Source organism: Carassius gibelio, chromosome B14 (genome assembly GCF_023724105.1).
Source record: "Carassius gibelio isolate Cgi1373 ecotype wild population from Czech Republic chromosome B14, carGib1.2-hapl.c, whole genome shotgun sequence".
In the NCBI taxonomy this organism is placed as follows: domain Eukaryota; kingdom Metazoa; phylum Chordata; class Actinopteri; order Cypriniformes; family Cyprinidae; genus Carassius; species Carassius gibelio.
In genome coordinates, this window is record NC_068409.1 from 13129919 (window position 1) to 13418276 (window position 288358).

The 288358-nt window shown below is 36.8% G+C and overlaps 17 protein-coding genes and 1 long non-coding RNA gene across 25 annotated transcripts; 9 read left to right on the forward strand and 9 right to left on the reverse strand.

The window, feature by feature from the left end:
* Positions 1-36356: 36356 nt before the first annotated feature.
* LOC127971139 (polycomb group RING finger protein 3) lies at positions 36357-70084 on the reverse strand. Its single transcript, XM_052573953.1, has 10 exons — positions 69930-70084; positions 62217-62320; positions 57015-57132; positions 55817-55913; positions 52298-52353; positions 52007-52117; positions 48706-48794; positions 44439-44576; positions 42230-42310; positions 36357-41843 (listed from the first exon to the last, which is right to left on the reverse strand). The coding sequence occupies exons 2-10, from the start codon at positions 62229-62231 to the stop codon at positions 41796-41798; spliced, it is 753 nt and encodes a 250-aa protein (XP_052429913.1). The 5' UTR covers positions 62232-62320; positions 69930-70084; the 3' UTR covers positions 36357-41795.
* An 881-nt stretch (positions 70085-70965) lies between these two features.
* Positions 70966-78776, forward strand: slc49a3 (solute carrier family 49 member 3). Its single transcript, XM_052573949.1, has 10 exons — positions 70966-71401; positions 73559-73717; positions 75155-75371; positions 75467-75543; positions 75623-75760; positions 75913-76029; positions 76338-76490; positions 76561-76718; positions 77653-77765; positions 78146-78776. Exons 1-10 carry the CDS (start codon positions 71240-71242, stop codon positions 78310-78312), a joined length of 1461 nt encoding a protein of 486 aa, XP_052429909.1. The 5' UTR covers positions 70966-71239; the 3' UTR covers positions 78313-78776.
* Positions 78777-79271: 495 nt separating this feature from the next.
* On the reverse strand, positions 79272-93233 carry LOC127971136 (nuclear cap-binding protein subunit 1-like). The gene is made up of 23 exons (XM_052573948.1): positions 93006-93233; positions 92347-92438; positions 92169-92269; positions 91907-92063; positions 91711-91818; positions 91516-91637; positions 90364-90433; positions 89700-89915; positions 89174-89271; positions 88979-89042; positions 86689-86799; positions 86480-86544; positions 85895-85957; positions 85723-85797; positions 85506-85609; positions 85179-85301; positions 82866-82968; positions 82612-82705; positions 82422-82525; positions 82224-82341; positions 80541-80684; positions 80140-80253; positions 79272-80040 (listed from the first exon to the last, which is right to left on the reverse strand). Exons 1-23 carry the CDS (start codon positions 93037-93039, stop codon positions 79927-79929), a joined length of 2394 nt encoding a protein of 797 aa, XP_052429908.1. The 5' UTR covers positions 93040-93233; the 3' UTR covers positions 79272-79926.
* LOC127971138 (thiosulfate sulfurtransferase/rhodanese-like domain-containing protein 2) lies at positions 92340-96966 on the forward strand. Of its 2 annotated transcripts, none has more exons than XM_052573952.1 (10): positions 92340-92486; positions 93907-94035; positions 94126-94406; positions 94476-94584; positions 94660-94782; positions 95099-95204; positions 95705-95820; positions 95892-96050; positions 96123-96261; positions 96340-96966. In XM_052573952.1, exons 2-10 carry the CDS (start codon positions 93922-93924, stop codon positions 96570-96572), a joined length of 1380 nt encoding a protein of 459 aa, XP_052429912.1. In that variant the 5' UTR covers positions 92340-92486; positions 93907-93921; the 3' UTR covers positions 96573-96966. The 2 variants fall into 2 exon arrangements, with proteins under 2 accessions (XP_052429912.1, XP_052429911.1); XM_052573951.1 differs by having other exon boundaries at positions 92343-92458.
* Positions 96763-98685, reverse strand: LOC127971140 (V-type proton ATPase subunit e 1). Its single transcript, XM_052573954.1, has 4 exons — positions 98442-98685; positions 97945-97992; positions 97380-97499; positions 96763-97061 (listed from the first exon to the last, which is right to left on the reverse strand). The coding sequence occupies exons 1-3, from the start codon at positions 98543-98545 to the stop codon at positions 97406-97408; spliced, it is 246 nt and encodes an 81-aa protein (XP_052429914.1). The 5' UTR covers positions 98546-98685; the 3' UTR covers positions 96763-97061; positions 97380-97405.
* A 1115-nt stretch (positions 98686-99800) lies between these two features.
* On the reverse strand, positions 99801-102290 carry rpl26 (ribosomal protein L26). Its single transcript, XM_052575248.1, has 4 exons — positions 102161-102290; positions 101284-101456; positions 101023-101163; positions 99801-99970 (listed from the first exon to the last, which is right to left on the reverse strand). The coding sequence occupies exons 2-4, from the start codon at positions 101449-101451 to the stop codon at positions 99842-99844; spliced, it is 438 nt and encodes a 145-aa protein (XP_052431208.1). The 5' UTR covers positions 101452-101456; positions 102161-102290; the 3' UTR covers positions 99801-99841.
* Positions 102291-105074: 2784 nt separating this feature from the next.
* On the forward strand, positions 105075-107162 carry LOC127971936 (interleukin-17B-like). The gene is made up of 2 exons (XM_052575273.1): positions 105075-105575; positions 106176-107162. Exons 1-2 carry the CDS (start codon positions 105289-105291, stop codon positions 106426-106428), a joined length of 540 nt encoding a protein of 179 aa, XP_052431233.1. The 5' UTR covers positions 105075-105288; the 3' UTR covers positions 106429-107162.
* A 3457-nt stretch (positions 107163-110619) lies between these two features.
* Positions 110620-161389, forward strand: LOC127971797 (serine/threonine-protein phosphatase 2A 55 kDa regulatory subunit B beta isoform). Of its 2 annotated transcripts, none has more exons than XM_052575023.1 (9): positions 110620-110935; positions 150764-150861; positions 152165-152330; positions 152776-152888; positions 156250-156427; positions 156570-156734; positions 158881-159050; positions 159480-159571; positions 159724-161389. In XM_052575023.1, the coding sequence occupies exons 1-9, from the start codon at positions 110857-110859 to the stop codon at positions 160001-160003; spliced, it is 1341 nt and encodes a 446-aa protein (XP_052430983.1). In that variant the 5' UTR covers positions 110620-110856; the 3' UTR covers positions 160004-161389. The 2 variants fall into 2 exon arrangements, with proteins under 2 accessions (XP_052430983.1, XP_052430984.1); XM_052575024.1 differs by lacking the exon at positions 110620-110935 and adding an exon at positions 130214-130695.
* Positions 161390-162753: 1364 nt separating this feature from the next.
* On the forward strand, positions 162754-164683 carry LOC127971677 (G-protein coupled receptor 151-like). The gene has a single exon (XM_052574870.1). It carries the CDS (start codon positions 162882-162884, stop codon positions 164163-164165), a length of 1284 nt encoding a protein of 427 aa, XP_052430830.1. The 5' UTR covers positions 162754-162881; the 3' UTR covers positions 164166-164683.
* Positions 164684-164807: 124 nt separating this feature from the next.
* Positions 164808-177966, reverse strand: LOC127971676 (transcription elongation regulator 1). Of its 4 annotated transcripts, none has more exons than XM_052574866.1 (21): positions 177886-177966; positions 177257-177458; positions 176990-177142; positions 175368-175644; positions 174450-174686; positions 173834-173896; positions 173086-173283; positions 172685-172794; positions 172521-172609; positions 172209-172369; positions 171806-171884; positions 171285-171420; positions 169996-170085; positions 169749-169867; positions 168725-168875; positions 167055-167219; positions 166682-166864; positions 166383-166562; positions 166201-166284; positions 165981-166081; positions 164808-165828 (listed from the first exon to the last, which is right to left on the reverse strand). In XM_052574866.1, the coding sequence occupies exons 1-21, from the start codon at positions 177930-177932 to the stop codon at positions 165627-165629; spliced, it is 3027 nt and encodes a 1008-aa protein (XP_052430826.1). In that variant the 5' UTR covers positions 177933-177966; the 3' UTR covers positions 164808-165626. The 4 variants fall into 4 exon arrangements, with proteins under 4 accessions (XP_052430826.1, XP_052430827.1, XP_052430828.1 ...); XM_052574867.1 differs by lacking the exon at positions 177886-177966 and adding an exon at positions 177715-177878; XM_052574868.1 differs by lacking the exon at positions 173834-173896.
* A 516-nt stretch (positions 177967-178482) lies between these two features.
* Positions 178483-180590, forward strand: exosc3 (exosome component 3). The gene is made up of 4 exons (XM_052573630.1): positions 178483-178755; positions 179067-179216; positions 179326-179477; positions 180097-180590. The coding sequence occupies exons 1-4, from the start codon at positions 178528-178530 to the stop codon at positions 180302-180304; spliced, it is 738 nt and encodes a 245-aa protein (XP_052429590.1). The 5' UTR covers positions 178483-178527; the 3' UTR covers positions 180305-180590.
* A 5753-nt stretch (positions 180591-186343) lies between these two features.
* b4galt1l (DP-Gal:betaGlcNAc beta 1,4- galactosyltransferase, polypeptide 1, like) lies at positions 186344-205742 on the reverse strand. Of its 2 annotated transcripts, XM_052574470.1 has the most exons (7): positions 204702-204850; positions 203789-203853; positions 203159-203394; positions 196828-197015; positions 192679-192801; positions 188458-188562; positions 186344-188196 (listed from the first exon to the last, which is right to left on the reverse strand). In XM_052574470.1, exons 2-7 carry the CDS (start codon positions 203808-203810, stop codon positions 188067-188069), a joined length of 804 nt encoding a protein of 267 aa, XP_052430430.1. In that variant the 5' UTR covers positions 203811-203853; positions 204702-204850; the 3' UTR covers positions 186344-188066. The 2 variants fall into 2 exon arrangements, with proteins under 2 accessions (XP_052430430.1, XP_052430429.1); XM_052574469.1 differs by lacking the exon at positions 203789-203853 and having other exon boundaries at positions 204702-205742.
* Positions 205743-207940: 2198 nt separating this feature from the next.
* LOC127971983 (RE1-silencing transcription factor-like) lies at positions 207941-215636 on the forward strand. Its single transcript, XM_052575347.1, has 4 exons — positions 207941-208121; positions 209999-210921; positions 211044-211127; positions 212058-215636. Exons 2-4 carry the CDS (start codon positions 210009-210011, stop codon positions 213950-213952), a joined length of 2892 nt encoding a protein of 963 aa, XP_052431307.1. The 5' UTR covers positions 207941-208121; positions 209999-210008; the 3' UTR covers positions 213953-215636.
* noa1 (nitric oxide associated 1) lies at positions 215629-220330 on the reverse strand. Its single transcript, XM_052575348.1, has 7 exons — positions 218961-220330; positions 217609-217773; positions 216905-217116; positions 216666-216797; positions 216471-216587; positions 216214-216331; positions 215629-216037 (listed from the first exon to the last, which is right to left on the reverse strand). The coding sequence occupies exons 1-7, from the start codon at positions 220198-220200 to the stop codon at positions 215805-215807; spliced, it is 2217 nt and encodes a 738-aa protein (XP_052431308.1). The 5' UTR covers positions 220201-220330; the 3' UTR covers positions 215629-215804.
* Positions 220331-220462: 132 nt separating this feature from the next.
* LOC127971982 (DNA-directed RNA polymerase II subunit RPB2) lies at positions 220463-230489 on the forward strand. Its single transcript, XM_052575345.1, has 25 exons — positions 220463-220602; positions 220877-220949; positions 221182-221332; positions 221443-221555; positions 222374-222593; positions 222740-222898; positions 223013-223177; positions 223303-223499; positions 223665-223784; positions 223891-224077; positions 224204-224347; positions 224440-224579; positions 224755-224866; positions 224954-225108; positions 225180-225378; positions 225546-225714; positions 226019-226115; positions 226212-226306; positions 226707-226957; positions 227038-227127; positions 227816-227923; positions 228329-228442; positions 229449-229609; positions 229726-229921; positions 230165-230489. The coding sequence occupies exons 1-25, from the start codon at positions 220584-220586 to the stop codon at positions 230252-230254; spliced, it is 3525 nt and encodes a 1174-aa protein (XP_052431305.1). The 5' UTR covers positions 220463-220583; the 3' UTR covers positions 230255-230489.
* A 41-nt stretch (positions 230490-230530) lies between these two features.
* On the reverse strand, positions 230531-238031 carry LOC127971985 (insulin-like growth factor-binding protein 7). 2 transcript variants are annotated; one of them, XM_052575349.1, is made up of 5 exons: positions 237553-238031; positions 235118-235227; positions 233297-233404; positions 232921-233047; positions 230531-231531 (listed from the first exon to the last, which is right to left on the reverse strand). In XM_052575349.1, exons 1-5 carry the CDS (start codon positions 237965-237967, stop codon positions 231512-231514), a joined length of 780 nt encoding a protein of 259 aa, XP_052431309.1. In that variant the 5' UTR covers positions 237968-238031; the 3' UTR covers positions 230531-231511. The 2 variants fall into 2 exon arrangements, with proteins under 2 accessions (XP_052431309.1, XP_052431310.1); XM_052575350.1 differs by having other exon boundaries at positions 230531-231588; positions 237553-238027.
* Positions 238032-243846: 5815 nt separating this feature from the next.
* Positions 243847-256240, reverse strand: LOC127970884 (probable carboxypeptidase X1). The gene is made up of 13 exons (XM_052573583.1): positions 255601-256240; positions 253514-253623; positions 252889-253028; positions 252712-252796; positions 251586-251736; positions 251327-251415; positions 250349-250472; positions 247520-247716; positions 246591-246770; positions 246187-246481; positions 245211-245350; positions 245013-245115; positions 243847-244916 (listed from the first exon to the last, which is right to left on the reverse strand). The coding sequence occupies exons 1-13, from the start codon at positions 256175-256177 to the stop codon at positions 244606-244608; spliced, it is 2502 nt and encodes an 833-aa protein (XP_052429543.1). The 5' UTR covers positions 256178-256240; the 3' UTR covers positions 243847-244605.
* On the forward strand, positions 243945-260152 carry LOC127970885 (uncharacterized). The gene is made up of 3 exons (XR_008156686.1): positions 243945-244079; positions 259520-259647; positions 260016-260152. It is a non-coding gene; the product is annotated as an uncharacterized LOC127970885 (long non-coding RNA).
* The last annotated feature ends 28206 nt before the right edge of the window (positions 260153-288358 follow it).

Genomic DNA, 288358 nt, shown 5'->3' on the forward strand with positions numbered 1-288358 from the left:
AGTTATTACTCCTTTTATCAATGCTGAAAAAGTTGTGCTGCCTAATATATTTGTGGAAACTATGCTACATATAGTTGCACTCAATTTGGCATCACTATGCCATAATTTGTTTATGATTCACCTGGTACTGACATGTTTGCAACTGATCCAAAATGCTGGGAAGAGATGTAAACAGAGTAGAACTTCACAAAGAATGTCTTCCTTTCTGAATAAGGATTAGCCCTGTGCTTAACACCAGACTAAACATTCTGCTCTCTTTTGAGGGAAGGGATCAACACAGCTTCAGGTCACCATCTGGTCCACTGGACACAGTTTGCACCCTTGTTAAATAAAGTCTCATGACAGCAGCGACTGAATCATAAAGTAAACTCCAGTTTCACAAGTCGCCTGCAACTTGGAAAGAGAAACAGAAGAGGCTGTTTGGATGTATGTCAGTCTAATTTAGCCTGTATTTTTAGCATTTTATCAGTTTCCTGAACCCAATGTTCAGCAGTAGCATGGCAACAAACAGCTAATTTTTGAACTAGAAGCAAGTTGGTTGCGATGTTATTTATTATATCTTGTCACTTTTCAGTAACAGGTTGGCTTTGACACATGAGGGCGAGGCAATGTAACATTTTCCCTGACAATATTTCAGAAATTGAACCTCGTTTTCATCCAAAAACAGAACTAGCTCTGTCTGATTCAAGAATGAATCATCTTTTGAGTCAGTGTTATTTTAGTATCATTGAGATACTATTATATTTTATATAAAAACTTTTAATGTTTTAAAAAAAAAAAAAATAATGTTTTTAAAGTTTGCATTCATTTGCTATTTTTATTAGTTTATGTTTTGTTTAAATATGTGTGTAAACATTTTATTAATTTTAATTTCGGCTTGAGTTTTAGTTATTTTAATACAAGTTAAAATAAATGAAAGTGAGAAATATTGCCCAAAATAAAATCCGTTTTTTTTTATTACTTTATTTTATTTATTTATTTATTTATTCCCTGTTTTGAGTTTGTTTAAATTAATTCATCAAAAGTGTCAGAAAAAAAGCTTTTAATTCTTATTCAAAGAGTATCCTCATGATTTAGAATACCAAGAGCAGTAATATATAAAAAAGATCATATGCAGACTCAGAATTTTAATACCAGGTACCACTGTTTTTTAACAGTCTCCTAACACTATTTTAAACTAGTTTTATTGATAAAGTGAACAGATTTTACTAACAGGCCTACCAATATCTGTGTAAAAATAACATTATGATGCTTCAATCTTTCTGAAGCCATTTTTACCCCCTTGTACAGTAATTTGGTGAAAATTGCCATTGTTACCTTTCCTACACAAAATAGTGGATTACTCAGGAAAAAACTTTTTTTTTTAATTGCAAAATCAAAAATTTGAGCCGGGGACCTCCGGTTGAGTTGACACGGAATGACCCAGCTATATTTTTGAATAGTTTTTCCAACATAGACTGACCAGTCCTGACGTTCTGATGAAACCTGTTTTTTTTTTCAACTCAGAGCATGTAACCCACACACTGACATTCCATGATGAGAATGACGGTTAATTAATGTAAACTTCATGCAAAATAATGAGCATATGCATTAATCATCCCTTCTGTATTTAATAGGCTTTCTTTGCTTTCTTGAATTCCCTTTGCAGAGCACAGACAAATGATACTCTGCAACTAACCTTAAGAGGTAGTAAACACATGGGAGATTGAATATATTACCATTGTTCCCTTTTAATGGCAAATGAGTCACTTCAGAAACATTTGCACTCACACTTAAGAGAGAGTGAAGATGTGGGTCTCCCCATGTGGGACGTCAGGCCAAATTTAGAGTAAAATGGCACCTCTCTTGTTAAGTTGCACCTGAGGTCTGTCCCCTGTCATGATAGTCACTGGAAGGAAAGACAATGCAGATGGAGGACACATTGAGTCACTAATAAAGAGGCCCTAAAATGTATTTGGACATTATTTCATAATTTTTCATCATAACCAACAAAACAAAAATGTTGAACTAATAAAACTAATATTTAGTCAGAATGTGTTTTATTGCTTTAAAATGAACACCACATTCACATTTTATTTTAAGGTTCAATTCTCGCTGTTAACTATGGCTTTTGTCTCAATAAACTCCTAAATTGCTGCTAATTAATAGTTAGTAAGGTGGTTGTTAAGTTTAGGTATTGGATAGGAGGGATGTATAATATGGTAATGCAGAATATGTGCCTTGTAAGTACTATTAAAGGGATAATTCACCCAAAAAATGAAAATTCTGTCCTCATTTACTCACCCTCATGTCGATCCAAACCTGTATGAGAAGATATCTTGAAGATTGCCTGTATTTTTTCCTACTATGGAAGTCAATGGCAACAACCAACTGTTTGATTACCAGCAATCTTCAAAATGTCTTCTTTTACGTTCAACATAAGAAAGAAACTCATACAGGTTTGGAGCGACATGAAGGTGAGTAAATGATGACAGAATTTTCATTTTTGGGTGAACTATCCCTTTAAACAACATGTTAATATTAGGCATGATAATAAGCAACTACTTAATAGTGAGAATTGCTAAACTAAAGCGTTAGCACTTTTCATATCTGACTTGTTGAAACTTGTAACTTGTCGTGAAAGTTGTAAATTTGTAAATTTACATGCATGTGTTTGCATTTGCAAATTTGTAGTTTCTACAGTATTTTTAAGGAATTAATCACAAAATCTTAATTATTCCAATTATTCGTTTGGCCAGCAATGTATAATGCAAAGTAAATTATACATTTTTTAAGTGTGGCCTAAGTGCATCCAGGCACTTTTTGTGACTACATCTTTTCAGTGCAATCTTCCATGGCTTCACTGCATCCATGCCAATGCTTACGATCCAGTACTGAGAGCTGGCCATCTGGGTGGGATGTGCATCAGTAATTCAGATGGTGGGAGTGAGAATTAACATCAAATATCACAGATGCAATACAGTGAGCTGTGATAGTCTTGCACAATCGTGTTTAGAATATGAGATGCTGCTTCATGCAGAAACAAACCTGCTGGATTCATCACAGCTTCATATGGAACATCTACAGGTCTGAAGCCTGATGCACCACTGACCTCACATCATCTTTCCGCACTGAATTCCTGTCAGGTACGGGTTCTTTCGTCCATTCGCAATGCTAACATCTCATTAGGCTCATCAGAGCACAGTGAACACATCTAACAGAACACTGACAGGGTTATTTTAAAAGTGTTATAGATATAATTACCTATATACCACGCACAGCTCTAGTGCATATGGCATGTGCTAATGACCACTCAAGGAGGAACATCCAGGTGTATAACTGTAATTATTGTCTCTAATAATAAAACAAAAAACATGCACCACAATTATCATGGAACACTGCGTGTCACAACAGAAGCTTATTTGCTAGATGTGTTTGCTGCAAAAGGACGCCTGCTCATAGAAATGACTCATTCTGAAAGTTTGCAGCTAAAACTTTACTTGTAAATCGTGATGCAGGTACTGTACTGACACATTTTAAATTGCAAGTAGACTTAAAGGGGGGTCTAAAGCTACTTCATTCATTCTGAGTAATTTAAACTGGTAAAGAGTTGGATTGTCATGCTAAAAATGGCCAAAGTTTCAAAAAAGTTATTTGGACGTGAGTATTTCTGTGCCAAATACAATCCTTCCGGGTTCGTATAGGTTTCTGAAAAATTATTTCAAGCACAGCACTCCCTGATGTAATTTTGGTGATGAATGTTTTATAAACAATTCCTAGATTTCGATGCTGGATTTGCACATTGTTTGATACTGAAAGATGGAGCAGTCCTAGCGATAGAAATTTCCCGGTCATGATTCAGAAGCGCATGAGGTAAAGGTAAAGCTGCATCAAATTTCTGTTTAGTTGGCAACTGATGCATGCCCACAGGAGCTTGGCTGTTTTCAGAGAAAATCTTAAAGCTGTATACTTCTTTTATAAATATGATAAAGACTCTTTAGATATATAAAGCATACAATATAGGTACTCAAGATTAACATGAGATTGAGTGAAGCTGTGTGTGTTATGTCCTCTCCATGGTCACACTGCATTTTCGTTAAATTGACTTTTTATTTATATGCATGCAAATGCGTCTGACTGGAAAAGCAAGCCTGTGCGAAAAGTTTAACATTTCTTTGCATGCCAAAGTTCAAGCTTGGTGAACTCTGACCTGCAAAATGGCATCATGTGAAACAATGTGACCAACAGCAGATCCATACGTACAGTACCAGCATAACCTCATAGCTAAATTAAAAGAAGGATTAGACTTTATATTTTTTTATTTTACATGTAGTATTATTTGAATTAAAGTTTTTAAAAAGATACTGCAGAGTGTGACGTCATATCAGGACCGCAGGCAGACTTTAGCTGGCATGGTAACTGAAAAAGAAAATGTACTGAAAATTCTAAATTACTTTAGAAATGAAGGTCTGGCTAAATTGAGGTTCATCCCTGATCATTAATCTTCTTATTTAATGGACTGTGTCTACCAAGTAGTTGTAATTCATTATACCCTGATGTTCAAATGGAAATTGTTACTGAGGCATGCATGAAATAATTTCTCATCTGACATACAATAAAGCAGCAGCAGCAAAAAAAAAAAAAAAAAAAAAAAAAAAAAAAGAAAAAGAAAAGAAGCCTTAGCAACTGTATAACAATGCCCTAGCAACTATAAAGGTTCCAGATGCATAATCATTTAGGAATACCGTATGTTATCTCATAAGCAGACAAAGAATCAAGTGATATCATATGGAGATAAGAAACAAAACAAAAAGAAAACACTATACATGATTTAAATATTTAGCTTTGTAGCTGCACTGTGGTTCCCAAGAGTTTGTTTGAGCCTTAAGAGAAGTTTATAAAAAACTATTTTTGGTTTGTTTGTTTGTCTGTACTACCCAGTGGCCTTTCTGAACAAAAAGCTATTTTTTGTGTGTGTTGGATGTTCTCTTGAGAGCTGCCCTTTAACACTTCCTGAACCTGGGTTGATATCAGTATTCAAGCTGCGTACAGAACAGACTAACAACGACTAGATTTTGCCAGTTTGGAGGTGTTGATGTGTGGCCTCCAAACAAAGCAGCAAGTGTGGTTTACTTAGAGAGGATAAGCAGTAGTTATTCTTCTTCTTCAAAAAAAAAAAAAAAAAAAAAAAAACACGGCATGTAAGCCCAACACAAAGACTCTAAATTAGGAGCAAAACACCCTCGCAATCAACCCTCATTGTTTCTGCCTGGTCAACACTTGCCAAAAAACAGGATTATAATAAAAACAAATGATGCATCTTCTCAGTAGCAGGCATATTTTAGCAGGTGGGAAACATAAAAGAGAAACAGATTCTTTTCTTTTAGTAAAGCAAGAAATGTCAACTCTTTCCATGAAAAGAGGGCTAATGAGCTTAGCTACCACCACACACACAAAAAAGTATTACTGCGCATATAAATCTCTATAATCCATTGCAGGTTACTAAGACTGAGTGGATATTGCTGTCAGACTGGAGGTACAAGGTGGTATAATTGCATTTATTGTTTTTGCAAACTGACCTGTCTTCATTGCAACCTCTAAAACTGCACAAATTTTTAATAAACAATTTAATCAGAGTCTAAATATATGTGTATATATATATATATATATATATATATAGCTTGAATACTGATATCAACCCAGGTTCAGGAAGTGTTAAAGGGCAGCTCTCAAGAGAACATCCAACACACACAAAAAATAGCTTTTTGTGCAGAAAGGCCACTGGGTAGTACAGACAAACAAACAAACCAAAAATAGTTTTTTATAAACTTCTCTTAAGGCTCAAACAAACTCTTGGGAACCACAGTGCAGCTACAAAGCTAAATATTTAAATCATGTATAGTGTTTTCTTTTTGTTTTGTTTCTTACAAAGAGAGAGAGGTGTACAACTCATATTTATACCAATCTCCCACCGACACTGCACATAATTACATGTAAATTTTATTTTATTTCTTTGTGCTTTTGTTTTGGTTTGGCTTATTTGTTTATTGTCAGATTTGCTTTATATTTACAGCACATTTTCTTCTATGTTGTACTGTTTCTCTGTATGTCCTTTTTTGTACTATTCTGTTGTTCTAAAGCAAATTTAAAAAAATAATAAATAAAGGAATCTAAATTAAATTACTCAAAATCTATCTACAGAGTATTATTGTAATACATGAGCTGTGCTTTAACAGAGACATCAAACCTCAGCTGGTGGGATCTAATGAACATGGCTTGATTTGTTATTCCTACAATAATAAAATCTATACATATAACTTTAGATAAGCAGTTTAAGGACTACAGCAGATAATTCTGAATTTGTTAAATATTCTATTACAACCTAAAAAAGTACCACATGCATCTGTGATACAAACAAATAAAACACAGAGCTTAAAGAGCTGTCCATGGTGCTCATATGCTACAGCAGTCCAGTAAAATATAAGAATGCAAATTTGTTCATGCTGGAGTCACAAACATGGATCTTCAGGGATTCTCAGATTCAGCCTAATTTTGTTCTTATGCCAAAGACTCTCATTAAACAATGACATTTTTAACTGAGCAACAGCCACAGATATTTTATGTGTTGCATTTGGTTTTCTTCATATTTATTTGTTTTCCCTATGTTTTTTCTTCATTAATAAAACAACAACAGAGGCCAAAAGGGGATTCAATGCATTTGGATTCTAAGAGAACAACCCTGTTCAGCACCAATATTATTAAATATTATTACAGTATTAAACATTGTTTAATGTATTTTAAAATAAAATGTATTGCAATATGTATTAATAGACTAAGAATAAGAATAAATGTAATGCTGGTAAAAGAAAAAAAGCTGATATTCTAAAGAAAATTTTAGATTTTAAAGATTTTAAAATTTCACATGTACACGCTAAACAGAAGTGAGAGCTACAGTAAGTTTTTGTAATATTTCTTGTATAATTTAAAGTCTTAGGGACACATCCTCATTTATGTTTTCATATATCAGGCATGAATAAGGCCATACATTCTATAAGGAGATCATAAACACAAGCACTGCCACTAAATTAGTCTTGATCCTGTAGAAAAGAAATAGAAGAAAAAGCAAAGGTGGATTTGTTGAGTGGTCTCTCGCACAGGCTATATACAGACAGACAGCCGTGTGCTTCTCAGGAGGGAAGCTGGTGGCTTTTGACTTAATCATGCAGAGAGACTTCAGTATGCTTCAGGCTCAATAAAATTACTGTGAGAAATTCAGGTGACAGGTAGGGGTTTACACACACATGAATGAACTGATGAATAAAATAATCCCGCTGAACTGCTCTCCTAAATTTTGCATCTCCAAAGGCAGCCCAAATGCTAAAGGGCTTATTCTCACTTTTGTTTCAATTCACATAAACATACTTAATGCCGACATATTGATAGCCTTTTATTACATGTAATGGCTTCATGTGGAGTCTTCCCTTAAAGAATTATAAGAATAAAAGCTCTACTCAATGTAAAAGAGAAAAGTATTTGATTTTAAACAGTGCACTTGGTCAGATTCTTAGCAGATATACTGTATTAGCTGGTGAATATTCATGAAAATTCAAGTCTCTAGTTTATATTTTGAGATTGTGCCACTTGGCAAAGTCGCTTTAACATCAGATCATTAACTATGTGAAATATCTACCAAATGCTCACCGCTGAACCTTCAAGAGATTATATTTTCTCACTTCAGGCCCTACATTTCTATGGCCATAATACCATAAATATGCACTGCTCCTAATATAACTTTGTAAAACACATTTCTTTATAGCAGTGTTGCATTTATGAGTTTATAATTTCTATTTATGTGTTCCTGTAGCTCAATTATAGAGCATTGCGCTATCAAGCGCAAGGTTGGGGGTTCAATTCCCCTGGGAACACATGATAGGTAAAAATTGATAGCCTGAATGCACTGTAAGTCGCATTGGAAAATGTCTAAAAATATTTAAATAAAAAGTGGTTAATCAAATAATAAGTATATAAATAAATATACAAATAATAAATACATGAAATGCTACTGAATGGGAACATGCTAAAATTCTGCAGAAACAGATATTCAGAAAATGTCATTTAATTTATACATGTAAAAAAATAAAAATAGAATTACTTAAGTATGTGCTTAACAGAATTCTGTTTTTGATATTTCTGATACATTTTTCCCAGGACCAAACACTATTTCTCTGTTGAATTGAAGGAACAAGGTCAAAAACATGAGTACTGACAGTAAACCAATTCCGATCCAGTGGAAAACAGATAGGAGAAATTGAAAGTTTTTCAAATGTCAGTTTCAAGAGTCAAGCAGAAAGGAGAATGATCACTTTTATATAAGTTAAAATGTATTGGATACCCACACATCAACAGTAGGAGGTGTAAATATAAATGCCACTCCACTAAAATAAAAAGAAACTCCCTAATGCCAACTGTCTGGAACATAAAACTTGACAACAGACTTATACTGTGAAAAACATGCATCCCAAGTGGGAACATGACACAGAACTGACAGTGAATAATCATGACTGAAATAGTGCTGCCTGGGGTGGATTTGCCACAGGTCTTTGTATAAGAGAGGCTGTCTAATGATAGATTATGAAACGGTCCTTGCTGTTATTAACAGGGAAAACAGAGAAGTGGATTTTATCCGAAAGAATGTACAAATCCGTGACAAAATCATTGTAGTCACCCTACTGAGAGGACAAGTTCATTTTTGAGCTTTCTTACCTATTGGCCCAATTTTAACTCTAGCCTCCTAAGACCCGAACATTGGCTTGGCATGCATTTTAGATTTCTTCTAGCTATTTGGGGTTAGGAGGAACCAATAAATATAATAACAAGGAATTATCTTTGAACATGAAGCTCTTTTTGGAAAAAAATGATGTCCACATATGTGGACACTTGGTCTGTATTCACAGAAAACAATCAAGACACCATTGTGTAACAAAGTGCAAATCTCTTTTATTTAAATTCTGAGTACTATACCTGAACATTTTTTATTGTTACTGTTGCATATATAAATGTTTCAGCTTGTGAACATGGATCTGGAAAAACACCATTTATAAGAAACAAGCTGTCATATCACATAACAGCCCAAAACTTCAACTACTCCAAACTAGGAATGTCCTTTTTATCTGTGGGAACAGTTCATCACACTTAACCACTGTGAAAGACTGTAACAGTTGCATGCGGCTTGCAAGCACAAGAGTGCGCAAAATGGCAATGCTATGTTTACAATGCTATGTCTGAACGATAACCATAAGTTTCACCACAGAGACGTTTACGTCCCCGGCTGGCCTCAGTGGACTGTGGAGTGGGGTCTTCATCCCCACTACTCTCCTCCTCACTGCTGCTTGGCTCCTGTTGTGGAGGATGGTAATCAACATCCTCTACGGGGTCGTCAATGTCAGACAAGTCCTCTACCTCTGAGTTGTCCCCAGCAATTGACTCCAAAACTAATTCCAGTGCCTTTGAAAGAGGAATACGCCCTGAAAATGATATCAGGAGAAAAATAAAATAAAATTCAATGTAAAGTTATTTATCATACATGCAACGTCAATTTGTACTGTTGTAAACTATTGTAAATTGATGTTTTCTAACAAACTCTTCCCAAACTAATTTTTTTGCTAAAGTTTTTACATTTTCAGCGAATAAAAAATCAATGTAGAGTTATTTATCACACATGCAACTTCAATTTAGACTGTTGCAAACTATTGTAAATTTATATTTTCTATCAAATTCTTCCCAAACTACAATTTTGCTAACATTTTTACATTTTCAATGACTAAAAATCAATGTAAAGTTATTTCACACATGCAATGTCAATTTATACTGTTGTAAACTATTGTAAAATGATGTTTTCTAACTAATTCTTCCCAGACTATGTTTTCACAGTTAAATTTTTTGCTAACATTTTTACATTTTCAACAAAGTTAAGTCCCACTGTCCACATATGTGTACTTCAAGTTTAGCGAAATAGTAAATCTTTACTGTTACTTAAATTTGTCAAATTTTCATGCCATATTAATCATACAACACCATTATGCATAACTTAACAAGAATCAACAATTCAATTTTATTAGATTTTTTACCTTGTGGACGTTTTGGTCTTGTGTGGCTGCCTGACTTTTCAGATGTGTTCGCCGCCATCTTGGAATTTCTGTGTAAAGTGTTTTTCTCTTCTGACCCCACCAGATGGCAGTGTAAGTGTCCATGTTTGTGTACAACAGGTTCCAGTTACACAGAATTAAGTTTTATGGTGCACACAACTAAAAATGTGATGTCCACATATGTGGACGCCAGGTCGTAGGAGGCCAGAAATTGGTTGCTCAAAACATTACCTTTAAAGACCTCAAAAAACATTTAATATTTTGCACTAAAATTTGGGTCTGGACATATTGGAATCTTGTGCTTTAAAGGAATACTGTAGCTCACCCAACAATGAACATGTGCTGAAAATGTATTCACCCTCAGGCAACCTAAGATGTAGATGTTTCTTCATCAGGAAAGATTTGAATAAACATATTGCATCACATGCTCACATCTTAATAATCCACACAACTCCGGTCCATCAATTAATGTCTTAATTGAAAATCTCCGTTTGTAAGAAACAAATCCATCAAGGCATTTTAACTTTATACAGTCACTAGTCTACAAATAACACTTCCTCCTGAAAAAGTTCATCCCCTGTCGTCCTCTCACATAAAAATGCACCCACATATTCGTTTAAAAACAGTTTTTACTTGTAAACGGCGCTTGATGTATATTTCTCTCATGATATTATGGATATTATGGACGGAATCAACGGTTTGAAGTTAAAAACATCTTAATAATGGATTTTGTTCCTTACAAACATGCAGCTGTCAGTTGTCAGTTGATGGACTGGATTCATGTGGATTACTTGTGATGGTTTTACCAGCTGTTTGAACACATTCTGACAGCACCGTCATTTTAATTCTGTCATCAAAGAAGATAGTGTGAAGAATGCTGGTCCCACTGACTTTCATAGTATTTTTGTCCACAATTTGGAATTCAGTGGGACCCGAAATTGTTTGCTTACCAACATCCTTAAAAATGTTCTACAGAAGAAAGAATACGAGGATGAATAAATGATGGCAGAATTTTCATTTTCGGATCCACTATCCCTTTAATAAATTATGTAAAAATGTTGTAACTTTAATTATCTATTATAAGTTTATTTTGACACTAACACATAGTACTGTAGTAGACTTGAAAATCATAAACTCAAAACCACACATACAAAAGGTTTTACTCTTCTAGACGACACAAAACTAAACTCTGTAGTACTCTCTATATCAGAAATCATTATTATGGCGCTGGTGTGAGACGATGCCGATCTCTGGCCCTGAAAACAAGCTCCTGTGCTACATACAGATAGATACAGAAATCAATCGAATGTTTGGGGTGTGTAACCGCAGAGGTCAGTGGGTATTGCACAAGCTTCATTAGCGGAACCAATCTCAGGTAATCTAAGCTTGATGTGTACAGCCATGGAAGAAAAACAAACCATCACTTACTGTTTACTGCAGGCTCCTTAACTAGCATGCAGTCCAGCCTGTCTGGAGGTCAGGAGGTCTGGTCTTGATTTAGAACCTTTATGGCTGCAAACCTGCGCCCTCACTACCCATAAACCTCCCACCATGGGGATTAATTAGTGGTCAGCGAGGATTAGAGGAGGTTTGTGGCTTCGTCAGCTGTGGTCAGAAAGATGGGCTTGATAAGGTTATTAGCTGAAGTCACGGTTCATTATGACTTGGGATGTAACACCCACAGACGCATGAGATCACCTTAGGAATATGTGCAGAAATGTTTTTTTAACCATTTCATTTAGTGTATTCCTAAAGCCGTTCTGGGGAGATAATGAGTGAATCTGTCTGAGTAAGTGGTTCAACTCTTTCCAGAATGCTTTAATGAAGAAATGTTCATCAACTGAGTTGGGTTGATTAGCATTTCATGTCTTATTTGTGCCGTTTGACACCTGTCGATGCCGCCTAATGAAGAACTGTTTACTGACAGATTTCCTAACTCCTAGCAAGTGACACATTTGAGAAGGAAGCTACTTTTTGTGGTTAATTTGAAGCTACTATGATAATTAAGATTTATTGATTAATGAGTACATTTTCCCAGATGTGATTACAGTGCCTCAGTTTCAGAAGAAAAAAAATTAATGTGAAACACCAATGCTTGAAATTCTTCATTCCCCAGCAGTTTTTTTTTTCTTATTTATTTATTTGAGTGAGACTTGCACGTTTCATTTTGTCTACAGTGTTCTTGCTCTGATCCATACAACTGCTGAGAATGAAGCCAGCACAAACTGTTCTAAGAGAATACGCAATTACATATTTGCATATTCCTAAACATCAGTAAAAAAATGAACTCCGATGGAGGTTGTGAAAACAGATCAAATAATCGGCATGCATTTTGTATTCTGCCCGAATTTTTTTTTTTTTTTTTTTTTTTTCAGTGCAGACACGGTTTGTGTTTCCAGGTTGTTTCAAATCTCAGTGTGCTCTTGTTCACTGATATTCCTTGTGGCAGGGTGCGCTTTTCACAGGTGTGAATTCTGCATGAATATCTTTGCATATTTAAATGTGAATGCTTAAATGTGACACGTTTTTACTGATTTGAAAATTTGCAAATCCTTTATGAGGATGGTCTGGTTTACAAGACAAAGCATACCTAGGATGCCAATAATTTAAACTTCATTTATTTAAATAAATAAAATAAAAACTGTAATCAGATCATATTATATCATATTCAGCACAGAATCCCTGAAATCAGTCAAACAAACTAAAGGACTAAGCAGCTAGCATGACCTCTGACCCCATTTTCTCTTCGCCTATAATACATTCACTTCCCACTTTATGTAATTTACATATTTTCCACCCACCAACTCCTTGGATACGTTTGGAATAATATCTAACTAATATATGCTACCTTCTGCAGCATGTATTCGGTAGTTAAGTGGTGACGTAAGAAACGCTGTTTCCAGGTCCAAGCCTCAACTGAAGTCGTACTTAAAAAGCGGTTCAGATGATGCTAACCCTGAAACAACATACAGAACCAAATTTTGCTATAACTTTGATTGCATCAAATAATAACTGCTGTTAATAGTGTTCATCATCTGTTTGACTGTCTTTAATTGATTTTTCCATATCATATGCACATAAACTGACCCCTGATAAGCTACTAGTAAAGTTGCTTTGCAATGATTTCTATCGTAAAAAGTGCTTTACAAATAAACATGAATTGAATTGAAAAGCAGATAATATGTATAGTATGCAAATAGTTTGAATGCATGAAATACCCAGATGGCCTACTATTTTCTGCTAATTATGTGCAACATGCAGGTATAAAATGCACAGGATAAGATATCAAAACATTGCAATGTGTTTGATTTTACATTCCATTTCTATATGAAAACTAAACAACAATAATATAGCGGTGCAATCTTTTAAGTTGTACATAAGAAAAAAAAAAAAAAGCCAAATAACCTTTCAAGACACCATCTCTGAAATTAAGTGTAAGTAATGAGGTATGAGACAAATATACACTGAGAAAAATTAATACAAACAATTTTCACTCAGAAATTGCTAGCAAATTTCACAAACACTTACAAGGAGACAGTACGTAACACTTTGAATAAACTGTCAAATTCTGAAGTAGAAAAACTAAAATGCTATTTTCTTGTAAAGCATAATCCAATAATCCAACCCGCTCTCATGGCAATTCGTACATACATCGTACAATTTGTGGCTGATTCATACGACCTCACTCTTTTGTTTTTCTGAATTAGCAAAATTTTTGCTAAATTGTACGTATTTTACGAGTTCTGAATTGCCTTTGTACAAATGGCCTACTCCTAACCCAGCCCCTAAACACTGGGGTCTAAACAAATCGTACAAAATCATACGAGTGAGGTTGTACAAATTTGTACAAATTAGCTACCTCATAAAATACATAAAAATTGCTTGTAAGATAGCCTTGAATAATCTGTAATAATCGTAAAAAAAAAAATTATTTAAGATAAATAGAAGTATTTACTGGATACTTCACAGTATGTAGTCGGCACATATTCTACTTCGACAGTTACACAGCCTTTGAGTTATGTTGGTGCATTTAGTTTACATTAGCTTCACGCAGCAAGACTTCTTAGCACAGAAGTGCTAAATGTGCTAAATGAGGTAAAAAAATGTCATGACCAGCATGGCTGAATTAAATAACATTTGTTTATGCCACGACAGTTTGAGCTCAACTAAGCATACCAGGGGGTTGACATCAGAAACAGAGTACATGTCACCACAAATTATCTTTATTTCTGTGTCACAAACCGCTTCCCCCGTTAATTCAGTTTAATGAACTCATCTTTGGCGGTGTTCCATGACAGCTCTTTATTGTTGCTGTATCCTTATTGCTCATTGATTGCGAAGTCTAGATGTTATTAAAAAAAGGCAATTATTGGAAAGAGCAATTATTAAATAGATGATGAAACAGCGCCAATGTTTCGCACACATTCGCTCTTGCACTACAGAATCATTTTAGGGGGTTTCAGGTAATTATATGAGCTAATCTTACAAAAACTGTCTGTAACTAATTTAACTCCAAAATACCAAGACAAATATTTTAGAAAATTTTATATTTTTAACAAAGAATTATTATCAGCTTGAAATTTGTGCAAAGAAATATGCCTAATTGTCACACCACAAAAATCTTAATCATCTTAAAATAGGCTTCATTTTCTTTATGCAGCTATTATTCTATTTTCCCATTTGATTTGGGTTTTAAATAGGACCTGGATTTCATCAAGAGGTGTGATATTAACCTGAAATACTCTAGTATCTTATTATGCAGAATTTCTTTGATTCGGATCTGGGCACTGATCGTTCGGTTCTTAACCTGTCTGTGATGTAAGTCAGGGCAAAGAACTTGAGATACTCGTGATTCTTTTGAAGTCTACCTTAGCGTGTGTGTCCACCCTGCACCTTCTTATGCATGTGTTGCCTTTGATCCGCTTGACATCCACTGATGGAAATCCAAGGAGGTATTAGAGATAACACAGGAAACAGAATAGAGACAAACACATTAATATGTAATCGAGAAGAAAGCACAGATGACTGAGCCATCTGGCCTGCGAGCGTCTAAGGGACTTAAAGAGAGGGATGCTTGGGGGGGGGGGGGGTGGAGGTGTGAGCGGGTGATGGGAAAACTTCCTTCCCTATCCATGCCGTTAGCAATCCTTATGTCATGAATGTAAAACTGCTTCAAGTGACAAACATCTTGACATCTTGTTGTGTTTACCTCGGTGTTCATTTCTAATAGGTTTCATGTATTGTTTCAGGAAGCTGATTCAGTGTTCATGATAGCAATCTGACAGCACGTTTGCAAGAGATACATCTCAAATGTCATAAATAATATTAGAAGATTGATTTACAAATAAATGTGTTTACAAACATCAAAATACTTAAAGGGATAGTTCACCCAAATATCTGTTTCTCACGCTCATGTGGTTCCAAACCCGTAAGACTTTTGATCTCCTAAACCCAAATGTATTTAATGAAATCTGAAAGATTTCTGTTCCTCCATTGACAGTCTACACAATAAACACTTTCATGCTTCCAAAAATTCAGAAATAAATCATAAAACTAATCCTCATAAATCAGCAGTTTAGTCCTAATTTTTTTAAACAGATTTGGTCATGTTTAATTATGATGATAAAAGGCACAGAAATCTTTCAGATACAAAATATCTTCATTTGTGTTCTGAAAATGAAGGAAAGTCTTACAGGTTTGGAATGTCATTAGGGTGAGTAAATGACAGAATTTTCAGTTTAGGGTGGGCTATCACTTTAAAGTTTTAGTTTAAACTTACCACCTAGCTATCATACTTAACAACTGCATAGGAATATGCCATAAAAAAATAAATAAAAACAGGAGGGATGCAGCAGCAACCACATAGCAACATGCTTAAAACACCCAGAACATGTTACCACTGGTTAACTCTTTGAAAAACTATTTTCATGATATTCCAACACATTTGAGGATTGTAAAATGCACAGCTTAAACATGAATGACAATGAAACAATTTCAGCTTCAGAGCTTCAGAAATACCTGCGCTATGGTGGAAATACACCTTCAAAGCCACTCAATTTAAAAGGATCCTTTGGTTGAGGGGGAAAAAATAAAAAAATAAATAGTACTCGAAGTACACTTGGAGATTGACACCAACATAGTAACATAGTATATGGGAGACAGAAGAAAAAGCAATAAAAAATAAATCAAATAAAAAGAAAAACCTAATATTGCCTTGTACTTGCTTGGCTGACATAAATGCCCCTTATTTCCCTGTGTGAAATCAAAACATCACCTTTAAATAACATGCAATAGTGATTCAGAGTTTGCGGTAAAAAAAAAAAAAAAAAAATGTTTCAGCAGATTTACATTTTTGCCTTAAACCAAACAGTTGAACTTGCTAAGCTTTATAACAGCATTTCATAAAAAAATCATTATTTTTGTCCACATTAATTAGTTTACTTTCTCCCAATCTCTTAGGATTTTGTGCTAGCAGAACAGTGAAGATAAACAGAGGTGGGAAGGAGAGGCAGACTGAGCTAAAGGTGTGTAGGAGGTTTCTGGAGGTGGAGTAGTTCTAGACCGTGGGATCCATACATCCCACATGAAAAGAAAGTTTAATTACAAAGCAAATACCAGATCAACTGGACAGAGCTGCCAATAATTGGCTGTGTGTTTCTCTGTTCTCCGAGCTTAGATGAATGTATGTGTGCAAATGGGAATTAGGCTTCCCAAATACCAGGCTAGACACCACAGGTATTTACAGTAGCTAAAGGGATACACAATTTAAAATGTAACAACATGTCTGTAAACAAACATTTACAAATATTACTATTGTTGACAATTCAATTTTTAAAATGAAAAAAATGAACCAGGTGTTACAGTATATAAAATCAAGTCAAGTCACCTTTATTTATATACTGCTTTATACAACACTGATTGTGCCAACGTAGTTTTAAAGAGTCAAACAGTAAAATAGTTAGTCAATAATGTAAGACGATAATAACAAGTAATTTTTTCAGTTAAAGTTGGTTGATTGGTGATTCAGTGATGTCATCATCCAGTTAAGCTCTTTTCCAATAGTGTCTGTGCAAACAGTTAAGCATCCCCAAATAATCAAGCCAGAGACGACCCAAAACTCCATCAATGACAGAAATTGATTACAAAGCCTTGGGAGAAACCATGTACAGTTGGTGGGGGCTGCAATTCTCCTCTGGCCAAATGAAAGCATCATGGCATGGTTTAATTCTAGGCTGCAACACAGGTCACATTGAGCAGAGGACTTGTCTGAGTCCCATGGTCTTGTCCCGATGGCCAGCGAGGTCTTCGGAGGGGATCTATTGGCATTTTTCCACTGCGTGGTACGACTCAGCTCAGCTCATGACAGTATGGTACGCCTCGGCTTAGTTTGAATTTCGACTGCAGTTCAGTACCACTTTAGAGTGGGTGGGATTATTCACGTCATTATAGCTACACCGCCTCTACTGCTGCGACTCATAAAATAAACGTTTTCATTCCATGTCGCCCCATTAAGCTCTTGCTGGATCCGCTCCTCTGCTATCAACAAGAGGAACATCTGTACTTCCTACAACAGACAATGAAACTTTTTGGTTGTTAAAATAGTGCACTTGTTCAAAACAGTTGTGTTCAATCCTTCGCTGGCTGTACTGATTTGAATATAACATGTTCTGTTGTGTTTGTGTTGCAAATTCAGTGACGCAGGTAGTGAAGGTTCTCTTCGGTCAATCAGTGAACACATCACATTTTGATGACGGTACGGTTCACTTGGAACCTCAGCCGAGGTGCTACTAAAAAAAGTAACAGGTACCAAATTCTGTACCCAGTGGAAAACCCCCTAAAAGTGAACCGTGCCGAGCCGTACCATCCAGTGGAAAAGCGTCATGTGTCTGTACATTCTTCTGTGTCAGCCGCACCACAAGGGTGCACTGTTTTCGTTCAAATCAAAACATAAAAAAGATAGTAAATGTATCCATGTGTCACAGCTGACACAGAGTAGCGTAAGCTACAGTGACATGGAGAGACACAGAAGAGACAAATTTTTGAATAAAGTCATTATTTTTATTATTTTGAACCTTGACAGTGTATTTTACTTGGCAGTGAATGGGACAGTCACAAGCCTCCCGGTTTTCATCCAAAATATCTTAAATTGTTTAATTTAGTTTAGTTTATTTCAGACAGACAACTTAAGTTCAACACAATTGAGCTAATGTTCAACAACATATTTACAGCAGTCTGAACCTAACTTTTATGCGTTAGGAGCGATATTGGGGTACGTTTCTGACCAAGAAACTGACCAAAATTTCATTTTGGGGTGGAGTATCCCTTTAAATAGCATAAAAATAATATAAAAATATAACAGTCCTGCTTGTTGTTGATAAATACCAATGGTGACGTTTTACAAATTGATTATATATTATATATACATTAAAAAAAAATAAAAAATACAATAGTCTAGTGAAAACTAATCAACTTTGTCGAAAACCCTCTGTAGACTGCTGGACACTGACCCAGAGATGTAGCAATTTCGGTTCCAACAAAAAGCTTTTCTGAATTATATCTCCTCACATCACATAACTCACGTCCCCATGAGAGAGATTCAGGCAATATGGCCTATTGCTGCTAGTTTTAGTACCTATTTCCAGTGCCATTTATTTCCACATGGTGCCACTTCTGAATGAGAGGCTTCTCTACCAGATCTTGTCTTTGAATGGGCACACAGCCAAAGCCATCAAATGTAATACAAAAAGCTATATATAGCTTCAGCAGACACACACACACACACAGGGGCGTAGCAACCGGGTGGGACGGGGGACACACGTCCCCCGCACTTTTAGAAACAGGTGATTCTGACCCCTGCTAATTTTTTTTTTTTTTTTTTTTTTTTTTTAGATTGACTTAAATCTGCGGTAGGGAACTTTTGACGCTCTAGCGGTTAATAAACAGAACTGCTTGCGTCTTGCGGAAGAACATCATAGCCGGAACTACTTCTCTCTGTTTATGTCTATGAAGAATCACAAAGGTACTGGGTTACTCCACCGCGGTACCCCGAAGCAATCTAAAATAGTCCGAATATAAACACTTATTATAGGTGCACCCTAGTTATTCAGGACAAGCCAAAAACACGGTTTGGAAAATGGATTCATGGTGTACTCGCTTATTATATAAATTTTTCTACATTTTGAAAACACACAAAGTTACGGACCGCAGCTCTGATTGGTTGTTTTTTACCGGGAGTGATGTATTTCTGCAAATGGCAATAGGACCACTGGGAGGAGCCAGAGGAGCTTGATTTTTTCACAGATCATCTGTCTCATATTTTTCATAAAATGTATGTTTGTATAAAATTACTGTAGATGTAATCTGTATACTCATTTAACACCTCTTTTTGTCCAACTGTTAAAAAAAAGAAAGTTATTGTTCAAATGTAGTGCAACTGAAATATTGTAAATATCATAAAATATCTTTATTTCATAAAAAAAAAAAAAAAAAAATTATAGATGGTCTCCCATTGGTCTCAAAGTCCTGCAGTATTTTTACATTTTGAGTATGATTTAACAAAAATAGGTTCCTGTAAGCTATCATGTCATGTTCCCAAATTTGAAAAAGTAAAATGCCAATTGGTATTCTATTTAGAATTTATTATGAACATCAGCTTTGGGTCAAATCACCATACAGCTGTCCCCCCCCCCACTTTTAAAATGGCTGCTACGCCCCTGCACACACACATATACTGTACATATATATATATATATATATATATATATATATATATATATATATATATATATATATATATATATATATATGTTATAGAGAAAATAAATATTTAAAACAGAAATTAATTTTACACAAATTACATGCATGGCATCCATCACCAAAGAATCCTTTTAAAAATTGTATTGTGTGCTGAAACTCTCCTCTCTCTAACAGCCATGAAATCTCCAGAATATTACCCTGTACTTTCATGCCGTAAGGCTTGAGTTGTTTGTCTGGAGGTTGTAACAAAATGGGAAATGTTCTGAGCTACTGATCATGGGAATGCTGGCAGAATGCAGCATTACAAAAGCATACGCCTTTCTTTCTGGGGTCAGTCCAAGAGATCAAAGGTGTTCAGCATCAGCATGCCGCTGAAATCCCGCAGCCTGTATACATAAAGTGCAGGCACTGGGCATGACCTCAAAGAACAGGTGAACGAGTCAGTGGGAAACTGAGATGCCGAGAAAGGGGAAGTGTGACGGTAGGAGCCCTTGTAAATGGATAGAAAGAAGATTTCATAATGCACCAATTCTCTGCCCACCCATGCAGGGTGAAAGGGCACACACATTATCAGAGTCAACGGCTAAGAAAGAGTCCAGAAAAATAAACAGACCTTACATTTGAGTCATAACACAGCTTGTTATGGATCAGCCAGTGCTGTGAATGACGTAACCACACTGTTATGGCAGCCCTACACTTATTACCATTTCCCCCGACGCATGATGTAAGAAGATCCCTATATAGAAAGCCAAGTACATCCACCATCAGCAAGATCTATAGACCTGCAATCTACAGCAAATCACCTCTGACAGGACCAGGCATGCTAGTTCACTGCTTATGTTTTGGGAGACTTTTTCCATCACAGATGTTTTACAAAAGAGTGTTACTGTATTTTTCAAAAAACAAGTTGCACCGGGTCACAATTGCATTGTTGAGACAACACACACACACACACACAAACACTCTGCAATAGTGTACAAGTCACATTCCAAAAAAAAACAAGGAAAACACTGATAAATTAAACAATGTTCCAACATGCACGCACTGTTCCAACACACACTGAAAATGAATTTAATTTTGCACAGAAATTGTGTAAAAAAAATAAAAAAATAAACCTAACAAACAAACACACACACACACACACACACACACACACACACACACACACACACATATATAGGCTAATTTGCTAAATATTTAAAGCGATAGCTCACCCAATAACGAAAAGTCTGTAATCACTTGCTCACCCTCACCTGTTTGAGTGAAACCCTTCTGTGGAACACAATTTCAAAGAATTGCACTGGTTGCACTTTTCTATGCAATCACAAGTTTTCAAAATAAACAATAATAATAATAAAAAAAATATCATAAAACAAAAGCACCATAATGGTAATTATGACTCATTCTTTATGTTCCAAACCTTCTGAATTCAAAAGAACTGTTTAATAATGAATCGGGTCTCTATTCCTCTTATAAAACACATAACTGAGGGTTGGGATGAGCACAAAAAACTCTCAGAAAGCCTCTTACTCAGGAAAACAAATCATGATTTATGATACTTATAGAATACTTTTTTAATAAAAACATTTGGTGTGAACAACACTCTTAAGAGCTGATCTTTGTGTACAGGCAAAATCAGCCTTTCTATATATCATCTCAGGAACAATATAAGCAGATAGAAACGGACCATTTATAGAAAATGAATAGTGAACAGTGTTCAATATGACAAATATTGTAAAGGAAATCTCTACATTCAGCTGAAACGGCCAATTGACTTATTGACAAAGGCACTGTATGTGCATTAGCTCAACTTACCAGTAAAATGCAGTTATTTTAGCTTTATTAGAGCTTAGATAAGGAAAATCTGTAATAACTTTTTATCTATCATTTTAAAAGTGATTTGGCATTTTTGGAAATGTCGGTGATTCCACATTCAAGAAGATAGGAGCTTTAGTGGAGTAGCTGACTGGGGACGTTACCATGATGGCCGCCAAGGGAACTGACGTGCTTCATTTTGTCTGAGCTTGGAAGTAGTTCATCTTTGTGGATTAATCAAAACGTCCATGAGGTCTTTCCTAGAAAATAACCTGATGGTAAATCAAGACCCAGCTGCAACCTACCTCAATTTATTTTGCTGTAACGCCTCTGTGCCTCAGTGTATGGCTTTAATAAACATGAACTCATGAAAAAGAACTGAGCACACGGGCTCTTAATGAAATGTGTGCAAGTAACACATCAAACGGAGGAGGAAAGCCCTTCCAACTCGAGGCGGGGGAGCAAACAACTGCCGCTGTGAGTTATTTTACTATGCTTCAGTAATGTGCAGGCACAATGGAAAGCATTCAATGAAGACAAAGACATTTATCAAATTCAGACCGCTGGATGGTCAATGTGAAGTGCAGTTGATGTCTTCTCTGATGTGTTTGCAGCTTCCTTCTCTTCTATTATTGAGACACTTTGCTAAATGCTATAATTCACAGAAGTAGATTTTTAAACCACTAATCCTATAATGTTGTAAAGCACCATTGTGAAGTTCTACGAACAACCATTTTAATAAATTTTAAACCCTTTTGGTTGTAATTACTGTATTTGAGAGGACTCCTAACATTGAGCTTTAAACTTTGGCGTACATCTTGTCATGCATTGTTTGTTCTACTGAAATGAATTATAGCTGTGCTGTTCTTTTTCTAAGCAATCTGACTGACAAGTTCTGTGTGGCGGATGATTAAACAAGCCACAAAAGACTTACATTTACATTGATGGAGGGATCTCAGGAATGGAATATCAGATTTCACGTTGGACAGACTGAATGTACCACCTGTATACAGGAGTAAAGTGTACACCAATAACTGTTGTTTCTCATAAATAAACTATAATAATCTAACAGTAATTGTGATCTTGAATCATTTAATTTGCAGAAGTTATTACAGTAATGGGCAAAAGTTTTGGCAGTGACATAAATTTTGTTTTACAAAGTTTGCTGCTTAAAGCTGTTGTGGTGTTCATTCACATTGTTTTTAGGTTATTGTGTAGAGTACAGATGCATTTTAAATAATTGTTAAAAGCTTCATAGGCCCAAAAAAATAACTTTTCACAACAAAAAAAAGAAATTTCACAATTTTCTGATCCTGACACAAAATGACCAGCTAACATCAATTGACTAATCATAGCAGCAGCACACATGAAAGTATGAATGAGTTCTAGTCAGGTAAAATCACTATCATACTAATTAGAAGAGCTGACTGATAGCTATAAAAGGAGGGAAGAATCATTGTTTTCTACTTAGCAATGGTTACCTTCAAAGAAACACATGCAGCCATCATCACTTTGCATCAAAATAGCCTCACATGGAAGGAAATTGCTACAAAGAATATTTCACCTGAAAGAACCATTTACCGGATCATCAAGAAATTCAAGGAGAGAAGTTTGACTGCAGTGAAGAAGTCTTCAGGACGTCCCAGAGGACAGTCTCCTCTTGAGGAATCGTGTCACCAGCAGTGCAGGTCTTGCTCAGGAATGGCAGCAGGTTGGTGTGAGAGCATCTGAACGCACAGTGAGGCCAAGCCTTTTGGACAACGGCGTGGTGTCAAGATGAGCAGCAAAAAGGCCACTTCTTTCCAAGAAAAATGTCAAGGACAGACTAAAATTCAGCAGGAAGTACAAGGATTGGACAGAAGAAGACTTTAACCTAAAAATCATGTCATGAACTGTACATGTCCTCCTGGCTTGAAATGTTCTTTTAGAGACACAGGCTTTGAGAAATGGAGGCCAGATTCTCTCGATTCTAGAACAATTTAAACAGTTGAAATTTGGAAGATGCAAAGATAAATTTGCTCTTCTGTCAATGTAAAGAGCAATGTGTGTCCTCCATCTGTGCAGTGATGCTGCAGTCAGCATTTTATCAGACCATTCAAGTTTGGAAATAGAAATGTGTGCAGTAAACATAATGAAATGTGCATATGTCAGTAAGTTTGGATGACAGACTTCTCAAAATATGCAGTATTCAGTAATAGCTAAACAGCTGGGCTAACATTATCCATAGTGCAATCCATTTGCATGCATACTTCAGTTTCTGCATTTTAAACGTAGTGGAGATCTAGCAATTTGGTCGACTAAAGCAGGGGACAATAACCGTGACTTTGAAATTGACCAAATAGCATCATGTGTGTTTACACAATGTGTGTACTGTGTATATTAGTATTCACTATACTAATAGTTGGCCATTTAGAATGCTAATTCTGTGAGTGTTTGTCTAATAAGCTTCGTTAAGCAGAGTCAAAGTGATTTATAATCTCTTTGAAACATCTGATATCATAATTACAGTTCCATGTTCCAGCCAGTTGAGTTTGACGTGTTTAAGTTGAGAACATTACATCAGGACAAGTCTGTGATCGCTGCGGGGCCCTGGAGCAACTACACAACTGAATTATTCGAAGAAAGAGATGTTTCTGTAACTCTGAATTTCTGAAAGATCTCTCAAGATCGCCACTGCCTTCTGTGTATCAGGGGTATACAGTATCACGGAAAAAAGGATTTTCCTATCCTAAAAGATATTAATACTCTTATTCAGCAAAGATGCATTACATTGATTTAAAAAAGTATAATATTACATTATAATATAATATTATAATATTACTTTCTATTCATCACAGAATCCTGGGAAATTGTATAACAGTTTCCTCCAAAAAAAAAAAAAAAAGTTACAAGTAAAAATTAGCCGCACAACTGTCTTTCAACTATCCATTTTGATAAAAACAAAATGTTTTACTTGAGCTGCAAATCATCATATTAGAATGATTTCTAAAAGACTGTGTGACATTTAACACTGGGATGATGCTGTAAATTCAGTTTTTATAATTTTATAAAATGATCTCATTGCCACGACACAATATCACGTTCCCACGAGTTATTATCTCGTGGCCACAATAAAACTAAGGGAAGGAACCATGCCACCTTAAAGGGATAGTTCACTTTAAATTACATTTTGCTATGTTTTAGCTTACCTCAGGGGCATCCAGGATTTAAGTGTCTTTGTTTCCGCAGTAGTTTCAATTTTTATATTTTTAGGTCAAACCGTTCTTGTCTGTGACTCATATAATGGAGGTCTATGGTCACCACTTCAAAGAGCAGGCACAGAGAAGTCCAAATTAAACAATTCCCCATGGTAAGTACACATTGATGACCTAAGACAATAAAACGAGCGGTTTGTGTGAGAAAACAAACAGTATTTATATAGTTTTTACCTCTTATACACAACCACGTCCAAGTGATCTGAGGGCGCTCGTGATTTATGTTGTGTGACGTGTGCGCGCATTCTGGCTTATTCTGCTTATTCTTTTGTTTAATTTGGATTCCCTGCATTATATGAGTCAAAGACAAGAATGATTTAACCTAAAAATAACAAATTTGAAACTACTGCGGAAACAAAGACACCTACATCTTGGATGACCTTGAGGTAAGCTAAAACCAAAATTTTATTTCAAAGTGAACTATCCCTTTAAAGGCACAGTAGAATACATAGTACAAATGCACAATGTAGCCATTTTTACAAATTCACGTTTATGTAGTTTACACATAGACATAGAAACATAGATAATGTTAAACCTGTTTTCAAAAGTTTCATGCTGTCTTAATCTAAACAAGTGACCAAAATGCATAAAATGTTTTTGAAAATGGTGTTGTGTAAATGTCTCACAAACTACAATGTGCACCTGACTTTTTAAAGGGGGGGTGAAATGCTATTTCATGCATAATGAGTTTTTTACACTGTTAAAGAGTTGGATTCCCATGCTAAACATGGACAAAGTTTCAAAAATTAAGTTGTACGTTTGAAGGAGTATTTCTGTTCCAAAAATACTCCTTCCGATTTTTCACAAGTTTCGGAAAAAATTTTTCGAGTATGGCTCTGTGTGACGTTAGATGGAGCGGAATTTCCTTATATGGGTCTTAAGGGCGCGTCTCCCTGAAGAGCGCATGCTCCCGTATAGCACAGCACTGAGAGCACAACAGACATTCACTGATCAGAGCGAGAGCGTCGCGAAATGTCACAAAAGGAGTGTGTTTTTGGTTGCCAGGGCAAGACAACCCTGCACAGATTACCAAAGAAAAAACAGCATTAAGGGACCATGGATGGATGGAGTTTATTTTTACAGAGCATCAAAGGAGTTGTGCAAGTGTTTGTGTTTGTTCCCTGCATTTTGAAAATGCTTGTTTTACAAACAAGGCCCAGTTTGACGACGGATTTGCGTATCGTTTATTTCTTAAGGATGATGCAATCCCAACGGAAAAGGGTCACGATCGTGCTGCTGCTCTCGTTCAGTTTCAGCCTCGGGATCTGATTCTGGATCATAAATAAACGGCTGAATCTGACTGTTAGCCATGGTTTGTTTTGGATGATGGTTTTTTCCTCAGGGTAATGTCACAGCTTCCAAACGCTCTCAACGCAAAAGCCTACTCGTGCTCGTGATTCTTTAGCTCCGCCCACACGTCACGCCTCCAGCCGGTCGTGTTTTTCCGGGAAAAATCGGTACACACTATCTTTCTCTTATGAATATAATAAAACTAAAGACTTTTTGGAGTTATGAAGGCTGCAGTATTACTCTATATTATGTACTCAAGATTAACAGGATATTGAGTGAAAACGAGCATTTCACCCCCCCTTTAATGAAACTAGAGGTAGGGTAGAAAATAATCATACAAAATTAAAATCAAAACAAGTTTTGGAGCAAGAAACCTAGACTAACATTATAAACAGACCTCAGAGGAAACAAAAACTACAAAAGACACTGTAAGAGTTCTGCATATCCATAAGAATGTGTTCAGTAATGGCAAAACAGATAACGTGCAGACACAAAGACAAAAGCTTCTAATCATACAGGTACAACATCCTGCAATATTATTAGAGTTTCCTGTGCTCATCAAAGATAAAGGCTACCTGTCTGAAGCTCAGAAAGAGAGAGAAGATGACAGACAAGGAGAGACAGAGACAAGAGAAGGGCAACTGCAGAGTCAGCATAACACATTCATGCCTGAGCGGCTGCTTTCAACTTGTCATAATTATTCATTCTCTCCACAGGAGCGGCCTAACGTCGGTGAACTGGACGAAAGGTTGGCGTCTCTCTGACATCTCCACCATCAATCAGATGAAGGTGAACGTGCTGTAAATAGCAAGTGCTCTGCTGTTCCCTCCTGGAGAATGGAGGATGTCTGCTATAATGTTCTTTCTATTTACGCCCTGGTTTCTTAACATGATGTGAGAACCAGAGCTTTAGGCTTAGAGCAGAAATTCAAAGAGAAAATCCCAAAGGACGAACAGGTTTTAGAGGGTGTTGACGAGTATTGAAAAGGGAAAGTGTGTTAACCATCCATTGCATTGTGTTGCCTAAGAGTAAGATTTTTTTATTTTTTTTTCCCACATGATGCATATAGGATGACAACATAATGGTTTAATAATACAGATATGACTGAATAAACCATTGAAAAAGCTTTTTAACTGAGAACTGCCTTCATTCAAGAATTTTTTACTTCATTTTCATGCATAAAAAATATTATTTGTTGCCTGTAAGCATCAACAACGGAATAAATATCGATGCAGCCACTCTGCAGCAATGCCATATAGAAGAAACACATTTTAAGAGTTCTGACATGGCTCATTTTAATAAATCTTGGTAAATTTATTTCCATTGGAGCAATTTTTTTTTTTTGTTTTTTTTTTTTGTTATTGTTTTGGTATTAAAAATAAGAAATATTTATGCAATCAGTAGAGCATAGTTTCTCAACCTTGTTTTGTCTGTGACCAATTTTTAAGGATCCAAAATTCTTGCACCACCACAATACCTTAGAGGCCAAGAGAGCTCAACACGCTGCAATTGAAAAAATACATGCAAATAGAAAAACACCAGAAAACTAGGAAAAAGTTGTGTTTGACAACATATGTGCAAATACTCAAAATATGACCATATACAGAAACACCTTGCAAATACTCACAACACAACCAAGTACAGAAACATCTTACAAATACTCTCAACACAAAATCATCTGCGATTTGTTTTTGCGTAGCTTGTCAGTGAACTACAGCACTGTGTAGTAAATGCTGCTCCATCTGAAAGCACATGATGTTGATTTACTGCTGATTACCGAACCGGCTTTACTAAAAAAAAATGCATAACAATCGCATTTGATTAATCGTGCAGCTCTACTCACAACCAAATACAATAATGCACTGCAAATACTGACAATATTTGGTTGTGTTGTGATACAGAGATGTGCTGCAAATACTCACAACACAACCAAATACAGAGATGTGCTGCAAATAAACCAAACTAGAGCCTTGAATTTCGGCCTGGCCCAATGGGTACCTGACTTTTTTACGCCCCTAGGGCCGGGCTTCAGGCAAATTTTCATGTCATATTCCAGACGTGTTTTAGGCTACTTATTATTTGTGTTTTTTAGACATCCATCAATTAGTGATGAAAAAAGTTGCCGCGCTGTTGGAAACAACACAAGATCTTGCTACAGTGACTGTCAAGAGGAGCTTGACGGTGTTAAGTGTCCCGCAGCAGTAGCATGTGTGCCATCAGCACAGCTGAAGACTTCAGCATTCAAATGCACGCAATAGGCTAAGGCCCTCGCAAAGCCCCAGCAAAAGCAATGGGAATGTGTCAGGGGGAAATAGTAAGGAGATATTTGAATCATTTACTAATAAACCTGTGTTTTCTGAGTCCGTGTCGCAAGAATGAAGTTGAGGATCCTGATTTTGTCATCTCCTCATTAGATGTGCCTTTAGAAACAAGTGCATCTTTAAGGATTATAAATATGATTATAATGAAAGCGTTTTTGTTTTCGATTTGTTTTATTTCGTTAAGTAGTAATTTAAAACTTTCTACAGATATATTTGTCATGTTTGTAAGCCATGTATTGACTGTGTTTTGGTAAATTTTTGGGAAGCACTCCAGTTCAAGACCTAGACTGTGGAAAGCGCATCATGTTTGTTTTCTTTATTTTATAAAAGCACAATGTTTTTTTGATATTGTGTGAGTGCGCACAAATAAAAGTAGACCCTTCACAGTTCCAAATTATTTATTACTCTTACTTTTATGAGCAAAAATGACGTATTTTACATATAAATGAGCATATTTTAAGCTGTATCCAATGAAAAAAATTCAAGTGATCACACTGGCGACTCCACTGGCGAAATGCCGCTGTGGGTTGCCCGGGGATGAACAGTTCTGATTTATCTTTATATTTTGGTTGGCAAAATTGAGCAAAACAGAAAACATTGTGTCTAAAATAACACAATATTAACTTCTTAATGAATTGTTGTATAAGATGAGTATCACATTTGCACTCGTGTGATATTTCTTAACTACGTGATGTAAATAAGAGACAAAATTTTAAATGGGCATTTTTCCCCATATCTTCAATTTTAGGGATATTCTCTAGGCTCTATCATGCAGTAACTTGTTGTCCTGCCTCATATTAGTCATCAATCGACTGTAGGAATTGCAGATGTGTTCATAATTTTAACTGGTTATTTTTCTCTATAATAATTAAATTAAATGAACACATTAAATTACCAACCCTAAATAAAACCATGCTTCATTTTCATAAGATTGTTAGAGTCCCTATGAAACCTGTCCGTTTTGCTCTGTGTTACTTGCAGCACTTTTCTGTATTTGGTTGTGTTGTGCATATTTGCAGCATGTTTCTGGTTGTGCTGTGAGTATTTGCAGCGCATTTCTGTATTTAGCTGTGTTGTAAATATCTGCAACGTTTTTCTTTATTTTGAGTAGCTATTTGCAGCACGTGTTTTTAAACATATATTTATTATAGCTGATCTTATATATAGATATTTTCTTAATTTGCATATGTTTTCTCTCAGCCACCAAACAATACCCACCCCCCAAAATAAATAAATAAATAAAGCTACACTTTAGGACTTCATGTGAGGACAATTACATTATTAAAAATAACTATATATTTTACTATTTTTGAATGTAGTCAATTTCATTATCATGCAGTGTTTGGAAGGCAAGAGCATGTAAAGCAAAGTAAGGCCACTTACAGTTAGAAGCATGCATCTCATCTACACTGTTATTCCAAACTTGGATCATTATTTGGACTTAATATAAATTGTTATATTAAGTTCACCTTTGCACGTAGGACATATTGCAGTCAACACCTGGCAATATTTTATGAGAGGCTACATAAAATATATAGGTCTAATCTAAAAAAAAAGTATTATGCTCAAAATTATATATTAAAAAAGAGCAGTTAGATATACAAAAATCTTTCAGGTTGATGATGGCAAAAATACAAATGTAGAAAGAGAGTGAAAAAAGGTTCAGAAAAATATATAACCAATAGCATGTACATAGAATGTGGTTTATCGAGATATTTCCTACAACAAATTTGCTTACCAAATGCAGATGGCATGCAGCAAAGAAGTTGTTTTGAATGAATCCTTTTACTGTCACAGGAAAGGAATATCTAAAGGAGACATATTTCCTGTCAAGTCTTCTTTCATAGAGAGGAGAAAGCCCTTATTTTGAATCAGTACTCTACTGACTGCCATTTTAGAGGCATACAGAGGCGAAAAACAACCTGAATGATCGAATCTGTAAAGACCTGAGATTTAAAGTAAGAACTAAAAGAAATCTTACATCCAGTTGCAAATATATGAATGGACGCATGATGGATAAACACTGTCATTGCAGGATGTGTCAATTTCATCACAAAATCATAATAACAGATTATTGTGTTGCAGTAAAAATGGTATTTGTCTTTGCTGCCGGCTCTATCCCTGATTTACTAAAGAGAAAATAGGTCAGTTGCTTTCTGGAGCAATAATTTGATCAGAATCTTATAATCGCCACGGGGTTAAAAAACAAAATCCTGGATACTTTGATGCTGTGGAAAATATTGAAGGCTCAGGAAAATATCCTAAAGGAAGATCAGATGATCTGAATATAGAAACTGCTATATACTTTGCTTTTCATATCAATTGCAATGAAAAAATGCAGTGAAAAATATCTTGATTATTCATATGAATAAACACATATGATGATCTGTATAACAAATTCTTAATAAAATACATACATATACATACATACATATATATATATATATATATATATATATATATATATATATGTGTGTGTGTGTGTGTGTGTGTGTGTGTGTGTGTGTGTGTATTAATGAAATTATTTTATATTATATATTTCTTACTATTATTTACATATAATAGTATTGTTTTTTAATTTACTTTTTTTTATTAAATCTGTGAAATATGAAACAAATCTAAATTTTTACAGAAAACGATACAGAAATCATCATGTTGGTCAGTTGTTGCTAGGGTATTCTGGATGGTTGTTAACAGACTCAATTCTAAAGAGTTGTTTTTTGACTTGTTTTGCCCTCCACAAAAGTTTCTCTGGGTTCCTGACAATGATGATGAAATATGAGATATGAAATAAAGGTCCTGGTTGACAGAAAAATAGCCTGAAAACAAGTCTTCATCACCTCCGACAGAATTGAGGAAGGCGTTCTAGCAGAGGTACCGCACACGGCATACTGCTTTAAAACCAAAGGCGGGTCAACAGATGGGGTCACAAATGGAGAGATCAATAAAGAGTTGTTGAGATTTGAGAAATCAATAGCAGCAAACACAGGAACAGAGTTTTAGCGCCGTTGTCTTCTCTCATCGAGGTCCCTCTTAAAAGACCGGTCTGGAGAAGATTACAAACTTGAAAGTGAATGGATTGGTATACTTTAATATGTAACAGAAGGAGTTCTGGGTCCCAAAAGGATTGATCGCAAGAAAAAAAGATTCAAGCTACTCTGTCTGAGCTATTTGTTGATTGAGCAGTCAATGTTCAGTTGAATCAATGTTATAGCGGATGGGCCATTAAATAATGTCAATGAATAAAATAATTGGTACCTAAAGCATAATCAGAGACTTTTAAACTAAACTTCAGGCCCTTTTCCTAGGTTTTATATGGCACACATTTTCCAGAAAGTCCCCTCAAGGACAAGCGTTCCAGGATGACTAATCACAAGCGGCTCTGATGTCCGCTGAGGTGGAGATCGCATCGGAAATCCATCAGTGGTGAGGGACTGTTCAATGCTTGTCCGAGGCAGTGCTGAAAATGTTTCCCATGGGGCTTATCCGGCCCGTGGCCACATGTGCTGCCACATGAGGACTTTTATAAAGAGGAACAATGACTGTCCACTTTTTCAGCAAACTAAGAAGTATTTTTCCCTTTTATCGTCTTACACATTCGTAAAAAAAATTGCAAAAATAAATAAATAAATACATTGTGAATGATGGTGTCAAATATATATGTCTAAAAGTATAAAATAAAAAAATTAGAAGTAAATTCCACAAAAATATATATATAATTACAGTATAAATAATAAAGTACAAGCAGTTTGGGAAATTAATGTATAGAGAATAGAATAGAATAAATATGAGTACAAGTGCTTTATAAAATATATAAAAGTAAAATATGTTACAATATAAAGGGTTATGGTTAAAATAATATAATAAGATATTAATATATTTACTATATAATACAATTTGCGATCAGCAAATGTCAACACAGCATGGATAATTTACAGACAAAATAAAAAAATTAAAAAAATTACACAGGGTTACAGCAGTAGGTTTTAATGTAATTTAATGATAAAAAGGGGTTACAGTAATATGTTTTTAATTATGTTTTGTTTTTGTTTTGTTTTTTTATAATAATAACAATAATAACTTCTCTCATTCTTATTGCATGCCTATGATTGCACCTTCTTTATGCAATGGTTGCCAATCCAATCAAGAGTGCCATGGTTTATGGGACTGATGTGTGTAATGCTTCAACTGTAATATCAAACTGTAATGTAAATTTCAGCAGGATTTATAGAATTAAAAATATGTATATATGTTCTTCATAAATAAAGTTACAGAGCCCTGCACATGGCATTCAGGCAACAAATAGCAGGCTAAATCGTGTGCATGATTTACTATTTTGTTCACTTAATTTATGCATTTTGCACACTATTTATTAATCCAGAGAATGAAATAGTAATCGTGTGCACATTTTAGTACATCGAGGGAATTAATTAGTAAATCGTGCAAACAATTTATTTTTTTTTTTTTTTTAGCATATGTGCGAAGCTACATATGAAGTGAATGTTATGGAGAAAGCTATAAATTATAAAATGTTAAATTACTATTTCACTAAGATCAGCAGAACTTATGCTATGGCCACACATTTCCAACAACATTTGGCATCTGCTAAAACACATTAAGTGTTAGCTGACTAGCAAGCGTAATTTCTGACGACACAGTTGCAATCTTAATGCATACATTACTAGCAGAGAAGTGCACATCTGACTGAACAAGTTGCTCATGGCAACTAGCAGAAGCAGATGCCTAAATAAACCAGCTGAATGAAAAAAACAACAACAACAACAACAACAACAAAAAACACATACTGCGCAAGAGATGCAACAGTCCAGCATTGATTTTAATAAACATCTAATTTATGCCTAATATGGAATATACTGCACAATAACTCATGCAATCAACTGTTAAGCATCAAAGCTTAAAAGAAATCACTTTAGCATCACGGAAGGTTTTGTTTGAATTAAACAATAAGAAATGCAAGGTTATCCTATAATTACTGGCTAAAGGGCCTTGAAGGTCATTGCTACATTTACGATTTAGAAATAGCACAATCTTTAAGTGCCGTTAAGTGCCTTTTTGCTTTTATCAGGGGGTTAGTAATAAGAAATATACACATTTTCTTTAAACATTTAAAATGTGATTATGCAAATTGCATTTATTACTAAAAAGAAAATCCTGTCTCTGACAGAACATAAGCTTGTGAAATAAAATGCTGTATTGACCCATCACAATACCAATTTCTTAATGAGATTTTCATAGCTAAAATCCCTGTACTTGCAAAAGTGACCTTTCCTATCAAGGGACTCAAAACTAGTTTCTCTTAGCTAATATTTGACGATCAATCCCTGAAATAGAATTTAAACAAGACAATATTTTACCCAAGCATTTTGGTTTAATTGTATTTCTCACGGGATTGATTACCTTTCGTCTATGTCAATGTTTCTTTTTTAATGCAATCACGAGGAACAAAAATTCTCAACAAGGGGAAACCGAAATGACTCATGCAGCCTTTAGCCATTTATTGTTTCCACAGCAAAATTTCATTTATCATGGGCACAAAATTTCATGCCAGGAATTTTAGAAACTAATTGAGACTCATTCTTATCCTAATTTGTTATTGAATATATTGTGCAAGAAGTTGAATTACTTTCAATTTCTCTTAACTCCAGGAAGCCATGTACAGGCTTCGGCAGACTGAAATTTCAGGGTCTACAGTGTTATTTTCTTGACGGTCTCATCTGGCTGAGGAGAAGATATGGATTCTAGGTAAGCTCATTGTTGGAAATAATGTGAATTATAGCATTTATTAAATTTTCTTTATGCTTGCAAGGAACTATCAAGGCTTGTATCCCAGTATTTTAATGATCTCTAGAACATTTAGGTCTTCTGATCAATTGCTTTCTAATCAAAGGGTTCTTGCTGTAATTATAATCTAAAGGTTAGTTTTATACGATTGGTCCTAAATTCTGGCATAGTCTGCTGTTATATATATACTTGCAGTAGGACTTTATTGATTGATTGTTCTTGGCTTATGTTAATTGTAATGGTCACATCATGACATGCATCTTTTTTGAAACAATAAAAAAAAAAGTAAGTGTTTTATTTAGTTTGATGTAATTTAACATTTTTGATTTTCTTAATTTTACATTTGTATTACATAATTAATTACTAGCTTTTCTTTAAACCTTGATGTAATCTAATGTTTAATGCACTTCATGTTGTTAATTATAACAAACAGAATATTTCTTACTCTTTGATACACAAGTTAGGTCAAAAGTAATCAAAAAGCAGTCTGACTTAATTAGGCTGCCTAAAATATATAATGTAATGGAGGATTACTTTACTAACTATGATTTCTTTCATCCAATTTGGAATCAGTAACGGACAACAATTTGTAAGTAATCTACACAGCTCTATCAACAACAATTCTGACCATTTTCCATGGACTTCCTCCGAAGATAACTGGCTTTGTCTTTTGTCTATTCTCTTAAGCTTGCAGCCTCAAACCAAAAAGCTCAGCTCTGGCACTGTGATGACTGACTGTTTAAAGTCAACATGACAACCTTCACAACCCATTCTGCTTCTCTAACCTGACGCCATACTAAGTGGAAATAAAAGAGGTTACTGACGTCCAAAGAGGTTTATAACGCCTAGAGAAAGCTATAAACATAATGAAGTTTAAGCAATTTACGATATATACACTAAGATCTTTTTCTTTGGAAGAATGTGGACTGACTACAGTATACGACTATAGGAGCATGTCAACTAATAAATCTTACAGAGTTGTCAGTATTATGTTATATTTCAAACCACTGAAATCTAATGATCAATACAACTGACATTAAGGTTTAAGAACTAATGAACGTTCAGCAATGTTGCTGGAAAGCTCATTAGATGAAACCGTGGGTGACTTTGCTTTGCTTTAAATACAAATCAAACAGGATAAATGAACAGCACCCGCCATTCCTGATACTTCATTAGTCTGCAGTTTTTCAAACGGTCAGAAGTGAAATGAGAAGGAATGAGGATATTACAGGCTCATTACCTCCGAGTTGGAGACTCTGACCGACACCTTACCAGATCCATGGTGCTCTATTCTGTTCGTGCCGTGCATCTCGAGGCAGTGGGCTCACCTCGTCACGGTATCTTTAACATGGTATGAAGCCTCATTTCAGTGAGTGTTCACTTGGGAATTTACAAACAGAGAAAGGCAAAGCCATTATATTTGGTCACACCTCTGGGATTTCTAAACCGGCAGCTTTGTTGTTAATATCCTTTGTTGCTTTCCTTCATTCATTCAGAACAGCTTTATGGCATAAAATGGCTGAACAGTATTGAATTGGAATCTGAACTGAAATGACAGAAATAGAAATGCACTGCATTCATCTTTAGTGTTGTGCCAAAACAAATAGTTACTATACAAGTTACATAAGCTGTATAAGTGAATTACAATTTCTGAAGTTAAAAATTAATTACATATTTTTTGAAAACTTTATGTACTAAAACAGATAAAGCTAACATAAAAGTTAATAAAAACAAAGTAATTAGATTCAATATATTAATAAAAATAGTGTATATGTATCGATAATATGTGCACAACCCTGAGATTGATAAGACATTATAAGATAATTAATTCAAATAATCATTCAATATGGCAATAAGGTTTATAGATGTTTTTGGCCATTCATAGAATGAATACTTGCCTGGAAAATTTAAACTCCTTAAAAGGGACTTTATGTGATTAAATTCTAATTTAATGTACTCCAATCTTTTGTAAGCAGAATACAAAGAGACACTTATTTTAAGGCATTTATTCATGAAATACACACTTTCAAAATTTCAACAAAAGCTTCCATAAAATTGTAAGAAACTCCAGCCCAGTTTGAACAAAACTCCTTTGTGTGACTATGGAAACCATGTGCAATAAATAATCATTACGCCAGAAAAAAAAGAGACAAGGAAAAGGACACTATTAAAATGTCAATATTTTACCACTTAAAGAAACTGAATAGCTGTTGCAAAAGGAAAAAAAGAAAATGTGAGGAAAACAATGTGCTATGTTTGGAACATTAGTGTGAATTGCGCCAAGCAGGCACCCGTAGAATCAGAGGAATGAGAACTGTATGGACTCTATCTGTGACCTGAGCACCTAACGAACAGATATAAATCGAATGAAGCTTCCAGAGCTGAAACCAAGAACCATCTGAGAGACATATATTGCACTTTTTTTTCCTTGGATACATAATGATCGTTCCACACGACCCAATCTCAATGCTTTTCCCAATCCCACCAAAACCTTAAAATGAATTTTCAGCTTCTTTCATACACAAAGCGCATCCATGGATAAGACTATATACTGAATGGCAGAGAAGAAAAAGGGATATAATGCTTAAGTGACACTATTTCATCATGTTCAAATCCTGTATATGTCAATCAATCAAAGCATGTACAGATAAAGATATCAATGAGAGGCGGCAAATCTCGACAGTATATTTCAGAACACTTCAGTCTTTACAGTAAAAATAAATAACATTTAATTGGGGGAAATGTGAGAAGTCTGATAAATATCTATGGCTCATTTGAGGATGCCACCTTGAAGGTTGGTCGCTTCTAATCAACAACAATCCAAATACAATACCCAGACTGTGAATAACTGTGAAAACCAGTGGCCCAAACAAGACAGATTTTGTACAGGGATGTTTTAATGCTTTTAACCGACAGCAAACAATAGACATCGTGGCATACCTTGCAATCACTAGCCAATCAGACTCATAATCAGTGGAACCCAAAAACGGACCAGTCATAGTAGCTCAATCAACGCAAGCCTAGAAAAGTCACCCGCAGAAACCCTATTAGGACAGGATTGCGGTTTCTGTGTGTCTGATTTTACAGACTCTCAGACCTTAACGCAGAGTGCTCTTTAAACACACTGCTCTAGTGAGAATACAATCACGGCAGATGACTCAGAGGACAGACGATCCTGACTCGAGAGACTGACTGGAGAGAGATGATATACAGAAAGAGAAATAAACCCAAATGGTGCCCTTTTAGGGCTGCTGTAAGCTTTTCAAATGACAATAAATAAGAAGTGCTTTTCAGCACAGCTGAAATCTTGCACGATGGAGAAATTGGTAGTTTTTATTTTATTTAAATGTTTTCTGTTGTCACAGAGGTGAATCATGAAAACATGTCTAGGTCAAATTTCACTCCGATAAAAAAAATAAGAAATTAAATAAATATAGAACATTAACCGTATTATTAGACCATTAAAGGGATAGTTCACCTTAAAATGAAAATTATATTGTGATTTACTCATCCTCTAGTTGTTCCAAACCAGTATGGGTTTCTTTCCTATATATATTATATTATGAAGAATTTTGGTAACCAAACAGTTTCTGGTAGCCACAGAAATACACTATATGGAAAAATGAATACCAGTTAGGAAAAACATGAGGAAGAGTAGATGACAATATTTTACATGCCAGTTAAGCCAAACTTGCTCCAATCTGGCCATTCTCAGTTTTCCCCCACAAAATTCACATTGAATTACATCAGCATAAATGCCTACAAGAAATATTTCCATGTATAAATAATTAAATATAATATTTTTTACATCACATTGATGACAATTGGAGAAAACATCACATTGGTCATTATACAACAGCAAAAAAATAACTTCTTTTTTTTCTTTGGGGTGAAATATGACCCAGATACGTTACAGATTATTTCCTGAGATTCACCAAAGGATCGTCCTCTGATATCATCTCTACATCTCAAGATTCAGCTCAGTTTCAAATTTCAAAGTCAGTCACGGAGCACCATTGTCGCAGGGCCACACGCTGCCAAAAAAAAAAAAACTAGCAAACGGAGAAGATAAGACCAGCCTCCAGTCTTGGCAACTTCAGTCTGGACACAGTCCACAGCTTCTAAAGCAGTAAAGCGGGTCTCTAGTAAGCTTCTTACAGCCTGCCTGTCAAGTGAAGTAGCGCGGATGTCTCAATGCAAGCCTGATAACATGGCCCGAGTATCGATCAATCCCAATACTGCACAGGATAGTGAGTCTACCTCAGAGCGCTAACACACCTCTCATGCACAATGAGGCCCTGGGAGAGTGGAACTGTGCGGTGAGTTAAACAATACTAAAGCAAAAAACCCTGTCTTCCGACTTGCCTTCATGGCCAAAAAATGGAACAACCGCATAGAGATTTGTGATAGAGGTTTCACAATATAGAACAGTGCCAGAACAAGTTGCCATGTTCAAATCCTGGAATGATCGAGAAAAGCTATGGAAGGATACACAACAGGTCTTACTCTAAATGCTAGTGTTCTTTATGACAACGAATTTGCCATTTGAGATTTATTCAGTTTGACCTAGGACAGCAGTAAAAGAAAATTCATGAATCCATAACCAACTGTCCTCGAAGACAGGCTGTAAAAACAAGTTTTACACGACCTGAGAGCACCAAACATTTCAAAAAGCTGTACAGGTATTTTAAGACTCAGCTCTGGTCTGCACCATGTTTAGTTCGGTTTATTTGTAAAAGGTACAAAAGATTAGCACCGGTTATTGGCTCAAATGGGAGAAACGGCAGCGAACACCAGCCTTCACCATGGCAATGACCCCAAGAAATGACGAGCATCAGAAACGCATTAAATAAAACCGTGAAATTGTGCATTTGTTGCATTTTCATCACCAGGAATAAACCGGCAGTCTGTTTGGAATGCTAGCCATTTAAATGTTTGTGTGAAATGGTGGATACATACAAGAACGCAATACTTAAAACCATGACATCATCTCCTTTATGAGAGCATATTGGCAATGCAATAAAGCCAAACAATATGCAGAGAAGCTGAAAACAGAACGCAAACTGAGATAATTCACATTATAAGAAAAAAGACTCATGGGCAAGACTCCAGTATTGGATATAAAATAAAATAAAATCAGTATTGGTGGAATAACTTGATGATATCCAGAGAAATGTGGTCAAGCTGGTTTGGCATTTACCCGTGTAAAAGTTGACCCTTTGTTTAAAAGTAAAAACAGACCTTTTTAAGTAAACGTTTGGATATAAAAAATTCAATCAGCTCTTTGAGAAAGATTTCAAATACATTTACGTTAGAAATCTGATAAGAGCCCTTTAATGTTTGATCAACTAGAAGCAGTTTGTCTGCCACAATGGAAATAAAAAATAACTTTAATTCATTGAGGGCTCACAAAAAAAGATAAATAAATAATAAAACCATCGATTTCAACAACTAGCCAATTTTCACCAACCTAACTCGAAAAATCATACTCCGATCTAAATTTGCCATTTTCCTCTATATTAAATCAGTTAAGGTCAAGCGCTTTTTCGCATTCTGCCTTCCATGTAGCTTGCCATCTGGAATAGAGTGAAGTCAGGAGGGAGTATGAAGCCTTTGGCACTAAAGACAGTGATAAAACAAATAACTGTACAATACATATGGACGGTTACTTGTGGGTTACATTCATACTGTTGAGGAGCAGAGAACTGACATCACATCATTGTAAGGACTGAATGTTACATCTTCAATTAAATGGTAATGCATTGCATATATGACATTGAGGCTATGGGATTATATGACAGGGTTGGCTGTTTGTGAAAGTAAGTTAAAGATATTAACATACTAAGGATCATCCTCACACATCCTTAAAGATTCTAGAGCTGTAAATTAACATTCGGGAGGATCAAATGATTAAAAGCACCTTTCCTGTTCAAAAATCGATTTTAATCACTGATGCGTTTAATTAGACACTTAAAATTCATCCTTAATTAAAGAGAACCAAAATTGCATCAAAAAACATCTGCACCACTTAAAAGAGATGTACTGATAGAGTGAATTTCATAACTTGCTTGGGTCATATTTTACCCCAAAATCGAATGAAAAAAAGAGGAAAAAACGTTAAATAATTTATATATCTTTTGTAAAATAATTTCTAAAATGATGATAATAATTATTATAATTCATTTATTACATTTTATTTAAGAAAAAGTAGATTGTTTTTATGACCATTAAGACTTTTTTGCATCGTGGCATTATTTTCTTAATAAATAACAATCTACAAATCTGCTTTTTACTGCAATGCAAATACAAAATAAAAGATTAGAAATGTAAAGAAATGTTATTTTAAAATTTTATTTATAAATCACATATGTATACACTGTACTGACTATAAGGTGTGCTGTAAATAATGATTTTTCTTTTACTGAAATACACAGTTACCATTTACTGTAATACACGTTTTACTGTATTACAGTAATGCAAATCTGTATTGAGAAAAATGAAAATAATGGCAAAAACAAATCTTAATAGTCCCAAAACCAAGCTAAATTTCCTTTAGGCAAAATAGAATTTATTTTTTTCTTTTGATTTTGGGGTGAAAATATTTAGCTGAATATTTATGTCTTTTCCATGTAGCCACATAAACACAAGCCAAAATATAGCATTTTTGGAAAACCACTCCAATCTGTCTCTATTTTTCTAGCCGTTTAGTCTTTCACACACACTTTCATAACATCTTTCATCCCTTCTCTCCACCAACAACTTTTATATACAATATTGGTAAATAGAACATAAATACTACACATAAATTTGCCTATTCACAATTCCACTCGTAGCGACGCCGAAAAGTAAAGAAAGAAACCGCTCTGAAATAATACACTCATATAAACCGCTTTATATGAGCTTTCGAAAGGCTCTGCACTCCCGAGAAGTGTTGGGTAAGACCTGAGAGAGAGCGGTCAGTTTGAAACGCCTCTTCTCTTCTGGTTAGCAGTGTAAAAGTGGACACTTCCACGGAGGGCGGCAGACACCGAGCACCATCTTTTTGCCCATAATTGAAGTAGGAACAAAGTCCAATGGTACAAAAAAAAAAAATGTTAAACCTTTTCTCATGATCTTTTTTTTGTCTTTTTTTTTATAGTGTAAACAGCGCGATAGAGTCTTGGTTCCACTTCTCTCATCTATACAAAAGTATAAATATATGCTTTCTCTCAATTTTTCACATATATAGGACATATAGCAGACGAACAAACAGAGAAAAGCGGTTGTTCCCAAAAGTCGCCAGTGTCGCAGTGGCTGTGCTGGTTTTGTTGTTTGCTGGCTCGTATCTGTGTTGACGAGTGTTTGTTTGGTGTGGGCGTTGATGGTCTCTGCATATATAGCACGTAGCACAGTCCTCAGCCACTGGGCCAAAACAACCAAGCATTTTTGTCCAACTACAGCAGATCCATTTTAGGTCTGTAATGAAGGAGGAGGGGGGATTTCTGGAACGCACACAAAACACACAAGCATTTGTGTGACAAAGTCATAGAGTCACTAGAATGGAAACAAAGGCACAGAAAGTCAAGTGCATCTATTGTTTTTGCAATGGAATTTCAGGGAAGCAGAATTAGATATGCAGCCTTCAAAAAAAAAAAAAAAAACATCTCTGCATCAAAATGTCAATTTCTGACTTACTGTTGAATGAACATTCCTTGAAATGGAAGAGATGAATATATAATACTGGTCAAGACAACACAAAGACAATTTCATATCTTCACATGCTGTGTTTGATTATGCATGCATGCAAATTACGAGAAAGTGGCATGCACATCAGAACGGTAAACGGGAAGAATAAACCTACGACAAGCATACATATATCATAAATTACCTTAAATCTCCATCTTGTTACCACAACAAATTTCAAAGTATGGTCCTTGCCCAAGATTTCTTCATTGCATAAGATGTCCAGCTGAAAATAAGCACAAAAATATAGCAAACAAGCCCCAAATATACAGTATACGAGAAAAGACTAAACAAAACTATTCTTTATGTTATCTTGCAGAACCATTAAAGATGCAGGATGTAATATTGACAGTTAGAACGTTAGCCAATGAGCCTTACAGTTTAAGGTGATGAGTTGTTTTATTTGTGTTTAATATTCCTCTTTTTCGATAGATGCAGAGGCTTTTTTGGGTTGGGTACAGTCTGTGATCTTTGACCCAGTTCGTTTGCTGGCTTTAATGGCTGCGATACACTGCGTTTTCCACAAATTGGCAACCCTGTCGCAATACTATTGGTTACACTCGCAGTGGGTGGAGTCACACAGACCAAAACAAAACATTCCGACACGGAACATACATTTCAAAACAGAATAACTGGCTAAAATGTTGTTTTACAGACAAACAAATATGTGAATTTAGCAAGTTTATCAAATATCTGCGAACAATTTATGGTATTTTTATGATCTAGTACAGTCAAAAAAAATTACATACAGCACCTTTAAATAATCCAGCTGCTCATTAATCGCACAATAAACTGAATGTTTACCCTTATTAGGAGAAGGGTCAGGATGGTCAAATAGTCTGCTGCTCAATAACCTATTAGCCATCCTTAATGATTCCTAATGTGTTTTAACATTTTTAGCAACCTCAGACTCCATAGAGAAAGTTTCAGCATGCTAACAACTTTAGCACAACATTACAGCAATCAAACGTAGTTCACTGCCTCAAGTTAAAATTTAGGCAATTACTTTTGGACTCAAACATTTTCATGACATAAATGTTACGTTTTTAAGATGATGTGTCAAGTTGAAAACATTAGAAATGCATCTTGCAATCTGGCTGCGTTTTAAAACATCTAGTTTTGCACAGATATTCCAACATATTTCACAGCTAATTACCAAATAAATAAACTCGTTTTCCCTACATACACATTATTTATTACTCATATGAGTGATTTTTTTAATCAAAGATACACTATAAAAATATTTTAGTAACAGCTATGTAGAAAATAATTATGACATTGCTCAAATTTATAGTTTAACAGGCATTATACAAAAATATGAACACTGGAACTGACCAATCAGAAAACATTATTCCAGAAAACCGCATAATCAATTGTGTACGAATGTCTTTGGGGACAGGTGGGATTTTATGCTGCTTTACAGAAAAGTGACAGTCACTCGCAACATTCAGTTCCACCTATTATTCCAGACAAAACAAAAGACGCAAAACCTTTAATGCACAAGAGCAGCCATAACCGCCCAAAGGATTATGTGCATCACAGTATAAGGGATGCCACTCTCTCTGGAATGGTGCGCAGCGAAACACCGATGCTGGTCTCTGTGTGTTTTGGCTCGCTGGGAGTCGATCAAGAGCAGCACGACCACAGCAACACCTGCTGGAGGCCATGAGCTCTCGCCATTATTCAGCTTTTAAAGTCATCTAGGATGCGAGCCAGGGATGTTCAGAGACAAACTTTGTCAGTGAAACAAAGAAACTTCTGATGCTTATTAGGATTTAGCTCTTCAAAGATTTTCCTTTTCTCCTACACTTCAAACAGAGTTGCTACACAAACCGCCGCCATTCCAGAGTTATAGTTTTTTTATCTGGCTCGGAGCGGTATTGTGCTGTTGGCAGCTATAACTCTCGATACTCGCCGAGAACAACAGGCATCTGACAGTATTATTGCGGGGGAAAGTTTCTGACGGATGTGTGCGGTGGAATAGCCCACACATTTCTAACACAAAGGAGGGAAGAAAGGGTGATGGAGCAGCAATAATTAGTCAAGTTTTGTGTTAAATTGTACTATGAGACATTGGCAGGCTGAGAGATACATGACAGAGAGCAAATGATATTACAGGCTATTATTTGTCTCTGAAAATATGAGGCATGCTGAAAGCTTTAAGGGAATCGTGACAGCGCGGAGGAGCTTTGAAATGCACATGGTGACTCACGCAAGAGCCATTGTCATGAAGGGAACGGCGATTGCCGGCCAGCATGGTGGCAAAGGTCTCTAACAAGTTAACTTTAACCGAGGGAAAGGAAAGATAATGGGTTTTATTTTGAACTTCGCTCCAGGTCTGGCGGATCACATACCTCATTGAAAGATGTCAGGTTTAGCTTCTTCGCGATGAACTTCTTGAGGTGGAGAACAGTCGCCTGAGCCGAACAACGAATCCACTTCCGCTTGAGTCCTCTGAGCTTACTGCTGTTACACTCCAGACAGATACTCACCTGAACAGACAAAAGCAAGAGAGACTGTGAAATGGCTTTAGCTTAACTATATTGTGTGAACAAGACACCATGTAGAGCCTCAAAAAATAATGATATTTCAGGTACTAAACCTACTAAACCAGTTGAATGATCCTTCAGTCTCTAATATAATCTAATCAGTCTTCTTACTTTTTTTAGACCTGTACTGTACTTGTATAAAACTTTGCATCGCTAATGATTGCCATCACTCACATCGCCTAGAAACTCCACAGAGGGTGGCAGACACCATCATCTAACAGGTTTAAACTGACTGCAATTTGCAGCTAGAAGCAATGGGAGGAAATCAATTTTGAATACAAATGAAAAGATTCGTAATCATATTTAAATGTATACTATATTTATATACACAAGTGTGTGATTTCATCAGTGTTTGATGACATTGCAGGATATCCCATATGATCTAATCTTATCAAATGAACTGAATTTCTTGAACCGTGTAGGAGCCCTGCAAATTTGAGCACTTAAAGCTTAAATTTTGCATTATTCAAAAATAGATATTTCATCCCTATCACTTTTTCTAGCATATTTGTGAGAACACCGCAGGTCATTGTGTCAGTCACAACATCATATGCAAGATGAGTCATTCTCAGTCTCTGACGGCACCTGTCACAACAACATGAAGACCATGTTTTAGCTTGGTGGGTTATTGCAAGGAATATTCGACACATGGAATTCAACAGAAAGGGAATTCATTAAGCATTCTTGATGAATATGGCAGCACAGATAAACGATGCTGACTGAAAATCTAGGGCCAGTTGCATAAACTTAGCCTGTATGTTAAGACAGTGTCTTATGAAACTAGTTTGACCAATAAATGAAGCCAAGTGGTAATTAGTCTTATACTTTGGATTCCACTTGACTAAACTTAGTTTTTATGTAACCGAATGTAAAAAAAATAAAAATGGACTCATCTTAAAAAAAAAAATTGATGACTAACTTTTAAGACTATTCTAAACCTTTTATGCAACCGGCTACAGGGGACGACAACAGATTTTTTTAACAGACATTTTGTCCATCTTTAATTTAAATCACACAGTACCATTCAAAAGTTTGGGGTTAGAATTATTATTATTTTATTTTTTTTAAGATAATGGATACTTTAATTCAGAAATGAAACCGTAAAAGACATTTTTTAATGTAACAAAAAAAAAAATCTATTAGACAATATTCTTATTCAAAAAATGCATGGCCACACATACAAATACCGATGCCACCAACACTATTTCCACAACAAAGCGGCAGATGCTAGTGAGAGCTCCACCATCTTTCAAAACCGAGCTGAGGGTTGAGTCGCCCCAGGCTGCCCGGCAGGTGCAGTGGCAGAGTGAGGGCTTCAGAGAGTCGAGACGCATTAAGGATTTCATGCCTCTCTCACTCCCCGTCCCTCTGTCCTTCTGCCGATAAGTGACTGAGCAGTGCAGAGTGGCACAGCGGCCAATTTTGGACCAGGCCTCACCAAGAACAGACAGTAATGGAGAAAGATGAGGAGGGGCAGCTGCGCCTGGCGGCTAAATGCCGGCCCATTTCAAGGGCAAACGGTGCCGGGAGAAAACTGAGGGTTTCTGAGGGCCACGTACAACCAAATACTTTACAAGAACAGTGTGCTGTAAATCTGAGATTTGCTCGGTTATAGGCAGGTGGTGAGATGTAATAAAAACATGGGTGTACTATTAAACACAACGAAGGAATTTCACCATTAGCTGCACGCGCGTGTGTGTGTGTAATTACTGGGTCATTACTGCACGGCCGTGGCTGCTATGCTCACTGCAAACAGTCACACAAATGACTAATGGTGAACTCACTCAACCAATTAAAACTCCAGACCCCAGAACAACCACATAGGAGACCTTTTATTTGTAGCAGCCATCACTGAATATCCTTCCTTCCTCAAGATGCCGTGAGCTGTTGATTATTGTGATTTACAATCTAATTCTACAAGGGTCAATATTCTGATTTGTGTAGGGAATCACCACAGGTTGGTATCTATCATGAACTCACTATGCTATTAGAAGCACAGATTCAGAAGTCATTTTAAAAAGGCTGTATTCTACACTTGCAGTATTTAGTTTCCCTCAGAACAATTTCATGTACATAATTCAGTCAGTTGTATTTTTTAATGTCCATTCTCTACACGCTCTCTAACCCTTAGAATTAAATTTCTTCTTTGTAATATATTTTACAGGCAACTGGTGATCTTCAGTTTAAACAAATTACTAATGATTCATATCTTTTCAGTGATTCCTGTGGTCTGAATTGTATAAACTGGACTGATTTGGATTCAGAGACTCACTAAACTCTTTCAGATACGCCAAACTCACAGTAATTTCTATTAACAACATGCAACATGTGGTGACGATTATGTGTGGACCGAAAATAATCACTGAATATCAAATTTTTGATTTTACTTAAAAGGAACTGCTTGACCCAGTTTAGACCCAATTTGCAGAAACAAAGTCGGCTTCTCATTATTTAAGGTAGTATGATAAATGTAGCGAGCAAGATAAATATGCTTATAATTCATTAAATGGAGGGAAAAATGTAATGGACAATTTTACTCAGATGCAGAGTGAATTTTTACTAAACAAATATCAGTAATAAATCCATTTAATTCATTTGCATTACGCACATTTGGCCCAGGCTGGTTCTTTTTGGCCCAATTTCTCCTCACAAGGTCACGTCAGATGGGTCTGACCAACAGACACAGAAGTGTTCCACAGCCATCAGAGCATAGCTGAACGAGCACTACTGAAATTTTCATTCACTTTTTACATTATATATGAGGCCAAAGTGCCTGTCTCGGCTTTACTATAGCAGGCCGTATGAACAGACAATCTGTCCTCACACTTTAACAAGAAATCCCATGACCACAGGACATCAGTAACTCTGCAATCTTCATCGATCGCTTCCTCCAACAAAGAACACACACCCATACTTAAGCCATTTACACTATACCGTCTCCATTCCTTGTTATTCTGTGTGCTTTCTGCTCTATAAATCTCGCTCACACATGCACACACTCCACTAGGAAAACTTATATCACAGCATGAGTTATTGAATCAGCTGCTTTTGCTGGAAATGCAATCACTGCAAAAAATGGTATATGTTTTAATATTGCCAACCACGCAAATGTATCCAAGATAGTATATGCAGCATAACATACAGAACACCATACACTCCACTCGGTATCAGAATCTATATAAGGAAGAGAATTTGTATTCCTAATGCAGAAGCAGGGAGTAGACGGCAGCCGCACAACCTTCTGTTATAATATTATTAAGAAGCTCAGAGGAGAGCAGGAAAACAAACTCCACTATATAAGAGTCTTTAATAATTCTACCAACCCTCTAAAACAATGAAATGGCTCTGCATTAATATCTGAACACAGACTGGATATCACAGACAGGAAGGGGCAGAGCGTTTGACATATTGACATTTTAAATGGAATACTAGAATACTGCAGGTTATATATATATATATATACACAAGGTACATGCATTATGCATATTATTACCTTTGTCATTATGCAATGACAAAGGTAAACAGTATTGTGCTACACTTTACCTTATTATATGCAGGTAGAATTTAATAAGTTACTTCAAAATTGTTCAAAAAATGTATATAAAATAAATTCCAAATTGTAATATTTAAAAGAATGAATTTAATTTTAAAATATATCATTAAATTTAACTTGTAATAATATTTCACAATATTACTTTTCATAGCATTTTGTCAGCCTTGGTGAACATAAGCAACTTCCTTTTTTGTGCAAAAGAAAACTCTTAAAAAAAAAAAAAAACATCTCAAAGTCGATTTAATTGGTTCATTCATCACAATGGAAACTGGTCATGTTGAGAACCCTGCATTATGGGATTTGCTATTCTATGCTGGGTCTGCTCTTGTAGACTTGGAAATATATGTCATCCATGTATTCCAGAGTACTGTAGAAAATAGACTGCAGAAATAGACTAGTACAGTAGTATGATATTCTAAACATAGCTCTTACATGTTCTTACTAACTAGGACACGCTAACGGAATGGGATGCTCCCTTCTGGGACATTAGTGAGGTCAGATGGGTACGGGGAAACCTACCTGCTCATCACTGCGATGGTAGTCATTGTCCTCCTCTGCTTTCTCATCTCCTGCTTCCTTACTGGCTGGATCTTCTGATTTCAGATCACCTGGTGGTGTAAAATGTAAAAAATAAGTTTAGTCCCTAAACAACCATAAGAACCACCTTTTTGTGCACATCCATCTCTCCACAATTCTGCTTTCAAAATACTGTAGCACATGCATTCTTTTTCCAAACATCATCTTCGCTTTATAAAACAATCAATGTTTAATCATGACTTGTATAAGGATTCCAAGAATTTGTGATTCATTGCTTTCTCAGAGCTGGAATTATATTGAGTACAAGTTTGTGACTCTGGGAAGAGTTTCTTCATTACACAGTGAAGAAACATTCATCAAACACAAAAAAAGCAATTATCCCAACCTGCTCCCCCAAAACAAGTCTGCACCTCATCAGTGGAAACAGATTCATTTGTGTTTCAACCTGTCCAAAGAACGCTTCACACCTCAGACAGGCAGACAGCTGCCCACTGATCAGGTCGGAAAATAGGGCTGCATCTCATTACAGTTTTATGGAAGCCTAAAAATACTCTCCTTTATTAATATTCATGAGAGGGATCCAATGTAATCTACACTACCATTCAAAAGTTTGGGGTCAATAAGATTTCTTTAATGTTTTTTTTTAATATATATATATATAAAATCAATACTTTTATTCAGCAAAATGCATTAATCAAAAGTGACAGGAAAGACGTTTATAATGTTACAAATGATTTATATTATATAAAAAAAATTTTTAAAGGTTTCCACAAAGGTATTAAGCAGCACATTGATTATAACAAACATATTTCTTAAGCACCAAATTAGCATATTCGAATGATTTCTGAAGGATCATGTGACACAGTCCTGAGTAATGATGCTGAAAATTCAGCTTTGCATCACAGGAATAAATTAAATAAATAAATATATTAAAACAAATTCATGATTTTAACTCCTATATCAATATATTACAGTTTTTTTTCTATATTTTTTTACCCCCAAAAAACTGCAGCCTAGTTGAGCATGATTTTTTTTTCTATATTATTTAAAAATAAAATCTTACTGACTTTTTTTTTTCCTGTGGCTGTTGACAACAGGCTACAGATGCTTTCAATATAGTTTAAGCTGCATTTAACTCAGATTTTCCTTCATTAATCCTTAAAACAAAATGTACTTAAAATGATCACCAAAACTGGACAACAGAGGAGGGAATTTGATGCATGTGACCAGACCAGTCAAGTGTGTCTGACTTATTTTATTTCATTTTTGACTTATTTTATTTCATTTCAAATGAACGACTGTCCACACACCCTCATGATTTCGTATGAGGGGCTGTCAAACATCACTATGACATTGTCATTGCATCACCAGATAGCAGCCACATTAATGGGAAAGGGAAAGAGTTTTGTGCATCTGGACGAAATGCAGTCTGGATTCAGTCTTCTTAAGCCTTGACTGCTACAGCGATGGCTTCTTCCCAGGACACTCAGGATATCCTTTCCGATAGTTAAAATGTTCCCTGACTGGGAAAAAGTTCACAGAGTCTGGGCTAATCTGCAGCAAGCAGGCTGTGAAGGAGAGAAAAAGCAGGACTTCTAGCTAAAAAAAATAATAAAAAAGTCGTTACGGTGTCTAATAGATGAGGTCCCTCTATAAAGCTGTCTGTGGATGAGGTGCACAAGCTCAGGTAGCAATTTTACTATGCTTTCCGGAAGGGTGACTTCTTTTTCAAGCTCGGCAACAGTCTGGTTAATATCCACTGTGATGGGATTTGAGAAGCACCATCAGTCACCCTATCATGGCAGATTCAGAGCAGCCCTAAAACCACCCTTATAAAAGCACATTTTCAGAAAAGCATTTTCAATGCTCATAACCCTCATAAATGAAGGCTATCATGCTTCATGCTTATTTGTGGGCAGGTAATGAAGACAGTTACGTCATCATTTCACCACGTTTTCTTCTCCTCTTGGTTCAGTTTGATGGTTCAGATGAACCAGGAAGACTTCAAATGAAGTATTATTCAGAAAAAACAGGTCTGTTAAACTTGCTGATATAATGTGGAACAAGAGACCACTTATGTCTGAGCCTTATTTACTACAGTGCATGAATCCATCCAGCCATTCCAACTGCTGACTCAACCTGCCTGAGGGCCAGTATTTGCACAGACTTTATCACTGAACAGGGTACTGAAAGATGAAAAGAGCAAGATACTGCCTGGGTTTAGATAACTGTTTCCTCAAACAAACGGTAAGGGCCTGTTTACCACCGAATACACCAAAATAAGGGGCTTGTTTATGGTCTACAGGCTTTCATACATTCTTTCTTCATTCTTCAGCTCCGTTAGACTAATATACTAAAAGAACAATTCTAGGCAACGTAAGAAATGATGTTTTGTGCAAACAAAAGTCAAGCTGTGATGTGAAAATGAAAGCACGTTTGTACAACAATTTTCAAGTCTCTTATGCTTCCCATTGATTTGACATAGTACAATTTAAAATAACTGTTTACTGTTTTAATCGATTTTAAAATATAATTTATTCCTGTGATGCAAAGTGGAAATTTCAGTATCATAACTCATCTTCAGTGCCACATGATCTTTCAGAAATCATTATAATATGCTGATTTGCCACTCAAGAAACATTTCTTTTTTTTATTATCAGTGTTAATACATAGTTGTGCTTCTTAATGTTTTTGTGGAAAGCATTACACATTTTTTCATGAATCGTTGATGAAAGAAAGAACAGCATTTATTTGAAATAGAAATCTTTTTTAACATTATAAATGTTTTCAATGTCACTTCTGATCAATTTAATACATCATTTATTGTATAAATAAAAGTATTAATTTAAATATATAAATATATATTCTTTAAAAACAAATAACTTACCCCCAAACTTTTGAATTGTAGTGCATAATTCAATATTCATTACTTAGTAAATATCCATTTCAGTAATGAGAAAAACCATTGAGAATACAAAAAGCATACAAAAAGAAATCTGTACACATTACAGTAATGAAGAATCTGGGGAAAATATGCTTTACTACCAATAAAAAATAAATAAATAAAAAAGTCACGCTGCAAAAATGTAAACGGTCCTTCAATATGATTTACTTTAAAGGTCTTTAAATCTTTCAAAAACATGTCTGTTTCACATTTCACCACTCCTCCCCCCCAAAAAAAAAAAAAAAAAATAATATTTTTTCAACGGCATACTGTCCCACTTCCCCTGTGATCGTAAATGGTCTGTACCACCTACAGCAGTTAAAGAGAGCTGGGACGTACCATTGCGCTGTGAGTCCAGGTGGGTTTTCACGTTACACAGCTCTCCTTTGACGTCTCCAGGCACCTCCATGCCTAACTTCTGATAAAATTCTCTCTGTTTTGTCATCTCCGCTGCACACAAGAAAGCAAAGAAGAAAAATTAAAGCATTACTATTAAAATCTTACACATCATTAGCTTCATAAAATATGCTTTACATAAAAAAAAATACCATCATAAAATGAGAGAATTTTTGTTGCCAGTTCACATGGATCTTATGGATAGCATTTCAAAAACAAACAAAAAAGACAAACCTTCTTGCAGCCCTGGCACCAACTTATAGACAATATCTTGCATTGTTCGGTCATGGCTGAGGGAAAGGGAGAAACAGAAATGAATATAATTTATTCAAACAATATGCATTATTACACCAAGAAACACAGCTGAAGGACAAGAAAGAAATACACAAAAATGTACACCAAGAAAATTGCAATTCGCATTTGCATTCAGCAGGCACGTTCCCTCATAACTATGATTGTTAATTAGCATTGAGTGTAGTTCTTCCTCGTGTCTCTAATTCTCCTGTGACTGACAGTTCCCAGGGCTTGGAGGTAAAACCTATTAAGCGTGTGTTGATATGTTCATCTCTGTGGCGCCTCTGGTACGGCTGCCCGCCTCCGAGAACATGTTACCATGCCACAAAACCCACGAGTGCTGGTTCCAAGCAGCAAACAGCCAAAAAAAGCACCCGCTTTGAGATTCACAGCTCTTGTTGTATATCTTCTACATTCTGGGATACTGTAAATTAACTCTGAACAAATTTGAAACTTTGCAGGCATTAATTCAAACCTAATGAAACATGTCAAGAACATTTATATAAAACCTTTAAGTGATAGCTCACCCAAAAGTTAAAATTCTGTCATTAATTTCTCACCCTTGTATCATTCCAAACCTGGAAAACCTTTGTTTTTCGTCAGAACACCAATCAAGATATTTTTGTTGAAATCTGAGAGTTTTCTGACCCTGCATAGACAGTCCCAGAAACATAGTAAGGATATCGGTAAAATAGTCCATGCGACATCGTTGGTTCAATAATAATTTTAATGAAGCTACAATAATACTTTTTGTGTGCATAAAGAACAAAAATAACTTTTTTTTCCCTTCTGGGTCATTCTCCATTGCACATTCAAGAGAATCCTTGAATCATGGCACTCTTGTGATTGTGTGCTTCAAAGACCGACACGGAAGAAATCGTTGAATAAAGTAATTTTTTCTTTCTTTGCACACAAAAAGTATTCTCGAAGCTTCATAAAATTACGATTGAACCACTGATGTCACAAGGACTATTTTACCGAAGTCCTTACTATGTTTCTGGGCCTTGAACATTGTAGTTGGTTTCTTGTCTACGGAGGGTTTCATCAAAAGTATCTTTCTTTGTGTTCAAAATATGAATGAAGGTCTTATGGGTTTGGAACGATACGAGGGTGAGAATATTTGGTAGGTGAACTAAGAATTTTTTGGGTGAACTATCCCTTTATAGAAATGTGTCTGCAGTGTGACATTATTTTCAAGAAAATTAAGAACATTTATTCCTGTTTTGACATATCCTAAATCTCAGCCGTTATTACTCCAGTCTTCAGGGTCACGTGATCCTTCAGAAATCATTCTAATATGCTGATTCGGTGCTCAAGAAAATGTCTTATTATTATCAAAGTTGAAAACAGTTGTGTTGCTCAAACTAATATTTTTTGTTTCAGGATTCTTTGATGAGAAGCAAGTATAATTAAAAAAGTAAAATTAATTAATGATGTGATGAAACTAATATCACACTTCAACAAATGTTTTTTTTTTTTTAATTTCCCTCAAGATTTTTGGGTCAAGTTTAGTGTATGAGCCCTTGTGGCAGGTCGGTTCCTCTTAATAGTACATAATTACTCCGACCAGTTGGAAGCTGATCTTAGAAATGCCCTCGTGCCACTTTGAGAATACAGGCCACATTCTGTGTCAGAGTCCAGCTTGCTGTTAGCTGATCTGCTCCCTGAGGGCATGACGAGAGAGAAAGAGAGACAGAGAGAGATCAGGATTGTGAGGCAGCAGAGCACCTGTGTCCCTGGTGCACAACCAGTGCTACCACCTGTTCCCAAATCCCAGCAGCCTGGTGGGGAAGGTAGAGGTCCAATTAGCCTCCACCGAGCATCCACAGAGGGGTCCGGAAGGCCTGGTGGTGAGGGGGTGACTGGCATTTAGCTCTCCGATCAACAAAAGCTCGGTTTTCTGTGTGTGTGGGTGTATGATTGCGCAAGTACGAGAGAGAGCTGAGGATCAATGAGCTGCCACTGTTAATACAGACAAATCCAGTTTTCATTCACGATCAAACAGTGTGGCTCGTAAACACCAGGGTGTTAAACTAAGGTCAGATTAATCATGCAGAGAAGGAGGCGAGCTGGTTTGATGGCATACGACGTAATGTAACTGACCCCGAACTCTTATATTGTCTCTTCCTCTCGTATCCCACACAGCTTTCATCTACCAGCAAGGCTGGGGCGACTCTTTTCCGCCCCATTCAGAAGGAAGCACTGGGGCCGTGGTGAATATTTAATGTGTTTGGAAATTGTTTCTCATCAGCGAGCAACTCCAAGCTTCCACGCTGCTAAATGACAATTATGAAAGAGCTGGCATCCGGCCCAGCGCACCAGCAGATCCATCAGACACAGAGGCACCGATGCTCAGGGGGCAGATGGACGCCACACCCCGACAGTTTACACACACCTACACACTGAGCACATCTGCGCGTGTCTCTCAGCAGCAGCTTCTGCTCACAGTATAAAAGGTGAAGGCCTTTTCCTGTTGAAACGGGCTTGTTCGGTCAACTCTTAAGAGTACACATGCATACAGATGACCTCAAAGCTTACATGGGCTAAACAGACATGGGCTACGAGTCACATAAGACTCACCTCCATGTCCATGTTTATTCACCTCCATGTCACTCAAGATTTTCTTGATGACAAGATGTCCGCCACCACTAAAATCATCACCCAGTAACAGCCCAATCAAGTAATAACTCTCCTCAACAAGCGGCTTTCAAAAAGTACAAATTATGCTTTCCACCATCTCTCAGTTTTTGCTACAAAGTCTTCAAGACTTATGACTATGTAAATAAACTATTTTTCCCCATAAGATTGGCAAACTTCTTCTCATGTGACACTATTCAGAGATTTTTTACTGCATTTTTTTTATTTTTTTTAAACATTAAAAAAGGTGTTGTTAATGTGTTCACTAAGTGCATTTTCTGTGATTTGCACTCTTTAAAATGACATTGCATGCTTCAATTGCTTATGTAAAGCGCCTCCAGAGGTCAATTCCTTTCACACCAGAAAAAAATAGTGGAAAATTCTGCACTGTCGTGATAAATAAACACCCTGCAGTTGTAATCATGACTTTCCATGTGGCAGTTCTACGGTGTGAGTTTGTAGTAAACCTGCAGTGATGCTTTAGCACAGCTGCTGCCCTTAAAATGACATCATGCGATGCGATTCGGTTCCAGAAGAGCGTAAAACTTTCAGGTCACATCAGCAGATGTTTTCTCTGGGATGTGTGTGCTGGAGAGGAACGCTCCACCCTGGACATCAATAATTCACCATCCGACAAAGACAGCTGGAGGGAGCCACGTCGCCTTCTAATACCCATGTGGCTGCACCGCACGCAACTAACATGCACTGAAGCCAGCAGTCAAAGACTACGCCATTCACCGGTGTGCCTTGATGGACCCCTACTGGGCTGCTCTAGGGTTTACATTGATTTAGACGTGTTTGTCTACTGCGGTAAACTCTTACCCGATGTACTGCAGTGGATGGCTCTGGTGAATGACAATCCGACATGTGGGACACGTGTTGTTCTCTTCTAGGTATTTCACCAAACAGCTCCTGCAGACTATATATATATATATATATATATACACACAGACACACAATTTATGCACTTTTAGTAAGTTGATTCATTCTGTGTATGTAACATAATATTTTACAATGATAATTCTATTGATTTCCAAAAGTCAAGGATGACACATTGACAAACCCAGAGACTAAAAAAAATAAAACCAATATCCCTTCTAGTTTTAAGACTCAAACTACTGAAGCATAATTTCATAGGCTCTTGATCTGTGGCACAATGACTCCCTCTAGTGTTTAATTCAAAAACTAGCTTGACATGCTATCCTTAATCTTATTCTTTTTACTCGTCTTTTTGCTGATTAAAAAACATGACTTTTACAAAAGAAGATTTTAAGTCATAAATCAGTCGGTCTGGTTCACAAAAACTGTCCTAAATCCAAGTTCACTGATGATCTTCCTATTAAATGTACTGTTGTTAATCCTGCAACATCATCTTCGAGCCAGTGAGTAGAATGTGAAAACAGTCATATTTAACAAAGGATCGAGACTAGGTTTTGTGAACCAAAGCATTCTCTGGAAAAGATTTGACTCCAAAAGAACTATTTGTTAATAGCACTGAGAGCCAGGTTACATCAAGGCTTCATTACACAGAAATGTGGGTCTGTTTGTCACGAAGATATCATTGGAATATAGTCGTTTGGAGCACTGTTATGATACTTTTAAGTTTTTTTTGTCATTTTATGTCACTTCATGTTCCTTATAAAGACAAGATTGGCTGGAATATTCTTTAAAATTCACCATTTAAGGGCCCCCAAAAGATACCCACGTTTCTCAGATAAGGCTTGAATGAAACTTGCACTGTCTGATCTTAAAATACTTCAGTACCTTTGTTTTGTCTCAAGATGCACACTAGTAATGTTTTTTTTTTTTTTTGAGGCATATTTAAAAAATTGCTTCAATGTCTTTATTGAACTATGGCGTAATCCTGGCTTAGTCTTAACTCTGTCTGTGAAACCAGGCCAAAGAGTCTTGAAATGAACGATTTCCTTCTGCACACAATAATATCTGTAGACAATATTGATTCTAAATGTCATTCAGAACTGAAGTAAATACTAGATATCGGTATAGCAGTGACACTCACAGGTGTGTAAGCACTCAGTGACCGTGGTGGCGTCGATCAGGTACCCCTCACACAGACGACAGGTGATGTGGGCGTTGATGTCCCACAGTTTAATCTTCCTGGTTAACATCTCGGGGTTCTGGATGAGAAAGAAAGGGAGGGAAAAGAGGTAAAGTATTTCACAACACACAAAACCACAATCCAATCCTCAGGCTGAAGGAAAAGGGGTCAAGAGGATGATCTCAAAGGTCACTAGGGTCAACCTTATAAACCCATCTAGTAGGTTGCCTTCATCCATTACATTAAAATCAAAGGTCAAAAACAAGTGTTAGTTCAATTGTTTGTTTAGGGACGTCCCATGTGAAGCAGCCATACGACTATATTGACCAGACATGTTATACACTGAAGCACAATCCATGTCAGGACACGTGCTGCTCATATTCAATACAGATTAAACAGGTCAGTTTAGAATCCAGCAGCACACTGGATAGAAAATAATTAGATCTATGTTCCTTCAATATTTGTGATTCAGCTTTTAAGAAAAATTTGTTAGAACCAAGTGGGAATTTGCACAACATCGCAATTAAAATGTAATGTGGTGAATGGTCACAGACTGCATGAAACTCCTGTTTTAATATAGGAATAAATTTTGATATTCTTATTAAAGCTGAAATACCTAGATATTTTACAGTCAGCATGCCCTATTTACCCATTGTTTCTCAGTGTATGTTATTCCATGTTTAAAGGAATTTCATCAAAAACATGTTTTTGATGAAATATAATATAAATGTTTTTATTTAAAATTATGATTATGTTTAACTAGCATCATAAAAATTATGAAGATTTTTTTCTTTGGAATAAAGTGCACTGATAACTTATGAAATTACAAAAACTGTGAATGGTCTCTGCACGTTGATGCTGACAGGAACTGAAATGTTTGCAGGAACGTGTGTAGAAGGTAAAAGAGAAGCACTGCAAGGTATGTTAACATTTTGGAATACCGCAAAATATATGCACATCAAAAAAAGTCATGTGACTTTGCATGATGGGACTTGAATAACTTGACTAACCAGCGGACCGGTCTCGTTGCACAGCATCTGAAATGTTGTTTTGGTTGTTCTGAAATGCCTGGGCGAAGTCTGTCATCAAAGTATTTCTGTATAATTACAGCAGACATCCACCTCCGAAAGCAACGACAGCATTATTGTGTCTGCTCATTCTGAGGTGCAAGAAATTCATCATATATGAAAATTATTTTATTGAGTGGCTTTTCCTACTTCTGTTAGTGATATTTAGTGCCAATTTATCAGGAAGTGGGTCGTCGGATAGAAATTGTGCTTTATTCACAAATGTTTTATGCGATATTCTAATTTTGTGCATAAGTTAAATTTGAATCTTTGGTTGAGAACATAGGTAATGAGGCTAAATGGGTTCAGTAAGGCATAACCACAGGTGTTTTATGTTATGGCACTTCCTCATAAAAGATTTTCAAACCTCCGTCATGAATTCAGCCACCAGCCAAGTTGCAATAATATAATCTGTGTAGAGCGGTGTCAAATGAGGACAGAGAACTGCCACGGGCTGCAGTGAATATTACACTCTCGCATTAGTGGGCTTCAATAAAAGTTGGAGCTTCAAAGCCATTCATTTACCCATGAGTCTAAATGCATTATTTGTTAAATCCAAGTATTAAGAAAACATTACACAAGGATCATGGATATCACATGGATTTCAGATGTCCAGTGTTGGGGAAAGTTACTTTTAAGAGTAATGCATTACAAAATTGCATTACTCCCTAAAAAAGTAACTACCATAATTCCTCAAATAAAAGCAGGGGCCTTTATTTACCTGAACTGCAGAAGGTAACAGGATTTTATTTGAAGGAGGCTTTTATTGGAGGCAGGCCTTTATTTCTAATTCCATCTGTTTGATAAGTAATTGTTTTAAATAACCCGTTTTAGCGTTCCAGTGGAGCGAGATTATAACATTAGCACAGAATCAGTTCAGAATCAATCACCAAAAGAATCAGTTTGGTTCAGACGCGCTCTGTGTCAGTCTGCTTCACGCTGAATCACACATGCACAGTATCTTCAGCTCGGACGCGTCCGACAGAAACGGTTGTCGGTTCAGTGTACTGGTGATCTGAAAACCGATGCAACCGGTTCTTGACTCGAGAACGAGAAACACAGTGACCAATGGGCATGTACGGTTGTTAACTGGCTCTGCTGCACAAATTTTCCACTGGCCTTTATTTGTATGTGTTGACCACGCCCCTGGCCACTATAAGAGGCCAGGGGTTTATTTTACTATTGGTTTTTACTTGAGTAAATACAGTAATTACGTTACTTAGTTATTTTTTATGAAAAGTAATGCATTTTTTGCGTTACTTTTTCAATATTATCAGGGCTTGGCTTTTTTTAGTCTAAGAAGTTCTATTTATAGCAAATATAAAAGCCCTTTCACACTAAAAGTGTAATGAATAAACCTCAGGCTAAAGGAAAATTTAATTCACATCTGTACAATTGAACACAGGAGAAGGAGGACACTCTTCAGCAATAAAAAATAAAATAAAATATAAAAAATGAAGCACAATTGTAAGTTGTGCAATTGTTTTTATTATTATTATGGTTGAACTGGATCATCAAAAGGTCAGCAGCAAAGACATTGTTAATAAAATGGGATTAGATAAAAGATATAGATATAAGATAGATATAAGATATACATTTCAGAATATAAAAGAATATGATCTTTGAATGTAACACATGATGAGTCATATGGATTACTATTACTGGAACTTTTAAAGTAGAATAAATCCCCATTTACTTTTGTTGTAAATAATAAGAAACTTAGACATTCTGACATTAGACATTCCGTACAACATCTCTATTCGAGAGGAGATAAAATTTTGGGATGAAACATTTAAGATTGTTAAAGGAATATTCACAAAAAAAAATTTTAAAGTGACAATATGCTGAAAATTTACCAACTGCAGTGAATGGGTACAGTCAGAAAGCGTTCAAATAACTGAAAAACATATACATACATACATATACATATATATATACATTATATATATATATATATATATATATCATCACAATAATGCACACCTTATCCACATGACTCCAGTCCATCAATTACCATCTTGTGAAGCGGAAACCTGCATCTCTGTACTACACAAATCCATCAAGATGTTTTAACTTCAAAAAATTGCTTCAGGCTAAAATACAAATCTATCCATAAAATTACTTTTATCCATAACTTTTTCCAATGAAAGCATCAAATCTATTTCATTGCAACAGTGAAACAGATCAAAAGTCAAGCAGATCAAGTACAGTTTACATGTGAAAAAAGTCCAAAACAACTGTCAGTGGATTTTGATGTGAGAGGACAATAGGGGAGGGACTTTTATATCGTGTCTACACCAGACTCGAGCACCGCTGCAAATTGTGACAAAATACTATAGAACCAATTAAAACTGCTGCCCTGTTCCATTTATGATGTGCTGACACAAAGTTCAAATGATTTGCAAGTTTCAACAGTCGCTTTGTTGCGTCCAGTGTAGACAGCCTCAAGCGGTTTTGGCGTAGACAGTGAAACATTATGGACATATTACTCATATTACGGTATTTCGATCAGAAGCATCAGTTTTAAGATAAAACATCTTAAAGAGCCACACAGATGGGAAATCAAAAATTACCTGTATTACAGTGTATGATGTAGCTGCCCATCAGTGTAAACAATGTGCAAAGTAATTAAACCAAAAAGTACACGATTTATAAAGTTATTGGCTTCTAAAGTAAGGAGTCGACTCTGAAATCTATAACGACTCGTTTCAGCGATTCAAATCTTTTGCCCATCTCTATGTACGTCACTAGGAGCACTTTGCATAATAATCTCCGCCTACCGTCTTGAGAGAAACGGAACTCTGAGCTGCCCCACCCCCCACACATACACTCTGTTTGGTGTGATAGCATCATGTCGAGGAGAGAGTGTGTTTTTAATTGTAAAGGCAAGTTTGTTTTATTTTCAATGCCAAAGAATGAAGATCAGAAGAACCAATGGCTAAAATTAATTTTTACCACCATACAAGAGCAGTACAACAAATCCTTGTTGTGTTCACAACATTTCACTGATGACTGCTTTTCTAATCTCGGTGAGTACAAGGCGGGATTTTCAAAGCGTTTGGCCATAAACGCGAAGGATGATTATGAAGTTATGTGTCTGTTTTCTCCCGAGCGTCTTATCAGTTTTGTGTGCTGTCTGCAGCCTGTCTGCGCTGATCTTCATTTACAAACACGTCATTAAAATGAAGTGTAACTCCGTGAATACTCAACGAAGAGACATGAGAGAGATATCTATAGAAAGCTCGACATGTCTACATTGAAACTAAACAAGTGCTGCCGAAAACAGATATTCTGTGATAAAGTAATCCATATGAAAACAACGCAATGTCTGTTTTTCATGTCTCCCTTCGTGACCACGCCCCAGCGCTGAACGCGCTATTCAGATTCAAACTGAAGCGCGCGGTTTGAATACACCCACACAGAAGAAAAAGCAGCGAGACTGTTCAAGTTTTTTATTTTACTGTTTGCTTCGCAATGAGAGGAATAAGACATAATGCTAATGCATAGTTTACCGTGGAGGTGTGTGCGGAACAACCAATCAAACCTGACTATGTTAGTTGACCAATCAGAACACAGTATGCTACCGAAAAGTGGGGTTTAAGGAAACTGAATCTTTTTAACAGCTTTGCACGAACCGTTTGGGGATCTCTGAGAATTGAGGTAATTTTAAAATGATATTTTGACAAAATGACAATGTTTTTTTAACCTTGGATGGATTTAAACCTAATGTACAAGGACTTATAAACAGTGATAGGAAGCTTAGAATTTTCATCTTACTGGCTCTTTAATAATGGATGTTTAATACAAACACACAGCTTTTATCTTTATAAGACTTAACTGATGGACTGGAGTCATGTGAATTACTCATGTGTGTCTTTGATGTTTTTATCAGCTGTTTGGACTCTCATTCTGATGGCACCCATTCACTGCAAAGGATCCATTGATGAGCAAGTGATGTAATGGTACATTTCTTCAAATCTGCTCAATCAGTTCAACTCGGGTAAGTGCATTTTCAGCCAATTTTCATTTATTTTTAAACTATTCCTTCTGAGTCAGATTAAACACTGTGCAGCACAAAAGGAAGTGATTCACTTACCCCTAATGTCGCCATGTGTCTACTGCTGAGGGTCTGGAAGCCGGGCTTCTTCTGCGAGACACAGGGTGGTGTTAACACTGCATCCTGTGCTCCACTTCACACAGCTGCAGAAAACACACAGGAATTTATTTATTTACACACATTTATACACAAAATGATTGCAAGGAAACAGACAATTTTCCCCATTGCCTTTTCAGAATGTTTTCAGTAAATAATATTTTCCGTTTTAAAGATTAAGCCAAATTGCATGTAGTAAAGAGCTTTTTTTTTTACCATGTCTTTACTACAACTGTATGCATGTATGCAGCATCTTTAAGATAAAACTGTTTGTTGATTACAAACTAGATATGAATGATTATGTCGGTGGCTAATAATAAATGGTTAATTTATAACTGAGAATTATTCATTTTTAAAATTATAATATCATACAATAGAATATATCATACAATAGAATACATTTAAGTCACCACCAACACAATATCATTCACAATATACATAAAATCTCACTGATATGACGATTTAGCCTGTGAAATGAGTGCACTTAAACCAAAGACATGAATGTAGGTCATCTAAGGATATGAGTAAGTGTGTATCATCAGAATCACAACAGAACCAACAGTTGATAGAGTGTATGTTTCAACTAACAGTTAACATTTTTTAATATTCAAGCCATTCCCAAAGGACCCAGGCTTGGCTCACATTATTTCAATTAATATCCTGTTTTACTCAGAAATACATCACATTATGGACACAAAAATGGTTGTTAATAACATTTTATGTTGATTTCAGTAATTCTCTTTGTAAACTTAGAATCTAGACTTCCCAAATTCCAGTTTATGAACTAAACTTCCTGAACAAATCAACTGCAATTTAATCGAACATTGCTAAGGGCGTTACTTTACTTTGTTGTGGTACTATAGTGACATAAAAGAAAACAGATCTATTTACAATACAGGAAACGGTGCCTATCACAGCCTGCAGACTGGAGCCATGTGAATCACGGTGGGGATTTTCATCAGATCATTGCCACACAGAATGTCCAGCATTTGCTTCCAATTTTTGAAGGATCAAATTGACATCGGCGCAAATTGAATGAGAGGTTTGGAGCAAAACCATCATGCTAGAGGTTTGTACAGGAACCGAGCCGTGACTGGAAATCATCGTATCATAGCTGTACCACTTAGAGCAAAATCAAACTGAACATACACACAACTGTAACAATGAGAAAACACTTTTGAGACTTTGACCAGGGATGGTATGTTTTGTCATGTTCTTATCATTAAACCAACTATCATCATCACTGTACACAGACAACAAAAAGAACAAAACCAAACGTGTGTTATCATGACAAACAGGAATTCCAGATAAGAACTTTCAGAGAATTTGCAATCAAGATACAAATATTTAACCGAAAAAAAATTATACCAAAGCTCTTCATTCAATACACTGATAATCACAGGACTAAATGTTCACTAGCAGTATGGATTTTAACCTAAATATAGCATAAATGAAACTAAATTACTAATTACCTTTTATTACAGGGAATTTAACACAATTTTTATATTTTTGGGTGTAAAATTTGAGGAAAATATTGTAAATTGTGTAAAATTCTCTGTAAAAATAAATATGTTGACATTACTACAGGTAACAATTACACAAAGTTAGTGCAATAAAAAAATAAGGAGAAAAATAATATTTTTCTTTTTTTTAATCATAATTTCTGTGGTAATTCAAGTGTTTTTTTTTGTTTGTTTGTTTGTTTTTTACTTGCAAAATTCATACAGTAACAATAAAATGGCAAATACATAAACGATTTACAGTTTTTCACCATATATGGTATGTTAACCTAGAGCTTTTGATGGCCTTTTCCCTTTTGTAAAAGGATAGTTCATTAAATTCATTAAAAAGGGTAGTTCACCTAAAACTACTTTTTTTTCACTCATGCCGTTTTAAATACATATTCTTGTATTTTGAACCGGAAAGGACAAATTTCACACTTCTCTTTTTCTGTACAATGACTCTAATTTTGCATGTTTTGTGTCGTAATGTGTTCGTATCACGAGTTGCATTTTATAGGACTGGATTTGCTTTTTTGTGCTACACAAAGCTTACTCAGGTTTACACAAGAAAAAATGTGTAATATACCTCATGAAACTAAACTACTGATTTGATATATCAAAAAAGCCAGTCATTTTAAACACAGTGAAGCAGAATAAACCTGAAATCTTCTACTCCAGTCCATGCAGTCAAAGATGATCGCAAATTCAATCACAGCTCGAGCTTTCTACAAAAGAAACCAAAATCATTGGACACACAGTGGGGTTTACAAATGTGCAGCACTCAAGTTAGTGGTCACAGGCCGTGCCCTAACCTGACCCTAAAGAAAGGCCGTCTCATATGCCACAGGTGAATATGGTTTTCATAACAGGGTGTGTCAAACGTTTTCATAGAAAGCGTCCAGCAGTAACACCTTTCGCTCAGTTTCTCCCACATCTTCTGCTACAAAGGATCTGCTGTTATCCATTGGTGCTATTGAAGTGCTCTGGGAGACGGCCGGGCACACAGACGCTGCCAGCTGTATGAAGCGCTCTGTGAGGAGCTAATGAAGCACCACAGTCTGACAGACTTACTAAGCGGAGCAGTTTTGTCTTTGGAAAAATGGGTTTGTTTGCGACCCCAATGGTTAAATGAACACGGCCCAGCAATCAGACAAAAATAGTAGTTCATGCTTGTTACAAACAGTCTTTTATGGCCTGGTGCTAAAAAAAAATCATCAATTGTGGAGTTTCGGGTCTGTTTGAGGATCTGGGAGCGACTCTACGCCTACAAAGCCGGACTATAAGATTGCTGAACAATTGAGATTTACTGATGCCATTCAACAACCTGATAATACCGCTTTTCAGAGTGCAAGAGCACCTGGCCTAATGAATTATTAAATGACAAAAAAAAAAAGTATAGTGGTGGTACCATGGAACAGCAATGATATCGGATTGTAAAAAATGGTTAGTGGTGGAATACTTAAATTTGCGCTATAGTCAAATGTACATCCAAGAAAACCATGGTACCACATCCAAAAAATGTTGTTAGTAAAGCACATGTAAAGCATGTAAAACATTACATTATTATCTAGGTAAAGTTAATGGTGTTAACTGGTTCACCTAAAATGCACTTGATTCATTATAAAGTCACCTTACAGACTGTGGATCACCTGGTTAAAAAAAAAAAAAAAAACACTAAACATTTTAACAAAATCAGAACTGTCCCCAATTACTTTTGATATTCCTGGTCTTATTTGTGACCTGAAATGACAATTCATCAATTCATATTAAGTCACATTACAGTATAAATCAGTTTCCAAAGTTTTCACAAAATTCATACCAGAAAAAATAACCAGAAAAGAATAAAGACACTGGTGTTGGAAAATGGGCTGACAGATAATTACTAACAATTTTACATTTCTCTAGAAACCTGCAGTGTTTCTAAGTACCTACATGAAAGTCCAGCCAAATATACTGTAAAAAAAAAAAAAAAAAAGAAAAAAAAAGTAATGTCTTACACAAATAAACTAGCCAGGAAGCAGCCCAAGCCACAATTACTAGTTTAAATACTTAATCAGAATTAAGTCAATGGTGTGTGGAAAGCATTTCAACACACAAGCCGTTCAGCCAAAGAAAATCTTGAAATAAACGAATGTAGATGTTGTAACCATTTCATAAAAGCAATACTTGATGTGGTTCCATTACCACATATCAAGATATGCATTAATTTGAAATAATTAAATAGTCTGTGAATTCTTTCTTAGCAGACACTTTCTTAGATTTATCTGGCTGTACATCTATGTACTAAAGAAAAGTGACCTTTGTAATACTGACCCAGATCTGAAATCATCACCACTGAAAAATTAATAAGTTCATCAGACAATGCAAAATCCCATATCTCTTAAATTCCAGTCATTAACCTCATTAAAAACATCAAAATCACTCTTAATATGGGTTCATCGGCTTATTGCATGAAATCCTTTAACAAGGAATGCATTATTCACCTCTCTAAAAACCTTCGCCAGTTTAAACAGGCTATAGGAGGAACTTTTACACTGAATTGAATCTTGTTTGTGTTCCAGAATGTGTAATCGCACAGAGAGATTCTGAGTTTGAAGGTTGTCTCCTTGAGATAAAATACACACAGAGCACCCAAGTAGCATGTTGACTCTTGTGTAACTCTGAGAATGCACCCTGAAAGACTGACAACATCATACGGGGAACTTTGAGCCAATAAGATTCACTTCCCCTCACAATGAGAACCTGAAAACCCAGCGGTTGTCATTTAAGGTTCATTCTTGTGCTGTGGCAGTAACACAACATTTACATGCCACTGTTTATCAGCTCTTGATTCAATAAAACACTCTGGTTCACATCTGAATCTGATATCATTTACTATCATTTCCTTCTTTAATAAAACACAAAATGTGAATTTCAGCATATTATTTATACTGTACAACACTTGTTTTCAGGACAATTAAAGTGAACAGGGATGGACACTGTGAAATAAAAAGTACTAAAAAGTAGTCTGTATGGCTTACATTTTGGTTTGTTTCTCAAACAAAGCTAGCATGCTGCTTCTGAAGACTTGCAGCTCACTTTTATGGTGCGTTTTGTCATTTTTGGAACTTGACTGTATCCATCCATGCCCACTTTCATGTGTAGCACTAGCAGCATAAACATTAACGTCTATGATCTCACACAGAAGAAAAAAAAAGCAAGTCATAGGTTTGCAGCAATGTGAGAGCAAGTGAGAAAACTGAACTGAAAACTCTTTTTTTATGTAAATAAAATCAGTTTAAAGTCCAACTCTATAAGCTGTATACAGGAAACATCACGCTCTGACATGACCCACATTTACAGAAGTAGCACTGAAGTGTGTCAGCAGAACACATCCACTACAACCCTGGATGCTTACGAAAGAGGAGTAGAAACCGCAGTTCACTTAGGCCAAAACACAGGATATTAATACAACCTGATAGCTTTACCAGTTAGAGGACTTTAACAGAGAGTCAATGTCTACAATTGCCATAAAACAAATAAAACCTGAAATGAACTACCCTAAAAACTAGTGATAATGGCAAAGCCAATTAATCGTCCAAAATATTTGTCAAATTTAATACCAATAAGCATTGGATGGTAACACTTGGCAGATCTTCTGAGGTTAAATATTGTGCAAAAAAAAAAAGAAAAAAAAATGTTCATTTAACTTCCCATGTTCATTTATTAAATTATATATGGTCTTCTTCTACCATATAAGGCACTGGACAAAAACAATCCAGGTTCATTGTAAAAATAAGCCTGTAGTGACATTTCTGCAAAATATCCCACATTGTGGAGCACTTTCTAAGTACAATGTCCTATGAGCGGAGCTAAAAGCATATTTTATCTGACACAGACAAACTTGAAATTGGCCAAATTTTAATATGATGGTTATTATACGCTGCAGTTCAGAAATTATATGTCCAGCGAGAGGAGCTAAAAGGTCAACACATCACCTACGCTAAGCACTCATCAAAAGTGTAATGCTGTACCAGGTGAGCTACAGAGCACATTTACTAGAAAAGCCATACATATGGAGCTGGTTTTTTGATGAAAATAGTTTTATTTATCTTCTCTTCTCAATTAATTAGATCTAAACTCTGCCACAATACTTACAAGGAAAAAAGTTTGTTGGTGTTTCACTATCTCTAGCATTCACTTCAGATGGAAGCTGCAGGGATATGTATAGGTACATTATTCAGGTTTTGCAAAAATGAGGCAGAGCAAATATTTCCAGTGAACCTATGAGGGGGTGGGGGTGGGGGGTTAAAAAAGCCTTACATGACACATCACACCTCTTAAAATAGAAAAAATCTTTTAAGATCTCTTAAAAAGTATGAAGCTCAACAGTTTAACGTTTTATGAAGAGCTGAATCAACCTTAAAAAAAAAAGCTTAAAAACTTCAGTAAATTCACAGGAGTCACGTTACCTAGAACTGAAAGATGCTTTCTGATATAACCCTCCTGATCGGATCTACGTAATTGTAACTGTAAACCTACATCTCAGCAAAACCAGGGTCACATTTCACTGGCTCAATATTAAACTCATTTTGTTTAACGTGAGATAACTTCACATCAGCGTAAATAACTGCCTGCACTGCTTCATGCCAGACCACAGGCTTGACCGGTTTTAGAACTCGCTTTTCTGGGTATGCACTAAAATCATGGACAAACTGAAAGGCATTGTTTTCACTGAAACCACTTAACTGTTACTGGCACATTAGAGGGGACTGCGCAATAGCCATAGGCCACATGCTTTAGCCTGTACTACAAAAGACATATTAACATTAACAACACGTGTCTCATGATGACATGTATAGTCTTCCTTGGACGATCACACTGTTTTAACACTAACAAGAAAGCATCAGACATGAGACTGACTAACCAATTAATCATGTATTAATGAAACATCATATGAATGTTTGACTCACTAGTTATGTCAACGACTAGTATGGTTAGTGTGTGAGTCTTATAAAACCGGTCAAGAACATGTCCAAAATTGTTTTTTATAGCGTTATTAATTTTAGTGACATTTTCATGAGCTTATCTGTCATTACTACAATGCATATTTTTTCAGATTATTCTCAATGGTGAATCCGAATACTGTGATAGAATTTTAAATGGAAATTATGTAAATATGGCATAAAAAAATTGGTCCTCAAAATCAACTGTGAAATACATTAAAAAGCATCGCATGAAGGTGGGGCCTTTGGATTAAAAACACTGTGACACATTTTATATTTAAGATAACACTCTAAACTAACATCTGAACATAGAACAAGTCAATTTTCAGTGGTCAACATTGTTATTAGAATGCCAGAACACAGAAATTTCACAGCTGACTCTCAGAAGAAACCAGATCAATGTGGACATCAACCAATGTCCAGAGCTGACAACTCAATACGTCCCATCATGTAGGGGAGTAGTATATATCCCCATGGGACATTAAGGGGGACACGACTGCCCACAACTTTGGGACAACAGAAAATTGTCTTTAGTGCAATCAAGACGGTTACAACAATATACTGTACTCCATGACCCCAACTATAATGTAAAGCATGCACAAAGATGGATGTGTCCAAACACATGAGGCAGGACTTGTTGGTTGTTCCTGCCAAAGGAGTCTGGGGTGCAGGTTCGCACATGCTTCCCCAATAAACCCTTCGGGCTTTAACTTGTCCTCTGGCCCAGATTTGGGGCTGCCAGAGCATCAAACCCCAACTTTCAACACACAGATGGGCGGATGATGATAATGATGGACAGGAAGCTCTCAAGAACATTCCAGGCATGAGGAAGAGGAGGAGAACTGACCAGCACAAGAACTGTAATCAGACACAGGAGTGCATGCTTATGAAACTCCAGCTACACTAGATTACACTTTTTCCCTTCTTACAAAAGATGACCCCGGTTAGGAGCTGCAGGGCCCGGCGTCGCCGTACACACACGCACATTTACACACACATACAGGCACGACCGCACATAAACAGCACGTATAGCCATGCAGAGCTGCCATCAAGCGGAAAAAAACACAGCGAGAATAAATGAAAACTCCTCGTTTGCCCTCCGAAAGAAAGCTCGGGAGACGCATACGTGCAATGATCAGGGGGATCGGTTCAAGTTTAAAGGAACAAACCTGTTTATGGCCGGAGCGGTCCGCTGGATATTGGGTTGAATCCGAGTTAAATCCACTATCAGTAAAACAAAGAGGCGAAAATGTCCGGCCAGTGCCGAAACAGGCCGAAACAGCGCACTGAGGAGCCCCACTGCGCATGCGCAGATTTTGTCGATGGGAGGGGTTGTGAATGAGAGATTAAAGACATTGGATTATACTTCATTTATTGTGTTTCATTTATTTGGCTGCATGGATCTTGGTGAATTACATTTAGTGATTATGCTTAATAACGACTATTAACGTATAAAATTATGTTAGATATAACTCATTTATGTATCTTAATGGATATTGCCTCAACGATTTATGTACAAATAAAATAAAATAAAAACACATTTAAGTATATGTTAGCCTGTTTTTTATCATTTGTACACTTTTGAGACACAAATCTATTTTTGTAAATAATAAATAAATAACGCATATAATGAAGTTGAAAGATATTGGCACTGGAAATACCTGAATGATCATACCACACGTGTCATTATTTTAACATGATCTGTCCGGTTTATATTTAATTCGTTGTTGTAAAAAAATATTTGATGTCAATTATGATAACATTTTAATTACAAATAGCCTAACATTATATTTAACTTAGTATTCAACGCAGTTTAAGGAAGATTTAAAAAAAAGATTTCATTTTCTTGAAATCTGATTGCAAACTAACTGAGGATTTTAATGATGATGATGATGATGATGATGATGATGTTTCATCCAAAGCGATTTACAGTGCATTCAGGCTATCAATTTTTACCTATCATGATGATGATGATGATGAACCCTGAATTTGTTCTCGGATCAATAGTCTGTCCCTGCATGATATACAAATTGTATATTGTATTTTTACGTTTTTTTTTTTGGAATTAGACTGTTTTATAAGTCCTTTAAAGTACTTTACCTGATGCTTGCTAAACTTTCGAGCAGACGGTTGAAGCATGGAGCTTCAGAAACCGGCCGGCGCTATGACCGCGAGTCATAGTGATTGTGGATTGGATGAGTGTTGCGCCTAACAACTCTCATTCACCGGCAGATATGTGAAATCAAAACCAAAACAATGGTCTTTCTAGACAAACCAAATAACCATGCTGGTTAATTTTAATTGTTCACTGTTTGGAAACGTTTGTCTGGAAACTGGTTAAGTTATGTGTGTAGATTGCTGACAGTTTTTTTTTTTTTTTTGCTCCAAATGGGTACAGCGCTGACGACGGGCTTGAGAGTTTTTAAGAGTTTCTGAAACTCTTTCTTTCTGGATCTGGTTGTGGTCCGGGACTGTCATTATGGATGATGGAAGCGCGGACACTGAAGCGCTCGTCCGGAGCTCGAGTGAAGATGTTCGGTCTCACCTGGACTCGAGAAACACGGCTAGCAAGTTCAAAGTTTACAAAAGGAGATGGTTCATCCTATTTGTACTCTGCCTGCTAAACTGTTCTAACGCAATGGTAGGATGTTATAGCCCTACTCATTAATTTACAGAGAAATCATAACCTGCGTTAATTATTATTATTATGTTAATTTATTTTTGGTCAAGTACAAATATGCCTGGGGCAGATTTATATCTGAATAGAACCAAATGTACTTTTGAATTACTCCACCTCTTCAACAACTTTTGTTTTTAATGACGTCATGAAACCCTCTTCCCAAGGCTCCAATCTCGGTTATGTTTAGCTACTTTAAACATCCAATGAAATTAAAATTTACGTATCGACTTAAAGGGATAGTTCACCTTCGGTTGGTCCCCACTGACTTGCATTGTGGTTTTTATTGTTCTCCATAACATGGAAGTCAATGGGGACCAGCAACTGACGGTGAACTATCCCTTAAAGAGTACTGTATGTCTGTTAGCTTCCAACTAATATCATACATACATCATACGTTGACACAATTATATTTTAATAAATAGGCTATGGGCAATTTAGTCCTCCCCTTTTCAAAACTACTAAAAACTTTAAATTTAAGCTTTAGACAAATCTTGTTTCACAGCTATGATGTACACTAAGGCCTATAGGCATTTTACAAAAAGAAACAAGCTTTTTGTAGACCAGGGACAAGCTCATGGATATGGATATATGAAAAAAATATATTTGCGATTAATTGTGATTAATTTAATCATTAATCGGCATATCATGTTGTAAATTAAAACATCTCTACTGATTTATTTTGTATGTTGCTGTTCAAGTCTCCCAATTTATTCAGTGTTTAACTCAATTTTAGTAAATGTGACCCTGATGGCTGTGAAAACCCAGCTAAAGTATTTTTTTTTTCTGCATAAAAACAATCTTCATAAGCCAAATAGCATACTTTGAAAATGTAACCTTGATTTCTTTAATATTGATTGAGTATAGTTAGATTAATGGTTGAAATCAAACTTTGATGCTTGTTATCTCATAATTAGATTTTCAGACGTCAGCCTGGATTTCACACAGGGTCACAAATGTTCACACTTTCCACAGTGATCAGTCCACTAGGGGCTTCAGTCTACAGGGTCATAACAGGGTCTTCCTAATAGCCCAGCTGTAGTAGGACATGGATACGCCCCCCGAGGCTATTATATCTGAAGAGGGCGTGTGCCAGAAAGGGGTTGTCAATCTTAATTACGCACCCGTGGCTCCCGTGGGACCTGTCATTTGCACTGACACCATTGTATATGTGTTACAAGGCCAAGACATCCAAAGCTGTTCATCTGAAATACGAGAAATCTACATCATGTCTTGGCACAATGTGTTAAAGCTTAGCAGATGGTGTAATTCAGGGCTTATTGAAAGATTAGAATCTTGAGGAAATCTGATGATGGCCTAAACCTGTATATGTGATTCTGGATTGTAGTCGAAGGCATGTGTTAAGAACAAGTTTTTTTAAGTTCAATCAGCAATGACGGTTCATTTAAGGAAAGTGTCTTATGTTACGCAAAGTGCACAAAAGATTTCCACGCTGACTGCAAAAAAAGCATCTATGAATTTGAATTAATGTGGAACAGCATCCCAGTAAGTTGTGCAGTGGTGCATAAAACGACTGTATTGTGTTTTGGGATCAGCTGACTGCCATCTGTCACGCTGCTGCATACATATAATATTCTTGATAACTAACAAGAAAATGCTATTGTGTACAACACTGCAAATGGCCACTGCACTGTGAATAATGCTCAGAAGGGTATAGCTGTTCTTCTTTTCTTACTGTTCACTTTAGTACCACTGAAATTAAATACTTGTATTTTTACTCAATTACAATCTGGAAGAAAATAAAATCTTATACTCCTTTTTTTTTTTTTTTTTTACAATGTGGCATGGCTTCTAGAACTTGTCCCAGTTTAAATTCAAGTATAATTTCTCAGTAAAACTTGCTGCTTACACTTGCACATCACTCTGTGTTTGTCATATTTAGATCATGTGAGGGGCCCTTCTGACCTGTGGTTTCTTTGTTTTGCAGCTTTAGCAGTTAAATGTTGAACTGAGACTTTGACTGTGTCATAGAGCAACTTCATACACTTCATATATTTAATAAATGGCAATTATACAAATAGTTGTATTTTTGACCAGATATCGTAATAACGTACACATTTATGCTACATTTTCATTTTTATGTGTTCAATTTCTCCACAGTCATGGCTGACTTTTGCTCCTGTGGCCGACCAGACGGCACAATATCTGCAAGTCTCTCTAAATCTGGTCAACTGGCTGTCGCTAGTCTATGTAGTGGTTGCTATCTTCTTCAGTCTGATCACAACATGGGTGCTGGACACACTGGGACTGCGCTTCTCGGTATGCACAACATACTCTCAAAATTAATTGAATATGGTTTACCAGCTGTTATGAAAATATATATATTTTTAAAGGTATAATAACTATAGTTTTTGTCAAATACCATTGTTAAAGCTGCGGTTGGGAACTTTTGATGCTCTGGCGGTTAATAAACAGAACTGCTTGCGTCTTGCAGAAGAACATAGTAGCCGGAACTACTTCTCTCTGTTTATGTCTATGAAGAATCACAAAGGTACTGGGTTACTCCGCCGCGGTACCCCCGAAGCAATCTAAAATAGTCCGAATATAAACACTTATTATAGGTGCATCCTAGTGATTCAGGACAAGCCAAAAACACGGTTTGGAAAATGGATTCATGGTGTACTCGCTTATTATATACATTTTTCTACATTTTGACCACAAACAAAGTTACGGACCGCAGCTCAGATTGGTTGTTTTTTACCGGGAGCGGATGGCTTTCTGCAAATGGCAATAGGACCACTGGGAGGGATTATTTTTCACAGATTATCTGTCTCATATTCTACTGTCAGGACATAATGACAGGTTTAAAAATATGTAAAAAATATATTTTTACAAAAGTTCCCTACAGCACCTTTAAAGTTATTTTTTTTAATAAAAAATAATTAATCAGTAATGCATCTTTTTTGGCATTGATGACTTATTTCACAGTTATATTGTAAATATAAGAAAGTAAAGGAAAAAGTATGGTTTGTTGTGACAGCATGCCAAATTACATATAGGCCTATATAAACGGTAAAGGTTTATATTGGCTAAAGGTCAAATGAAATTCACTTAAGTAAATAATCATAGGCTATGTGTTTCAATTAAATTAGGTGTTTGTTCCAAATCATCTGTAAGCCTACCAACCTGCAAACTCACAGACTTCACTTTGTTCTTGACGTGCAAAAACCTTTGTTTGTAACATTTTGTCTTGATGGTAATAAGATTCACTTGTTCTGACTGCCACCTAGTGGATATCTCACTTCAGTTCATTTGTTTTTCAGTAATGTAATAATAAAATATGATGAAACACACTTAAACCAAGTGGGGAAATAAAATGTTATATTAAAGGCTATATATTGGGCTAAATTACATCATTATATTAAACCTAGCCGCAACGAGCGTGCACGTGCAAGCAAACCGATTTTCACGACGACCAACAATTTTGCGACTTATTCTAATTCTGAATTACAAGTTAACGTACTTTTCATTTGCAATCAAATTATTTTGCTAAAAAAAATGCAATACTTTTTTAAATATAAAAAATAATTATTATAATTGTGTTATATAAAATGCTTGCTATAAAAGAGTTATCAATTTGATCCTATTAGGTCATTTATTTACTTAACAAATGTATTCATATTAAATGTTTAAAAAGTCAATTTCAGCACAGAAACACACTTTTATACTTTTCTTTCTTCCTATCTTCTGAAACAGCTAATCATGGGCTCATGGCTCAACATGTTGGGCGCTATCCTGCGTGTCATTGGCGTGTTGAACTGCATCCCTGAGTGGGCCATATTCCCTATGGTTATGGGGGGGCAGACGCTCTGCGCCCTTGCCCAGCCTTTGGTCATCTTTGCCCCCACCAAGCTGGCAGCTATCTGGTTCCCTGATCACCAGAGGGCCACAGCTAACATGATGGCTTCCATGGGTAACCTTTTTTACAGCTCGTATCTTATATGGTATTTCAGGGCCTTTAGCCTAACTTACTGTAGAATGGTAATAATCTTCTCTTTTTTTATCCAGCCAATACTGTTGGGCTGCTCTTAGCGAATATCTTCTCTCCGATGATAATTAGTTACACCAGTACTCTTTTCAAGCTGGTAAGAACTTGGTGGCATAAGAATTGTATTTCTTGTATTATGTACATCCTAACTGTCCCGCTGTCTCTCTGACTTGTAGCTGTTGATATATGCTATACCTGCCATCGCAGCCTGTTTTCTAGCAACAGTGGGGATCTGTGAACGCGTCCCCCCGACACCCCCCTCTGCCAGCATGGTGACCTCCAGCTCTGAACCTTTTCTACACGGGGTCAAACTGGTACTCCACAGTTTTAAACAAACTGACATGACAGCTTATTGCATGAGTGCATTTTTCGAAAACTTATGAAATATATTGTCTGACCACAGGTGACTCTTGTCAGTTTGTCCTGCTGTCTGAGATTCACCGCACTTTGTCCCTTTTATTTACAGCTACTGACAAACAAAGCATACATGGTCCTGCTGGTGTGTTTCGGTTCAGGAATAGGGGTATTCACTTGCTTTTCCACCTTGCTGGAGCAGATACTTTGTGTCAAGGGCTACTCAAATGTAAGAACCCAAAAATAATTTACCCACATTTACCTCAAACCATAAAACCAACCTGTGTTATAATATGTTAAATAACTAGAAAAAAGCTTAAACTCAGCTAACTCAAAAACTAAGTTTGCTAACTTTGAATGCTGGATTGACAAAGCCTTGACTTATACATTTAAAAAACATAGCATTAAATATTGCACTACCTAAGAAAGCTAGATAGATAGATGGAAGGATTATATAAACATCACTTTCATTTGCATGTCAGATCTGTACAGTATTAGTAATCTTAGATTTGTGTCTCTACATGTTTAATGTGGCAGGACTTTGCAGGACTGTGCGGTGCAGTTGCTATTGTATTCGGTGTTGTGGGTGCTTTTCTCCTCGGCCTGTACGTGGATAAGACCAAGAGGTTTACAGAAGTCACTAAGATAAACATGTGTCTGACATCCCTGGGCTGCTCTGTTTTTGCTGTGGTGAGTAGAGTAATGATTTCAGCATTGTTAAAGTGTGTTTGACCTGAGATGTCATCCTGCTGTCCGTCAGGTTTCCCAGTTAAGCGAGCAGAAGGTCATCATTGGTGCAGTGTGTGCGTGGTTTGGATTTTTTGGGTACTCTGTATATCCCATTGCAATGGAGCTCGGAGTTGAATGCTCGTACCCTGTGGGTGAAGCAACATCCTCTGGATTGATCTTCGTGTCTGGGTAAGGTTTTTATTAAGTGTTTAACAAAAACTTGCTTAAACTTGTCTCTTAAAAGAATAGTTCACCAGAAATGTATTTACCAAAATAAACTTAATCACTTTCGGACCTTTCTTGATCAGTTTGTTTCTTCATCAGAACACCTTTGGAGAAACCAATGATCACCAATGCATCCTCTGCAGTGAATGGGTGCCATCAGCATAAGAGTCCAAACTGCTGTAAAACATTAATCCACACTACTTCAGTCCATATATATATATATATATATATATATATTATTATTATTTTTTTTTTTTTTGTTAAAAAAACGTTTAGTAACTAATATAAACTAAAAATAGATTCCTCTATCCATAATTTTGTTTCTCCAGTAAAAAAAAAGTAATCTTGTCTGAATCAGAAGAGAAATATGTATTGTACAGATCATGCATGCACTGTTTAACAAGTGATAACAGACCAAAATAGTTCAAAGCAAATATGCTGGTGGATTTTGACGTGAGAGGACAAATGGAGATCGACTTTTTACTGGAGGAAGTATTAATAGGGATGGTGTAAAATTCAAATAGTCTTAAATATAGATTTGTTTCTCACAAACACAGCTTTTCACTTCAAAAGACATTAAATGTCTTTTGACATTTAAATAAACAAATAAACTTGAATTAAATGATGGACTGTAGTCATGTGGATTATTATTTTTATCAGCTGTTTAGACTCTCATTCTGACGGCACCCATTCACTGCAGATTATCCATTGATAAGCAAAGTGACATAATACTACATTTATCCAAATCGTTCTCATTAAGCAGCAAACTTATTTACATCTTGGTTGGCCTGAGGGTGAATATATCTGTAGCAAATTTTCATTTTTGTGCTAACTATTCCTTTAAGATTACTAACATCTTATAGACTTAACTGATGTGTTTCATGTGATGTTTAATCAGACAAATTCAGGCCGCCCTTTATCTGCTCCTGCTACAAGCTCTGGCCAAACCAATGGTAGATTCTCCATTATCTGTATGTGCTGCTGGAGCAGATGCCAATTTGAGCTGGACAGGTGAGTAATCTTTGAAATATTTCACATACTAGATATTAACAGAAAGATAGCATGCAGTGTTCTGTACAGTAAATGGTAAAAAGCATGGCTTTATTCTTGTGGCAATAGTTTCCTCTCCTCACCGTGTCACGACTCCCATCATGCTTTGCAAATCTAGTGTTGCTGGTTATTGCACTAGTTTCACATCCTCTTTCCACATAAACTGAATCCAATGTTGGTAGTGAAAATGCTCAAAATGGGAACACGTCCACATTAATCCAGCCTTCCGGCTTTTCCTGGTCGCTTGATGCCTTGATGAATTAATGATAGAGTTGGGCTGAGCTCCAGGCATTCATTTGTTTCCCTCTCTCTCTTGCTCTTTATCCTAAATGTACACACAGTGCCAGTGCTGGTGATGGCAGGCCTGTGTACTCTGGGCACCTGCTGCTTTGTTGGCTTTTTCCACACGGATTACCGGAGACTCCGTGCGGAAGCCACAGCCTCACCAAATACAGAGACAGACCAATCAACAGGAGGAGACACCTGGGCAAACAGCATTGATGCATAAAGGGACAGACTGATCTAACAGCAAGAGAAACCACTAATGACAGTGTTAAGTACACTTTAGGAAGTCTTTTACCTCATTAACACTGGAAATATTGCCTTAAATCCTCAGACGTGGTACCAGTTTAACCGCAATTAATGTTACATAAAGTCAAACCAAGACCAAATGTTGTTTCATGCAATTTTAATCTAATCTAGTTTTTATTGTAATACAGGGTACAGGGATTTTTTTAACTATTTTTACCTAATGCATTAATAATTATTTTACGGTGTAGTTATTTGATGAGGTACATGTGTTGTTGGATTTTTAAAGTTGGAAACTAAGGCTATTATTTATATTATGAAAGTAGAGATATATATGAGTGGAACAAAAATTCTTTAGGACTAACTTTCTACCTTAAAAGTATGTGCATAAATAAAGAGCTATTTGATAAGAATAACTGCTGTGGTTTAAAAACAAAAACAAAATTGCACATTTTCTTCCCAGACTTGCAATTGTTTAAAACATTTTAGAGAATTGAGAGAAAAAAAAGTGCCAATTACCATTTGTTTTATCATTATACTATGATTAAAACTGTGGTATTGATGCAAAATATTGCAGCTTTATGAAATACTTCTGATTGGTCTTTGTGTGGTCAAAATGTTTTTTTTTTTTTTTTAAATGACCACTAAACTGTACATTTGTCTATTAACTCTTTCGTTGCTAATTTTCTCTCTCAGAACTCTTATGGTCTTCTCTCTCATTTAAGTGAAGTATTTTCAGTTCTGATCAGTATTTAATTTCCAATTATTTATTTATTTAGCAAAGTAAGTGTGACAGTGTACAGTAAGATAGGCTTTTACAATAACCCCAGAGGACTGCTCAGGAACCATTTAAATCATTATCATTACCCATTCCTGCTAACTTGACCAAAACGTTAGTTTTTATGTAAATAAAATCAATTATACAAATCAAAGACACTGTTTTTGGAAAGTCATTTTTTACTCAACATACTCGTCATCTCATACATTTTATCATAATTGTATGAAGAGTTCACAAAGGACTTAAAGGACCAAAAATGATCATGTCCAAATCCTCTTAGATGCATACAAGAACACCACAGGAAGCAGATTTTTTTCCTTTTTTTTTAATTTTGTATTTTTGTTTAAAAAAAAAAAAAAAAAGGAGGGGGGGGGGGGGGGGAGTCTTATCCAAAACATGGCATTACAGTGGCTAAAGAGCGCAGTCTGCTATACAGAGGCACACCATTGAGAATGCAGAATTACTTGTAACCCAACTCGACTCCAATCAAAATGACATAAAACGCATAAAAACAAGTTTCAAACCATGGCTGCTTGAGTAAAACACTGCTCTTTATCATGATTTCCTAAACACAAAGCATTTTAAAAGACCTACACTTACCACAGAGCCGATAACAATAGGTTAAAACAAAATGAAAAGAAAAACAGAAACAGAAACACTACACAAACATATCAAGGGCCAAAAAAGGGTCAGACATTTCCCATTTTCACTACTTACAAAACAACCATCTCCAATGATCCTGATGGATGTCACTAAATCTTGAAATGCCACATAAACAGGCAGGTGTGACAGTCTGAAGTGATGCATTGTGGGATTTCAGAGCTGAAGGGCACAGAACTGCTGGTAAACGGTCAGGATATGATGGTCGAGCTCAGCAGTAAACAGCAGGTTCTCAAGGGTGCCCATATACTGCTGGATGATCACATGATGCTGTGGACAACAATGGATATAGAAGGGTATTAATAAGAGATGTTTAAATGACCAACTATACACATAGTACAGACCAGCAGACATGTGGATCAGGACTACCATGAGGAAGATCTGCTGCAGCCTCTCGATGCAGTTCTTGTACCAGGTGGTGTTGATGTCTACGCCGCTCGTTTCACAGCGAACCAGGTGCTCAGTCAGTAACATAATGAAGCGCTGAAAGAAAAAGAGATAACAGCAGTTCTTTTGTCATCTCTTAGCTCCAGGCACTGTCTTCAAATATCATAATGAAACACAAAAGACACCGCGAGAGAAAAAGACATGAAAAGATGAATGTTTATTATTTCCTGACAAATAGGAACAAGGTGTAAAAGGGGTTGTGACATTAACAAGGACACATATTTTGCAGCTTTTATTTTATGTATTCATGAAGCCTGTACATAAAAAAAAAAGATTAACAAAAAAGCTCAGGATAAAATGGATCTGCATTGTCATGGACGCACCTGGAATATAACAAGGAAAAGGTTCTTCTGTTCGCTCTGGGCCGACTCTACTTTCTCCTGCAGCCTCTCGATCTGTTCCTCCAACTGACCCTCCTCATCCTCACTGTTCTTCTCCATGTCCTCTTCATCGCCGCTGTCCGGCTGCTACAGGAAGAGAGAGACTTTTCAGATCTCAAACACATAAGGCTCCAGCACTCTCATTAAATAATGGGCATTACTCTGTATCAGGCTTTAACATTAGTTGTTTATAGAAAAGCTTTATTTTTAAAAAACCCCACACATCCTCAGTACAGTCATCTCAATCAAATATTCTTAAACCAAAATTTTGGCTGCAAGCTCTAAATACTTGACTGCTTGTGAAAGTACAAATTTGTTGTTTTATTTTTAATCATTAATAAATCGATAAAGACCTGAAGAAAGCCAATGTTTTAAATGGCACATAAAAATAATCTTAATATTTTTAAAGCACAGGTATCATTAAATATACATACATATTAAACATTAAAATAAAAGGTATAAAATATGAAAATATCAAATAACTGTTTTAATAGGTTATGATGTTTGTTTGTAATATGTTGAAAATTGTGCTGTCAAAATTGGCGAGTTAACGCAGGCAATTCATTTTAAACAATTAAAAATATCTAGCACAGAGGCAGACCTAGGGTAAGCCGTCTCACGCACAACTGCTGCTTCGGTCTCTTTTTTTACTTGACAAGAATTGCGTTTATTTAGACAAAACATCTTTTTGACCACATCAAATAGGACTAGGCATATGGCGGTATGACATTTTAATGTTCCGATCAATTGCTAATGTTTTTATCGCGGTTTACATCACAGTATTGAAATTTAGTTGCAAAAAAAAAATAACAAAAATTGTCAAACTATTATAGATTTAATAACTTTCTTATAACAGAAAAACTTAACATTTACATAGAATAAATACACAAAAGTGTATGACTTAAAGATTAAAGTCAAAAAGAATTATAAAAGACCGATAAGTAACACTTACAATATGATCTTATTAGTTAACCCTAGTTAACGCATTAACAATTAATAATCAAATTACAGAATAACGGCACGTCGTTACTAGTTGTAACCAAAAAAATGAAATAAAATAGATGATAGTAATAATAAACTACAATATGAATATAGTTAAATTCAGATATAATCTGAAACACAATAAATAAAAATAAAGATTCCAAGCACCATACTATGTGGTTTGAAATACGTTTACTATGTATAAGAAATACATTTTCTTCTGAATGAGAGTAGTTTTTGTAGTGTCTGGGACTCTAGGTAGGATGTAAAAAAAAAAAAAAATGCTGTAATCCTCCTCTACAGCATATGTCATCTCAGACACCAATTCAATGCTGTGGCTAGACATTGTGACCAACCAGAAGCCAAATTTCCAGTTGTCCATCTGACTATCCTCACTAGTTGCTGGATGAGAAAGTGTGTTGTCTTATAGCAGACACCTACATTATTACTACAACAACCAATATTGACATTCCAGACACTGTCTGCAACTGCACAAACAAATGATGCAATGTAATCCCTTACTAAAGTAACAGTGAAGTAAAGGCGATCTCAAAGATCAGAAAAAATCTAATCAGACTGCAGTGTGGTTTGAACAAAAGCTCACATGGACAAGCGTCTTATCAGTCAAAAATATTTTCTCTCTACCTTTTTGTTTTGTTGCTTCTCCAGCTTTACTTTTGCCTCATCCAACTCTTTCTGAATCTTCTGCACGTGTTTGTTCATCTTCCGGATGGTAGAATGTAGAATCTCCCACACATAAAACCTGCATTGACCCAATGAACGTAAATCAGTTACAGCTGCAGTGACCTCACCTACACAAGTAAGTGTGTTCTGCAGGTTTACCTGGTGAAATCATGAGCCATTTCGGGAGAAAATATCCAGTTTGCCACAGCTGCACAGTCCACAATCTGGGTCCGTATCAGCTTGTCCACCAACACGGAGATCATCTGAAAGAGCACAATGACAGCATGAGCTCTCATAAAAGCCATGGCAAGCGTGCGCACAATACAACATGATGTCTGAATGACCCCACCTGAGGATGGTTCCTCCAGAAGTCATACAGAACCCTGAGGATGTGCAGCTTCCCCTCATCGCTGTCCGTAAGGGTCTTCAGAACCTCATGGAATCTGAGAGAGAAGAGAACAGCACCTGAGCATTTTACAAGCATTGATACGTTCTCAATGATTTGTATTTTAGCAGTTAAAAGCAGTGTTTGTGAGCAGAAGGAGAAGGAGCACGGAGCCAGCTGCTGGCAGGCCTGTGTGGGGTTTGGCAGGAGATACTCACTTGGCCAGGGCACTGAAGGAATGACTGGAAGACTTTGCAGCCAAATGGAGCAGCGTCTGCAGGAACACTTCAATCTTTAGAGGGTTGAAGCCATCACCCTCATCTGGATAGAAATCATACAGAAAACCATGCATTTACATTCACTCATTTAGGAGACGCATTTATCCAAGCAATATACAAAACGCGGAACATCTAGCAATCTGTAATAAGAGCCAAATATACTCAATGCACAATGCCAAGTTCCAAGTATACTGACAAAATTCTGTGCTTTTATAAGTTAACTGCAAACAGTGGTAATGAGCAATTGTTACCTTAAAGAGCTACTTCTACACAAGTTGTAATTTGATCTTGATCTTTGTCTTATGTTGTTAATGATGATGATTCTTACAAGTTTACATTAGCTCAGAGAAGAGTGTTAATGTCTGGCTTCACTGCAGCTAATATATATATATATATATATATATATATATATATTATATATATATATATATATATATATATATATATATATATATATATATATATAGCAAGTATGGTTTACACCTAACATGAATACATGTTAGAAGATTCTGGCTGCTTTCTTTTCATAATACTGTTTGTTTAGAACCCAGCACTGCGAGGATTAATGGGACTAGAATACAAACTGTTCCCTAGTGGAGTAAAATAGTCCAAGATTTAAAAGAGAGGTTTTAAATTGAAGGTGTATTATTCTGTCTGGCAATTTGCTGCAGTGGTTTATTTGTATGTTCCTTTTAAATTACCCTGAAGTATTATTCAATGTACTTGTGTTTGTTTGTGTGTTTGTTTCTTTTTTTTGTTTCCTTTTTTTTTCTTCTTAGTATTTACCGTCATTTAAGGTGTGTATTTTAATGTTATTAAAAAAATAAAACAAAATAGCTACTTCGACCTGATTTAAACCATAGAAATTAGTTTTGTAGGACTACGCAGTTATTGCCTTTAATTTCACATGCTTACAGTTAATCTTTTATTTAAGGACAGTTCTCTGTAGTTTCAACCCAATTCAAAAACAAAAGCTGAATGCTTATGTCTGTACCATCTATTTTTGTATTGAATGTAGGCTACCTAATGTGCAGTTACTGCTGTTAGTTTCAGATGGTTACAGTTATTGTTTTCAATAGCCTATTTTATACCAAATAAACATCTTGTTTATGCACAACTTCCTTTCTTGTTTGTTGCTTAAAAAGAAAATCGGAATCGGCCAGTTTGCTTGTAAAAAATCGGTATCGGCCATGAAAAATCATGATCGGTGCATGCCTAATTAACTTTTCTACATTCATAGTTTTTAAAACAATTTATTCCTGTAACGGCAAAGCTGAATTTTCAGCAGCCATTACTCCAGTCTTCAGTGTCATGTGATCCTTCAGAAATTATATTACAGTGACTTTTTAAAGATTTAATGAAATGTATATACACATGCATTATGAATTGCAAAAATAAATATTAAATGTTATAAATATTTAGCTCATTTATTGAATATCTCTAACAATTATGTATTTAAATTCAATAGAAAGCCCTAGACAAGGGATCCACAACTCGGGACCTCAAGACCCACTCTCCTGCAGAGTTTAGCTCCAAAACCAAACACACCTGAACAAGCTAATCAAGGTCATCAGTATTACTACAAAGTAGGGCTGCACGATGTGTCTTTTAAGCATCGATATCGAATTACTAAACTGCACTTCTACAACATTGTTAATTTCAACATTTAGGCTATAGCCTTCATTGTTGAAATCAAAAGTTGTACAGTATTTGTTAACATAGTTATTGTACTGTGAAGTAACATTATCAAACAATGAACAGCTGTGTTTTTATTAAGAAAATTGTAACAATTTGATGTTTTACAAAAAATAATAAAGATAAACAAAGATTAATATAGTAACAAAAGTATTGCTCGTGGTAAGTTCATGTTAGTTAAGATTTTAATTCAAACCATATCCTAAAGTTACAAACAAATAATTTACTCAAATTTAAATACTCTGATGTTTAAATCATTTAAAATGAGAATGTAAGTGTGCTCACCCCATTTTTATTTGTAAGAAAAAATTGGATTAGATTTCATATAGCAATTTATAAAAATCGCAGAAAAATAAAATATCGCAATGTCATTTTTTCCAAATATCCTGCAGCCCTACTATAAAGTTCCAGGTAGGTGTTTAAACCAGGTTGGAGCTCATCTCTGCAGGAAAGTGAAATCTCAAGTTCCAGAGTTGAGGACCCCCACCCTAGACTAAGTTTTGGACTATGATTGGCAAGTGGCTTAAATGTCATATGAGACCAAAAGGCAAGACCCACCATCGTCATCATCCTGGTTTGGATTAGGGACATCTTTTAGAACAATAAGAATCTCCTCATTAGATGCCCGGTTTTTGATGGCATTACCCACTATAGTTGTCATAGCGAATCCTGGTAATGAACCTGAAACAAATTAAAAGACAAGCAACATTACACAACAGTATCACCAAACTACACTGAAATATAATATAATACAGCTGCAAAATAAAACAGTGGAAGTGGTCAGTTGTCACTATGAGAAAGTAAAATCAAAAGACATGTATACATGTATGCATACAAATATAAATGTATACATTGAATCAGATGTGTTCGTGAGCATGAACATACTGTCAGCCTCCTCTCCGTATTTATAGCTACACACAGGGTTAGCCGGGATCAGCGCAGAGAAACTCGGAGGAACAATGTCCACTATCCTCTGATGGTATGACAACCTGCAGGTTCATAATCAAGGCAAATGTAATAAACATAACAGCATGCATGGACTGGGTCCAATTGGCAATAATAAAAAGCAATGCAACTTAATAAAGAGATGTGTGAAATTTACCTCATACACTTTTCCAAAACCTCTTTAACAAACTTGGGTTTAGGTTTTTCAATATCTTGAGTCAAGCAGTCAGCCCTGAGACATCAAAATTCAATGCTTATATAAAATAGACAACTTTTAGACAATACACATCCTGTACAAATAATTCCCAGAGGAAACAGCTCATCCTCACCAGTCATCCCAGCTCCATCTGAACTGGAAGTTACTCAGATGATGGGAGAACCAGTTGATGAGCCTGAAACCATATAATGCATTATATTAAAGAAACATTAAAGGGACAAAAGCTTTGAAGATTTTCAAGCCTCTTTGAAGTCAATGTTGCCAACATTTCTTTTTTACTGTAGTAAGAAAAGTTTTAATGAGGATTAAATTCAAAGTCTCTTAACAGACTTAAATTCAAAGTCTCTCTCAGGATGAGATATTATTATTTAAAATCAATGTAGTTTAATGAAGAGTTCACCCAAAACCTGTACAAGTTTCTTTCTAATGTTGAACACAAAAGTGGTTTTGAAGAACCAAACAGTTGTTGGTCCTTACTCACTTCTATAGTTGTGAAAATAGTACAGTTGAAGTCAATGGGGACCATAAACTGTTTAATTAACTGCATTCTTCAAAATATCTTCTTTTATGTTCAACATAAAAAAAAGAGACTCATACAGGAGATACGGGAACGACATGAGGGTAAATGAGTATATGACAATTTTCATTTTTGGATGAACTATCCCTTTAACTATTCAACTTCAAACTGAAGACTCACCGGTCTACGCAGGTTGTGTTCATTGTGTCCAGCCTCATATACATCATTTCTGTGGCTTGAGCAAGCTGAACAATGGCAGGTTAAAGAAAACTACACCAGTAGGGGACACTTATGTTACCAAAAGTTTAAATTTGAGAAATTGCTTGGGCATAGTGTGAAGGAGGAATCAGTTAAAAACACAAATGGTTTTCAGTCAGTATGAAGGATACAACTTGTGGTAAAGAGCCCGGTTGCAGTTTGCAGAGCTCAATGAGTAATGCAGTGTACATGACATCAATGTGAGGAGGACCCGGCAGCTGGAATAACTCACCAAATATCACCTACAAAAGATACAGATACAGCATTACACTGAAATATCTTAAAGCACTATTCAGACGGGACTAGTTTTCTAAACTATGCTTGAGTTTCGTTTCTCGTCACCCAACGTCCATGTTTTTCATGTACCAATGATGACAGATTTATTATCTCCGTTTTGTACATCGCAGAGATCATATGCTCTGTATGTGTGCATTGCATATAGTCATTCGGACGGATTCCCATTAGTTAGTATAACCACAGGTTTACTACAAGTACCATGGTTAAGCTATGATATTACAGTAGACTACAGTAGTATTACGGTTTTAATTTATTTTATTATTTCATCTTTGGCATGAGGCAAACATATTAAAAAATACATGCAATAGCAAGAGCATCGGTGATAGTTCATGTGTGCCAAAACACACAATGAAATGTGTTGTGAAAAAAATCTTGTCTGCAATCACAGACATTCGAAGAGCATCACAATTTGCCAAAAAACAGTAGGTAATTATTACAGAGGTTGTTACTGATGCGGCAGATTCGGACAGGATTAAAACCACAAAGACAACGACCCCCTGTAAAAATAGTCCTGTCCTAATAGGGCTTAAGTGCCAATTTCCCGCACTAACAGTAACTAATTAACAGTAGCTAACATTTACCATATAATAAAATAAGTGAAAGTGACATGACATACAGCCAAGTATGGTGACCCATGCTCGGAATTCGAGCTCTGCCCTTTAACCCGTCCAACTAGTGCGCACGGATAGTCGAACATTCAAATATTCATTCTGCTCTAATTATTTGATGAAGAAAAATATTTGATTTTCGCTATACTTTTGCTTGCCATAAAAATAAATAAATAAATAAATAAATAATTCACAATAAAACCTAATTCGGTCACTTTCTGTGATTCTCCACGGCATATTTGAAGATGTATGCAAGCAAAAAATAATTAAAGGTGCTGTAGGGAACTTTTGTAAAAAAAAAATATTTTTTACATATTTATTAAACCTGTCATTATGTCCTGACAGTAGAATACGAGACAGATAATCTGTGAAAAAAAATAAAAATAAATAAAGCTCCTCTGGCTCCTCCCAGTGGTCCTACTGCCATTTGCCGAAATTCATCTGCTCCCGGTAAAAAATAACCAATCAGAGCTGCGGTCCGTAACTTTGTTTGTGTTCAAAATGTAGAAAATTGTATATAATAAGCGAGTACACCATGAATCCATTTTCCAAACTGTGTTTTTGGCTTGTCCTGAATCACTAGGGTGCACCTATAATAAGTGTTTAGATTCTGACTATTTTAGATTGCTTCGGGGGTACTGCGGCGGAGTAACCCAGTACCTTTGTGATTCTTCATAGACATAAACAGAGAGAAGTAGATCCGGATACTATGTTCTTCCGCAAGACGCAAGCAGTTCTGTTTATTAACTGCTAGAGCGTCAAAAGTTCCCTACCGCAGCTTTAATGAATGAATAAGAAATGCGGTCTTCTACAGTACTTCAAATATGCCGTGGAGAATCACAGAAAGTGACCGAAGCTCTTCACAAAACTTATTCGCTTAGCACACCGTTAGCACACACACGAGCGCATTTTCTCCACGGCCTACCTTTTTGTTAACAGACTAAGGGGCCGACTTTCCCCCAATCATGTTTAGCCTACATGCCTTTGTTTCTTAACAAGAACATGTAAAACAATAGAAAAAAAAAAAACAAAGCAAAAATGATTTGCTGACAGTTTAAAAGTTTCAAAGTTAAGTGTAGGCTACATTCTATAGCCTAATTGCTGCAGGCTGCTTTATTTTATTTGCTTTATTTTTTCTTTGTTCACTGGTTTTAATCTGTACTTCTGTTTGTTTGCACGCATTGTTAAAGGTTTTCAGCTACAAAACACGATGTGTAATGTTCAAGCTTATTGTGTGTAAGCTTGCTCAAAAATGACGGAAAACAATAAATGTTGATGTAAATGTCTGTCTCATTAAACTTAATTTAAATAAACAAATATTAGAATATTCGTTTTTTGTGAGCTTAAATATTCAAATGTGATAATTGTGGAAAATGCCCATCCCTAGTGAACACACACACACCATGAACACACACCCGGAGTAGTGGGCAGCCATTTATGCTGCAGTGCCAGGAAAGCAGTTGTGGTATTGAAGGTGGAGAGAGTGCTGTATATACAGCATCACATTCTTATTTACCTCCACAATGTGGTAGTTAAGGGGAATCTTGTTTTTTCCAGGGTAGCTGAGCAATTGAGCAGCACTGTGAAAGAGCAAAAAAAAAAGAAAGGGGGAGAGAGAGGAAAAAAATAAAACAGTTGAAATATGGTAAGCCAAGTTTCAAATAATACTAAAAGCAAAAAGTAATGCTATAAGTATACGCAAAGGACTGACCAGGTCTTCCTCTCTCTCCAGTGAGACTTGATTATGCAGTGCAGGTTCTCCTCAATCACAAAGCGCTCAACTGAATGACTTCCTGGCATCACTGGCCCCTGACAACAGACAACAAACACACTTACATATACAAACAGCATCCACAAGAACACATCTTAAGCATATTGAAAATGAATAAAACTGAATATTCATTACAGTTCAAAAGTTTTGGGGTCAGTGGGATTTTGTTTTGTTTTTTGTTTGATGACAGGAAAGGCATGTATAATGTTACAAAAGATTTCTATAGCAAACAAATGCTTTTGAACCTTTTATTCATCAAGGAATTCTGAAAACTATGTAACGTCGTTTCCACAAAATAATAAGCAGCACAACTATTTTCAACACTAATATTAAAGAATTTAATTAAAGACCATTAAAAGTTTAAAAAGACCATTAAAAATGATTTTAAAGGATTATGCCTTTTTTCCTCCGATGTCCCATTAGATCCAGCTGAAAAATAAGGACTAGATTTGAATCATTACTGCACCTCTGGGGCATCAGTGTAGTCGAACATGCGGAAGACGACGTGGGGCATGGGGTAGACGGCGTCATCAGAGTGGGCTGGAGGTGTAAAAGGGGGCAGGTTGTGCTGCAGGGCTTCACACAGCACGCTGTCAAATGCAATATAAGGCCGCAGGATGTGACGCTCCTGCCAGCGGTCTTTCTTCAGCTTCTGAACCTGAGCCCAGAGACAGTCCAGATACTACGCAGAGAGACAGAGGAAATTAATTACAGTGAAAGGACAGAGAAGCTCTCAACTGCTGGGTTGTAGGTCTGTTCTGATACGGTCACGGAAAAGAAAAAGGGAGGGAAATTATAAATAAAATAAAAAATTGTATATATAAAAACACATACACAGAATGAATCAAATGTGATAAAGAGAAAGCTCCTCCCAAACCTTTTTTTTTTTTTGTTAATGTCAAAAGTTGTGCATCTAATAAAAACTCTATGGAAGTTGTGCAAATTCATGTCACTTGGTTGAAGAAGCTAGTGGGAAAGCTAGACAAACCCATCTTCAAAATAAATTAATAAATTAATGAAAAATACAACCCAAACAGCATTAACAACTGCATTGAGAACAACTGTGATTGATATTTTGTTAGTTCTTATAAAGTGATAAGTCTGGATGAAGGCTGTTTTCTGACTCTAACCTCTTCCTGTGGGTGGGGCTTTTCTGCGGTCCACACCTGGAGCATAGGAACATGAGTCTTTTGACGCCGCCTGTAACAAAACCCAAATCATGACATTTCACAGCAGACTCTGTATTATCTGTAATCTTCTTGCATAACATCCTAATATCAACAACAACAAAAAAAAGATACAAGTTAGTTTTAAAGACAGCATGATATCACAACCAACACATTTTTCTATCAGTACACACACAGAGAAGTTTTTTTTATCCCTTTAAAGCCTAGTGTATCAGATTCAATTCAATACACTAAGGCTTCTAAATTATACTCAATCAAAACTTTGCTAAAAACTTAATTCTTAACTCCTTAATTCTGTCATCTGGTTGATTATAGTAGCTATATGCTTATACTTTTTATAAGTAAATACCTTTTAGCAGAACTCTAAACATCTTTTTGCAGTAAAATCTATGATTATTTTTTTTTTTACAAAGTAAGAATAACTTCTATATCGTTACTTACTGTTCAAGACGAACGCTTACTGGACTGGTGCAACCTAAGTGTACTTGATTATCCATATATCATTTATCAGAAATCATGTTAAAAAAAAAAGTATCAAATGACAGATCCTATACATTTAATGAACATTTATTTGTACATAATCATCATTGTATTGCACTGCATTAAGTGTTTTGCATCATATGATCTTTAAAACTGAGCTTTAAAATATGATATTACCCAGACATTATTCTGAGAAATAGACTGACAGCTGATATTTTCATATGCATTTTATTCATGTAATCTACCATTCTATATAGTAAAATAGCCATTAAAAATTAATCTTACCTTGTGGTCATATAATATCCAATTAAAATTGTTTTTTCCCATCCTTGAGTATGAGCTTATTTATATATTTTTTTAGATCTTTTACAACCTTTTTATTTAAAAGTTCAATAAACGCATAGCTATTTATTAATTTTTTTCCAAACTAGTACTTAATATATGAGGCTGTACAGAGTTATTGCAGCCTAGCATGTATCTGATCCTGATGATTCTACATTATTCCTCCACGAATATTACCAGGAAATATACGACACAACAAAAGATAATGTGTTGCAACTTGAGCTTACTGCCATATTTTTGTGCAAATGTAAAGGATTTGAAAGAGGAACCTACTTTAAATATCCTTCAATTTGGTTGAGCAAGCGATCCATTTCCACATCCTTCTTCTCATACAGTTCTTTGCCAACCCAAGGCAGACTGGACAGCACAGCGTACACATACCAGTCAGACCGCACCTGTACAGACACATCTTTCAGCCTCGATTATCTATGTACTGCTATGTACATGGATGCATAGGGCCATGTTCACCTGTGGTATGTCTTCTTCCTGCGTGACACTGACAAAGTTCTCAAACATAGCAACCATGGATGGAGCCGCGATGACATGACAGTTCACCAGGTCACTGAGAAAGCGCACCTGCAGTGCACATGATGAATTAAACCCCATCAAAACTTACAATAAGGTTGTGATGCAGTTTTTTTAATAAACACTAAACAGCACAAACCAAGTAAACAGCCTCAGAGTAAAGGTTTGATTTGAGTGTCTCCTTAAGTTGTCGGATCATGGCCTCCACAAACTCTCCTCCAAAGTTGTAGTTGCGAGCATTGAGAAGTCCCACTAGTGTTGTGTACACAGGTAACTTCTCTGGCAAAAGCCTTGCACTGTTCAAAAACAAATAAAGTGTTATATACACAATATCTGTTGCATAGTGAGATTCACTTTTGAAGCAAAAGGAAACATTGCACATTAAAATACAGGTCACTTACACAGCACATAAGATGCGTAGGATTTTGTTTTTATAATTAGGAAGATCCGCCTCCAGGACACCAGCAAGGCCCTCCAAATTGCTCTCTAAGGAGGACGTACTCTGGAAGAATATAAATTAACCAGTTATTATGTCTAAACTAAAAAAATACAAACTGCATGAGCAATAAGATGTTCTACCTTCTCTCCCACACGACATATCAGTGACTCCAAGCGGTCTTCGATCTCAATGGGTTCAGATGTCCTCCTCCGTTTGTGAGGCTGGGAGCCGGCTGCAATGAAAAACTCAAACGTGAGAGTCTTATAGGTGAACCTTATAGGTAACTAACATTGACCATGTATATTATCCTCGAACAAGTCCGCATGTTTGAAACAAATGAGAACATTTCCTTTAAATCAAAGTGGACGGTGTTATAGCCAAATAACAAAAAAAAGCATAAAATGTCCCTTCTAGCATTAATGAGATCACAATTAGCTGGATTCTGTAGTGTTATTTAAAGACAAATGTTTAATGGTAAATAAAAGTACATGGCAGTTAAGAAAAAGCAATTAAATAGTGCAAAAATAGTGCATTCCGTACTAAATGATCATAATCAAATTCAAAGCGCTTTGTGTACCCGAAAGCTTCCTATCTGTCCGAAAAGTAACATTTAATTGGTTATTTTTAATGCAAATACACTTAATGCAAATAAACAGACTACTTATGCCAAATACACCAGCCTTCGGCTGCCATATTGTCAGAAAGTCTTTCATTTTCAATCATAAGAGTAAACAAACACACAATATGAAAATAAGATAAACTCATGTCAACGTGCATGCTAACATGCTAACTCACTCACCATCACTCTCATCGCTGTGCCTTCGCCTCGACATTTCTCAAATTCAATATTCAGACCGTTGAAATGGTTATGGGAAAAAACGCTACGCATACAGTTTTGGAGCTGTTTTATGTCCACTGAATTGCGTCCAGTAAAGCTTGAAGCTTTGAATGGTAACAACCGTTAGCCACACTAGAAAAGTAAAGGCGGTTGTTTTAAGGAGAGCACATCCGGGCTAACAGCTGCGTCAACGGAAACACGTGTTTTGTTGCGACTCGTCTCGTGAAGAGAAGTCCGATTCAACACCGAGAATCGATTCTTTCGAGAAGTTTGTTCCACACAATTCTAGAAAAACAATTCATTTTTTTTTTTTACACAACTATTGAAGGATTACGATCCCTGGTTGATGCTGAAAAACGTATATTCCTCAGAAACATTTTATTTATTTTAGTTTTTCTCTTTTTACTGCTTTGAACATTTAATGTTTGCAAACGAACGAAAGTTTAGCCTATTAATTGTTCTTGCAGTGTAAAAAAAAACATGCTTTAAAATGTATATTATAATAACTGTGTTTATCGTTAGTCCCAGTCAAGTTTGTTGTAGCTATAATTTACCTTATGAATAGTAATTTAGAATCTGATTCAATTAAAATATCCGATTCAAAAGAGTGAATCATTCGCGAATCGGACACCGGTAGATGCGCCTCATTTTATCTCGACAGCCATGAATCCACGTTTAGTTTCCTTCTATGTTTAGTTTTATTATTAACCCATCAGTATTGTTCAATAAACCGGCCAAGGGTTAACGACATAAATTGCATTAAAAGAGGTTAAACTTCTTTATATGCAGGTTTTAAGGGTGGTGTTTTGTTGTTAAAGTATCAGATTGTGAACTGCGATAGGTAATAGTTGTTTTTTCTCAGTTATTGGAGATTATAATGGCAAGTATGCTTGTTGATTTGGACGTTGAGAGTCTTGGTCCAGAGGTCCATAAAGCGGACAAACCAGACTTTTCAGCAACAAGGAAACTGTACTCTCATGTCAAGAAAATGGTGAGTACAGTGTTGATTTTAAGCCACGCTTATTGATATGATGATTGTGGTGTTTAATAGCAATAACGTTACTTTCCCCATGGTGTTTAGACATTTGCGAAATTTGTGGCATCCAAGAAAGTTCCTCCAGCCTGTGAAAACAGCTCAGCAGCTCTTTGGCACTGCTGTGGACAGCCATTCAACGAGTCATCAACAATCAACAAACATATTGCCAACAACCATGCCAGTGAGATTCACCAGCTGACCACTGAAACACTGGACGAGATGCTCCACCAGACTCACAGCGAGGAAGAGTCCAGTAATGAAGAATCAACAGATGTATCATCCTGGATCCCTAATACAAGCCATATCTCAGAGGATGACCTCATCAGGTACTTAGGTGTATCTGATATCATTTGCTCTTCTTATATGAAGGTTTTTATGGAGTTCCTCTGTTTTAGGGGTCCAGGTGAAGTTCTGCTGTATTACTGCTACCATCAGTTAAATGATCCTCAGATCATTTGTCAGTGGCAGAGAGAGCTTTGTTTAAAACTTAAACTAACAGGCAAGGTAAATAAAAGCAACCACAAGTCATTATTCAGATTTGTTCTAGACTGTTATTGGATTGAGGTTGTTCTTCTCCAGGTACGAGTGGCTACTGAAGGTATCAATGGAACGGTTGGTGGCACCAAAACAGCCACTTATCTTTACATCAAGGCAATGCTGTCACATCCAGCCTTCAAAATAATGCAAGTACAGGATTTCAAGGTAAAGTATCTGTGCCACTGTCCAGGATAACACTGATAAGATGCATAAAATGCAATGCAATAATGCTCATAATAACCAGAGATGTCATCTTAGTGGTGCTTAGAGATTATAAGACTGACTGACAATCAAAGTGGCATATGTTTTTCTGGAAAGAGAAATAATAAAATTTAATTTAACCAAATTTTAAAGTTTTGGCACTTTAGGTAAAGGAAGATGTTAAAGGCATAACATTTGTTTTACAAGATGAAAGATGGGGTCTGAATCCCCTATAAATAGTGTCTTTAATTACCTATGCATTTCACTGACTTTCCCTCAGAAAAGTGAAGGAGGTGCAGCGTGCTTTTCTGATTTGAAGGTTGGTGTTTACAAAGAAATTGTCCCTATGGGTGTAGATCCAGCTATCATTTCCTACAGATTGGCTGGTAAGAGAAACACTTTACAACTTGCTTGATACATAGTAAAATTGTTTGTTCAGTGTGCCTATGTCAATATATAGTTTTTTTGAAGATATTAATACTTATGTTCATTAAAGATGCATAAAGTAATCAAAAGTTACAGTAAATACATTTCTAATGTCAGTTTCAAATGCTGTTCATTTGAACTTACTGTTCATCAAAAAATATCTTACATTTTCCACAAAAATATCACCACAACTGTTTTCAACACTGATGATGATCAGAAATGTTTCTTGAGCACTACTTCAGCATATTAGAATAATTTCTGAAGGATCACGTAACACTGAAGACTGGAGTAATAATGCTGAAAATTCAGTTTTTCCATCACAATAACTAATTGTTTTTAAATATATTAAAATAGAAAAGTTATTTTAAATATGAACAATATTTCACAATATTAGTTTTACTGTATTTTAGTTTATGTATATCAATCTATCGTATTGATGTGAATGTTGTACTTCAAAAAGGAATACACTTGGAGCCCAAGGAATTTCACAAAGAAGTGAAGGCGTTTGTTGAAAATCAGACCTCGGGCAATGATACAATACTTCTGGACTGCAGAAACTTCTATGAGAGCAAAATTGTAAGTAGTTTGAAAGTCAGTGATCCCAGAACTGTATGTGCATTACAGCTAATAGTTCAGTATGTTTTCAGGGTCAGTTCAGTCAGTGTTTGGCCCCCAACATTCGGAAATTCAGCTACTTCCCAGACTACGTGGATACAAATTTGGATGTCTTCCGGGACAAAAAGGTTCTGATGTACTGTACAGGAGGCATCCGCTGTGAGCGAGGCTCGGCTTATCTCAAATCAAAAGTAAGTCTGAATGGGGAAAATAAATGACATATCTTTGTAATGCCATTCTAAAACATGTATATTATTCTTCAGAATGTATGCAAGGAGGTGTACCAGCTGAAAGGAGGCATTCACAAATACTTAGAGCAGTTCCCCGATGGCTTCTACCGTGGTAAACTCTTTGTGTTTGATGACCGTTATGCCATCGCATTCAATGAGGACGTCATTTCAGGTGTGTACTCATGTGAGTTTTTTGAAAGTGATTGTATGGAGTGACAAACTTAACATTATTTACATCTCCTTTCCCTAGAGTGCAGATATTGTAGTTGCCCATGGGATCAATATCAGCTGTGCTCCACAGACTTCTGCTGCCAGCTGGTTCTGTCGTGCACCACCTGCAGAGAGCGTGGCCTGACGGCTTGCTGTCCTGTGTGCCAAGCCAAAGAGCAGAACCACAGCGACGTCTCCTCCGATGGGCTTTCTCACCGAGAGGAATGCGAATGCACAATGTCACGTCCCAGAATCCCCAAAGATACACTATGACAAAATCATCTTAGATGGCCTGCCACTTTGTGTGATTTTAAGAAGTCTGCAAAATGCTTTTTTATATATATATATATATATATATATATATATATATATATATATATATATATATTATATACTGTTGTACCCATTCAGTCATGATTTTAAACACCGGGCACAATGCAAACCTTCAATAAATGACAAATCATTCTCATTCTTAATTTTATTTGACATTTGAAATCATACATGTATGAATGGGACGTGTTAATTCTTCCAACATTAATCAAGTCATTAAACTCAAACTATACACAGACAAAGGTGATGTACATATACACACATAAAGACAAAAACACAAGATTTAATTGCAATTCCTAGAACAAAAGATCAAATTAATAAAAACAACACAAAATTTCTTGGTGGTCATTCTTTGAGTTAAGAGAACAGCATTTAAAGCTTCAGTTAAATAGAGTTTACTGACGTTTTTGGCAATTTACAAGTTTCCAGCATCTGCAAAGAAGTGAACAGGACAACAATTAAATCATTTACATAATTAAATATGTTAGTAGACTATTTATCCACCTTATTCTTCATCATTGAAGTAAGCCTATGGGTGGGCAACTGTTTGCACTACAAACCAATGTGTTCATAATTAAGATAATGCATTCAAATTATTTGCAATATCAAGCAGCAAAACGACTGGTTTTGTACAGCTAAAAATAGCTGCACACAGATGAGACTGGAAGCCAGACCCATACAATTTACAAATGGCCGTGTCTGCTCTTACAGGAAAAATAAGGTGGATAATGTGAAAGATGATCTGCTAACCTGCTTTGTGAAGAAACAATTGGACACTACTGCCAGTGTTGGTTGAGGTACCAGATGGTATCGTTGGTCAGTACTGGTCCAAGCAACGGATTCAGCTGTGCCAGAATAGCAATCAGCCAGCTGAAACATATCCAAAAGTACAGAGTGACGAGCATGACAGTCAAAATTAAATATTTCCAAGAGACTGAATTCAGGAACTGATGTGGCAGCAAAAATATGGTCTGCACTGTCTCCTAGTGGCTCTTAGAGAACAAACACTATCCTATTTCTTCAAAATAATGAATAATTCACATCAAAGTGGGACAGCTCAGACCAATTATTATCTTATTTAACACATTTGTAAAAATAAACTGTGTGCCAGTGTATTATCTGAATCTGGAGTAAACTGCACATGACATAGCCTGGATGTGCTGTCTTTCTTTTTTTAATCAATACTGGAGTTGCCCAAAGGCTGTGTCTGACCTTCAGCTGACACAGAATAGAACAATCTCTCTATTTTAACACATTAACACTATTGAGTCTCTAGAAATGTGTAAAGAAGATCATTTAAAGACAATGTACTTACAAAAGGTAGCAACAGACTGCAGTTAGGACCAGCATTGTCACAATGACTCTAAAATGGCACAAAAAACGTTATTTAACACTTCTTATAAATAAATAACATACTATGAATAAAAAACCACGAATGTTAAACGTGTTTCTTTAAATCACCCTTGTGCACTTGGCACAGTCACATGATCCAGACATTCATATATTCATTTTACAAATAAAATTGAATACATTTGCTTTTAATTCGTGCGAGATACTTTACATTTTAATTTAACGTATTTGCTGTTGTCACACAAGTCAAATCAGAAACTTTATTTTATCGTGACGCTCACTTGATGGCTTTCGTAATGTCTTCCTAAACTAAATAAAAACGATAAACTGTATCATTTAAGAACATATGTTGTTAATAAAGCCTTTGGATTTATAACTTTTCAATTACATCGGTAACTAGAGGTTCGTATAGTTAGTTTAATACAGTAAACTTTCGTTTAAGGAAATGCTAATGTTGCTCACCCTCGATTCGGTCCTTTAGGGATAAACCAGGGAATAACTCCTCCAATAAGACCCCAAAACAAAGTCATAACTGACATAGCTATCACAAACGATGTGGCCGCCATGGTGTTTCTTTGTAGGTCGAGGTTTAATAACTTATTTTCTATAAAATAAACTTCGTAGACTCCACAGCGCTCGCGCCCGACACTGCTGTGTGGACGGTGACGGTCATGTGACTCCTCAGGCCCTGAACAGCACAGACATATGACTGATGTCTCACCTCTTCCTCTGCACTCACACCAAACTACACTAGGCAACATTTGAAGTGGATCTAAACATTTTATCAAAGTTCTCCTAAAACCCAAAACGCATTCTTGTCTTATAACGACTTTTATGAGACACTTCAAATGTTGATTACCGTAAATATGCAGCCTTCTTTTGATATTGCACAACTTTTGGTCTGATAGATACAGAAAGTGCATTTTGTGGGGTATGTTACTTGAATGTATTTAATTTACTCAAGAGTCATGTGAAACCTTTTCACCAGCATGAATTATTGAAAATGTCATCCGCTGACTTCTTGCATTGTTAAAACCAATTAGTGCAGCATTGTGAGGCAAGGTTTTTAGTTAATTAAAACCATAAGAACAATATATTTATTTACAATAAAGCATTAACTAAAATAAAATGGAAAAATAAAAACCTCTCCAAATTAAAAAACACACACACACACATATATATATATATATATATATATATATATAGAAAATTGTATTCCAATGACGCTAAAATGGATAAAAACTTAAACTTACTGGAGCTTTAATTTACTTTATACATTTAAATATAGAAACAAATATTTTAAAGTGTAAATAAGACTAAAAAAACGAATAAAAAAACCCTCTTCAAATTAAAACGTAAAATATAACATTTTGTAGTCCAATGACACTGGAACAATGTGGGAAATTCTCTAAATTGCCACTCTCTTTGGCACATTTCCAGTCATTTGTAATTAGAAAATAAATATTTACCATAAAGATATGCTTTACTATTTAGTGTCTTTAAAACACAACTTTAAAATTTCCATATTTTTGAGAGACACGAGAGATTTTGCTTCACATGACAAAAAGACAATGGATAACACCAATCAGTTAAAAAAGTGGCTATATAGGAAGTAGTTTTGAATTTCCCCAGATCTCATTTTTCTGTTTAGAAACCAGCTATTGCTCAAACTGTGATTTTCAGATGTTATATAAATAATCATTGATACCACTAAAGCCAAGCTTAAATCCAAATGCTCTCATTGCAAGTTCAATTTGGTAACAGCACTGCCATATCAAACAAAAGCATAACATTTATATAAAAGATGAAAGCACAGAAATGTCAGGTTTTTACAGTCTTTTATTGTTAGCAAAAGAATCATTTCACTCCTGCATTTTCTCAATGGTCTCCTCCTTGTATTTGCCCTTCCCCTTTAGGTCCTGTCGGGACTTGGCCTTGCGCTCAAGGATCTTCTTGCGATCCTTGTCAAGCTTTAGCCTGGTGATCACCACCTGAACAAAAATATTCATTTTATTAACATCAACATAAAATAGCACAAAACATGCAATTGATCAAAAAATAATTACATCAGCTATAACAGTTAAAATGTTTAAAAGCATTTAATTGCATTTGCATTTCAGTAATATAGTTTGGATTTTAATCATGGATTGAATGTTTAGGTAATTTACAGCTGATAAGATTAGTTTTTTTATAAGTGCTATGTGACTAAAGAAAACAGATAAAGGGCTGTGGCATTTTCTTCTGCTATAAAGCACTTTTGATTTGCGAATACAAAATGAATACAAGGAACACAAATGCAATTCAAATGTTCAATATGTAGTAAAAAAAAAAAAAAGACAACAACATCAGCCAGACTTTTGCTGACAAACACAGGGATATCTGCGTGCAGTGATGAAAGAGGACACACTGTTCATTTACATATACTACTGACACTGTAACAGTACAAAGCTGTTTGAAGAGTCTTTAACTCCACTACAATTAACAAATGCGATCCTGCATGCTTATGCATTTGCAAATTGGTAACATTGGCAAATCAATAAGGACAAATCGGAATTCAACAAAGTAATCCATGATAACTGTAAATATGCATATTTGGACAATTAAAATATTATATACAGCATTTGTCAAAATGCACCAATCAAGAAACTGTTAAGACAGTTACCATTTATATCAGACAAGTGTCAGGAAATGTGGATTCAATCCAAGAGAGGCATGACAATTCAGCAGCACAAGAGCTTGTTGTGATGCAGTAAAACTAGTTCTAGACTTCATGGTCTACCTTAAAATTGGATTTACCTGAAGCTTCAGTGCTACCAATGTAAAGGTCAAGAGTTTGTTTCCAAGGCAACAGAACAATTGGTAAAATGTGTATCAAATGCAACGCAGAACAAAATCAATTATTCCACAGCATTTACACTAAAGCCTCTTTAACTACATCAAAAATTTTAGCTTTCTAGATGTAGGACAACCACAAGTTATTTTCTTCAATGACACTGATAACTCATGTTTAGCATGCAAGCAAACATCTGGATATAAAATATACCTTGCTGGGGTGGATGCCAACATGGACTGTGGTGCCATTGGCCTTTTCACGCTGAACACGCTCGATGTAAATAACATACTTCTTCCTGTAGACCTGGACAACTTTGCCAATCTGCTGGCCTTTGTAGTGTCCCCGGACAACCTGGTTATGAGAGAAAAAAATAAATCAAGGAATGTTATGCCGAGGTGACAAGAACTATACTAAACATTTATTTACATCAGCCTGCAATATTGACCAGTTAGGAAGTGGGAATGTCCTCACCTGGACCTCATCATCCTTACGGATGGGCATGGATCTCGCGTTGTACTTCTGGCGGAGCTCTTTGGACAGAGGGGAGGACATGATCTTCCTGCGGATGTGTGAAGGGGCATTGAAGTGCCTCTTGCGGTTCTTGCGCCGGGAGGAGGTCACAAACTTATTGAGCTTCATGATGGCTGTTAAAGAAAGGACAATTCACATTCAATTTGAATAAAAAATAATTAAACATCTATTAAATAAGTCTACATTGTATTTGGGTTGCAAAAAAAGCCACATTCAACACACTAGAAAGGTTTGTAGAAGAATGAACCTGTCTCCAGCTTCACCGACACTAACTTGGGTTTGTTTGATACACTACGTCATGTCTCTCAAAGGACAATTCAGTATTGATACTTCATAACCAATTTTACAAGCAATAACACGCTCAAAGCTTGCCATTTATGTCTGGCTGACACATTGTTTAAGTAATTTTCGTTAATTATTAGAAAAGCATGTTCAACAGCTCGTGGTACTGTTGTAACTACTTATTTCAACGTGACATGACACTATACGCAAGCACATCTTTAAAGTTCCCATATTTTAGCTGTTTGAAGAGCGTTTATACGCAAAACGTAACACGCACAAACGGAAAGCATGGTCTTATGTTTTGGCCAAAAATACAGCCATCCACACGGGAAGGAGCAAAGCTCCTTATAGCTGCCAATGGCTGAGCTTTGGCGACTAAATCCACCGAGATATCGCACCGTACGTATAAAATAATACATCTAAAGTAAAAATGGGCATATCGTGTAGCGATAATGGGTGTTTTAAACTTTGAGGACAAAAGATCCACGAGGATGGCGAAGGATGTTTAAGAAATGCTTTAGCAATCTTAGCTTACCCTGCCGACTTGTCGCTATGGCCGCCGGAAAAGAGACTCTAGAACCACTTCCGCCAGAATTAGTTGTAGCGCAAATCTCGCGAGATCATGGATAGATAGAACGGGATTTCAAAGTAGCTGTCAGTTTTCTGTACTCTTTGGTTTGGTAGCAGGGTCATAGAGTACAAACAAATGAACATTCATTTCACTGAATGAAGTGGGCTATATGAGAAACATATATCATCGAATATAATGGTATAAAATATGATTCGCTTTAAATAATTAAGTGGACGGGTTGATCTTTTACTCCAGGAATTAAGTTTCCTGATAAAAAAAAAAATCTTATCTTTAAAATATAAAATTAATAATACAATAAAATAAAAACAGGTGAAATTGATACATATAAAATCAGGGGAATAAGCAGTGGGATGCTAGTCCTTTAATTATTTTGCAGGTTGTTTGCTACAGCAAAAGTGATCAATTCTCAGTGCTCAGTTTATGTCTTTTTATAGTGTTGCTTGTAAGTCCAGTTTAAGCTGCTAGCTGTGTTTTGGAAGGTGGTAGCTGATTTATCACTGGTCCAAGCCGTGTAATATCTGGTCCAAGATGATTAGCTGGTGGACCACCAAGATAGAAACATGCTATCATATTCCACAGCTTGAATCCGACTTTGCAGCACTTAACAATCTTAGAATTTCACCAAGCAAAAACATAAAGCATGTCATGAACTGCCATGCACCAGTAATATTGCAAATAAACATTAATATTTGCCTCCCGGCATCATTTAAACTCACCCTCATATCATTTCAAACCTTTATGAATTTCATTCTCTGTAAAACACAAAAGAATATACTGAAGAATGTTTCCCAAACAGTTTCGGTTCCCATTGAATTCCATTGTATTTTTTTTTCTTTTTTTTATCCATACAATGAAAGTCAGTGGGAACAGAAACTATTTAATTACATTCCTCACAATATCTTATTTTTTATGTTCCAGAGAGAAAAAAAGAAAGTCGTATAAGTTTATAATGACATGAAGGTGAGTAAATATTGACAGATTTGTCTTTTTTGGTTGGAATATCCGTTTAACAAAGTAATAATCTTGCTGGCTTTTATTCAATCCAAAACATCATAATTTCTTGTGAAGTTTCACAGGTGCTTTAGTTAAAAGAAAAATCCAAGGGACTTCCTTTGTCAAAAGGTTACACAGAAGAAGAAAGAAGGCACATCTGAGTCACTAATCATTTTATTAGAATGATATATTTGACAATGAATTTGAAAACAGTTCTTATTCAACACAATATTATGTGTCTGTTTTTTTGGCTTTTGTCCAACCAACCTTGAAAAATAGCAAAACACAGTTTGCCACAACTGTTTTCTTTGAAACTGCAGGTCTTCTACACTGCCCTGACATGTCATGCAAGCAGGTGTTCTTTTACACCACTCAATGGCATCCATTGTGAAAATGAATATAGCATTGAATGAGCCAGATCAGGGGAAAACATGGATTGACCAAATCTGTAGCTGTAGACAGCGTTCTTTAGCCTGTAGTTTGGTTTACAGAATGGGTCTAAGGCGCATAAAGCTCTGTCTGGTCGTTTGTTCTCTCTGGGCTTTGGGACTTAAGAATAAAAAGGATCTTTTGAGTGCATACCATTGAATAGACACATGAAAACTACAAAGGTACAAAGGTAAGTGTTCTGTGAAATTGGACAAAATTCTATTGAAAACCTTTCATGCACCTGTAACCTTGTTAGAATACACTCTCTTTTACCTATCTATCTATCTATCTATCTATCTATCTATCTATCTATCTATCTATCTATCTATCTATCTATCTATCTATCTATCTATCTATCTATCTATCTATCTATCTATCTATCTATCTATCTACCTACCTACCTACCTACCTACCTACCTACCTAGCTAGCTGTCTGTCTGTCTGTCTGTCTGTCTGTCTGCCTTCCTGCCTGCCTCTATCTATAACAAATTATAACGTGTGAACATTTGATACCACAGTCTTTAACTTACATAGAAACACACAAACATACTAAGAATCACTGTGGTGGACAGGGTAACACACTGAGGTCAGACACCACACACACATTCACTTGCTATATCTCTCTCACACACACACACACACACACACACCTGCTGTCTCTCAGACTGTGGCTGTGGCACATCCACACGTATCTCGAAGCAAGTGCTGCTGTCTGTCCCTCTCCTAATAGTACCTCTATTTGTTCTGTTTTACTAATGGCTGTAAATTTCTATTTTAAGTTGGTGAATTTGTTGAAGTAGAGGTTTCTTATCTAAGTGAGTGACATGACAAACAGCCAATTATGGTGACCCATACTCTGGGTTCATGCTCTGCATTTAACCCATCCAAAGTGCACACACACAGCAGTGAACACACACACGGAGCAGTGGGCAGCTAGTTATGCTGCGGTGCCCGGGGAGCTGTTGGTGGTTCCGTACCTTGCTCAAGGGCACCTCAGTCATGGTATTAAAGTGGAGAGAGCACTGTATATTCACTTCCCCTACCGACAATCCCTGCCGGCCCGACACTCGAACTCGCAACATTTGGTTTAAGAATCTGAATCTCTAACCATTAGGCCACAACTTCTCCTAATTATATTTCCTGTCTGTCTAACTATCTATCTGTCTATCTGTCTATCTGTCTGCATGTCTGAGTGTCTCTCTGTCTGTCTGTGTGTCTATCTATCTATCTATCTATCTATCTATCTATCTATCTATCTATCTATCTGTCTGCCTGTCTATCTAATGTGTTGGAGATGGGAACAGAATAGAATTATTTTTGTATATAGCTATATATTTTGATGTGGCCCCACCTTGAACTGTTTGGTTCAGGTGTGTCCCTGTAGGCTACTGTGTCAGTGTGAGGCGTGACACTTCAGTATGAGTAATCCCACGCACCTTCCATTCAATACATACACAGCAAGGAGACAAATGTGACAACTTATTGCAGTCTGACTGAAAACAATGTGGAAAAATATATTGAATAAGGTGAGTCACATAAAATGGAAATATCTGTTTACTTGAAAAAGCATTATGAGAATATAAATTGAAACCTTTACTTAATGCCTCATATTGTAGGTGTTCATCTTCCTGATAGTGTGGAACCTGTTTATGCCCACTGACACAAAGAACAGAAGTAGAGAAGGAAAGTCTCGGAGACGGAAACTGGAGTCTCATGCTCGCCGGAATGCCTCTTCTATCAAAATCTCCCCAGATCCGATGATGACAGGTCCAGAATCAGGAGTGATGCCTGGTGCTGTTGAAATTGACTTTGACAAGAGTATCGAGGATATGGTGTCTCAGGTCCGAAACAATCCCAACTTATCCGTAAACAAATGTGTGGTGGATCGCAAACTTTGGATGTCAAACAGTCGCAGCCTTTCTCCCTGGTCCTACAGGTGAGTAAATTATGGAGTTCATTGTTAGTTTCATCTTTGAAATTCAAACATTATGAACATTATCATTATTTAACCCCTATGTTCTTATCAAAGATTGAGAGACCTCAGAGACCTGTTTAATAAATATTTTAAAAACATGATTCAAATTGAAGTATGAAGTTAATACATAAGAGTCTTCAGTGTCAGGCAAGTTTCAGGATTAGTATAGAAGTTTAAATAACAGCATTTATTTTAAACAAATATTATTTGTAACATTATAAATGATAATCTTATGCATCCCTGATAAATAAAATGTAATGCTTTCAAATACTGCCCCAGCTTTGCTGTCGCAGGGACCATTTACAATTTGATATAAATATATATATATATATATATATATATATATATATATATATATATATATATATATATATATATATATATATATATATATATATATATGTATTAGTTATTAAAAACATTTTTTCACAATAGTAGTTTTTTCTTTGATCAAATAAATGCAACTTTGGTGAGCAAATAGGAAAAACAAATTTTACCAGTAGAAGTGTATAGGCCTGTCTTTTACCTTATTTATGCCATTTATTGAATGTCTTTGGGCAGAATCAATCACGATGAGTCCCGTAAACCAGTGGACATCCCGGAGGCTGTGTGCTCCTGTGAGGGCTGCATCAATCCATTCACCATGCAGGAGGATCGCACCATGACCAGCGCCCTCATCCACGCCAAGATCCCCGTGCGCAGACTGCTGTGCCATCGGCCAACCAGGAAACCGACGAAGCAGAAGAATTGCGTTCCCCGTTACAGATCGGTGGTGGAGAGCATCGCCGTGGGATGCACGTGCATCGTGGGCTAGCTGAATGGAACGGACATATTTCAGCCTGTTTTACTGCAAATAAAACCGGATCCAAATTGTGAATATTATGATTTACTGTCGGGTGAGATGGCTGTGCAGGCGCCTTTTCTATTTTGAAAAGGTGATTTTATTTAAGTATTAATAACTTACATTGTGCAACACAAATCAAAAGGGAAAAAGATATGTAGTATAATAGTATAGGGTAACTAAGCTTATAATGGGGTTTAAGCTGTGCCTTTAAAAAGTAGCCTATCAAAGTTCACAGTTGGCAGATAATATAGTTGCATTATGTTATGTAACTGTACAGTATTTTTATGAAAGAAAGATAATTTAATGCTGATATATCTACAATAGCCACATTTCTCTAATGTCCTGTGGTTTGGCACAAATTTATGGTAGCCTATCAGGGTTTTTTAAGATCGCCCTCTCCTGACCAGAATACAGTGATAGAAAGAGGAGACGCATACTTTTATGATGTCATGTTTGTTTTTGTTTTGTTTTTCTTTCATTTTAATGTGGGGATGGTAACTGGGTGGACACATAACCCAATGACACAACTTTAAAATACTTTTCATAAATATTTTATTTACTATTTTTCTCTTATTTTCCCAAAATATAGCCTTTAGCCTAGTTATTTTCAGTTTGTTAATGTAGGCTACATATTTGCAAATCGAGAACTGACTAAATCATCTTGTCTTTACCGTAAATAAAATATACGAAACATAAATAAATAAACAAATTTACTGGATTTTTTTTCTCGGTATGTTTTTAAGAAATGCATTCTAAATGTCACAGGCTATAGCCTAATTATTGCTTCGTGCCAGCTTTTAATTGAAGTCAACATTTAGTGACACACAATACCCACTTTGCATTTTTTTTTATTTTATTATTATACAATGATTTCATGATTCAAATGATTGCAAGTTCTTGATATAATGAGGGAAGTTAAGCTACATTAAATAAGCCTAAATGTATATGTTCTTAATCTTAAATACGACTCTCAAAGTGATATTTTGCTATGTGGGATGTCCTTACAAACAATAACACATTAGGACGACAGCCTACATTAAAATGAAAACAAGACATTTCAGTTTCTGGTCTCATGTGCGCCATCAGCAGGACTAGAAGAGCCGAGTCCCGCATCATCTTCTCAATAATATTAGTGATCAGCGAGGAACAGTAGCCTTGCTAATAGACAAAATACAGGAGAAGGACGCATCATGCCCGGTATGTGTTTGGCTGATGAGAAGACAGATAATCTTCAGCTGAAAAACATGGCTTTAAATCTGACTATTACTGTTGTTTGATTGCGAGAAGGACGCGGTCCAGGTGAGCGAATCTGGTGCTTGGTGCAGGTGAAGGGTCCATCGGAGGTGACAGCAGCAGAAGGTAGGAGCTGACAGACATCTGGACAACGATGCACTCTCAGTGATTACTTTCAGCACTCTCAGTTGGGTATTTTAATGTTACAAACTTTTTTACTTAAGTATGCTATTTTAAAGTGATTATATTAAAAATGTCATCAGATTTTATAAATGGCTTTTATATTGATTAATTATTTTGATTTTTATATTGACAAATCAAATTATTAAAACGTTTATTTAAAAGCACATTGTTCTACCAATTTAAGTACAATTGAGCACAAATGAAGAGAAACATTTTGAGAATATATATTCACATAAATTCATAATTGCAAATGTAGTTTTTATTCCTTACTGTTATAAACTTAATAACATTATTTTATGCACACACACACACACACACACACACATACTCAATAAGTGTTCCACTTTATGCAGTGAAATGTGTGATAAAACACTGAACTTTTAAGATTTCCCTGTCTTCTAACAGACAACCTGTTGTGTTCCCATAATTGCGTTTTTGTCAAGAGCGTGGATGTGACATTATGCTAGTGAAGCAGAAATAGCCTGCTTGCCAAGATATTGCCATACTGAGTATGAAATATTGTTTTGAGCCAAAATATAAAACTCAGAAATTAGTCAAATGGCTACATTCATAATTTGAAGAATGTCTGTGAATAAGACAAGACTACTAATTAATTGAGTGGCAAGCAGAATAATCCATTACCTATTCACTGAAACATGCACAAAATTGCATATTGCAGCTGGACTGATGCATGTCCTTTTTATAGCTCTGTACTATATAACAACACAAATCTGCAGGTAACCATTATTTCAGCTTTTCGGATTCAATATATCCAGGACTGTCAGTCTATATTTAGAAGCTCTTGTGGCTCATAAATATTCATTGATGTTTTAGTGGTTTCTTAAAAAAAGACGCCAGCGTGAGTTCCCAACAGTGAGTCAGGCAGCGTGTGTCAGAGAGTAGGAGGAGAGCGCGAGAGAGAGAGGGATGGTTGGTGAGAGTGAACTCTTTGATATTTTGATATGCTGATACCCGGGGGACCAGCACAGATGGCACCTGTTCTCAGAGACACTGGCCGCTCTCGCTGACTACTCAGTGTGTGATTTCCGTCACCAAATATCATACATGAATCTTCACATTTGCACTGGGGGGGTCGGGCGCCATTTGTCCATATAAATAAATAAACAATAAGCTAAGTGTTCAGTATCAGAATTATGACACATGTTTCTGTTTAAGGAGTTAACAAGAGAATTGCATGCCCATACCACTTTTAGATTGAGTTTGGTTAAGCAGATGGTCCCTGCTTCTAAGCGTGACCTCTGTGCATATTAAACAAAGTAGAAACAAATATGATGCAATTAACTCATAAACAGTACATATAAACTGCAAAACAAATCAATGGCAATATATCATTTAAAACAAAATGTAATGCTAAAATATATGATCTGCTGAAACTGCTGACACTGGCCACTCAGATTGAATATATTTAAATATATTATATTTATCAAGGCAATACATGTATTTTTACAGTGAAATATGGTAAAAGCCTTTTAGGTTGAAGCTATAGTACACTTTCAGAAAAAAAGGTGTAAAGGCTGTCACTGTGGCGGTACCTTTTAAAAGGGTTCTAATGTGTAAACTTTAGACAATATGTACTTTTAAGGTACAAATATGCACCCTTCAGGGGTACAAAATTGTATCTTTTGAAAAAAGGTATCAGTGATACCTTTTGTTTCTGAGAGAATAAAGTACAAGTCACATTTTAATTTATGGTGAAAAACATAAAATGATGTTCCCAGATAAGTCACAACTGATTATATTTTTTATAGTACTGTTTTTATAGTACTATAGTAATGTTGTCAGTGCATTCAGGTAGCCTATTTTGTTGTATTTTTTGATTGTTTAGTTAATGTTTTTGCTACTAGTCTTTTAGTTTTAGTCTGGTAGTATGTTTCATGCTAGGCTAAAACAGGGAACTTTCTCATAACTGTAACTTTTTTTAAAGTTATACAAATGTTAGGAACAAAACGTTTGTATAACTTTCGTCTATAAATAACCTATTCGATATACTGTACATTCTCTCATAATGTTGAGAGAAAACGTTCAGAACAATATTCTCTGGACATCCTTACAATGTTAATTGCAATTGATTGTCATAATACTGAGAGAAAATGTTGTTTTCTGTAACCTTTAAATAACGTTACAATCACTACACGAAAACTAAACAAGTCAACGAGTTTAAAAACATTTCAAAACAATCTAAATGTATAGCGTTCAGAGAATAATGCGAAAACGAAGCTGTCATTAGCAGACTTACAGTCATTACAATGACACGATCAAATAATTTTTTCAACTCATGGATTTGTTTTTATATTGAACGTTTTTCCCTCTCTGTAAAAAAATTTCAGATTTTGTAAAAAAAAAAAAAAAAAAAAAGAAAGAAAGAAAAGAAAAAGAAAAAAGAAAACAGTACAATCAGTTGCGCGCACTGCACTTCTATCCTTACAGACTGACTCCTTTAAAAAATAAATCAATATAGCCTTAAATTGATTGAATATTAATATAATGTATATTTAGCCTAGCTATAGGGCCTACATGAGAACCATTAGACGGCGCTATTGGACAGCTTTAAATTGAACAGCAAAAAGTTTAAAGTGTCACTGATAAATATGAGGATGATTTCATGTCCTGCTTCGAGCGTCTAAATAAAGCTCTGAGATCAGTCTGGTGTGCGCAGTACTTTCCTGGTCAGAGGGGAAATGTCCATTTAACGACAGTGTAACTGGCCTCATCACCGCCCCTCCCAACCGAAGCTCAGGAAAACAGCTCAGCCTTCCGTCCTTCTGGGCGGAAAACATGATGAACTGCGAGGATGCACAGCACGTCTTCGTGACACGCGCGTGAGAAGTGTTTAGGATGCTGCTGTAACTCCGCACGCATCCAGCGAGCAGCAGCAGCATCCCTCCTCCGGTCCGGGTCTGCTGTCATCGCGGCGCGGATGGTGGGAAAGGACCCTCCCAAAGGAAAACAGACGAAAGAAAGATGAAATGTTTCTCCCGGTACCTGCCTTACCTCTTCCGACCTCCGAGCATCCTGCTCTCCTCGAGCTGTCACACGGAAGGTAAGAGCCGGTCCACGCAGACAGCTGGACACTGATTCTGCTGGGTCACAGCGGGCTGAAGGATGCTGCGTAATCACAACTTTCTCTCTGGAAGTGCTAGGGATGTTTATCATAATCAATGCTTATTTTTACAACTCTATGGGGTAGTATCCGATCAAGAATAAGTGGGGATTTTTTAAATAGTTTTATTCATTGAGAATAATATATACACACATGTAATTGCATATATATACACACACACACACATTCATTTTATGCAATAACTTTAATATTTATTTTTAGCCCTACTTCCATGTTTAAACAGACAGTCCCGTTTTTCAATTAAGTCTCAGACTTCCTTGTACATTTATACAAAATAATTACAGCAACATTTTTACATGTATTATTTATTGTTGTAAAGTTTCTAAGCATAGTCTCAGACTCGGGAGTAGTAGATTTGAATATATACAGATATTTTTAGTGACTGAGATACAAGTGGTGTGTGTTTTGTCCTAAGAAGTTGGATGTTAAGATCGAGATGAAAGATTATGTAGATTATGCTATATAATGATCATTGTTGTATATTAGATATACATTTTCACATTGCTGGATGTTGGATACAAGATTTAATCTTTCAGAGAGCAAAGGAACACATTTTGACATAAATACAATTCTTAAGTTCCCAATTCCTCAGCAGTTGCATGCTATGTATTTATGACATTTTTTTTTAATCATGAAAGCAGATTTTATATTGTCTGGTTATGCAACTCTGTGTCAAACTGGCAAATGTGGTCAAATCAAACACCCTGAATTCATTTTTATAGAGGAAGCCTTATAATCTGGTCCAAGGAACATCCTTGTGAGCACTTGTGTATGTGTGCATTTAATGTGCCGGTCAGGGTTCCCTACATCATGTTTACAGCACTCTCGAATAGCAGAGCTTGTTGACCGTAAAAGTCTGAGTTACTTTTGCCCTCTGTTGCTCTTAACTTTTAAACTGGAAAATGTGACCCTACTCGCTTTTAAAAAAGATTATTGCCTATTAAAATAATACTGTATTATCTTTGTGTTGTTATTGATCTGCATTGTGTAAGAATGAAAACAGGTTCTGTTCCTGAGGCTGCACTTTCTCAGCCTGATCCTGTAAATCAATGTTAGATTATTTCTTCGGACACTGTGGTCAGATTTATATGCAACAGAGGGCAAGAAAAACAAAACTGAAGCTATTTTTCAAGTAATCACCTTCATTGTCCTTATCTAAAGAGAAACCAAGTTTGCTGTGAGCAAACAGCCATGTGATGACTTCCCATCCTGCTGTGAACTGGACTCTGACGTCTCAACTGTGGCATGTGGCCTGTGAGCCATAAAGAGTCATTGTGTGTCTTTAAATGCAGCCTGCGTCATGTCAAGATCCTATTCCCCTTACTTTCCTGTTTGTTCTTCATTTTTAATACAATAAAAGGCAAAAAGCCAACATTTGGACTAAAGCAAAGTTCATTCATCAAAACACCTGCTGTGTCAAAGTGCATCTCTGATGTTAGTATGTTAGTAGTAGTTGAAGCATAAAACCATGGGGTCAAGGTTTGGCGAGTTATTAATTTATTTTAAGCATATACTGTGTGTTTTATATGATATAATTTATTATAATATTATTTTATATTATTGAGTGCTGTTCTAAGCATTATTTGTATATATATATTATCCATCCATCCATCCATATATAACATTTTGTGTTCATGAGCAAGCTGAGGTTGAATGTGGAAATTTTAGCTCGGGTATTCCCAACTTTGACTTGAATTGTGGCATTAGTCACATGATATTTATGGTTCAAGTGATTGGCTCAAAAAGCTTTCTAATCTGAGGGGTCCTGCCTTCATCTTACCAAGTGCTATTTAAATGAATCAATGCAAACTAAATTATAGACATCCTTACATAAAACCAGTTATTTCCATTTTTTTAAAAAGTGTGGTTCTTTAAAAATGGCACACTATCATCTCAAATTCGTGATGAAATTAACAAGGCACATTAAAGTGAGTCTTTTCAGCGATTGTGCAAGATTTAGCTATCATATGCCTCTGTTTAGAGCAATGATAGTCACAAATTTATTGGACAGTTTTAATGAAACAACAGTAGATTAATTATTCATCGCTGGCTGACTTTGTTGGCAGCCGCGCCAGCGAGTCTGTTTTAGAGAATCCTTGAGCTCCTGGTCATTTTCAAACAGTTGTAACCTGTAATCCAGTTTTTTACAACAACGAACGGGGTCATGTTAATTCCTGACCCTAGATGACAAAATAATACGGCTGGCACACAGTTTGAAAGACGCTGTATGCTGACCAGCATCAAAAGCTCAGCTGTAGCCACCAGTTAGCGTGCAGAAAAACTGATGAGTAAATGAGTGACAGAGCTTGCGGCTGTGTAACAGAGGTCAGCGGCAATGACTCTGAGCTTGAAATAGGGGTGTTATGGATCTCAAAAGTGCTTTATCAGGCTAATGAAGTGCACTTTGGCCCTTCCGAGCAAATAAATTGGGAAGGTTGTGAGCCGAACTGAGGACGGTTGGACCGCCGTGGTCTGTCAATGCCCAGGGGTCTGGCTGAGCTTTCAGCGTTCAATATCCGGTTGTTCATTAGTGAAATGACCCGGAGGCCCCGAAGTTAATTTTCTCAGTGATCCATCCAGCGCCACTGCGTGAACTTGTTTTGAGGATGCTTGTTTGTGTTTGTCGGATGAATGGCTAATGTAACATCAGGGTGTTGGCCTCGAGGCCGGGCAGCAGATCGTTTATTTCAGCATGAAATGGTGATTCAACCAGAACCGCTTTTATAGCACCTACCAGCAAACCTGAGCGTCTGGCGACTGATAAATTGGTTTTTCCCAACCTCCGTTGACTTGAAGAGGAAGCATGCTTAGTCATTGCATGCTTTCTGATAGGTTATTTATGTGTGATGTCTGGTCGATCAATAAAGATTGTGAAGGGTTAACTTTTAAACACTGATGAATTCCATGTATTTTGCTTGTGTCAGGGAAAAACAAGTAGCAGCTCGTCATATACACACACGTTTGTGCACAAACACACTTCAGTGAAGCTCCGCTGTTAATGGGAATTATACAACATGAGAGCATGTGTGTGCGTGTGTGTGGCCTGAGCTATAAAGCAGATATCATGATATGAGAGGAAGAGTTGTGAGAGGTTAAGTGGGGGAGGAGAGACACCAGAATGAAATAACAGACTGTAGACACATTACCCAGAGAGAACAGGTCGATCTTTCAAAGTGCTCGCATAACCTCATAACTAAACAGATTGTAAGATTATAAGAGAGGCAGAGTGTGTGCAATGTTATTGCTTTTTCATCACTGAAGAGACTGAAGTTATGTTTCAGCTTAATCTCTGGTGTATTTCCTTAAAATTCCTTAGGATAAGCATAAATGAGATGTTCAGTAAGAATAAAGCGATTGGAAAATAAATTACCATTGCATGTGATATTTTGGTTTTGGAAGAATTTCATGAGTAATGTGTGAAAGCATACTGAGGTTTCTGGACACTTCGGGATCTTGACAAATCTGAGCACATTTGAGAGGTGAAACTTTAAAGGAAAAACAAAAGTGACGCTTTACAATAAAGTTTCATTTGTCATTACTTATTAATACATTAACAATGAGGAATTCATTTTTTACAGTATTTATTTATCTTTGTTAACATAGTTAATAAAAATACAACTATTCATTTCTAGTTCATGTCAGCTCATATCAATGAAATAACACGTACAACTTTTAATTTGACTAATGCATTAGTAAATATTGAAGTTAACGTTAATAACATGTTGAAATTATCATTTAATAATTTCAAATCGTTTCATTGTTAGTTAAATCCAGATAAAAATAAATACTTTATTAAGACGGGGGATAAAGCATTTAATGGACATAAAACAAAATTAACATTAGTTAATGCAGACAAAATTGATGTAAACAAATTGAACCATTTTTTTATATTTTAATTTTAGTTTAAGTTTTAGTCATTTTATAATGCACTTTTGACATTTTAATTAGTTTGTTTTATATTTCTATTATATTTCTATATGTATTAAATTTTTTAAGTAATTTTCGTTTTTCAATTTAAACATATTTTATTCTGGTTAGATGGCAAGGCAAAATTTTTAATCTAATATTTATATTTTGTTATATTTCAGATTCATTTCAATTAATGAAATTGGATTTTACCAATATCATTGGTGACTTTTCTTGTCAGGTGTGTGCATGTCCTTGACAGATATGAGATATGTACCAGGCCCCCAGACAGACCTTGACTCACCCATGGCCTCATGGGAAATGTAGTTGACCTATGAGTCCCCTGAGAGGACAGGGTGATCTGTTCAGAGGTTGGGGCCCTGTCTGCTTCGTTCATTTTGGCTAGCTTTTGTTCTTCCTAGAATAAAAAAAAGTGTTTGGACACTTTTTTAAATGCACGAATGCCTTGTTATGTTGTTATTGGGGCTGTCCGTCAATTAAATTTGTTAAATTCATTATAATTAATTACAGGGTGTTGTGATTAATTAATCTGATTTGGCTGTGAAAATAACCTCAAAACATAATTTAAAGCTATTATTGTGTTAAATGTTTATGCTACTATGGCTTAACATAAAGTATGGAACACAAAAGACGATGATTTGAGAAATGGCTCAATATTTTTGTTCATGCAGTGAAAGTCACTGGTAACCAAACTAGTCCTCAAAATACCTTCTTTTATGTTGTGCAAAATAAAGTTTTTAAGTGTGGCATACATGTTCAAATATGTTTGGCTACACTGTAAACAAAACTCTTATCAGCTCAAAGCTTTCAAATTCTCAGAGCAAGGTGTTTGTGCATTCACACACACACACACGCACACACACACACACACACACACACACACACACACACACACATACTTTGCCTAAATCCTGCATCAGTTTCCTTTCCAAAGCGTTGGATGCATCAGTCTTCCGTCCACTCTTTCAGCGAGAGAGACGAGAAACCACAGCAGCACAAATCCTGCTTTGTGTTTCTCCAGACTGAGGGAAGATCAGCTGATTCAGATCTGTGAAGAGTCTCCAGGAAGACAGAAAGAGAAGGAGGGAGGGGACTGAGAGAAAGAAAGACTCCTCAATTCATGTTACCTATATTTATGCTCGTTTTGGGGCTGTAGTGGGCTTTGCAGTGTTCTCAGATAAGGAGCTCTATTGTCCTGGCTATATTCTGCACATCCACGATACACTAAGCAGAAGGGAAGTACAGCTTTAAAAAGAAACCTGCTGGATCAATTACCTTTTTTTCCCTTCTGGCAAAAGACTAAGCAAGGAGACACAGACATGGACCAAATGATTCAGCACTGTTTCTATGTTTTTCCTCCTCACATGTTCTGCTGTTGTTGTGCAAATTCACACATGCACATTTTTGCCTGCTTTTGCTTTCAAAGGGAAGGCAATGGCATAGATGCCAGCATTTGTGTTAATTATTGATGTAACGTACTGTAGGTGAGCGTACGTACAAGTTGTGTTATTGCATAATGCTGTGTCTGTTCATGTGTGCATACTTGACTAAGTAGGCCAGGAAGATCCATTAGTATGCTATGCAAATAAACCTACTTCCTAACTTCCCTTCCTCCCTGCCTGAAATTATTTATACCCAGGATAGCCATACCGTAGTATGCTTTTCTTCACGTTTAATGAAAGTTCTCGGAGAGATTCCTGACCTGTTGCAGATGATGAATCACGAGCAGCGTACAGTTTGGAGAGAACAGCGATACCAAACTCCCACACCATTGGACGTGATAGACTTTAAGGTCATCTCGCTGTACCACCAATCAAACACGGGAAATCTGTCATACAAGCCCCTTCAAAAAGCCCCTTTTTCAACTAGAGTCCACTAATAAAGTATAGTCAAGCCTGAAGTTTAGTTTTCTTGTAGTTTCTAGTAGTTTATATTTTTGTAGTGATTTTCAGGATTAAACAGCCTGTTTTTTTTGCGCGCACACACACACACACACACACACACACACACACACACACACACACACACACACACACACACATATATATATATATATATATATATATATATATATAGATAGATAGATTCAATGGCAAAGGAGATATTATATATATAAAATATATATTAATATTTTAAATATTAATAAATATTAAATATATTCTGTAAACTGCCATTCAAAAAGTAATATTTTAATGTTTTTTTTAAAGATTATGCTCACCAAGGCTGCATTTATTTAATAAAAACTGAATGTGTTTATATTCATATTTAATTAGTGCTGTCAAACGATTTATCACATCCAAAATAAAAGTTTTTGTTCTCCTAATATGTGTGTACTATGTATATTTATGATGTATATACAATATAAATACAAACACATGCGTGTATATATTTAAGGAAAAATATGTTGTTTATATAATAAATATATTTATATATAATATCAATTATATGAATATACTTGTAAATACATGTAAACATATATTTAAAAAATTACTTTTATTTTGGATTTTGCATGCGATTAATCATGATTAATCATTTGACAGCACTATATTTAATATGATAAAGTTCATTTATTTCTGTGATGGCATCACACAATGATTATTTTTGAATGACCCTATTTTTTAAGCTTAGTTTCCAAATGTTCTGTGTGATCTATAGGGATGAGCTTTACATCAACTGGGTTAATAAAAATAAAATAAAATAAAATTCTACTTTCCATTAAAAGTCAAAAGTGTCTGATCAATCAAGACTAAGGACTACATTTATTGCTCAAGCTTGTTCAAACCAGAGAAGGGTGAAATATTTCAGCACACGTTGCACATTTGAGGCATCATACACTAGGAGAGATGATCAGACACCTGCTTTTTCATGTTCAGTTCATTTGACTAATTGAGCAATGCGATGCTAAAACCTTCATCAGCTCTTATTATCTTTCATGTTTTATGCTAATAACCTTTGGACTGGAGGGCTCAGAATAGATCTATCAGGGCCATGATGAGAGACCCTCCCCTCTCTCTCTCTCTCTCTCTCTCTCTGTCTCTCTCTATCTGTCTCTCTCTCTCTCTCTCTCTCTCTCTCTCTCTCGGTGTGTGTGTGTGTGTGTGTGTGTGTGTGTTAGAGCTGTATGAGTCATAGCTGGACTGCTGGGGCTAACACACACACACACACACACCAGCACACAAGGGACACAAACACAGCCGTGCAGGAACAGATGATTGACAGCCGCATGCAGACAGTCCTCACAGGAGGTTTGCTTTCGCTTTTGAATTTCTCTTGCTGAACAGAAACAACAACAACAACAACAAAAAAACACTCAGTAAATCAACATTTAAACTGGACAGAGCATGGATGTGTAGACACACTGTAATATTCACAAAGTTCACCCAGAACATTCATTTGCAAAAATAAGTCATTTGGTAATCACCAGAGTGATGTCACAACAATGAGCACATTAGCACACAGTCACCCACATCTACACATCAACATCTGTCCATTATTAGGCAAACTGGCTAACCCTAATGAACAACAGTATGCAGATAATATTGTGTTTATCATATACACAACCATTCAAAAGTTTTGGGTCAGTATACTGTATATATACTGATATATGTATATATAAATATATGGTAGCATTTACCTTTAGTCCACAGCCCTCAGTCAAGTTTTATTTTTGGCCTTTCACATTAAAATCTGGGAGACTCTGTTTCTATTCATCAAAATCATTTAAATTTTTTTATTAAATTATTTTAATAATATTACACAATATTTCTTTTTCTACAGTACTTTAAATAGTTTTTAAATTCAGCCTTGTTAAGCATAAGAGATTTCTTCCTAAAATGTCCTAAAATGTTTTTTTTTTTTAAATCACCTTCAACCACAAACGTTTGACCAGTACCATATATTTAATCTATATCAAACTGGATTGCATAAATGATCATCATATCATGCATTGTAGCTTATCATATATCATATATAGTAACACATTTCATATCTTATCACAGATTAAATAAAATATTATATCATATGGTAGAACATCATATTATCATATAAACATATAATATCATATTATCATATAATAAATGAATGGCTAAAATAAGGTAATTTGGTAAGTAACAGCCATATTAGTGACCACACAACCCATTTTTAGCTCATTTCCACTGGGTCAGGCAGTGCTGTTTGTCTGTTAATCGATTTCAGTGCATGTCAACACAAATATACGTTAATGTACTGAGGTCACTTCTTCCCTTCAGAGATTACATTTGCTTGGAAAAAGTCAATGTTTATGTTTTGATAGGGAAATCATATTTTACAAGCAAGGGTTTTACATGCATCGGATAATCCCCTTTTGACTCACCACTTTGTGTGATTTCCCTTCGGCTAGTGGGATCAGGGACTTGATGATTGAATCTCTGGGATCAGGAAGAAATGCACATCTGGGTCATGCACTTCCAGGGCAAAGAGTCTAAATCGTTTACACACATGTACAGAGATAAACAGAGACGTGATGAATCAAGGCAATATTAGCAACGTTCTGAGTCTTCGGGTCAAATGATATTCATCTCTGCACATTGCTTTGTCTCCTTCAGGGTGCTTGTCAAGTTAATATTTTGGTGCGGTTATGTTGTACAGAAGCAGAAATAGGGTCAAATGCAAAAGAAAAAGGCAAAAGAAGCCGAGTAGAGCTTTAAAAAGAGGACTAAGATGGCACATTTTATATAGAAAAAGGGTTTAAAGAAGAATACATTTATGCTCATAAACCTCTACACATTTGGGATTTCTTTATTTTTGAGTTCTCCAAAAGTGTATGTCTCAAAAAAAAAAAAAAACTCCACAAGTAATGTACAATGCAGAACGAGAATTTATTTTTATCAGAAATTGACTGAAGTGAGAAAAACGGGTGTTACATACCAGAATGTATCCAGACCTGAATACAAGTTTGCAGAAGGTGAAAATGTCCCGGGAATCAGGCCATGTTTATTTGAGCCTCCACCTGCTGGGAACAGAGATAGAGCAAGTTTTAAAACAAGTTTACTCTCTAGAGCATCCCCAAATAATAACACTTATTATCACCCAATCCTTATTATTGCTTTCATTTTCATCACAGTAACCAACATTACATTACTGTTCATTCATCTTATTACTCGGCTCTCTTGAATGCTTGATTCTGATTGGTCAGTCACAGCATTCAGTGATCAGATACTTGCAGATTGGAAAATTAAATGGTCATATATTCAAAGACACATTATACAATACAATACAATACTTCTTTGACATATACACATATTATTCACACAATAACAATAATTCTTCATAATTTATTAATTCTCCCTAATTCCTCTTTTTCATTTCTGAATGTTCCTTTCTTAAATAGCCTACCATTTATATACATTCAGAAAGCCTTATACTTTTGTGTAAACTCACACAAAGACCAGTTATAAGTCAGGTAAATAACACAGCTTTTGACTTCTGGATTGCATCAGCTTCTGATGAACGGCTTCTTTCAAACACATTCAAATGCACTAATTCGTGGCTATTTTGGGTGACTAAAACAGACGCTGAGTAAAATGAACCTCAAAAACATCACAATAATCCAGCATTTTTATAGGTTATGGACTCTTAATTTGTCCAGAAGCTGCGGTTTAAAGCTAAAATGCCTTCATTAATTAGGTTCTTAGAAACATGCAGCTTTTTGCTTCGCAAGACATTAACTGATGGACTGGAGTTTTGTGAATTACTTGTGCATTATAGTTTCTATGAGCTGTTTGTTCCCCAATTCTGATGGCATCCATTCACAGAGGATTTATTACCAAATTATTCCAAATCTGGGTGAACTAGCCAGAGTTAGTTTTAATTTCATCTTGACTTGAAGAGACGTGTTTCTCTCTGAAGTAGCACAGGTTGTCATGGAGACGCAGTGATTCTGCTGGTATTGATCAAAGCAGAACAAAATGCCCTTGCCCCATTAGTGCTTATTTACACAGCTAATGAGCACTTTTCCTCTTTTAACCTCAATAACACACCGTACCTGCTCCAGTCTGGGCTTTTGTTCTCAGATTAATGCACCTGATACATCTCTTAAACAGCACTAGAGTTACGGACCACTTCTCGTGTCAGGAACTCTGTGAGAGGGCTCTAATTTTAAGATAATTACCTCTCACATTTGGTTTTGGTTCTGGCAGGTAATTGGACTGAGGTTTCTGAGCTTGTGTCCTGCTGTTCTGGTTTCTAAAAAAAGTCATTTTAGATAAAGAGTTCTCTCTTTCAGCTCCATCAAAAGCTGAACATCAAAACTCTCAAGGCTGGAGGAGGCTGGGTTTGAAACATGTGAAGTTCTTCTTTCTTATATAGCTGATGTATGGAAAGAGTTATTCAAACAGCAAATCTTCATTCAAAGACTTTCAAGCATATACACAAGAGGAACTAAAGAACAGAAGTTCAGAATTAATGCATGCAGCTTTTTAAAGAACATCATAACTTCCTGATTTGTTCCCTTAAAGGAGTCACTTAAGTTCACAAAAAGACCATCTACTGAAAATAAGCTGCAAAAACGCCTCACCAACTTCCTGACAATACACAGCTGAATTCATTAACACATGTCCACCCATATTTGCACGTCAATGACGCCTGTTCGCTAATGCACAGTTTAAAACATGGTGGAGGAGAAGAAGCCCAATTATTCCAGGTTTAAGTTTATTGCTTTTGGTGAATCACTGATAAAATGAAGGAGGTTCTAGAACCAGCAACAGACAACAAAGGTGTACGGATGGATTTGCTGGTGGAAAGTCTGTTGAGCATTTTTTTGGGGAAAGGAAACATAAATGTTACTATAGATGGGAATCTACCATCTATACCAAAACTAAACTTTAATATGGAACCATCTGTGTTGGACTTGCACACTGTTCCTCCACATACCAACTGGCTTTTATCACAAAAATTAAAGGGATTCATTGTCATCTCTGACGTTTCTGAGTATCTCTTGTACAGACAGTAGCTCTGATGCCGTTTAGTGTGGAACAGTTGGAGCCTCAGGACTGCAAACAGTCCTACAGCAGAGTATTGATCTTAAAAGCTCACGCTCCAAGCACTCGTGGGTAGACTGGGGACACAGTCTTCTCATTTTGTACAATATGACATAAAATGACTGAATGCTAGTTCAGCATGCTATAGTGTGCATGTATATATGAAAGTTTGTGTCTCAAATAAAGAAAGATTTTTGGTTTGTTTGGGCTTGGGTTTTTCTGATGGCACAGTAAATGTGTTTTGTTGACATGTAGACTGCATGGTGATTTGACTTTAAGAGAATACCAGCAGTTCATGGAGATGGAGTAAATATAGCAGAACTCTTTTAACTATTTCTGGTTGCTCTTAAAATGAAGTGACTGTGGAGCGGACTGTAGTCTATTTTTGTGTTATAGCACTCTCTGCTGCTCAGTCTGGAGAATTACTTTATTTCCAGGACAATGCTCAACTAGAAAAGGTACTGTTTTTGGTTGTGTTTTTGTTTGTTGTTTTGCAGATGGTAATACAATGGGTTTTTTAATTGTTTCATGGCAATACTATTGTTTTCTCTATGTACAATATTAGAACTATAGTATTATTTGAAGAGCCTTGACTTACTATTTAAATACCATACCATGTAACGTGTACAGTATATATTAAATCAGTACCATGGTAATACAATCTACTGCCAAACCTGTACCCTGGTGTCTCCCCAGTACTGTTGTGTGGAGATCAAACCAGCAGATGGTGCTGTGACATTATATCATCATGAAAATATCATGAGATAAAAATCACCAAATTAGCAAATAAAATGTCATAAAATTTTGCTAAAGCATGGAAAAATTTGAAATATTACATTTTACATATTTTGCCTCTCCTTCATCTTTCTATGTAATTGGATTTATTTTTTATTTTCCTTGCCGTCTTTCGTGACATCACATAAACCATTTTAAAACAACCACACAACCATTTTATCTGAAAGGGAAAAAAAATCTGTCAGATTGCTTAGAAAATAAAAGTATAGGGTTATAATACACAAATTCTCGCAATCGGGCGAGTTACACACAGAAGTTTACTAACCACGGTTTTTTTGAAGTGTCTGTTAAGTGAAAATAAATCATAAATACAATGGGAATTTATTTAAATGCAAAATATGGTTTGAAATAGGCTTAAATCTCTCTCACACTCAGGTCTGTCTCTGTATAAATGACAGGATTGTGTCTCTGACTGCCACATGGCCATCACCATATGTTACCGCCCCATCCTATTAGCCAGACTCTCTGTAGCATGAAAAAGCCTGCTTTCCCTGGAGCACCTGTATCATCCTCATGCTTTACTCTCACTAGCAGTTCAATGTCTCTCACAACTGATAAATTACACACAGTCTGTGTGTGATCAAAACCATGCTGCATACGTTGAGTAGATTACTGGGTCACTGTACTGATGTGATAAAAGCTTGATTCAGTTGCTCAAATGTACTCTACAAAGGAATTATTATTATTATTATTATTATTATTATTATTATTGTTGTTGTTGTTATCACACACACACACATAAAATCAATTAAAATTCTATGTAATAAAAAAATAAAAAAACACATATTGCAAACCGAAATAGCTGGAGTATGTTTTACAAAATAAAAGTATGTGACAACCTACCCCAATTATTATATAAAATAGTTTTTATATATTTAATATGTAAAATACACACACACACACACACACACACACACACACACACACACACACACACACATATATATATATATATATATATATATATATATATATATATATCAATGTTGCATTAAATTACTGGATTTTTATTTTACAAAAAAAATATTATATATATATATATATATATATATATATATATATATATAGCATTTGAGCTTGTGACAATTTACCCCAACCTAGCCCCAACTAGGAGTAAAAACCACCACATTTTTTGTATGCCACCATTATACACACACACACACACGATTATTTGCGACCAACATTTTTCTCAGCATTTTATAAATATAGAGTTTTTGTCAAAGCACAAGCCCACTGAGTTCCATTGCTCATGTGATTCCCTTCAGTCTGTGTTCTCCGCTTATAATAGTTCTGTCATCACGCTCTCAGATGCTAACCCTAGATCTGTGCCAGAGCGCAGAGACAGTAAGGAAGCCTACAGTCCAAAGCGCTCCTGGGCACTGAAGCATGAAAGGGGGAAAGGGGGCGTGAATACGTGTGAGTGAGAGATTTGAAGACAGACAGAGAGAGAGAAGACAGAGTGATTGAAGAAGACAAGCAGAGAAAGAGTGGGAAAACAGAGCGGGTGGCCCGTGTCGGTCTCTCTGTGGACAGCTTGGCATCCCCGCGGGGGAAGACTGCTGCAGCCTGCTTGTGATCAGTCCTGGCAGATGCTTGGCCAAATGGGATTGTCCTGCAGATTAAAGGTCTGTGTTGGGGCAAAGAAGAGGGGAGGGGTCTGGAGGGGAGGGGAAGGGAGTGGGGGCTCTGGGCCGGGCAGGGCTGTGTAAAAACCAGCCCGTAACTCTAGTGGGGCTTGTTAGGGCTCTGGCAGAGCAGGCTTGTTGAGACAGACTCGAGAGATCTAAACGCGTTCTCTCCCAGTCTCTATTAAAATATTCATCATTGGAGTAGAGTTATTCCAGTCATGCCAGACAGAAAACCCTGGAGACTGACTGCCAACATGAAGAGCTATGCTTTTTATACCATAATTGGCTGACGAAAAATAGATCTTGTTGGTACAGAGCAGAGAAACGCTGGATGATGGTGCAACCATTGTAGATAATTACTACAGGCCACAATTAAATGATTACACATAATTACTATAATGGTGCAAATTTGGACATCATTCAGACATGTTCTGACCTGTAAGCATAGTTTAATCTCTTATCTCAGCTCAAGGCTATTCTTTGCTATTATTTTTTATTTCTCTTGTTTATTTTTTTCCAGCGGCACAGATCACTGTGGACCAATTACAAGTCTAGATGACAATATAAGAGACAGCAGCTTCCAGGTCTGCACAAGGATGCTTGTATCTCCCTGTAGCTTTAAAAAACAGATTCAGTTTCTGTGCATGGAAATAGTCTAGACTAATCCTTAATGTGATTAGCAAAATCATATTAAAATAATATTACTCTACATATACTGTAGTAAATCAGCTCTTCACCTAAAACAGGCAATTTCTGCGCTTATTCTTGTTTGGGCGATTAACCTTCATGTTAGGCATGCTTGAACTGCATTAGAGCAGCTAGGACTTAAATTATGACGTTTATGATTTTTAATGCTCCAATTAAACAGACAGCTGTTGTGCTGCATAGCAATGTTTTGTTTCATAAGCAGTTTCCTAGCAACCGGTATGATAGTACAGGATTGAACAGCTATGCTTTTCTTCCTTTCAATTGCAACAACTGGGAATGGCTGTGGAATGCTGTGTTTTCTGTATTCATTTACTGGGATAATGGGATTTACAGTAATGCATTCCCTTGGAAATGAGTGGAAATGTGTGCTTGGGTTACTGGGACACAAACACACAATATTTGCACGTGTCTTTTGAGATCAGCACACATAATTGATTGTATTTACTTTCTTCCTTCCTCTCTTTTACTTTGGTTCGGGTTCTTGTATATTCCAATTTGTATATATATATATATATATAAATTCCATTAAATATACATTTTAAGCAGCACATTGATGATAATAATAAGCTTTGTTTTTTTGAGTCCCTGATTCATTCACTTATCGCCACCTTATGGAAAGAGAAAAAAAATCACTGAAAAATCTTTCTCTTTTGTCTATTTAATAAAAAAATCTGCATATACGTAAATGTTGTTGTGTCTGTCTTGTAAATGCTCTACCCAGCATGCAACTCTTTGTGTCAGTGTATTACTCTCAATGCTGGAGCAAGCTACTCAATCTTTTAATTGGAATGACTTCACATGTAAACTGGCCCGACAAAGGCGTTTGCCTCTGGGCTGGGTTTAAAACGTTCAGACCGAACTATGCATCCATCTGGTTGTCTCTCCCAACCCCCTCTTTTTCTCTCGCTCTGTCTCTTTCACTCTCTTTTCATTCACTTCCCATGATGATCTTATTTTCTTTGTTTATAACATTTGTCACCTCTGCTTATGTTGATAAATGTTACAGCTGGTTTATACTTATTATGCTCATAAATACAGAGAGCAGATATTAAACGTAAAGGTCTTGTGGAGTCAGTTACTATTATATTGATCTCAGTCAGTATTGGTTAGTCCTATAAGCACCTTTAACAGATGGATCCATTAAAGGGATAGTTCACCCAAAAGGAAAAATTCTGTCATTAATTACTCACCCTCATGTCATTCCAAACCTGTAAGTCCTTCAATCATCTTCCGAACATAAATTAAGATATTTCTGATGAAATCCGAGAGCTTTCTGACCCTGCATAGACAGCAACACAACTGACACGTTTAAGGCCCAGAAAGATAGTAAGGACATTGTTAAAATAGTTCATGTGACATCAATGGCTCAACCTTAATTGTATGCGCAAAGAAAAAAAAACACCTTTATTCAACAATTTCTCCTCTTCCATTTCAGTCTTCGACGCACGATCGCAAAAGTATCAGAAAAAGTGTGTTTTCTTTGAGCACAAAATTAATTCTCATAGATTCATAAAATGAAGGTTGAACCACTGATCTCACATGAACTATTTTATCAATGTCCTTACTATCTTTCTGACACTACTTTTATCTGTGGAGCTGCTTTTAGCTGAATTAAACTTCATCATCAATCATAATGAACTCAACTACACAATTATTGAACTGAGCCAAGTCAACACTAAACTGACTTGAGCTTAATAATGACATTATGGCGTTTTTAGAGCTGCTTTATAGCTCTTTTACATCATTGATTCTGTTACTTTCCTGTTTAATATGGTGAAGTCACTTCAAAACTATCTGTATTGTATAAAATGGTATAAAATAAATGTGACTTGACTTCTTTTTCTTCTTTTTTTTAAACGAAAAAGACAGATTTAGTACTACTCGTTGATATTTATACACTAATCAAGAGCCCACAAATAATCTTGAATAATTTCTGCAGGCAGCACGATTGAGGATTAAGGATCAGTATCGATGTATTGATTATCCATTGTGAAATTACTATGACTGTTCTCTGTTACAAATTCAGTGATTGGTCTGTAGAGCTGCAGGCATTCAAGGACCAACATCCTCAGGCCAACACAATTACTGCACATCAGTACGAGCAATTGGCCATGAAGATATCACAGCATTGCAATTATTATTATCTTCATGTTTGTGTTGTAGCTGTGATCCACACCATTGCATCGGCTAAGCTGCAAGAGAAAGCCCCAGGCCTTGAGTGCTTTAAAGGGTTAGTTCACCCAAATATAAAAATTATGTCATTAATAACTCACCCTCATGTCGTTCCAAATCTGTGAGACCTTCGTTTATTACTTATTGATTTAGTCAAAGAGCTTTCTGTGCCAGAAAGGTAAGAAAAACATCTTCAAAGTAGTCCATGTGACATCAGAGGGTCAGTTACAATTTTTTGAAGCATTGAAAATACATTTTGGTCCAAAGATAGCAAAAACTACGACTTTACTGTGAGCGCGTTCACTGCAGTTTAGTGATATCTGCTTTGCGAACGAATCATTCGATGTAACCGGATCTTTTTGAACCAGTTCACCAAACTTGAACCAGATTCACCAAACTGAATCGTTTTAAACAGTTCGCGTCTCCAATACGCATTAATCCACAAATGACTTAAGCTGTTAACTTTTTTAATGTGTCTGACACTCCCTCTGAGTTAAAACAAACCAATATCCCGGAGTAATTCATGTACTCAAACAGTACACTGACTGAACTACTGTGAAGAGAAAACTGAAGATGAACACAGAGCCGAGCCAGACTGGGTTTGTCCATATTTTAAACCACAGTATCTCGATACTATAACAACACCGATATATACTACATTTATTTAGTATTTTGTCCTTTTTAGAGCTTGACAGACATGGTCAGCTTTATGAAGATGTGCCACATAAAAAACAGCATAAAGGTTTGCAACAAAGGGGGTGAGTAAGTAATAAAATATAATGACACAATCATTTTTAGCAGCACTGTTTCTTTAAGTCAGTGCTTTACAGAGGAATGTAAAGTCAGTACTGCAAGACTTTAATTAAAGCACCACCATTGATCTTAAAGCAGACCGTTGATGCTGTTGGCAGTGTGCAGCTCTCACTCTAATTATACTGTAAAACAGTCTGTCCCACTCGACTGTCTCCCTCTTTTTTTATTAATGTATCTCTGCATCTGTGCCTTTCCTTTCTCTCCATATCTCTCACCCCTTAGCTCCCTCTGACTGACAGATAGCGGCTCTCCCTGTTGATCTTTAAAAGATGCCAACTGGAATTTGTCATCGTCCTGGTCCTCCCTCTTCCCTGACAGAAAATCATTGATTTTCGTCGCCCTGTTGGAATAATGATAAGGATTGTTGTCAGGGGAGAGGAACAGCATGCAGGGTTTGGGCTTAGATGCTTCAGATATGTTCAGTGAGGTGGAAAGGTTTGAAAATCACATGAAGACAGGTGCAATGCAATATGCCTGATTACAACTGGTCGAGACATGCTGCACACATGCATTCTAAAGGAAACTAATGGGTCATTAAAGTGGAAAATGGCATATGATGATGGACTATATTTATGAAATTGTCTGAAAGGACAGACTGATTTTATCTGCAAATTGGCTCTAGGAATTAAATGCCTGATGCATTTTGGATCCTTGGCACATTTGTTATGCCTATGTTTTGGTTTTGAATTTCAAAGCAGATTTGTTTTAGACTGGCATCAGGTAGATTACAGTGGAAAATATGCTTAAAGACAGAATGAGAGTAGCAGGGGAAAGTCCCTGCAGAGTTTCATATTAAAATCAGCATGTAAATCAAATCTATCCAAAATGAACGAGCCAGCGGCTAGACTCAAATCGAATTAATCATCGTCTGGTCTGCACACTTAAGGAATATGAGACCCTAAAGGGATCTTACTAGAATCCAGTGTGACAGATTTGCAAATCCTCTGCACACGTATCACTTATCCAAATCAAGAGGCTTGTTCACATTTCAAAATGAACTAGATTTGTATTTCCTCAAGGAAATATCAATGTCTGAAGAATAGTGTTAAAAGTAACTGTTGAAAGCAAGAGAGAGCGAGAATAATAGTAAAATGCATGTATATGCTGTCAATATATAAGGATTTCTATTTTTTTTTTACGTCAAATTATTAACTTTAAATGCAGTGCACAGGCCTGTTGTAGATCCTGTAACTGCTCACCTTCACTTTTACATGCTGTTCTGTTTTTAAATATCTTTTCCCCATCAAGGGCTCATTTTAATGTTTCCTGCTGTGTGGCAAATAATTTATTAAACTACAAATATTCCATGTATTTTCTCGATTAAATGAGTCATTAAACTTGTGCATGCATAATAATGCCAGTAAAAGAATCAGCAAAATGCTGTTTAAAACAGTTTTAGATGGAGTATAGCTAGCCACATCACAGATTTTCAAGAATCCAAGACTCGATACATCGTTTAAGGAAATTTCTGTTGTTTAAGAAAATTTTGTAGTCGTTTTAAGAGAGACAGAAACGGTCTCGGTTCAGCGCGCGCAACGCAGGAATAACGTTTTCGCAGATAGCAGCCTAGTGTCATTAGCTAACAGTTATTTGTCCTATAGACGTTTTAAACAAAACTATACTTAAATTATATATTCAAGTTGTTAAAACGCTTTTCTGAAATATTTTACACGTAAATCTATAAGAAAATGATAAATCTTGACATTACGTTTGTCATGTACTGCCCATGCGCAATGTATTTATATGCGCATGCGCAGTCTGATTTCGAGCGTCAGTCAAGACATCTTGCAGTTAATGAAATGTTGTTTGTAAAAACTGTTAAAACTTACATATTTTGTGCAAAATAATCTTAATAATAATCTTCAATCAAGGTTTGAGCTGAATTAACTGAATAAAACACACAAGGGAAACGTAATTCATTTCCGGTTCAGTAGCTATTAAAAAAAGAAAGAAAAAAAATCTTCTACCCGCGATTGACATGACACTTGAGTAAAATTGCCGTTATCCTGATAGTTAATTTGTTCGCTGTCATTCGTATTGGCACGTGCAGACATTTCAGCACTGGACAGCGCCTGTGTGAATGGGCAGAACTTCCTAAGTACATAACAGATTGTGTGTCCTCAGTAGAGAGAGAGAGAGAGAGAGAGAGAGACGTGGACGGATCGAGCGCTTGACGCATAACACCGCCTCCTCGGCTCAGAAGGTGGAAATCCTGCCCTAGTTTAACACATTCAGTGCACTTCGTTTACCAGGGTACCAGAGTACCTTACACTGCGCACTCGTTCTACATTCAGCCTTCCAAGACAGGAGATCTTCTAAACGAATTCTCTGGTGCACCTGTTTAAGAAGTGCTTCTCAAGTATGAATTGCTGAGGGATTTGTCTTGCCAGTCGAGCTCCAGCTGTATCACCCCGGGCATCCTATCATCCGTCACGTTCACGAGAGAGGCGACAGACACCGCGATGGATCCGCAAACCGCCTGCTGATGTTCAGGGTCCACGATGGATTCCTGCGTGTCTACTTCAACAATCCCATATAACGGAATCATAAATGGAGGAGGAGAGTGACAGCCGCAAAATTAACAACAGCTTCCTTCGGGACCACAACTATGCAACCGAAGGTATTTGGAAAATCGAATTGAATTCTATTCTCACTTATATTAATGACGGGCTGCTCCTCAGGACCCCTCCTGTTTGCGAATGTGCATTGGGCGTTAGTGCTTGTTGGTGCATTGAGGATTCTCAGACTTGGTGATCTTAAGTCTCACATTCATGCAGTGTGCATTGGGTCATTGGCATCATATGAGGTGCATTGTGCTTAGATCACATGATAAAAAATAACCTTGATAAAAGATGTGTGTCATGTTTTTATAGGCTTAGAAGTATTTATAGATCTTGCATTAGCCTAAGCTCAGGTTTTAGGTGTTACTATGGGGCCGTGGCCATTGAGGTATCACGTGTACAATGAGTCAGGATATCACTGGAATAACAGAACTGCAGACATTTTTTTGTGTGTGTGAGTGATTATGAAAAGGAAATTCAAAACACTAAAGTTCAACAATGTCAGCATTAAAATAATAATAAAAAAACTCTTAATATAAGACAAATAATCCTAAATCATAATTAATATGCCTAAAAAAAATCCATATACTAGAAAATATGATGATAATTCATGTTAACACTGTTTTTCCATTACTTTAACTCTTCAAAATAATTAATAACCAATATAATAAACTAAAAATGTTTTCAGTTAAACAAAATTCAACCCAGTTTTTAAAATCAATTTTAATATAATTTAGTGAAATTACTTGTATGTCCAATTTGATTATACTTTGATTTCAACACTTTAAATCGAATTTGATTATATTTCAAGACAGTCACTGTGCCGAAGGTTTAAAGTGGAAGTAGGTGATTTGTTTTTAACAATGTTTAACCAAGTTTACATTTGATGTTGCTTTTAAGCAAGTAAATATAATACTGTATTCATAATTCTAACTGTGGTGCTGTTTAGCATCTGTCATTTCCCAGTATTTGAAAGAGGTCATCATCAGTTCTTGTTAGGTTCCCAACTACTAATAACACTAAGTAACAGTAACACTGTAAAATCAATGAAATCAGCAAAAGAGGAAGTTCAGCTAACCGACACTTAAAGGTGGTATCTTTCACAGCGCACTGGAAGTTATGCATACTCAGAAATTCAATAAAGGAGTTTGTACATGCAATGACTTTTCCAACCACATATTTAAAATGCAGGTGCAGTTACCCATGATAAAGCATGGCACATTTTATGCAAATACACTCCAGCGCAGGTTTCAGGTGAACAATCTCCTGTCATGTTTAGAGTGTAGATCAGTGGAAAAGCAATCTTTCTGGCCGGTGATTAATGGCTGAGGTTTTGCAAGACAGATATAATGAGCACTGAGCAGAATCAATCTGTAGCCGTTGGACTCAAATGCCTCCTTGGTTTATGACCTGTCTTATGCCCACCCCACATTCTCTCTAAATCAAACAGTAGCAATGAAGCTCTTGCTCTCTCTCTCTCTCTCACACACACACACACACACACACACACCATAAGCTGCAAAGCATCTTTCACTGGCATATCTGGCCCTCAATGTCTCTCGGCTAAGCATAATGATGATGCACATAATGGGCCCTATTTTAATGATCTAAATGCAAAGTATAAAGCGCATGGCCCAGGTGCACTCAGGTCATGTCCAAATCCACTTTTGCTATTTTAACGACAGAAAAACGGTTGGCGCGCCCAGGCGCATGGTCTAAACGGGTTGTCCCTATTCTCTTAATGAGTAATGGGCGTTTTTTGGGTGTAACATGCAATAAACCAATCAGAGTCTCATCTTCCATTCCCTTTAAGAGCCAGTTGCGCTTGTGCCATGACAGATTTGCTATTTACATGGCAGAATTTGGCAAGCGCAAAGACAGAATGACTATCCATTAAGACATGTAGGCATATATATATATATATATATATATATATATATATATATATATATATATAATTAGCCTACAAAAAATTCTTATGCATTGCAATCCTTTAATTTTTTATATTTGGCATGTTTGTGTGCTGCTGTGTGTCCGTGTTTAATAAGCAGCGTGTACACGCGTTGTGGACCCACCTATACTAACACGCTCTTTAAATAACAAAAGAAAAACATTGGGCCAGACTTTAGACCAGGTTTTAGTTGGTCTATGGCGCAGTCTATTTTCAGCTCCTTAAAATAGCAATGTGCCAGCAATGTGCCTGAACACACCTCTTTTTTAGACTAGCATGCCCATGGGCACACAAATGAGCGCAAATGCATTTGCTAATTAAACGGCATGGCGCTGGATGGGAAAATGCGAACTAGCAAACACACTTGCACTGCACCTTCTGTCGCCTTGTGCCGGGTGTATTATAGGGCCCATAGTGTGGCTAAATGCATTCTGCTTGCATTCAAATCGGTACCTTTAATCATAAGCAGTTTATGTTAATCATAAGCAATTTGCCATTTGTCTCACACAATATGCATGTATTAGGTTTTAAAATGCTCTCTCAAAGCACGCATTGCAGAAATTACCAGGCAATGAAGATCTGTTCTCTTTGCAGTATAGTGACATGTGGCTTCAGTGCTGTTCTCAGATGTGTTGCTGCTTGTTTGAGGAAAGAGTTATTTGATTAACTTAATATCTGTTCCAACTATGCAAACTCACAGTTGTTGCTTTAGACCTGCATGACTATGAGTACAAGCCAGGATATAGTCAAATATTCAAGAGTGGGAGGGGCTAAAGGTCCTTGCCATTGACAAACTCATATAGATCAAGCATTATTCAGAGTAAATGAAAGGATGCTTCCACTATTATGAATGCATTCTATTGCACATTAATATTTCTTAATATTTAGACTATATATTTTGGACTCTCCATTGTTGCATACTTTTAGAAAATTGTTCTTGTGCTTTTCTATAAAGAACATAAATGAGGGGTTGTGGTCAATTTCAGTTACAAAAATGCATGAGCAAACATCTCCAGTATTTTCAGAAAAACTTTGGATATGCTTATGACATGAATACATTTACAGAAATGTAAGTGTAAATTAAGTGCATGTAATGGCTGTTGTGATTTTTACACTTCTGGGTTCAAGTATTTCTTCTTTTTTTACTACACAGCCCTTGATATCATCTTTATTTCTGTCTTTCTTGAAAACAGCATTCATTCAAAACATATTTGCCACACAGATATGGTTTTAAAATGCCAAAATGATTCACAAATGTAAGTGTTACAGTCTAGGTTGCTCTAGTCTAGACTCAATGAATGTGTGTCATTCACCCCGCCCCCACACCACATACCCATACTGCCTTGCTCACGTGATGCAGTAGATGATGGTGGTATTTCCCCACTCAGACATCCTCAGAGGCATAATTGAGGTCCAGGGTTACTTTCGCTCTTTGCTTCTCTCCCGCAGGTTGTGGAGGCTGATAGACAGAGTTTAATAACACAGCACTATAACCGTTGTGTGGTTCAGTCTATAGACACACATAGAAAATAAGCATCTGAGTTTATAGTGGTTGGAATTCTCCATTGGGAGCGCTTACACCAGAGACTAATGTGTGTTGATTCAAATTCAAGGCATGGTTTGATTTTGATTATCGAGTGCACTCTTTTCTGAAACAACCAATGCTGTCTGCCCTATGACTCGACAATGTGACCTACCAAAGGACCTCTTCTTTTTTTCCAATTTGTCTAATTTACTAAAGTGCCATGGCCGTAGTAATTGGATTTCGCAGGGGTAACTTTGTAGTCCCAGTAGTGGTTTGTTGGGTCCCAAACCTAATAAAACCCTGACAGAGAGGTAATAGAGGGGTGTTTCAGAAACACCCAATATTGGCATCCCTTTTCTTAAGCTTAAAGAGAAATATCAAATTATGCCATGAGGGTTCATAAAGACCTTTTAGGTATGGAGTTAATATTTCAGGAATGCAATAAAATGCTGTTGATTCATGCATAGCTGACCTGGATATTAGTTTTTTAATAGCTTCTTGTATATTACATCTTTTCAAATTATATCCAAGGGAGTCGTATTGGCTCACACTTGGGGAACATTCACACCATTCTCCCGCATTGAATTTGCACAGGGAATCCCAGCATTTCATGCCTTTCCTGTGCTGAAACACAAGTTATGCAGTGGTAGACATCTTCTCTTGTGGGCTGAAACTCAGTGAAAAATTTGAAATTTAGTTTCATTAGCATAACACATGCTTTCGGGTTGACAGCACTAATAGCTGGAGGATGGATGCGACCATGCTGAGACAGAGAAAGAGATTCTGTTTTTGTCTTCATTTGTGTTGCATGGGTGTAATTGACCAGAACGCTCCCCCTACATGCTTACACATCAGTCCATTCCCCCACCCACGCTACACAACACACTAATGAATGAGAAGACGCCCTGAAACCCTGACAAGATCATCAATCGCTGCAAGCTAGGAAAAAAAACGGAGCTCTAAAACTCATAGGGAGAGAGAAAGATAAAATATTGCCTGGCAGAGAAAAAGCTTTGCAGTACTCCAATCTGCACTGCAGGGATCGAAGCCAGCAGAACTTAGCCTGGATAGACAGTAATGGCCTCACGGTATTGCGCAGGCAGCTGGCCCGGGCTCAGTTACATTCCTGCTTATGTAGGCACTAGTGCACTAAAAGAAGGACATTGACGCATCAAGATTTAAGGTTACCTCATTCTAGGCCATATCTTAGTCTAATATAGTCTAACCTCACCACAGTCTTACCTCATTCTTACCTCACCCCATTTTAATAGAAGATTACATCAAATAACGTGCATTGTTCACAGAAGACACTTTGAAGTCACACACTAATTGTTTTTAAAAATATTGTTGTGGATTTATTGGAGAAGCAACGCTTTGAAAGGATGTAGTAACTTGTGATGCTTGACCACCTAAAATTCTGTTATTAATAACTCACCCTCATGTTGTAAAATTACGGATGAACCCCTGATATCACATGGATTAGTTTACCAATGTCCTTGCTATGTTTCTGGACCTGGGAACATTTCAGTTGTGTTGCTGTCCAGGCAGGGTCTGACAACTTATCAGAAATATCTTAATTTGTGTTCCAAAGACCTGTCTTACAGTAATAATTGACAGAATTTTCATTTTCGGGTGAACTATCCCTTTAAAGGTGTACTTAGATAAACCTAAGAAAGGTTCTTCATTGGTTGAATGAAGAACATCCATGGAACCTTTCCATTGAACAAAAGGCATTTATAGTGGAAAAAGGTTGTTCAGATTATTAAACTTTTATATATATATATATATATATATATATATATATATATATATATATATATATATATATATATATATATATATATATATATATATATATATATTGTGGCGAGTGGGGCGGGGCCGAGAGGCGTGGGAACGAGGAGTGAGGCCAGGTGTAGTGATTGGAGATGAGCTACACCTGCGCCACACCGCTGGTCTTGAGTCCCACGTAGGAGATGGAAGGATATAAAACTGGAGTGACGACCGTGAAGGACGAGAGAGGACCAGGCCTGGGACATTATTTTATGTTTTGGCTTTTATTTGTGCGCGTCAGTCGCCATTTTGACGTGCCGTTTTGTATTTATTTTTGATTATTAAAATATTTTGATTGTGCGCCGGTTCCCGCCTCCTTCTTCCCGATGTATATGGAGTTTTAAATATCGTTACAGTGGGACTCAAGACCGGCGGTGGGGCGCAGGTGTAGCTCATCTCCAATCACTACACCTGGCCTCACTCCTCGTTCCCACGCCTCTCGGCCCCGCCCCACTCGCCACATATATATATATATATATATATATATATATATATATATATATATATATATATATATATACTAAGAAAAATGATCACTGAAAGGTTCTTTAGTGAACCTAAAAAGGCGCTTCCTCTATGGCATCACTGTGAAAACACATTTGGATTTTTTATTTTCAAGCATGTATATTGGTGTGATTTTTCACGAACAACACTGTTTTATTTTAGAAAGGGAGTCATTATAATTTGACATTTTAATAATATTAGTCAATTAAATCTAGCATAACACATCAGGCATGGCACTAGCAACACCAATGTCATGGGTTCAATTCCCAGGTAATGCACAAACCAATGAAATTACTTTGGATAAAATTGTCCATCACATTCATAAATGTAAATGTATAATAATACTAAAGGAGGACAGTTTCTGCTGAAGGATATTTTTTAACCTTAGGAGGTAAATAAACAATATTGGGAAACACTGTGCTTTTAAGAAAAGGTGAATTTAGAGGCACTGTTCATGTATTTGGTTTTACCATGCTCACAGTTTAAGTTAGAAGCACACTGTCAGCACACCAAAACCATTTCTGAAAACAGATTCTTCAATCTGTAATCTCTTCTGCTTTGAAGTACGCCAGCTGAAAATATACAAGCTGAAAACCTTAAAAAAAAAAACACTAAATCCCCTATGCAATCTACAAAATCCACACTATCATGTACCGTAATTCCGCACATAAAAGCCAGGGCCTTTATTTACATGAACTGCAGAAGGTAACGGGCTTTTATTTGAAGCAGGCTTTTATTAGAGGCAGGCCTTTATTTCTAATTCCATCTGTTTGATAAGTAATTGTTTTAAATAACATGTTTTAAATTAAAAGCGATAGTGTTCCAGTGGAGAGAGATCATAACATTAGCACAGAATCAGTTCAGAATCAATCACCAAAAGAATCAGTTCGGTTCAGACGCGCTCTGTGTCAGTCTGTGTCACGCTGAATCACGCATGCACAGTATCATCAGCTCGGACGCGTCCGACAGAAACGGTTGTCGGTTCAGTGTACTGGTGATCTGAAAACCGATGCAACCGGTTCTTGACTCGAGAATGAGAAATCCTCCAGTAGTGGGCATGTATGTTCGTTAACTGACTCTGCTGCACAAATTTTCCCCCGGCCTTCATTTGTCCGTCTTGACCACGCCCCCGGTCACTATAAGAGGCCCGTCGTTTATTTGACTACAGGTTTTTATTTGAGGAATTACATTTACATTACATTTATTCATTTAGCAGACGCTTTTATCCAAAGCGACTTACAGATGAAGACAGTGGAAGCAATCAAAAACAACAAAAAGAGCAATAATATATAAGTGCTATAACAAGTCTCAGTTAGGTTAACACAGTACACGTAGCATGGGATTTTAAATAATATAATAAATAAAAAGAAAACAGATAGAATAAAAAAAAGAATAGAGCAAGCTATTTAGAGATCTTTACACATACACACATATATATAATTGCATAATAAATGAAAAGAAAAATTGAATACAAAAAGATTATAAAGGTAGTTAGATTTTTTAAGAATATAATAAGAATATTGAGTGATAAAGTTAGAGGGTCAAATAAAGATGGAAGAGATGTGTTTTAAGCCGTTCTTGAAGATGGCTAAGGACTAGGTAAATGGGTGCAGAGCCAGTGGTAGTTTTGTAGGCAAACATCAATGCCTTGAATTTTATGCGAGCAGCTATTGGAAGCCAGTGCAAATTGATAAACAGAGGTGTGACGTGTATTCTTTTTGGCTCATTAAAAATTAATCTTGCTGCCACGTTCTGAATTAATTGTAAAGGTTTGATAGAATTGGCTGGAAGACCTGCCAAGAGAGCATTGCAAATGCAAGAGCTTGAACAAGGAGTTGTGCAGCATGTTCCGAAAGAAAGGGCTTGATCTTCTTGATGTTGAATAAAGCAAATCTGCAGGATCTGACAGTTTTATCAATGTGGTCTGAGAAAGTCAGCTGATCATCAATCATAACTCCAAGGCTTCTAGCTGTTTTTGAAGGAGTTATGGTTGATGTGCCTAACTTGATGGTGAAATTGTGATGGAACGATGGGTTTTCTGGAATCACAAGCAGTTCTGTCTTGGCAAGGTTGAGTTGAAGGTGATGGTCCATCATCCAGGAAGAAATGTCTGTTAGACAAGCTGAGATGCGAATAGCTACGGTTGGATCATCAGGATGGAATGAGAGGTAGAGTTGAGTGTCATCAGCATAGCAGTGGTATGAAAAGCCATGTTTCTGAATGACAGAACCTAATGATGCCATGTAGACAGAGAAGAGAAGAGGTCCAAGAACTGAGCCCTGAGGCACCCCAGTAGTTAGATGTTGAGACTTGGACACCTCACCTCTCCAAAATACTTTGAAGGACCTATCTGATAGGTAAGACTCAAACCATTGAAGTGTGGTTCCTGAGATGCCATTTGCCAGTAGGGTTGATAGGAGGATCTGGTGATTAACTGTGTCAAAAGCAGCGGACAGATCAAGCAGCATAAGTACTGAAGATTTGGATTCTGCTCTTGCCAGACTTAGAGCTTCAACAACTGAGAGCAAGGCCGTCTCAGTTGAATGTCAACTTCTGAAGCCAGATTGGTTGCTGTCAAGGAGATTGTTGTGTGTGAGAAATGTAGAGACTTGTTTGAACACAGCTCTTTCAAGTCTTTTTGCAATGAAAGGAAGAAGAGAAACTGGTCTGTAGTTCTCTAAAAGAGATGGGTTGCGGTTGGGTTTCTTAAGTAGTGGAGTTATACGTGTCTGTATAAATGATTAGGGGAAAACACCAGTGTGGAGGGAAGTGTTGATGATGTGAGTGAGTGCAGCTATAGCTGCAGGAGAAATGTAATTTATTAATAAGATTCGAGAGGAGTGCGTCAGATACTTAGCCTAATCAACACAGGTGGACCATAATCAAGTAATCAATTATGGTATTTAATGAAATTGTTGTGTTGAAATTGGTGGTGTGAATAGTATATATTTGCCATGCCTCAGCAAGGGAATGAAATGGTCACAAAATCCTATAATCTTTACAACTTTTTCCTTGAGGGCATCTAATCCCATTTCCTTTCTGTGTTATCAAATCTTTACTACTAACATTGTACCACGTGTTATTTTTTTCCACAAATGGTTCTTAGACCTCTCACCCGCTGCCTTGTAATGTCCTTGTTTAAAATAGCTGTGCAGTTCATCAGTAGGGAGGGCGCAGCATAGAGCGGCCCAGCAGGGGTGACCCTGGCACTCTAACCCCTACAACACAATTTACACCCCCATGCTCTCACATCAGGGATAATGACATGCACCACCCCACACGGGCCTGCTGCTATTATTCAAGAGCCAGAGAGAGTGACAGACAGACAGACAGACAGCATCAGTAGTGGTTGCCAACACAAACGGCCCCGGGCTACACTTTAAGACTTTAATCATAAAGAGAAATATTTCTCCAGCCCAAAGAGACCCATTTATAATTCAGAGGGAAACAGTGAGGCACTAATGTTGTTCCCCAGTGTCAGGCTGAGTGCAAGAGGAGGACAAACAGCGAGGGGCCGGTCGCATTAAACATTCAACTGCTGTCAAACTCAGATTGAGCTTTTTATTGAGAGAGGTAGTAAATGAAACATGAGGAGAAACTTAAACTCATCAACTAAAGAATGACTTAGGCTACATTTGAAGAAAAGTATCAATCAGGTTCTTAACAGTATGATCAACATTCCCATTCAAGTAAACACAATGGCTCTGTTTAAAACCAAGTTGGCTAAATTGCTCTCGAACTGCCAATATAGGCAGCTGCCTTCTAACTGTAATTGAACTTCTTAAATGACTGATTTGGTACACCCCATAGGCAGCAATTATAACACATATAAACATTAGACTTGACTCAGGTTGTATTACATTAGCATGTTGCTAAGCTAACATCACAATACTTGAATGTGCCTAAAATATACAGCACACACACATAATGGATAAACTAATCATCTTTTCCTAGAATTTTTTCATAAGGATATGAGCATAAATATAGTAAACATTTCTCCTGCTATCTCCACCACTTTGACTAACTATGCAAAGTTAATTGCAATACATTGCAAGTAATATAATGCAATTAACAGCTTTTATTTATTTATTATAAATAAATAAATGCAGCATGGCCAAAATGAGATATCCTAAAAAGTAAAATATGATTGCCTCTACCTTTTAGAATTGGCTTTCATCTAGATACACTACCGCTTACAATCTCTGAAACAAATTAATAATTTTAGTACGCAAGGACAGATTACATTGATCAGAAATATCATATAAGTGTTACAAAAAGATTTCCATTCCAAGCAAATGCAGATAGTTTGAACTTTCTATTCATCAAAAAACCTGAAAAAGTATGGTTTCCACAAAAATACTAAGCAGTAAATACTAAATATAACCGTTTCTCTACATTAATAGTAATAAAAAATGTTTTTTGAGCGGCGAATCAGAATATTAGAATGATTTTTATGGGACCATGTAACACTGAAGACTGGTGTAATGATGCTGAAAAATCAGCTTTGCCATCACAGGAATAAATTACATTTTAAAATATATTAACAGAAAATTTTAATTTGTAAAATATTTCATAATATGATTTTATTGCGTTTTTAATCAAATAAATGCAGCCTTGGTGAGACTTCTAGCTTTATATTTTATTCCACAAATGTAGTTCTTTTTAGTATCCAGGCAATTGGATGCACTAAATGTAAATGAGGTACTATAAACACACACAGCTTGTCTCTTTTCTTATGCTCTCTGTGGTGTCCTACAGCTTCAGTTCTCCACATCTGTAGTTAAATTATGTATTTGTTAATGATGTGTGAAATTCAAACCAGTTTCCCCCACTCGAAGTTCAGCCCCCTACATGTGGCCTTTCTCTCTGCTCTTTCTCTCAGAAACATGCACAACACATATTCACCCTCCCCTCCCATTCCCTGGAGGCCTGCACCACCTCTCTCTCCCATTTCCACAGGGCAATTTTCCAAAAAACAAGGTTAATTAGTTTTTTTTTTGTAGGTCTCAGTCTCTCTCTCTCTCTCTCTCTCTCTCTCTCTCTCTCATTCTCTATGCTGTGGTTGGATGCAGGCAGTACCATGACTGTGTGTATCAGAAAGTCACTGACATTGTTGTCGTTCAGCAGGTGGTCATTCTTATTATAACAGCTGAAATCACACTCGTGTTTGGTGAAATTGGTCCAGACCTGCATCATTCACCAGTGGGCCAAAGGCATGTCTTTATTCCACTGTCTTGAAAACCACCAGACATTGACTTAAATCTAGTTATCCATCGATAAAATCCAGAAACGTTAACAAAACAGCAGGCACTGTCTACCACACGCTGTTTTGTTTGCTGTTCTGGCTGTAAAGTATAGATTCACTGATCAATATGATTCAAATTTCATGCTAAAAAATCTAAAGAAAAAGAATGAACATCAAAAGCTGCCTGCTCTCTGATATTAATTTATCAGTAAACCTAAGCTATTGTGATTGTACAGTATATGCTTAGTTTTCAAAACAGGACCCTATTGGAATCATTCACCATAGCTTTTGGCCAGCAGTTAATCTATAGTTGATCTATAACAAGGCATGAAAATTTCCATGAAAATTTAATTATAAAGACAGATCTGACATTCTTGACCGGTCTCACATGCATTATTTAATTTGAGGGGAATTCAGTGTGTATGTTTTACAGTGTAGAAAAAATTTAAAGGAACAGTACATCCAAAAAAAGAAAATTAGATCATCGCGTTCTTACTCAAACTTAACTGATGAACAATCTTACATGGTTTTTCTCCTCGCATAAAGTCAAAATTAAATTGAATGATAGTCTTCAGACTCAAAAATCCTAAATAAACACCACATGTGAATAAAAATGAGTTATTATATGAATAATCATTCATAAATATATTATTTCATTTATAAAAATACATACTTTGCTTTTATAAACTCTAGCATTTAATTGTTTGGGATCTGTATAATTACGCTCAACAAAGTTGTATTTGATCAAGGTAAAAACAGTAATATTGTGAAATATTATAATTCACATTAACTGATTTCTTTTTTAATATATTTTAATATGTAATTTTTCCTGTGATGAAAACACTGAATTTTCAGCTATTGCTCCAGTATTCAGTATCACATGATGCTTCAGAATTCCTTGGATTGTTGTCCAATACAGGAGAAATCATAATTTGTTGCTCAAAAAACATTTCCTATTATTATCAATCTATTATCAAATGATTAATTGTATTATTGTAATAATTTTTTTATTATCTTAATATTTTTTCTTGAAATTGTGATAGAATGCTTAAACAGCATTTGTAAAAAAAAAAAAAAAAAAAAAAAAATTAACGATCAGAGTAATGGAACATTGCTGATATAGGGACGTGGAAAAACCATGCACTCTTGTTCAATGTGAACGCCGTATGCTGGAATATGAGCAGTCATTTATTCTGTCATCACCCGGGTGCTGATAGCGCACGCGCACAGATGAGACCTGAACAGAACACGCTGATATCTGTGTTTAAACTAAACTCATTTAAGCTTTGTCAGTTTAAACATTTAAGAGGCAGAGGACGCGTGCTTGCGCGTGCATTGTGAAGATTTGTGCATTTGCTCATCCGAAGCGCGCAAACCCGCCCCTCAGAACGTGCGCAAATATAAGCTCTCTATGAAGTATTGTGTTTAAATGGACAAATTCACACATAAAATTATGTCAAAATGCCCGTTTTGGTAAGTATCCTACAGCAGACATATCCGGCTGAACGTAGGCCACTACCAGTGCATTCTCTTAAAGTGGCAGTATTTATTTTAATCGAACACCAACAACAAACTGCTCCTGATTAAAAAAGCTTTTCTAACTTTTTTATCTAAAGAACAATCTTTAATTTATACAGTCAAATATGCAATGGTGTTTTGCATTTTATTACTTTATTCAATTTTTGTACCTAAAAAATAATGCAAAACCTCCCTTAAAAAATCATTTATTTTATTTTTATCTTTACTCTATTGTATTTATTTGTGCTGTTGCTCATAGTTTTTTTTTTATGTATAGTTTCTCCATAAACATAGCACATTCCGAACCATACCAAAAACCATGACTCTAAAACCGTGAAAAAGTTGAACCGTGATATATATATATATATATATATATATATATATATATATATATATATATATAGACACACATAAATGACCATTTGTGTAAGAAACCATATATTTGGCCTTTCCATTTTTGACATCAAACCTAGTGTAACCTGGTGTCTATTTTTGTTTTGTACATATATGGAGAATTAAGATGCTTTTCAGTAAATAATGACTTAAATGTGTCTATTTCTCTTTTTTTCTCTAGAATCTGTTGTATGTGTGAAATACTTTATGGTGGTTTTTGAGTCTAATGTTATCCATCAACTTTCAATTGTATGTTATAAGAAGAACAGCATCTGATCATCTCATATAATGAAAGCCATATATGTGGGTGATTAAATGAATATTTTTTTTTATTTTTTGGGAGATCTAACCCTTTAATCTGTCCCATACATTGTTTTTGCACACAGTTTGCTCACCAAAAGCAATCTAGCGTTTTGAATAGATGTAAAACATCTCTGAGTACAGATAAGTTAAGGCAGCTGTAATCTTCTTTTACGATTGATCCTGTAATGTGCTGAACTCAGCGAAAGGGCTCTAATCTAACAGACAGTATAACTGTGCATAACAACACAGTGCTCTATCAGATCCTGCAGATTCCATGCAGACATGCTTCTACAAAGGATTTACACACAACCATTTCATTTTGGCTTAACTTCAAAACAAGCATTGATTTTGTGTTTCGGGAATAACTGGATGTTCTTTAGCCCGAGACTGGCTCAGCAGACTCCGACTGACCTACTTTTCCAAACCAGCCTCTCTCTTATGTTTCAGACAGCTGCGCTACGCTGAAACCTCAGTGAGATTTTAAATGTTTGTGAGGGCTACACTTCAAAACACATTCCACTTGTTTTTCCTCCCAATCTTTGCTGACCTGGTGTCTCCTTTTTCTGCATAGTGCCATTTAACATCTTGATATTGAGCATCATCTTGATCTCATTCTCATTTTGCCTTCATGAAAATCAATGTGTAAATCAATATAAGCCAAGGGTGACTATAATAGACTTGGTTCCGGTGATGTTGTTAGTATGCTCTGAACAGTGGGATTTTAAACACCAACTGTGTTCAGAATGTAATACTAGGATACTGCAGAGTGCTTAGTTTTTTTGTGGAAAATTGCATGTGAAATAAGAATGTATTGTATAATGCTAAACTTTTTTAATATGCTACACGGTAAAAACAATATATATGTGGCAAGTAAGCTTGGTACAGTCCGAAAAAACGGCGAGGGGCGCGAGGACTGGAATTGAGAACCGCTGATGTAAGGCCTCTAATTTGTGCATAAATGGCTGTTATGTTAAATAAAGTTTACTAACTAACAGTACCTGCACACTGTTGTTGTTGTCTCGTCTCCCCTCAGATGTGCTGCAATGGTGATCATGTGCCCAATTCTCAAAAGACCCACAAGATGACGGCGTTTATCGGATATTACAAAACCAATTATGATACAATGCTTAAATATTGGTGAAAATATCGGCAAATCGATATATCAGTCAGTCTCTAATTTTCATTCACCAACTTGCAACACCACCTTGCTAAAACACACATACGTGGGAGATATGGTGATAAAAAATAACTGGGAAAGCCCATTAATGTTTGAACCAGCTTTTCCAAATAAAAGCTCTCAATTCATCTCAAAATAAAACATTCACACAAGAAAGTTCTCTGATCTATTTCAGAACCAGCTACTATCAAAATAATCTGCCTGATTTTCGCCTGTTGCCAACTACTGCTGTATATATTCTGAAAATATTTATGAATTGTATTTCCATGTCTATATTTATATTCATATAATTTATATTATAAATTAATTAGGGCTGGGCAAGTTAATGCATTATTGCGTTAACACATTAATTAATTAACAGAACAATTATTTTATCGCGCATTAACAGTGTTTATTTTATTATTATTTTGAAAGCCTGGTGTTTACTGGCTCTGAATACACACAGACAGACTGTAGGTCACAGGAGGGGTGGGATGTTGATCAGTACTGGTTTGGGATGGGTGCCATCACATGTTTGAGAATGCAACGAGCTTGTAATCATGACTTCATAAGAAATAGGATAGGATAGGTTTCCGACAGCACGTGAAGGCAGAAGCATTCTAGCTCAGCACAGTGCATCGTTTTGTCAACTTTGTGCTTTATTATTTTGAATCATTTGGGATGGATCACACACAGCCCTCTCACAATATATTGCTTTACAGATCTATCATTTTTGCCGCTAAGAAATGTACACGCACTCATGCTGCACATAACATATCAGACAATGGTGCTCACACTACATGTGGGCCAACTCTTACCAACCGAGCCTGGGACGGCTAAACGAACCCGAGCACAGTTAAGATTGCCTAGTGTGAGTACACCCTTATTCTCCCGCATCCCGCACACTCTACATCTCTACCCGCCTGCACTCGCCCCTCAAATGTTGTCCCACACCGCACTCTGCTGCATTGAGGTGTCTTATAATGTTATGTTGGAAGCTCTGAACTGAGCATGACTAGTTTTTCTAAAACAAACTATAAAATATTTTCTATATAAACATTAATGCCCTTGCAGTGACAAATAGCTTTGGTTTTAAATTTAAGTTGACTACATTAATGTTTAAGTTGAGATTTACAATATATATATTTAACTGCTATTAGGCTATATAAAGTAATACTGTGTTAAAAAAGCACCGTATTTGTTTAAAGTTTTTGCAAACAAAATGTTATTGTACTTTTGTTCATATTGCAGAACTTTAAATAAAAAAGTGGACAATATAGTACTTTTGAATTCATTATTGAATTTTGTGCATAACAATGCGATTAATCACAGACAATTATGTGATTAATCGAGATTAATTTTTTTTTTTTACTTATTGCCCAGCACTAAAATAAATAACCATATAACCATAACATATTTTTCTGAAATATATACATGCATGTGTGTGTATTTATATATACATAATAAATATACACAGCACACATACATATATTATGTAAACAAAAACTTTATTTTGAATGTGATTAAATATTTTACAGCACTAGTATATATATTTAAATTTATTGCCATTAAATTAGTCAAAACAACATTAAAATTTGTGGTTGATGTTAAAAAATTATACATACTGTGTAAATTGTACATACTGGTGAATTGGTAAGGGTAGTATGCTAATATGCCATTCCGAACATTATATTTTCGTTATTTCCCATGATGCCTTTGTGATGGGGAAGCCATGATCATACATGCTCAATAGCTGCTGGAGTTGCAGAGATTAGACAGGCTGGCACAGTAACCCACTTTATGGCTTGTGAGTAATGAGACAGGCTACAAATTACAGCATGAGACAGATCATTCTTTCCCAGAAGCAGTCTGGGTATATGAGACCCTGACCTTTGACCCTGCTGTTACAGACATGGGTGCCCGCAGGATTGATTGCCTGCACTCTGTAATGTATTGCCCACTTTATTTGTCATAGGCAGCTAAGCATAAATACATTCAAAATAGATCACTAACCTGTAGGAAATTTAGATGTGAAATCTGATTCCCAACATGTCTGCATCATGTTTCTCCCCTAAAGAAAGAAATAAGAAATTATATTTTGTTTAAAGAAATGAAAATGAATTTGTTCATTATTTTCCGTGAGACTTTACTATAGGCAGTGATTGAAAATAAAATCAGGGGGTATGGTGTGGTCAATATCTTTTTTTTTTGGGGGGGGGGGGGGTGTTTATGTAGGTCCTGTAGGTCCTGTAGCATTATTTTACATAATGATTACAAAATTTGTTCTTATTTTCAAATATATATACTGTATATATATATATATATATATATATATATATATATATATACTGTATATATATATATATATATATATATATATATATATATATATATATATATATATATATTTAAAAATAATTGTGCGATTCACCCACACCCCTACTGTTCACAGTCACTGAAGTAAGTCAAACAGGGATATCAAATTGTGAACTACCCTCTTCCTGGATATTTCCTTGTCAAACTGTAACATGCAAGGGAACACTGGACTACAGGGCCTTGAAATTGCTTTTATAAAATCACTCTCTCTTTCTGAGTCAACAGATGCTTTGATTATAGGACCCCCCCCCCCCCCCCCCCCCCCAATCTCACATTTCCCTTTCCTTCTCTGCTGTCCCATTTATCCTTGAGTGTAAGATGAGGAATAACATGTCTGTAATTGAGCAAACACATTAAAACATTGTCATCCGTTTTCTCCCTGTCTCAGACTCCAGTGTGCTAATGTGTTTATAATGAGAAAAGGCCTGCGTTATTGCCAAGCAGAGGGTCTACGGTCAGGTGCACCTCAACGATTGATTAACATTGCTGCATCCAAGAGCTGCTTCTGTATCATCACCTTATTTGACATCCAGCTCTTTTCAGGAAGCTTTCCTGAGATGTTTTAAAGCTGCTCACTGTTGAGAAACTAAGGACAGAAAGATAATCAGTAAATGAATGTGCTGTGTGGTCATGACTTTAATTATTTACCTAACACACCATTCCTACTCACCATCATGTTGTTTAAAACCCATAAGATCATTGTTCATCTTTGGAAAACAAATTAAGATATTTTTGATGAAATCCAAGAGCTTTCTGACCCTACATAGAAATAAACACAAATGACATGTTCAAAGCCCAGAAAGGTAGTAAGGACATCATTAAAATATTGCTTGTGACATCAGTGGTTCAACTGTAATGTTATAAAGCTATAAGAATACTTTGTGGGCAAAGAAAACAAAAATAATGACTTCATTCAACAATTTCTTTCCTCCTGTGTCCGTTTTTGATGCACATATGAAGCTCTCGGATTTCATACAAAAATATGTTAATAAATACATTATAATCAAAAAATTAAACTAAAAATACATTGTCTCTCAGTAAAAGTATGAAAACAACAAGCAGCACAATGTACAGTAGGAAAGAATGTGCTGCTGTGAACAAATCATCCTGTTCCTCAGCTGTCTGTGACCATATTTCAGGACTGTGTGTTTCAGCATTCAGTAGCCATGTTCAGAAAAAGCCTACATTTTCTCTGCCTCTCCCCCACTGTGCCATTGACTGGCATCAGACGCTGTAAACCACGCGTTCAGGCTGTTTTACATACGCAGCAAAGTCTTTCAGTCAAATGTAGCACAAGAGTAATGGAAGGGGTCTCCATGGCAACCACTCCCTCCCATTTTCAGTTCAGCAAGCAATAAATCCATTGAGGGTGTGTGGTTTCTCCAAAAAAAAAAAAAAAAATTTCACTGAAGCAGGCTTTCCTACTTGTTACATCTCAACCCCTTCGTCTTTCATAAGCATATTCCACTCCAGACGCAACATTTACAGAAGCAAGTGTGTAGATTTCTACTGTGAGCAGAACAATATAGAATAATCAAGCAATGTGATCTGCTGTTTTGTGCTCACAACCCTTCAAACAAATGTGTCTTTTTGAGTAAGCTAAAAGATTTTTTTTAAAGGTATGAAACCCTCCTTCAGATATAATCGGCCTAGAATCTAGAGGTTCAGAAATATTTGGATGAATACAATCAGTCACAATATTTGTGGTGTTTTGAACCCTATTGCTAATTTAGTTTCATATGCCTGGAAAAGATGACTGTTTTTTGATAGATAACTTTGCTTCTCTTTCTCGGTGTAGCAGTGTTATAATCAGTCTTTCTAGGCTGATTTATTAGATGTCTCGAGTTAATCCTGTCGTATGTAAATTTCTGTCCTCAGTGGTGAATCCTGTGGATTTAGTGTTGAACGTGAAGGATGTTGTGTATTTCTGTGTCAGATGATAATGAATGGAAGGAAAGGGGGAACAGCCGGAGGAGGGGAGCGTCGGCTCTCTCTGGAGGGGAGGAGAATTCGGAGCGGTTCATGCTGCGGGAATGGCAGCTCTTGCTCTCTTTATCTGTTTAAGTACACTACATTTTTTTCAGCCTTCTGGTTTGATCCAAGGATCCCGTAATGATTTTGAGGGATTATTTTATGTGTTTGTATGCACAAAAACTTCAGTTCTTTTCCTAAGTCTCTTTTAACCTATTTTCTCACAAATGTGGGACACTAGAACACCTTTCGTCCGATAGGTATTGACAGCTTCTAAGAGATGCAGATTTTAAGCATGCGCATGGTTTTAACATATGCATGCAGATGGAGGACTAATTGCTGTTTTCCTGCAAATCACATGTTGTTTGACAAACAAATGCATTTATGAAAGCTTCTGTTATGAAATTCTGTTGTGATTAATAGATTAAACAAAGCTTATTATTTATTGCATTCTGGTATTGCAGGACACAAAGGCCCTCTCTGAATATTTCATAACACGTTCCCAACAACACTATCTTGTTATAAGAATATTCTGAAGCAGGCCTGAGAATAACTGTCCTATGAGTAAATATTGTTCTGGAAACATCCATTATTCCAATGTAAAATTATAGAAATAAAAATAAGCTCAATTACACACCTTTCCAATCCTGTATGACTTTCTTTCTTCTACGTATGACGTTTAGAAGGATGTTCATGCTGTCGTGGGTCATACAGTAACTTTGTGAAGAAAAAAAGGAAGATATTTAAGATTGGTCATCTTTTCTTTCATTGCAACTTTCAGATGTCATTTGCATTCATGTCAAGTCAAGACATTTTTATTTTACGGTGCCTCAATACAGTCCTAAAATGCAGCTTATTAAGTTAGTAAAGTAGTTGTTAAATTCAGGTATTGGGTAGGATTAGGGATGTAGAAATGGTAATGCAGAATATGTGCTTAACATGTACTTATGGACAGCCAATATGTTAATAATCAGCATGCTAATAAGCAACTAGTTAATATAGAGAATTGGTCCCATACTAAAAAGTTACCTAATATTTTTATGATGCTAAAGCGACCAATTACCTACTTAGTTTCATCTTTTCTATTACTACACAGTCTTTCTTGTTGTATAATTAAATAATTTACATTCAAATCAATATTTCATGTCCATTTCTTTGTTTAGAAAGTGGTTGTGTAATAAGTGGCATGATGTACATACAGTGAGCCAGTTATTAACCTCCAAATAAACCTCTTCAAAGAGATACAAGATCAACTTCTTGTGGTTTATTTTACAATAATGATGTCCGTATAATATCCTTTACAAAGAGTGGTAAGTCTTGTATAAATAAGGCTCTCTTGTGTTCTGTTGCAGCTGACATCATCTCTACTGTGGAGTTCAACTCTACTGGAGAGCTCTTGGCCACAGGAGACAAGGGAGGAAGAGTTGTGGTTTTCCAAAGGGAACAAGAGGTAAGATTAAACCCTGAAATCTTTCCTATGCATTCATTCCTGTAAACAAGAGACCCACACAGCAAGACAGCAGGTCAATAAAATCAATGCTTTTCTTTCATGTGTGAGCAAAAACCACAGAGCCGCACCCTTTAACACAACTTCCTGTAGTCTTTAACAGGGTTCAGTAGACACACAATACTAACACAGGTGAGGTCTCTATAAGGCTCAGGTGCACATGCTCAGATGTGAAGCTTTTTTTTTTTTTTTAGGTGTTTGGTCAGTAAACAGAGAACATCGATGGGGAAGTTAAGAAGTTAGCTACACTACAAGCTGGTAACATTTAGCAACTAACTACACTGCACTGAACTTAAAGGGATAGTTCACCAAAAAATGTATACCTAATAGATAAAAGCATACAGTAGTAATAAACGGCAGCATATAAATTCATCCTAAATTAGTATGCTTACTAATGTAGCTATTTGATTAACAGTGCCAGTGACAGATGATTAGAAAGTGCCCTGTACCCACTGGAAATATTCAACTTTAAGAGGCCTAAAATGGTATTTAGAGTCTTAAATCTGTGAACCGTTTTTGAATCTGTTTATTTACATAAACAGTCCAAAAAGAACCAGATTTTTCAACATACTATATGAGACAGAGAAACATTTAGTAAAGCAGTGAGCAATACAATGGTGTGCGGTAAAGCTCATTGGAAAAAGCAGCTTGTAATTGAAAAACCGTCATTGCTGAACTACTGTAACATTACAAATTTTAGGTAGTTACACCAATTATGCAGGATTTTCCACTAAAATACAGTCACATATGACTATGCATTCTTCTGTGCAATACCCTAAATGCCTAACACGGGTAGATTCTTACAGCCCCCTCTAAAGAGGGACTCCTTCTCTGTTTACTTTAATTCAACTGCATGAGTGGTTTACACAATTATTGGTTTTGATAATTCCCAATGTGGAAACTTCCTTATTTCCAGTCTGCCATTGACTGCGAATGCATTAATGTAATACTCCAACTGTGACCAGGAAACCTGCAATAAGCCATTAACAGAATTGGCAGCACATTATGGGATATTCACAGGCAGAAAGCTCTGCAGATTTCTATTGATCTCTAAGTGCTCATTATTTAAGTTTTAAACATCCTCTATCCTTGCGTGTTCATATATTATATATTTTAGACTAATTTGATTATGCTTTCTACTACCAATAAGAATGTAGTTATTTTTCCAAAGATCTCCCTCCACATATAGTAGCTATATACAAGCATAACACAGCATATGCTGGGATTTCTCTCCTTTCACCCACAGAGCAAGAACCAGCCTCACAGACGTGGGGAGTATAATGTTTACAGCACCTTTCAGAGTCACGAGCCGGAGTTTGACTACCTGAAGAGTTTAGAGATTGAGGAGAAAATCAACAAGATACGCTGGCTGCCTCAGCAGAATGCTGCCTACTTCCTGCTCTCCACCAATGGTGAGTCTATGTTTGAGATCTCTGTCGAAGGCCTAGTTTACTCATCTTCACATTGACTTTCTTCTTTGGAGCACAAAATAAGATATTTTGAAGCCAGTTAATGCGTTAGACCGCAAACTAGGATCTCAGTCTTAATGTGAGCTATTATTTATATGTGATAGCTGCTGTGATTTTAACAAAAGATAGTTGGAACAGTAGGGAACAGTCAAGTCTTCCAATGACATCATACATCTCCCCAGGTTCAGATGGTATGGCTACGGTTTACGTTCTCTGTTGGTGCTGGATCTTTTCCAGCCGTGTGCCAGATTGTGTACCACAGACTGCAAAATGTCCCACTGGCCACCTTCTTATTTTCTGCTTTCTTTCAATCTGTCTTTTTATAATGCCTTGCTTCCTTCCAAGCGTTATTACTGAAGTTGCTCTGTGTGTAATGGCTTATTTTCAGATAAAACTGTGAAACTGTGGAAGATCAGTGAGAGGGATAAAAGACCGGAGGGATACAACCTGAAGGATGAAGACGGAAGAATCAGAGACCCGGCCACCATCACCTCGTTACGGGTTAGCATACAAGTCATACAAGTCCCAGCACCTACAAATACACAATAAAATCAAGTTAATTTTTTCATATGGATACTCAATATTTATCTTATCTGTTCACTAGATATTTCAGAATATGATTCTGACAATGAACAAAATAAAGAAGTTACATTTTGCATAAGAAAAATAACAATGGTTGCTTTTTGACATCTTTTTCATGACAATTTATGACTATAATTCGAATTCAAATTAAATTCTCATTATGATTGTAAAATACTTTTTATTTGAATCAGCATAAATGAAACTTTGAACAACAAAAACTACAATGATTTATAAATAAATTACCATTCAACTAATGAATTGATTTACTTTGCATTACAGTAATTAGAAAAAAAAGAATGTCCTTAATTATAGAAAACTGTCACAATACAGTACATATGAATAGCCTTTAAAACAGGCTTCATTTTCTTTGAGCATAATCTAATTTCTCCAGATTTGATATGTTCTTCCAAGGTTTTGTCTATGTTTTCAGTGGTTTAGCTGACAGTGATGCATGCTGAAACATGTAGTTTTGCTTTTTGAAGAAGCTGAAATGGCAGACAGCTGAACAGTTAAACTTCACCCTCCACTGAAGTACATCTATTTCAATCTCGTACCTGGAACTCAGAGGTTTATTATAAATCTGCTGGTGCATGTTCTCATTAATGCTTTGAGAAGTTGCTTCTGTTCTCTCACATTCTCATATGAAAATCTCATTCTCTGTGTTCAGCACCAATGCTGACAAATGATAAGCTGTCAGCGACCAAAAGGCATTCATTCATAATCAAACAGCAAGGACAAAGGCAGGCGATAATTTGCAGTGAAGGGGCTCACTATCAATCCTCCCTTTGCTCTCCTTCTCTGTCGTTCTCCATGAGTTCATCCCTCCAAATTGAATACAGATACAAAGAGGGCGCGACTCCGAGTACCCATTAATGTTTGGTGTGGTGTCTGTTTTCTGCTCCACGTCCTAATGGATTAAAGCTCTCCACTCCTCCACCATTGTCTGTCCGGGCAGAAGATTAGCCTGACACCAGGGTGATGGCACGGAGCGGGCGGCAATCCCATTTGGACCGTGAAATGTATGTGCGGTGGAGATGCAGAGACGGGTTTATCGTGGAGCTCCGGTAGTGATGGAGGAGGGGAGAGATGAGACAAGCGTCATGTGTTCTGGCAGTCTCTGGTGCCAGCGCTGTGATCTTACTCTTGTCTCAGTATGCAATTTTACCCCTAAGGTTTACAGTGGTCTAGTTTCTGTAGTCCATGAGCTGACGTGATACAAGGCATGCCATTTACAGCCAGCGGATACCTGACCTTTTATAACAATACAGCAAATCAAAATGGATTCTTGTGATATTTGACCTAACTAATGCTGTCTGTGCCATAAAAACTGAAAGGAAGGTGTTGGCCAATCCCCCATCCCCCTGCTCATCTCAGTGGTAGAAAATAAATGCGTTTTCTTATCTATTCCATGCTCTTTTGCTCTCTGCTTTCCTCCTGTGTGATCTGTTTGCTCTCTGAACTAATGTGGGACCACTGAGTTTGGCACAGGAGGTTATTTTCCCTCAAGGCACATTAGAAACAGAGGGACCTCCTTAGATTCCACAGTCATTTTATATGTAAAGAGAAGGACAGATTCCTGTAGCCGGACATGGGAAGTCGTGGCCTAAGGGTTAGAGAGTCGGACTCGCAATCAAAGGGTTGTGAGTTTGAGTCTCAGGCTGGCAGGAATTGTAGGTGGGGGGAGTGCATGTACAGTGCTCTCTCCACCTTCAATACCACGACTTAGGTGCCCTTGGCCTTGAGCAAGGCACTGATGTAGAATCTTTAACATTAATATAAACTTTCCAATGCATAATAGATTTTTCATAATGCAAAATGGTTCTTTATATTATTAAAATGTTCTTCACACTAGAAAGAAAATATTTAGTTAATTGTTAACTAGAAGATCCTTAGGCAATCCAAAAATTATTGTTCAATAGAATCACAGTGAAACAATCTAACATAATTGAATTGCTCCAAAAACATAATTAATGCAAAAATCTATTCAAATGTCTTTTTTTCATTTAATAACTATTAAAGTACACACAGTTCTTAAAACTTCTGCAATCAATAAACAGAGTTCAGAATATACAAAGTGATGTAGATTTACTTGCTATATGCTGATGACAACACGTCAGATCCAATGACTAGTTCTCCCTAAAAGCCATACAATGTACCCTTATGAAAATAATATCAGACGCTTATGAAAGCATCAGAGGATCAGTGAATAAACTGTGGGTGGTCCATGGTTGTGCCATCTTATGCTGAGACTAATAAAAGGATGACATATAAATCTGTCGGCATGATAAACAGCACATGAAATTCTAATGTGTGCACTTGAGCGTGCACAGCTAAACCAAAACAACCTAATCTACATTTTCAACTTTAAAAGCTCTCTGCAGTCATCCTCCACCACTGAAGCATTTTAGCTTGTTATCTGAATGCAGCTGAAACATTACAGCAGTGGTTTAAAAGCCTAAAGGGTCATTGTATAGCTAAGGACTGATTTGAATGCCTCTCACATAAGGCAGTGGTGCTTCTGTGATGTGGTAATGAGCGACACTTTTTTTGGAACGACATGCACTGGCTCTAAACCTCAGCGTCAGTTAAACAGGCCAGAACGCATCTGCATACTGCAATTAGGACCTGCGGGTGGGGCACTGGTGCTGTTCTGGGCACCAGCTCACAGCAGGGAGTGTAGTTCAGTGGACTTTTATAAAATGTGTCCCGCTGGATGGTCCCAGCCCACAAAATGCCAAACGCACATTGAGCACCATCATAATGGTCATTAGCCCAAATTAGATGTGAGGTGCCAAATATAGAACTGTATGTAAAAAAAAAAGGTTAATCGTGCATTTTTAAACAGTTCTACCAATTATTATAGACCCCATGATATGGTTTGAGGAGCTTAGTTTTCCTCCCTGTTTTAATTAATGTATGCAGTCAGTAGCCTTTAGTTTACATTACAGTCCAGAATATCACACTTGATGGCTTGTACTTTGGACAAAAGCGATTATACTTTTAAAATGACAAAAAAACGTATACTTCCTTTAAAATAAATAAATAAATGGAATATAAAAATAAGCAAAACTCTCTCCCTGTTCTCACCTGCTGCTTATTTCAGCATTCTTTAAATAGAGTTGTGGTTTATGTATGTATGTCCCAGTGATTGCTGATGACAACAAGAGGGTCCCTAGTGGTAAAATGCACAACAATCTTTGGATAAAGAACGACTGAGTTGAGGCTGTTGTAATTGTTACAGCAGATTCTGACCTTTCTTTTTCCTCTTATCTTCTCGCAGGTGCCAGTGTTGCGGCCCATGGACCTCATGGTTGAGGCAACACCTCGGAGAGTATTTTCCAATGCGCACACATACCACATCAACTCCATCTCTGTCAACAGCGACTATGAGACCTTTATGTCCACTGATGACTTGAGGATCAACCTGTGGAACCTAGAGATCACAAACAGAAGCTTCAGTATCCTTTCATGTCATTAAATTTGACAAAAAATTGTTTTGTAAAAAGAAAGTTTACCTTTGGTACAAGGCCAAGCACAATTGTAAATTCATTAATTGTGCTACTAATAAACCTACAAGTTTTTCCTGAGCTGCTTTTTCAGACATTGTAGACATAAAGCCAGCGAACATGGAGGAGCTGACGGAGGTGATAACGGCAGCAGAGTTTCACCCTAACCAGTGCAACACCTTCGTCTACAGTAGCAGTAAAGGCTCCATACGTCTGTGTGACATGAGGGCATCAGCGCTCTGTGACAACCACTCAAAATGTAAGACTACAACGCACTATTGTTCAAAAGTTTGGGGTCATATTTATAAAAGAAAAAATACTTACAATACAATAAATACGATATTTACCAAAATACTGGGAAGTACTATCAGGTGTTTTCTAGAACACCAGATCAGCATATTATAAAGACTTCTGAATAACACTGAAGACAAGTCATGGCTGCTGAAAATTCAGCTTTGTTATCACAGGAATAAATGATCTGTTAGAAATAAGTTTAAATTGTGATATTTCACATTATTACTGTTTTTACTGTATATTTGATCTAATAAATGAAACCTTGGTGAGACTTCTTTTAAAAACATTTGATAAGAAATCTTACAAACCCCAAACTTTTGAAAACCAGCATACTAGAATGTGTATATCTTAACTCAGATAACTTTGATTATGGGAGAATTTGATGAAAAATGAACGAGTTCAATTGAACATCTCAGACTTTGAGATAACAAAGAGATCTGCAATGTTTCTTTCTTATTGGTTGTTTCATCCTGACTGTGATAATGTGCTGAAATGCAGCAGAAAGATCAAAGGAAGATAGATAGCTTAGAAAAGTATAACGCAGCATTATTCGTGTCTCTAGTTATTCTGCTCCAACGTTTAATATTTAGGAAAAGGGATTTGAACAAAGCCCCAATAGGTGATAATACTGATGCCTGCTTATTTAAAATTGTTAACATTTTGTCGATCTTTTTAAATGAGTCGTTCCTGCATTCTTCCAATCTTCATTATAACAATAAAAATGCAAGAGCCAGTACAGCTCCAGGAACACTGTTGTCTACGAAGAGCACAGATGTGCTCTTGAGAGGGATTAGCCTCTCTTCCACCTAGGGCGAGGGCGTTGGAGGTGAGGATTATGCTAATTTTTAATATGACTGCATCTCCTTGAGCTTAACTGGCTAATTTCATTTGGGGATTGGACACAGTGCCGACTGATGAGCCTGTACTGGTGGTTTACAGGGACATCTCTTTTGGCTGCACATGGCTGAACTGATAACCACAAATTGACATATTTCCATTTCTTTAGGTCTCCAGTTTATGGTTGGGGCTTCCATGTGCATTTGATGATCAGATTGAATGCACTGACATTTAAGCTTGGCATAAAAATCAATGCTCAAGGGCAGATAGCTGTGTGTATAGTTTTTTTCACCGTTGAAAGAATTTGGTAATTTCCTTTGTTTTATTGACGTGCTCACTGGTCCATGTGTTCACATCCTGTTGAATAGATATTTACATACTGCTGCTGAATTTTAAAAGGCCAGATTTGCTGGAGGGGGCAACAACTGTGAGTGCTTCGGTTATAGCTGCCTTGGTTTGTATCTCCAGCACCACACTGACCTAAATTATACACACATCTGTCGATTTTTTCTTTGGTACATGATCTCACAGCAGGCGGATGTGCCAGTCTGCCTCAGGAAAGACCTCCTCAATGTCTTCTCCATTGCATAGTGTGTGCGTGTGTGTTGCTCCTTCCATACACACTAATAAATCTTCCAGGCATCCTAAAGAATATTCTTAAAAATCAATCTGCGGTGTCAGGCGGGGGAGGCTAACCAAGCCCAGCAGGGCTCCAAGCAGCAGCGGAGAGCAGACGGAGGGCCATAGCCCCTAACATCTCTCCCCAGAGGACTCATTAGCCCCATCTGAATGACACCCAGCAAGACTGCAGGTGGACAGGCTCACAATGTGACATGGCATGCTCATGACAAACACCTGCAGTCCACCAGTGCTCAAATTTCCCTGCAAGCATTGATCTGTTTCCTCCCCCTCTGCCCGTGTTTTTTCATCCACTGTGTAGACGCCTGCAGACACATCACAGGATAATCCGCAACAGAGTCAACAAAACAGTGAGAGGACAATCGATAATAGACGATAAATATCAGTTTCTCTGCTCTGACAGGTGTATTATTTCCCTGGCGAGCCAAGCAGATTTATGACGTGTTGGGAAGCAAGTGTTTCAAGAAAACTTTCTTTGGAAAGTTGCTTGTTTTTAAAGCTAACATGAAACAGCCCTCGCAAGTCATTTTACTTCTGTGATATTTCTGAGTGAGATGGTATATTCAGTAGGGACGGGGCCTGTTTTATCCTCATTTTAATATTTCTGTATTTGATTTCTCATTATTCTCTTCTAGTTTTCGAGGAGCCAGAAGACCCAAGCAATCGCTCCTTTTTCTCTGAAATCATCTCCTCCATCTCTGACGTAAAGTTCAGCCACAGTGGGCGGTACCTGATGACACGGGACTACCTGACAGTGAAGGTCTGGGATCTCAACATGGAGAGCAGACCACTGGAAACCTATCAGGTACAACATTGGGTTGCAAACTATCTACATTTAAGAAATGGCCGAATTTTAAGGGCTATGTTAAATTATATTTGGCTGTTTTGGTAGACAAAGGAAGACTTGTTGCACACATACACATTCATATGTATATTTCTCTTTCAATAAACAGAACAAAAATATTGCACTAAACAAATGTAATACAATGCTCTCTAGAATGAGAACATTCCTGAATCATAAACATAACCTACCTCATCAATCTTCGGTTTCTCAAATAGTCTTTACTTCATCCCACCAATGGGCTAGAAAATATGACAACACAGGAAATGTTCATCAAATTATTTGATGGGGTATTTAGCAGTCACACACTGTCTAAAAAGAGAGGAATTTTTAAAGATGTGAAAACCAGTGTTTAATATTGACAATCAAAATTGCCACCATTTCATCCACCAGGTCCACGATTACCTAAGAAGTAAGCTGTGTTCGCTGTATGAGAATGATTGCATCTTCGACAAATTTGAATGTGTTTGGAATGGATCAGACAGGTCAGTGTTTTGCACATCTGCATTAAATGTTTATTTTAATAAGCACACTGGTCCAGCTGTAAATAATAAATCAATCAATGCACAATTATTCAAAAGCAAAATAATGCTTTAATAATGAATATTGTTGATGTTTTTCTTTGTTCTGTTTTCAGTGTGATCATGACCGGCTCTTACAACAACTTCTTCCGAATGTTCGACCGTAATACGAAGCGTGACGTGACTCTGGAGGCGTCCCGGGAGAACAGCAAGCCTCGGGCGATCCTGAAACCAAGGAAGGTGTGTGTGGGAGGAAAGCGTCGCAAAGATGAAATCAGTGTGGACAGCCTGGACTTTAGCAAGAAAATCCTCCACACTGCCTGGCATCCTTATGAGAACATCATCGCTGTGGCAGCCACCAATAACCTTTACATATTCCAAGATAAGGTCAACTAGCACAACTGTACCGCCTCCTCACGTACCTGAAAAGAGAGAGAAAGAGGAATAAAATGCTGCAGCTTGGCAGGAGATTGCAAGTTGTCTTTTGTGATGAGAAACAGGAAGTTACCTTTGATGTAGGGAGAAGTATGGACAGATGCTGACCTTGTGCAAGGAAGCAGCCAGACTTTCACACGCAAGTAGCATCCTTCCCTGCACAATCATTCTTCCTCAATTAAGTATCTGCAGTTCCTCTTCTGAAAACGTGTTTATTTATCATATTTATTCATTTCTCTGCTGGAAGGAAATGCCTGACTCTTTAAATCTGGACAAATGTACATTTTCACTCCAATGATATGAAGAATCTTTAATAAGGCAAAAAGACAGGCCTTCGCTGACATCCTGGCATTGGAAACAAAGGGGTGCCTTTACAAAAAAATAAAATAAAAACACAATGGATTTCCATTCTTTTTGAAACACAGTGCCCTCCAACTTCCTCTGAAATGTCTGACTGATTCGTAATAGCCTAAGAATGTGATCTGCGCTGATTGTAGTGTTGAAACAAACAATCTGTGGATGGAATCACAGTCCCTTTTGACCTGATTATTCCTCTTGAAAGGAGCTCTGTAGTACAAGTCAATCCCACTGGTCATGTTTTGTCATTTCACGTTGTCCTCTTATTTTGATGTAACCATTAATAAGCTGTGGTGCCTTCTTTTCATATTTGGATACTTGGGCGGCAGAAGGGGTGGAGGGTGGTAGGGTTTTCAGAAGGGTGGATTTCGGGTTGTGAACTGTGAATGTTTTTACAAGAAATGTGAAAAATAGCTTCGTGTAAGAAGGGAAAAGAATTGCAGCGACATTGATTTTCAGTACGCAGAATTGAAGTACTTGAATTTTGCATCATACTCTCCACTTTATCTCAGTATGCTCATAACTTTACAGTATACCCTGATTTTTTTTCTTTTTTTCTTCAGTGCAGTGCTGGGTGAAAAGTATTATTGCATGCAACATGTCATCTATAATGAGTCAATGAAGAAAATATCTGTTCGGTACCATCAAATGAACCTTTAACAATCAGATGTCATCTTTTCCATTGTTTCCACTGCATTTGTCTGAGACTGTTAAAACGTCATCGTTCAGTTACATCACTTTGGCCTGAGGATGACAGAAATACTGGTATCATGATGTAGCCTATACATGAAGGTTAAATGATATCAGGGAATTTTATTATGTACAAATGAACCAGTAATGTTCTCTTCTGAAGAAAACAAAAACCTTCAAATGTAAACTTCTTAATGACACAAAAGTTTTATAGCTCAGAATGTATCTACATGCAACTATTTGCCATGCAGTCTTTATGCTTAATGGAATTCATTGAAAATAAAAAGAAACGAAAAAGAAGTTGAAATAAAATTGATCCATTTCTTGCTCGCCTTTCACTACACGTAAATTAAACAATGGCGCCCTCGTGTGACAGTTCAAGGGACAGACACAATGTTTATACTATCCTTCATACAAATTCAGAGAAATAAAATGATGCGATTTCCTCACCCACGTGTTGTTTCAAACCTATAACGATTTTCTTTCCTCTGCAGAGCACAAAAGGATATATTTGGCAGAATATTAGGGACTGGTAACTTCAATTCACAGTAATGTTTAAAATACAGGTAAAACACACACACACATGCATATATAAAGGAAATTCCTTCAAATTAATAGAGTACATTGTGCCCTAGTATGGACTTTTTTTTAAAGACTGTAGCATAGTATTTTGGTTGGTAAGATATGGAAAGAATAGTGATAACAATGCTATTAACAAATATAAATTATTATATTATTCATAATATATTCTTTAATTTGCACAAAAATTTAATTACACTTCTATGCAAGGGATTACGGCTATAGGCAAAACAAGTCTCAATACAATTAAAAAGTTTTAAGTCAAAACCCAATTACACTCATTCTTGTTTAAAATTAGTCATAATTCTCTGAATTCAATCCAATAAAAATGTCAGAATAATGATATTTTTGCTATAACGTTAGCTGATAAAAAGTGGACACAAGTACAAGACTACATTAGTAATTCACACAAGAGTAAATTTGGCTCAAGAGAAAAATACGTAACTTAAACATTTACACAAGCTCACAGTTAACATGCCCCATCTATAGGACAACAAAACATGAACTGTTTTTCCTGGCTTGCTGTGTTAAATTATTTTTTGTGGCTTGCATGTGTTTATACTTCGATTTAAATGTACAATAAACCTACCATCACGAAGTGAGAGAAATCTCCCATTTGGATATGAATATACGATATAGGATAAAATATATGGCAAACATTATAAAAGGTGCAAATAACGTCTTACAACGTGTTACAATAACATTAAATGTGAAAAAGTAGGCTAACATAGCTAACGTTACATTATTTCAGCTCGAGGACAACGTCTTTGCTACTGAGGTAAAATCTCTCATAAAAATTCAGATTTATTCCAACTCACTCATATTTCCATTTGCAATCATCAAGCCTTTGTCTTCGACAGGAAATAAAAAAATCCATAATTTCCAGTGACAATAGAAGCAATAAGTGTAACTCCGTGTGTAGCAGCCAGTGCTTAATACCCGAAATCATTTTAATTGTACTCTGGAGGATCGCGGCAGGCGAAATTAAACGCCGTCAGTCAGCTGGGGACGGCACCTGTCAATCAAACCGTCCGTTATAAAGCCGCTCCGCTTTCGCGCCGTCTAGTCAAAAGCGGGAAGAGCGCGCGAACTGACCAATTCCACAAGCGCGTGAAGTTTATTCGCGAATAGAAGCAGTTTTGAGAGAGATAATTTTGCTCTCTCTGCACATACTGCCAAATTTATTTGCATTTACTAATCCAGCACAGATAAAATGGACAAGTTACCTGTTATGAACATCAGCGCCGGGAACAGTTCCGTGGATAGACGCTCGTTTCTGGAGAGAGGTGGATATCAGCACCTGGATCACGGAGATCTGAGGGTCTTGATTCCAGTGGTGCTGGGAGTCATCTGCGTCCTAGGATTCACAGGGAATGTTACGGCTATGGGAGTCCTGATCACCAATGCGCGTAAAAGTAAGCTGTCCTTGATCAACGCACTCATCCTCAACCTCATGCTAGCTGATGGTCTAGTCCTGGCATTTGCTGTCCCCTTCAAAGCCACTGCTTATTCCCGTGCCAGCTGGACCTTGGGTTTGTTTGTCTGTAAGACCTGTGACTGGTTCTTGCACTCATGTATGGCTGCAAAGAGCTTTACTGTGGCCATCATGGCCAAAGCTTGCTACAGGTATGTCAGTAACCCCACCAAGCAGGTAAGCATCCGTTTGAAGACTATCCTGGTAGTCCTACTCTTTACTTGGCTCTTGGCTTGTGTGGTCCCCATTCCCCAGTGGCTTTTTTCCACCCTGCAAAGAGAAGCAAGTGGAATGATTTGTGTTCAAGCAGTGCCAGTCGATGCCCATGATTTCATGTCTGTGTACGTCAAGGTGTACCCTCTCCTGGCCTACTGCACGCCTTTGAGTTTCGCCCTACTTTATTTTTGGAAAGCATATGGACGATGCCAGCGCAGGTCCAGCAAGACCCAGAACCTACGAACGCAGATCCGATCCCGCAAACTCACCCTGATGGTGTTCAGCCTGATGGTGGCCATGGCCACCATGTGGCTTCCACAATGGGTGTCCTGGGTTTGGATGCGGCACGCCCTAGAGACTGATGGTGCATTTCCTCCAGTCCTCTTCACGCTCTCCGCCCAGCTCCTCATGTTCTCCATCTCTCTAGTCAATCCTCTCATCGTTCTCGCCCTGTCTGAGGAGTTCAGGGAGGGCTACATTGGCTTGTGGCGAAGGCTCACCCTCCGCAAACAACTGCCGAAACAACACAAGCCAGGACCACACACCCCGACTGCCCCAAAGTCACCCACCCCAAGACCCGAAAGGTCAGCCCACCTCCCTCCACACCAGCCTGGGCGAACAGAGGAGCAAAAGTCTGAAGAACAACTGGACCAGAGTGGAGGACTGCAGGAGAGCCCGACCAACAAGGTTGGAATAGCACTGCAAGATGTAGAGCAGTTCTGGCAGGAGAGGGAGACTGGCTCCCACTCACACGAAAATGATCCTGTGCCCTGGGAACATCAGGATCCCAAAGAAGGAAAAAAATAATAAAGTTAGAACCCCAGTTCTTTGAAATTTTAACACAAAACAATGAAATACACACAACAGATCAGACCTCACCTGGACTTGGCTCTCTCATTGTGACTAATCATAAATGAGTTATAGTTTTAATATATTTATTATTTGTGTTTGTTGTTTAACTCTTCTGAACAAGATGAAAGTGATCAAACTGGCCTGTTATGATCTATGAGTATTTTGAAATGACTATATTGTTTTGTATTGTTGTTAAAAAGAAAATGTATTATATATTAAAATGTGTAGCAATATCACTAAAGAAACCAGTGTGTGATGTCGTCTTGTGCGCACAGGTCCACAAAGACAATAAAAATGCCGAAAAGCTGTCGATAGCTCTCTCCTGCCAATGGAATTGTTAAAAATAGATGTTGAAATCTTACTTTTATTGATATTTGCAATTTGTCTTTTTATTATGAGTGTTTACACATGAAGATGTAAATGAAATGTCTACAGAATGAATATGCTATAAAGAGCATTTAGGGATTGAAATCATGTAAAATAAATGTATATATATTGCCTACTAAGGAGTTGTGTTGTTTTTGTGGTCCGCTTTGAGCCGTCTCATACTGCACACACCTTGCAAAATGTCCAGTCCAAAAAATCCAGTCACAGAAGTAAAAAAAGAAATGGCTGCTTTTATTCAAACTTCAACTGTACATAAAGCAATAAACATGATCTGGACAATTATATTAAACCGTAGGACTAGTTGACATGGCCAACTGCTAGTGCTCATACGGTCAGTTGTAACATTGTAAACTAACTATTGAATACATATCCATATATATTCATCATCTAGAAAATTTTACATTAACCCCAACTGTCGTTTAAAATTACATATACACAGAGAGGCTTTTATAATTCTTGAATATCCCTGTGGGTGACTAAAGTCACCAAAAATGGTCACAAAACTGGGAGGTTCTCCCAATTTCAGCAAATCACTGATCGGAGCAAGAGATGTAAAATGGAATTGCTCACAATTTGAGATTGCAGAGGCTAGAGCTGAGAAAAATGGTTGGCAGGCACCAGGTGGTCACAACTCCAGATGATGTCCAGGAAAATTACCCAAACACATGACGGAATCTACAATCACCAATGAGCATCTAATGTGGCTTTAACCCTTGAATGGACGGATAAAGAGTTTGTGTAAGAACATGAAAACACTGGCTCCTTATGGACATGACCTAGAAATGCATCATAAAAAAACCTTACAGCTGGTCCAAATACTTATGCCATGTCTTATGCTTGGCTGAACGGATTGGTCACTAACCCATGATGTTCTCTGTGGCGTGAGCTAAGTGAGTATGGACCATTCCCTTTGAAAGGTTTGTCAAGTAGAACCTTTGAGCTGGAGTGATTTACCATTTCTGCAAGTCAATAATATGAACGGTGGTAGTGTGGGCTCAAGGAGTGGAAAAATATCTGTGAGGTATGTTATCATTTAGTGGAGCGTCGAGCAGGTTCAAAGGCAGTGGGAGGTGGAGGTGGTCCCCTGCGGTCCAGCTCCTCCACATATGCCATGAGGAGTTTGTGCCTCTCTTCTGACATACAGTCCAGAACCAGGTACCTTTTATCCTTTTGCAAGATCGTCTCTATGTCTGACAAATGCTGCTCTGACTCCTGCATCAACTTACGTGATCTGGAGACACAAAAAAGGACATGCAATGAGTCAGAAGAACTATATATTAAAAGGACAGCTGTTAAGGTTGCCGTTTATCTTACTAAATAATTGTTTTTATATTGTAGAATTATAATCTAGAATTTTACGATCACAGATTTGAAGCTTCTCACTTGTAGGTGATGAACTTGGTCTCTTTCAGAAGAGTTCGGAAGTCTGCTTTGACTGTGATGTACTTGTCTTTGATGTAATCACCAAACTCCCTCTGTCTTTTCTATGGTGAAAACGTGAACAGCAGGAACAAAGATTTACTCTATAGCTTTAACAATGACTGCTTTTTGACTAGAGTACAATACAATCCTGTTTTTTTTTTTTTTTAAAGACAGGCCTTACTCTGTCACTGCTGGAAAACTTGATGCATCTGGGATCTTCTTTAATGAGTTTCTTCACTTCCTTCCAAGATGTCATCAAATTGATCTGATGTAGAGGAAAGAATTTGAGATTGACAACAGATTAACTGACATTAAACAGAGTTAGACATATGACCCAGGTAATGGCATCAGGGCACTATGTACCGAGGTCGTCTCATCCAGAAGTTGGCGAAATTGCTCCTTTTTCTTCTTTGCGAGGGTCTCGATGTGCTCGTTAAAGAGCCTCTCTTTCTCATCCCTCTCTAGCAGTGAGGATGACTCCCAGCGGTGATCCTTCCTCAAGGTCCGACGTGTCTCTGACCAGTTTGCATCAGATGTCTTTACCTGTCACATGCAGAACATTTTTTTAATGACAATTTTACATTGTTAGATTTAAGATTAAGGTTTCAGACTGAGATATTAAATTTTGCATGATAAAATCATACTGAAACACTTTCTATTACCATATCAGACATGAGTGCTTTAAAATTCTGGACGGCCTCCTCCCTCTTGTGCTGTTCTCTCTCACGGTCAATCTCTTTGGTCTGCTCCGAGCGAAATCTCTGCACCATGCGCTCTCTTTCCCTTAGACTGGCCTCTATGCGGGCCTGTTTCTCTAGCTCCTTCTCTTTCTCAGAGTTTGGATTCTGGAGGAGCATTAAGATCATATGACAGTAAAGGCTGAGTTGTCAATGTTTTTTTTTTTTTTACATTTATCTTTTATCCATTAAATAAAAGTATTTATTATTTCTAAAGCCCTATAATTTCATGCATATCTAAAATGGTATTTATCATTTGTTGGGTTGGCACCGTGTAAAGTGAAGCAGCTTCACTAACCTTGGCAAGACGCTCCACATAGTTCTTAAATAGTTCTTCTCGAGCTCCAGAAGTTTCCACAGCCTTGTAGCGAGGGTCAGTCTCCATCTTTTCCTTCACTTTGCTCCAGCGCTGCTGACCATCAACATGGTAATCTGACAGGAGCTCAAAAAAGTCTTGCTTGACCTTAAAGATATTAAATAGCAACATTAATCTATAGGGTTTTGGGGCTCAAGGTCCTTGCAATCAGTCCCCAAAATGTTTTTTTTTATTTTTTATTTGTCATCCTTTCCTATCAAAATGCTTGGTACAGATGCAAAAACACAGAAAATCAAACCTGATCCAATTTTTTCTTTAGTATGGACGAAAGTTTTGAAGACCTTTAAAGGGATAGTTCACCCAAAAATACAAATTCTGTCATTAGTTACTCACCCTCATGTTGTTCCAAATCCATAAGACCTTTGTTCATCTTTGGAACACAAAATGCTTTTGATGAAATCAAAGAGATTTCTGATCCTGCATAGACAGCAACACGACTAACACGTTCAACAACCAGAAAGGTAGAAGAGACATCATTATATCAAAATATCATAATTTGTGTTGCGAAGATGAACAAAGGTCTTTACAGGTTTGGAAAAATTTCATTTTTGGGTGAACGATCCCTTTTAAAGGTTAATGGTTAAATTTCAAGAGGTAAAGTTGGAAGGGTTGGAGTTTTAAACACCAAAAGAGAGAATCCATGAAGTATCACCATTTTGCTATTGTCACTAAATAATATGAAATTGCTTCAATAAAGAGCTAATTTCTTCAAAATTACTCCAAGCCCATGTCTGCAGACAAAATTGTATTGTGGTGGCAGGATAAAGGGGTCAGAGAGAGACATGTTCACAGTACATACGAGTGCAGGAACACCAGTTCAAATATAAACTACATAGATCTAGACTATTAGACAAAAAGATGGTGGTTCAAATCCCACATGAGATCATGACAACTAATTTCCCACCACTACTGCACCTTTGAACAAGGCAAGTGAATTAGTTACTTATATATTGTTTGATTCTGTGAAAATCTATCTTCACTTCTGAACTATACATTCGCAATAAAGTGTCCAGATCCAATGAGTCACTACTTAAAAAACTGTGATTAAACAACTGATTATTGTTAATATGTTTTGATTATCCCAGAATTAGACGAGCATCCTCTGGTGAACCCCACCTGGTGAACACTCCCTCCTAACCTATGGCCCCCCCACAAAGATGACATTTCACTGGCATTAATGTTTGATTGCTGACCTTTAGCTGCCAAATGCAATCAGCCCAGACGCTCTGCACTTAACCCTAGCCACAAAGACAGCAAGTGTGTGGACAAAACATCAGGGCAGATTACAGCACATGAACAACTAACAGACAGTCAGTCTCTTGGTCTCCGTCCGCGAGTGTATTCATCTGTGGACATGCAGTGTATTTCATGATAATAAATGTAAAGTATTTTCAAAAGTTACCAAGAGACATCCATTGTATAATAATGTCTGTGTAGGGGGTCCTGGTTCTACTGTGTGCACCCATTGAGCACTTGCTTCTATTGTATTAAATGTCAGTTAAATAACCAGAAGCACTCCTGAAAGTTTAATAGGATTGACGTCTCAGTGGGTAAAATAGGGTAACAGTTCTATATAAACTTCATCTCCTCACCTTTTCTCCACGATTCTTTGAGTTTTCTTTCTCCTTCTTTCTGAAGGCCATCATGTATTCATTAAAAATGGCTTCTCTGTCTTTCATCTTTTCAACAGCCTTAAAGCGTGAATCCTTGGCGTGTTTGGCAGCGAACTCGCTGAATGTTGTTCTGTGAAGACGGCAAAGTCCCTGTTGTTAGATTATGCATTTAGCATATTTACTTTCATAGCAATGCAAAAGAAGGATGGGTTCCTCTCAAAGCTTTTTTTCTCTCCACTACCTAAACATCTTATAGGTTTTTCTTTTCTTGTCACTGTCGCCTTTACTCACCAAGGGCTTCAGGATATGTTTCTTTGCCCAAGTTGCTTTGAAATATCATAACTTGTAAAAAGAACTACAGAAATAAAAATGACAGGTTACCATTGAATTAGGGATGTCAATCAGTAAAATATTTAATACAATTAATTACACTACAGTTCAAAATTTTAAGGTGAGCAAGAATTCTTTTAAAGAAATTAATACTTTTTTTCAGCAATGGTGCATTTAATTGATCAATAGGGACATTTTTAGATTTCTAGATCTATAAAAAGATGTTCTTTAGAACTTTCTATTCATCAAAGCATCCTGAAAAAAAAAATCTAGCACCGTTTCCACTAAAATATTTATTCTCTGCAAATATTTTACTTACTTTGATTAATGTCAATATTTGTTGTGAACAGACCCCAAATTAAGTTAATTCATAAACATTATACTGTTACAGCAGAAAAAAACATTACCGGTAAATGAACAAAAAGGAACCTTAGAGGTTGTTCACACAATGCGTTATTGCTATTTTTAAATAGTTTGTCTATGTCAGCATGCAGGTGGACAACCATTGAACGGCACACCTTTCAAAGCCCAACATTTTAAAATGGTTTAATATTTCATAACCTACTTGGCTTATTTCTGATAAACACCAAGTAAGTGAACACCATTATTAACAGCTCTGATGAATTAGGTCTATCCAGACGGTCCTTAGTGACTTAAAGGTTCAAGCGTTTACCTGACACCCAGTTTAGCTTCCTCCATCATTTTCCTGAAGTCATCTTTGACCTGCATGATTTTATTCTTTTTCTCTTTCCTCTCCTCCTCAGCACGTGTCTTTACATACTGATCGAACACCTGGAGAGTGTTCACAGTGGCGTGAGACGAGTAGGGACATGTACACTATATTTGGAGACTGATTTCAATCTGGTTTAATTTTTGTTGACATGGTAGAGTCATGGTATAGTGTGTGAGTGTGTGTGTACCAGTTTTCTCTCTTTGGGATTCAGCAGCAGATAACGTGGATCAAATACAATCTTATGAAGCTCCTTCTCCCAGGTAGAGAAAGCAGAGACCTGTTAAAAAATAAGATGTTTAGAGATGGAGAAAAAGAGTCATAGAGCCATTTCAACCCCTCCTTCCTCTTAATTAGGGCCATTATAACGAGAAGAGTAGGTGAGCCCCTCTGAGCGTGTCCCCCTCCTGTGGCGCCGGAGTCAGGGTGTGTGAGCCCACTGCTTTTCATCCTCCATCCCACCATCCCTAATGAATGACACACACCCACAGGTGGTCCTCAGCTTCTATCTCTCAGCCTCCAACCCTTTTTTTTTCCACCATGCTAATTGGTGTAATGAGAGAGGTGTAATTAGATGGGGGTGAACGGGCAGCTCGTCTACTCGAGTGATGACTGTATATGCTGCTGTATGGCACCTCTCAGACAAGTGGGGGTCCAAGGATGAGGAGGAGGAGAGGGGGAAGGGGTCTTGCCTTGATGATGAGACCCTTTGACTGGAAATGTGCCTTTCATCTTTGGCATTGGATGGCGTGGCAAAGGGCAGATATCTCTCTTCTACAGACTTAAAGGGATCTCCATCACATAAACGACATATGCGTTTATCCATATTTCATAGTAGAAACATCAAATCTGTTGCCAAGAGGGGGGGAGATGCAAGACTCCACTGATCAGTGGTTCTTTGATCACCTGAAAATGTCAGGTGATTATTTTAATGAGAACCGTAGCTTAAACAAATGATGGGTTTAACCTTTAAGACCAGAAAATAAATATATAAACTGCACTGCAGGATCGCGCCCAGGCAAATCACTCTGCCGTTCTGTGATGAAACAAATAAGCATAAGTAAAATAAGTTTTATTTTGTGTTGACTTTGTAATTACATAAGTGCATTAGTATGCACTGATTTAAACCTAGTGTGTACTAATGAAAGAAAAAGTTTGGGGTCAGTAAGATCATTCTTATTTTTTGTCTTCGAAAAAGTCTCTTAAGTTCGCCAAAGCAGCAATTATTTGATCAAAATACAGAAGAAAAAAACAACAGTAATAAAGTGAAATATTCCAAATAAGAAAACTTTTTTCTGTTTGAAATGATCAAAGAGAAATCTAAATTCCCTTGATCCTTTAACATAAATAAGTTCATTGTAATGGTTTTATCATGGACATTGTGTTCATTTAAAAAAATACAGTCTTACAGACTTTTGCAAGTTAGTTTGTGTGCAAATGCATCTATTTACTTAAATGTATAAAATGTCCGTGTCTTACCCCTCGCTCAAGCAGCATGTCTTTAAACTGACTCATCCGAGCTTCCTGAGGTACCACTGCTCTCTCACGTGCTGCCTTCAGCTCTGCCTCCATTGCTGCCTCTTTCTCGGTGTCAGCCTCCTTCTTCTCTTCTATCCTAATGCACAAAACAACAAATCAGTCAGAAGATATGCAACTAAGCCTAAACCAGCCTATTGACAACAAGTCTGAACTTCTGGCATGAAATCGCACAAAACAAATTAAGTATTTGACTTCTTTCACAGCCCATAATATCATCTCTTATTATTTAGACCAGACACATTTTTTATTGTTCAGAATCAGATGCTGTTTACTTGATTTGAATATCCAATCTGAAAGCGTGAAAAAAATGCTGGTGAATATTTTATGTTTTCATTTCATTAGCATTTTACTTTGTGTAAACTACCTTCAAGTGCTGAGAGACGAAGAAGTTTATGCAACTTCCTCTGAAAAGTCAAAACGGAGTTTTTACTTTCTTAATACACATTTTAAAAAATTCTCACTTTCGTCTCTTGGCCTTGCTGGGTTCATCGTCAGGTGAGTCTTCTGTTACTGCAAATTCCTGCTCCTCCTTAGCTAAGACTGTGTCCCAGAAAACACAAACACGCAACAGAAGGTTTGGACAAGTATACAACATTATACATACATACATCTATGGCACTTTTTCTTTCTTTTTTCGGCTTCTCTATTGATACTTTTGTCTGGAGATCTGCTTACTGGCTATTTTATCAATTACTTGATTATGGAAAATGTCTATATTGCCTATGGTTTGGATATAGCATTATTTTGATCCTTTTATAAATATTTGTTGAAAAACACAAACAATCTGTAATTTCTACGGAAAAAGTCAAAACACTTAATACGAGAGAGATTTAACATTAAATGCAACATGGAGATGACCTTTACCTAGTTTGTTGCTGTTGTCCAGGCCTCTTCTGTGGGGAGGTTCCTGGATCGCTTTATCAACATCAACCCGTCCCACCAGCTCCTCCGGCCGCTCCCACATGGACAGACGCGTGGTTGGGTTGTAATAGAACACTCGCTCGTCACCCGTCCACACCACACACCTGAATCACATATGCATAAGCATTGGGCACAGGTAAATGCATTACAAAGAGCCCGCATCCAAAAGCTCTAAATGTCTTCATATATCAAAACTCGTCTATAAAATGTAGTTGATCTTATTTGTGCAAATCAAATAAACCAGCAGCAGCCTACCATGGTGTGCCAGGAATAGGTGTGGTTGCAATAGGCTTTGCCTTTTTAGCTGCCTTCTGTTCCTCTGTCATCTCTTCCTCTTTCAGCTCCTAGGAATAACACAGATTATGTCAGAAACAGTGTTGTTACACACAACAATTGAGAAAACTAGATCCACTAACAACCTCTTTCTTCTCTTTTGGTGGATCGATTTTTGGGCTTCCTTCTTCCATTTCCATGATTTCAGCATCAATCATGTCGAGAGCTGCATCCTTGATCTTCTCATTCTCTTTTTCTGTTATGGAGACATGGAGAAGAGCAACTGTCAAATCAGGAAGTATTGAAAACAGTTGAAAGAATACATATATAATAGTGACTGGAAATTATGTGTTAGAACCATCTTTGCACATTTCAGCATTCATCTTAAACTGTAACATCAAAAAACAATTTAACAGAATTAGCACAACACCAGTATTGAAAAAGAAAATGTCACTGGTAATTAATATTTAATATATATTTTTTATTTTTTTATAAAGTCATGCCAAGGGTAATTGCCCTTGTGTTGTTCTTTGTCCCAGTTTCTAACCTGTCTCTTTGAGTTCTTCTGGTTTGTCCCAGGTGGTCTCCTGTGTGTGTTTGTTGAAGTAGTAGGACTTTCCTTCAGGGGTTTTAAACTCAGTCCAGTCAGATGTACTCAGAGCTCCAGGCAGTCCTAAGGGCCCAGCCATCGCCATTTGAGGAGGCATCATGGGTACCAGAGGTGGTGCCATGCCAGGGAGCATACCTTAATATAACATACACAAAGTCAGAATCGGTTCAAGAAAGGTAGCTCTTCTCTTCCATTCTACTTATGCTTTTGCATTGTTACATTAGTTACATAGTTTTACAACATAATGTCAAAAAAAAAAGGAAAAAAATGTCAGAAACTGAAAAAAAAAACCACGTATCTTTGTTGGATGATTTAACTACAGCACAAAATATCTTAAAAAACTAAACATTCAATGGGACTAATGCATGCAAAGACAATACCAACACAAAACATTAAAAAAGGGGACACAAGGTAGGAACACAGTTACTTGCAACAAATCACAACAGATATCGCAGTTTATTATCTACTGCCTACAACTCAACTGTAACAAGTTTTCAGAGGTGGGAAAAAAAAACAGATCTACACCAACTAAGCAAAATGTTACGTCAAAAACAACTGAAAAAGCGAAGTGAGTCTATGTCTCATTTGTAAGAAACAGAGGGGCCTCTAATGGGAAATTATTACATTTAAAAAGGATAAAGATGCACAACCGTTATTAACATGCCATAACAGGGAAGGGAATTACCGTTTTTGGTAGGAGAGATAGTCTTTACATAGGGACAGCTGACTATCTGCATCATTGCTACACCTGAAAGAACGTATAAGCAAGCAAAGAGTGTTGGAAAAGAAACAAACATACGTCAACTACTGCTTCCAGGTGTAAGGAGGGCAAATACTACATCATTTATGATGAAAACACTACAGTATCTTCTACAGTGCTAGCTGATCTATATTCAACTCAAATTAGACATTACTGTCAGCCAATGTTGCTTGACAATAAGTGCACATGAAAACGGCAGATTACTGCCATCTATAGAACACTGAATGTCACTTCTGCAACATTAATGCAGTAGTTAAGACTACGTTTATATTTAATATATTACAATAGAGCTTGCTTTGCTTTCTAGAATCATTTTTGTTATACAATTTCATTAAAGATGCTCGGCAACTGTAAGCAGTGAAGAAAAACAGGCATCTATTAAGAGCCTAGTTTCCAGTAAAAACTACAGACATGCATTGGATAGGGTGAAAAAGACAGAAAGACAAGGAACAAAGGAGAGAAAGGCAGTCGCATACTAGAGCAGAAGAATTCTTTAAAGGGCACATACAGATGATTCGACAAGTTTAAAGGTCAAACCTACCGGGCAGCGGGATGGGCATGCCAGGCAGGGGCACTCTGAAGGGTGGCACCATGACAGGAGGGAATCCTGGCATTGGAGCAGCGGGCTGTTGCATAGTATGGGACAATGCCACCGGCAGAGCTGGCGGTCCTGTAGTCATTGCCATGGAAACCGTCGGAGGATTGACAGCTGCTACTGGGGTTGCCATTGCACTGGGAGCTGTGGTTACAACTGACGGCATCTCCACGACATCATGGGCTACAGGTCAAACAATTGGGTACAGAATGATCACAGATTAACTTCTGACACTCAGATAAAATAAACAAACAAATGGTGAACAAAACTTTCTCCACAACCCAAAACTAATTCTGACACCCAGACAAAATAAACATAAAAAAACAAATGGTTAACAAAAATTAAGCCCAAATCCTGATTCAAAACAGAAACAAACAAATAAACGGGGAACAAAAACTTCTGCAGAATGTGTTTCTTATATATAACAACTTTTGTCACCCAGAAAAGTAAATCAAATATGGGGAACAAAATGTTTTTTTTTTTTCTGAATAAGTTTTTGACACAATAAAGACAAAATAAATGACCAAACAAATGAGGAACAAAAATTAAGCTCAAATCCTGATCCAAAACTATTTCTGAAAGATGAAAAAATAAGTAAATAGATGGGGAACAAAAACTTCTCCAGAATGTGTTTCTAATATCAACTTCTGACACCCAAACAGAAATAAAGCAAATAGGGGGAACAAAACAATTTCTGACCGAAAACAACTTCTGAGACAAAATGAACAAACAAACAAACAAATGGGGAATGGAACAAGCTTCTCCAGAATGCTGTTTCTGACCCAAAAAGCTTATAAGCTATTGGTCAACAAATGAAATCTCATAAAAGCTGTTGCTTAGAGGTGTCGTTGGAATGACATTTACCTGACACAGGTGTTGGGAGGAGAGGTGAAGCTGCGGTGGTGCTGGGAGAGGAGGTGGAGCTCATGACTGTGGAGGTGTGTGTGGTTGTAGTGCTGTTGGCTGCAGCTGTGATGCTGACAGATGAACCAGGCCCAGTGCAACCTCCGCTGGCTGCTGCCGCCGCCACCGCCGCGGCCTGGCTCAGCATCACTGGACCCAGCTCAGCCTGCTGGATCACCTTCACTCCTTCAGGCTTCGTCCAGGATGACTCCCTCGTACGTGCATTATAATAATACACCTAAATAATAGGAAAAGTAAACAGATGAGGACAGGAGATCAAGCTGTTTGTATTGTAAAAAGGCAAATATATTTTTATGTTATCATCTAATTGTTTCAAGCAAGAAGTGTAACAATGCAACAGTGCAGTGTGTATAATGCATAGTGAACTTCAAAAATGCAAATTATGCAAAATCCAATGGATTACGCTTTCATTTCTCATTTAAAATATCATTTTTAATATCTTATCAACTGACCATTTGCAAAGACCTGCCCACCTTAGTTACTGTTGCTATCCCTGGCCTGACAATGCCGCTCTCACACTACACATCATGTTCTCACAAGGTGAAAAGTACACTGCAGAGCAAAGAGGAAACTGACAATGTGCAGACAATACAGAGCAGGTTACTTCTACTATGAAACAAGGTCTCAGGACTCTCAGCTTTCAAATTTCATTTTTAAAGAAATTCAAACAATAGACTGTTTTGTGGCTCTTTAATGTGTCATGACAGATCATTGTATTGCCTTAGTTTAAATACGTGTACCGACTGTCTTTTCATGTTTACATAGAGCACAAAATAAACATAAAAGTGAAAGTGAAGTGACATACAGCCAAGTATGGTGACCCACACTCAGAATTTGTGCTCTGCATTTAACCCATCCAAAGTGCACACACACACAGCAGTGAACACACACCCGGAGCAGTGGGCAGCCATTTATGCTGTGGCACCCGGGGAGCATTTGGGGGTTCGGTGCCTTGCTAATGTTGGCCCCAGACTCAAAACCCACAACGTTATGGTTAGGAGTCAAACTCTCCTCAAATAAACATCAAAAAGTTTTTCCACTCCACTTGTCAGATTTGTGGCAATTTTGTAGCTTTATTAAAAAAAAAAAGTTTCAATTCAATCAATCTTTTTTTTATCCCGTTTTAAAATGGATTTCTATGGAGACTAGCTGTAGCTGTTTGAAAGCTTGTGGATAGCAGCGACAGCACATAATATCCCCTTTCTGATTGGTCAATTCGTCTGCCAATCAAGCTCTCTGCAAACGGTCAATAGCCTGTGCAGTTACTCCCGAATCTTTAGTTTATTTATAAATACATACAAAATATAATTTAATTATTTATAATACACACTAGTGTCCTAAAGATAAGTTTTTCTGAAGAAGTACTTTCTGAAGTACTTTTATTCGACAGTGATTCATTAAATTGTAAGTAACAGTTAAAAAAATTGTTATATTACAAATGTTTACCAGTTTAATAAAATCAATATTTTTGAACATTGTACAGAAAGAATTCCAGAAAATAAAATCACAACTCTCCATGTCAAAGGACTGGAATGCAACCCACGAAGAATTAGAAGTCATACCTTGCCCTCAGGGCTCTTATTCTCCACCCAGATCTCTTCTGCAGAGGGCAGGGAAGGAGGAGTAGGAGAGGCTGTAGGTGGTATTCCTGGAGGGAAAATCATGCCAGGTGGAGGTGGCATGGATCCTCCATGTGGAGGCATAAACGGGGGTCTCTTAAAGTGAAAAAGAAGTCATAGGTGTCAATGAAACCTTCCCGATTTCCAACCTCTTCTTTACATCCCAATTAAAATAAAGTTGAGAAATGGTATCTGAAGTACTATTCATACCTGTAAAGGAGGGGCACCCATGGGAGGGGGCACACTGGGGTCAAAGGGAATTCGTCCGAAGGGCGGCCGGGCTGGAGGTGGAGGACCCCTCATCATCGCAAAGGGAGGCACTGGGGTGCTCAGTAAAGGCTGCCTGCGGGTGGAGGGGTTGACGGGTGGAGGGGCAGCGGCAGGGAAACGGATTGCTGGCTGCTGAGCCATGCTAATGGAGCGAAAAAATAAAACTTGTGAACAAATAGTATCCATACAGCACACAACGACTGCTGCAGAAAAAAAACATAACAGCAAATCAACACAGCAGCAGAAATCATTCTTACGAACCGTAACGCCCACTAAATCTTCCTGATGTGCCATAATAAACTTTATATAACGCATTTATGTCTAAAAACATTCATTTGTAACTTGAAGTGCTCTTAAAAAGTCGAGACATAACAACGTAAAATAATTCATCCGTATACCGTTATGATGCTTTCATTGTCCACGACCCAACTGGCCTCACGAGGCTTAAAAGAGACTCATATTAACCAACTGCGAAACGTTATTAAGTGTACTGTTAAGTTAAAACTGAAGCTTACTATAACTGATCGTTTGTGTTAGCCGGTGTATGAAAAATAATTCAAAATCCACACCTATTGGCGGCCAGGCCAATGCCTTCTGCCTCCGAGTGCTCCGCCATAACGGGAATAAACTACAACAAAAGTCCCCTCGACCCATTTCCGGTGGAGTCTGGCGTTCAGCCGTCAAATGTAATAAAAAAATATTTAAACGTAATATAATATCTGTTAATGTCACATAGTTTTGAATAATCAATATTTCTAAATTGGTCCTAAATCTATTTTCCTCCAAACTGGTTTCATTAGCGTAGTTTGTGAAGTGACAAGGGAACTGCCTCATAAGATTTTGATAAAAAAAAAGTGTAAAATAGGTTATAGGACTCCCTACAAATGTATGAACTTTATCATATCATATTTGCTTCTGTTAGTAAAATACTGGTTGTTGCGTCAACACTTTCTTAATATTTTAAATTCTTAATATTTTTAGATATATTTTTAAATGGCTTTATCATTTTGTTATTGACAGTATTTAGTTGTTCGTTTGTTTACACTTTTTTAATGGTTGGATCGATTACCTAATCGCTAAGTGATTTAAAATAACATACTCTCAAAATTGTATTTCTAATCGAAAACGTTCTAAACTTTTATTTTGACAATACGAGCTTTTCTCGGTTCCGGAAGTACACAAACACAGGGCACTCACGTTGCTTTTTAGCAATGGACACCATACATGCTTGTTTCAAAGAGAAAATCGGTGAAGTGCTTTTACCAGGAGATGTGTTCTCTTTCAGGCTGCCTGAATCTGGAGATGGTTCTATCAAATCCGAAAAGATAATATGCGGTCCAGGGCTCCGGAGAAACGGAGAGGAAGTTCGAGTGTGTAAAAGTGGAATTTTGCGCCATAAACAGCCAAATATGTACTGGATAGACTCTCAGCAGAGACGGGTGAGGAACTGGACTCACTCCAGTAAACCAATATTTTACGTGCACTTATTATTTTAGTTCCGCTAATGTTTGTTCTGTTTGAAATTACATTTTGTAATTGTATTATTAAAAAAAAAATGTTTAATGCATTATTCCTTTTTTCTCAATAAAATGCTCCTTATATTCAGAACATGGCTATACTTATACTATTACATACTATTATACTTTTCTAAATACAGTTTAACAATGAATATAAAAAGTTTTAATTTTTCCAAAGCAAGCTGTCACTCAGCATAGCTAAATAGTTCTTATTATCCTTATATTTTTTCCAGTATGTACCAGCCAAAGGTGAAAGTGTGATCGGCATTGTGACAACAAAGTCTGGAGATGTCTTCAAAGTGGACGTGGGAGGAAGTGAACAGGCATCTCTTTCATACCTAGCATTTGAGGGAGCAACCAAGAGGAACAGACCTAATGTGCAGGTACTTTCTCAAATATTTTAAACACTCTCAGACCCCACCTGTATTGTTATTTCTTTAAGAGCACTTATTATGAATGTACACAATTATAATGTGTGGCTTTGTTCTGCAGGTTGGAGATCTGGTGTATGGTCAGTTCACAATTGCAAACAAAGATATGGAGCCCGAGTTGGTTTGTATAGACAGCTGTGGCAGGGCCAACGGGATGGGGGTGTTTGGAGCTGATGGGCTGCTCTTTAAAGTATCACTGGGACTCGTGCGCAGGTTTGTGATTTGTCCATGTAATACAGCTTCAAAATCTATATACTTCATAGCTTAACTTTAAAAGCGAGACACCCCAGGTGAATGGGGTAAAAATAAAATGAAGTACAGTTCTATATTCCCATACTGTCCTATTTGATAATTTACATTCAGATTGAAAACACTTTTTTTTTTTTTGTATTACAAGTTTCTGAAATGTAGTTTAAATATGCAAATGATGCAATATCTAATTCAATATTCGCTCATCTGCATACATCTGAACATTGATTAATGTTGGGTTCAAAATCGTTTCATTTTGTTGTCATATTAACGCCAAAGGATTTTACAGATAGAATTTTTGATATCGCTTTATTTATCACTCAATACAATCAACAGCCCGAAAAGAAGATTTTTTTTTTTTTTTACCATGTATTTAGGAAAAAGACATTTAAAATTAAGTTTTTGTGCTACTGAAGTGAAATTATTTTGCCCAAATGGATGTTGTAATTGAATTCAAATAAGTGTATTTTGCACATTATGAAAATCCAAAATCTTTAAATTGACCAGTGCATGAAATCGTTTTGCCTGTAGTGTCTTGCCTACAAAGCTGAAGTAAAGAATGTGTGGTTGTTCTTTCCATCAGACTTCTGGCTCCTCAGAGTGAAATCATAAAGGACCTGGAGAAGATCTTCCCCTTTGAGCTGGTTGTTGGGATGAATGGCAGAGTGTGGGTGAAAGCAAAGACCGTTCAGCAGACGCTGATCGTGACCAATCTCCTGGAGACATCTGAGAACATGACCTCCCAACAGAGACAGACACTGTTTAAGAGAGTGGCAGAAGGCTCCCTCTAGAGGACATCTGAAATACCACTTTTCCCACAACACATCTGGTGGCGGACATGCCAAAATTACACATCATCAGTTTTCAGTTATTCAAAGCCTCTGAAACAGTTGAGAAAGCACAGAGCCTACAATGGACATCACTTCCTTTGTATTTCCAGTTTTGAAAACAGAATAAGGAAGCAAATAAGAGAAGTCACCATTTCTCTTTAAAGAAATCAATACATTGGTCTTTTTTAATTAGAAAAATACACTTTTGTATGAGTAAAAATGAATAAAAACCTGGTGAAACTGCAAATGCAAACAAATTTTTGTTGTAGTGATTATCATTAATAACTTCTACTTGATGTTCGCTGTGTTAATCGTGTCCAGAAGGGGGCACTTTTCTCCAGTTTCGTAACCGGCTTGTGGTTTTGCTGGAAATGACTTCAGATGTTTGGTTATGCGAAATGCAATGACTTTAACCAGCGTCATTTTATATCCAGTTATCCTATTTTTATAGGCATGTGGAACATTAATCATTGCTGTAGTCTACGGAAAGCCTAAGGTGTCAGTAATAAATGTGTTATCTCAAAAAAGTGCGGTGTGCAGAGAGTTATTGGGTAACCCTACACTTCCAGAGTTTCTCAAGTGCAATGTGTTTAATGTCCATGTTTAGTAGTCTGATGGTGTAAGGGAAGAAACTACTGAGCCTCTCCGTTTTTGCCATCAGACTGCAGAAGCGTCTGCCTGACTGTAGCAGATTAAACAGGAGTTTCCAGGGTGGGTGGAGTCTTTGAGGATCTTAACAGCCCTAGATTTACATCTCCTGGTGTGTGGATGTAATATTGTTGATTTAGACTGACTAAGCATTTATAGCTTGATTAGTTGATGAAGCTCCTCAGCCATGAGTTCCCATTCAGTTCAGTTCTTGTAAATGAAAGTGGAATTTGCACAAAGATGATGATCAACATGAAAAGATGTGTCTGGACACGTTTTCCTCAATTAATGACTGATATATGCAGGCTAGTGTCCAAGGCAGTACCAGGGGCATGGAAGATTTGAGTCACTTCAAGAACAATATATTTGAGCTCCTATTCTACAAGAAGACAAGTCTATCTTCCTCCCATTAGACATGCAAACCACAAAGCCTGTAGCTATTTTTTTTATAGTAATTCAGGAGCTAAGCTATTAAAGTTGCAGGAGGAGTACAAATTTATGCATTTTCTGCAACTCTTTTGTAGTCTGCAGCTAAATCACAACACTATGATGCATTTTCATGTCTTGATTGAAATGTGAATCTCTCAGCTAATGATTTCTCCAAAGACTAACCATTGAGTCTAATGAGATGGGATTGAAGGTGTCGTCATAAAACACTTACAAATGTTGAGTTTGTTCACAAGAAGCGTGGCCTGATGTGAACCAAGCCTCAAACGAGAGATCTCACAACAGCTAAAACTCGAGGATTGTTGCATAAAGCTGGAAAGGATTATAAAAGTATTTCTGAAAGCTTTCTGTTCATCAGTCCTCGGTAAGATAAATATTATGTCTATAAATGGAGATAGTTCAGCAGTTTCTACTCCCCAAGTTGGCGTCCTGCATGAAGAGTGAAAAAGCATGGCACAAAATGCTCAGTGACGTTAGCTAAAGACAGAAATACTCTGAAAACACTCAAACCTATCTGTTAATGTGTCTATGGTACATAAAACACTTAAAGTTCATCCAAAAAATGTCTCGCCCTCAAGTTGTTCCAAACTTGTATGAGTTTCTTTCTTCTTTTGAGCATATAAGATATTTTGAAGAATGTTGGTAACAAACAGTTTAAGGTGGTTATATGAAAAAAAAGAAAACACCATGGAAGTCAAATGGAGAGTGTTACACTTGTTTTAGATTATTATATACACAGACAACAAATCTTTTGTTTTTGTGTTTTTTTATTTAATTCTCCTGGTGCCTGAGCCCAAGAGCAGTACTGAATCATGGGTCATGAATTTAGTTCCAACTAAAATAATCCCTGCAGAGGAAGGAGCTTTAGCCAAAAGCTCTCTCGCAAGAAGAGAAGACTCTGCAGTTTTACATAACTAACACAAGCTTGACACTGATGACCCTGTTGTCTTAATGGATGGTGACTTTCGTGGCTCTCTGTGCAGAGTCAGATTCTGAATATTGACCTGGTTGATCACAGTCATGGTTCATTGTCATTAGCTTAACATGATTTAATGGCAGGAAACCTTCCTGTTCCCTTAAAATTGCTTACATGTAGCAGGTGGTGCTAAAATGAGAAGCTGCCGTCATGCTTTAGCTGGACATTTGCCTGCACAAGCTGCAGCTGCACAGCGTGGTCGCTTTCCAGAATCCTCTTCTTCTTCCTCTTTCTCAAAGCATTTTTTACTCCTCCTCCTCACCTCCCTGCTTGCCAGAGTCTTCTATATTCATCTGTAAAGTTACCGAAAAGCACAAACAGATGTCCCTCAACAAATTGGATAACATCTCTACTGCTCATTAACTCTTACAAGGTTGGCTGGATCAAAGTCAGTTTGGCCTCTGCATTTCTGCATCTCATGTTCTGCCAAACACAGGAGGAGCAAATCTGAACACGAGGAACTGATGTGGACTGTGTGGTTGATACCAGCAATCACAAACCCTTAAATTTACATAATTATCTTTACATACTAATCATACAAGACTGGAGTTCTCAGAGAACTTGACAAGCTTAGCAAGCTCGAATAATGTCAGAGAAGAAACAAGCGAATTTATTACTTTACTTATTGGGAGATAACAGGAGAGATGATATGTTTTGTGAATACTGTAATATTCAACATACCCTCAAGTTTTTTTGTGTGTGCTAACTATAAGAGGCCTTTCACGTGCGCTCCACGTGCGTTTTTTTTACAGTCTATGGTTTGAACTAACGAGTCACGATAAAATTGTCACGATAAAATTGACATCATTTGAAAACTGTCCATTGCTTTAGCAAAATAACATTAGAAATAACAGACAAAATTCAAGTTATTTTCTTATAGGTAATTGCGTTTCTCCAAAAAAAAAAAAAAAAAAAAAAAACGGTTTACTACTACAACTCAATAGATATATTAATATAGTTGATCATTCATCTGTTCTGCTTGTATAAATACTAACATGAAATTAAGGTTTAATTATTAAAATCTTTAAAAGAATCAGAGTGTTTTTTTAATGGTTGAGTCATTTTGAATGATTCGTTCACGAATCACATGATTTAATTTTTGAGTTCAACTCATTCAACGGTCCAGTTACAGCGGTACAAACTCTTCCTGACGTGGAAAATAATCAGTGAATAATGACCTAAATTTGACCATGATCCTACACAAAACTACAAAATCCGTAAAGTTGCATGAACAACTTTGGTGTATCATTTATGGACGGTTCTTTTGCAAAACAGCTCCATTCATACCTTACATGGACAAGAGAGAACAACAAAGCCTCTTCGGATACTGAAGTGTTTTGGAAGGTTTGGAATGACATGACAGTTCACTTTTAATCATTCCTTTAGAATCAACATTAACGTTCTTTCATGCTATCCATTTCAGTTATCCCTGCGGCAAATCGGTGCCTTATATTATTATACTGTGTTTCCGTGACGTGACTGTGTATAACAATGTGATTATTCTGATGCTCAAAAGTCTCTTGCGGCTGGGAAGGATGTGTTATGTACATAAAAAAATGACTGCTGGTCTGGTTTGTCGGTTTCAGTGATGACCGAGGGGACAGAGAGTGTCTCTTCCTGGTGCTTTGCAACTCTTGCCTTCGTTGTTAAAGCTTTCCTGTTGGAATTGTTTTCTTCTTCTTGAATCAGGACTCAGCCTGCCTGGAATTCAGACAGGACATGTGGGTCTCAGAGGCCTCTGTATTTCAGGACATGACAGCCAGGTGGGTGTTTGTTTTCCTGCAGCAGACGTTCAAGGTCACCTCACTTCCACACAGGAAAAAGAAATGCCTACTCATAGTCTGTTTTTACCAGCATTAGCTGACTTCATTGTACATTTCAGGGACACCTCAACACTTTGTCAGATAACTTGATCATAATAATTGATCCTCTGTCATGCAACCATATTTAATTTTCAGGTCGGCAGTTTGAAAAAAAATGGAATCAATCATTAGACATTTATAATAATAATAATATTTATAATAATAATAACTGACTTGCGTTTGTTGCCAGAATAATAATCTTGTCTGTCATCTGGCCCAACCCATTTTTTATAGTCTTGACAAATTAAAAAATTCTCACACATATTTAATAAAGACAGTTATGTTATTTATGTATGTTTTACAGGACACTGAGGATAAGTGACTTTATCAAAAGAGCTGGAGGAAGAGGAAATTATTCCCTTTGGACCTGACAAATATCCAAATCTAGCCGAAATGCCCTGGCTTTTTTTTACAAAAACATTTGTTCATCACTTATTACAAAAAATGAAAATGAGTTGCCTAAACAAACACATATTTGCCTGTTTATGAATTAAATAATAAAATTACAACAAGCAGGAATCACCATAAATTATATTTACCTTCATACCAACATGGCTGCTAGTAAAATTTGCAAGACCAGAGTGAAAAATGTGTGTGTGTGTGTGTGTGTGTGTGTGTGTGTGAATGTGATTCTTGACTGGTGTCTGTCAGGTTTTTAAAGCACCTTAACACGATAATGATCTTAAACAAATCTGAATGAGTTTAAGAGATAGAAACACAAATATTTAGCCATAACTTTACATATAGAAATGTCAACAGTGTCATCTGTACACACCTATATTTGAACTCTTATGTATAATCATTATGAAATGGCCTATTTGTTAATGTTACAAAGAAAAAAATCCACTAAAAGTGTGCTGTAATAGTGACTGTAAAACATCATATAAAACCATTGTTCTTGTAAATATTTGCATTTGGCTGTACTTAAATTATTAAGTATTATATTACAATTATAAATTAAATATTAATTAAACAAATGTTCTCCACAAACGTTCATAAACAGAATGCGTGTTCTCAGCATTTTTATTCTTAATGTTATACAATATATTTGAAATTAACCTAAATTTAAAGCAATACAACAAATCCCCTCATGTATAAAGTACTTCCGTTTAAATATCTTTATTTATTAATCAGCACAAAAGCAATGAGATTTCATATTATAGTAATATAAATTTTGGGCAAATGTACTTGATTGTCTTATTTTTTAGGGTTAAATATATGACTCACATGTGATCTCGACTGGTAAGCCACAGGCCATGTTGAGGTTGTAAAAAAAATATTAAAAAAATAAACCGCATCATTAATCTGGTCTTGCTGGTTTCTGTGCACTGAGGTGACCTGGGAGTCTCTGACCAGTTTGTTCACCAGGAAACAAGTTTGTCTCTAGGGCATGGCAGACCTTGTGCAAACATTGTTTTAATTCCCACTTCATTCTCTCTGAGTGCTTAAGATCACCCAGTTGATTTGCCTTGAATAGTTAGCCAGATCAGCCGGGGATTTCATGTTGAATTGTACAGAAATGTTCTACATCTGTGAACATCGTTCAGCTGGAACAACCTGGAACACCCTAGTGACAGGGGACGGCTTTTAACTTCATATTCACGGTCATAATAGATTTTAATTGTAACAAACACAGAAACATGCTAGATGCAAAAATGCATGTATAGTGTTGTACGTCATGCACCCAAAACAATTTGAACTGAACATTAAATACAGTGACATTCTCATTGGTAATAGCTCAACTTCACATACCACCATGAGAAAACCAAAGCATGGCCTACTGTTTATCTTGACTTCCTGATAATGTTTTTTCTGGCACTGCTTCAGTGTCAGTTCTAAACAATATTCAGAGGAAAATCCTAAAAATGTTTATTTTACACATTAGACAAAGTCTATCTATCCTTCCATTCATCATTTTATGTTATATAACGATAGAGAGAGACAAAAACATTATCTCTGAGCTAAGATCACATATGTGTTCAGGCAAGATTTACTGGTTTGTGTGTATGGACATTTACATTACCCTATAAGCTATATTCTATTGAAAAGGCAATGAATGGCTGCCCCTAGACAAAACATGTTCTTTTATTTCAAGTCACAACACAAAAGCAGAGTTAAACCATACACAATTTAATTGATTTAATTTCCATTTTAATTTCCAATTCCAACATTGCATTCATTACACTTTACCATAAAGCTGAGGTGAATGTTATTGTAAGAATAACATAAAAAATAGGAACCAAATAAGTTGTGTTGAAAACAACAGAGAAATCAAACAAAGCATTGAAACACAGAAAATGAAAACTAAAAAATAAATTGAATAATGTGCTGGCTCTCAAATAAGACCATTGTCTAAACAGATTTAAACCTCACTTCAACTGACCTAAGAGGAAAAAAGGCTATGATTATTTGACAAAGCATTTGGTTTGAGAGACAGCATAAGCCGCTTATCCCTTCTGCTTGCGAGTTCTGTGCCGTGTGGAGAGGTAGTTTTCTTTCCTGGTGCAAAGTACTTTTTATAAGGCATTGGAGAGTTTTCAAGCTGGAAAGAAAATCTATGGTTCTTTTGGGGTGCTCGGCACAGAGGAAAAAAAAAATGTTAGTCGCCATCTTGAAAAGCACTTGAGCAAAACAGCTGACATACATTCATTTGCTTCGTCAGCATTTTGTCTTCCCCTGACAGTTGAAAGGCATTTTTGGTTTCCACAATGACAGGTTTTAAAATAAAACACTGTCTGTTTTCTTTGTTCAAAAGAATTTGAGGAGACCAGCACATACGAGAGAAAAACTAAACTAAAAAAAAAAAACAAAAAAAAAAAACAAGTTATCAACAGGTAAATTCAGCAAAGTTCTCAATGGCTTCATGTTTTCATTACAGTAGAGAGCTTGAATATTCTTGTGCCCTTAATAACCAGCATAGATCTGAGAAATTCTCCACGCAATAAAGGACCGAGCAAATTCAAAAGCTTGACCTGATAATGCTGCATTTGACTGCACAGATTTGCAATCCAAAAAAATCAAAAACAGCAAGGAAGGAAATTCATGTCTTTTAAGATGCAAGGCTACCACTTTGGCGTTCCAGCAAACATAATAATGGTCCGATATGCATCAAGCACATGAGAATAAAAACCATGCAAGCCAATACATTCAGACATCTCACCCCTAACAAAGACACATAACCTGGTACAGCAACGAGATAATGAGATGCAATAGGTAATAAAAGTAAACAAAAAACTGACAGTCCCAAGAATGCCTGTTGCTGGTATATGATTAGAGAGCATCCACAGCCCTTGATTGGTTTTTTTTTTTGCATTGCGTAGCTTGCTGATGAACAAAATCAACCCTTTAAATATTTGCTGTCAAACACACAAACCAAATAATCCCATACACAGCAACTCCCATACTTTGTCCCACCACAAGGAAATTTTCATTAGCGATTCAGATCGCTTTTAATATGCTGCTTCCATTGAATGGCTCAAAATATAGTCTTTTTCCTCAGCAGAAGTGTCTGAGACAGAACAAGGTTAGCCTGTCGCCTTGAGGACAACCTGAAACCCTTGCGTGTCTCCTTTAGCAGCCAAACAATTGCAAAAGGAGTCCAGACCCCTTTGTTCACCATCACATGTGCAAAGATGGAAAAACATTTCGAAGTACTTACAAGTCTTTTTGAAAAAATAGAGAATCCACTTTGAAAATGATCCATTTGACTTGATACATCAAGGCACATTTGGTTTTTCGACAGCTAGCGCTGCGGTTTCACTCAGTTTTATGTTGGGTCACTATGCAGGAATCATGGTTTGCCCACATCCACTGTGATTTTGGTGAATAGCTGGTCTTTCTCAATTTTAACAACATTGTATGTTAATGAATTGATCCCATCGCTTGCCATTGTTTCCCTCGTGTGAGCTATACGGTCAAACCTGTGACAGAAAATGACATAATTACGATTACACAAAAAACAGGACTGTATAACCTTATACATAACTTAGGTTTGTTTACTGTTACACAAATTTGGCATTGCTCTGACACCAGTGGTTATCACTTTCAGTTCAGTGTGCAGTATGTTACAAATGTATTTTTTAATTCCCCAACAATTTGATCTTTTAAATATGACATAGTATTTAGATTATCAGAGTGGTTCAACTTTTAAGCAGCCATAAAGCTGTAATGTGTTCAAGTACCTCTGTGGATTGGGGTCGTTTTGTTTGTCTCGCTCGTGGCGGATCATCCTACATTTTCCAATGATCCCGTCAGGCCTTGATATAGACATCCCTTTGGAGGTAACCCTGTGAAAACATGTCTCTGTTCAGTCCATAATTAATACATATGGTTCAAAGTCTATCGGTCTAGACAAATTAGAAGTGGAAGAGAACAACATTAGATCCAACTGAAGAAAAAAAATTAAATAATGGAGACATTGAGAGATTAAATTTTTTGGTGAACTGTATCTTTAAAAACGCCAATAAACATGATAGATATTGATCTTTCCTAACACGTAGATGAACCCAGAGCTCCGCCCCCTCTCCCATGAAGCACCACAAATTGTGCAATCGAGTCTCTTTATGCTCTTTTAAAACACTTATATATATATATATATATATATATATATATATATATATATATATATTAATACACCTCATTACTGGTTGGCCTGGTTCAGGAATTATGGTGCTTTAATAGAGACATTTTTTTTAAATCCATATTGGAAAAATGAATGAAAAAGAAAAAAAACTTCCCGAACCAGAGTAGCTGAAAAAGAGAAGTAACAGCACCTGTTACACTCTATTCAGCACATTGTTCTGCCGTTGCTATGGTGTTGTGGGTGGTTCCAAATGCATTCTTTCGCCTGTTGTTTTAACTGCCAGGCAAAAATCTTAAAGCGACAGTACCCACATAATTTTTTTTGTCAGTTTAAGGGACCTATTACATCTGTAGCATAAACAGCGTTTATGTTAGCACACATCTAGTCCCAAAATCAGTTCAGACAGCACAACCAGTATTATTTGGATTTTGAATATGAAAAGCAGTTTCCTGCTCTGCAAGTATCTTCTGTTTCCTGAATGATCCAATGCTGTGGCTGAGCAGCTGACAGATGCAGGTGTTCATGCGGATGATGCAACTTTCCACTATCCTTTAAATAACAGTCGTGAAAGTCTCCAAAAATTTTTATAAATAAAAAAAAAATGAACACCGCATGAGAATAAAATTGGCTGCACTCAAAAAAATGAATTTTTAGTTTTGTTCACTTTACCTGAACAATTCATGTTGAATTAATGCCATTTTGGCTATTTTTCATTTCAACATGATTGTGTCATGTTAAACTGACTTAAACCTGTCTCTCGTTGGTTTAACATAAAGTTTTCATTTTGAAAGAACATGTTTCAATCAAGTCCCTCAAAATAAGTTTTACACTTCCCATCATGCTTTGCACAGGACTGGATATGGGGAGAGAAAATGTTGAAATAAAGTGTTATTTTATGCAGTTTTTAATAAAATGTGATAATAAGGAGACTTTTTCATGTATAATGCTCTATTATGTGGGCATTTTAAAAGACTTTATATTGGTGTATTTTGTGCGAGTTACCATTGTGGTGAAGTGTGGAGCTTGTGGTTGGGTTGAGGACCTGGTTGAAAGAACGTCTAAAATACTTAATTTAAAAAAAAGCAACTTTAATGAGAGTGCTTGTGTATGATGTACACATAGTAACATCCTTTAACTGCAAACAATTAACATCATGTGTAAAGAAAAGTTATATCTTACTTGCTAATGTTTTTATAACACTTTGGCTAAACTTGCATGGACAGTGGTTCTACATGATGTAAACATATTATCTCTACTCAGATATTTCATGTAGGATGAACTAAAGCAAACTGAGTAAACTCAACTAAAGGTAGACAAGTCCTTATAACTTGATTTATTCATGTCCAAATAACATGGTACAAACATGTGGAACCACTGTCCATGATAGAATCATGTTCAGCCAAAGAGTCATTTTTTTGAGTGTGTGGAAAAGTACTCTGCAACATGCAAATAAGATTACGTTAAACTCTATCATCTTCCTGACAAGCTGATGAGAAGAGGTTTTATCTGCCATGTCCATGCTGCTGGCAAAATACTCTTTATCTCCCAACTGTGATGAAACAGGGCATTTCAGTTATACTACGCTATTACATTTTGTTGACTACATTATACTTCAAATGTTTGAGGTGGTAAGTAAAAAAAAAAAAAGAAAGAGTCTACTTTGTTTGTAAAAGCTGGATTTATTTAAGAATACATTAAAAAACTAAAATTTCTATTGCTTATTTTCTATATATTAAAAAAAAAAAATTCTGCTGAATTTATCATCATCATTACTCCAGTCTTCAGAATCACATGATGCTCAAGAAAGAGTTCTTCTTATTATTGACATTGAAAACAGTTGTTCTTAATACTTTTGTGGAAATTTTTTTTTTTGTGGTTTGTGGTTTGTGTATTGTGGTCCCCCCCCCCCCCCCAGGTTTCATTGATCAAAAGAAAGAACCAGCATTTATTTGAAATAGATTTTTTGCAATAATCAAAAAATTAATCATGATTAATTGCATCTAAAATAAAAGTTTTTTAGGATACACACACACACACACACACACATACACATATATATATATATATATATATATATATATATATATATATATATATATATATATATATATATTCCTTGAAAAAATAGATATGCATAAGAGTCCTGCAATGGGTCGGGTCCCCGCGGAAAAGTGGCTGAAACGGGTGGATTTAAAAATTCCTAAAATTCATGGGTGAGGATGCGGGCGGATAATTAACTCCTTGTGGGTGGGTAGTAGCGTGGATGAAAAATATGTGCAATATTTGTATGTCTAAATTATCATTACACATCCGCTACAAATATGATATTATGACATTTGACCCATCACGTCACCACCACTGCGACAGTGCTGCGAGAGAGAGAGACTTTTCAACAGCTGGATTTGTAATTCAAGAATGGAGAACACAACTTAAACCTGGGACTGTGGACGGTAACCTTTTCCTGCACAGTAACCTAAATGCATAGTTTGTGAGTGACAGACTCGGGTTGTATTTTCTCGTTCTTTTCTTTTTTCATTAATAGGTCTATTTGCGTATAGTTATCAAGTTTCATAGCCTATTTAGGTGCCAATGGTAGGCTACTTGAATGGCGCAAAACAAAGTGCACTTTCGTTTTATCATGCTGATGTTGAGAGACGTGCAAGATAAAAAAATAAAGCACTTTAATTGGAATGATTTTACCATGTGTGATTTATCGCGGGTGCGGATCGGTTAACGGGACAAATATTAACAGGTCTGGATGGGTGCGGATTCAATTTTGATATTATCACGGGTGACGGGTCGGATCTGGTGCTGAACTTTGCCGGTACGGGTTGGCGCGGGTCTCCAAAATAATAAAATAATAAAAAAATTTATATCTATGTTTTTGTAGTCAAATATATAAATAAATATATATATAATTATATATACATATAATTTAAATAAATATATAAATATAACTTATTTTCCTTATATATATGCAGTACACACATATGATGTCAACACAACCTTTTATTTTGGATGCATTTAATTGCAATTAATCATTTGACAGCCCTAGTAAAAATCTTAGATAAACAAAAGTATTAATTTCTTTCGAAAAGAACAAATTCATACAGAACCCAAACTTTGAAAGGGTGTGTGTGCTCTATCACATGCTTAAGCTTTCTGATTTTGCAGTGCCATTCTGACAGCACAGCAACAGGATGTGTGGGGCTTAAAATGGAAGCCTCAGCTGAATCTACATTTCCGTTTTTTGCTGGATCAGAGGTTTCCTCGGTTAACTGCACTAGAAGACATAAAAGAGCTGGGCTCTAGGATGAAAACACTGTGTTTTTCAATGTAAATGAGCGTTCACACTAGACTTCACACACTTATGAGGGTGTGCACAAATGGAAATCCAAGGAAGATGTTTCACATTGTGATTTGCTGCCATTCTTTTCTCACTCTCATGATGTTCCTAACTTGTTTGTCCTTATTTTTAGTAAGCAATGATGTTTAAGATAGCCGCCAGAAAAAAGCCTGTTTCACAATTTTGACATTTAGTTTCAGCTGAATGTCTGAATTGTGAGTTAAAAAGTCACAATTAACTTTCTATTTTTTTTCTTTATCCATGGCAGAAATGGCTTATAAGAACTATAAACTGCTGTTTTATGCTATAAATCTGTGAAGATTTACTAAAAACTCAGTTTTTGTTTGTGTGTGCCACAGAAAAACAAACAAACAAACAAACACTCAGCAGATGAGTCTAGAACAAAATGAGAGGGAGTAAACAGATGACAGAATTGTCATTTTTTGGGTGAAGCAGTCTTTTAAGTAATCTGACCTGTTAAATATGTCGTCATCTTCTCCTCCCCAGCCCCAGTAGTTGTTTGGAAAGCCATTGATCTTCAGATACTGTTCTTTGCTCAGGGATGACACGCCACCAAAGTACTGCGTGTATGGCAACCTGTTAGAAATGGACAGAAAGAGAGAGAGAGATAGAAACACAGAGGAACAGTTGTGGGTTGGGTGGCAGTTGCTACGTCAGGTGCAGAAGAAGTGCAGCACATAGCTTGATTTTTCTCTATAGGGAAACGGTGCACTAATGAGAACTGGCAGAGGGCTGAACTTGAGCCCATAAACATCTGCTGCCTCTGTGGTTTGCTGTAAGCCAGTTGAACTTGTAAATTATCAGGCGGTGTCACTCCGACTAACCCAAACGTGTGTTTGACAGTGATAACCATAACAATATTTGGCCGTCAGGAAACATGGATGCCAGTTAAACCCGTTTGGTGTGCGATACTCCTGAGCAAACTAAAAGCATCAAAGATTGTTGTCCGATTTAATTTATTCATTTATTAATAATTAAACATTTAACAAATTATAAATTACAGTGTCTTGTTACATAGTAAAAAAAAAAAAATAATAATAATAATTCACCAAATTGTATCTAATATCTGTACTGCTAAAAAATAATTAGTTAAACACCAGGACTATTTCAAATGAAATAAGGAAGACTGTAAAATACGTTTTAAATATTTTCTATTGTTTTATAGAAAACACACTCAAATACGTGTTTCACATACATGCTTTAAATCGGAGCATACACTCTTAAAAACAAAGGTGCTTAAAAGGTTCTAGACAGCGATGGCCCAAAAAACATCAATTTTTGGTTTCATAAAGAACCATTCAGTCAAAGGTTCTTTAAAGAACCATCTCGTTCCAACCTTTTTAGAATCTGAAGAACCTTCTTTTGCCACAAAGAACATGTTGTGAAACAGAAAGGTTCTTCAGACGTTAAAGGTTCTTTACGGAACCATTAGACAAAAAGGTTCTTCTATGGCATCGTCAAGCACCTTTATTTTTAATAGTGGAACTAGACCATTCATGTGGACTCTTCAAAGCTTGAAAATTTTCTGATATGTTAAGGTTTTCCAGGAGTGTGAGAGAAGCCACAATATTAATGTTGAAAATGAAATCAACTTAGAGGTTATTAAGTTACTAATTGTTACTAATCTACAAATCCATTTTGGTGCTGGTGTTGATCTAAAAACAAACTACTTTCAGGTCTGACTTGAATTTGAAATTGTTGAGGTGACGTGAACACAGCATTAGACACACCCCTCACCGCATTCTAAAAATACTGGCAAACTTGAACAGTATAACCACAAGATCACCACTCTGTAATCCGAGATGCTATTATTTCTTTCAAGGTCTTTAATAACTAGGGATGCACCGATACCATTTTTTCAGAACCTGATACCAATCCAGTTTTAATCAGTGTAGAATATATTTACCTCAGTGTGGTGACCTGACCATCATTGCTTTGTGTGTTAAACACAATCTACTAAATATAGGCAACTTAATTTTAAAGAAAAATATCAAAAGACAGGCACAGTGGAGAGAAGTTTACATTAACTTAAATATTCACTTGTACCTCACATTAAACAAATGGAACGTCTTCACAATGCTTTGAATATAGTGCACAAGAACTTTATGATGCTTTATAATGTTTTTTACCTTTTTTTTTTTTTTTTTTTTTTTTTTTTTTTACAGAATATTGGTTTTGGATTGGATTTGTCTTACCGATACCTGATCCGGCAGAAAATGTCAGTATCAGAGCCGATACCGATACTAAATATCGGCTAAGTGCATCCCTACTAATAACACTAAAATGGATGCATAGCTCACTCTTAAAACCTACTGTAAATCACTACATTATTTTACATCTGTATTATTTTGCAAAACACTAAAGAACAAATCTTCATACAAGCTTTAAAAAGAAATTTCAAATAAAATTGTCATCTGATTCCGATTATAAGTAGCTGATGTCAAAATTACGGTTTCAGCAGTTTCTTGTGCTACATTGTGTTACATTTTTACAGTAAATAAAAAGATAAAACAGATCACTATGCCTTCAACCACAGCCCTTACTCTCTTCTAAAGAATGTTCCCAAACCTGAACGTCAGCAGATAACAAACAACAACAACAACAAGACTACATGGAGTTGCTATTATTTGTTTCTCTGGTAACTCTTATAATACTAAAACAGACGCGCAGATTTGCTTTTCAAAACTTACTGTAAATCACGACTACACTATTTCAATGTAGCTGCCGAGGGTTTATGAAGTGATGAAAATGTCAAATTAAAAATGCCCTTTTTAAATTTGAAATATTTTATTTGTTAATCTGCATGTCAAGGTGTCCATTACTTCAGAGATCTGTGAAAATTTGAATGTTTCATTAAATTATTTAGATACATGGCCATTCTATATTGAGAATATTCAAAGCTAAACGAAATTATGAATAGCTTATTGTGTAAATAATTTGTAATCTAAAAAAGGCAACTGTACTCGGATTATGATCATTTTAAAATGTAATATAATCTAAATACAAGTACTACATTTTTGTAATCTGATTAGTTAATCTAGATTACATGTAATCAGTAGTAAAAACTCAGCACTGGTGAAAGGTAATATATAAATTCATTTTTGGGTGTACTGTCCCTTTAGAAACAGCAAAGTCATGAACAGATAAAGTGAATGTGCATTCAACATTACTTTCAAAGCAACACAAAAATGCACCGAGAGGAAAAGCATATTTTTTTTTAAACCAAAAGTTTGTCCAATCCAAAACATTCATTAGCATTTTATTGAAATTTTTCTTAAATTTCAGTTACTACGTAACGGTCTCTACACAAAGGTGTCTCTGTTTGAAATTAATGAGCAAACACTATCCTACATCAGGTTCTGGCCCGCTCTAGTCTGACGTTCTTCTGCACAGTAACTCTTGAAAATTACAAATTACATCCAGATGCTTTTGAAGTTCTGTGGGAAAAAAAGCCATCCAGCTACTGCGGCCCATGCTAGTGGTGGTGAACGGCGTAAAGACCTTATAAAAGTCTTACAAAAGAGCAACACAACTGCTTCAGTGTGTGCGCGAATTTAAAACCTAACCTTTATAATTTCCTCATTACACACTGTAAATACAAAAGGACACACGTGATCACACACACACACGCTGTCACATGCATCACACTCATGTTACACAAAGCTTGTGCTGGAGGTCACTGGTACAAACTGCTCCCTCAAGCTATAGTTTCATTTCAGGAAGACAGTTTAGCTCTTAATAGGCCCTAATGGGAATCATGTGTGACGCTGCTAGAATATTCCCATCCAAATGCTGCTACTTTATCATTTGTCTGACGCTTTTATTTAAAGTGACTCACTTATTACAGGTCAAAGTCCTGCTGGGGTAACCTAAGGTTTAAGGACATTCTGGATTAAATATGACCGGGTTAAATAAACAGCATCTGGAGCCTGTTGTGGATTACCAATGAAAATCTAGTTGACTGTGTTTTTCATTCAATTTTACGGAGGAACCATTTACAGCAATTTGACCCAAAATATTCTTTTCAGAACAAAATGGTCATAGACCAACCACTAGTGCCATTTGTAGGCATATGCGGTCGTTTAGGGCACCACCAGCTGAAGGGCTAAATTAGTGTCGTTATTATGACAAATGCATTAACACTCGTCCAGTTTTTATCAGGAATGTGTCCCAGACCACCTCCTAAAGTGATCCGAGCGATCAAACGATCAAAAGATTTATTTTACACCTGGTCTTTTCAGAGAAAACCCATGAAGTGACCAGGTGCAAACAGTCCGCGAGACTCGAAGATCTAAACAGATGAGCTACAACCAGTTTCAACATGTAAATTCTCATGTAAATACTGTAATGCTCTCCTCCCTATTACAGTAAATATATTCATGTAAATATATACGCCGCAGCATATAAATTTGCACATAGATCCAAGATAATACTTCAAGGAAATTCTAAGATACCATGTTCCAACAAATCCTGTTTGTTCCATGCTAGCCTGCGTATTTTGTAATCCATGGAAATATAAATATATCCTGGCTCGTGGCTGAAAATACACAATTAAGCTGCAACATGAGACAACAGTCAACAGTCAACAAAGACCAGAAATACCTGAATCCAAACTTGTCCATAGACACAGAGAGATGCCGGGGCTGATTATAGCACTTATAGAAGTTGCGGTCATCCATTGGAATGAGGTCCACGTCGCTGAAGACAAAACAATCGTAATCATACTCCTTCAGAGCCTCCGCGTAACCAATGTTGAGGAGTTTGGCACGGTTGAACGTATCCTCGCCGTCCTGTCATTAAGCAGAGAGAAGATGAGGGCATGATACAAAGCGGCAAAATACACATTTTATACAAATGATATTGAAACGTATAAACCGGTTATTAAATGTCTATAAAGCATTGCAATGTGTAGCATGACATTTTATGCCATAGAGTCTTTGCTAAAGCGGGTAGGTATGTTTAAACTGATAAAAACTGTATGCTGTATGGGAGCACGTCACTGCTATCTGTTCAGTCTTTCACAGCATGGCTGGCAGGTGACAGGAGACAAACACAGAACATCCATAACACTTTCACAAAGAAGACTACTTTTCCTAAAGCAAGAATACATGATCTGTATGATTCAGGTTGGGTTGATATCGAAAGGAAATAAATACCAGAGAAAATTATTTATTCAAATTTACACTTCCTTGTGGTTTTGAAAAGTTATCCATTAATTAAAAGTAGTAAAACTAAAAGCCATCCTTTACACTGTAAATCAAATACAAATACAATCAAATTAGAATTTTCATGCAAATGATGCTTAAATAAAAATACAACAACGTTTTTAGAATTTCTTTATTAGAATGGTCAGAAAGAATTATATTGGCCAATTTGAATATTTATATTTCATCATTCGTAAACAAAAATCCTACTAGTTCAATAAGATTAAAAACGTTTTACATATAAAAACTACTTTTTAGCCTTTGTGTGTAATGACAGAAAAGACCATGTTTGACTGCAGTAACTAATGAAATGTAGTTGTTTTTAACAAAAAGGGACCATTGGTAATCAGTGTCAGGCAAAATATGCTATTTCTTGTTACTAAGACAAAGCCAACGTGGTATTATGTGGCATTTGCCACCATTGCCAAAAATAAAGAAAGAAAGAAAGAAAGAAAGAAAAAGACAGACAACTTTGAGCTTCTTCCTCTGTGGCTGTAGAAGATCTAAAGCGAATTATAAATATTCATTTTACAGCAGGGTTTCCTAAACTGGGATTTGCAAATTGATGACAAAAATAATTTAATTATATTGTAAGATCTAAAATTAAAATATTAAAAATAAAAGAACCGTGAGAACCATGCTAAATTACTGACATATTAACTCAAGGGTACTTCATGTTAATATTTGTGGTCAAAAGGGTTTGGCTGAGAAAAAAGTCTGGGAAGCCCTGTTTCACAGTAATAAAACGTTTCTTTGTGTTTTCAGTGGTGGAATCTATGGTTACCATGGTACATTTTTGCAAAGAAGATCCATGAAAGCCCAAATTTGACATTCCAAGGTGACTCATTTCCATTGACTAGCTTTGGGCTTTTGGGTCATGTTTAATGGATGCGCTCCCTGTCTGGAGCCCACCTTTTCTCCCTCTGAAGAGCATCACGGCGGCACTTGAGCTTGTGTAAGGAAATTTAATGAAGGTTGAGCCTCAGGAGTCCAGAGCTATCTGTTAACCCCCTTGCACCCAACAGAGAGTAGCAATCGTCTCCTTTATAACACACAGCAAACTCAAAAGAGCTGCCCTGAAAGAACTGAGGTGCGCTTGTTCTAGAGGAGGAGACGACATCCATGATTGATTCAGAAGATGTGGCCTGCGCATTCAGAGCGAGACTTGGCTTTGAAGAACCAGATCGTCCTGTTCTTTGGCCATCTTTTGAGCTGACATAAAGCAGAGTTCTCACATGTCAACCACCAGATCTGATCGTCGGCCTTCAATGTGTCACTGGAGGATCCATTCACATTTTAGCGAGTTAAAAAAAAAATAGACAAAAGGATTAAGACCCTTGAGGAATCAAAACACAAAGAACTGAAAGTGAAGAAGAGCTTCATTGTTCATATAGGAAAGACGTAAAAGCACAGATAGATGCAAACTTCTGAAAATGAGGACAGTAGAGAAAATAAATGTTATATTAAACTACATTCAATAATTTCCTTTTGAGTTCAACAGAAAGATTAGCAGCACATTTCATAAGGGTGAGTAAATAATGATTTAGATTACTTTCTTTCCAGTGAATAAATGGATAACATCTTAAAAGAGATTAGAAGAAGTGATCAATAAATGAAGACAAAACATAGCTATTTCAGGGTTTCTGCAGGTTTCACAAAGTCAAATTTAAGACTTTTTAAGACCTTTTTAAGACCATTATGAATGAAATTTAAGACCTATATCACGACATAAAAAAAACGTACAAAGGAAACGCAGAGTCTCAAAATTACTTGCAAACTAAATTAATTTATCCAAACTGAACATAGTACTGAAGACAGCTGTTGCATGCCCCATGAACTGGGATCCCAGGTATCTTGACTGCACCTGCCCGCCCTCCCAAAAACGTATGTGCAGGTCCAGCTGTTTCGTTTTGGTGGTGCGATTCAGACTTTCGTCGAACATCAGCACGAACGGTCCCGTGATTTTGGAAATTAGTTCTCTTTTTATAAAATCCGCTATTCCAAAGCGCGTAATGTATGACGTTTTATCTTTCCCGCACTTGAAGGATTTAGCGATCTCAGAGTCCGGAAACATCGTTTGAAACAATTCCCCGATTTCCTCATTCGCACTGTAGGACTGGTGTCTAGTCACCGTGTGGAGAACCCAGAGCACCTCCGCTTTTAGTGTTGGCTCTGATCCAAAAGCGACACGGAGGTCGATTGCGGGAGTTGCGGAGCTACTGTGTGGGCCTCGCCTAGGCAGTGTAGAAGTATTGCTGGAGCCGTCAGATACTTGCAAGAACTGGCTGATGGCTGTCGTTTGCTGGAGACCCTTCACAGCAGTTAGATGTTTATAACTTTTTGCATGAGACTCCAGCACCCGTACACCCAACGTTCCCAATTTAATTGCTTTCTTGCATAAGATGCAGTAGGCTTCAAATACATTGTTTGCAACTGACTTTAACCAAGCACTAAATTCAGGTTTCTCAAGCCAAGTATCGCTAAACTTACACTTCCCCATAGCTGAATAAAAAATCCGTTTTACATCTGTCTGTGGTATCCAAGAGACTCGCACCAATAACATGAAAGCTCAAAGCTGATTGGTGGTTGCATATTGGTCTATTTTGTAGTCGTAATACAGCCAATTATATTTGGACTAGCGAAATAAGGAACTACAACACCACGGATTAAATTAAAAAAAAAACATTCCAAAGCGCTGCGGGAGCGTTTCAATGAGATTTACATGGACGTAGGAAAATTAAGACCTGTTTAAAATGATTTAAGACCTAGAACACAATACTCCAGCAAATTTAAGACTTTTTAAGGCCTTAAATTGTGATTTGGAAATTTTAGACTTTTTTAGACCCCGCGGAAACCCTGTATTTTTGGCACAGAATTGTCATCTGTGGGAAAACGAGGAACTTGAGAGAGTGAGCGACAGAGGGCAGAGAAAGAGAGAGACAATTAGGAAGGAAATAGTAACCGACAAATAGAAGTCAGATAATCAAGAAGCCAACATTACCATTCTTCAGACGCAGCCAGTGAAGCGTAGTGTGATTGGCCAGAGAAAGAGCAAGCAGACGTCACACCTTTGCCCAAGCGCAAGGGCCTCTGATGCGCATAAAAGGGATTCGGATTGAACAGGAAGAAGGGAAGGAATGTAGGATGAAAGGGTGAAAAAATAAATGCAAAGTGCAGAGAAAAGAAGGGGGTGGCAAAGAGAGTAAGAGAATAATTAGTAAGAACGATCAAGTAACACTTTAAAGAACACACAATCAGTGAAAACTGCTGACAGCTCCAAGGCAGAACCAAGTATACAAAGAACACAAAGCATCTTTGTTGACACTGTAACAACATTGTGATTAACCAATCAGACTTGAAGAACCTGTTTATAGTTATATAGTTTAGGCTTACAATCAGTTTTAGTGCTTTTACATCAGTGTCATTCATCTATAATTTCCTTTGATTTTAGGGAAGAGTCGATGGTTAAGGTTAGGTTTAGTGTAGAGATATACCTTTTTGGATTAAAATGTTGTTCCTGGGTCAACAGAGTAAGTTAACCCAGGAACACATCGAACTCAGCAAAATCGGGACGTGCCAGGTCCAAGACCTTCTTGGCGAGCACATTTAGGTGCTTTTAGAGCAGAGACGCACTGAACGCTACACATTAGTCTTTTCGTTTACTTGGTAAATTCCCAAACTACTTATAACTGGCTGCTATAACTGGATTCGATGAAGACATCGGTTCTGCGAGTCCCAAATAAAAGGAGAAACAAGAACTGCAGCACTGCATCTCACCTCGTTCAAGTCTTGAAAGTTATGGGCATTTACTGAATGATGACAATAGGCCGCTCAACTTTTTTCGAAAGTACACCCAGCCTCAAACAGCAGCTATCTTTACCACAGTACTGTGTACTGTACCTCGGTTTAGCACTTTTTTCTGATGGCTGTGACGCTGTGTACCGCATAATGGCCTGCCATATTTCTCATTTGTAAGTTGCTTTGGATAAAAACATCTGCTACAATATTAAATGTAAATGTACATGTCTTCCTGTATTTATAGGGATGTCAAAAGTACTAGTACTTTTGTGCAATATCAGTTAACCAGTATCAGTTTTCCTTACAAGCATGCTTGTAATTATCAAACTTACACAGCACCAAATCAGTATTTCTGTTTTACATCAATTAAAAAGTAATACTTTACTATACGGTTCCATTTGATAATAATATTTAATGCATTAACTACAATTAACTTACAATGAGCAAATGTATTTGCTTCAGTCTTAATGGCTGTTAAAAAACAGCTGTTCATCGTCAGTCCATGTTAGCTCAGGTCCATTAAAGATTTGAATAATGTATTAGTTTATATTTGAATCAACATAAATTAATAAATGCTTTAGAATTATTTTTTAGTGTTAGTTTACAATGTTATGTTAACAAATGGAACATTATTATAAAGGGTTACCAATTAAAATGAGCAATTATTATTTTAAAAAATTAATGGAAATGCATTTACCAAACAAATAATGGAAGTTTACATGTAGGCTAAATTAAATTGATTTACTAAATTAAAAATGCCAAAATTTTAATAGAACAATGGAGGAATGGCTTTCAGTGGGATGTTAGTATTTGCTGTAGGAGCTAAATTGATGTTGCGATTAATCATCTATGAAAATATGTACAATTAAATAAATGCATTTAATTTAAAGAACATAATTAAAGAAATTAAAAAGGTGTTCAGTTGGATATTCGTTTTTGCTGTAGTAGCTAAATGGATTTTCACTTATGCCAAAATGTACATCTAAATAAATTCTAATTTAAAAAAAAAATACAAATAAGTTTAAATATAGATTTTAATTTTGATGTGGCAAGACTGTGCTGATCAAATGCAAATGTTTGAATCCACAGAAAAAAAGCACTATTCATTCATTCAATACAAATTCCCTAATCTGAATACTGGGACTTCTCAATCGGCTTTTGCTCTACTCCTACCACTCATTATTTCTCATTTAGAAGTTGCTTTGGATAAAAGTGTCTGCCACAATACTAAATGTACATGTACATGACATGTCTTCCTCAGTCTAGGGATGGCAAATACTGCCATTACCATCGAGTATGAGTTAAACAGTATCAATACATTTTAAGTACAAGCATGTTTGAAATTGTGAACTACCATGTCTGTGAGCTACATCACTCAAAATGGCCAATGAAAGAGAAAAGAGGACTTGGCAAAGCACATGCCAAACTTCATGCCTCAGCACGTCCCGTGTAACAGAGAGTTTACATTCCAGATAACAAAAGAGAGTAGACGATGTAGATTAAAAGAAGAAGCATAATACAAAACACAGCTTGTAAAAGGAACTCATTATCACAGTAAACACCGAGCTCAAATGTTTCAAGGTACAGTGTACTTTAAAAACTGACAAGAGCATTTCAATAAAGTCAAGCAGCCTGATGTTTGCCTTGCTTTTTCTGAACCATCAAATGACATATCTAAACAAAGCTCTTTGCACGGTTAAATTAATCCAATCTACTCTGAAGAGTTTTCAAGAGAAGCATGGGTACACTTGCATCTGATCAGGTTTCATTTTAAGAGGAAATAGTTGCCTATTTCAACAAACAAGCAGAGATATTTAACCTCCAACTTAATGATAACATCAAACTGCACCACAGGCCTTTGAACTCTTCTGCAATTGCAGATTAAAAACTCTCCGGTCAAAGATTGCAGAAGTTTTATTGCACTGACAAACCTGGTTGATGACATAAATGCCATAGTCCAGTTGCTGGCGCTGTAGGATGGGGTGTAAATAATACAGCCAGTACTTCAGGTGCTCATCGCGGTGCCTGAAGGGGATGATGAGTGCCACTTTCTGCTGGGCGATGCATTCTGTGGGTTTAAACCGTCCACCGGGCTGCAACGCTGGGTTCTCTGTCCTCACCTTGTCTAAGGTGACCGGGTCAGAGAACTCAACCCGAAGCGGACCCACTAGAAGAAACAAGACACAAATTACTAATGGAGACATTGAGCATATTTTAAAAAAGCAAATAATCCAGATTATTAAAAACCAACCAAGTGCTACTTCGTGTCTTAAAGTAAACCATCTCTCCTTAGAGAACTCATTATTATTCAACGCACTAAGGTGTATCCAATTACATTATCATAGTACTGTTGCTACAAGCAGCAGTGTCAATGTTGTCTGACAAAAGAGAAAGATAGCCGAGACAAAATAACCGTGTAACACAAAGCTTCTCGGCCAATTTTTCCATTACGACACAGGGCTTCAGTGAAGCTAATGAATCAACATCAGTAGATACCGTGAAAACTACCGTAACACTCATGCATGAGAGATGAATTCACTGTATTTTCAACAGAAACTTACAGAGAGGGGTAAATGTTAACATCTAGAGTCACGGCAGCTGTAAAAACATGCTTTGTTTTTGGAATCTTGACAGAGGGAACACAAAGTGACAGGTCACATCATTTATGACAACCACAAATGTCTCAGAAAAACGACACTGTGCTGAATCATAATACACTGGCAAAATCAATGTAAACTCGTATGTGGATTTGTTATACGAAGCCTTTTTTTTTTTTCTAGAACAGCCAAGATGGGGTTATTTAAAACTGTCCAGAACGTGTGCAGGCATATTTAACCCTGAAATCAATTAGGAAAATAAGTATATTTTGAATAAGAAAGTGAAGCCTGGATTTTTTCAGTTGTAGTCGTCATTTCACAATACAAACACAAGTAATGGTCCTTTACATAGGCTTCATTTTCTATATGCAAAATGTCTTTATTTTTGTGATCTTCGCAAACTAAATAGATAAACTCAAGAGAAAAAAAAACACATTTTAACTAAAATTTCTGCATACCAGTAAAAAGTTCGAAAGAACCCTTATGATTTTATAATACATTTGAAAGTTATATATATTAATCCTGTCAAACGATTAATTGCATCCAAAATATAGTTTTTTTCATATAATGTGTGTGTAATGTGTATATTGTGTATATTTATTATGTATATAGATAAACACACAAAACATATTTTGAAAATATTTATATGTATTTACCTGTATATATTTATAGTGAAGTTATTTATATATCCAATATATAAATATTTTTCTTTAATATATACATATGTTTGTGTGAATTTATATATACATAATAAATATATATATATATATATATAGATAGATAGATAGATAGTAAACAAATACTAATTATATTATACTATCTCTCTCTCTCTTCGAGCAAGTGTCCAGAGATCAGGTCAAATCAAACCGCAGCTCACCCAGTCCAGGTGGATTTTCGGGGCATGTCTCCAGCTTTTTCTCGGTCTCTGTGACATTAGACACAGATGGCAGGTTCTGTGGGGACTCCTCTGAAGCGACTGTCTGTTCGGTCAGTTTCCTGTGGATCTGAGGGCTTTGCTGATTTTGTACGAAGCTCTGCCTTGAATCGGAATTCCTCATGTAGTATATGACCGTGACAAAGATGTGAAGGAAACATAACAGCACCACTAGAGAGCAAGTCTTGTGTAGAAGACTGAAGTTCCCAGACGAATCCCGCATTGTAGAAATCCTGGAGATGGCTATACTATATTCTTTTACAAAAATGGTTGTTATTTACAGTCCAACCCAACCAATCACGTTCTATGTAACGTTACTTTCTACTTCCTGGGCTTTGGGGTAACTTCTAATATTTATATATTAATGTACAGGTTAAAAACCTGGTCAAATGCTGTTTTAATCATATGAAAAAATACATAGAGTGTTATTTAATTATATGAGTCTTAGCCAATTCCAAACGGAATCTTGTAAAATTCGACAACGTAGCTCAGATCTCCGCTAACACGCGATCAACTACATTTCAGTGGCTTATCTCCTACACTGTTGTTACAAGCAAAACTACCGAAAAACCGAGGCTTGTGCCTCAATTCCGATCATGACTAACGTTTATAACTAAACTAAACAATTAAGTCCGTTATAAAGTTTATGGGAGTAACCTGACGGCACGAAATCAGACGTTAAACTTTCAGATCCAGATGAAGTTAAACGTCAGTCGAAATGATCTTCTTAAAAACCCAGCACATCTCCAAATCCAAGACGTTTTCTTTGATACATCTCCGTGCCAGAACGATCCGTGATATCGAAAGGGAGATGGCGAAAAGTTTCCGGATAAAGTTAGACGCAGAACCAGTCTTTACAGTAAAAGTGAACGCGTAGGGCTTTCAGATCGGTTCACATGCGCTGGGGAAGAGCTCAGCTTGTTAAGTGTCTGATCTCCAAACTCCCTGCAGGTGGAGTCACTGCTGAGTGTCACTTGTAGATTGTGAGCAGATCATCATATGAAATCAGCTAAAGTGAGAGCTCGTGAGGGGTTCAACTTCACAATAAAAGTCCCCTGAGCGTTGCGTTTGGCAATGGTTTCTTGTGCCACTTAAGTCCAACACGTGTTTTACTTTTCAGCAGAGATACATTTTTTTTCCATTTTTTTCCGTTATATTCTTATTTTCGTACAGAAAATTAAAAACTAGAAATGTTACTTTGCAGCTAGATATAAAAAGAAGAAAAAAACACTTTAAGCTTTTTTTTTTCTTTCTCAGGATTATTTCAAGATTAATAAACCTACCCACTGCCACTGGTCACGTACAGGCTACAGTGATCACAATGTATAATATGAGACAATTTTCATAATTGATCAATAGACCCTTTACATTTAAAATATAGAATACAGTACAGAATATGCTTCCTTTGACAGACACCTACATTATCTTTCAGAACGACAAACCTGTATTTAACAGCTCTGGTCATGTGATGTGACTATTCAGGCCAGCCACGAAATGTAAAAATGAAAATAAAAATGTTCATTCTGAACACAAAATGTAACTGTCTGCAAAACATCTTCAAACTCAGAAGTATCATTTGGTCACAGTGGGATTAAATTTGCTATTAACAACAACAACAACAACAATAATAATAATAAAACAAAGAATGACAATGACAAAAATGGCGTGTAGATGGGTTGCTCATGTTTGAATTAGAAATACATTAGTATAAGTTAGTTACTTCCCAGATTCATGCTTACATTTCTCTTCTCCCGTAGATGTTTAGCGCCGCCATGTGGCCACAAAGAACTATAACAATATTTGTCAAATAAAGCGGCCTTGCTCACATGGAGCAAAGCTGCCTTGATGATGTTTCAGAAGTCAAATAATGCGGTTTGTTTTTTGTTTTTTCAAACATTGTTTTTTTCCAGAGGACTTTGGCATCAAGGGTAACGTTTTACAAATATAAGCCCTGTTTCACTGTTACTGACCTTGACTAACTTGTTATGAGCTCTTTATATCTTAGTGTCAAAATAACTTAAATGATCAAAATACAGAATGGGCATTTTTTTTATTTTACCTCGTCAGGTTCCCTTGTTTAAACACACCTCTGAAGCATCCATCCTTTAAACTAAGTGAACTTCAGGCCATTAAAAGAGGCAAACAAACCATTGCTATAGCTATGCAGATCAATGAGTATGTTTAAGTGAGATTTAGCATGTTAAAAGCAGTAACAGAACATTATTATTGCCTTTTTAGTTGATTTGCTTGAAAAAAAAGTCAAAGTTTTTTTAAAGGATTATTTTTTTGGGGGGCATTTTGCCTTTATTACAATAAGACAGAGTAGACAGGAAGTGAAGTGGGAGAGAGAGGGGGGTAGGATTGGGAAAGGTCCTCAAGGTGGGCTTCTAACTTGATGCCCATGACACAACAGACCATCACACGAGACCATCCCAACCTAAAAAATAAAATAAAAAAATAACTTGAGGCACTCTCTTCTGCAAGCATCATGAAAAGTGCACATTCTATTAACCTTAAAATAGCTCATGTCAATTTATTAATTATTATTATTTTCTTAAAAAAGGGGTATTAAATAAGTGATCCTAAAAAGTCGTTGTATTTAACAAAAACAATTTTATACAATGTTATGTATATTTTTGTAAAGCTATATATCAAAATTGATCCAAAAATATTTCACATTTTCTAAGATTTGGTCTCTTATACATACTATTTCCAGCTACATTTTTTTTCTATAACTTTAGGCCCTGATTAAAACACACACTTTTCTTGAAGGTCAGTATGGGTTTTCAAGTTTGTCCAAAGCACCAGATTCCTTTTCTTAGGAAAAAACGGATGGGAAAAAACAAACACCATGTAGTGGAAAATAAATGGCATTCCCCAACATCTTCACTAGTTGTTTGCCCAGCACTTGTGTTGATCCTGTGAGTTCAGCTGCCCAATGTCGCCCTGTAGAAATATTCCTTAACACAGCTTAACTTTACCGTTGCCTGTTTGCCACGTGTAGCTGTAGGAGTTAACAAATACAGAACAATGAGAACAACTTATACAAAACTGGCTACTACTAGCGCCCATTCAAAATGTCGTCGGGATATTTTCGTTTATTTGTTAGTATCAGACTGTGTCACTCTTCACAGTCCACACACTAAAACAAAACACACAATAGTAAACTTTTAGAGCGTGCGAACGTGAGCGTGCGCGCTGACGTCACGCCTTCCCAGCGAGCGAGGTCTGGCTGCGCGAGAGAGATGTGTTGGAATGCGTAGAGTCTCGCGTACTTCCTCGACCGATTTGAGAGTTTGGAAATAACTTCTTCCGTAACTTGTTTCTGCAACAACATCGCCAAATAACGAGCGAACACCGCTGGTGAGTTCACTGGTTTGGTTCCGTGGGGTTTGGAGCTGATTAGGGTGTGGTTTTGTGTTGTTTTGTGTCGCGTACGAGCTCTACTAAGTTTGAGTAAGTGGCGTGAAAATGGAGGGTTGCATTGAAAGGGAGAGGCGCTGTCCAGGGCTGATTTCAGCACGGAGAGAGATCAGATCAGGACCACGGCTAACACACACACACACATGCTGACCAAATAAAAAGTGCATCAAATTGATGAGAAATGAAACATAAAATCATCACCATGATCTTCGATCGACTGTGTTGAATAAAAAGTGTAACTTTGTTGGGTTGTCGTGCGTAGTGTGTGTTGTTGCATGCATGCAGTTTCCGGACAAGTAACTTAGTTTTTTCCATCTTGGTGAAGGTTTGTAACGCAACTTCTGTTGTCATATTCACTAGAATTATTTTTTTTTACACGATTATTGAATTAATTGATTATTACACGATGTCTTTTAATATTTCGAGCGATCTGTAGCTCGCTCTTCGTTTGTTTCAGACGGGTGTGTTTGGAGCTGTCCAACAAGGTCAAAGTTTTTCACTCCTTATTTTGACAACTTTGATTAAACGCAGTCATATTTCACGCAAATCCTGTTTGAGGGTTTTTTTTTTTTTTAGCGCAAAATGTTAGTGCTTTTCTGATTGAATGAGGTAATTCAACGTTCATGTATGTCATGCTGCTTGAGTTCACAACATCCACGGCTATATTTTTTCCTCCACTGGTAGAAGTTAGTGGTGCTGTTTTAAAATGGCCGAACACACATTTCTGAGCATGCAAACTCGCAGGCCGTATACCCTGATCACACACACACAAACGCATGGCTCTGTTTGCCATGATTTTACTTACACTATAGCAGATTTAACTAAACGTTGTGACCTTGTTTTCTCAGTATAAGAAAATACAAAAAAGACCCATATATTTTAAAAGTATCCTATATAGCATTTAGAAATAATAATCTCTTGTATGATACAGTTTTAGTTATAAATAGTATTTTAAACTAAAATTTATTTAGTGTCTCTAAATATTATATAGTATTTAGAAAAAATATAACACTTTAAGGAGTAAAGTATTTTGAGCTGAAATATCAAAAGGCTTAATTGCATAGATTTTAATCAGACATGTTTTTTCTTTTCTTTAATGAGTACAAAAATACAAAGTAAAGGTTTTCCTTGGTGGGAAATGATGATTGTTTTCTCAGTGAACAGAAAAAAGGTGCTCCACAAAGTTCTGGCTGAAATTAATGCAACTCGGTAACATCGACTGTGTTTTGTTATTGTTGCCCTGAATATATTTCATGCTTGTCTTGGTTAGATTGCATCTTAAACAAATCATGCCTTAGGAATGAAATCACTGGTTTTCAGGAGCTTTGCCATACATGTTTGGGAGCTCTGACACGTTGGAATATAGATGCTTGTTTGCTATAATTCCCTAAAATAACCTATTGTTAAAGCTGCTTATTGCTTTAATAGACTTCATATAAGAAATAACAGGGTACTTCATTGGCTCTGTAAAGATGTGTTGGTTTAGGCTTTGTTTGTTTCTTATTTAAAATGTTTTTAGGAGTGGAAATTTGAAATTGCATTATCCTCGTGGGGTTAATCAATCAGATATTGGCTCAGCAAAGACTTCTTATCTCCAAGAATGACGAGTTTCAATTGAATCATTAATTTAGAAGGAACCATTTGTTTAGTCATCGTCAGATGACTTGATCTGAGAAGATGTCACAGTTCTCACATCCTTTCAGTCTTCTGCTTTCATTTCACACACACATTTTTGTAAACTTTACTACAATTTACAACTTAAAATGCCAGCCATCTTTTCAGTGGCACTAAAATCAGTGTTTGTTTTTGCATTTCAGCTGGTTGAGCATGTCTGCTCAGACTGTGTATCCAGCTGCTGCTGGTGTCTTCATGCCTGTAGAGGTGGGCCATGACCTTCCCGAGCTGCCTCGCAATGATGTGGCAGCCCCTCAGCTAGTGATGCTCGCTAATGTGGTGGTTTCATCCGAGGCGGCTTCCTCAGACTACAATGCAGAAGAGAAACAAATGGTGGAACTCAAGACCGTTGGATGCAACAGCTATTCTGACAGCGAGGAAGAGGGTGTTATAAGATACAGCCTTGACAGTTCGGAGATGTCTGAGAGCATGTACGCTGAAAATGCCACTCGGGTTGAACCAGAGGTGACAGAAAGAGTGATAGAGCAGGTTGAAATGGAGCGAGCAGAAGACCTCTCCAACCCATCTGAAAAGACCCCATCGGAATCCTCACTAGCGGAAAAACGTAAGCGCACCCCAGTTGTCATCTTCGAATCCAACACAAAGAAGAAGAAGCCTTTCTTTTGTAAACCCTGCCAGTACCAGGCTGAGAATGAGGAGGACTTCATTCACCATATCCGCGTTCACAGCGCCAAGAAAATGACGGTGGTAAATGGCGTGGTTGACTCTGACGACGATCTGGCCAGTGAGTCGGGCCAATCTCAAACGCCAAACCCAGAGAATAGTGAAAGTTTGAGTAATTCCAAAGGCGTGATCCGCTGTGAGCGCTGTGGATACAACACCAACCGCTACGACCACTACATGGCACACCTTAAACATCATACTAAGGAGGGTGAAGACCAGAGAGTATTCAAGTGCACCATTTGTGCTTATACCACCATCAGTCAGTATCACTGGAAGAAACATTTGAGGAATCATTTTCCCAGCAAGCTTTTCACTTGCAACCAGTGCTCATATTTTTCTGACCGCAAAAATAACTACATACAGCACATCCGGACCCACACTGGTACATCTAAACTTTTGCATTAAGTCTCAATTCAATGTAAAATCACATTGATTTAAGTTTACTTTTATATAATCAGAAATATATGGGGAAATTAAAACTATTTCAATTGATTCTCCTTTTAGGTGAACGTCCGTTCCAGTGCATATACTGTGACTACTCCAGCTCCCAAAAAACTCATCTCACCAGACACATGCGAACACATTCAGGTGAGTCTCTTGTCCGTTTGTTGAAATAGTCTTGTGCTGAAATTGATTAGTATATATAGTTATATTTTAAGATTTATAATGTAGTTTGTTTAATTCCAGTCCAGGTTTTGAAGTAATAAATCTGTTTCAAAACCTACTGAGCTGACTTGTTCCAAAACTTGCAGAATTTTAATAGATTTAGCCAATAACAGCTAAGATAATTATATGATATTTAGAAGAAAATAATAAAAATACATAGCATGTAAGGAATTATTTATTTTATTAGATTTTTTGTTAAACCTGTTGCAGTGTATTCTGGGATATATTCTCTGTAAAATACATGTGATGGTGCATCAGGTTTAAAGGGATAGCTCACCCAAAAATGAAAATTCTGTTTAATTAATTACTTACCCTCATGTCATTCTAAACCCGTAAGAACTTCATTCATCTTCGGAACACAAATTAAGGTATTTTTGATAGGGGTGCTCCGATCACGATCGGCCGAGCGTTATGCGCATCTCGTCAGTAAAAAAATGAAGAATTTTAATTTTTGGGTGAACTATCCCTTGAAAGTACTTTGTTCGAGGTTTAGGAAAAGTCATAGGAGTTAATTCAGTCTAAAATTTATAAAAGTTTATAAAGTGAGTGCATTTTCCGACGTGACTATTTAGCTATCTGGGTTTTGGAACAAAGCAAATGTGCTCAAGGCCTCTGTTTTCATCTTGTCAATGATGTTTCTCTCTTTTGTTGCACTCCGTGGAGCCAGATGGCTTTGGATAAAATGGTACACGGTTTGTAGTATACAGAGTGAATTAGAATGTGATTCTGTATTGTATGTGTCTTTTATCTGTATCCCCCGCATGAGGCTTGCATCTGTGTTTTTCTCAAAAAGTTAAAATAAAAGATTCATTGTTTAGCCATGACCTTCTCCTTATGGTCTGTCTGGAATAGGTGAGAGGCCTTTCAAATGTGACAACTGCAGCTACCTGGCAGCCAACCAGCACGAGGTGACCCGCCATGCCAGACAGGTCCACAATGGACCCAAGCCCCTAAGCTGCCCCTACTGCCAATACAAGACAGCCGATCGCAGCAACTTTAAAAAGCACGTTGAGCTCCATGTAAACCCTCGCCAGTTTCTTTGCCCAGTTTGCAAATATGCTGCATCCAAGAAGTGCAACTTGCAGTATCACATCAAATCCAGACACCCAGGATACTCTGATATCTCGATGGATGTATCAAAGGTAAGGCTTCGCGTGAAGAGGACTGACACAGATGACATTTCGCCAAATAAGCTTGCGACAGACCATCCTGGATCAAGGCAAAGTGAGGACAAGCAGTTGGGAGAATTGGATGATGTTGAATCAGGTCCCATCAACCTCTCTATTAAAAAACCCACTAAACCCACCCTTGTTGTGGAGACTGAGCTGACTGACAAGACCACAAAGAAAACCCCAGATGTCACTTTGAAAGAAAAATCTGGAAAGCCAACCAAACAACTCAATGAAAAACCTGCAGAGAAAAAGACCATGCCGAAAAACAATAAGAAGGTTAAAGGAAAGACTTTGGTGAAAACTGTGGACATTGCTGTGGCACAAAAAGAGGGCTGCAATGATAAACAAGCTAATAAAAAGGAAATAAAAAAGGTAGAGAAATCCCCTAAATCTGGGGAGAAAGTAATGAAAGGTCGTCCTAAGAAAGAGAAGGCATTGAAGGAGACAGCTAATGAAGTTATTGCAAAACATCAACTTATTGTTGAGCAAAGTCTAGATTTGGATAAAGAAAGACCAGAGAAAGACCTTCTAGAGAAACAGCAGCAGCAAAATGAGAAAGAGGAAAGAGAGCGGCTAGAAAAAGAAAATGGATTACTGAATGGGAAAGCAAAGGAGACTGAAGAGAAAGAAAGAACAAAAGATTGCAAGAAATCTCAACCCAAGAAACCATGCAAGAGGGAGACAAAATTGTCTAAGGTCAACCATGAAAAAGATACCCAGAGCAAACCTCTCAAAAGAAAAGCAGAGAACATGAAAGCACCAGCGACTGATTCCACAGAAACTAATTGTCCTTCAAAGCGGGTCAAGCGCACAACAAAAAGTACAGCCAAGCCATTAACAAGTTCTGGTGCTCCAGAGAGAATTCGCACAATACCTGAGGTTTTACATGCCCTGAAGAGCAAAACCAAAAATGCTGAGGCAAATGCAAAGAAACCTGAGAAAAGCAAAGTCCGGAACACTCCAGAAGCTGAAAAACAGTCCACCACAGAAACACTGAAGATACTTGACCAACCAGATGAGCAGACATCTAAAGAAGTGACCTGCCAAGATGAGAGAAACCCGAAGGAGACTGCTTCTGTAGTGGAGGAACTCACAGCTCCATTCCAACCCCAAGTTCCAGTCTCTGAGCAAGCTGAAGAAACTGTGAACAAGGTCCCACATGAACCAAAAGAAAATCCAGACGTAGACAGCGGAAGTGAGATGCCATCACCTACTGACGAGACCTCTCCGGGTTTCAGCCCAACTCTCGAACTTCCTGGTCCACCTGGTCGCAAATCTACCGACGCAGAGGATGACGAAGGCATCCACAGTAATGATGGGGGAAGTGACATCAGTGATAGCGCCTCTGAAGGAAGCTACGACTCTGGTCTTAATGGACTGGCTGCTGCCACCGAGGGTGGAGAGAAACTTCCAGAGACTCCAACAGAAGAGCTTCCATCTCCATCCAAACTGCTCAGTCACACGTGTATCTTCTGTGACCGTACCTTCTCTCTTGAGTTGGACTACCGTCGCCACTTGAACCGGCATTTAGTAAATGTGTATTACCTAGAAGGGGCGGCTCAGAGTGACAAGTGAGGGGTATCTCATATGAAAACAGTGCCCAAAACAGTTTTTGAGGTTCTCCTAGACTTCGGACTGAACAAAGCTTGTTCATGTTGTAATAAAAAATAAGGTTCTTGTTGTTTTTGATGGCTTTACAGTTCATGACAGATGACCACATCCATGCCTGTTTTTAGTTTGCCATGATGCAAAATGAAACATTAAAATAACACTGTATACTTTCAATTCAGAAATTAAATCCATTGTCAGCTTGTGGTAGGATCACCAGGGTTTTCTTGTGTTTATGATTACATTACTCAGAAGCAACAAAAAGGAGAAATGCTCTGAAAGCAAGTACACTTTCTCCCTCAATCCCTGCAGAGAGCTCAGATTAGCCAAACCCAGGTGGTCCAGCGTTGAATAGCCCTGAAGATAATGGGGCTTTCAGTGTTTTTGTGCAGTTCCACTCCACTGAAGCGCCTCCATCTCTGGTCAGCAAGAGGCAGAGTGTGTGTTTAAAGCTGGCTAATGTCATTGTATTCAACTGTTTCTTTTTTGTTCCCTTTTACAGTTTAGAGAGCACTTGACAACTAACCATACTCTTACCTTTGAGGCTCTGTTTCACATAAGCTAAACATTACATTTTTTCTGTACACTTCCTGGAGGTCTATCATTGATTACACTTGCTCTGCCCTTAAAGGAAAGTAGCATGTAGTCTGTAATATTTGTGGAATAGTAGTTTTTTTTTTTTTTCATTCATTGTAAATTTGCTCTCTTTTTTTACACTTAGCATTGTAACTCTAACTTCTTGAGTTTGTAAATTATTTTATCTGTCAATTTTCTGGTAATATTTCAGTTTCATGCTCTGTCCAAAGATTTTGTTGCCTTTGTCTGTATATAAATTGTACATATTTTCCTTTTTTATTTTGCTCTTCAGTGCCTCAGACAATCAATTTGATCATTTTTATCAATATCTCAGATATTTAGATCTCATTGATCTTCAAATTAAAGAATGACTTGTCTTTTCTATGTATTTTACCCAAGCAACATTCCCTTACACAGATCAAATTGGTTATCTGCATTGAAAATCTGTTGATCCAAAGTTGATCTAATCATATTGAACAGACCTTTTTGTGTCTTTTTTTTATATAAGGGTGAAAGCATTGATATACATCCCTTGTATATCAGTAAATTTGCCATGTTATCCTGACTATAAAGGAAGAAAAAAAAATACTGCAAGAGAAAAGTTATAGAAATAATTTGCCTTTAATGCATTGTGCAATATTGATTTTTTGGGTTTATTACCAAAGCAAGATGTAGTTTTTTAGGAGAAAATCCACAGGCTTCAGATGCAAAACTAGAAAATGTACTATCCACAGGTACTCCGGTGCACCTGAAAAACTGTACTCTTAGACGGTTGGATACTTTATCACTGTAAATTTGTCCTTTTTTTGTTAAGCACTGCTGTTTTGTTTTTCTTTAGAATTGCATGTTGCCAGGTCACAACTTAGATTGTGCCATTTATCCATCTTTGTAATCTTGTGTGTGACTGCCATTTTCATTTACTAGTAAAAGAAGTCAAATGATATCAGTTTAAATGTTGTAATAATGTTATAATGTTGTCCTCTTGATATGACTTTTATAATGGCTTTTTAAAACAGTTTACTATGTGACCTGTATGTTTAGCTCTAGTTGTTTCAATAAAATAAAAGTTTTTTTATTTGAAAGGCATTTATTTATCAGGTAAATTCATAATCATTTATACATTTTAGTATAAAAACCAATACATTAATAGCATCTTTACTTGTAGCATACAAGCAGTACATTTAGTTCAATCAGAACAATATTTTGAAGAACAAAAGCATTAAGAGATATCAACAGAAACACCTCAATTTTTCTTTCTCACTTGGAGTCTCTCAGCAGCTTTCACGGACAAACCTGTGTCGACCAGCGCCTGTGGCTTTCTCGTCTTGTAGGCGGGAGTTTTGTTGATCCTCTGTCCTTTTAGATTCACGACATGGGGCAGTAAAGACGGGGTGCGCAAACATAGTCCTGCTTCTTCAGGGGCCCGAGTCCTCAACAACAGCTGATCTCCTTCGGCTGCTGTCACAGCAACCCAGCCTGGAAAAAACAACATACATTTGATTTTCATTAAATATATTTTAAAAAAAAAATGTATAATGAGCCTTGGCTGGTCACATTTTTGAGACTTGACCTTTTAAGATTTGGTCATTAGATTTATTATAAAACCTTACACGATCTAAAAAGCTAACTGGAAAGACACCCAAAAAAATGACCTGCAGATGAGATCTTGATGTCAGTGATTGCGGTGTTACAGCCCTGCCCCTGGAGTTCAAAGTCTTGAGCAACAAGTGGTGGAAAAGTTTTCATGCGCTCCTCACCACCAGATGGGACCTTGCCACAAAAAAATATAGAACAACTCTTTTCAACACTGATAATAATTTGAAAAGTTTCTAGAGGGCCAAATGAGCAAATTCATCTGATTTCTGAAGGGACAGGTGATACAGAAGACTGTGTGTTTATTTATACATACTGCAAGAAGGGTATTCCCAGCATGTTTCTGGTAGATTCCATCAGCCTTGTCCAAACTGGTGATATGTACCGGGATGCGATTTGAAGCAACAACTGTTAACCAGCATGAGCTTTTCCCCTAGAGAGAGTACAGAGCCATCTTGGTGTGGGACAGATTCATCAAAAGACTGTTTTCATATGTAAAATGAAATCTTACCTCCAAATAATCAATGCGTGCCAAAGCCCCTAAAAATAAAACCATACCGGGCTTCATTACAAACGTTCTTGGCATAATGGCCTGTGTAGGAACCACCAGCTTCACTTCCTGCTCATTCAACAGGCTGAGAACCTGGAAAGTTACATTTTGATTAAAATCCTTAGTGGTGAATGATTCATAAAGAGAGACTTTTTAAAATATGTGTATTTTGTGAGTACAGTTTGAATAGGGAGACTTACGTCATGTTCTTTCATGATGCCTGGGGTGTCGTAGAACCAGTGTGCATCTTTGATTTCATTGTAACTGAGCTCTGCATCTGTGGACGAGTCCAAGGATGGATTCTTTTTAACATCTTCCTCCAGGTCTTCTCCAAAGCTCAGACTGTCAGGATCAAATTCCACAAGAGTTTTCTTGGGTGGCTGATTTGCTAGGAATGTCCTTCCAATGTGACCTAAAAAAATAATAATATTAATAATAATTAGTTGCCTCCCATTTAAAAAAGGAAAATACAAGTAAACTGTAAAATGTTATTGATTATTAATTTATTATTAACAAATATCATTTCTGAAAGAACACGTGACACTGAAAACTGGAAAAAAAGGGCTGTTTAAAATTCAGCTTTGCAGTCACAAACATAAATTACGTTTGAAAATGTTAACATTTTTCGTAAACATTTCCCAATACTACTGTTTTTGCTGTAACATTGATCACATAAATGCAGCCTTTGTGAGCATAAGAGACTTATTTCAACAACATAAAAACACGAATCATTGCAAACATTCGATTGTTCCTTATATATATATAAATGACAATGAGAGAAAACTGTATCAAGAATCACATTTAAAGATTCAATATCTGTCGATACAGATCTCTAATATCTGCTGATGACCTATAAGAGCCGATATATTCTGGGCTCCTAAAACAACAAAACTTACAAACTCACCAACCAAGTATCCCTGCTTGCTGAACTGTATGATTCTCTTCAGCTCTTCAGGATTCATTTCATCCTCTGTCAAATGAGATGCCTGCTTCAGTCTCTCTGCCCGTCTGAACATCCGGTAGGGGGTTGGGTTGATGATGGGAAACTTCAGCAGATTTAATGTAGTCCCTAGATTTACAGTGGACAGAAAAATGGGTTCTTAACAGTTTAAATAACTTGGACATCAATATGTGACCCTCTGTGAAATCTAGGCTAAAGTCTTAAAATTGAATTATGAGAAATCAAGCATCAAAGTTTGATTTCAACTTTTAAATTTACTATGATTGAAATCTTTTGACGGGCTTACTCAGGCGATGTTAAAGTTATCAAGGTTACATTTTCACAGAATGTTCTTTACCTTGTGAAGGTAAGATGATTTTATGTAGAAAACAGAAAACTAAATAAAAAAGACTTTAGCTAAGTTTTCACGGCCAGGGTCACATATCATATCTTAACAGCGTAATCATTCAGGAATGCACAACACACTCCTAAATTACTAAAAGGGTCAAGCATGCTAAATAAAAAGCTCTTTGTTCTTGTTTTAGTTCTTGAAACATTCCTGTCTTATACACACACTACTGCTCAAAAGTTTGGAGTAATTTTTTTGTTATATTTATGTTTTTGGAAGAAGTCTCTTATGCTCACAAAGAATGTTTATTTGCTCAAAAATAGAGTAAAAACAATACTATTGTGAAATAATATTACAATTTAAAAGATCACTTTTTCATTTGTAAAATATTGCAAAATGTCTATTATTTCTGAATTTTTAGCAGCCATTGCTCCTCTCTTCAGTGTCACATGATTCTTCAGATCTCATTCGAATTTGCTGATTTTCTGTTTAAGAAACATATTTAATAATCAATACTGAATGCAATTTTGAAAATGTGACACTTTTTTCAGCATTTTTGGTGAATAAAAATGTTAAAAGAATTTTTTTTTTTTTAAATCAAAATCTTTTGTAACATTATAATTATGTCTTAAATGTCATTTTTGTTTAATAATGCATCATTGCTGAATACAACTATTGTTTATTTATTGTAATATTTTTTTTATCTATCTACCCCAAACTTTAAAATGGTAGTGTAACATGGTTTCTATTAAATATAAAAAAAGAAAATTAACTTTACTAATAGGAAATATTTCTTGAGCATCAAATCAGCATATTCAAAAATGATATCTGAATGATTTTCTGAACAAATACCTCTATTATTCCAAACTTTTGACAGGGAGTTTAATTGTGAAACATATATAATGCATATCATATTTACTGATTTAGGCCAATATTTTGCTTAATTATCTTGCATGAAATATCTCACCAGGCCATGGAGATATAGTAGCTTTATGAATCACATCTGAGGCTCTGGATTTGCAATAATCAGATTCCAGTAGAGTATTAAACAGCGTGGATTTGCCAGCATTGGCCGTCCCGACCAAATACACATCTCCCTTGTACTTCCAGGTCGACTGCAATCTCGTTATAAGGTTCTCTATACCATATCCCGTTTTGGCACTGATGAGGTGGATGTCTTTGTTATCAATGGTAGAAATGCCCATGCTTTCACAGTATGCCCTCAGTTGACGTTTGATACGCTGCAGGTAATTCTCAGCATCTCCGGGCAGCAAGTCTATTTTATTTCCTAAAATCACAATGTGCTTATTCTTCCCAACAAGCTCTGGAAGGTCTGGGACGATGGAGTCCGGGAGATCCAGAAGATCCACAATCAGCAGCACCAAAGCCTTCTCTGATTTAATTCTCTTGACAATCGCTCTGTACTCCTCTTTGGACATGGTGACACTCAAAGCTTTCTGGTGGTGATTGATTAAAAAGCATCTCTGACATATTGCCTTCTTCAGTTGGTCCTCTTCAACTAACACTTTGAATTTCTCACTTGGCAGGTAACCAGGGATTTCAGGGTCCGTACAGTGCATGAGGGCCCCGCAGCCGGAGCAACAGGTATCACCGACTGCCACGTCCACGTCAGGAGTGCCATAGATCTTTTGTTGCTTTTTAATCTTCTTTGATTTGGTGCGTCTGTCCAGTGGGAATCCTTTATCGTGGAACTCAATCAATGAGTTTTCCTCCACTTCAGACTTTGCAGAGCCCTTTAAATGTTTCATTTGCATTTCCAGCCCTCGAAGGTGCATGTAATTGCCATGATTTTTATGCATTGGCTTTGCTTCTGCATTACTTGTGAGATCATGCAAAAGATGATCTGGCTGCTCATCATCTTTATTGTCCACTGGTTCATCAAAGTCCGGGAACACAAACTGTTCTTGTTTCTGTGGCTCCACTAAAGTGTAGACTTCCTGACGTGGATTTGATGCTGGTTTCCTAGCTCCTTTTTGTGTGCTGTAACATCTCAGACTTCTGGGTGAGCTGCACCTCTGTTTTTTGCCCAAATGTATTGCCAAGTCCTTTGATATCAAGCTGGAAATAAATGATCGTCGAAGCAACGAACATCCTTCATGTTCCTTTGACAGCTGCTGTCTTGAAACATGTTTTAAGCAGCTACGAGTATAGAACTGGAGAGCCGATGCTCCTAAAATCTTGTACATTATTATAGCAAATCGTAAAATATGTTAAAAGAACAGTAACATCGCTACAGTTTATACAACCTTGAAAAACAACGAATCCACGTGCCATATATCGCTGGTATAATGTACGTCACCGGAAACATTTTTTTGGACTTTAAATAATACGTAAAACGTTTTAGTTTTTATTTAACGTATGTTATTTAAAATCCATACCACGGATAACTAAATTATAAATGCTTAAATAAATGTGAATAAATATAATAATATATCTTGCTTCGGAAGTGACGTATAATTCCGTAGCCGTGTTGTTCATAGCGGCTCCGACACAAAGCGCCGTGGTGTGAGGCGCGCAGATAACCTCTTTTTAATTGAATCAGAATTAAAGTTATTCACAAGAAAATATCATGTACGATCAAGACGAAGGTATGTGTGTGCTGTTTTATTGCAGTAAAATGTGTAGCTAGATACTGTAGTTTTAAGCGTTAATACAGCGTAAGTAGCTAACAGGCTAAAGCTAGCTTTGACCAGAAAGAGTTATGCCAAACCATCCAACTTTTATTATAAGTTAAAGAGTTTATATATATAAAGTAATGCATTCGGTAGTAAGCATGATTTGTCAGCTAACGTTACTGTGTTGTTGCACTATTTGCCATAGATCAACTCTTTTTATGATTAAATATCTTCTTAATTATTGTAGATATCCAGTATGATGAAGATGATGATGAAATCACCCCTGATCTGTGGCAGGAGGCCTGTTGGATTGTTATTAGGTAATCAATAAATAGCAGATTAATAAATCGTAATTGCATTTGTGCTGGAGTTTGTGTAACTTTAATTAAGGTACAACAATTACATACATTTATGTGTGTGTGTTTACATACATGCAAACACACACACACACACACACACATATATATATATATAACCATAATGATGAATCTAATTAGTAAGAGGAAACTTTGATATAGCTTTGCTTGTTTCTTGTGTCACTTCTCTTTCCAGTTCATACTTCGATGAAAAAGGTTTGGTGCGACAGCAGCTGGACTCATTCGATGAGTTCATCCAGATGTCTGTGCAGAGGATTGTGGAGGATGCTCCACCCATTGACCTGCAGGCTGAGGCCCAGCACACATCTGGAGAGGTGGAGGAACCGGTGAGTGGCTGGAATCAATGCCCTTTTATCATGTGGTTATGGTCCATTCTAAAAAGAAATAGACTGTTTTAAATAAATAAAAATAAATTAGATTTTTTTTTCTTCTGCAGCCTCGGTACCTCCTGAAGTTTGAGCAGATCTATCTGTCCAAACCCACTCACTGGGAAAGAGATGGCGCTCCGTCACCTATGATGCCAAACGAAGCTAGACTTCGAAATCTAACGTGAGTTTTGAACCTTTAGACAAAATATTTAAAGTTTGTGTATTTGTATTTTGATTATTGTATTTTGTAAATCAGGCTTTTACGGCTCATATGGTATGATATAGGAGAATACAGAACTTATATTTGAGGAGGACAAAAAAAGCCCTCAAACTACAGAAGTATGAGATTAAATTTTGATAGCTTGTAGTGTAAATCATTGAGACCTTTATAACAGTATAACAGGGGACCTAAATAAAATGCATATAAATATAATTCGTCACTCTTTATCTCCCAAAAATATGTGTAGCAAAGTCTTAAGTTGTTTAATTGCACTTAATATGTAAGCTTGTAGTGTTATGATCAAAGCTCTGCAGTTTTTATTATGTGGGACTGTGGGCAAAATAACGCAATGCAATACAATGATGACTGAGAGATGAACAAATAAACTTTCCTCAAAAGGCTTGTGTATCATTATTGATACTCTCATTTTAACATTATTTTTCTAAAAATAATTCATGAATAATCAAGTAAACAAGTTGTTTACTAGTCTAGTATGTCTTCATCTTGAAATGTTTCAAAAAATTTAAGTTATTCTTATAAAAATCCATATACAGTTGATTTCACAGTTCTTGAAATTATTCTAAAAGGCCTTTTACATACTAAGAAAGTTAAAAAAATCAAACCGATGACACTTTTGAACAAAGTTTGATCATGTTGATAATTTACAGACCTTATAAGTTTGTGTAAAAGGTTAAATGATTTTGTGTGAACCTCATATTTGTCCTACAGGGCAGAGCTTTTATCGCATGTTGTATCTGAATGTGCACTGTGACTTGCAGCTATTCTGCCCCTCTGTATGTGGACATCACAAAGACCATCATAAAAGATGGAGAAGAGCAACAGCAGACACAGCATCAGAAAACCTTCATCGGCAAAATTCCCATCATGCTCCGTTCCACGTACTGTCTCCTCAGCGGCCTAACAGATCGTGATCTTTGTGAGTTGAATGAGTGCCCACTGGACCCTGGAGGCTACTTCATCATCAATGGTTCAGAGAAGGTCCGTTTTTTTTTTTCATAATACAGCATAAAATACTTTTTGTTAATGAAATTGTATCACATAGTTTGTTGACATTTTCCATCAATTGAATTTTGTCTCAAAAGTCTGATTTCGATTAAGTGTAATGTGTTCTGTCCTTTCTCCAGGTCCTGATTGCTCAAGAAAAGATGGCCACTAACACAGTGTATGTGTTTGCCAAGAAAGACTCCAAGTATGCTTACACAGGAGAGTGCAGGTCATGTCTGGAGAACTCCTCCAGACCCACCAGCACCATCTGGGTCAGCATGATGGCCCGTGGAGGACAGGTCAGTATTTGCAGTTGGTAAGCAAGTATTCTGCTTGCAGATTGAGCCAAGTTGAGTGGATTTCTTTAAATCTTAGTGCACAGAATCTTATGCAAATATTTCTTCTGCATCCAGGGAGTAAAGAAAAGTGCCATCGGCCAGAGGATTGTTTCCACTTTGCCGTATATCCGGCAGGAAGTACCCATCATCATAGTATTCCGTGCATTGGGATTTGTGTCTGACAGAGACATCCTGGAACACATCATCTATGACTTTGATGATCCTGAGATGATGGAAATGGTATGTACCCTTTTTTGTGGAAACTTAAGCAATCTTTAGTTAAGTAGAGGTTTATTTTATGAGTGCAAATTTCATTTGTGATTCATGTCCAGACTTATAACAGCGTTCTCTGCTTTTTCCCACAGGTGAAGCCATCTTTGGATGAGGCCTTTGTGATTCAGGAACAGAATGTGGCTCTGAACTTCATTGGTTCCAGAGGAGCCAAGCCTGGTGTCACCAAAGAGAGAAGAATCAAATATGCTAAAGAGGTTTTGCAGAAGGAAGTGCTGCCACATGTTGGTGTATCAGATTTCTGCGAGACCAAGAAAGCGTATTTTCTAGGGTAAAATAGTATTATGATTTTATCCTGTTTGCATAGCTTTTTTATGAAAAAAAAAAGATATATGACAATTTAATGTCCCTGTTTTATAATTTTTTATATGTTTTTATTTGTATGACGAGAGCTGTATTGTAATATAATTAAATACTGTTTGCTTTCTCTGTTTAGTTACATGGTTCACAGACTATTGTTGGCTGCTCTGGGCAGACGAGAGCTGGATGACAGAGATCATTATGGCAACAAGAGGCTTGATCTCGCAGGACCCCTGCTTGCATTCCTTTTCAGAGGGTAAGACTCAAACATTCAAGATGCATTCATTAAATAATGCTTGTGTATGGTTCTAAATGAAAATTACATCCCGAGTTGAAATCTATGTATCTCCCATTTTTTCCAGAATGTTCAAGAATCTGCTAAAGGAGATCAGGATCTATGCACAGAAGTTTATTGACAGGGGGAAAGACTTCAATCTCGAGCTGGCCATTAAGACTCGCATCATTTCTGACGGACTCAAGTATTCTCTAGCCACGGGGAACTGGGGCGATGTAAAGAAAGCTCATCAGGCAAGAGCTGGAGTATCGCAGGTGAGATCACATATGCTTTCTTTTCTGTTTACAAATGTTTCTTCATTTTTACTAATCGATCACTCAGTGTTCATTTAGAATTCCAAGGCGCTCATTTGTTTCCTCATTGTCTTTTTAAATACGAAGGTGCTGAACAGGTTGACCTTCGCTTCTACTCTTTCCCACCTGCGACGTGTAAACTCCCCTATAGGACGAGATGGCAAGCTGGCCAAACCTAGGCAGCTTCATAACACACTGTGGGGTATGGTGTGCCCTGCTGAGACCCCAGAGGTAGGATACCGTAACACTAGTATGCATGTGACCCTCAACCCTAACCTAAGTTTTCGGTGAAGTGATTAAGATGGAGTGAAATTCTGTTGCAGGGCCATGCTGTAGGTTTGGTGAAGAATTTAGCACTCATGGCCTACATTTCTGTGGGATCTCAGCCGTCCCCCATCCTGGAGTTCTTGGAAGAGTGGAGCATGGAGAACCTGGAGGAAATCTCACCGGCTGCCATAGCAGAGTGAGTGTCATCCTGGGGGCAGCAGCACACCGCTGAAATCGACAAGCTTCACAAGCGAAACGTTTTGATTTCACAATGATGTTCTAGTTTTTAAATGACTTGTTTATAAAACCACATTCAATTATTTAGCAAATTTCTATTGAATAATACAACAAATTGTGCTTCTCCTTTTCAGTGCAACTAAGATTTTTGTGAATGGTTGCTGGGTGGGTATTCATAAAGATCCAGAGCAACTGATGAACACCCTGCGGAAACTGAGGAGACAGATGGACATCATTGTGTCTGAGGTGTGGCATCACTTGTGCACCACTCCAGTTTAACGCTTTAGTCGGTGTACAGCACCTAACGGTGATCTTGTTTTCATCGTGGTCCAGGTGTCAATGATCAGAGATATTCGTGAGAGGGAGATCAGGATCTACACAGATGCTGGCAGGATCTGCCGTCCGCTGCTTATTGTAGAAAAGCAAAAACTTCTTCTGAAGAGGCGACATATTGACCAGCTCAAAGAGAGGGAGTACAACAACTACAGGTACATACTTAAGTGAAAGATATCAGGTTTCAGAATCGGCCTGTTCTTCTTTAACAGAGTCTCTTGTGTAGTTGGCAGGACCTAGTAGCCAGTGGCGTGGTTGAATATATCGACACACTAGAGGAGGAGACCGTGATGTTGGCCATGACCCCAGATGACCTTCAGGAGAAGGGAGTGGCTTATTGCTCCACCTACACACATTGTGAGATCCACCCGTCCATGATTTTGGGCGTCTGTGCATCCATCATTCCCTTCCCTGATCACAACCAGGTACCTACATATTACATATCGGCTATTGTGGATTTATTTACATTTTTAAGTATTTGAATTATCTGCAAACCCAAATATGATATTTCATTTGACAGTTTTCTAGTATAACCATTTGTAAGAAGTTGTATATAAAATAGCGTCTAAATGATGCACTCTCCTGTCTACAGTCTCCCAGAAACACATACCAGTCTGCTATGGGTAAACAAGCCATGGGAGTTTACATCACTAACTTCCATGTGCGTATGGATACCCTGGCACATGTGCTCTACTACCCCCAGAAACCCCTAGTCACGACTCGTTCCATGGAGTACCTGCGCTTTAGAGAGCTGCCAGCAGGTATATCAGAAGTGGCAGTAAAGACATTTACAAAAGATTTCCATTTGAAAAAAACCTGTTCTGGATTAATGACTGCTAAAAGTTCAGCTTTGCATGACAGAAATAAATTACTTTTAATATATAGTAAAAAAAAAAACATTATTGTAGCATTTCATATGTTACCGTTTACATTATTTTTCATCTAATAAATGCTGCATTGGTGAGCATAAAGAAAAACTCACCGAACCCAAAGTTTTTGAAAATTAATGTGTAAATGATCTGATATCATTTTAATTTTTAAACTCTAATCCATTTTTCTTAAAAGGTATCAATTCCATTGTGGCTATTGCATCATATACTGGTTACAACCAGGAAGATTCTGTCATCATGAACCGTTCGGCTGTGGATCGTGGATTCTTCAGGTATTGGATTCTAGGTTTAGCTGGAGAAATTGTATTGTGAAACATTCCTCCCTTTTCACAAATTTCCTGTTTTGATTCAAATGTCTATGATCTCAGGTCTGTGTTCTACCGCTCATACAAGGAACAGGAATCTAAGAAAGGCTTTGACCAGGAAGAAATCTTTGAGAAACCCACCAGAGAGACCTGTCAAGGTGCAAATTCTAGTGTTTCTGCTCTTCTGTTTATCCTAACCAGTCACAAAGCAGCATGTTTGCAGCATCGTATAATACTTCTGTCCTTACCATTGCATGGTGTACCTTGTATAATTTTTTCAGATATCACCATGAAAATAGCCCTGATGCTGGCATGGAGTTAAAAAGTCAATAAATAAATTAAACTATTGCATGGAGCAAAAAAAATTAAATCAGAAAATGTTTTTATTTATTTGTCTACATGTGTGGTCAAATGCATTTTTACAGTTTGAATATTGTTGTGTAGTGTTGTTGTAGTGTTGCAGTAAACCTTAAGATAAACATGGAGATGGGATGCATTGCTTTACAGAGCTTTTCTGCATAAGGTGCATTATCATTGCTGTTTCATTTTTCTCTAAAGGCATGCGACATGCCATCTATGACAAGTTGGATGACGATGGTTTGATTGCTCCTGGTGTACGTGTGTCTGGCGAGGACGTTATCATTGGTAAAACTGTAACGCTTCCCGAGAATGACGATGAACTGGATAGCACCAACCGTCGCTACACTAAGAGAGACTGCAGCACATTCCTGCGCACCAGTGAGACCGGAATCGTTGACCAAGTCATGGTCACGCTAAACCAAGAGGGCTACAAGTTTTGCAAAATTAGGGTATGTACTGATTTGACTCTGAGGTTTATTTATTTATTTTTTTATCTTTAAACTGTTTGCATTTTGCAAACTTTGTGCAGGTCCGTTCGGTTCGTATACCACAAATTGGAGACAAGTTTGCCAGTCGGCACGGTCAGAAGGGTACCTGTGGTATCCAGTACAGACAAGAGGTAAGTGTGTACATAAGTCTGGAGGCCGGTACAATTATTTTATGTTTTTGAGAGAAGTCTCTTAATGCTTATCAAGGCTGTATCTATTTGGAAAAAATGTATAAAGATAGTAGGATTGTGAAGTAATATAATGCAGTTTAAAATAAGAGTTTTCTGTTTTAATACATTTTGAAATGTCATTTATTTCTGTGATGCAAAGTTGAATTTTCAGCATCATTACGCCAGTCTTCAGTGTCACATGATCCTTCAGAAATAATTCTAGTAAGCTGATTTGCTGCCTTAAAAACATTTCTTAGCATCGAAAATGGTCATTTTTTTTCATTTCACAGAATCTTTTTTGACAAATTTAGGTTTACTAAAACCTTTTAATCAGTGTAATGCACTTTTGTTGAATAGAAGTATTAATTTAATCAAGAAAAACAAAACTTTACTGGCCTCAAACCTGTGAACAGAAGTGTATAATAGAGGAGGTAATGTTGTTGTGCTCATTTTTAATGTCAGTTTGACTAAATGTGTATGCCAGCTTTGTTTAGACTAGCCTGTAGTTGAAGGTCTGTATACAGGATGTGGCTCTCAAGCAGTTCCTGATAGCAGAGACTCACAGCTGAAGGCCTTGTAAACAGTCACCCAAGAACTCGAATGCAGATAAAGTGTGTGTCTGACCAGAGCTGTGAATTTCTCTCATTAGGACATGCCGTTCACATGTGAAGGAATCACTCCAGATATCATCATCAACCCTCACGCCATCCCCTCCAGAATGACAGTCGGCCATTTGATCGAGTGCCTGCAGGGGAAGGTACTTTGTTCTCTGCTCCAAATCCTATATATCATACTTGTCATTCAACTTGTTTTCTACTTTAGCAACAGATGTTTATTCTGGGAACATGTGTTTGTACACATGCACCACAAAGATTCTCAAGCTTATTCATGTGGGAATATTTGGTACTTTGTAAGGAAGGATATTTTACAGAATTGAACAATTCTGCTTCCAGGGACTCTTTTTATGATTCCTCTTTTGTAGTGATTATATATTCTAATGTGCACATTTATGCACTTAAAAAATAATTATAAATATGTAGTTAATGTTTAACTTCACATTATAATATGAGCAGCCAGTTAGTAATTACATTGATTTAACTCATGAGCCTGTGTGTATTAAATATAGTTCTGAATTCTTCTTTTTATTTCCTCTTCCGTTCAGGTGTCCGCTAACAAAGGGGAGATTGGTGATGCCACGCCATTCAATGATGCTGTGAACGTACAAAAAGTCTCCAACCTGCTGTCAGAATATGGTTACCATCTGAGAGGCAATGAGGTGAAGAGCTTCTACCTCCCAATGTGGCAGCACTATTAAAGGGATAGTCCACCTAAAATGAAAATGTAAAAAATGTTTGCATCCTGAACTTGCTCCAAATCTGTAATCGTTTCTGTCTTCTGTGAAACATAGAAGATATTTTCAAGAATGTTCTTAACATTTGAAGCGGCACTGCACAGACAGAGCAGCTCAAAGCATAAGGAGCTGTCTGCTGTCTATTGCTCTTGCAGTTCTTTGATGTCACACACCGATCGGTTTGATGGTGATGATCTGCTTAAAGTCTTACTTTTACTTATAGTGTACTTAAAGTGTATTTATCTAAAAAAGTTCTGGTAATACAAGGTAACTACATGGGGTAGGGTAAGGTTTAGGGGTAGGTTCAGGGTTAGTACCCAGTTATTACATAGTTATTGTAATTACTATAATAAGTACATAGTATGTACATGAGGAACAGGACTGTAAAATAAAGTGCTACCAATGATTCAATGAACCATTTATAAAGAACCATTTACTATACCTGAATGAATCAGCCATTTGAACGAATCAAATTAATGAATGACACGATGTCTTAATCATTAAGGCGTTTACCACCGCCTACTGGCAGTTTTAGTTGATTATTCTAATTTAAAGAAATAATTTCATATTTCCGTGGTAGTAATAAAATAAATTATTAAAGGTGTGGTTCCCCCACCCAAACTCCCCCACTCATTGTCCAATAACCGTAATGTAATATACTCAAACAAAGTATTTCTGAAGCTACTTTTTATAATATCTGTTTGATGCTTTACACAACATTGAATTTAAAAGGTCTTTTGGGAGTAATTTTCGAGCCAGATTTGATGTGTGATTGATTTGCGATTAATTAATCACCACGTAATTTCATTTAAAAAACAATAATCGCTTACCAGCCTTTGTAAATAACAATACAATTTTTTGATTGGACTGTGCCTTTGAGAATGTATTTAAGAATATTTAAACCTGTTTCTAATGATGGTGTTTTTTGCAGGTTCTGTATAATGGCTTCACCGGCCGTAAGCTCACCTCTCAGATCTTCATCGGACCCACATACTACCAGCGTCTGAAGCACATGGTGGATGATAAAATCCACTCCAGAGCCCGTGGCCCTGTCCAGATCCTCAACAGACAGCCCATGGAGGGTAGATCACGGTGAGACAGCTCTATTATACATGGAGTTTTTTTTTTTTTTGTCATGCATAATATATAAAATCTCCTATCAGATCTTAATACTTTTTTTTTTTTTTTTTTTTTTTTTCTCCTTTCAGTGATGGTGGGCTGCGTTTTGGAGAGATGGAACGTGACTGTCAGATCGCTCACGGTGCTGCTCAGTTCCTTAAAGAGAGGCTTTTTGAGGCCTCTGACCCATACCAGGTCCACGTCTGCAATCTATGTGGCCTCATGGCCATCGCAAACACCCGCACACACACCTATGAGTGCAGGGGATGCCGCAACAAGACACAGGTGAGCAAGAACTGATATCCTGACTGATAGTTTTCTAAATGCAAGTTATTGATCTTATTGTGATCGATTCATCCAGTGCATGGATGCAATGGAGGATGGTTGTTGATTCAGTTCCCACAATGAACAAGCAATGACCTATTACCTTAAAGGGTCTAGTGAGCATATAGAATTTGTTTTGGATTATTTAAGATGGTAAAATGGGCTCTTTCATCACTCTTTCCATCCTCTGCTCTGCTCTTTCAGATCTCTTTGGTGAGGATGCCGTATGCCTGTAAGCTCTTATTCCAGGAGCTGATGTCTATGAGCATTGCCCCACGGATGATGACCAGCTAAACAACACACAGATGAATGATGGAATACAGGATACAAAGAATAATGGAAAAAAGTATAGGGAAAATAATTTTGAATGGATCCCAACAGCACTTCCTGCGGTAACTGCTGTGCTTGTGAACTTCTACAGTTGTTGTTTTGTTTTTCATATGTTATTGTTCTGGAACAGATGTTCTTGCTGTTCAACCGAGAATAAAATAAAGTTTCCTTTAAAAAAAAAAAAAAAAAGTGATCATGATGACATTGCTTAATTTTTCTGCACAGACACCACACTGCATGCCTCTTCAAGTACATCTTTATTCATTAGTGTTATACAAATATCAAAACATAAACGGATGCATTAGATGCTCAGACTTAAAGACAACACTTAATTCTACTGTAATTTGGGAACCAACGGAATTTTAACACCTAGAAAATTGAACTCGGGCTCTTCTGAACTACACTAGTTGTGACTTGTCATGGCATTAATTAAAAAAAAAAAAATTGTTGGCTTGCTGTCACATGTTAATACACATGGAAAAGTTGAGGGGAGAAAATCATTTATATTTTTAATTTGGTTAAAATCTGATTTTTAGTTTGATATAATGTAACATTTACTCTAGGCCCATGGTTCTCAATTAAATATGATTTTTGGTGCATCATACTAAAACATTTGAGAAACCCTGATTTAGATGAAGTAGTCTTAAAGTTTTAACTGAACCTTGGAGGAACAGCATCTAAAAGTCTTAGAAACTGTGCACAAATAGTTTCAAAAAATAATTGTTTTTCAGCACCATAGACATCAACCAAAATGAAAGAAAACTAAAGGAATGAGTAAAATTTGTATCATTAAAACATCTTGAAAAATCACAAAGAGAAGTAAAACATACATATAAGCGGAGAAGAGATATTTGAGTGCTTTCACGTGCATGCAAGTGTGAATGATATTATGTGCCGTATGAAGTGTGCGTGTCTGAATGTTCGTGTTCTCGGAATGTGCGTAACTTCAAAAATCAATATGATGGTTGTCTTGGTTTGCGCTTTACAGTATCAAAGTTGTTCTGCAGGCTGACACGTTGTAGAGTGAGGTAAAGTGTAGGAATGGAGAAATGTTGGAGTTTGTGTTTTTGTGAGTATCTCAGAACTTCTACAGAATAAAGTGTCCGTGTGTAAGTTGCTGTTTGTGGTTCAGGTGGAGCGTGTGAGCAGTGATTGCACTAGATGCTTGTCATTAATGCACAGGCGTAGTGTTTCAACATCTCAGTCGGAGGCCACGTCCTCTTACAGCTCATCATCCTTCCCTGCATACAAACAGACAAGAGGCACCAATGACAAAGACGTCTTAGTTTTCTAGTTGGCTGAAAAGAAAGGAATTCTGTGTTATACAGCCAAACAGGTAATTAACATTACAATTATAACTCGCCTAAAAACTGAAGTTCTGCTCCAAGATCACAATAAAAGCGGTTTATATAATTTGTTTGCTGTATTCAAAATCTTATGTGTGAGGAACAGATTGAGATTTAAAGGGATAGTTCACCCAATAATGAACATTTTGTCATGATTTACTCACAATAAAGTTTTTGAATTCAAAAGATATTTTGAATAATGTTGGTAACCAAACAGTTAATGGTAGCCATTCACTTCCATAATTTAAAATTTTTGGGTAAACTATCCCTTTAAACAGAGTTAATTTAGTGTTATTTATATAATACAGTATTATTAATATTTAAAATAAGTAACTTTTTATATTTTCAGTTTTTATTTAAATTTGAGAAATTAATATTTTAATTAGGCTAAAGTTTAAATTAATTTGAGAACTAATGTGCTTTTATCATATATATATATATATATAGCTTTTTTTAAGTTTCTAAAATAACTTACATTTTCTTTAGCTTTTTCTATTTTAGTTTTAGTCATTTCAGTAAAAAAACATTTTTAAAAGCTTTTTTCAGTACTAGTTTTTGCATCTTATTACAACCTCGCCTTGTTTTATTTCAGTTAGATCCCAAGGAACCATTTCTAATTTCTGCATATATTTTATTCAAGTTTTCATTTTTTATAGAGTGTTTATGTTTCATTTCAATTAATGAAATGATTTTAAATAATTTTAGTTTTAGTTGATAACAGTCAACTTAAATACTTTTACAACTTAAAGCTTTAAAATGTAATTTGCTTCTCCATTCAGTTAAGAAAAGGCTTTGTTCAACAGTCAAATCCATGCTTATTGTATGACTTCGGTCATATGGAATTTTTTTTGCAATTCTGGAAGTCACAGAATGATTCCACTGTTTGGAAAACAGCAGCTTGGACATTGTGCTATACATAAGTAAATCATGATTAGCTAGCAAGCTTTTTTAGAAATCAGTCATTCAATCAATCTAATCTAATCTGTAATTTTAGAGCATGGCTCTTGACTGACTGAAACCAGGGTATGTTCCTCACAAAGCTGTTTTATGGGCTGTCAACATGCAACAGCAGAAACTTGTCACTGCAACCATCTTGCTCAAAGGGAACTGGCCAAGAAAAAAGTTTGGCATGATGGAACACATTCTGTACAGCATGTGCTGCACACATAAGTTTCTGCTACATTCTTTACTCGTGCATGTCTTTTATGTATCCTGAAGCATGAAGTAGGTACGAATGGACTGAGTTATTGTGCATCAGTCAACCGTTCAACTGCACTCACTTACCCTTCTTGTGTGGAATGTCATTGATGGAATCCACCACATGAATGGTGCCCACGGCCGATGCTTCACCCTGGATGTTGCTGGCATGACACTCGTAGAAGCCGTCCTCATCCTTGGTAAGTGGAGATATCTGCAACAGATGGCCATCAGATGTAGTTTTCACCCAATCTGTTCTCAGTGTTTCAATAAGTGCAGAGAACTCCAATCAAATGTAACCTGAGATGAGTCCTTTTAGAGCAGTGCGGCCAACAAAAAATGCTATAACGATTTTGCGTTGCGCAATAAATAACACTTGTAACTTGTAGCAGAAAGCTTGTAGTAGTTAAGCATGGGGAGATAAATAAACGAAAGAGTGTATATTTAGTTAAAATGTACTTACTAGCACCCATCCGGTAACCTCATGCTTTTCAGGACCTCCACGGGTCTGGACAGCCAGGTTGTCTTTGTCTCCAGGGAGAGGAAGAGTTTTGTCTTTGCTATTAGATACCTATGAAAATCACACAGTCATGAAGATATTTCACTTTTACACTCAGACTAATTTCAACACACAAACGCCTAAGCACATAATGTTGTAGCTGACTACAGCTTGTTTGTTCTGTGGTGGTTTTGATTATGCATGATTAAGTTACACCAGACTCTACAGGAAGAACCGTATCATTCACACAGATTAGCAAATATTTTATTTTTAGTTTTTCTTTTTTGTTTTTCCTCTAAACTATAACCACATGTGGAACCAGACACGCTAGATCGTAAATTAATAAATAATGTATTGCATTTTGCAGTTTGATAAACAGCCATCTGAAGTCAAATGTTTAACCTTTTTTTTTTTTTTTTTACAAATTGGCTTAATATGAAGGAATTTTCTGTATTGACTTTTATCAGGTATTTCCCTGTATTTTCAATTTATTCTGTGTTTAAGGGTTAAAAGAAGAAAAGTCCATAAAATGTCATGGCTGAAAATGACCAGTACCTTTTCAGTTGCGTATGTTTTTAAAGTGTGAGGTGTATGGTGAGATAAACATAAGCATATTACTGAAGTTACAGTAAGGCTATGAAAATAAATGCTTAAATTTTGCATGTTGGTACCTGTCAATAAGCATGGCCCCCCTAAATTTGGAATCCTATCACACCAAACAATTTTAAATGAATTGCGCAGTCCTGTACTGTGTGTGTGTGTGTGTGTGTGTGTTTGTATATATATATATATATATATATATATATATATATATATATATATATTAAAATGTATTAATGATATTTACAATTGTCTTATTATCTTTATTGTTGTTGCAGTTATTATTATTATTTCATGTAATGGTACGTGTTAACTTATGTTTTTTCTCTGACTTTTCAAACTACTCCCCTCACTCTTTCTCAAGTCCGTCTTTCAGACTTTAATTTTATTGCTTAAACTTTTTAATCTCCTCCTCTGATCTCAAGAGACGCGAAAAGTAATTATTGAGGGACTCTGGGTTTGCATCTCTGTAATAAAAATATCCCGCAGGGCCCCTCAAACTGAGGCAAGGGTGGAATTCGGCATCCAGAACATAATCCAGTTTCCACCATTTATGAAGCATAACTAACCTGATCAACAGAAACTGCCTACGAAAATAAAACCCATATTACCTCATGGTTAAATAAGCATTAAACTAATTTACAGATAGAAAACTGAGTCAGAGCTCAAACATATTTTTAAAGACCGATATTTCCCAGGGTTTCAGATTTCCTGAGAGAGTTTTTTTTTTAGTGGGAAAACACCATTAGTCATTTTTGTATCCGGTCATCCGCTGTGGCTTTTTATATTAGTGAACTTCTCGCCAGTACAAAGCAATGCCCAGTGCCATTGAATTCCTTGATCCTATCTTTAAGGAGAATGCCTGTCTCCTTCAGTTCTAGAATGGAAAAATGTGATCGCTGATGACACACTTGATAAAGTGCTTCCTGCTCTGATTCCTCCCTTGTTTTTGGTGCTATTGTTTCTGTGCTGTGTTATTCATAGAAGTGGACATCCTTTAACATAGCTGGAGCTGTACTGTATGCACAAACACATCCTTCCTATATTCCATACGGGTTTTGTGTTTGTTCTATAGAATCTGATATACATGAAAACACATCAGCTCAGACATTACATACTTGTAAAAACAATATCCATAGATAAACTGTTTTTTTTTTTTTTATTAATAATAATCTGTTCTTTTACTTTTCTCCAGGTGAGCACAGGTGTTGGTATCCCGGTGGCTTCACAGCTCAGGAAGACCTGCGAGCCAGTAATGTTCCAGACCTCTCCTGGAGCTGTTACAATAACTGGTGCTGCAGAGGACACACACACACACACACACACACACACACAAAAAGATTTAGAAGTTGCATTCTAGTTGCATATTATATAATAAGCATGCCATGCCGAAATGATCAGCATGTGGGTTTCTCTTGTGCCTGGTTGAGTAAGGAATTCTGGAACCGAGTTTGCACCCTGCACTGATGGACAGATTGAAATACAGACAACAGCTGCATTGTTGCTTCTAGTGTGAGAAAATCACTTCAATGGTTCACTCAAAATTTAAAAGGCTATTTCCAAATCTGACATGTCAAGATGACTTTTTCTTCTATTAGACACACAATTATGAATTATTATTTAATTCAATGTCCTAACAGTTTTCTGTTCAATTGGGACATTAATTCTTAGGGGGAAAAATAACTAAGTTTACACGAATTCACTCCTGTTGTAATATATACATGCACTTAGGTTACTTTAGCAAAGATAAGGGTAAGAAAATGTGTTTTTACAACCTGCAAACTGATACCTTGTAGTGGAGGAGTATTTCAAACAAGGTAAAACAAATCAGTTTCCATTCCTTCTGAGTTCTGTCATATTGTCAGCTTGTTGGGTTGATTAGGAGAAGACAGAGGTCAGAGAAAGCTCGGCTGGAGAGGCTTTTCCATATAAAGAATCCGCTGTCTCTTTTAATCCCACGCCAGAATGCTGTTATAATGAATTATACGCAGGTTCACTGATCCAAGCTGTCTGACTGTGCTTTAAACCAACAGTATGCCTGTGTGATTTGCTAAACAAGACATTGCTATTTGATCAGGCCTGATCTCCCTATTCAGAACTGAAAATCCACCCGAGGCTGGAATTTCAGACATGTCTGTTCAGGGATAGCGAAACGTTTCCACCCTGTATGAAAACAATAGCCTCTGGCCTGTTCTGTTGTTGCCTTAACACACTGTCAATGTATCTGTGTGCGCACAGTTCATTTGTCCCAGGGACAAAGTACAGGACTGGTCAAGTGCTCCCAGGAGAAAAGAAACTTGAACACAAGCACATGACACCTGAATCATGTGAGGGGATCATGTAGGGCATTAACAAATCTTAAGTAGAAAAGTAGTTGTTGACGCAGCTGTGGATAAAGCCAGCGTTTCATTTCTTTGCACAAACACTCTGATCCATGTGATCCCCGTGGTCAAATTCTACTTTGGATGAAATAAAAAAAACTGACCTTTAAATAGCTGTGGGTGGTTAGGAACACTTCAAAACACTACGCCTAAATGTACTTGCAATATAAACAGTCAGTGAGCCATTATAAATATAAAATAATTAATTAATTTTGCCATTTAGGTACAGAACTATAATTTGGGGCTAAGCTAAGCTACATATTGTATTTACAATTTTAATACATTGGCCTCAAAACATTTTTGGACACTTAAATCACACTCAAAAATGTATGAATTCCATTGCATTATGCAAATACATAATGCTTTGAATTCCTAGTGACAGGCTCCACTGTGAAAATGTACCCCTTAGTATGACAGCTATTGGGGCATGTTGTCACAGAACATTTTAACCTTTTTTTTTTTTCCTAGTGATCTGAAAATGTTGAAAAATACAGGAAATTTAGGAGATAATATATTTTTTTAAACACGAAAAACCGTTTGAGTTCTTTACTGCAAAACCACTATCTTTTAAACATGCAAAACCTTCTGTTTTCATTATTTCCTGGCACTTTAACATTGTGCTTACCGACAGTCATTACCGCAGATTTGCTTTTTTTCCCAAATTTTTATTTGCAAAAAATATTTGAACACTGTAAGTTGAGATGATTTACACATTGAAATGGCAACATCTGTCATAAAAAGCTAAATATGTTATCTTAAGTGTGTATGGAAACAATTGACATCTAAGGTTACTGTCTAAATTTTACATGGCATAGAGAAAACAATTCAGTCCCTATTTTCTATATTATTATTTTTATATATCAGTATTTACAAAACAGCACAAAATGTGAAAAAGCTATTGAAATATATTACATTTTTATAGAAAAGAAAAAGAAAAATGTATATAGGACATTTTGTAAGAAGCAGAGTTGAAAAACATACAAAATAAACACGTTCCAGATTAAAATCTTATTGACTCGTTTCATATGTATTATACAGACTCTGATGGTTAAAATACAAAGTAACCGGGACTGATTTTTTCAAAAGTGCCCGTAGCTGCAGAAACACCTCTCTACGTATCATAGCCCACATGCACTATTAACCAGCATTATTTAATCTAAACATTTTAATTATTAATGAAAATTATTAAAGTGCTGACTGCTAAAATACAGAGATTCTCTTAGTGTTGAGGCATCTCACCTTCAGCGCATTTGCCCTTGTTCCGAATCTTAATTTCGGGTTTTTTGTCCTTCACTGCTGTGACACTCGCTGCTTTCAGCTCACAGCCGCTGTTGTAGTTCACGCCGTCAGTGCCGCACACGGGATAGTTGCTCTTGCAGACGCAGACCCCTGATTTGCTCTTCTTGTCTTTGTCGCTCTTGACGCACTCGAGTCCGGACGCGCAGCGCTTGGCTGAGGCTCCACGTCCCCCGCACGGATCTCCAGCACCAGACGCGCAGAGCTCGCAGCAGCCGCACGCGTCCAGCAGCGTCCCGGAGGAGCAGCCCTCGGCCGGTAGCGGAGCGCACTTACTCGGGTCGCAGGTGCCGCAGCTGCGGGGCACCCGGTCAGCTGACACCACAGCAAACAGTGTTAAGAGCAGAACGCAGATCATGGTGAGGTGTGAAGGGTCTCAGGCTGGTTCAGAGTCTGCTGCTTCTTTCTGCTTTGGGATGGAGGTACTAGACCCCGCCCAATAGGACCACAAACTTACAATAGCACAAGAAAACGTATCCTCATCTCTTGGCATAGTTTTGTTGAGATTGGTATTATGATCCCATGGAATACCGAAGTGAAGTTTTTGGGTTTCCTGAATGGTTGCAAGGGTGTCCCAGTTCAAAAGAGCCCAGGTTTCTTTAAGTCTCATGTGACAGGTATTCCCAAACCTTTTTTTATGCAAGGATTTCCAAATGTGATGATCCCCTTTCATAATTTATAAGGGCAGAGACACAAATATACTACGAACACTGGTAAGTGTGATATTATACAGACAACACTGTTTGCAAAATTTAAACTTAACTTTATGACATACTGTATAAAAAAAGAAAAAATTTACTTCAAAAGGTTCAATATGGAAAATATTTATTTTTGTATTTTCTCCTATGCTGTTAGAGTAGAATATTAGATGTACAAACATGAAGATAATCATTTTCAGGCCAGATTTGTTTGTATATATATATAATATATATATATATATATAAAATAATAACTGAGGATATGTACACAACTATCCAAACAGTTTGGCATTTACATATTTTTTTATACTTTTATTCAGTAAGGATGCATTAATTGATCAATAGTAACAGTAAATATGTTTTTTCAAATTTTTGTTTTCATATAAATTATGTTCTTTTGAAACATTAACAAAACCTCATAAAAAATGTATTATGATTTCCACAATGACATTAAGCACAACTGTTTCCAACATAATAATATGATAATAATATTGTTCACATATTAGAATGATTTCTGATTAATCATGTGACACTGACGACTGGAGTTATGGTGCTGAAAATTCAGCTTTGCATTACAAATGGAATACATCCTAAAGAAAACTAGGAATCTATTATTTTAAATTGTAATAGCTTTTCAAAATATTACTATTTTCACTGTATTGTTGATTAAATAAATGCAGCCTTGCTAAGCATAAGTGGGTTATTTTAAAAACATAAAAAAAAAATCTTACCAACCCAAAACATTTGAAGAGTGTATACGTTACAAAACAACAACCCTTACCCTTTTTTTCTCTTTAAAAAATGGTCACTTGTTTCTGAGAGGCAAAAATTGTAAAATTGTTTTACATCAGTTTAAAATTGTACTACTTATCAGAGTCTCTCTCCTAAAGCAGTTTTTCATAAACACATCTGATGGATGAATCCACACAGGCATCCACATGCTCCATTCACATTTACAGTAGACGATGCTTTAATTTACAACATCCACATCCATCTATTTGATGTATTTGGTTACAAATGCATCTGTTATGTCCTTGTATGGTATTTCAGAGTCTGCACGTGTTGGAGGGATGCGACAGACGGCCCGGGAGCGAGGGGATCTCAGGAGCAGGTTATGTGCCAGGCCAAGACAACTGGAGCTGAGCCAGAACAGAGACATGGACTATGAATTAAGGAAAAAAGAAAAGAAAAATAATCACAAGTCATTTAAATTTCAATTTGTGAATTCAGAGAGCTGTTTTTGTGAAGCATTCTCAACTTGAGAAACTTCTCATCCACTGCTCCCACGTAAGAAGGACCGGAGACACAACACAAATATATCTGTCAGCTAGATAAGCACAAGATATCGATTTGTACGTCTACTGAAGATATCACAGCAAAGTTATACAATGTCTCAGCCCATGTAACTATTCTCAGACGGGCTTCAAAAACACAATCTTCCGTATGCCCCCTTTTATCGCAAGATCAAAATCCTTAGAGCTCTGGGCAATAAGGGGCATATCTGTGCAGGGACAAAAGACATCATGTACCACTGCTGTCTTTCCTTTTGGAAAAACAACGTTACTCAAAAACGTGAGTAATATTTATTCATGTCATACAAGCTGAAACCTGTCCAGATCCTCGCTTAAACTAAAGTTACTGTACACAGATACAGCAGATAATGTTGGAATGGAGTTGCTGGCTACAGGAATCATCAGCAGAGATATGCCTCTGATGAAGTTAGTAACATAATTTTGGCTCTAGCTGTCTGAGGGCGAATATTTGAAAAAAAAAAAGAAAAGAAAGAAAAACATTCATTGGTTAACAATCTCATAAAACCTATCAAGAACATTTAATGTAATTTAACTTTAGACTTTAACTCAAGACACAGCAGATGGCATTAAAATAATTCTTTCCTACCTGCACGTTTTCTCTGACCAGGCCTTCTCTTTGGCTTTGGCTGAGATACAGAGATCTCAAAGGGTAACTGGCGGGCCAACACAGCCATCTCCTTCTGCAGAGCTTCATATCTGGGGCAAAAGGGCACTAGGGTTACTCTTTCCCAGCCAGAAGTCTTTTTTCTTTCCAACAGTTGCAAAATCCCTGGCGTATGAAAACATGAATTCACTGGCCATTGGGACTCAAAACCTAAATAAAGCCTGGATGTGTTTTAACAAATGACTAAATTCTTCAGATACAGGCAGCCACATGCATATTTTCATGTGCATTTGCATTTCATAAAAGGACAGCCGATTTGGAATCTCTGCTTGCATTTAGATATCAAAACATCAGTTTTGGTCTGTCTGATACACTACAGATAATGTTCTCACACTTTGGGTCATCAGTAGGGGAGGAAAAAGGAGGGGAGGCACATTCTTTTCCTCTTTCAATCCTCCTCCTTGGCAAGAGAAACATTCCACAGCTGGGAGACACTGGGGCGATAGAGAGACTCTTAATAAGGCACATGATCTCCAGTGTTTACTCTGTGATATCTGCTGACCTCCAAGATGTGCCTTACATACTGTACTATGTTTAGACAAACTAACAAATACATTCAAATGAGAAAGGGCTGTTTACTCAATGATTCAAGTTAAACCTAGTCAGAAACCAACACTCTCATGTTGCAACCTTATTGAAAGGGATACATTTCTTTTTCTTTTGAAAGCAGAGTTTGATTTGCAAGTAATGTGCAAAATAACACAGAAGGAATTATAGGAATAATGAGAAATAAAAAAATAAAAACCAAAAGGAAAATAATAATATTCTTCAAAGAATATCTATTTTTAAGAAAAGACAAAAATTGCCCTGTGAATTAGCAGAAATAAGCAAAAAAAAAAAAAAAAACAGTATTAAAATCATCACAACATCGACTACCGTTCATAAGTTTGTGGGCAGTAAATTAATACTTTAATTCAGTGACGATGCATTAAATTTAGAGATGTTCCGATACCCTTTTTCTCTTCCCGATACCGATTCCGATACCTGGGCTCAGGGTATCGGCCGATACCGAGTACTGATCCGATACCTGGGTGTATATCTGTATATACAGCTGTATATACTACTAGCCCTGTGTAAATTGCTAGAATTTTTTTATGGTGTGCTTCAGACAGATCCCTCAATAAAACATGAACAAATACATGGTGAACTACTGTATTTATTACAGTATTTTTATTATCTAACATGAATTTGACAGTATTATTTATTTTCTTATGCAAAAAAGAACTTCAAATGCAGCCAAAAATCTAACACCGCAAACTAAAAAAGGTATTTAAGTTTTACAATATAACTGTATAAAAAAACTGCAACAAATAAGTCTAGGAATATAAAAAAAGATCTATTAATCAGATAATCTCTAACAAGTAAAAAACAAGTAAAAAACAAGCAACCATCTAGGCATAATTATTATTATTATAGAGATGTATTATTATTACTGTAGGCTACAACAGTAGCTTTATATATTGTCAATTTACTCATGTAAACCAAACATTTATTTTAATGGGCTGCCATGAAGATCTTTGAGTGTCTGTGTTTATGATATGACAGTATTCTCAAATGAAACGGTAAATTCTCATGAAGTGACGGTTTATGCGTTCGTGTCCTCATGACACACAGCAGAGACTACAAAACAGCGAGCTCTCGCGCATCTGTGCCAGTCACCCACAGAGATGTAGATTTTGCGGGAGTAATATTTAAATAGTATTTTGCAGTTTAATATTCACAGACACTAGTATATATTCGGCTACTGTCTGGAGCCCTGCGTTTTGACTTACACGGAAGCGACTGAACGCAGTTGCCGGTACTGAATATACTCGAGAGTCTGTAACTACCGGTACTACAGAGACATACTGCTAACCACTGATCTATAATATAGTAGCGGCTTCACTGTGTTTTGGCAGTTTAGAATGTGATGAGTGATCCAGTCATATATAGATAAGGGCTGCTAACGCGTTTTCATTTCTTCTTCGCTGCTCTAAACAGGGGTTGCTTGTGGCAACACAGCACAACTTCCTGTGTTTTCAATGCATTTTGAGCAGCGAAGAAGAACCGTGCAGCGGTTAGGCAAAGCTTGCGGTCATAACTAGGTCTTTTTTAAGAAAATGGTATCGGATCGGTATATGGGTTCATGTACTCGCCGATGCCGATGCCAGAATTTGTTGTGGTATCGGAGATATTTCCGATACTAGTATCGGAATCGGAACAACTCTAATTAAATTGATTAAAAATATCAGTGAAAACTTGTAATCTTTAAAGATTTCAATTTCAAATAAATGTTATTCACAGGAATAAATTACATTTTAAATATACACGCTACCTCTCTCTTACTCTTGACACACAAATCAAATGCCATGTATGATTCATTTAATATTTTATGTTATGGATATTCTGCAAATCTCTGTAAAATAATATTTTACTAAAACAAACAATTCGTATTAAAATAAAACACAAAAATGCCTATCGAACACTATAATCAATAGTATAAAAATAAAGAAAGAAAAAGAAAATCAGTCAAAGATGACTGTTTTAACCTGGTCAGACTCTTACAGTAAATTAAACTGGAAGAAACATAAGAAAATCTTTTCCTTCGTTTGTGGTTGTTTATCACATAATTTGTGTCGAATATGTATTGAAACATTTTATTTTTCCAAGTATATCTATCCTTGGTTTTGTAGAAACATTTGGTCTTTAAAGGATCTCTTTAATGATGCTGGAGATGTGCTGGATTACAGTGCTTTTACTCTTAAACATGGTTTTGCATAACATCCAAAACAGTTTTTCACAGTAACTTCAGCCGTCCTATCTGGACTTAAAACTATTATGAAAGTTTATTTATTATATGATAAATTACACCAATTTTACTGCCACTATACCCAGGGCCAACTACATTTAAAAGTAAGAAATGTACAAATGATTTTTATGTTTTCTTACAGGTCTTAAAGAAATAATTTTGAACTTTTCTTTGACAAAAAAAATAAATAAAAAAAATGCTTGAACATATTAGAACCTCATATTTAAAATTACCAGTTCACCACAAAATTAAAGAAACTCACTTGGAAATTTTAAATGATATTACCCATCTGGAGAGTTTCTAAGGGTTAGATTTAATTTTTGAAATGATATTATGTTAAGTTTGCAACTCATCTCCAAACTTTTTTTTTGCTTGTAAATATTCAAGTGTCTTCTGGGAAAAAGTGCAATTATGGTTAAAAGAGAGAAATGTGGTTAAATTGAACCTGTCCTTTATATATATTAAATATGGAAACTATGAAGAAGATGGCAAAAAAGGTTTGTTGATTAATGTCTTACTTTTGTTAGCGAAGAACTTTATTCACAAATGTAGATTTTTAAATCAACCCCCCATGTTTATAGTATTTAAGAATTATTTGAGACAATACTCAAAAACTTTATCGAAAACCAAAAATAAAAAAGCTGGAATCCTGTTAGATTTATTTGATAAATATAATTTATTATAACGTTTTATTTAATGCCCTGTGTTTTCATCAATATTTATTAATATATTACGAACTTATGACAAGTATTACAAAATACAGAGTATATTCAATGTATTTTAAAAGCGAATTTATTTATTTTTCTTTAATTATGTACATTGTTGGAATCTCCCAAAGCACCTCAGCGCCATCTGTTGACAACCACAGCTCAAACAGAGACTGGCAAACATAGGGACAACACATGCCCAAGTTCATTCATTACAAAAGTTATCTACAAATGATTCCCGTTTCATCTGGACCTCTGTAACTACTCCAATTTGGGAAATACGAATGCTTGTCATGTGAGGTATGTCGATCTTCGTATTGTTTACCTTGAAACATATGTGTTGCTAGATTTTGTGACAAAAAGTCTCACTCAGAAAGAAAACACCCATGTGCTAAACCGTACAGTAATTAATCAAACTTCATTCTATGGAATTGCTAGCATTATAAATATTTTTTTTTTTTTGTATTATGTATATTTAATCTTCAGAGTTAAACTGTTTGAAATATAGCAGATCAAATATAAACATTTAATGAAACCATTGACAAAACATCAGTTCCAGACTGAGATGTTGTATTTGCCCTTCTGTGCAGAAATATGAGCACATATTAGCAAATATTTTTATTCATCCGTTTTATCAATAACTGTTTAGTTTGAAACATTTTATGTAAAATTTACAGTACACTGCATAATGTATCTGCTCTGAATGTATAATACACAATGTATTTTACCACAGGAAAGGGCAACTTACAGGCCCTCTAAACTCATTTGTCTGTGACACTGATAGTTTAGTCCTGTACTTGGCCGGCAAAACAGGTCAAAGGTCAGTCTAGTTGTGGGCCCTTCTAGCCCTGCGTTGCTGTGATGCCCTGCGTTGATTAATAAGTTTAGTGCTGGCACGCAGTTTCCGTATGCGCAGCTGGCGCAGTCGGAGCTGTAGGTCTTTGGGAATCTTGCCTCCCTTGGCCAGGATCTCTCGCAAACGCTGTTTTGGTGTCTTGGTGAGGTGGAAGTCACATATAGTTGGGTAATGCTCATATTCGACCCTGCAACTTCGTGTAGCTGGGAAGTATCCCTCTGCGGTCACTGTGACATCATAGTCGCCTGGGTTCAACAGACGCCAGAAGTCCCCATCAAAAGCTGAAACAGGATAGGAGAACATTTTCAGCTCATTTTGAAGCTTCCCGAAATTATTTGAAGGATTGTTTTAATCATTCTGAATGGCATTAACGCTACCTGATCTTATGTGGTGGTCGATGTCATCTACTTTGATTATGGCATCAGAGATGCCGGCTTCAGTGTCTTTGTCCTTAACCACTCCTTTGATTCCTCTGTGCACCTGTCATATACACAAATCAGTGTTTGCATTGCTTTTTCTGACACATTCAGATGTTAAGACGTGGTTGCTGACATTCTGTATGTAATATTTTGTACCTGCTCCATGTAAACAAGGAGAGATTCTTTATTGTTCTCCCATTCTTCGGGGAGCTCACTGGCATGAGGGAATTTATCACAGGACAGCTCCACCGTCACCTCAAAACAGTTGGTGTGCAGGTAACTAAAGTCATTCATACCTACAGATGAAGACAGAGGCAGAGTGATGCAATCAGGGTTAATATTCTCAGACACTACCGTTCAAAAGTTAGGAGTCTGTGAGATTTTTAAATGTTTCAGAGAAGTCTCTATGGATCTTTGCTGCGTATTTAAAAACAGTAATATTGCGAACTATTATTACAAACCAAAATAACTATTTTCTGATTTATTATATTTTAAAATGAGATTTATTTCCAGTCTTTGGTGACATATGATCCTTCAGAAATCTTTCTAATATGCTGATTTAGTCTTCAAGAAACATTTCTTATTTTTATCAGTGTTGAAAAAAGGTGTGCTGCTTAATATATATATTTTTTAAACTGTGATGCCAATTTTTTTTTCAAGATTTTTTGAAAATTCAAAACAACAACATATATCTGAAACCAATTAATTTGTAACATTATAATTTCTTTGTCACTTTTGATGCATTTTAAGAAACCTTACCCAAACTTGTATGTGTGTATTGGTGAAAAGTACATTTTGAACTGAACGTAATGGTAATGGTAAAAACTTTTTACGAGGTGAACAAGTTATATTAAATTTTTTTTCCTGGTGACAGAAAATGAGAGAATACGGATAGCTAGGGTAGATATTACAATATAATTATACGTATATATTTTGCAATAAGTTTGCCTATATATATACACACAGTATATACATATATATATATATATATATATATATATATATATATATATATATATATATATATATATATATATATATATATATATATATATATGCTCTTTTTTGCCTATTTTATATTTTATCAGCAAAGATTAAACTCCTTTCTGATTTCAAAAGCAGCAGCACTTACTGCCTGGGACCGTATGCCAGTTTGCTCCGTTGATAATGTTATTGTAACGAAGGAAGTCCTCATTGTGACAGGGCCTTCGGTCTGGGTTGGACATCACATGGTTGGTGCTCGCATAAACCGTGCTCAGCCAGCGGAAGAAGCTTTCATCGGGGGTGGGAGTGTGCTCTCTGGGAGCCCAATCTTTGGTCATATCAAACGGGTATGTGACCACCAGTTCCCCTCCATGAAGGTTAGCACTGAGAACAAAAGGTATAGTTTGCATCCAACTGATGACGGCTCTCGTTTCTGGAGCCACCTTAAATATAAGACCAAAATAATGGTTTATTTCAAATCTTAGGGAAATGATCATTTGAAGCCATTTAAAGATGAGAGGGGTGCTTGTTTTAATCAGTGAGACCTCATACCATAGCATCTTCTGAAGTGTAGTACTCTGGAATGGGAAAGTAGTGATTGATTAGTTTAGATTTGTCTGTTTCCAGCTCGATGGCATCCCACATCACTGTGTTCAGATCTGCAAAGTTGTGATTCATGTCAATGCCCTCATAACTATAGCGTCCCAGTGACCACCCGGACAGCTCTGAACCCTGTAAAACAAAGCATGTTCACAAAACACAGGCGTTTTCAAGTCACTGACTTAATGAGCTTGTTAGTGAATGATAAAAAATGTAATAAGCACAAAGATTATTTTTAAAGGTAAAAAAAAGTGGCGTGACATACAGCCAAGTATGGTGACCCATACTCGGAATTCATGCTCTGCATTTAACCCATCCAAAGTGCACACACAAAGCAATGAACACACATACACTCCGTGAACACACACCCGGAATAGTGGGCAGCCATTTATGCTTCAAAGAAGGAAGCAAAAGAAAAGGGCGTGATGTGTGGCCAAGTACTGTGTATGTGTCCCATACTTGGAACTTGTGCTATGCATTTAACCCATCCAAGTACACACACACACACACACAGCAGTGAGCAGTGAACACACACACACACACGCCAACTATGAACACACACTCGGAGCAATTCGGTGCCTTGCTCAAGGGTCTCTCTGTTGTGATATTGAGGGTGGAGAGAGTGCTGGACATTCACTCCCCCCACCAACAATCCTTGCTGGCACAGAGACTCATACCTGCAGGTTACAAGCCTGACGCCCCAACAGCCCAAACGTTTGGGGTCAGTACGTTTTTCTTTTAAGATCAAATAATGCAGTGAGTGTAAGTCTTCTTTCAAAAACATTTAAAAAACTTTACAGACACCCAACCTTTGAACAGCAGTGTGTTGAAGGAGAATCATTTTGAAAACAGCAGAATATCCATAGCTTTCTCCACTCTACCTTCTTGTAAGACATTTCATAGCCATCAGGGTTCATCGAAGGCAGGAGATGGATGCGTGTCTCTTTGACTAGGTGAACAATGCGCTGATTTCCATGTTTGTACTCCTGGCATATGTACTCCATCAGGTTGAGCAGTAGTTCCCTGCCGAGCACTTCGTTCCCATGCATACCAGCCACATAGCGAAACTCAGGTTCACCTGCAGGGGGAGCCAAAATGCCTTCAGATTGTCATGCTCCTTCACGCAAAATAGATTACTTGTGTGCAGCTTTTAGGAGAGTTATGGTATACAGATGTACAGACTGGGGGCTCTGTTTTGAAAAGTAACTCCATGCTTTGCACAGATGCCTCTCCACCTCCCCTATAGAGTCTGCTAACAGAGAAGTCTGAAATCTGGCACCCTCTCTCTAGCAGTTCAGAAAGCTCTGCTTGTCTGTTTTGTTTTGAAGTTCAAAGTTTTTTTAATCTTAATTGGTTGAGTCTTATGTGTGTGGGCCAACTTTTTTTTTTAATCAGTGCTCTCTTTTGGGAAGAACAAAATAGGCATAATGAAGAATGTCTTAAATGTTCGGAAAGTGTCAAGATTTAAATAGTGCCCTTTGCATTAGTACATAAATTTTACTCTTTTAACATGTGATTGCAGGTGCCCTTCTGTATTTTCTTTATTGGTATCTGTCTTGGACTTATGTCCAATTGGCATGGATGTTTACAATTTCAGCTCATATTGTAGAAATACCCTTTTTGCAACTAGTATTCATTCATGTGGTCTCAACATGGCCACCACTGTGTGAAATTAAAACAACTTTTGTAAGCCATTGATATAACTGGAATCTCATGTGTGTTTAGACCACTATAAACATTTGCATCACGCATTTCTTTTCAGTATAAAATTGGACATGAGGGGAAAATTCTGTAAAACATTGAGTTTTGTATATAAAAAAACCTTTTCAATTATAATATCATGAAATTTAGAACACAATGTGTTATTCCCCCTAAAAACAGGTATATTTAAAATTGGCTCTGAATTGTTAAACAAAAACAGGAAATATGTGCAACTGAGCTGTATCCATGCATATCTAACCTAGCTTGGCTGATTTATTTCTATAAATATTGATTCGGCTTGGAGCTTGCCGCCTCTTTGTCAGCCAAGTTGCGTCTGTTTTGACAGTGAAACTGGGCGTCATTAGGTTCAGGTCCTCTGCAAAGTTAAATTCCCCCTCCTCTCTTTCTACACTATTTGGCTAACAGCTGACCCATTCAGTCTCAGCAATCTGGCTCTCGTTAGCCTTGCTGAGAAAACATCATCCACCCCGGCAGAGAGGAGGAATTTCCAGAGGTGTAACTAACTGATCTTTGACCCCCACATGCAGACCACATCATTGATATGCCATAGATTTAAATGCAGTGAGTCTGGAAAACCCCTGAAACAACAACGCTCTTAAAAATTAAAGTTCCAAAAGGTGGTTTTTGCAGTGATGAACCATTTTAGGTTCTCAAAAGGTTTATTTTTCTTTAGTGTGAAGACACTAACTTTTTCCATTATAAAGAACCTTTTGTGCAATGGAAAGGTGCTGTGGATGTTGTTGCAATGGTACACATGTGTACCGAACCGAAAGACCCGTACCAAAAATGTTTGATAGAAATATGTGTGTGCCATTACACCCCTGTGATATACCTGTGATATCAGACAGGCTAGGTAATACTCTACTGTATAGAGCACTTCAGTGAGGGATTTTTATTTCCAGTGTTCTGTAAGTAAACTGAATATGAAAGGACTGTTTATGTGTTGAGAAAAAGCGGTTAAGCCAATAATGATGTTTAGGAATGTTATTTGGCCTTAGACTTGATGCATGTGGCTTGTAATACTTGAACACATAAATGCACTTTCATGCTCTTTTCATTTCATGGCATAAAGCTAATCTATTTACAAACAGGCCATAACTTGTGGAGACTTGTAGGCTGACATTTCTCCATTGTGCCTGGTATTTCTCACATTAATGGGTCAAATTTTCTCCTAAACAGAATTGCCACATGCTTTGATCCGCTTGTGAAATGCTCTATGATTTTCTAACATACCGGTTGAGGTTATTTCTTCCCACTTTCATTCTCTAGACACTTTCTGAGGTCTGCCGCCATGGCTTTCTGCGATTGCATCCCTGGCTCCAGCCTGCATTATGAGCGCTGGCAGGAGATGAGAAAACCACTGCCAGAGCTGGCAACCTCTCTCACCTGAGAAACCAATCTCTAACCCACAGGCCAATGTAAACATTAGAGTTGCCCAGTGTAAATGGACAGGGCAAATCAGAGTGAATGAGAGCGAGTGAGAGAGAAAGGGGCCGAGGGTTTTTGGGCTATGTTCCAATTGCTCTCGTTCCAGCATAAAAACTGATTACTGCACTCACATGGAATATGTGCCAGAAAAGTCTACTGATTTCCACAGAATTTGAACTTTTGATCAGTTTTTACAAAATTATACACACCCTTGGTCCTATGTTTCTTTAGTAGTACAATTTACCCTGTTTGAATTTCCACACATTTTCTCTCCAAAATTTGCATTGAGATTTCAAAGGTCTGTATATTCTGCCTGGTTATCTTTAGGCATTTGCCACATCAGTATCCTATAGCGTGGCCTTAAATTTATTAACATATTTATTGAGTGGTTATATATCATTAAGACTTGGCGTATAATTCAAACACATGTTGAAAGTAAGCTAAAGAAACACTTTTTGAGCTAAAATTGTGCTTGCATAAATTAATATTAGTCAGGTTTTAGCTTGTTTAAACAGAATATAGTTAGTGGTAGATTAACTTGTGTTGGGACTCAAACTCACCCAGCTCATGTTTGCCTGGATTGTCTGAGATTTCCATCACATACAGTTTAAGGCCCATGTAGCTTTTGCCAATGCTGTAAATGCGGGTGATATCAGGACACATCTCGTTCACCGACTTCATGAGCTGAAAGACAAATGATTGTGCACTTTTTAAAAGCTTATTCTTAATGCACTTTAAGGACACATCACATTAAAATGACAATAGAAGGGACAAAAGTGAATTGATCAAACATGGTTTCCTTAAAAAATTAAGCAACACACCTGTTTTATGACAATTAGATGATAATAATAATTTTTTTTTCCTGAGCAGCAATGATCATTTACATTTCAACCTATATTAAAATCAAAAACACACTTTAAATTGTAATAGTTTTCCACAATATTACGGTAATCAGTGTATTTTTTAGCCTTGGTAAGCATCAGAAGTTTATTTAAAACACTTTGGACTCAGGATATGCTAACCGCAAACTTTTGGACAGTAGTATATAACAAAGCGCATATTTTCCTTCAGATCAGTGATCATGGAGAATATACAAAATAAAAATTCCTTGCATTTATCTTTCTGTGTGTATTTAAATGTGGTTTTTGTTACCCGCCCGCGGGGTTGTGTTAATGTAGACACTGTTGCATAATAGTGGTCGACTGACCACAAGTGAACCGCAAGGAAGTGGTCACAATCTGGAAAAATGTTTGTTTTCTCGCCAGGGCTGGTTATTAGATCATGTGGCCCGACTGAAAGACCAGCTCTATCTGAAGTGCACTGTAACTGCATGTAGGGCTGGCTTTAAGTAGCAATTGCTTTTTTATTATTCACAGCATTTATTTATCTTCAATAAGAAAAACTAATTAATCCATTACACATAAGAATTCTACAGAGCCTTACATATCATTTTTAATCTGCAATATCTCTGTGGGTTTCATCATTTCATATTGACCAAGAAACAACAAAACAAGGTAAAAAAATTCCGTCTTTCTCACCTTCCTCATCTCTTTGTAGTTATGATGTCTGAAGTCCAGTTTGTCCTTGGTGCCTTCATCAGCTTGCCATGGGTAGATATTATTTGGATCTTAAAACACAATGTACAATTCATGAATATTACTTTGCCCACATTTAATTCACAGTAGTATATTGTTACTTATGTTCTTATCATTGTTTTCCTTAGACCTGTGATCTCCATGATATGTCAAAGAAAGATTTTCATATATGAGATGAATGAAATGTTTGTGTTTGGCATACCTGGCAGCTCACAGCCCATAATTTCAGCTCTCAGACAGATGGTCCCATTCTTAAACCAGGTCTGAGGGTTAATGCGTATGTATTGTGCCACCGCCGGCTTGGGCAAAATGGCCAAGACTGGTGTTTCGCTGTCCGTGTTCCCCTCAAACACCTGTTAGCATACAAGATCACTTCTGGTGAGTGATCCTTTTGATACGATCCAAATGACATTTGCCAGTGGCAGCTGGCACTGCACCTCATTTTAGTCTATGCCCAAGGAGGGCACACGCGAGACTGGCACAGAGCAGACCACAGTGGGCAGGCTATTCTTTTCAAAAGAGTCGCTTAACCCTGCCAGCTACTGCCAGCGCCCTGTGCCAGCTGGAAACACTTAATGGATATAATGATGTCACAAAGATCCTGAGGCTAATATACACAGCAGCAGTCAATGGCACAACCTACTGTCTGGAAAACAGGGCTTATTTTACATTATCTCTGTAAAATGAAAGGAAAACTGTAATTCAGTTCAAAATGATGCTTAATATGGTCTTATAATGAGAAATACTGTTGTTTGTGAATCTTTTTTTTTGTTGTTGGACAAAATAGAGTAGTGTCTTCTACACTGTTAAAAGTGGTAATCTACAATTGGTACCTTAAAAAAAGAGATTTCTAAATGATTTTACTTTAAAAAAAAATTATTATGTTGGTATAAAATACTTCCTTTAGGTTGACTCCATGATATTAAATAGCATATTTGAATCTAAATAAAAATAGTTATTTTGGTTTTTACTATTTTTTCCCATTGTATGAGCCTCAGAACTCATAATGCTGCAATTTTACTTTGCAAAACTGTCAACTTTCTGACACCATATTTTTACCTTGTTATATGTATGTAATCAAAAATTTAAAAGTAACAATCAGGATTGTTAAGGGCTGTTGACAATTCAACTTTGCATCACAGGAAATTCAATTTTAAAATATATTAAAATAGAAATAGTTCAAAATAGTTCAATATTACTAAATTGGAATAAGGCTTTGCAATATTAATGTTTAACTCTATTTTTCATCAAATAAAGCATGGGGGAGATCTCTTTCAAAAACATTCAAAATCTTTATTATTTCTCCTTTTTAACAGAGACCAACATACCGCCTCTTCTGTTCCATTCATGCATGGCTTCCATTTAATGGTATCATTGCTAACTTGAACCTTGAAGGTTTCTACATAGTCCAAGCTGCAGAATAAAAGTGGAATATTGTTAATATTAGAATTCACTATTTATTTTAATTATGGCATTGTAAAGAAATAGATTATGACATGAAGTACCTCCATATAGAGCTGCGACCCTGTAGTATCACTGCTGTGAACCGTGTGAGCTTCTTGGCATCTATCTGTAACCACTGCTTCTGATCTTTATACTGGGCGCACCAAGCTCCATCATAGATATCGCCATCTTCCACACCAGACTGCAAAAACAAAACAAAAAACAATGAAATGGTGCTTCATGTTAATCTGAAAACCACAAATAGGTAAATATGCTGATGATAATGGATCCTATATTTATGGTGACACATTGAAAAAAACTGCATTTATCTGAAATAGAAATCTAAACATTACAAATGTATTTACTATCACTTTTGATCATTTTAATGTGTAATTTCTTTATAGGAAATTATTGGAAATTTATAGGACTTTAGTATGTATATATTGGTCACACTTTATTTTAGGGTCCAATTCTCACTATTAACTAACCATTAACTATATCTTTTGCCTCAATTAACTCCTTATTTGCTGCTTATTAATAGTTTATTATATGTACTTTATAAGCACTAATAAACAGCCAATATGTTACTAATAGACATGCTAATAAGCAACTACTTATTAGTGTGAATTGGACCCTATACTAAAGTGTTATCTATATATTTAAGGTTTATTCTGTAGTGTGGCCCACCTGTATGTTGAGTCGGCCCCTGTGTGGCCCCAGGCCCATACGCTGGTAAGAGGAGGCATGAATCTGCGAGTCTTTAACTTTCAGAGACTCCAGACCCAAAGGAGGACACTCTGAGAAAGAGGGAAATTTAGAAAAAAGACACATTGTGTGCTCCTTAGATTTTTCAGCCAAGTGGATTTTGAATGCTATTTCTAAAAGAACTGTTTAGTAATCAGTGCATAAGATTTACATTCGGTGCAGCTGCAGGACAGACAGGAAACTGTTGTTTGAGGAGTCCAGCGTGGCCCATCCGCTTTTCAAATACTTTCTCCCTTCTCTACCAGGCTGTTTTAGTGTTCCGAACTGTTTTTGAAATGTTTTCTGTCAGCTGAACCCATTTGAAATAGTTACTTGAAGTGAAGTATTTCAAGAATTTAACTACACATTCACATATTCACTTTTTTTTAATGTCAGTTAATGGTTGCATGATATGCAGATGAACAAATAATTTCGTCTTTCTTTTTATTTTGATTCGTCTTTGTTTTTAATTGTAAATTATTTCTTGATTTAGCTTTTCGTTAGCTAAGCTATCTATTGGAGTTCCCTCACAAACCTGCAAACCCCAGTTTCGTAAAACCTGCATAATTGGGGAAACTCGTATCCTCTGTGTTGGGAGTCCTTTATAACAACATGAATGTCTCATATTTTTATGTCGGTAAAATAACATGGAAGTAGCCTTACTAAAACATATTATATTATGAACAATAAACCTAATGTTTAGTTTATAGTATTTATTATAAATAATATGCTTCAGTATACAAGTGCCTTAACACACAGATAAAATCAGTTACAGTATGCATGGTATAATCTTTAATCATCCAAATCCTGCTCACTTTAAATATTTTACACATGCATTAACTGCTGCTGGTGGGGGCTTCATGCTCTTTTAAGGCAAGTTTAAGCAAAGATTTTAGTTTTTTCTTTACTTACTTTACTACTGACCTCCAAATTAAACTTATTAATGAGCAAAAAGCTTGTATAATATTCCCAGAAATATCTTGTTGGTTACTGGTTAGCATTCTGATTGAGCCTGTTGCATTTGAACTTTTGTACTGTATATTATGGACATCATGGAAAGTGTGAAGACTCTGATGAGACTCTCGGTTGAGAAACAAGCACATCTGGTTCTGGTGGGTGAGTCAGTCAGATGGTTTGTGGAGTCAGCATTCCTCACCAATTCATCTGAAATTGGGGAGATTTCCTGGCACTGCTGATGTTTAGATGACCCAATTACTTTGACCAGAGCTATTGTCTTGCTGTCCTTTAAACTGTTAAATAGTCCAAGTTGATAGTCAGGCAGGGCTGTGAGATGGTTTCGTCTCTGTCCTCATCATAATGAAGACTTCAGTTAGCTTTTGTTATCCTTGCAAATGTTCTGTACAGTCCTTATTTTAGTTAACTTTTCTACAAGATACATGACAGAAAGACAGAAAGTAAGATTTTCCTGTAATTCTTACCATAGAGAATTCCTGCAGTTGAATATAATCTATGGAAAAATCATGTTTTTCAGTGGAGAAAACTAGTTCACTGACGTGTGACCCCATTGCCTTTTGAAACAGGAAGAGGACTATTTTGTGCAGTGTTTGAATATGGCTTGGAATTATGTAACAACACTTGCTTGCATTTTTATGAACTGATAACCTGGGGATCCATTTTTTTTTAGCATGGATGGATGGATAGACAGATGATTCATGCATAAATATATAAATGGATGGAAGTATAGATAGATACATGTAGATGAATACAATTATTACATTAATAGCAGTAATATTAAATCCTTTGCTTCTTCACTTTGTCTTGTCTTTCAAACTCTACATTACACTTTTAAAAATGATGTATTTGTACATTGATTTAAATTCTAATCGCCCATTTTATTGCAGTAATAAAAAAAAAATTGCATTAATAATGTGATGCAATCGAATCTGTATACATATTATCATTATAAAATAATATTTTCTATTTTACAATATTTTATTTAAAAGTATCATTTTATCCGTGGCTAAACATTTATTTCCAAAAGTGGAAACTCGACTATCACACTTACTTACCAAATACTGGTGGTTCTTCACTTTTTTGTGTGTTCCAAACTCTCCTTTCCACGTTTTTATCAATGTTCTCATTCAGGTCCTCTGTGTTGAAGCGCACTGGGGTGGTCGTCGTTTTTGTGGATGGTAGGGTTGGCTTCACTGTTGTTGGTTTCAAGGGTTTTGTGCTCAGCTCAGTCCATTTCACAGTGGGCTTCTGAGTTTTTGTGGTACCCTTTGACTCGAATGGCTTCACTGTTGTGCGTTTGGGAGCTCTGGTGACCGGAGTGGGTTTAAATGTCGTGTCTCTCAGAGGTTTGGTGCTTCCCTCAGTGGGTTTCGGAGCTCTGGTGGTCGCCTCAGTGGGTTTGACCGTCTTGGAGAATCTGCTTACCTTAGTAGGTGAGATGTTTCCATAAGCGCTGGTGGTCCTGTGTTTAACACGAGCTCTCCCGCTTCCAGTTGCAGATGATGCTTGAGTATAATTTAAATTATGTGACACAGTTGTAGCTGATTTTTTAAGAGAAGGAGAAGCAGTTACTCCTCCAACTAAAACTGCAATAAAAGTTAGCAAAGGTAAAAGTATAACGGTTGGTGCCATGGTTCTCGGTTTAGTGCCTAATGTAAATCTCAGCCCAGATATGTGCTCTATCTGAACACATAAACCCCGTAATGTTGCAAAATCACGCGCCACTAGTGTTGCGAAGCAAATGTGAGAACACTGAATAGAGGAAGAGAGAGAGAGTTTGAGGGGAAAATATGTGCCATACACATTTCTTTGCACATTTCATTTTTCCTCTTGGATTTTCGTTAAAAATATACTAATTTGATCATCATCATATTATATATAGTATTTACGGTATTACTTTTGCCTTTCGAATTATTTTTCCGCTGCGAAAAGTGGAATATTTATAGTCCCAAGTAATGGAATTAGCGCGCCATCTAGTGACGATGACGGGACATACTTTTTTTTTTTTTTTTAAGTATCCTAACTGAAATAGTTGATTAACATTGGGGAAAACTCATGCGATTTGTTGTTTAAGATCTGTTTGGTATATTGTGTGCTATTATCTAATATAATATTAATCTAGTATATTTAAGAAATAACATGTGTCTGTTTAAATTTAAAATCTTGTTTAAATAGTCGTTTTGGCCTAAAGGTCCGGTGTCACGTGCATAAGCTTAGCAGCATTAATATTATGCTACTATAATAACCATTTAGGACAGTCTTTTTCATAAAGTCACATTTTAACTGTTACATTTGACAGTGACACACAAACTTCCTGCGCAAGAATGCAGCTCTTCTGTGTAAGCTAAAGGTATAATGAAGTAATAATAATAATAAAAAAGTTTAATAGAGGGCTAGATGATCGCAGTTAGTTGATTATTTCTCTGTTATGGTGTTGTTTTTCAAATTGTTCTTACCAACCTTGGCTTTCTTGGCTTTATTCAACAAAATTACATTGTCAAAATGACATAATCAGTTGAATTAATATTCATTTATCCAATTAAATATTTTTAATCAGCTAATTTTAATTACCAACAACATAGTACGTGGCTGCGTCCAACATTTTGCACGTCACCTTGTTAAAGATTGGATTTACATCATTTTAAACATTCGTGACCTAAAAGAAGTAGCATCACTTGAATCCTTTTTGTAACATGGAGGGAATTAAATGATTTTGGAAAATGCAGTTTTCTCAAATTTCGACACACAGTGTTGACTAGTTGATTTCATTTTAATATTAATTTAATTTTGTTATTTAGCTGCAAACCTGCATATGGAAACTCCAAAAAAAAAAAAAAAAAAAAACCAACATCGTCAAGAATGAGAACAGTGTCGTGGTCGTCGTGTGTGTGTGTGTATGTGTGTGTGTGTGTTCTTGAGTATTACAAATAAACGCAAATCCAAATTTGAATCCACACTTATCATTTGTTAATAACAACACTCCACTAGATGGCGACAAAACACTGTTTATTTTTTAATGTGACCATTTGATAGTATATAGAAGTTTGAGCGTTGAAAACACGCGGACTCGTAGCCTATGTGTGGAAGAGTTCATAATTATTAGTAGTCATTTTTTTACTAAATAAAACAGTTCTGATCAAATAAATAAGATATTTTTATGCGTGGAAAGATGGACTTGAAATGTTAGTTTTTTTTTGCACTGCTGACTGTCTTTCATGTCCGATCTGAGCTCCTGCTGAGCTTTACTATAGTAACGAGGTTAGAGACCCCATCACCATCAATTATTAATGCAATACGCGCTTCAATAAACTTCATACAACCATTTCAGAAATGTGAAAAACAGACAAACAATTCTGAGCATTTAAAGCAGTTTATCATTTTATGTTCAATCAATTATTGAATGAGTGGTGTTTTCTTCTTCTTCTCGTTCTTAAGTAATGCTTGGTCTAGTTTCCCTTTCTCATATAAATATTTCAGAGTGTCTTTTGACATCATAAATTAGTTTAGTGCCATTAGGTAGCCTAAACCTCAGGTGATGGAAATGTATGTATTATTTGATTATTTATATGATATATGGTGCTTGTAGGTCTTTCTAATTTTGAACGCATTTATTAGTGTCTGCATATGAACAAAGTTAAGCAAAGTAAACTTAATATTTGAGATCTTTGTGCTGGAGGGTGTAGTTTCCTGAAAAAATTCAATTTACTCCTTTCTCTCTCCCCCCTCTCTTTCTCTCTCTAACACATACACACACCGGATGCGAGAAAAAAACATGGAGTTTGCATGGAAATTCCTTTCCTCAACCTGTCAGTTTCTCCCAGTACCACCTACGGTGAGGAGTGAAATGTCAACGCTTAATAAGAAACTTAACACTGAGAAATATTCATAACCTGTTCTACTTGTGTGCTATATAGAGACTGCTGTGCTGTTATGTTGTCTGTATAGGTGTTAACATTACTTTATTTTACAGTCTGGGGTCATCTTTACTGGAGTATAAGTGACTACTAACTATGCATGTCAAACCATAAGTGAATAATTTGTCAGGTGGCTGATGTTGTCATGTAGCATATGAAATTGGAGGGACTTGTGCTAGGAACCGCAATGAAACTAGAAGAAAACATGCTTATTGCTCCCAGCAGTCTGCTTGGGCATAATAGTTGTTATGATTATAGCTCTATAAATTGAGTTACTAATTATACTTCAATTGTACAGATCAATTATATGTAGCCTCCTGATTTTTTTATATTAGATTGTATACCATTTTGGGGTCTAAGCAATTATGCAGAGCTCCCTCTCTGTATATAAACAAATTGTAAAATATTATATTCATGTATATATATTCTTTCAAATGTATTTATGGCAAGGAAAAAGACATCAGGTTTATTATTTTATATTTTATAACTAATATGTATAGAGAAATAAATTATATATAAATACATTAATACATGTGAAATTACTTAATAAAATGACTTAAATTATTAAATAATAATAGTTAAATAAAAATTATTAAAATTACTTAATAGAATAGGCACATATACATTAAATATAACATATTTTAATATATCAGCTTTAATATATATCAGTAAAAAAAATAAAAAATAAAATAAATAAATATATATGTATATATATATATATATATATATATATATATATATATATATATATATATATGTGTGTGTGTGTGGGTATGTCTTCGTTTACAATGTGTTATGTAATATATTTAATTTTAATTTATATTTATATTAAATATAGAATTATATTTAGTCTTTCTGTCATCCACTTTACACACACACACACACACACACACACACACACACACACACACACACACACACAGAAATATATAATTTTCAAAATTATGTCTGGTTCTGTGCATTCTTCAGCTGGTCTGTTTTGTAAGTTCTGAAGTCATGAGAGTTTCATTAGGAGCAGGTCTAGTGTGTGTGTGTGTGTGTGTGTGTGTGTCCTGTACAGTGACCCAGCAGCAGTGCTATGAGAGCTAGCAGCATGCCGCTTCTTTAATGACCTATGAGAGCTGTGGACCCAGGCCATACACGGGGAACCTGAGAACCTGCTGAGCAACTTCTGTTGATCTAAGCCAGGTGAGGGGCCCACACTTCTGCAAGACAGAGAGAGAGAGAGAGAGAGAGAGCTGGGGACAAAGCTTTGAGTGTCTGTGTGTATGGGGAGTTTTATGGCACGATTGTTGTTTGAATTATTAATAGCTAGGTATGCTACTCTCTAATCAGTTCTTGTACATTTTATGATCCACTATATGTCGGTTTGTTTTTCAAAGAATGTGTGCTGTTTCTGTGTGCTTAATGTTTCAAAACAGTTACGTGTGAATGGAAAATTCTGTTTTGTCTAATTAAACTACACACTACAAATAAAGAGAGATTTTAAGGTAACACACTGACTCTGTGCTCTCGTTTTAAGCTCACTCAAATAAACCACAGTATCGCTCATCCAGCAGGTGAGCTGCATCAATTCACAGGAGTCCGTCATAGACCTCCTCAGCCTGAGAAACTTAACCTCTCGATGAAAACCGCAATGTCCTGACCTAAAACTACAGATATGAACAACAGCAAATAAAACACAGGATATACTCGGTGAGTAAGATGTTTCTTTCATGTTCTTGTTCAGCTTGATTATTTTTTCGGGGCTCCGCTCGGTGTGTCCTCTCATTACCACGCAGTACTACCTGAACGCTACAGGACTTCAGAATTATAAATATTCATTCTTCCCCTCACCTGAAAATCTAACAGCATGCTACACCTCACTGCTCAATTATTGATTTCCAGCAGGCTTATAAAAGTATTGAAACTCTGGATTGTTCACAAGAATTTGCAGAACAACTGGTGAGTAAATTCTATAAAATGTCCTGTAATTTAATTAAAATGTTTATTCATTATGAATTACTTTCCATAATTAACAGTAGTAAATTAAAATGTTTTTATTATAACAATTATATAATATGAATAATCTAATATTTTAATTACATTTTGTAATGTTGTTTTATGGATAGATAGATAGATAGATAGATAGATAGATAGATAGATAGATAGTTTTCTCTGATAAAATAATGCAGGATTGTGCATGTGTGGATTTACTCTAATTTGATATTTGGTGTAATTCCCATGTAAAGCATTTGAAGTAAAATCTTGCTAGATTTTGTATTGCATAACTGAGATTAATAGGGGAAATACATCTGGTGTGTTTTAGTGAAACGGAAACTGTGATCAGCAGGTGGCAAAAGCTTCCCAAGACTCCCTGTTATAGCATCAACATGCTGCAGTTTCGGCTTTGAGAATTCAAAAGTTGTGTTCATATATCTAGCAGAGATTTTCTGCTAAACGTCAGTCATGTATGTGTAAAAATCCACTGGCAAAAAGTTTATCCTTCCATAAAACTTTCCTCCCTTGACTTCCACTGATTCATCCGAAAAGAATACATGGATGAAACCCCCTCCCAAGACATTCTCTCTTCCATGAACAATAAATGTGGAAGTGTCATGTAATATTGATGGGCTCAGCTGATGATCTCCTGACGACCCCAGTTTGGTCCCTCTCATGTTCTATCAAATATTCATGATCCTTGTCCCCTTCCTGCACCCGCCCCCTCAGCATCCCATAATGCATGTGTGATGTTCTGCTGGGCCGCTCGCACAGAAACATACACCTAGCTGCAGGAGCAAAGAATGATGGGATATATAAGCATGATCTCCTGTGGTGAAACCAGCTCTGAGCTTTTCTAAACTTAAAAAAAAACTGGTTTCCCAGATTTCAGTTGCAAGTCTGGAAATTTTTCCTCCATTGTACACCTAACGTTCCCCACCCCTGCACTTTGAGTAATCTCCCAACTATCATTAATGTCATTCAACTCCTCCTACTCTCCCTCTACCTGTTCACCTGCATCTGTTCTTTTGTCATTTTTATCAATGCTTCCTTCCTTTCCTCCCTCCCGTGCATTCCTCTTTCCGTCGTTCTCATTAACACCCCGGCCCTGATAGATAGTGGCCTACTGCTCATTGAGAGGCTCTCCCGAGTGTCCCGTGCAGCCCTGGCACCCTGTGTTCCTCTCCTTAGACCCGGGCCTGTGCCATCTGCCTCTGTCTCTGCCACCGCTGGGCACTGGGAGTCAGTGCGCATGAGGCAGCCCTCTTCTGCTGCAAGAAATCAACACACGCTGTGGCTGCTGCAGTTTTCAGCCGGCAGGTATACTGGAAGTTTACTTTTATGTAAGATTAAACAGGAGCGGCATGAATTTAAATATTTTTGGTGTCTTTTTGTGCAGTTTAGTCCATATTGTATCGTTATTTTTTTTCATGTATGTAAATATACACTATCGTTTAAAAGTATGGGGTCAGCAAGATTTTTTAAAATAAAAAATTATATTTTTATTCAGAGATGATGCATTAAATTGACCAAAAGTGACACTAAACATTTTTGAATCGTTTTAAAAGATTTGTTTCAATTTGAACTTTCTTTACTTTCATTACAGTTATAGTCAATATCCTTCCCTCCCCCCAAAAAAGAAAATACGACATCAAAACAACAACAACAACTATAGGCCATATAATTTTGAGTCAAAAAACAATTTAGAATTAACAGTGAAGGAATAAAGTGTCCCATGTTTGTTCAGTCCATAAGTTGTCGTTTAACCTCTTGAACTTTCTTTTCATCAAATAATTCTGACGTATCACAGTCTACATTAAAATATTAAGCAGCTCAAATCTTTTCAGCATTGATCATAAGAATTGTTTCTTAAAGAGCAAATCATATATTATAACGATTCAATTTTAAAATATATAAATATATTAATGTACAAACAAGTTATTTTAAATATTTCATAATATTACTATTGTACTTTGTTTTTCATGAAATGCAGGTTTTCAAAAACATTAAAATATCATTCTGCCCCTTAAATTTTAAAAAGAAGTGCACACACACACACACGCACACGCACACGCACACACACACACACACACACACACACATATATATATATATATATATATATATATACATATATATATATATATATATATATATATATATATATATATATATATATATAAATAATTTTAATATGTTAAAATGAACAATGTAAAGCTGAATTTCCCCAGGTAGAGTTAGTTTAGAATGCCTGTTGAAATTCAGCTTTACAGCCAAACCAATAGCCACGCCCCCAACCGACACCATTGGTTGAGCCAGTGTTGCTTTGTTGTGCTGTTCACAAAGCTAGCATTTTTACAGCACCATAAATACTTTTCAGGTAAAACATGGCTTACTTATTACCGTCTTGCATATTAAACTAGGTCACTAGGAAGTATTTTAACATTTTGCATTAATAAATGATTAAAAATGGCTGTTGTGATACAAAAATATTTGTTTTTGTTCACAAATTGTACACAAAATGTGCGCCTTACTTTGAATGTTTGTCTGGCATGGAAAATGTAATTAACAAACCATGTTTGTGCCAACTTGAGCAGGCAATATGCTGTTTACCCAAACCACTATCTGAGCAGAGAAAACAAATATTTCTAGTTGAGAGAGGTGCTGAAAGTCCCACGGGGGCAGACTGGAGCTGTGTTCTCTCCAGCACCGTATCTCTGCACCTACCTCTGCTCGAGAGCGTTGGCAAACGCAGTCACCCAAGAAGGCAGGATATTTTTCCATGTGGATGACAAGAGAAAGTACGTTACCTGCCAGTGACTGTCGCACAGCCAAAAGACAAAACCAGGACGGGGCAAATCAGACACATGCATGCAAGAAAATGTTCTATGCACACATGCATCCACCCCATTCCCAGCTTTCCCTACTTGCTGGCTGAGTCTAATTCAGTGTCATGTTCCGGGGAAGCCCAGATTGTGAACTAGCTCCTTCCCAGTGTGTTATTTATTGGGTGGGCAGTGAGTCGCTGTCTCCTTATTTACACCAGATTGCTTCTCCAGATGTTTTTTGGGAAGAAATCCCCCACCCCTCCCAATGCCTCCCTCCCACCGCCCCCCACCCCTCTTTGTCCAGATGGAAATAATTTTAAATTTTTTTTTCGTAAGGCTTTCTAATCCCTTTCTTTCCTGGGCTATTTTCCACCGCATTGTGATAGGAAACTTACGACGAGCCAAAGAGAAAGGCGCAGGGTCAAGGCCAAGTCTTGTCATCGGGAAACAATCCCTTCCTCTGGTTGTTAAATAAAACCTACGTACATCTTTTTTTTTTTTTGCTTGGTGTGTGACCCAGCGAAAGCCACTCGGCCTGGTGTAGATGTATAATGAGCTTTTGTGCTCAATGGTTCTCCCTCACTTTCACATTAGTTCCTCTCAGCCAGTGTTGTGGAGAGCGCAGCACGAGGAAATGGACTGTGAGAACGCTAACCAGATGGCTTAGAGCCCAAAACCCCTGGGGAGAGAGGCATAGTTCCGGACTAAGCTAAATCAGTGTACCTAGACTTCAACAGCAGATACATGTTATAAGGAAACTGCCAGAGCAAAATAATAAGGGATTGTGGTGGTTAAGAGAATGTGTTTGAATTTATCAAATTGAGTTCAAGTACTCAAGCACTTTTTGAGTAATGACTGAAATCAGGTTTCTAAGACAAGGGATTTTCAAACTTTCTGATGACATCACAGACTGCAAAATGTATAGTATAAAAATCCTTTTTATGCTATGAAAAAAAATGCAGATTTATATAAATGTGTAAAATGTTTTTACTTTATATTGAGGTGACACTTTTATTTTTAGGCACTAATAAAATAAACTGTTTATTACTAATCATTTTCCAAATTATTTTCTTTTCATTCTTTTATTATTTTTCATCATATCTGACCAGTTTTTGAAACCTAAATGAACTGCAATAATGTGAATTCAGTAAATTGTATTTTTTATATTTTTAAATATTAAAACATTAATAGCAAAACACAACTATTATTATAAAATAGTTTTTTTTGTGTATATAATTTTAAATATATATTTATATATTTGTATATATCAATTTAGTTTTTATAGAACTATTTTCTGAACTTTTACACAGCCTCTCTAGCACCCCCTTGTGGACCCTCTTTAAAAACTGTTTCATCTGTGATCTTGACAAACCGGGTTTAGCTCAACTATGCTTAGATTTAGAGAAAACAAAGTTAATGAAAATAACAAAACAGAAAGAACATTTTTTATATACTCCAAAGACATTTAATTTTTTTTTTTATCTGTTTCAGTGGTGGTTGATTTACTGTTTTGACTGTCTAGGGAAGTATAAGAGGTGAAATTATCCTTTTTCTTGCTCATTTTTTGGCTACCCACTTTGCATTTTGTGCTACTTTTGAAAAATATAGTAACACAGTGTGCATCTAAAATGAAAACGGTGGGTTTTGTTTTGATGGAACCATCAATCAAACTCCCAAAATCTTAGTCGTTTTAAAAACCGAGATGTTTTTCTTTTTTCTTTCTTCAAGAGTAGTCAATTGGCACTAAAACTTTCCAATTTCATACCGCAGATGAAAGATCATTTACTTCTCCTGAAATCAAATAGGACATTTCTCTGGTGAGCAGTAAGGAGCATTGTTCTAAAACGATAAGGCACAGATTCGTCTGTAGATCTCCGGCGAGGTCCGTGGGGGTGGGAGGAAGAGGGATGGGGGGGAACGGCAGATTGATGAAGAGCTGAAGTGGGTCCCTGGGTGACACACGCTCCACTCCACAATATTAAAAACTCCCACACGTTTTTGGGGAGGCAAAATTGCCCTTGCTGGAACGCTGGTGTATTTTTTCTCAGTAATGAGCAGCATTTGTTTTATCTTGATAGATGGGACGTTGAGGAGAATTCATATCATCGCAAAACTTCGAAACCACCTTCCATTTATGCCTGGGTGCCCCATTGATCGCTGCTGAAGGACATCTTGACAATTACGCAAGGGACGCCTTCAGGAGAACGGTTCAAAGCCGACTGCGGCACACTGAGGATCTTGCATGTTTTTTTCAGGGCGGCAACAAAGAACATTTCTGAGTTTAGTCTTGCAACCTGTTACTTTCGCCATTGCTTTCTTGTTGGCGTCTCACGCAGCCAAATTGTTGGCTTCCTAAGTTCTTCTGTGCAAGGAAAAGCAGGTGCTACTGAATATTCAGAAGGTGTGGTTTATGAAAAATACCTTTTAGTTTGTGCTGCTCACACTTCTGTACCTTTTGATCGTTGTTTAAGTTTTCCAGACGCAGTCCGCTCCATGCTTTCATCCTGCAGCTGTTATCAGAGAAACTGGACCTGGCCCAATGCGTCAAAGTGACCCTATTACAATGACAGCGAGACTAGATCCCTCTCGTGGCCTGCACTCGCACCCGCCTCCCTCTCCACAGGATGTAAATGGCTGTTTAAATGAATTAATGTAAGGTTTCTTTCATACATGCCCCAGTAATATTGAAGCCATTACGGTCCTCTCCGGAGTTGGCATGGTCAGCGCTTAGTTCTTAATGTCTTCCACGTTGAGCTTATTAATCTAAACAGTGTGGCCCAGCTGCTCTGGATCAGTTGTTCCTGAGCCGCGGCGGTGGTGGCGGTCTCGCATCTGAAACAGCTGCCATATGTGGCTGTAGAAAAGCTAACTGGCTTGTGTCGTATTCTTCACTTAATTCTGACCACTCCTGGTGAGTGGGTTTTCACAGAGGCCTTCATTGAGACTGCTTCCAACTGCAAAGCCCCACTCGGAAAAGCCATTCCTCCCTGGGGTCTCGCCAAAAAAAATAAACCACAGAGCCACTGATTTACATAGTGGTGACTCCCACTACCAACCACCTCAAAATGCTTTGGGCTGTAGAGCTGAGCCGAACCGTTTAAAGTCTTACCATAAATGTGTTTGTGTATCACAAGGAGATGATTAATCAGAAATGACTTGTTTATGGAGTGTATGACAATGTGTTGATTTTCAACACGGTCGTGACATGTGGCAAACATCAGCGCAGTCTGACAAGAGGACTGTGCGAGTTGGAAAGATCCTTTACGAGAATGGACTGGACTGATTTTAATTGTCCAGTTAAAAACATTGATACATTTGAGCGTTGTTCTCCAGAACTTAAAACTTTCAGAACACTTCCTCGTTTTAATCAACAGATGAGTTGATTAGAAATGATGCTTATAAGTGGGAACTGGGTCTGGAAATGCTCCAATATGGATTTGATCTCTCATTAGATCACTGTGCAATAACTGCTAGGCCACTGCACCGTCTCTTTCTTTCTTTTACAGATGCAGTTGCATTCTCTCAACAAAGAAACTTGCCACTCTGGATTCACCCAAAACTCATTAAAAAGTTTTGTTTACAATAACAGTACACCTGTAAAAGTAATTTTGTTTGACAAAATGTACAACAAAATACAAAAAAGCCCATAAAGACTAACCTACACTAACATACACATTTCTAATCCATGGTGCATCTTGTTCTTGCCAAGAGCCACCGAGAATAAGAGAGTGTCTGACTGATACAGAAAACAGCAAACCACAGTTCAGGTGGTTTATGGTTTGAGGTGGGAATCTTTGAGAGAGTTTCCTATCCTTGATATTGATTGAAAAATACAAAATGCAATGCATTTTAGTTTGCTTATTTGTTCAAGAGCACGATCTATCAAGTCCACATGTCCTACTAACAAGGAACATGACCATAGTAGGCTTACAATGTTTCAACACTGTCGAGGATTGAATAAACAAAAAAGCCATTGGAATATTACCATTGTGGTCCTCTGTATTTTAAACACATTATGTTTATACAAAAAAAAAAAAAAATAATAATAATAATTCCAGTAGTTGCAACATAATATTTAATAATTTGATTTTATAGTTTACAATTGTCTCAATGACTTCATATGTTACAGTGCCACTTGAAGTAGAAGTCCATTTCAACCTAAGAGTTAAAAATGTAAAAATAAATGTTAGCTTCAAAGATCACAATATTTAATATTTCACAGTAGCAAATTTATTTATCAGTTACAGCTTTTTTATATACTCAAATATGTTTTATGTAATTGTTTGTGTATTTTATCAAATTTATTGGTTAAAATTTTCAATTTGAGAAGGAAATTATATTCATAAATTATTACATAAACTATTATTATTTAATGCTTTGTGTAATAGAGCAAAAACAGTATTAGAGTGAAATATTGTCTATATTTACATCATCTCTGTCTATTAAGATATATTGGAAAATATGATTTATTCCTGTGATGACAAGCTGTATTTTCAGGGTCCTAATTCTTCATAAATCATTTTAAATGAATAATGATCAAAACAATTATGCTGCTTAATATTTGTTTTGAATCATGATACCATGGAAAGGTTCAAATAACTATATATTTGAAAATGGAAATAATTTGTAACATTATAAACATTATACATTTTTATCATTCCTTTTTTAATTTATATAAAAAAGCCTTTAGTAATTTCTTATCTTACTGTATTCAAACTTTGAACGGTTGTGTAAAGTAATAGTAAAATACAAAACTAAATAAGGATTAAACAAATTAAATTGCCAGATTAATAATAAATAAATAAATAAATAAACAATCAAAAGAGATTGACAGCATGTAAAGGGATGACTAAATTATGATTCACAATTTTTGATGTTTTTATAATGCCTGTTATAAAGGAAACAGAGACATTATCTTTATTTAATAGCTGTTTGTCTGTTGTCATGAAAAGTTTCCGTTTATACAGCTAGAAATCATAATTTAAGAGTGTGTTTGGACACTTGAGAACAGACTATCGCTACGTTCCCATATTCACCTGCCAGACAGAGACAAAAGAGCTGAGAGGCATTAACAGAGTCTCTTTCACTGTCACGCTAAGGTTACTAACAGGTCGATGTACTAGTGCAGAAAGGTAATGAAACAGGGTTCACCTCGGCGCTCTCACCTGGGAGGGTCCTCTTCGCCTGCTGTCTGCACAGATGAGAGCTTTAGGCTAAATCTCTGCTCCGGAGGGTGACACCCTTCAGCTCTTTGCCACCTTAATGGCAGGACTCAAGCCAGATAATGATGCTGACAGCCCAACTGTCAGTCTGCCTCTTCCTGCAGCAGCCCCTTAAGAGCTCAACGTGAGGCACTGGCCATGAATCCGTGAGACTGCTGCATTTTCAAAAGTCATTAATCTAAACAAAGACACCCCGGAGTCTTCTGCGACTCCCTCCACTTGGCCTCGTCCTCGTCCTCAGCTCAGGATGGAGGAGACGAAGACTGAGTGCAAAAGAGGCAGCTCAAAGTTCTGCAGTCGTGTGACGGTCTGACATGGAGTCAGTGGGCCTCGCAGGTAAAAGGAAGTGGCTTTTCAGCACCTTGGAGAGCTCTTGAAACCACTGCAGCGAGGGCAGCTTTGATGAAGGCCGTGAGTGATGGTTATGCTGGACACATCAGAGTTTGCCGCATTCAGAATTCAGTTGAGAATGCATTTTACGCTTCAGTTGAGATTCTGCATTTGATGTATAGTTTGAACTAACGTGCAGAATTCTAATTCAAATTTGAGTTTTAAGTACAGTTTCCAGAATGCATCAGACAACATTTTCTGAAGCGTTATATATGTGGTATATTTGTAGCAAAACCCAACAATACATTGTATGGGTTAAAATGATAGCTTTATTCATTTATGGCAAAAATCATTGAGATATTAAGTAAAGATCATGTTACATGAAAATATTTCCCTCCGTAAATATATCAAAACAGTCAATTTTTGATTAGCAATCTACATTGCTAAGAACTTCATTTGAATAACTTAAAAGGGGATTTTCTCAATATTTAGTTTTTTTTAGCACCCTCAGATTCCAGATTTTCAAATATTGTCCTATCATAACAAACCACAAATCAATAGAAACATATTTATTCAGCTTACAGATGATTTATATAAATTATAAAGTATAAATTGATTGACCCTTATGACTGATTTTGTGGTCCAGGGTCACATATGATATTAATAATGTTTGAAATGCCACAATCATCAACATTTGCAGTAAATTAGAGCATTCTGGGAAATTAAATGTTCTTTCAGAATCATTATGACTTAATATTTCACAATTGTGCATTTATTAAAATTATAATTTTTTTTGAATAAAATATCTTAGAAGTTTGTCTGACTGATATTTTCTGTTTTCATACTTTGAGGTGAAAATGGACTTCATAAATGAGTAGCTACATGCTCTACCATTCAAAAGTTGTTCAAAGGAAGTTTCATAAACCAAGGCTGCATTTATTTAATTAATCAACAGTACTGTAACCATAAAATTAAAAATCATATATGTAATTTTAGATAAAAAATGATGTATTATGGTACAACATTTCAATCAAACAAATTTTGCACATCCCTTTTAGACTTGCTGTTGTACATTAGAAATAAAGTCTGTCAAGCCTTCTCATTTTGGGTGGCATTAAAACAAAGAATTATGGCTGTGGACTGGACTGGGCCTTGTAATGTTTTATGTCTTTTTGATTCGTATAATTTAGTTTTGGAGGTCATACGTTAGTTTTCCCACCCTTAACTAATACATGAGTCTTCCACTGTCAGTGTGTCATATCTCTTCCTCCATCACTATTTCAACGAGCCCTCAGACTGACATACATACTGTTACCACATCTAACCAGCTCCTCCAAAGACCCCTAAATCTGCAAACATGTCGAAGATGAGAGAATGTGAAAGGTGTAGCCCCCAGAATAAAGCCAAAACTACTTAATAATGAAGACACCTGGGCCAGAAGAGGTTCATGCTTACAAAACAGCGACTCGCAGATGTTTGGATCCTTATTTTTTTCAGAGATTAACTGGCCAAAAGCAAGCTATGATTTAATTTCTGCTCAGATGATCATCAAAGAGAGTCAGCCACTAACACGAACTGACAATGAATAATGCATATTTTCACAGCAATTATTAATCTTTGTTAATGTTAGTTAATAAAAATGTTCATGCTAGTTCACAGATTCAACTTTAAATTGTAATAATGTATTAGTAAGTTTTGAACTTAACAGTAACATAGATGTTATTATTGTTGTTCATGTTAACTAGTTAATGTTATCAAATTTTATCTTTATTGTAAAGTGTTACCCATTTATCAAGTTATTTGGAGGTATATGTCATTATATATTTGCATTTACGCACAAATAAATTAATTATCATTTGTTTCTCCAGGCAAAAATATTTATGGGAAGTTTCTGTGGAAAGAGCAAGAAGAAATGACAACAGTGACAACAGTCTGGAACCATTTTTTACGCGTTCAAATGTTATTTCAAGCATAAAAAAAGAACCCATAATAGTGTTCAACTCAACTTTAGTTTTTAGTTACAGTTAGGGATATGCCGATATGAAATTTTCCTGTTGCGATTAATTGCTAATGGTTTTATCTTGATATACGGTATTATCATGGTATTGAAATTTAGTTTTTTTTTTTTTAGAAAAAAAATATTTTGGACTTTTGTTTGGTGTTAGTAGATTTTGAAATGTTTTGTATTATGTTACACAGTTTCTGTATGGCTATGTTTAAAAGTTTTCGTTGTTTTTTTCTTCTTTTTGACCCTTCCCCCATGAAACTCTTTTTCATTTTTGTTATTAGTGCAATTTTTTTTATTTTAATTTAGAAATTGCAAGTAAATTTCACACAAAAAATACATAGAAGTAGCAAGTTATATGTTGAATTAAACAGAACTTTAAAGTAGATAATTGTATACTTTTTCTTGTCAATTTTACTTTGAATTGTAAAACTAATTTTATAATAAAACATACAGACTGAAATATGTAGTCACACCTATTTGAAGAGAACATATTATCAGTGTCAGTTTTATTCACACCATCCACACCTAGCAGCAGGATCAGGAAGCTTGTGGGGTGTGAAATATCAGCCTATTTTAAAAGTGAATTCTCTCTTATATCTCCTTCAGCTGTGTTCTTTTACTTACTTCTGTACTTTACTGTAGAAAAAGAATTTGAAATACACTGTGCCTATCCAATCAGGTCCTTATGCATCATGGGTAAAGCCATAATCAGGCGCCACATTTGTTGAAACATAATTTTCACGTAAAACAAGGATGCAATATATAACGTGGGCTTCCCACAATGCTTTGAGATCCCTGGGGTCGCGTAAAGAAGCACCACTCGCAAGATTCATCGTAGAGAAATCATAAATAACTCTAAAACGCCTGGGCTGGATTTGTTCGTTTGCCTGTGCTCAAGTCTGACATCATCTGGAAAGCATTCCAAGCAAACCTGTCCGTGTCGTTGCATTTATCTGAATCCTGCAGGATGAAGCCGTTTTTTGGCTCTAGCCTCTGCGTTGTGCGCTGGCTTCTCTCTTAAGAGCAGAAGAAAGATGAGAAAGATGAGCCCTTGTAGTGTTTTCCATCTCTTTCTCCTTACCTGTAGTCGGTTCGATCATTAGCAGGCAAAGGCAGCTTTCAACAGTCTGCTTGTTCTAGATTAATCTCTGCTGCTTCAGCTGTCAGTGACATGTCAAATCCCTGTGTAAGAAAGAGGAATTTGCCCTCCGCAATACATTTGCAGAAATTAAAATAGGTACAGGAAGTGAGCAGCATTATGGTCTGTAACTGAGATATAAGGATTGTATGCTACCAGGCAAAAAGAAAAGATAAATTTCCTCAGGATAAATGGTTAGGGAAAGTTTTTTTTTGTTGCCTTTTGAGTAGTTTATGTGATAACAGCAATAAGTTAGTACAAATCCAGTGTGGCAATACTTTTTGTAACTCTACAATTGTTGGCAGAACAACTGTTGGCAAAGGGGGCAATCACACAGGACTTATGTTTCGTCTGTGCTATTTTTTTTACTTTGTTATTCTTGTTACATCATGCTTAATAGTTTTTATTGTCTCCCAATTCAATGCAGTTATTATTACATTTTATTTATACTCCATTTCCTGTACACAGATACAATATTTTTTATTATTCCCTGCCTTATTGAATTCCAGTTAAAAAAATGATTATATATGAAAATGGGGTCACACTTTATTTTAAGGTCTAATTCTCATTATTAACCAACCATTACTTAAGACTTTTGCCTCAATAAATTCCTAATTAGCTGCCTGTTAATATCTGTAGGATTAGGAATGCAGAATATGGTCATGCAGAAGATGCTTTGTACACTCTTAAATGTACAGGTTGTAGGAAGCTAAGAAGGAGTGTGGAATGATGGGTTCCCTTTCAGTCGGTCACTCTCGATGCAACGTCTGTGATAGACCAATCTACTTTGAGTGTAAACTAAACGAGCCAATGCACATTGGCATGCAATTATTGCATCCAGCTGCCGCTGATCACTGCGTGAGTATAAGAGGGCAGCAGGTGCTTTTCGCTTCGAAGCGACAGTGTCGTTCTGCTTACCTTGAACTGTGTCTACGGTGAACTGCGAGTTCAGTACACTCTGGGTCATTCCAGTATCGAGTGGGTTGCACACTTCAGGCTGCACTATCCCCTGTCATGTGGCAAGCGGCCATCTCCCCTGTGCACCTCAGCATTGAAAGAGCATTTCCTAAAAGAGCAAATTTTCTGTAAAAGACCTTCACGGGTGCGTCTTTTTAAAGACGACGAGTTGTCCTTTTAAGGATGCCGTTTCACCCGTGCGTTTCTGGGTGTGGTCGTTACCTGGCACCGGGTGATGGTCACGATCGCTGCCTCACGTGTCTGGGCATCAAGCATGCTGAGATGGCTTTCGTGGATGCGTCATGTTCCCATTGCGGGAAGATGACCATCTCGGAGCTGCGAACCAGGCTCCGCTACTTTCAGGGGGGCGGAGTCCCGCTGCCTCTGCCGCAATCTGGGGCTCATTCTGGGGGACAGACGAGGTCCACTTCTGGTAGTGGCTCAGATGGTTTGAGGGTAACAGTGGTGGCAAACCCCGCAGGGAACCAACCCCCTGGGGACCAGCACTGATCCAGTGGAGCAACCCACGGAACGCACTGGGCCCTCTACAAGGAGCGTACCAGTGGTATCCAGTGGGCCTCCCCCTGACGATGTCGATCACGCATGTCGCAACTCGCTCACCACCTCCTCCTTTGGAGTCAGAAGGTTCTGAGGTCACTTCGTGCCATTCACATTCCAGGCCTGCTTAATCGTACAGCCGACGAGCTGTTTCGAGCAATGCTCCCGGGAGAATGGCGACTCCATCCCCTGATGGTCCAGCTGATTTGGAGACGGTTCGGAGCCGCTCAGGTAAACCTGTTTGCTTCTCTGGAGACCTCTCACTGACAGTTGTTCTACTCCAGGACCGAGGGAACTCTCGGCACGGACGCACTGGCACAAAGCTGGCCACAGGACCTACGCAAGTATGCGTTTCCCCCAGTGAGCTTTCTCGCACAGACATTGTGCAAAGTCCGGGAGGACGAGGAGCAAGTCTTGCTAGTAGCGCCATATTGGCCTCCTCGGACCTGGTTTCCTGAACTAGTGCTCCTCCCGACAGCCCCTCCTTGGCCGGTTCCTCTGAGGAGGGATTTACTGACTCAGAAACAGGGCACCATTTGGCACCCGCGTCCAGACCTTTGGAAACTCCATGTCTGGTCCCTGGATGGGACGTGGAGGTTCTAGGTGACCTTCCCCAAGAGGTAGTGAAAACCATCACTTCGGCAAGAGCACCATCTACGAGACACGCTTATGCCTTGAGGTGGAACCTGTTCATTGAGTGGTGTTCTTCTCGCTGAGAAGACCCCCGAAGAAGCAAGGGTTGGAGCGAAGGCTGTCTCCCTCAACCCTCAAAGTCCAGGTTGCCGCTATTGCTGCGTTCCATGAACCCGTCAATGGGAAGTCTCTGGTAAGCATGACCTCATCGTCAGATTCCTTAGAGGGGCCAGGAGGTTAAATCCTTCCCGGCCCCCTCTATACCGCCTTGGGACCTGACTCTAGTGCTTAAATCACTACAGCAGGGTCCATTCGAGCCTTTGCATTCAGTTGAGCTAAAGTTTCTTACATTGAAAACTCTGCTCCTGCTTGTACTGGCCTCCATCAAGAGGATAGGGGACCTGCATGCATTTTCGGTTGACGATTCGTGCCTAGAGTTCGGGCCAGCTGACTCCCAGGTAATCCTGAGGCCCCAGTCTGGCTACGTGTTCAAGGTTCCCACTACATCCTTCAAATACCAAGTGGTAAACCTGCAAGCGCTGCCCCTGGAAGAGGCAGACCCAGCCCTGGCTGTGCTTTGTCCTGTCCGAGCATTAAGGTGCTACGTAGACCGGACAAAAAAGCTTCAGGACCTCAGACCAGCTCTTTGTCTGTTATGGAGGCCGGCAGAAGGGGAGTGTCATCTCTAAGCAGAGGATGGCCCACTGGATTGTGGATGCCATAACCCTGTCTTATCAGGCTCAGGGTGTATCCTGCCCATTCAGGTTACGATCTCACTCAACTAGAAGTGTTGCATCCTCCTGGGCACTGGCTCGTGGCGCCTCGCTGACAGATATTTGTAGAGCTGCGGGTTGGGCGACCCCTAACACGTTCGCTAGGTTCTATAGCCTGCATGTAGAGCTGGTATCCTCCTGTGTTTAGCGTCGGCTTGCTTAAACCACTCCAGAGTGTCCGTACTGTAGACCCTGTTGAGATCCTCCATCACCCTAAGCAGCTGGACGCGGTGGAACGTCCAGCGCCAGACCTTCATGATGAATCCGGGAGAACCATGGAAGGGTGGGTTCCATATTGAGTGTTTCCCCGGCAGACTTCTGCCTTCCCAAGAGGGTTTTAATCACCTCAAATTTCTCTGTATACTCCTAAATGGATGCTATATGTGTATCTGCCTCCGAGACCTCCTTCGGGAAGGATGGGGCTTCCGCACCGTCCCGGCTCCAAGCGGACCGGGAACGTTTTCCCAAGTGTTATCCAATCTCACCCAGTGAGATAGTGCTTTGACAATGACGCAGGCGGCTTGCACAGGGCACTAGAAGGGACAGCACCCATGGCGCTTTGATTGGGATCCCATATTCGTCGGTCACCTTCGTGGCATTGAGAGTGACCGACTGAAAGAGAACGTCTCGTCGCCATGGTTGCTGTACCACCGCTGGGCTGTCGGGTCCCCGGCTTGGCTCCTCAGCGAAAAACTGGTTTGCATTGCACCTGCTGCCCTCTTATACTCACGCGATGCGTTGACTGCATGCCAATGTGCATTGGCTCGTTTAGTTTACACTCAAAGTAGATTGGTCTATCGAAGCATATATCCCATATGCGAAACAGAAAGGTTCTTCAGATGTTTAAGGTTCTTTATAGAACCATTTAGACAAAAAGACAAAATTCTTCTATGGCATCGTGAAGCACCTTTATTTTTAATAGTGAAAGCATTAACAAACAGCCAATATGTTAATAATAGGCATGCTAATAAGCAACTAGTTAATAGTGAGAATTGGTCACTATAGTGTTACTGCAAATGTTAGTTGTATACGTGCCCAACCACAATACAATCATAATCAGAAAAATAATAAATAAATTTCGAATTTTTCTGTTTTTCTCAGGCATGTGGTTGAACGTTCCACCTCTAGAGTGACCACTTCCTTTTCCGATTCATCTCGGATGGCAGCATGGAGGTATTTAGTCATCTGAGACGAGGGCTGTCTGTTTTCCTGCGGTTTCTTCACCCGATTCCCCTCCACTGCACACCAGATGTAACCAAAGCAGAGGACAAAACAAGTGCATTATTTTTTCAGAGGCATGTCTAGTATGAGACAGTGATGCACGCTGACAGGGCCTGCTAATTGGAGTAAATTAATTTACCTCGGGCGCCATGTTCTCACAAAGTGCCGCGCTCCATGTGAATAAGTGATGATCGGCAGGGCTCGTATAAGCCCTAAGTTTTTAAATCATTTAGCAGCGCATTCTGCTAATTAGCACAGAGAAAGCCGGCTTTCAGCTACAATTAAGACGGGCCTCTGTCAGTCAGGGGACTGCAGCCGGGAAGAAGCACTGATTTATTCATCCTGCAAGCAGATGCTGAGTGCATTGGGGGTTTGGATGGAGGGACTTGGAGATGAAGCAAGCAAGGGGATCTGAGAGATGAAGGCAGTGAGGGAGAGGACTGCAGTATGTGTGTGGGTTGTTATTAGTGTGCTGGTGCAGAAATTTTGTTTTATTTTTAATTTTTTTCACTGCAAGAAAAGGCCCAAACAAAGCAATGAGGCGAGCTGGTGCAGTACATAAAGTCTGCCCGTGAGGTTGTGTGTTTAACTTGTGATTGGTCACCTATGGGCTTTACTACCCATGCTTAGTTGACAAGACTCTTTCCAGAACTGTTGCAAGGTCATTCCTTTTACGTTTGAGTTAGTAGGTGAGGTTGTGAGGTTATAATTTAACAGGACAGTTAAAAAGTCATTAAAAAGTCATTTAATTACCCTCATTTCATTCCAAACATTTAAGACATTCGTTCAACTTCTGAACACAAATGAAGACACTTTTAATAAAATCTGAGAGATTTATGTCCCTCCATGGACAGACTACCCCTTTCTGATGCTTCAGAAATTTCATAAAAATATTGTCAAACTAATCCATATAGATTGAGTGGTTTAGTCCAACTTTTTTGATCACTTTATGAACATATTTAATTTAGTCTTTTATTCACATATAAACATTAATCAGTGCACACATTAGTTATGGCAAATGGATGCTCAAGCATGCTTGCTTGAAGTGTGAGAATGAGGGTCATTCTTGTGTGTTACGCAGCACATTCAGGCTTCCCTAAAAATCATTAAGCAAGTATGGTTGAGCTTCTGTTTATGTTCGCTGATCATTGGAAATAAAAACTAAATCTTATAAATCAAATGAAGCGATCAAGTCTCTTGAGAAGCGTTTCAGCTGTTTAAGCTTTAAATAATAAATAAATAAAAAGTTTAACATTTGAAAATGAATAAATTAAAATATTGTTTTAAAAATGTATTATGTTTAACATTATCATTGTTTTTTTTATGTATTTGTTATTTTTTACTATATAGTCATATTAATATATAATGACAAAAAATTGGCTAGACCTGTATCCTTTTTTTAATAGCATTTAAAATCACATTTTTATTTTTTATTTATTTATTTATATTTTCTTTCCATATTTTTTTTTTTTTTTTAGGAAAATCATAATTATACCACACTGAGCACATGCATTGCTAATAGTTGCTTGTGTTTGTTTGCACCAATGATGATGTCACCTCCTGTAGAAATATATTATTAAGGAAGTGTATTGGAAGATTGGAAGTGATACTGAGGTAACAGGAAATAATAAAAAAAACCCTTGAATTAATTTAAACGAAATTACCAAGAAAACATCAATCTGATTAGAGAAATTATTAAGATTACAAAATTAAGAAACACTTGGACAATTTCCAAATAAATAGGTATTTTCATTTTAATGTTTGCTCAAACCAAATTAGTAAATTAATTTAAACTAAAACAAACTAATATGAGTTTAAACTAATATAATAAAGCCAGGGCATGTGAATGTACTGCATAAGAGGAATGACACCACGGTGTTATGACCCTAAAGTGCATCTCGTATCCAAAGAGAGATCCAAATTGAATAGCTCTAAAATGCATACCTCGACACATAACGCTAACTCATCTGTTTTGAAAGGAGGAAATGCTCTATAGCTTAAGGAAAATATACCTCTGGAACTTCGAGCCAAACGTCCATTATTTTCAGCCATCACTCAACGAGTCTACACAGAGTATTTTCGAGTTTTTCTTGGCTCGGTAAATCACTAGAGCAGTCTGGCAGACCTTTTTAAACAAATTTACAAGGTGCTTGAAGCGTAATGAGAGAATGCTTTTCATTCTCGCATCCAAATATTTGACGGCAAAATGGTGGAAAGTCTGGGTTTTGACGCTGACTAACATCTCGACTCTCAGGAACGACGCCAGCGGATCCATGTAAGTACATTTTATCAGGCTGTTGAGATAAACAAGGTAGATTTGGCTCTTTTTTTGCTTTCAGGTGCATGACGTATCTGTGTGGTTGGCTGTGCCCTCTGCTTTACAAGATCCCTCCTGACCTCCGCTCTGTTTTGCATCTTGAAACACGTCCCGTTGGGCTAATCTCCAACAGATACGAGCCATACATTTTAGATCAGAGGATAAAGCCCATGGTAAAATGCAATGAATCAGTAAAAAGCTACAGTTCTTCCTGCTCGGCCTTGCACATGCGATCTGACGGATGACTCCTCGGCTTCATCCGTAACCCCGACAGCTTCAGTCTATAAACAAACCCTCATTTCAATTCCGACACTGAGATGTGACACTTGTGCGGCGAACGCTCACCCGAAGCTCCTCCAGCCCTACCGATTTATTCAAGGTCAGGCCCGTGTGTTCGTTTGTCTTATCGCATAATGGCTCGCAGGCTTCTGCAACTTGGAAATTTGTGTCTGGCTGTGAATAATAAATGCTGTTCAGATGAAGCCTCCATAGATTTAGGACCCTGAAATTGTTTGCATGGTGCTGTTTTTTTTTTCCCTTGGCTAAACTTTGTTGACCACTATTTATTTATCAGTAATTCCTGATATGCTATTCCTTGGTTATAATTACTTGATTTGGCTCTCTCTCTCTCTCTCTCTCTCTATCTCTCACCAGTACTAAAAGTCTTTCACTTTGATCTGAAAGTCTTTGCAGGCTCATTGACTGTAATGAGATCTGGAGAATCCATAAAGACGGCTGGGATTTGACTGGGAGCCGAAAACGCGGAGCTGGGAATCAGCCGCATTTCACGGACGGAGCAAACAAAATAAAAAAAAGGCAGATCTCAGATGACTTGGCAGCGCTTTGCCTTACCCTCCTCTACGCCAGATCCGAACATTAATTTCCCCACAGTCTGGAATTCCTGTGTGGAGCGGGGGGGAATTCACAGGAGAAGGAGGATTGGCATGGAGGCTTCTAGATGTTTCTGTTTGTGGCCCAAAAGGGGCGTCCCGTGATGAGAGCCAGGGCTTCTATAATCTCAAGCGTTGACAAGCGTCCAGTCCATCAATCAGGGGCTCCAGGGTTTCATTCCTTTGCTTTATTCAGGCCAACTTTCACACGGTCACCGCTGATGTCTGATAAAGCTGCTTTATTGGGTCAAGGAGAGATGGAGAGAGGGCTGCCCTTCCGCTCTAACCAAAGGGTTCCTCTGAACGCCGCCCAGACAGCCTTGCCAGTTTTTCTCTTATGTCGCTGGGATGTGTTTCTCCATCAGATGAACATCAGGGCAGCTTTTCCTTCTTAATCTGTCAAAAGGCTTCAGACAGGGTCTAAAAATACCCTGTCTGTGTTTGCCCATGATGTCCAATCAAATTAGGGGAGGAGCAGGGCTAAACAGAATTTGTTTCAGACAATTTAAATGAGTCCAGGATTTTTTATTAGATTATACGTCCATAACTACATTAGGTTTTAAAGTGATAGATCAGAACTCTGACAACACATGTTGCTGAGTAACGAGATACAATAAGCGATTGAAATGTAGCCATTTTCAAAGCTAACTTCTTGTTTTGTATGTTGATGAGGTGGGTTTTTAATATGTATATTTAATGGTGTTTCTTCAGTTTCTTATCCCTGGGGGTTGATTATAATTGAAAGAAACAGATTGGAATTATTATATTTTTTTGTTGTTAAATGAAGGTCACATTTAAAATATCCACTATGCATTTGTCATTTGTTTTTGCAACTTTCCAAACATCATAAATATATAAAATTCATTCAGTTTTCCTTCAGTAAATTGTCAGTGCCTTGTCTTAAATCCATTATAAAAACGAATCCATAATTATAAAATTTAAAACTATGATACTGTATATACTTTATATATATAAAATATTTCTACTGTAATACATTAAAAGAGTTCAGAAAACATCCATAGTTGAAAAAACACTTGTATATTTATTTATTAATCAGAAGCTTTGAAACTTGCAACAAAAGTTTCAACACCATATTTTATTATTTAAAATTATCAACGAGTGAGTATTGTATATGCAAATGAGATTTCTACATACAGTAACAAGAAATCAGCTTTTGTTTCTGACAATCTGTAAAAACCTTTATAGTATATTTAGATGAGGCTCTATGAAGGTTATTTGTTAAAGAGTCATGTTGACATAGAAATGACTGTATTATGCACACCTTTAGTAAACACCTGCTGTTAACACACACACACGCACACACACACACACACACACACACACACACACACACACACACACACACACACACACACACACACACACACACACACACACACACACATAAGTGGGGCTTAGAGGTTAACACACATATCATCAGTATGATTTCAAATACACATCCCTTCACACAGCACCATATTTCATGCCAGTCTATCCTATTTATTATTAATGAGCATGTAAATAATCTTTTGCCGACCTGAGGTCTCAGGCTCAATTATTTTGATTGTGTTTTTTCCTCTAGTGTCCCAGCTGAGCTGTGTGGGATGGCCTGAGAGAGAATCTGAGTCCTATCAGCATAACATATGATTTCATGCTCTCTGCCCTTCTGCTGTAACCTGCTGGAGTATTGCTGACCTTCAAACTTGAATTTCTATTCCTCTGTTTCTCTTCACAGATTCTTTGGCTCACTTTTTATGTTTTTTTTCCCTCTCAGTTTCTTACTTATGATGTATATTTTACAAATGGTTTGTTTTTTTTGGGAGGAATGATTCACAAATTTGTGAATCACTTGACTCGATCGAATTAAGTTTTAGAAATGATGCAGTTAATTGACATTAAAATGTGTTCATTTCCCATGTGGTCATTTCTTTTGCAGTCGCTATTGCATTTTACTTGCACGGGGTCAGTTAGTTAGAAAATATTTCTTAGGCAAAGCTTATTATTAAAAAATAATTATATGTATATATATATTTTTTTTTTATTAAAAAAAACTAACATTACAGCATGATTCCACTCACTTAACAAATAATAAAATATGTTTATAATTGCTATATTTTGTATAGAACAAGAAAATGCACTCTACAATTCAAAACGGTATTTAAAAGCAGTAATATTAAGGAGATATTATTAAAATGTAAAATAATGGTTATCCATTTGAATATATTTTAAAATGTAATTTACCCATGTGATACAAATCTGAATTATCAGCATCATTACTCAAAAAACAAACAAACAAACTAACCAAAAAAAGGTGCAAACCGTAAATGATAGTGCATTGAACACCCTGTTCTGATGACGCAAGAGTTGAACTACGGCAGCTGAGAAGGCCATTCTTTATGTTCTTTTTGAAGAATTTTCTGAGCCAGATGAAATCAGTAAAAATACATGTTTAATATTGCAAATCCATTATTTTGTTATGATTTATATGACCTTATTATTTTTAATGTGAGTATTAGGCTTAACATTATTGCTGATCACTGTTGTTGTGCTGCTATTGTAATATTTACCATTATACACCAGTCAGAGGAGTATAGAAATGTTTATGAAAGTGTCACTACACAATAAAATAGCAACATATATAAATAAGTATAGTATTTTTATGTTACATTAATTAGTGTCTACCACACCTTCCTTATGGATCAGAAGACATTGCAATTACTAAATGATATTTAGACAGACTTAGAGAAGTTCCAGTTCTATACTTGTTCTCTTATTATTTCAGTTATTTTGCCTTTAATGTAAATAAACATGTGCAAACAATATACGTACTCTTTTGAATTTATTTTGATGTTAATTACATTGTGCGAGCTGTCTCTTTATACCATGTGGTTATATATACGTTTGCTGCTGATTGGGCTGACATTTTTTGTACACACCCACCAAACAAGAGAAAATGTATCTCAAACCCATTGCACACCATTTCCAGGAAACATGTCGTTCAACCCGGAAACCGTAGCAAAACATTGTGCACCGGTTTGAGCTTGAACTTGCCCCAGTCGACAGTGTCACATGATCCTTCAGAAATCCTTCTAATACGCTGATTTGATGGCCAAGAAAGTTGTGCTGCTTAATTATTTTAGGACTCGATGAATAGAATTCAAAAGAAAAGCATTTTTTAGTGTTTTATAAATTATAACTGTCTTGACTATTAATTTTGTTCAATTTAATGCATCCTTGGCTAATAAAAGTATTACTTTCTTTTAAAAAAACCCGTATTACATGAAATTATATATTGTTGTAATTAGGGCTGTCAGACGATTAATCATTTTAAATGCGATTAAACGCATCCAAAATAAACTATTTTGTTTACGTAATATATGAGTGTGTACTGTGTTTATATACTAAGTATATATAAATACAAACACACGCATGTATATATATAAGAAAAAGATGTCATGTTTATATATTCAATATTTATATATAATATATAATATAAAATATAATAATATAAATGTATTTACATGTAAATATTTTCAAAACAATGAATGTGTGTGTGTATTTATATACATAATAAATAAACACAGGACATATATACATATATATTATGCAAACAAAAAATTTATTATTTTGGATGCGATTAATCATGATTAATTGTTTGACAGCATTAGTTATATATCCAGTTTCCTTATGGGCAACACATTGTAGACTTTGAAATAATCATATGACAGCTGTATTGCCTATATTTTAACAATGTACTTCAGTATTTCTCTCTACTATAGAGCGCTGAAGGGCCTGTTTGTTCAGTCAAGGCTGAACGTGTTTATTTCTGCTAGACTGGTGGTTAGAGGCCGTGTCCCGTAACACCACGGCGAGTCACTCATTTACACACATACACGTAAACGCACACACACACACTCTCTCTGTTTGTTCTCCAGTCCATCATTAATGTCCAAATCAAGTCACAAACAAAGGCTCCTTCCCCCTGCGTCTGGCACTTGCACGCTAATAATTAGCCTGGGGTCATTGTTTTTTGATATCGCGGCGAGAGGGGTAGGTGCATAGAGAGAAGAACAAGGTTTCATTTGCGTAACTGTGCTACACTGAAATGTAGCCACTCATTACAAGTGCAGGTCAACCAGTCGCTGGCATTGTTCAAAAATAATTAGCCTGATTCCCCATCACACATTTGTTTTCATTTGAACTCCTCGAAGCCCTTGAAAGTCTGAACTTGTGCCCCATAATGCATTTTTTTTGTCCTAGAGTCATGCAAGCTTGTTATATGTGCTTGTTTTGTGAGATATAGGGATTGCGGATGCTGTATCGAACCAAACACACTGTTATGGAGCTCGGCAGCTCTGCTGAATAGAAATAAGTCAGGTGGCTCCCAGTGCTGGTGATACAAGTGATCAATATGAGGAAATGACCCCAAAAACAAACACAAAAACCCGCTCTTACGCTCGGGAAATATCTTTGAAGCAGTGTAAAAAGTAACATAGTAAACGAATCAATACATTGATGCGTAAACACCAATGGCGGCTTGAATGTGTAGAACGTGCGCAGTTCTACCAAAAGGCCTTCATTTTTCATCATGTTTTGTTACACCTCAATCTCACGAGTGCAATCTTGAAAAATCTTGTCGGACTGTCAAAATTAAGTTTGCACGGTGAATGACCACGAGCGAAAGCAGCGGAATCATGCTAAACGTAATCATGGTGCTAAGGCATGCACATTATTTCCTCTGTCATCGCCGCACGTGCTTTTCACAGAATTAGTGACATCTCGCATTATTTCGCCGTGATTAATTTGTGTTGGGGGCGTCTAGGTGCAACCGTAACTGCTGCGTGGCAAAGCAAATGATAGCAGAGCAACGATTAGCTGTCATTTCCCCAGAGGAGAGGAATATAATATTAAACTAATTCTCCTGTTGAAGTAATCATGTTGTCTGTTCAAGGTGATGGACAACTAAATTAGTAGAACAAGTACGCTAGCATTTTATATCTGCGAGTGTTCTGTTTATCTTCTTAATGATAGCACATTACAACTGATTCTTTACAAGCCCCAAAATGACTGATAAAAAGCAGCCTCATATCCACAAGCAGGGGGAGATAAACATCATAAACCAATAAGCATTTGACTGAGTATTGTTACAGTGTAATTATACATTTAAGTACTGAGTAACATTGATGAAATACATGCACTTACTATATGGTTAGGATAAAAGTTACTTGTATGTAATTATGCATAATTGTTATAATAATATTGAGTACATGTAACAAAAATGCTGTAGAAAATAAGCATTCTTATATATCACAATTATGATTGTATTTCAATTAAAAACTGTGTTAGGTAAGTTAGGTAACAACCGTTTCAGATTTTGATTATTATTATTTTTTTTGTTAATAAGCATTTGCATACAATAGAAGCATGTTTGTCATGTGGAAACAAATACAGACAGGTGCACTAATGAAAACCCAAACCTCAGATTTTAAAACTTGTAATGGCCAGTCCCTGGTGTAAATCTCCCGTCTGTCAGAGTACTGTGGGAGGGGATTGTAAGAAGGGTGGGAGCGAGAAATAGAGAGGAAGAGTGAGAAGAAGAGGAAGTGTTTCAGCCCTCCATCTGGGCCCAACAAGAGTCTGACTCTTGCTTCAACTCCTGACCCAATCCCACAGGACCAGCATCTATAGCAACCATTCACTCATTTTGTGGCTCCTCAAATGCATACCATATGAACAGTGATTAACTCTTCCATTTAAAACAAGAATAGACAGAACGGAAAGTAGCAAGAATGATAATAGGAAACAGATGGTTAAGACAACAGTTCGACCTTTACACACCTACAGGTCACAGCCTATCCATTCAATAATATATACATACATTTACATAGTTGTTTATGCATACATAGATTCAGACATACATACATACATACATACATACGTACAGTCAGGTCCATATATATTTGGACACAGGCATCATTTTTTATTTTTTTAGCTGCTGACCAAAACATATTGAAGTTAAAGTTATATAATGAATATGGGCTTAAAGTGCACACTCTGAGCTTTAACTTGTATTTTCATTCAAATTGGAGGAAAGGTTAAGGAATTAGAGTTCCCCCCAATTGACTCAAAAGCTGTTTCATGGACAGGAATGGGGTCAAAGCATCCAACCAAAAAAAAAAAAACACTCTTCAGGAGGTAGACGTGTCACTGTCAAACTCTACAATCAGGAGGACACTTCACAAGAGCAAATACAGAGGGTTCACCACTTGGTGCAAAGAAGACTTTGCCAAAAAAGCATTTAAAAACAAAAGGCAGACCACTTCTGGAAAAGCATTATTCGAACGGCTGCAATTAAGATCAACCTGTACCAGAATGACAGGATGAAAAAAGTATGGAGAATGCTTGGAACAGCTCATTATTCAAAGAATTCATCATCTGTGAATCATGGTGGAGCAGTTGATGGCATGAGCATGCATGGCTTCCAGGGGCACTGGGTCACTGGTGTTTTGTGATGATGTGATAGAAAGCAGAAGCAACCGGATGAATTCTGAAGTGTATAGGGATATACTCTCTGCCCAGATTCAGTCAAATGGAACAAAGTTGATTGGATGGTGCTTCATAGTACAAGTGGAAATAACTGCAAAAGCAACCCAGGAGTTTTTGAATGTAAAGAAAAGTGGAATACTCTGCAGTGGCCAAGTCAGTATCTTGATCTCTACCCAGTAGAGCATGCTTTTCACTGTCTGAAGACAAAACTAAAGGCAGAAAACCCCAAAAACAAACAACAACCCAAGTCAGCTGCAGTAAAGGCCTGGCAAAGCATCACAAAGGAGGAAACCTGGTGATGTCCATGAGATCCAGACTTAAGGCAGTCATTGCCTGCAAAGGATTCTCAACAAACTAAAAATAAGCATTTTATTTATCGTTATGTTTATTTGTCCAATTTAATTTGAGCCCATGATAAAGGGGGACTATATATATAAAAATGGTTGTAATTGCTAAGGATTTTATTTTTATTAAATATTTTTACCCAGCCCCTTGAATTAAAGCTTAAAGTCTGCACTAAAATTTTATCTGGATTGTTTCATTTTAATTCTGTTCTGGTGGCATACAGAGCTGAAATCATGAAAACGGTGTCAGTGTTCAAATATATATATATATATAAACATACATACACACATATACAACCACACACACACACACACACACACACAGTTAGGTCCATATATATTTGGAAACTGGCACAAATTTTATGATTTCAGCTCTGTATTATTTATTAATTATTACATAGCCTATTATTTGTTAAAAGGTTTTTTCCTTTGGTTAATGTCACTAGTTCCCCCATCAAAGAAATAGCTGTACGAAGGCCCTGAACAAGAATCCCTAATGTCAAATTTCTTGGGAAACCCTGAGACCGAGTTCTTGCTGAAAGACTCTCCATGATGAAATGAGTTGCTCCATTTTTCTGGAAATAAGGAAATAAATTGGTGCACCTTACTCCATATGGTGACTTTTAGGACCGTTCATATATAGTTCTTTTGACGTGCACTATTAAAAACTAACATATTACCCACCGCTGGCACTGCACCAGTGCTCTCACATGTAATTAGATTTGATTGCACAATCAACTGGGACCAAATGAACCGTCATATGTTTAGAGGCATAACTCCTGTAGCACAATAGCGAGCTGTCAAAAGACGCAGAGGCCTCGTCCAAGAACATGTAGGAGAGTTTTAAAGCGAGTCACAGCCGTTCTCCTGCGGAAAGCCATTCATTACCAGAGAACCTCCAATTACTCAGCGCTGGAGTTTCTGGCAGGCTGGAGAGAGAGGTGTTCGCTCTGTTTCCTGCCAAAGCCTGTATAGAAATGTTTGTTTGGCCTCCTGTCAGATAATCGTATTTTCATGTACTCAGGCTGTTACCACGGCCATGAAATGGATTTAAGGCACTCTTAATTCTGAAATGTTATGTAATTGTTTGAGTAATGTGGAAAACCTGCTGTTTATCCATTAAGGTATTGTAGGCAGGTGTTTGGAAAGAGTATTTAAAATGCAGCTAACTTGTTTTAAAGGGATGTTCTAGGTTTGACGGAACTGGGGCTCTACAGCAGTAGTGGCGTGATGTCAACCCCCCCCCCCCCCCCCAAAAAAAACAAAACATTTTGACTTGTTTTTGAACATCGTCAGTTTTTGCATAGAAAATGACTTTTAAAATGTATTCCCATAGCCATTAACATTACTGCACAAAATTCATTGTTTTGATGTGGACATAACATGCATGTTAGCTTAGGTGTCTAAGAAATGTTTATTTATAATTATTTATTCAACTATTTTCTGCGGTACTCAGCACAATGCTAGACATTTTTATAATAGTACCTAATTTGTATTGAATCTAGAGAATTTCATTAAGAAACCAAAATTGTTAATAAAAAAATAAGTACAATACAAATATTTTAGATTAAACTTAATAGTTCTTTGTTACAAAAATATGAATTTAGCTTTGCTGTGGATGAATTGGCAGGGTGTTGCTGTGGTCACAGTGAGGGTGACTGTGTTTGTTTTGCCATCATGTCCATCGAGATGTTTTTATCTGGTGACCACAATTTCTCACACATCAGACTGATGAGAAAACAAACAGAGACGGACTCTTCCTCTCTTTCTCACCATCCACTCACTCGTTATATGTAATGGGCAAAACACAGAGGGCTTGGGCCTGTGTGTGTGTGTGTGTGTGTGTTTCTCTCATTGCACCGCAGGTAACAGAGAGCGTGAGTGATGTGTGTTGTGTTGCATGTGTGTGCTCTTGTCCCTTGTGTCTTAGTCTGTGAAGATGGCCTCCCCCTCGCAGATGGGGCTTTAATTAACACATAGGCTCTCTCATCACAACACCATGGCCAGGTGTCGCCCAGGAAACCGTCTCAGGACCAGGCGCCTGGGACCTGTGCTCAGGGAGAGGAGGAGCAGCCAATAACACGCAGTCTACACACTTAGTCTTCAACATAACACAGCCTTCACAATTAATAGACCTGATTAGAGAATATGTAA

Excerpts from the sequence above, each read along its gene's own strand:
- LOC127971139 (XM_052573953.1), bottom strand. Across the intron at positions 55,914-57,014 it reads CACTGAGTGCTTACACACCT|TCTGCAGGAGCTGTTTGGTG; the intron begins GTGAGTGTCACT and ends ATATATATATAG. Across the intron at positions 52,354-55,816 it reads CATCCACTGCAGTACATCGG|CCATGACCGAACAATGCAAG; the intron begins GTAAGAGTTTAC and ends CCTTTCCCTCAG.
- slc49a3 (XM_052573949.1), top strand. The coding sequence starts at position 71,240 with ATGGATGATGGAAGCGCGGACACTGAAGCGCTCGTCCGGAGCTCGAGT. Across the intron at positions 76,491-76,560 it reads GCTGCTCTGTTTTTGCTGTG|GTTTCCCAGTTAAGCGAGCA; the intron begins GTGAGTAGAGTA and ends GCTGTCCGTCAG. Across the intron at positions 77,766-78,145 it reads TGCCAATTTGAGCTGGACAG|TGCCAGTGCTGGTGATGGCA; the intron begins GTGAGTAATCTT and ends ATGTACACACAG.
- LOC127971138 (XM_052573951.1), top strand. Across the intron at positions 95,205-95,704 it reads CATTTCCTACAGATTGGCTG|GAATACACTTGGAGCCCAAG; the intron begins GTAAGAGAAACA and ends TACTTCAAAAAG. Across the intron at positions 96,051-96,122 it reads CGGCTTATCTCAAATCAAAA|AATGTATGCAAGGAGGTGTA; the intron begins GTAAGTCTGAAT and ends ATTATTCTTCAG.
- LOC127971136 (XM_052573948.1), bottom strand. The coding sequence starts at position 93,039 with ATGTCGAGGCGAAGGCACAGCGATGAGAGTGATG. Across the intron at positions 85,958-86,479 it reads AACACAACCTGCGTAGACCG|GCTCATCAACTGGTTCTCCC; the intron begins GTGAGTCTTCAG and ends ATATGGTTTCAG. Across the intron at positions 82,342-82,421 it reads ATGGCTCATGATTTCACCAG|GTTTTATGTGTGGGAGATTC; the intron begins GTAAACCTGCAG and ends GGGTCAATGCAG.
- LOC127971140 (XM_052573954.1), bottom strand. The coding sequence starts at position 98,545 with ATGGCGGCCACATCGTTTGTGATAGCTATGTCAGTTATGACTTTGTTT. Across the intron at positions 97,993-98,441 it reads CCTAAAGGACCGAATCGAGG|AGTCATTGTGACAATGCTGG; the intron begins GTGAGCAACATT and ends GTGCCATTTTAG. Across the intron at positions 97,500-97,944 it reads GCAGTCTGTTGCTACCTTTT|CTGGCTGATTGCTATTCTGG; the intron begins GTAAGTACATTG and ends GATATGTTTCAG.
- rpl26 (XM_052575248.1), bottom strand. The coding sequence starts at position 101,451 with ATGAAGCTCAATAAGTTTGTGACCTCCTCCCGGCGCAAGAACCGCAAG. Across the intron at positions 101,164-101,283 it reads GTAAGGATGATGAGGTCCAG|GTTGTCCGGGGACACTACAA; the intron begins GTGAGGACATTC and ends TCTCATAACCAG. Across the intron at positions 99,971-101,022 it reads TTGGCATCCACCCCAGCAAG|GTGGTGATCACCAGGCTAAA; the intron begins GTATATTTTATA and ends ATTTTTGTTCAG.
- LOC127971936 (XM_052575273.1), top strand. The coding sequence starts at position 105,289 with ATGCCCACTGACACAAAGAACAGAAGTAGAGAAGGAAAGTCTCGGAGA. Across the intron at positions 105,576-106,175 it reads CTTTCTCCCTGGTCCTACAG|AATCAATCACGATGAGTCCC; the intron begins GTGAGTAAATTA and ends GTCTTTGGGCAG.
- LOC127971797 (XM_052575023.1), top strand. The coding sequence starts at position 110,857 with ATGAAATGTTTCTCCCGGTACCTGCCTTACCTCTTCCGACCTCCGAGC. Across the intron at positions 150,862-152,164 it reads TTTTCCAAAGGGAACAAGAG|AGCAAGAACCAGCCTCACAG; the intron begins GTAAGATTAAAC and ends TTTCACCCACAG. Across the intron at positions 152,889-156,249 it reads CCACCATCACCTCGTTACGG|GTGCCAGTGTTGCGGCCCAT; the intron begins GTTAGCATACAA and ends ATCTTCTCGCAG.
- LOC127971677 (XM_052574870.1), top strand. The coding sequence starts at position 162,882 with ATGGACAAGTTACCTGTTATGAACATCAGCGCCGGGAACAGTTCCGTG.
- LOC127971676 (XM_052574866.1), bottom strand. The coding sequence starts at position 177,932 with ATGGCGGAGCACTCGGAGGCAGAAGGCATTGGCCTGGCCGCCAATAG. Across the intron at positions 172,370-172,520 it reads CCTATTCCTGGCACACCATG|GTGTGTGGTGTGGACGGGTG; the intron begins GTAGGCTGCTGC and ends TATGTGATTCAG. Across the intron at positions 166,082-166,200 it reads AGTTTTCCAGCAGTGACAGA|AAAAGACAGAGGGAGTTTGG; the intron begins GTAAGGCCTGTC and ends TTTTCACCATAG.
- exosc3 (XM_052573630.1), top strand. The coding sequence starts at position 178,528 with ATGGACACCATACATGCTTGTTTCAAAGAGAAAATCGGTGAAGTGCTT. Across the intron at positions 179,217-179,325 it reads GGAACAGACCTAATGTGCAG|GTTGGAGATCTGGTGTATGG; the intron begins GTACTTTCTCAA and ends TTTGTTCTGCAG. Across the intron at positions 179,478-180,096 it reads TCACTGGGACTCGTGCGCAG|ACTTCTGGCTCCTCAGAGTG; the intron begins GTTTGTGATTTG and ends TCTTTCCATCAG.
- b4galt1l (XM_052574469.1), bottom strand. The coding sequence starts at position 204,981 with ATGCGGGATTCGTCTGGGAACTTCAGTCTTCTACACAAGACTTGCTCT. Across the intron at positions 203,395-204,701 it reads CGAAAATCCACCTGGACTGG|TGGGTCCGCTTCGGGTTGAG; the intron begins GTGAGCTGCGGT and ends TGTTTCTTCTAG. Across the intron at positions 188,197-188,457 it reads AACGACCCCAATCCACAGAG|GTTTGACCGTATAGCTCACA; the intron begins GTACTTGAACAC and ends TTTCTGTCACAG.
- LOC127971983 (XM_052575347.1), top strand. The coding sequence starts at position 210,009 with ATGTCTGCTCAGACTGTGTATCCAGCTGCTGCTGGTGTCTTCATGCCT. Across the intron at positions 210,922-211,043 it reads GCACATCCGGACCCACACTG|GTGAACGTCCGTTCCAGTGC; the intron begins GTACATCTAAAC and ends TTCTCCTTTTAG. Across the intron at positions 211,128-212,057 it reads ACACATGCGAACACATTCAG|GTGAGAGGCCTTTCAAATGT; the intron begins GTGAGTCTCTTG and ends TGTCTGGAATAG.
- noa1 (XM_052575348.1), bottom strand. The coding sequence starts at position 220,200 with ATGTACAAGATTTTAGGAGCATCGGCTCTCCAGTTCTATACTCGTAGC. Across the intron at positions 217,774-218,960 it reads TACTATATCTCCATGGCCTG|GGACTACATTAAATCTGCTG; the intron begins GTGAGATATTTC and ends CTGTAAATCTAG. Across the intron at positions 216,588-216,665 it reads CACGCATTGATTATTTGGAG|GGGAAAAGCTCATGCTGGTT; the intron begins GTAAGATTTCAT and ends TACTCTCTCTAG.
- LOC127971982 (XM_052575345.1), top strand. Across the intron at positions 221,333-221,442 it reads CTGGAGAGGTGGAGGAACCG|CCTCGGTACCTCCTGAAGTT; the intron begins GTGAGTGGCTGG and ends TTTCTTCTGCAG. Across the intron at positions 225,379-225,545 it reads CCTTCCCTGATCACAACCAG|TCTCCCAGAAACACATACCA; the intron begins GTACCTACATAT and ends TCCTGTCTACAG.
- LOC127971985 (XM_052575349.1), bottom strand. The coding sequence starts at position 237,967 with ATGATCTGCGTTCTGCTCTTAACACTGTTTGCTGTGGTGTCAGCTGAC. Across the intron at positions 233,048-233,296 it reads AGGTTACCGGATGGGTGCTA|ATATCTCCACTTACCAAGGA; the intron begins GTAAGTACATTT and ends CATCTGTTGCAG. Across the intron at positions 231,532-232,920 it reads TGACATTCCACACAAGAAGG|GGAAGGATGATGAGCTGTAA; the intron begins GTAAGTGAGTGC and ends GTTTGTATGCAG.
- LOC127970884 (XM_052573583.1), bottom strand. The coding sequence starts at position 256,177 with ATGGCACCAACCGTTATACTTTTACCTTTGCTAACTTTTATTGCAGTT. Across the intron at positions 251,737-252,711 it reads TGAATGGAACAGAAGAGGCG|GTGTTTGAGGGGAACACGGA; the intron begins GTATGTTGGTCT and ends GTATGCTAACAG. Across the intron at positions 247,717-250,348 it reads TCCAGGCAAACATGAGCTGG|GTGAACCTGAGTTTCGCTAT; the intron begins GTGAGTTTGAGT and ends CTCCCCCTGCAG.